Source organism: Nyctibius grandis, chromosome 1 (assembly GCF_013368605.1).
Source record: "Nyctibius grandis isolate bNycGra1 chromosome 1, bNycGra1.pri, whole genome shotgun sequence".
In the NCBI taxonomy this organism is placed as follows: Eukaryota; Metazoa; Chordata; class Aves; order Nyctibiiformes; family Nyctibiidae; genus Nyctibius; species Nyctibius grandis.
Window position 1 is genome coordinate 37,631,966 of NC_090658.1, and position 288,358 is coordinate 37,920,323.

At 39.0% G+C, this 288,358-nt stretch overlaps 2 protein-coding genes across 3 annotated transcripts; both read right to left on the reverse strand.

The window, feature by feature from the left end:
* Nucleotides 1-7,069: 7,069 nt before the first annotated feature.
* On the reverse strand, nucleotides 7,070-35,410 carry FEZ2 (fasciculation and elongation protein zeta 2). Of its 2 annotated transcripts, XM_068399627.1 has the most exons (9): nucleotides 35,133-35,410; nucleotides 33,361-33,469; nucleotides 30,086-30,202; nucleotides 28,573-28,717; nucleotides 24,854-25,122; nucleotides 21,971-22,051; nucleotides 17,087-17,162; nucleotides 14,825-14,890; nucleotides 7,070-8,186 (listed from the first exon to the last, which is right to left on the reverse strand). In XM_068399627.1, the coding sequence occupies exons 1-9, from the start codon at nucleotides 35,363-35,365 to the stop codon at nucleotides 8,170-8,172; spliced, it is 1,113 nt and encodes a 370-aa protein (XP_068255728.1). In that variant the 5' UTR covers nucleotides 35,366-35,410; the 3' UTR covers nucleotides 7,070-8,169. The 2 variants fall into 2 exon arrangements, with proteins under 2 accessions (XP_068255728.1, XP_068255735.1); XM_068399634.1 differs by lacking the exon at nucleotides 21,971-22,051.
* A 1,843-nt stretch (nucleotides 35,411-37,253) lies between these two features.
* Nucleotides 37,254-239,992, reverse strand: CRIM1 (cysteine rich transmembrane BMP regulator 1). Its single transcript, XM_068404398.1, has 17 exons — nucleotides 239,247-239,992; nucleotides 225,434-225,607; nucleotides 147,892-148,134; nucleotides 138,714-138,834; nucleotides 122,625-122,746; nucleotides 109,947-110,129; nucleotides 103,531-103,728; nucleotides 81,217-81,345; nucleotides 67,351-67,507; nucleotides 59,318-59,439; nucleotides 55,156-55,365; nucleotides 51,262-51,477; nucleotides 49,356-49,577; nucleotides 44,630-44,824; nucleotides 43,540-43,662; nucleotides 42,350-42,537; nucleotides 37,254-40,166 (listed from the first exon to the last, which is right to left on the reverse strand). Exons 1-17 carry the CDS (start codon nucleotides 239,596-239,598, stop codon nucleotides 39,990-39,992), a joined length of 3,132 nt encoding a protein of 1,043 aa, XP_068260499.1. The 5' UTR covers nucleotides 239,599-239,992; the 3' UTR covers nucleotides 37,254-39,989.
* Between the last annotated feature and the right edge of the window lie 48,366 nt (nucleotides 239,993-288,358).

A 288,358-nucleotide genomic window follows, 5' to 3' on the forward strand; every position in this document is an offset into this window, starting at 1 on the left:
TAAGAAGGGGCTCATGTCCCCCTTTTAAACGGAGAGGTATTGCAGTATTCAGCAGTCTAACTCCAGAAAGGATGCTAACCCTAACCCAGCTCTAACACTAACCACATCAGACTGCCAGTTCCAGAATGCACACAAGGATCCCCCTGTTTCTGATGGTAACTCCACTGGTGTCCTCAACTGCAAAAGCTATCAGATGGCTCGAATAATGTGAGCCCTCTGCTAAGACTGCATCCCAACACGATGCAATAGCACTGTTCCTAACGACTGAATCTAAAGGCCGGGGGGGGCAGTGGAAGGGAATATAAGTAAGATCAGTGGATGACCCATTGGTTTACTTTCTGGGAATCTATTTCTCACATCTTGTCCCTCAATTTCAGTCTTTTGGGGGAGAAATACACTTTCTCTAACATGGCTGTAAGACGCAGGCACCTGTGAACACATGCAGACTGACAGCAACCTGCTTTTTAACTCCCGATGAGCCGGAGACTCCAGAGACAGACAAACTGAAGGCTTAAGAGAATCCTAGACTGAACAAACTTGAACCCCCTGAAAGAGTACAGTGATCACACAATCCTGGAGAAGCTACAGTTTGTAGAAAACATCAGAACATGTTGAGGTGTGGCATTTAAATCTCACCCTTGGCCAAGACTAAACATGATGTGGGACTGAGACACCAAACCTGACTGGAACAGAGAGAAATAGAGTCTCCAAGATGCCTGAGACTCTGCAGGCCCTGACAGACACAGCCACAACTGAGACTCAGATTTCTAGAACTATTCTTGTTAGAGAGCCAAAGACTTCACAGGGACTGAAAACTAGCTAGTATCCTGTGCAAGGCTGCTGCGTCCTACAGCAGCCTGTGCTGAGTCCTTGGAACAGGCCCTGGGACAGAGTTGACCCCGGCAGACTTTGCACCTAGTCACCCACAGTATCCTCTAGCAAGAGGACCAGTCCTGCCTTTTAGTGCCAGTGTGTGAATGCTCCAATTTCAAAGAGTGAGGGAAGAGCCTTTTCCACCCTGGCAGATACCAGGTTCTGTGGGGGTCCAACTCTAATTCACAGCAGAGTAAATATCACCTACCTCCCTGCTAACTTCACCTATGCTGCCCAAGACCTCAGCAGAACAAGCATTCAGCCAGATTGTTAAACCTAAAGGACAGGTCATCACCAGGAAGGCTGATACAATGTGCATCATCTCTGAACTGTGAAGTCTGTGCAAAGATGATGAGAAGCCATTACAGATCACAGCAGGACTGTGCACAGATGCACATGCAGCCCAGCTTTGTTTTCCCCTTAGCACATGATGACAGAGCAGGCAGGAAAAACGCGGAGTCCCTCTGTACCCAGCTAACTGAGAACTAGACCTGTAACAACCTTCACAAACCAACTTACACCAACACGACAAAATGGGAGTTTCAGTCTCGCAGTCACACTCTCTCTTACTCTCAGAGTCATGCATTGACAACCTCCTCCTTCACCCAGACCTGCTCCTTTCTCAGCAGTCCTTTCCCTTCTTCTGGGCTCAGTACTCAATAGCTTTGCAACACCAGACTGTGTTTCTGCCCATCAGCCTCACACCCAGTGTGTCAGCGGCTGCTCTGGCGCAGCAGTGCTTCTCTATGCCAGCAGCCCACCACAGCCAGCCAGCCCTGCAGCTCGGTTGCCCTCAGTGTTGTCATCACCCCCAAACACGACTATGCTCAGTCTCTGAGATGATGCTTTACTTACTCAGACACGATTTCCCCAACACCCAGCTCCCATTAATTTCCCCTCTTCAAAGATATGAGTCTTAACTGCTTATGTTTCATGGGGTAAAAGGGAGAAGGTGCTTACCAGCTGGTAACACAAAGTGAAATAGCCACAGGCTGGGAAAGAGGGAAAAAAAACCCCACTGGTGTGGGGGGAGGAGTGGCCCATCATGTTCCTCTTACTGAGGCAGGGAGCAAGGGTTTACCACAGAGAGAGCCTCAGGCATACAGGCAGGAGCAGGCATGGGAGGTAGCACACACAAGGGAAGGGGCAGGAAGGGCCACATGGAAAGGAAGACGGGCAGAGGCAGGGCAAGTTGGCCACTGTGGGACTCAGCCCTGCCCAGGAAACAGGCTGGTGAAAGGTACAGGCCAGAAGGAAGCAACAAAGACCTTCCAGTTGGTCCTGCTTCACCTCCTGAGTCAGTTAAGTTACTGCTATCAGTAATACTGAGTGTATCTGGTCTTACCTTCTGAGGTTCATCCATCCACAGCTGATCTCCACCTGCTCCTGAGCTCTTCCATAGTGGCAAACCACACAGCTGTCTCCTGACCTTCCGACACCTTGGGATCTCTAGACTCTGCCATTGCTTTCAGCTGTGAGAAGGCAACTGTTTCTCTGTTCCAGGGAATAAAGTTTCTGCAAGAGAATGCTAAAGGTATGGCCTGCGTGGTATATTCTCACCTCATGATCCTGGTACTACTGTAATGCTGAAACATGCTTGTGAATTGTTTAGGGATAATACTAATGGAAAGCCCATTGAAATCCCTTCTGTATTCTTCAAACACTTGTTTATTTAAATACGCTTTTCAAAACTCTGAGCTTTTCTTTGAAAAAAAATCTAGCTACACAGGTAAACTTTATTCTGGGAGCCATTTGTAAGAGTGCAGAATTGTCTGTAGGCAGCCAACAGAGCTGTTGACCAACACTTCAAAAGAAAATGTCACTATCAGTTTATGTTGAAGGGTACATGACAAAGAATGATCATTGAGTTTGCTAACCCAAACATGCATTATTAGATACAGGGCTCTTAAAATTACCCTGGAGACTATAGGATTTTACTCAATTTTCACCCCAAATTTCAACATTTACTGTTCTAAGCCAGCAAAGTCATACTACAACTTCTTAAGTCAGACCAGAGCAGTACAAAAATTTATGAGGCACTGCAAAAACAATGTCTACAGAAACAGGAAAAAATGCATCCCTGTCCATCCTTCATGGCTGAAACGCCCTATAGAAATCTTAAGGATGTCAAGGGCCCTGTCCTACTGAAGGTGTCACCACTGCAGTGGTTCTGCAAGACCCTCCTTCAGTACCAAGTGCTTATGCAGCACAGCTTGCTCTCATGCTGTTTGGTGTTACAGGCTACTGCAGTGCCATGTTGTGCTTCAACGTCCAGAATGTTCACAGGGGAATCGCCCACTGCACCAAATCCACAGTGAAGCCTTTTAACGATCTTGGATATGCATTTAGAGGAAGCAATTGTTCAATTTAGGAAAAGCTCAGTGGTTCTGGGGACAATGAGGTTCAGATTCAGGCTGATATGACTGTTCCTCCATGCATCGATGACAGATCCATGTTACAAGGAATCAGCTCTACTCAACTATTTTCACCCTACTGCTAGCAGACAAACATCAGCTTATTCTGGAACTGAAAGTGACAGAGGCTCTGCATTTGTCTTTTTCAAATTTATCTCAAAGACAATTTATATCCCTCAGATTAGAAAGAGGTCAATACAGGTAATACCGTGAGATGTTTTTTTCATGATGAAATAGCTGTAAGGTGTTTTGAAGGGACTTCCATGCTGTTTAGAAATCTTTCAACACCAGATTCCAAAACCTGCAGATAAGCAGCATGAACTATATGGAGCTGACTTTGCATGATCAGTTTTCCTGTGAAAGCAATACAAGCAGAAGAGCAATTCCTGGGAGTAGTCAATGATTTGTCTATAGATAAAAATGAACCGACATTTTAACAGCAACGCTGCCATTCCACTCGAAAGAATTCCCATATGCCAGCCTGCTTGAGCTGGGCAATGGAATACTCCTGAAGGCCAAAAACGCAGTCGTGGGAAAATGTGGATTGTTTTCTTGCGTTGGTCAGTTCCCTGAATATCATCAAGCCACAGAACTGTGCAGGATTGCATATCAACAGAACAGATGTAGGATCAGAATTTGCTTTCCATGGTTTTGAAAGAACTGGGACTATTCTCCAAACATTTTCCTGATCAAGAAAATCCAAACACTTTACCTTCATTGTTGAGTTTTTCATCCCATTGTATTTAGCCTAAGTTATAACATGTTGTTTCCAAGAAACAACTAATTGAATTCATAAATTTGCATGCAACGCCACAGAAAATTAAAATTGTTATTTATTACATAAAGTTTAATATAAAACCCAAACACGAAGACCAGCTGGAAAATGAACAACAAAATTATGAGCTCTGTTTAAAGTAACATTCAGTCAAAGGGAGGCTTCTAATCCAACTTTTGCAGATTATAAAGAAAAAAATAAAACACAGGGACAGAATTCAGTAACTAGTTCTCCGCAGTTCATACAGTTTCTTCAACAGTTATTGTTAGGAGTGGCCACTGATCAGCTAATCCAGAGAACCATCGCTGATCAATACATACAAACAAAAAGGCAAGAAATCCTGAGTTAGATCCTAATCAAAAGACCACGAGCAAGCGAACAAGACACTTCATTTCACCAGCAAAGACAAAGCACTTAAAAAAACCTAAAGCATTCCCTTCTAATTCTTCAGTGATAAGAAACTCTATGCAAAGAAGGTATCTAGCACTTCTCAATCAATTAGATGTGCCACATAAAACCCTCCGAGCACCTCACTGCCACTTGCAAAATTGTAGACATCTCAAAAAGAAATTGTATTACCTTAGCATTAGAACAAGTAGATTTCCTGTATGACAGAGAGGTTTTTTTTTAGGCTTAAATAAACACTGCTGTGCCCTCAGGAGAAGCAGAACATTAAATTCACCCCGACATGATTCAGATCCATTTTGTTTTGAGATTTCATTTTTTACTGGATGACAGTTTTTACAGTTTTCTGGAGTGACTTTATATCCAGTGACAACTTGGAGGTTCATGAGAAGTTTTAAAAATCAGGATTGACACTTGAATCAGAAAATAGTTCCAAACCCACACAGATTCTGTTACAATGCAGCCCCATTGCCCAAAAGAAAGACACGCTTTGCAGAAATGATGAGACGAGTCAGTGAGTTCAGGCTTGGGTGCATCGAAGCTGAGAACGCTTCACTAGAAAGTTTTGCTTCTAGGCCCTTCCTGACTGAATTGGGTAGATGTGGTTTTAAGTGGAGCAAGCTGCTGAGCTCCACTGCCCATTGCTGCTGCAGCTGGAGAAGCAGGCTTCCTGGTACACAGGCTCTGCACCAGCTACAACTTCAGGAGTTGAAACCTGTATCTTGGAAATAAGGAGGCAGCTGCTGTAAATGATGCTGTGCAGAGATACACACTTGATTATCAACACTGTTGCCAAGCACACAGAGTGCCATTTCTGGGCTAGCTGCAGTTTCCAAGTGACATGCATGCAGAAAGAATACCGAGGTAATCCAGTCTGGAAGCAACAATAATGTGAACTGCTGCAATAAAACCACACACCAGGCTACAATTACCTGGCACAGTCAACCGCAGATGATCTTTATCACCAGTTACCTACACAGCCAGGAGTGCAGCTCAATCATTATCTTTCACCAGAAGGGAACTGACTTTGTTTTAAGATTCTTCCTTAAACAAAGAAAATATAATTCTAGGACTCTTGACTACCTCTAGCATACTGTCCAGACAGGTCCCTAACTCAAAATTTGACTCTAGCCAGCAAGTGAATAATATCAAAACAAAAATAACTGAAACCCAGAAAAAGGGTTGGATTAAAAAAAAAGAAAAAAACAAAAAAGAAAAAAAAAAAAGGCTATTAAAGCAAGTGATACAAATAACCTAAGTAACTTGAAATTCAATGATTTTAAAGAGACTTTGCTTCCAGGACTCATCATACTAAAAATGGAACCGATTTTGGTAAAAATGTATTGTTCTTGGGTTGCCATTTACAACTATCATGTGCTAAAACTAAAAAGAATAATGAAATCCAGCTCCCTAAAGGAATGCAAGATTCAATAATGCATCTGAAAAAGGACGCGTAATAGAGAATATGAAGTACATAGAACTCAGCAGAAAAGCAGATTTGCATGGTTCTTTTTATTCCTGTGTTGAGAGATCGATTTTTTATGTACATCTATAGGTATATAGATAACATTTGTCACCTTTGGCAGCTGTTGTTTAATGCCAGGATTCTGGCCAAGGTAAACAGGTACTTTTCATAATGAAGTCTTGTTCAGTCTGATGAGGGGCATGATATACCCAAGCAGATGCTTACCTCACTAAAGCTGTTGCTGGTCTTTAGTGTTGGGTTTTCTTTCAAGTTTTACTACTTTTAGTATTTCATGACTAAGTCATCCAAGTTTTGCTGCAACTAACATCATAAACTTTGTCAAAAGTTTGGTATAGTTTTGTTTGGTTTTGTTTTTGTTTTGTGTGTTTTTTTTTTTTTTTTTAATTCTTCCCTTAATTTTCTTCTTTTTTTTGTTTCATCTTGTCACCTCAAGCCTCAAAAGTAGATTGAAACATCTCTGAATACATCTCATTTGGAGACATGGTGTGTTTCACAACATGTACATCCTTTTTAAAAAACTGAAGCAAATCCGGGTCACCATCTTTGCCAATTTCCTGGCATCAATAGTCAAACATTAAGCTTTTCTATAGAAAAAGTATGCCATAATGAGCTCATAACACATCAGCCAGAGAAATAAATGGCAGCTTTCTTGTTACAAAAACAACAAATGAAGTTGAATAAAGTGACAAAAAAAACCCTCCTCACATATGACACACTTATGCAGAGGATCTAGTATTCCTAAGCAGGCTGGCAAGTAACTATTGGTGGTCAAGTCGGGGGAGAGGGAGGAGGAAAGAATTTTAAGCTGAAAACTTTACCGATTGAAAAAGGCACAAAAGATAAAAATATAGAGGCCTTTAGAAAGAGAAAGCATTCTGAGAACTATTTTCAAACTGAATGTGTTTTACTGATGAAATGAGTATTTGGTGATGACGATAAAGTAAGTATTAAAGAAGTAACAAGGTATTCAGGAGCAAATTTCTCCTCAACTAAAAAAAAGATTGAAGACTTCAAATGGAAAAAACTATTTCAAGAAAAGACATGCGTCTCTCTTTACAACCTTATCTTCCAGTGCCTTCACATACACGGTATATAAATCTGGGTGTAGAATCAATAGGAATTCAACTTAGAAAATAGTTCCTTTATTTTTCTTAGTACTGCTTATATTTCAATCTAATCTTTAAGACTGGCAAAATTATTTATGACAAATATTGAATGTTGAGATTATGGGTTATGTTTCTTTTATGGGATTTGTAAAATACATTCTCATCTGTTTGAATGCAGATACATCATCACAGAGGAGACAGTGCATGCAATTTACAAGAGAGATTTGTAGTAAAATTTAGAGATACACAACCACCAGCGTCTCAATATAATACTAACTTGGAACCCAGGTGCAAGATTTTCAAACTGTACATGTATTTTTAAAAAGATATAACCTTTTAAAATGTTTATATATTGAAGCATTTTCATTAAGATCAAACACTTATTAAAAACAGTAAAATTATAGCAGCAATATGGGATAATATCTAAGCCACAGGAACATTAGTAATTCAAATAAATACAAATATGAAATATTACATTACTAGGACATTTGTGTTAGATAACAAGGAGAGCTAAGACACCAATTACTTATGCCAAACCATCAAAGAATCTGGATTTGTTGACTGTATGAACAATACTGTTGTATAGTTCAATCAAAGTTACCGTTTTAAAAGAAGTGTCAAATGCTGACTTCCACCACTCTTCTGGAGTGCTTCCTGGAGAATTCACTTGAATGTTTTAGTCCAAGCCCGACTATGATCCTTTTTGGATCTTTGTATAGGAACTAAGGATGCTTTTAAATATGAATTCCTTAAAACTAGGCTTATTTTATTTACACTATTCAAAGTTTACTTCTCCTTCCAACAACAAAATGTGCAGGAGGATTTACTACGTGGTATACAATGTAAAAATAGAGTTTAAAAAGCCACAACAATGTGAGTAAAACTGTACAATATTTGTTCCCTGCTCCAGTTCATTGCACTATTAAGTTAAAATGGATGAGTTGTCATGCCCAGAAGACTTACTGTAGGATCAGAAAATCCACGCACACACAGAGGAGGTAAATGCATACTGGTTTAGGTATAGTGCCAAATGCAAAAATACTGAGTTATATCCACAGAAAGCTGCTCATCACAGGAAGGAGCATGGTTAATTCTGAAAGGCAGCCCTCTTCATGTAGGACACAGAACTGCAAAAGAACCACAAATACATCTTGATAAACATCAGTGAAGTTAGTCTGTATAAAAATGTACTGTCTACTAAAATACTTAGATGTTGAATTCTACCCTATCAGTAACACAGTAAAAGCTAGAAATCAGTTGAAACTGGCAATTAAGATATCATCCTCTTCTCAAAAGGTAATTAAATGACACAACCCACTATCTTTAACTAATATTACCCAGAAATGAGTTAACTAAAGGTCATGTCTTAAACAGTACTTTTTGAGGTGTTCTATTAGAAAACAGAACATTAAAGAAAAGGTGACGCATGCAGTTGTATTTTAAAAATATGCACTGACAACTTGAGATTCTAACTCTACTTTCTAATTCTGGTGCATGTACTTGAATCACACAGTGGGAAGATAAGACATGTCCTTCACGTGTTTCTCATTCCTGTTTCACATGTAAGACACAAACCTCAGAGCAATCCAGCTTTCAAACCAGTGCTAGCACAACACAAAAGCAAACAAAGAAGTCAGGTGTAACAATTAAACAAAAACTTCAAAGGCAAGAAAATATATGTTCTTGTTATCTGAAATACTTGCATAATTTAAAAATAGAACAGGGCATAAATTCTTCCTTTATTAAAACAAAAAACTGTGGGTTTTTTAAGCCTTTACTAGAAGCTTGAGAGATCAGATATGAAATAGTGAAGCAAGCTGAGAGAGGGAAAATGATTCTGCTTTCACGACTTCTACATTCGGAAAAAAGCCTAAAAGAAAATACTACTAGACATATTTCATGCATTTTACTCAGTAGTCATGTATAGTACATTATTTTTAGCACTGTATTTTTATGTCGCAACTACTGTTTAAGGACAACTGGAAAAGAAGACAAAGCTTAGCAATAAATACATCTTAAAACAGTTTACTGTAAGGATACATCTGATTTCAAAGGCATTTATTTCAGCTATAAATACATACTTATACCATGTTATATATAATAATGATGATTTAAGAATGTCACAATTATTTACACTTATATGTGTTTTCGAGTTAAGGAAAAAAAACAATTAACCTTGCAGGGGTATAGAGAATGATTTCCTCACTTTGTGTATCATACTGGCAGTATGTTATATTCAAAAATTATCCCAGTACATGATGTTTAGTCTTCAAATTTTGTAAAAACTGGAAGTAAAAACTAATAATCTTGAAATAATGTGTCTAGATGTGATACCAGACAACTCATCCCTAATATTTTGATTCTGTGTATATCTACAGGCTAACATTTCATATATCTCATTGATTTGTTCCATAAGTAGCTAAATTAAGGAACATTTGCTTCCAGCAGATTTCCTCGGATATTCCTCCTTACACTTATAACAACAAAACTAGGTAATTCCCCTTCCCACTATGCCTTCCTCAGTTTCTACTTTAAATTTGCTATGAACTCCATCCCAGCAGGTCCTCCCCATATTGTCTGTCCTCATGCCCCTAAACTGATAGGAGCTACTGTAAGTGCATTCACTGGTATATGAATACATAAAAGCTACCTGGCCAACTGAATGTTGGCTTTTAAAAGCCAATAGCCTTTAGTTCAATAAAAACAGTGGTTTCAGTCCTTCTCTTACCTAGATGAAGTTCCCTACAGCATTTGTGAAATGCAGTTATTCCTGCAACCCTTCTTTCTGTCTTGTGGGGTTGAAATTGGCAATTATTATTTGTGAGGCTGAAGAGACAGTCAACATGACTGCACAGAGGCATTTTCTTCAGAAAGGAACCTAAACTTGCGTGCTTCAAGGATTACAGATGCTACTACTTTTTGCATTATTGTATTTGGCAAATAAATCATAATGCAGAGAGTCATTACATTACATATGCAAGAAGAAAGACTGAAAGCCTCTGTAAAAAAAAATAAAATTCAATGGCTATAGTCAATACAAACATGCTTTCATCTAAGGATATGGTACCTATTCTTGCTGCGACACCTAAAAACAATGGAAGTACAAAATATGACAAGAATATCTCCATCTGTGCTCCCTGGTTTACAGCTTAACTTGTGCAAAAGAAACTTCACTGCTTACTTGATTGTGTACGTCTTTCAATGGAAACAAACACAATGTTTTCAAAGCACATTATATTTGTTAAACCATCAAAAAAGATCAGTAGAAAGATAAGCACAAACAGCACAGTGAGCTTACTAAGCTGCCAGCTTCAGTCCAAAATGTGAATTCTAAGATTAAGAATTTCACAGTGTTGGCTTGATATTTCCTTCCCTGTCAGCAAATGCATTCCCACCCTCCTCCAAATCCCAGTTTCTACTTCACAGAATCAAAGAATCGTTTAAGTTGGAAAAGACCCTTAAGATCATTGAGGCCCACCTGACACTGGTGAGTCCGCCACTAAAGCATGTCCCTAAGCATCACATCTATGCATCTTTTAAATACCTCCAGGGATGGTGACTCAATCACTTCCCTGGGCAGCCTGTTCCAGTGCTTGATAATCTTTTTGGTGAAGAAATTTTTCCTAATATCCAATCTAAACCTCCCCTGGTGCAACTTGAGGCCGTTTCCTCTCGTCCTATCACTTGTTACTTGGGAAAAGAGACCGACACTCATCATCCCTAGTGATAAAATATAATAACAATATTAATACATTAAAAATATATTCAGGAAAATGTAAGCACAATTGCAAATGCTTATCAATTTCACATTACCACCTATTTTCATTCTAAATCTACAAAATAGAATATGAATCATATGCTGCTGGGAGAAGAACTACAATATACTTGCAAAGAAAATCACTAAGTCCCTTTCATTATTACTAACTTCAGGATGGGAAAGTTCACTGAGAAGTAAAAGAAACAAAACCCCACAAACAAAAAAAAAATCCCCTTGAAAATAATTTAGGTTGCATCAAGAGTAATACGAAGAGAAGGTAAATTACTGCACTGTCCAAGACTCTGCATGGAATATGTACATAGTCTGGCTGTGGGATACTTACCTCTGAGGAGGTACTCCCTATGGAACAGATCCAGGGGAGAACTATCTGATCATTGGAAAGAGGGACTTAAGCATGAGGACAAAATAATGATATTTTTAACATTCTGGGGGACACAAGGGGGCAGCAGAAATTGGGAAAACGGGACGCTTTAAAGAAGCAAATACCAGAAATAATTTCAAAACTAATAATCCTATTCAGAAATGCACATGGAGTTTTCTTTGTCCCCTAACATGAAATGCACTGAGTTGCATTGGCCTTTTTCACTTCTTTATGATACTGCATTTGCACATCTCATGTTCTGAGGATTTCTACTTCCAGCGTTTCAGAAGCATTAGCTGGTTATGAAAAAAAGTGCAAGAATGATCCACAGTAATACAGAAGGTCAACAGCAGATCTGGTTGAAGAACTCTCCTTCAAGTTCCAGTCCCATGCTCCAGCTCTTGGCTGAACTGCCTTGCCAAAACAAATTTACTCAATCACTGTTAAAAGAAGATATCAAATATTAGACAACACACACAGAGGGGGTCTATGTGTGTCTTCCTACATGATCCAAATTTAGTCTTTCACAAATTTCAGAATTATTTTGGCATTTAGTTCAAGATACTCAACATGGTGACACTTCAACAAAACACCATGAAATTCAGAGAAAATATAAACTTATTTCACTGTCTTTTTGTTTTATCAGAACATCAGTGAATTTGGCAAGATTTCTTGTTACATCAACACTTACTGCTCAATCTTATGCTTCCATTAACCCTTCCAGGTTTATTTTTTTCCTGATATTTTTTTCTTCAGGTCTTGATTCTAAACAATCTAAGTAACTTTTCAACAGTAACCAAAACTATCTGGGCAAGTTTATTACTAATTCTGTGGACAGCCATAACACCCACATAGGACCAGCATGTTTAATTTTCTAAATACTGTAGAATAAAAACACAGAGCTGCTTTAAAAAAAATGTTAAGGACTTATTTGTAAGATTTTTTTTCTTTGCTGTGTAAAATGGAACACAGAGCTAGAAAGAAGGTTTTACCTGTGTTGACAAATGCCACCCTAACCAGATTTCCCATAAAGCTACTATTGTCACATATAAGTTACTGCCTGTTTTTTTTGTTGTAAGATTGAAAAAAAAAAAGATCCTCAAAGGAACAAGAAGTTAATAGATTTTAACAGAACTAAGTATCTTCGGTGACATAATTCACACATTTTGAAATGTCATTTCTTGATTAAAGCTTAATAAAAAGAAATAGAATCCATTCGTGTAAGACAATAGCTGGATCATACAGTAAAAAAAAATGTAAAATGAATACAATCATCACTATACCATACGGATGATTATTACTGGGTCCAGAACTTGTTATCCTCCTGTTTCTTTTGGAAAACAAATTCAAACCCCTAAATTGTCATAATCATTTTCACCTTGTCAAGACATTCTTAATCTTTCCAGTGAAAAGCAGACTCTTTAAAAAGCAGGTCACTCCTTTTATTTTTAAATTCTGGGAGTAGGTTTGAATTTCAGGTACAAAAGCTGAGCTGAAAGTTGCTTCAAGTGATTGTTTAGAATCATCTAATATCCCTTTAACAAGCTTTAAAAATGATTTTTAGACAATAGCAGGTGGCTGGGAGTATTTTGTGCCATGTATGAAGCCTCACTGAGGCTTCAGACCCTAAGTTTTAGTGGCAGAAGAAGAAGAGAAACAGATTACAACTTCAGAAACAATTGGAAGACTTTGCCTCTTCCACGGGATAAATCTACATTACTGTCAGCTGTGCTATAAATATTTAACATAATCTAACCATTGCAATAGGAAGCTTAGTTAAGGCTACATTGAAAGGAAGAGTAAAATTCTGTGCTCACTAACTTGTAAAACTGTTTCCATGTGCAAACAGACCCACAAAAGAGTGAGAAAGACTTAGTTCTGTTTGGTAATGAAATCATGGTAGCAGAGGGGAAATCACCTTTTCCTTTCAGTATGAGTGATGCCAATGAGTGATTACTTCTCATACTCCAACCATTTATGTTTTACAATTTAGAAGACATGTTTGATCCAACACATTTAATGTGAGCACAATGTTTTTGTAATTGCTGCATCTAGTAGAACATCCCTGGTGATTTTAAAGTCAGAAGCACACAGAGGCAGAAGTAGGTGGGAACCTCAGTATCAAGCTTCCTAGATCACCCTGTCATACGTTCAGCTAATCTACTTTTATAAGCATTCTATGCAGAAGATGTCTCCGTTTTGCTAGGCAGTCAGTTTCTTCTCAGTATCCTAGTAATCTGAAAGCTTTTCTGGATAGCTACGTCAAAAAATAAGAGCAGACACTGTAAAGAGCGCTATTCATTCCAATCAGTTTCTACCAGATGTATTATAATGAAAAGCAAACAGCTTTAGTTATTGACAACAGTTCATCCTCTTCAGTCAAAGATTCTGTTTCACAAAACTAAAGTTTAGTGCCATCACCATTAAAAAAAAACTTGATCTTGAGCCTAAATGGCTCTAAGCTCAAGCAAATACATCTGTCTAACAGAAGAAAGATTTTCAGAAAGGGTAAGTAAACAATGGAGCAAACAAAGGAAACAGCTGAAAGGATCTCTGCATTCTTATTGCATGTGGTAGTTCTGCAACTCTACATGAAACTTAGAAATGAGCTTCTTCCAACAGGAAGTCTGTCAGAGCTCCTAGAATACTGCATGGCTCTACTTTCAGATTTTCTAAAGCAACAGCACACTAGATTTCATCCACAACTTTGACCTGAAAGTACTTTCAAATCTCTGCAAGATGAGAGTGATCAGAAGTCTGTGTAAGAAATACAAAAACCTTTAAAAATCGTAGGGAGGGAGATAAGTCAAACAATTTATTTGGAAAAATAGCGAGACTTGGAAAGCATGATACCAAAAGAGAAAAACTTTGCAGCATATGAACATGAAGCAGAACACAATATACATTCGGGTGGCAAATAAAAAGGCATCCACCATCCTGTTGTACATCCATTTGTTCAGATCTTGGGAGTTCCGTGCATATGCTAAACTTTAAATACTAAGGAAGATAGCACCATTTATATGTTAACAACCTGGAAACTACCTGGAACAACTCCTTAAAGCTAAAGCAAGCAGCGATTTTCAATATCTGACATTCTATTAGTATAATCAATGTATAATACTGGAAAAGAAATGATTAGTACATGAACCTTTTAAGTAAAACGTGAAGAAGGCATAATAAGTAAATGTAAAAAAAATATTTTTTACTATTGTTCAGAAGATAACACTTAAAATGAAGCTATAAGCACTTTATCTAGCAAAGCCATTATTACCATAGGTAGTTTAAATTCCAGTTCTGAAAAACCTGTACAATACAAGTTTTTAACTACACCCATTTAACTTTGTAAGACAGACTGCTCTGCTCCTGCAGATGTCCTTCAGCTATTTGAATATATACCACATACTTTGCCATATTATACTATCACAAACAAAACAAACATGTTTTATTTATGAACTCTATGTTCAGAAACCTTGGACAAAATAGAAGAGAATATAAATGTGAGCTGTGTTTGACAGAAGGGCAACAAAACTGATGAATGCTGTAGGACTACTCTTTTCAAACACACCTTGTATGTACATTAAGTTAATTTCGAATAAAAAAAAATCCCTGCTAAGAAACATACTCACCCTTTAAAATATAGTCTGTTAACAAGCTTGGCACTTTCTCACTATCCTCTTTCATGGCATGCAGGACTAAAGTATAAAAAAAAATTCAGATATTTAGTCATAAAGACAACACTCTCAAAAGAAATACCATGAAGCTGTTTCAACTATTTATAGGGATATTACTACCAGATTAGTAAGAAAACTCTGAACTGGAATATGAGAAGATACAATGAGACACATCATATCTCCACCTTTCACTTGTGTAATTCTCACTGAACTCCACAGCAGATGGATGCAAGAGACCCATTTTTTGTGGTTAATTATTACAGTAAAATGTCATCAGTCATAGCAACAAAAAAAGCACCTCTTCCCTATAAAAATTCTCTCCAAAAGAAAGTCACCACATCCAAAAGTAAAATATGCTAACAACTGCTGGAGGGTTGGAAATCTTAGGTAAAAAAGTATGCTCCATTACTTATTTCCTTGATCTTCATCCTGAATCATGGAATGACGACACTTTTGTGGAGAAACACTGCTGTGAATGATCTGGTGAAAATGTGGGTTTTTTTTTTCCCCCCTGAAATGGTGAACATTAGCAACTGTAGCTTAGATAAGTCTTGGATACATGACTGAATTTGGCATTAACTTTGAATAATGCCAAAATGCCATTTTTGTGACTTATAACAAGTCAAAATTGTCCATCCTTGCATATTTCTGAAGAAGGAAAAACATTTGGACTAGCTCAGCTTGACACATGTAAGTTTGTCTGTTACTCCATAAACAAAACCAATGGCAATCCTTTCTGAAGTGCTCTGGACACAACGGAAAGAATCAAAAGTACAGAATTATACTGAATAGCACTATTTCATAAGCTCCAAATTCCTCATATGAGAATGTGAACTCAAAATATAACAAGTGTTTTATTTCAATTTTTATGTTGAAGTAAGACATTAGCAATCCTAACTACTGAATAATACACAGCTTTGAAAGAAAACACAACCAAACAACCCCAAACACCTACTTTACAGTCTGCTTTAACAACAGCAGAGAGAGCGAGCCAGAAATCTGCAACTGAGTCACAGGATCAAGTTCCAACCAGCCCACAGAAGGCAACACTGTTAATACTCTTTAGGCTGCATTTGTACAAGACATTTTGTTAATAAACCATCAAACAACACAAAACGTTTTCCGGAGGCTTTAACCTCTCTCTGTTTAATATTGAATTTTTGAGAATATTTGCAAGTGAAATTTAAATATGGCAAGAGGATAAAATTTCTCTGCAGAAGTAAATATAAAATGAAAAATCCACTTGTCACAGAATAAGTATGAATTACCAGCTAAGGGTGCCTACTGCAGAAAAATAAAGGGAATTTAATTCCTACTTAAACATTTAATTTACTCCAGAATTGGTAAAATAAATATTTTCTCTTTCCAGGAAACAACCAATGAGCCTTTCACCATCCCTCAGCCACCTGTGGGATCACAGACCTGTGCTGCTGGAGACATAGATCTAAAGCCCTGCACTGAGATCTGATCAAATACACTGACGCACTCTACCATCTATTTTTAAACTGTTCCTATAAACCTCAAATGAAGGAGATGCCATTGACTCCCAGAGATGCTCTGCTGTATTTAACCACTTTAATAATTAATTTTTTAAAAATACAACCTTATTTTTAACACAAATTAGAATTAAAAAAACCCCAGGGGACTTAGAACTTACAAATAATTTTGAGGATCTTGCCTAAAAAGATGTGAGGAAAGGGGAATTCGAAGTACTGTCAAAACTCTGGTTTATGCTTCCTAATTTATTAATATTTATTAACAAAAACCCACAAAACAAAACCAGAGAAAAGCAGGCTATTTTAAAGGCAATCAAGTGCAATCATTATACAACTACTCATAAGTGTCCTGACATCCATTCTAAATTTTGAAAGTCATTACAATAACCTCAATAAAGCACTGCAAGTTTAAACAAAGAGGGGTATATCAGGTACTATAAGACAGTATTGCCAAATTCCATGACATGCAGTATTTTCCATAAGGCCCATCTGTTGAAATAATAAGAGAATGTTTCAGAGAACAGCTGGAAAACAAACATAGCCATGAAGGCTCAGAAAACCAGTAAAACCTGGCCAAAACGCATGGTTAAACATCTTGCAACTTTACATACATGCCATACGGTAAAGGGGAAGAGAGAACTGTATGGAATCATTGGTTTTGAGCAACCACAGTTGGAAATACAAAGAGGAAAGGGTCAGTGGGGGAACATCATATGCTTACTTTTAGTTAATGTTTGAAGATCTTCAACAGATGGGGGTCCATTTTTCTTCTCATAAGGAATGACGGTTGTTAAGTACTGTCAAATGAAAAACAGAGTTACTTGATAGTCCTTTCACGCAATTTATGTTGCTCGCATTTTATTTTGCAAAAATCGTTAGCAACTGAAATTGCTAGCCACAAATAAAAGCTTTTCAAAAGATTGTATTTCATCGAGATTAAGATTCTACATTTCCTATCCCAAAGCTTTTATCACAGAAGCCAACTTCTATTTTTTTTTTTCAAATTATGTGACCACTTCAGAAGTCGTGCAGCTAAACACTAGAAATAAAGCGTTTAAAAAACTTGAGCTCTTTACAGTAAAAAAGTTTCTCCTTTAGGTTTCTTCCTCAGAGCCTACGCACACCAATAGTAAACTCTTTCCTCTCCTCTCTCCAGAAGTCAACCAGAAGTCCTTCATGTATTTGAAGTACTTCCTACAATCACACAAAAGCTGGAAGAACAACCCTCCTACCACCTCCCCTCAAACACCACTATAAATGCAGATGAAAAAAGTATAAATATCATGTGTTACCAGTTGCATCCAAAATCAGAAAGTAGTTCTTTCTTTCCAGGAAGTACATTTAAAAAAAAAAAAAAAATCTTTCCAGGTAATATTGATGTTGCCTTCAAATAGTGTGGGAAACTGATAACAGTCAGCTTTTTAAAGGATTCCAGAGCACAACTGATAGGGGCTGTGGGGGTGCCCTAAATAAGGCGTTTGGGTTTGTAGAAGTGTGCTAACAAGTATTTGGGAGGAAAAAAAAAAATATCTTCAAACTCGGCATACGCTGTGTTTGAACAACCTCAAAACAGCCATAGGATTTTCTCAGTGACTGGTTAACTCTTATTAAGAAAGTGAAACTTTCCAAGGATTTTGACAGATCAAAGAGCATTGTCCAGTCCCAGCTCCGAAGGTGATCTACAGTCCACCATACAACGAAAATTAGGCTGCCCTACAGTTAGGTGAAAATGAAAACAGACAACTTTTGCCTACTGATGCTACACTTCCAACTAAAAGGAACAATGTAAGCCTAATTAAACCTAAGAGCCCACCATTTGGATTCTGATTCAAATTCTCAGTTTTAATAGTTGAGTGTGCTAAGAGATTGTTTCAAACCAATTCCACTTTTGTTCTATTTACTCTTTACTGAAATCTTTCATTCTTGTTAGCTTAAAAAAAAAAAAGCAAAAATTTTCTTAAATCTTTCAGGATGCAACCAAGATTTATTTTCAAATTCTTGAAGCAACCTTGTTGCTCTTTTCTTAAACGCATTAAGGCCACATCTTACTTTGCAGCCTATATGAACGCATACCCTTCTTAAAGAGGTCAGCATTTCAGAAGTACTGAAGTCACTGGAATTTTCCCTAATGAAAAAGCTTCCTGAAATCTCCCTCAATTCCATTTTTTAGGATTTAACAGGAACTTTATTCTGGGTTAACAGCTACAAGGCAGTAGGCAAAGCAAACCTCTCTCGCTCATTCAGCTTGAGACAAATGTGGTTCTCCATGTCACAACGAGAAAACACGTTGTATAGAAGGTCTCCTTCTCTCCTAGTAGTAGCACTTCAGCAAGAGTCAAGTGAACTCAAGACTCTGGTGAAGAGGTTCACTTTGCAGAAGGAGATTTAGTGCTGTCAAACGCAGCTATAACTGTTGCCACGTTTAGAGTGGGATCATGCACCTCAGGCCCAACCATATCATCTGCCTGAAAGCCAACCAGACTCAGTTCTGTGTCACTTAAGGGAACCTATTGTACGGGATGTACTGACACCTCACTAAGACCTTGTGCAAACACAGGGCGCTGTTCTCCCTCCCTTTTCCTTCTGCATTTTCTCACATCCACTTAGCACAGCAAAGTATGCAATGCTTCTTAGGCAACAGTCAATTTTCAATTTCTTTTCCAGCAGATATAACCAACAAGTATAATTACAGAAATGTACTCTTACTAAAATTACCGGAATCAATAGCTAGATACAAGGCTGTTAAATCTGCAAATGTCAGAGATGAAAACAGATCTACTAACTCAGAAATCAGATCTCAGGCTGTCATTTCCAGACTTCAGAAAAGGCATTCTACCCTATACCTAGACAATAAATTACTAGGACATGTTTCACTGGACCAAATACCAATATTCCCTGTTTTCTTTCTCCTGTAAACCCCACCTTCCAATTTTCCTTTATAACAACAATAGTTAAAAAAAAATCCTCTCTTAGTTTCCAGAAATCATCTTTTCTCATAAATACTTTGCTGCTGTAACAATAAGTCTCTATAACAGCACTATTAACACTCATTCCCTGAATTGCTGTGTGAAGCATAATGTATTATGAAAAGAAAATGGCTAAAGTGTAGCTTACTGACATGCCCAAGTCTACTGCAACCTCTAAATTTTTGAAACAGATCTGACAATCTGATAAGGAGCAATTACCACTGCAATTTGTAATCACCCATAAAAAGTGTTCAACATGCCTAAAAAGCAAAATGAAGATGACTATTTTGAAATGTCTTCTGGAAATGTAATCACAGAAAGAGCTACCAACATTTCAACAGCTTTTATGCCATTGGTGGTGTTTTTTTCCAACAGCATTATCAGATGGGAACAGGTAGTTTCCAATGGAAGCTTCTCTTTAAACGCTGAAAAAATCCAAGTAATTTTCACTTATGTCTCACACATATAAAAAAGAATTAAATTTTAGAAAGGAAAGCACCTACTGTCAGAGTAATACCACCCAGAAAATAGTAAAGGTGGTAAATACCATTCAAATTAAAGACTGAAAAGAGTACTGAAATAACTGTACAAACTTGTCATAAGCTTTATGCTGTGATTTTAAGCGTATGAACTTCTGCCATCTAAGGTACACAAAAAATTGCCTGTCCTCGCATTTTTTTTGGAGCACAACTCCAGACTGGTAACTAACTCTTCCCTGCTAGCAGAAAACACGTGAATGAGAGTTTATAATGACAATACACCCTGAAGAAACACTTAAATATTCTGAAAGCAGCACTAAGCAACTGAGCATCCGATACTTTTTTCACTTTGCAACTTGCTGCAATAAGAAGATGACAGCAATATTTTAAAAGCAGGGCCAGGGTTTGGTAATGCGACAAAAAACAACCAACCAACTAAAAAGCCCAAAGAACAAACGAATGCTATAGGAAAATGGATTTCCAGGACTAAATCAGAAAAGAACTGGTGTATTTCCTACCTTTCTCTCCTATTTTTCATTTTAAGTTCTTGTTATTTCATGATTGGCTTTAGGATACAGGAAGGGAAAAAAACCCCATAACTCTGCTAATAAGGATATAGTATAAGATAAATCAGGGGCAAAGAATGATCAACATGAAGAATAACATTAGTAAACTAACTCAAAAAACGACTGGAAGAGTTATTCAATCAGTGTTATTGTTAATACATGATTATGCTACTTATGTCTAGAAAGTTAGGAGGCAGTTAAAGAAGAAAAGATGTATTTAAATAGAGACATGCATGTAAAAGAAGTCTTTTGACCAAAAGTAAGAGGGGCTGGCATAGCTAAATATGTACATTTTATGAAAATACATGATATTTAAAACAGTAAAGATACAGGTAAACAGCTGTAATTTATTATTAAATGGTAAAGATAGCAAAGAAAAAAAAAACAGCACAGCTTACCAGTATTGAGATAATGTAGAGTGATAAAAACTCTGTCAGGTAAGCTCTATGCATGTGTTAAAGATCCCCAAAGCTGGGGACAAATAGCTGGATCTATGCGCTCATGAACTCTCACACATATACCTTGCTTGAGAAAGAGGGTAAGTCCATGATTTTTAACCTCCTGATTCAGGAATGACTTGAGAGTTGTTTTACCTCCTGAACTCCTTTGCAGCATACTCTAGTCATCTTCCATCAGCCATGACTTCTAAACCATTGAGGCAATAAACTGCCTGGTAGACTTCTCACCAGGAAAAAAAACCCAACCAAACAAAAACATCTATTGCACTCCTCTAACACAATTGCATAAACTATAACGGGTAGGTATGCATTAAATAATGTGAAATACCAATATTTCGTATTGTGTGCCAAAAGCTTAAACAGCAGCATAAGCCTTAACACTTTACAAAATACAGACTGCATTTAATAAAATACACACTACAGTTCTGAAATAAACAATTGAAATAAAGCATAGGAATCTTGCTACTTAGGTACGTGTAACATCTACAGTGATACCCACTGAAGCTGGGTCTCTGTGCTGTATATTTCAACATTTAAATAGTCAACAGAAAGGCACAAACTTGCCTATGGCTTATGTATTTTATATCAGTAACCTGCATTGCAGACATTGAAAACTGCATGATGTAGCCAAAAGGCAAAAAGACATACGATACAGTCCATGCATTTTCCAGATGCTACTCTGTTTTTAGAGACATCAGCTCTTAACATGTGAAGAAACAAGAAAAAAAAAGCCCTTCTTCTCTTGGAGATATTACCCAAGTCCTTAATGCTGAAGGCTGAAATGTTGTGTCTAACCTGATGCATATTCTTAGACTAGATATTAGATTTTTACAGACACGCAATGTATCTGAAGCATGCATTATGCCAAAACAGACTTTTAGTCTGCAGTAAGAAATAAGCGTTATTATTTCAGTGCATTAGGATACCAAGTGCTGACCGTCTCGGGCTGTTGAGGAGAGAAAGAGACTTCAGGCTGATTGGAGTCCTGAGGCAGGGAAGAGTACAGATTCCAACATTTTTGTCCTATTTTTTTCCTGTCTCAGCATTTGTTTTCAGCTACTGTCAATTTTCAAGATCTCAGATCCTACCGAAACTGCAGACAAAGAATGAGGAAAAGAAAGAAGATAGCCCAGCACCTGTTTCTCTCCACCCGAGTTTCCAAACGTGTGGCGGAAGCCATTCTGTATGACATTTGAGATCCCTTCCATGCTGAAGCGCTAAAAGTAGTGAAAACATAGCAGAAAGAAAAAAAAGGGACAGAGAAAAGTTCAGAAGACTATTAATCAGCATTTACCAAGACTATAAAAGACGAACAACAAAGACAAGCTTAGAGCTTGTATTTCAGCACATTTCTATTTTTTCATTCACCCACTATATCTTTATATGCAAAAAGCAAACCTTATCATGGCAGTTAAGCAGTACATCTACATCAAAATTTAATCAAACAAAACTTTCACACTGCAGACCCAGTAATCGAGACTTGCCTTTTAAGGCTCACTGTTTCATTTTCAAATGTACAAGGCAGTATTTTGGAAAGTTTCATAAACAGTACAATCTCCTTTAAAATTAATGTTTGAGCACTATACTTTTAGAGACACTGTTTATATCAGCTTTTCAGATTTTAAGCACCTACTAGAAATACTGTTCAGAGGTAATCATTTTCAGCTCTACCTCTTTAAAAGATTTTATGCTTTCACGCTTCCTCTTCCACAACTGAAGCAACAATTAGCTAGCAACTGTATTCTCAATTTTTTTTGTAATATGATAAAAGACACACCACTAGTTAATATAGCACCTATATTAATTTCATGCTCCGTTATATGGAATCATGGAATCCAAGTAAAGAAAAATTAATATATAATTCAGCCACAGGTTTTTCCTTGAACTTTGTAACCCTTTTTGCTTGCTGGAGAACACAAATAAAAAAAAAAATCAAAATAATTTTGATGTTTAGCATGAGATACGAAAATCAGCAACTGACAAGAACATAAAAAGAAGGAACTGTCAAGCTGCTGACACAGGACAGTATGACATGCACACCTCAGCACACTTATCTGAATGTATTTATGGGAAAGGGAAATAAAATGTGCTGGAATACTGTATTCATTAACTTTCTAAAGCACAATGAGGTCAGTAAAGAGACACAGATGTTGCCAAAGCCATCTTAACTCTTTTAAGATATCCTACTCAAAGGAACTGCTATCTTCAAGCTCTGACTATTTTTAATTACTCCCCAGTTTGCTCTTGTGAGAGAGGTAAAAGTTTTACAAGTCTAAGAAAGTGATTTACCCAAAGCCTGTATCAAGGACAAAGGACTAAAACCTCTATTTATTAAAATTTAATTATAGTATCTACAGAAGAATTGATTTTTCTTAGAGTATGAACATTTAACCCTACTTCCAAGCTTTGTATTTAAGTGAAACTTCATTATAGTTTTAGTTAATAAAATCACTAATTTATACATTATTTGTTAACAGAAACTCACTCTTCACAAAGTTACTTGAACATACTATCAGTACGCACATTCTCAGCACTTCCTCAAAAAAAGAAAAAGGAAAAAAAAAAAAAAGAGTGTTGAAGGAAGGAAGCTTCTACCTCTTTCTAGAAGGCTCCCAAATCTGTGCTTGGTAATGGTGAAAGCTATTTTCAAAAGAACCACACATACACAGCCTACAGTCTTATTTGGGATCTAGTTTGTTCAATCCCTCTCAGAAAGCCATCTGACAGATCTATATCTTGAAGCAACCAAATATGAAAATGTCTTATATTGAAACCACGTACAGTTATACTTGGAAGCATCATTCAACTCTCTAAACTTGAAATTAACTGAACAGCTTATGAATCACTTGTTTCAAAACCAAATAATTATTTTTCCTTCTAGTTAGAATACCACTTTTTGTTTTTCCATGACTGAGAACCAAAAAGAAGAACATTTGAACTTTTCACTGTGCTCTTACAAAGGAATGACAATTTTGTATTGTTTCCCAGACACATACTTTCTTAGAGTTCCACTAAAACTTAGCTATGTACACAAAAGGTGACTTTTCGTTAGACAGACAAGATCAGAACTCCATTTGGGTTATATCACAGGTATCTTATTCTTGTAAGTTTAGAAATATATTCTGAAGAATTAATGTTTCATTACAAATGTTTATTCCTTATGTTTGAAAAATAAACCCAAAAACCTTCTGATGTCAAACTGAAGCATTCTTTCTGGGACTTAGCCATGATCTACAATACATTAACCACATTTTCCACATCCTATGACAGACATTCAGAAACATTCAGAAATTCTAACACTAATATCCCACTTAAGTAATTTAAAATTACACTAGACAGATGAGAAAGAAAAAAATTGCATTGACAAGATAATAACCTAATTTCTTTCATTCTCTGCCTCCTATTATTCAAACTCTGTTTGAAAGACATTTTGCTTTTTGTTGCTACGTTCTGTAAAGAATAAACCAAATTATCTCCTCCCTGTACACCTGCACTACACTTTGGCCTCACCCCTGTCTTTCGTTGGACGTAGTAACTCTGCCACAGGTTTCAAGAGATCCAAGGTTAAGACTTATTTTTTTCCTACCTAAAAATCAACACGATCAATAAATATCTGTACAACTACACCAACAATACTACTGAAATTCCTGTAAGAGTAACAGTGGTACACACATACTAAAATTCACACAGTGAAACCAAACAGATAAATGAGTTTGCCTCCTAACAACAGAACGCACAGCAGTACATCCAAAGACAGTATTTTCTGCAAGAAAGGTGTGCTGATTCCAGGCTAATTTGCAAACAATAAAAAAAATCTTTTTTGAGTATGAGAAGAGTAAAATGTTATATGATCTTGTGGAAAAAATAATCTCAACAGGAAGTGCCTTGAGCCTTGTCTACGAATGAATGCATGGAAGCAGGTGTACCAGGTATCTTGATATAATCTAGGACTACTACTTCCCATAGGGAAAAAACAAAAAATATTTTGAATCTATAAATAGTCACAAAAATTTTCTTACTGTTCCAGGCATATGACCTCTTTCTTGTTTGCCATTCTGAGGGCTACCATTTTTCAGCTTCTTTTTCTTCTTTGCTGTTTCTTTGTGTTCTCTTTGTTTGTTTTGTACTTCGATGAGGACAGAAATGAAGCTGTTTTTCACTTCCTTCTCAAACTCCAACTCATCTCGTAGAGCCAACTGCTGTACCAGTTCCTCAGAATAATCCTTAATAGCAGTCTCAATTTCTTCTAGCAGTTCATTTAACTCAGCAACAGACAATCTTTTTACTCCTATAAATAGTTCATATAAAAAGCAAACTGTCAAGATTTTAAGCATGAGAACACTTGTAGGAATTATAAGAAAGAAGTACACTGAAATTTTTCAAAACAAAAAAATCGATTCTAAAACCACATAGAACAAAACAATATTCCTAAAGGAATAAATACATCACAGAGGCAACTAGATTAGCAACAAGAAGATTGTTAAACTCTCTCCTTATTTCTGAGAAATCTGAGATAATCTGCAAACATGAAGAGCATGTTGTAGTTAAAGAAGATGAAACAAGCACTAAACTTCTAATACTGACACCTCTGTTAACTATTGCTTTCCATCTACACCCACTGTTCAAAATAAAAGGTCTCCATATTTTCTGACACAATAATCAACACTTTGGTATTTGTGAAATCCTTGGATTTTTCACCTACAGTTATACAGAAATTATACTCTGTGATCAAGGGAATCTTAGGGATATTGCTAAGGTATGTATGCATATTAATAAAAGCTTGCATTAGACTTTTATGATAAGACTTTTAGATGCATTTAGTAGAAAAAACAACAAAATCCTCCAAATTTTCTTTGTCTGGGGATTGTAATCAAAAGCATGGCCTTGTATTGCCTGAAACAAGGACCTAGATCAAAACTAGATGACAGGAAGAATTAATAGTTTTGAGAAAGCATGAGACTGAATTGGTCAGTGCTAAACCAGAAGCCTGTAAAATATCAGTTTGGAAACAAAAACCCTCCAGGTTTGCATTTTAAAGGTACTATTGGGTCATGTGTTATAGACAGTGACATTACGACCACGAAGAATGTTCTGAGGCTTGCTTCGGTTAAAAGCGAGCATGTGCTTTGAGGGCTGCTTTCCACTCCCAGTTAAATCTGACACACCTAGGAAGCTAGTAAGGCCCAACGGCTGGTATGTCAAAGCACATAATTTTCAGGGGCATTTGAGAAATGGATAGTCCTTGTTACTGAAGAGTACAATCTGTTTAAGGACACTGCATAGATATTTGTCATTATTTGGTTACACTGAATTAGTCTAGTAAGTGTTATGTCTAAAAAAACCTCTTATACGGGAAAGTGCCTATGGACAAAGTGTAGAAAAATACAGATAAGGCCACAAACTACAAAAAGCATAGATTTTAGAAGTATCAAAGGTAATAGGTGAAATGTGATTTTCTCTTTAAAATTACAGCAGGGAAAACTGATTGGAGAAAGCTCCTTGTTACTTACTAAAGAAAAAAAACCAGTGAAACCTGTTAAGGCAATTCTCTGGCAAGGAGACAGAGTTTTTCAGAGTAGCTTAGGCCTTAAACTCCGGTAAAACACTGTAACAGTACCACGTGCTTAAGGATCTAAGTTTCAAGGAGTTTGAACCACCCATCACCTATATTGTTGCTTAAACTATTCTAAGTATGCAGCTGCAGATTATGGCCTCTACTTGTAACACAGAGTCTTGGCTGTGTTCACAGTCATTGCACGCACCGCAGCAGTAAGTTTTTGCAAAGTCAGCTCTGGTTGTCAGCAATAGGAAATAGCAACATCAACTCAAACACAAGCAGAGGGAAGAAAGGTAAATTCAGTGACAAGATTATCTGGTGAAACTGGGCATACTCTGCGGTAAAAGTTAGTATAAGTTCCATACGCATTCAGTACAAAGGACAGTCTAAAATAGTGTAGGTTGCACCACTGTGTTGTTTTTGTGAAAGAAGACGAGAGAGAGCACCAGTGAGCCCCAACACTTAAGAACCAGCTTCACAGCCTAAGAAACAATTGTTCCAAAAACATAGGTGCAGATTATCCAACTGCAATCCTAACTTGTTTATGATAGATCAGCTGTTGCAATCAAAGCCTACAAAGGGGCTACACAGGAACTACTCAGCTGATGGAGGTGAGTGAAGACAGAGTAAGTCAAATGCAGAAGACCACTTGGATTAAATCTTAGATATGTAGGCTAAAGGACTCGCCTGTCTAACCAGAGCCATAACTGGTTTTATTTTTGGACTGTCTTAATACATGTCTTTTCCTATCCAAGAAAAAAAGTAAATGCAAGCTTTTATTGCCTGATCTCAATCCTACACATTAACACCTCTGACTTGTCTTATAAAAGCCAGACTAGGCTAGGAAAACCCTGCAACAATTTCAGAGAGATTCAGACTAATTCTGAAGCAGCTTCACACACAAAAAAAAGGTAGCAAGAGCTTTTCATAAAATAGTGACCTGAAAGACAGGAAAGCAGATTCTGAGAAACTGGTGAAGTAAAGTTAAATTATCTGCCAAAGTAATTCAAGGCATCATTTGGTCAAGGCTGACCTTTAAACCATAAAGATGCAACAGGCAAGATGAACTCCTGAAGCAAAGCAAAATAAATATGATATGAAATACCAAGTAAGCTTGATTAGCTCCAAACCTAAGGACGTATGGAACTGTCAGAAAAGCAGCAAGCCCTGCTGAGCAGGATACACTTTGCTTTCATATTCCTGAAATTTATGTGTTGAGACAGCTAAGAGTCCAACCATGAAAATGGAATCTCCTCCATAAATCTGAAGTGTAGCAGAAACTCTAAGTCATGTCACAAAAAGTCAGCCAGTTTTCTGAATGTTCTACAGAATTCATATTGCTGACCCAGACTACAGGAAAGAAAGCACCAAACCTTGTAAGAGGCACTGAAGTAGAAGGATCGTCTAGCAAATATTTTTTGTGTTCCTATCACCTTCTAGAATTGATTTTGAGAAATACGCAGATGAAACAAATTTCCATCATGAAACTGATTAATCACAGGTTTCTTTTACATACAATTCAACCTACTACAATTAAACGTCACATGTAATTTCTCTTTTTCTTTTTTATAGATGATTTCATTTGCGTAGAAGAAGATACAAAGGTTTTTTTGACTTTTAAGATTTTGAAGAGGAATGGAAGGGCAGGAGAGAAAAATATGCCAGATCCTTGTGGGAAAAAAAGGCAACAGTCGCCTTATTTTTGTGTTACTGTGTATCAAGGTATGTTGTAGTGACTGAACCAGTACCAAAGAAACACCATTTTCTTTATTTACTGCATAGCTTTCAAGAGCTTTAGCTAATCTTCTTAAACACAGTGTACTGACTTCAAGGAAGTGTCTCACTTTAAAATACAGAAATTAATAAAGTTTAATAAAAATGATCAGACTTTACCTATGAAGGGACCTCATTCCAGAGAATCAAGCTTCAGCATATTTGCTTTAATTTGAAATTCTATGAAGTTTTATTTTTATTCTAAGTTATGAAAGCTGACAAAGATAAGTCTTCTATTTATGTTCTACATCTAGTTTATTCTTTCAGGGCATTTTGAAAATATTTTTGAATGCATATATTTCATAAGAAGGACTTGCTATAAATCAAACACATGGCAAACTTACCCTTTAAACTATTTTCAGTAAGCATAAGAGCAAGATAGCAAGATACTAAATAAATATCACTTACTCTCTTCATAGCTGTTGTTTGTACTGGATCTCTTGAGTGTCTGAATTTCCTGGGAAAGTATAGAGAGTCGATCTGATTGGGTGGGTGTTTCATCATCTTCTGGATCAGGTGATTCCTGCATCATTTCCTCTATTTCTTCAATCACCTTCAAAAAATGAAAACCCTTATAAAAACCCTCCTGCACAAAGAGAAACAGCCTGCAACTTGAACCAAAGCTGTTAAAAGCTTAAGGTTTTTTTTTTTTTTTTTTTTTACTTTCAGTCAGCGAAGATGCGTCTGGATGAAACAAGTACCAAGACTGGACTGAGGAGAATCAACAAAATCATACTGACATTTCCTCCCCATCCTTGCTCTCTTGAGAACTAGCCTACCTTTTCAAGGTAAATTGATGACCTCATAACAAGCAATGTGTTGAAACTACACAGTTATTTCTACATAAAGGTACACGTGGTTCTGCTTAAGAGGACTGAACTAAAGAGTGAGCACGAATATTATTCCCAAGTATTTGGTTGAAAGAAAACAAAACAACAACAAAAATCAATTACCTTCCAACACCCATTTCACTACACTTCTCTAAGCAAAAAAAAAACCAGCTCTGAAAATCTACTGTGCTTATAAGAAGTTTCACGAACTGATCCATCATAACCTAAAGCTGATTTGCACCCCTGGGTGTAAGATCTGAGCCAGACAGGAAGTAGGAGAACAGAAATCCTGTGCATAAAGACTTTACTCTGCAGTACAGAAATGACCATATTTCAAGAGGCTAAATTATTGACTGAAAAGCTGAATAAATAACACATCAACTTTTGCATGTTTAAAGGCTGTAGACATTGCAGAGATCCACCTCACAGTAAAAAAGAGCTGAGGCAGTTCAAGTAATCCTGTCTCTCGTACTCTTAATAACCATGTTCATCAGAGTTCACAGGTAACCATTTAAACAAGAAAATACATTCTCGCATTTGGTTACTAAAGCAGGATCTTAACGGACAGTCATTAACCCTACTCAGAAGGGCAATTTTCAAGATAACTTAAGTAAATCCATGGATTTGGAACAGAAGCCTTTAGACAGTAAGTGATTTGAAAGCTTAGTAGCTGAACTGTTGAACTGCTCTTACATTAGGCAAAAACTTCAAATAATTCTTCCTAACCACAAAGCCATGTGAAGATACAAATGGCCGTACAGTCATGCTGGAAAACCTCAAACTGTACAGTATCACCAACATTCTGAAAATATTTTTGCTTCTTAACACATAATTTAATTTAGTAGTATTTCTGAATAATTCACAGTAAGGAATGTATAAAGATTTCAAAGACCCTGGACTATCAACCTCACTTGAAGCATTGGAATACTTTTCAAATCTGAATGATGTAGTAGTATCTCACACATTATTACAACCCTAAATAAAGAACTATCAAGAAGCTTAGCTATGGCAAACAGTGAGGAAGAAGAACAAAAAATACAGACTAAAACAAAATACTACACCAACAACACTGTCTTTGCTGAACACTTTACCTGCTCTGCTGTGAAGAGTGGTTCATCATTGATGCAGGAAACAATGATAGAATGCATATCCAACTGTTCTCTCAGCTCTTCGTCATCTGACAGGTCAAGGTTCAAGTTATCATTTACCTAGAAAGCGTGAAAATGTGTATTCATATACATACATACACATTTGTGTGTGTATACATATATAAAATACATGTATACATATTAAAAAAAACAAAAGCGGAACTAATGTTGAATTTTAGGAATGAAACAGATTCCTTGCCCACAATAACGCAATCAATGATTTTTGCTGTCAAATACCTGGAAACTTAAGTACCTTAACAACTGAAATCAAAACTGCAATTGGAGACAGTTAAAATGGCTGTCAGTCTTTAAACTCTTTAAATACCCCCAGTATACAAAGACCATATACACAATGTCATGCAGATACCTGCACGGAAAGCAGTCAGTCCAGTGTAGATATTTAAATCTTAAATGATGATAGACATTTGTCAGTGTGGGGTAAAAACATTGCACAAATCTGTTATTTAACGTGCTTTTATAGTTCTACTTTTTCACATAATAAAAGATATGAAAAAAGTTGTTTTAAAAAACAAAACATGGCTATGACCCCAGATTATTCTAAAAATATATTGTTGAATATCTCGGGGTCTTTTCAAAAACAAACAGAAGTAATGCTGTTCCTCCACATATACTATCAAACTACACTTATCCTTCAAAACCAAAGATGTACATATAGTAAAAGATAAGATTTAAGTCCCCTCATTAATCAGTCAGATGTATTTTACTCAGTGATATATTCTAGTTTATTTACAGAGTTGTTTGCTTTTTCTGCACTTTGTCCGTTACTGGATTCCATCCAAACCAACCTAGAAAAACCTCCAGCCCCCAAAAGCTGCAACCCCCCAACCTTTGACATTTTGAGCTCAATTGCTTTAACTGATCTTTGGACTAATTTACAAGCATTACGACTAGCTGTTTAAAGTCCTTGGTCTCACCATATCAGTTTTCAATTTTTGCTGTAATTCCTCCAATTTTCCTAGCTTCTTCAGAAAACTTAATAGCTTTCAGACTCATTTTGAAGATGTTACTGATATCCCCAGATTATCAGTATAGTCTATAGGGGACAACATACAATTTGTATTTTTCCAGCCATCAGAATGAAGTCAAATGTCCACTTTTTCCAGAATCTGAATTCCAGTGACAGGGCTCCACTAAGAGTATCTTTCATCTACCATACAGATACATCCCAGTTTCGACATTCTTTAACACCTGCAGTCCTCAAATGTTATTCTATGTATATAGGATTATGGCAACTATGGAATAGTAAGCAAGGGTAACAGTTTATCTAGAAGGAGGTCAGCTTCCACTCCTGACATCTCCAGAAACAACATTTTGAGAGACTATCAGAATATATTCTGATAATTTAGGCTAATAAACCACCTAAAACATCTGATGGCAAAAGGATCACGTGGCCTTCTACCCAGCCACACTTCATGCCTGTTTCTGTCCTCACACTCCTACCAGGGAATAACCTGTTTAAAAGTAATCTAACAAAAATATAACAAATAAGCAATTGCGCAATCCTGTTCCTTTTACCCCTGTACAACACTTCCACCCAACTACTTCTGTCACCGTCATAGCTGTGTAAGTGTTCACGGATCTGTGATGTGAAGCAACAAAGATTAGATGAATCAGCCTCATTCACCTCACATTTTTTTCTTACTCAGACAGGAAGAGAAATACTTTAAGCACAAGTCCAACAGCATATTATTAGTATCAAACGCATCAACGAGGCGTTGCTTAGCTGTTATTATTCATTGTAAGAAAGCTAAAAACAAGCTACTTGCTGGTCCATATGATCTGTCACATATCCAGAAATACTGCTGAAACACAGAGAAGAGGCAAAAAGTATGACAAATGTTCCCAAACAGATGGGCTTTACACATCAAAAGGAATGCCAGGTGGAGTGAAAGCTGAAAAAGCTTGAGAGATGTTTAATCCATAAACTGATTTTCCCTCTCCTGGCAGCATATCTAAGATTCTTTCTAATCCAGCAACACCACTTCATACTTTTTATGTAGTTCCTTCATAACTTCCTGCAAAGAATTTTAAAAAACTATATGAAACTTTTTTTTTTTTATATTGTACCTAGTTCCTTATCGAGAAATCCATCAGTCTTCCAGTCCATTTTTCAGTCACACAACAAGGTCACAGCATGGGGGGTTTTAAGTCTTTTTACTTTAAAAGTAAGGATTTAATCACTCTAAAACCACTTAGAAAATCTGAACAAATACTCTAATAACAATTAGAATGAACACATGTCAAATTCCAGGGATAATCATCAGACTGAAATCAAGAAAGTGAGTTCCAAATTGCCATCTTCCCCTGTAGAACCTCAAAGTATCCTCTTCAGCAGAACAACCTTTGTTCCTGTCACAGTAAAAAGTACCTGTGGATTATATAATGGATGGCAGAAGTCAAAGCATTAACCTATTCTCAGGTTACACACAGAGATATTTTTACAACAGAACTGAAATTCACTATGTTTAAAAGATAGGCCACTCGTTTCCTCAGAAGACCTGCGAGATGGGAATTCTTCCTAGCTTTTCTTCCTGAAGCGTTTTAATCCACTTTTAAGAAGATCAAAGGACAACCCTTTCTATAAACCTCTCTGAAGCTCTTCATTCCCTGCTCCCTTCCCAGACAACTATTCTACTTGTCAAATAAGAAAAACAAAACAAAACACACTTTTGCACTTCAGTGTCTTCTGGGTCATCTTTCCTTTAAAAGAAGCCACTTTAGTCTCCACCTGACTGGAGAATGAGATGAACTTAAAAAAAGTCCACACTGGATTTACTAAATCAGAATACTCCTGCCTCTTTTCCTCCCTTACCCAGAATAGCGTTCAACACGAAACAGACAGTAGAAAGATTCTATGTGAAACACTTCCTCAATTTTCAATTTTTTCTGTCATGTTCTGGCTCTAATGAACATCCATTTAAAACTAACCCTGAATTATTCCAACCCAAGGAGATGCAAACATACATCAATGGTTGTTTGATTTTTTCATTTTTAAAAACCTCTCATGTATAATACCAAGCACTAAAAATATTTTAAGCCATTTAATAACAACACTCTTTTATACAAATGCAAATTGTTTTGTTTCCCTGCTGAGTATAAAAGATCATAGAATGATTTGGGCTGGAAGGGACCTTAAAAATCATCTAGTTCCAACCCCCTGCCATCCAAAGAGGGTATTTCTGCTGATCAGAACTTACCCCCTTTTCTGAAAGATTCAGTGTTGGCAAGTGCAAAGCTCTGGTGTGGGAAGATTTCCAGTCAACAGGCATTACGTTACCATAATTATCAGTCAAAGCATTCCAAATCCTGGAGAGAGGAATAAAGGAACAAAAATGCAGCCCTTAAAACAAGCAGCAACTGATCAGCAGTAAACATATTTGTAATTATAATATATTTCTATCAACAGCTATTTTTTCCTCCCTATTCATCTACAAGTTACTGACAATATTTTTATAATGTTTTGAAGCTAAGAGAAAACGTTTTTTGATAAACATAATTTATTTCCCTTTTTAAACCAACAATGTACGCACAGTGGTGAAATAAAACAATGCGATGAAGAGACAGCTCCATTACTAATTATACAACCATACTCAAAATCTTTTTGGGGGGTGGATGAGTCCTTCCTTTAATGAAATTTGAGCTCAGCTATAAATTCCTTTCCTAGTGTTGTTCCTGTCTTCCTTGCCTTTTGCACATTAAAATCAGAAATTAGCAAAGGCTGAGCAGCAAATTCTGAGACAAATATTTTTTTTTCGTTCTTTCCATTTATCACAGAATAATGAACACTCACAAGTTATACTAAAATTCTGCAAGAATTCTGTTTTATTCAGAAGTACTCTTGCTGAGCTCAGCCCACCACTCTTGTCTACAGTTGATCTTAATTAATTGTGTCTACAGTGTCCAGCCTCTCTGGCTGTGCTGGCGGCTTGCATGTGCAGCCCTATTCTGGTATACCAGTTCAGATGTTGAAACAGAGCAGCCCTGCTAGCAGGCTGCTGCCTCAAGTCAGCTAACAAACCCTACCTCTCAGTGCTGCGCTGTGGGTGCGTGTTTGGAGTGGTTGCCTGGCTAGGTTCAGAGGAGGTCAGAGGAACGGCTGAGCCAGACACAGAAGGGCAGGCAGAGCCTCATCACTGCACGTCTCTGATTCATGGTTCTCTGAACTTACCTCACTGTTTACACCATAGATATCTAGCCTTTTGCTAACAGGTTTTGTTTTCCTTCTCTTAGAATAAGACGTACCATTTAGTTACCTCAAAGTAAAATAAAAACTGCAGTATTTTTAATCAAAACAAGCTGACTGAAATTTACTGTAAAATAACAAGTATAAATACTTGTAAAATAATGTTAAATGCAGGAAGGCAGCATAGATCAGAAAGGCTCTATTGCTCAGGGGAAAAAACAATTATCACAGCTGCAACTGAGGTTCTGTTGTACTTTCCGCGTTCATTTCAAACACTGAACCAGCGGGCATGTCCCAAGAAGCCAAACAAACACTACCCTCGGCCACTTTGCCTTTCAGAACAGCTCCGGCGGTGGGAGGCGCTGGGATGCGCACACACACACGCACACGCTTCCCTAGCGCTCAAGGAAATACAACCAAAAGGCTCGATGTCAAACCAGCGCCGGCGCCCCGGCCGCCCCCGCGGAACATCCGCGCCTGCCCCCGGCTCCGGGACCGGCGGCTCCCAGCTACAGTCCCGCGGGTGGGGAAAGGCCTCCGCTCCCGCAGCCCACCCGCCCTGCCGGCACCGAGGGAGAGGGAGGCCCAAGGGCAGCGCTCTCGCAGGGCTGGGCTAGCGGACGGCGGGGCCCGCGTCCCCCCCGTCTCCGCACCCTGCCCCGCACCGCCACCCCGGCTGTCCGCTCAGGCCGGGCCGGGCCGGGCCGGGCCAGGCCTCCTCCTCGGGCGACCCAGCCGCCACCGCCGCTCCCTCCCCCCGCCTCCCCCCCCCGGGCCTGCACTCACTCGTCGTCCTGCAGGGCGCTCTGTTCCGTCAGGGGCCGCAGCGGAACGCGGCTCTCGCCGCCGCCAGCCCGGGCCTGCGGGGGCTCAAAGAAGAGGGACAACTTCGCCCCCAAATCCCCACCGCCCCAGCCGCCTTTGTCGCGGACAGCCTCGGGACCGCTCCCCGCGGAGGGCTGAAAGCCCGAGAAGTCCTGCCAGTCCCCCGGGTCTCGCTGCGAGGCCGCCGCCGCCATAGCTGCCACCGCAGCTGGAGACGCCGGGCTGCGCGCCCCCGCCCGCGGCTCCCGGCGGTGCGCGCTCCCGGCGCCTCCCGCAGCTCGGGGAGGGGGTGGGCAGGGGCGGGGCGTGTGACGGCACGGGGCTGCCCGAGGGCCGCGGAGTCGGGGGCGGTGGGAGCGGCCACGCCCCACGGCAGGCGGCTCTCCCGCGGCAGCGCCCAGGCGAGCTGGCCTGGGCACCCCCCGGCCTCCCTCGGACCGGAGCACGGGGAGGCGGGTGGCGGGCGCGGCGTGGGGCTGTGGCTGAGCGGGAACCGGCGCGGCCCTGGCGCCGCTTGCGGGGCAAGGAGCGAGCAGGGCTCAGCCGTGGCAGGGAGCAGCGCTCCCGGCCGCTCCGCGGGCCGGAGGCAGGTGCTTTAGAGGCAGCGACTAGGGGCAGTTCACCGGGGAGGTGAAAGGGGAAGGAGGACTATTTTTAATAGTTTCATTGGAAGCTGGTCACCTGGGGATGGGTGGCTTTTGGACTATTGTTTTCCCCTCGATTCAGCCACCTAGCCAGTATAAAACTTGTTTTGGAGATACTTGGTTCTTATTAGCACAGTCACTCCCAATGCCTATCCTTCGCTAGCTTTATGTTGTGCCCTTACGTGTGATAACTTACGATGGGCTTTTTTTATCTAGTACTTCGAGCCACTGTAAACTTCTGATATCCCAAAGTACACAGCAGGAATTTTCCTGCTTAACTTCTTGAACTTGTTTGAGCCTGCTTTGAGTTTCTTTTCGTACTTCCTACTTGATGTTTGGAATGAAACACAGTGGAAAATTAATTCCCTGTAAACCATCTGCGTGCCACTGAGGTAATTTAAAGACTTTCATCCTATCCTACTCAGTTACAGCTTTTTCAAGCTGACAAACGCAAGTATACACAGGCATTCCAAATATGATCCTTTTTGACACTGGGACTGGGGCAAAGGAGGCCAGGACTGCTTCGAGTGTTCAAATGTGGATGCGCCATTGTTTAAACATCAGCGCAATGATGTTTTCTGTTCCATTCTGATGAAAAAGACGTCCACAGGCAGAATTTGAAGAAGCTCTTCTAGAAGACATAGTCTTCCACAGCCATAGTCTTGGGAAGGAGCAAAAATGCTGGAACAGGTAACTAGAGAGGGAGAGGAAATTACTGGAAATTCAGCACATACAAATGTAAAGGGATGCAGAAAAATACCGATCTGTCCTAGTCGAAGTCAGTTACACTGATCCAGTGCTGCTTTGAATGCAGAAAGTAAGGGATGCCAAATGAAACCATCAAGGGGTAGGTTCAAAGAAAGAAAAGGAGGCAGTTTTTCACACAGCAAGTAGTTAAGCTGGAAAACTCCTTGCCTCAGGAAGTTACATACCAGAACTTTGCATCAAGTCCATTCATTTACAAAATAACAGAAGAAAACAATATTTAAGCTAATAGGTAAATGAATGATCTGTGGCTCAGGAAGTCCTTGAAGTGCAAATTCTGATTCCAACACACTTTCTATAGGACCTCATCTCACAGCCCCATGTGATTGATTATGGCTTCTCGACAGATATGACAGATGGACTCGATGGCAGGGCAAAGGCCTAACTTTGTATTTGAGAGATTGCTCTTCACTGGATGCTGAAACTATTTGGAATTCCACAAATCCCTCTAATATGAAAATTCTGTAGTGTAAAACCCAGCATGTTCTGTAACTGCAAACTGTTCTTTACCCACAGTATTTTCTGCACTGTTCTGATCTAAGGTCTGCATGACAATAATATGAATTCCTACCCAGGAAAAACAAACTCACCATAATATCAAGATATAAACTAATGTTTCAAGGGCCGATGTATGGAAGTAATAAATATGAACATTTAAGAAAATACGCATCGATAGGTTTAAAATTTTTTATTGTGCTGCCAAGAGCCAAATTACAAGAAACCGCCTTACAGTTAAAAAAGTAAACAAGCAATCTGCTGAACCGCAGTGCACTCCAAGTGCCACATATGCATCTAGTTTTCAGAAAATTATTATCTGCATTTCTCTTACAAGAGCACAACAGGAACCAAAGTAAAAGAGTGTAATGGATACAGCACATAGGATAAATCTTATCTTTAAAATAATAATAAAATAATAATAATAAAAAACATTTTACACCATGTCCTATATCCTGCTAATATTTTCAGAATATGGCCTTGATTGTAAAACAAAAGCAAGCATTTACAATTTCTGGATAAAGACTGCTTACTCTTATGCAACGAATGGATGTTTTGTCTTGACAAAATCTTTGTAGTTACTGGACAGAAACATCTCCATTTCAATATCAGATTGAGTACAAAACACTGGGGAGACTACATCTTTTCTTATTGGTGGTTGGAAACTGAAGTTATATAAGCAGAAAAAATGTTGACCCTTAATGATACACCTATTTTTTTCTTTGATGCAAACAGCTAGAACACCTTTTTGATATTCTAAAACAAAAAAATTGTTAATCTTCAGATTAATAAATTAGGTCATTATAATAATAAATTAGGTATTTTTTTTCAGTTTTAAAGTTCAGCAACCTCTGACCAAGTATTTACAACAATACTTGAGAGTTCCTTTACAAAAAATACATTTTCTTTTCACATTAAGCATACTGGGTATCTGTGTCTCTTATGACAAGCATTTGTAAAAGAAAAAACACAATGCACAAATGGGTAATTAGTATAAAAGTGCCAAGACCTGTTTGGAAAGTTAACATTGTATTATACAGTCAGAGTTATAAATGAGGCAAGCTACAACAAACTTCCAGCTTAATGTGGACAATATTCCAGTAGTTGTTTCAAACAATTGTTTGAAAAAAAAAAAGAAAATAAGAAGAAAGAAAAAAAAAAAAAAGAAAATCCAGGAGCCGTGGTGTTATTCTGTGGAGCTGATTAGTGCTGCATGTATATTGTCATCAGTGTCTCTAGCCAATGCATTCATTAAAAAGCCTTTTTAAGGCTAAGCAGGAAAAGAAAAATAAGAAACACCCTGAAATGTAGCAAGTAGCAAGAGCAACGCTTACTGCTATAATCGTGCACGTACTGTACACACGCAAACACAAGAGTGCACACACACACACGCGCGCACGCACACAAACACTTCCAAATCAAATCAAACTGTAGGTAGAATGAGATGCTCTTTTCTTGTCTTTCCTAAACTCACAAGCGATTAAGCATTGATATGGAATGCCTGTTTATCTGCTTCTGCTCTGGGTAAAATCTCTCTCAGGTAAAAATACATTCAACAAGAAAAAAAATAGGAAAAATATATACTGTATACATAGTGTTTTATATATACAGTATATATATGTATAGTGTATATACACATGCACATATGTATACCTATGTATACCTACATGCATTTGTATATACATATATATACACACAAACATACAAATACTTTTTGTTGTTTTTAGCATAATTATATTTACATAAATATTCCTATAATGCTAAAGTTTAAAGAAGCATGATCTCCTTTTTTTTTCTGAGCTTCAAAAAAGGTGCTTGAGTAATACACAATTAAAATTAAGCAGCTTCCTAGCATGGAAGTAGTTTCTAAATCTGCATACCAGTAAATAAGAATATCAACAGGAAAAAAAACAACCTTAAAACAGTCTCTTTTTTTACTCTCTTGTGAGGAAGAGCTTTGTCCAACAAAAATATTTTTCCTTCTCCTGTATGAACAACCAGAGATTGATACAAAATAACAAAACAAAAACCACAACAGACAAAACAAACAAACAAAAGCCCCTGGAACTGCATGGTGTTCTTGACTTTTCCTTCCTTCCTTCAATACTGCTGTCAAAAGATCCAGTGCTCATATCAGGAATTACTTAGGCCTCAGTCATTTGCTAACTCTGCCGAAGTCTGGCTAATCTAGCCAATCAGCTTTGAAGAAAACAAAAATAAAAACAAAAAGCAGCACAATGTATAATTTTATACATCCTTAATAAACCCACCCTTTATTTTCTGCTATAACCTTTTCCTTGCTATTTCATTAACTACTGCAGCTTCTCATCATATAGAAAAATATTTGCAGCTACACCACATCTGTGATGTGACAAATTCTGTTCTAGGAGTATATTACTGTAGCAACAGCTGGGAAAAAAAAAAATCAGGCCTTTTCATATTTTTTTCACCTGGGGTTAGGCTTCGCTGCAACAGATGCAATTCCAGAGCAACAAGAAAAACCACTACCCTGCTGCTCGGCACTATTCTTTATTCATTTTCTTCTCCAGCCAAGCATGACCAGCTTTTCTTCTCTGAAGCTTCTTTTTACCTCATTGCCTACCCCTAGCCCCTGATTCCCCCTCCCAAAAAACCTCTATAGCTATGTTACAAGCAAATACATCTTAACAAGTTTTAAAACTTTGGTTCTAAGAAAACACTTGGTCAGTTATCTCAAGGAAAAGTGGGAATGCTTTTTCTGGCACATTGCAGGAGTCAGAGCTCATCCCAGTAAGGTCTTAGAGCTGTACATGTAGTCACAAATCCAATACAATCCACTAAGCAAGTGCACAATTCTAGTTTTATTTTAATAGCAGACTTAGTCTCTCTCTCTCTCTCTCTCTCGTTCTTAAATCCTTGGTAAGGGTGCAATTCTTCAAACTGTTTGATAGAAATTATCTGCCTGTAGGTTGTTCTGTTTCTGCATGCTGTAAAATCCACTGTATCTTGAATCTGGGTCTGCAATTCTTAGCATCCTCTGAGAACTGTCCACCTGGACCATGGTACCTTTCTTGCAGTCCACATAGACCAGTTGATTGTTTAGGCAAGAAGGCTGTTAAAACAGAAAGGGAATATTGAATCAGTTAAAAAATCTTTGTATTCCATTCATAATGAAAAAAATTATTATGGTTCAAGTCCATAAGCACAAAACAAAATCAAATCATCAATGAAAGAGTCCGGACTTTTGCTAAACTTGGCAAAGATTTATGCCAGGCACAGTAACAGACTAACACCCTCTTCTGAATCACCACCTTTCATCTTCTGAATGGAGCTCTGGTATTCCCATATCCAGTCTTACTGTCCCCCTCTGTTTGAGAATCCTTCAACTGAAAGATTCTGCAGCTGAGAGGAAGGTGAAACAAATGCTGGGTGCAAACTACCTTAAATGTTTATGGGCTAAGCATGAAGGAGGACAGGCAGTAAGCACACATTGTGGATACATATGAAGTTAGTGACAATACTCATACTATAAGCATGCTACAAATCTTAAAAATTCCAGTTTCCACTGATGTAGCTTCTTTTTCCAAGACTTAAACCAGAAGGACTTTTATTACTAAAAATGTACATTCAGTAACCCTTATGACAAAAAGTTTTTTTTTCCCACATATTTGTTAGAAAACTTTATTACAAAATGTTTTACATTTGGCTCTTCAAAAGCCTGTGGACTGGATGATCAAAGAAGTCCTGAGGTTCACTGATGTTAATGGAATCAGAGCTAAACAGTAGCAGTCCACCTGTAATTTTAAAAATCTTTTCTATAATCTTTATTTTGGTATTGATATGATTTAAGCACAGTTACTGATCTGTTCTTTATTGAATAGCTGGACTATTTTGAACAGAAAGAACATAAGCCAAAACAGGCTTGCCAAAATGTGTTACTAAGAACAATCAGTCATCCAGCAAGGAATAGGAGAAACTAATGAGTGACACCTAGTTGAAGAAACCTTAAAAGAAACCTACATTTATGACAAAGACCCTCACAAGGCATCTGAGTTTCAGCATATCCATGGTCTTGCATTGAATCTCTATGTGGTTTAAAGTGAGCTTTCTTAGCATATGGATGGGTGACACTGAAAAAATGTTTCAGCAATAGAAGTATTTAAGGAAAATGATGTTTCATAAGTAAAAAAATACATAGAATTATTGCTTATAGTTCCACAGTTAGAAAGTTGTGATTTTTCACTTCAACTTCAACCATTTTGTCACATAGCAGGCTTTGTGGGAGTTTAGGAGTGAATACATTAGAGTTAAAAATGAATTTTTAAATGCATTCCTTAAGAAATTGAGAAACTGGTATCGCTTACTTGTCTTGAAAGACTGGAAGTGAAATAATACCAATTCTTCATGCTACCTATTTAATTACTATTGAATTCAACTTTATGCTCTGACTATATTTGTAAACTGTTTGGAAAGGACTTTTTTTAAAAAAAAAAGCTCTGCAGCAGTGACAGAAAGAATACGGACACTTCCTCTTTAAAGTTACTGTATTACTCTTCTAGGTGGAACTGAAGAAAAGATGCACTCAAATTGTGTTCCAAGTATGGATGAAGTCTGTTTGATTAGAACTAGGAAATATAAGTGGGGTAAATTGGGGAACTAATATAAATGGCATTTGGATATGGAGTAAGGGCTTAGTCTGCCGATGGAACTGTTACTCAAAACGAAAAAATACTTTTTTCACTGTTCATTTCCAAGCTTCCTGCTTCTTCCTTTTTTTGGTAGTCTCAGAATACTTAATAGGTAGATATTTCCTGAGATCTGTCTTAAAATGTTAATCCCAGAACCATATGATGCTGTTATTAGAAAATGTGATAAACACTACAAGTACATACAGTACCTGATGTTGGACAATACTTTTAAAAGTGGATGAAAGTTAAGAAAGCAAAAAATATTCTCTTACGAGTTTTGACTGCCAGTGAGAAAATTGCGTGTATTTACCTACACAAATACAGAGTTGGGTATTTTTCATTATTTCTTTTTCTGAGCTTGATTTCTATCTAGTGACAAATCATTACTATATGGAGCAGGAAATGTTTTTGTCTGATAGCGAAAAACAACATTTAGGAGACTAAATAAATACCACCAGACTGACTGGTATAAAATGGTTTAAGACATGAGGAGAAAATAATTTAAGAGAGCTCAGATAATGTGAACTCAATTGCATCCTACACAATATTCTAGTTAATCTTGTTTTCCAAAAAAGTGAAAGCCTGTAAACAGACATCAACACGGCACCTTTGTGGGAGCTTTGTAGCAGGACACTGGAATCCACTGCTTTTTCTGATTGACAAGCAGAAGGACGATGATCAGTAACAGCGCTATCGTGATTGGAATTGTCACCAAGGCAACAGAGCTAACCGACGCATCTTCACTTGGGTGTGGTCCACCGCCACTTCTGTACTCTCCCTGGAGATGATTCATGTCTGCAAGGCAAATGTGAGCATTTGTTAGTAATTATAAATGGGCCTTGACCATGAAGAAAAATATAAAAGTCCCAGTCGCAGATCTTGTCACTCACATGAATTTGAACTTTCTCTCCTGAAATGTCACCTTATTTATATAAATTAGAACAACTGAAAGCTAGTACCTTGTACAGTGACTATATTAGCTGGGAAAAGGCCATCAAAAAGAGAGTAAATAGGATGAAATCTATAGCACAATAACAGCAAGTCTGACAATAACCTCTCAGCTCAGTTGCGTTCACATTATCTGATCACAACCAAATTCCCACTTGTGAAAAAATCAGCCTGCGTTTCTATGCTGAGGAACACCTGGAGCTCTTAGGATGAAAGTTCTTTTTTATATTTTTTTAAAAAAAATGGAAATACAATTATGAAGTGTTTGGTCTCTCATTTGTTGAGAACGTATTACAATACTTGCACCATTCAGCCTGTGAAAACAGACTGCTGGCAGTCTACTAGACTGTAGCAAGGTTTGCATGTAATTGCAAAGAATGATAATTTTCAATGACATATACAACATTCCCACAGAGTTTGCAGTGTGTCTTTATAATCCCTAGCCAAGATAGTTGCAAGCCAGCTACTAATGCCTGTGAGAAATGAGAATGTTGTAATTATAAAAGTGCAAGCTTACAATTTTGTAAAGCAGTTACATTTCATTTATCCTTTCTTCTAGTCACCAAACAATGGTATGCTATGAGATCATCCTTGAATTTAAAAAAAATATATACAAGTTTAGGTAGTCCTACTATTTGAAAAGGTTAACAAAGACTCTGTATAATTTAACAGACTGACTCATCTTTACTCAAAGCAAAATGCATGCAAGATTTCTGCACTGAAGAATATTCTCAGATAACGACCTTTTCAAAGCATTATATGGATCCTATCTGAATAGAACAAGTAGATGCATTAAAACATGGGGAATAAACACAGCCCTAAGTTAGCCCAGTTTATATCAGATCTTACTTCTGTGAATGTGGACGATGTCATTTTCACTCGGTGTTGGCCAGTTTGGTACTTCTAGTTCAACATCTCCTCGATGATTTGTCTTCTCAATGGGGATGTTAGTAGGCTCAGGTACATACATCTCTGTGAAACAGACAAATGTGTTTCACAAATTACAGGCTGCTTAACTTCCCAGTGCTGCTCTTAATTCAGAGCACTTGGCCACCTGCAGTGCTCTGTCCTATGAATCCTTTCATTTGTTTTAAGAATTTTCACCATTACTAGTCTGGGATTTTGTCTTAAAACCTGCTTCATACTGTATATGAGATACATGCCTGTTGCCATTATCATTATCCTAATGTGAATGTCTTCTGCACATATTTGCTTTTGAAAATACCATTTCAGAATACACGCTTTACTACAGCCTTGCTCCTTTGTGACACGAAACAACAAAAACGCCAAGGGAAGACTGTCTTCCCAGCTGATATGTAAACTGTCACTGCTGGTTTCTTTGCCTTCTTTTTTTTTGTAACCCTCAAAGTAGGGGAATTGCAAGTGGGGGTACTGCTGAATCTCCCCAGTTGTCCTGTCGGAAGTAGTTACCAGCTGCCTAAGATGAGCAAACTCCTGCAGAAGTATGTCAGGACTAGCATTAAAAGCCAGTTGCAATTCTTATGTCCCTTCTGTCCATAGCTAAGAAAATTTCATATTACTTTAAAGCCAAGTGAAAACAATAAATACAGCAATGTAATATTTGAAAAGTAATGAAGAGACTCTGAAAAGACAGACATATTAATCACTGACAGAATCTGCAGAGAGGTAAGAATATTAATTTTCCTACTTTACTAATGTATTTCCATAACCTTGTGAAAGGACAGAGCAGGGGCAAGGAACTAATCTTTGAGTTCACAGTTCTCAGAATAAGTAAAATCCAAACTACATATTTGCATTATATGCCTGTTAAGAATACTAATTTTCCTGCAGTTTAAACATCTGTTGTCTTCCTGATACTGTTCAAACACGAACTGACGTCTAAAAACCAATTAAAAAACCTTATTATCAGTGCTGGAAAACCAGCATTACAATAATCTGTGTTGTCTCATCAGATTACCTGGACACATGGGACAGCAGCTTCCTTCCACGTTGATGGGTTCAGCACAAGGGAGGGGTGGGCAGCTGACAGTGGAGCACAGAGTCTGACCCTGCAGGCAGTAGCAGTGTGTGCAGCTGTCAATGTCCCAGCGCTCCTCATCCGCGTATGTTTTTCCATTGAAGTGGCAGACCACTTTCTTTGGAACTGTGTCCTCTGTTGAAGGAAAACAGAGTGGTGTGATCACGCGGTAATGACCAATTACACACAAATCTGATTTCTTCCCCAAACACAAAAGTGAAACAATAGCTACAAAGAAATCCCAGCTGTAATTAAACAACCCTCTCCACATCTTCTGGAAAAGCTTTGCTAAAAAGAAATGTCACTGCTGCTTCTTTATGAAGTACATAATCAGCGTGGGCTGCTTTTCCTCATTTTCCTCATGCAAGAGGCTAGAGGATGGATGACTGGGATATGAAATGATATCAAGTGCTGTGAAAATCAAGAAAAATTGATTTTTTCATGTTTGACTGTTTGAGACTCCCAACTCCTCCTCCTTCTCTTCCTCTCTTAGTAAAGCCTATTTAACTAAGAAAAAAACCAGACTACCTACATTTCTAATTATCAAAGTTCAAGAAAGATGAGCTCAGTCTGGAACACTTAAAGAAAAGATCAGGTAGGATGCCGAGGCGGATGAAGCAACTCCCAGGCGACATAACTAGAAGTGCTTAGACTATTATAAAAAAAAGATTCAAAGGGGATCTGATCATTCTCTGTAACTGCATCAATGCAAAACCCCAGAAAAAGGGCAACAGCAAAACTCAGTACATTTTTTCATGGTTAGTATTCTATAAATTGGAAATTGGTGTGATCTTAACCCTCAGAAAAAGGTTCCAGAACACCTCTCCCAAAGATTTTGAGAGCTGTAAAACTAACAACTTTTCAGATAGATTTTGACACAGTATGTAATAGGGACCTGGACTTGATGAAGCAAGTAATGTCTTGGGAAAACACTTAGAAGCAGCATTACACTTTCTGCCTAACCATTCAATACACCATTTTTTTAATGCTGCATCCTATGCAAGCCTTTTAGGTGGTCTGCAGTGTACCTTCTATTTCACTGAGAAGACAGTCATGAATTGCTTAGCCTAGGATGTTTTTTTTCTGATATAGCACTTTATAATCAAAATAAAACTATACAGCAGAACCTCCAAAAGACAAGCAGCACCACATTTTCATCTTAGCTTCTCGCTACCTTTTTTTCTTAGAGGCAGAAATTATTATAATGAAACCTACTGATGGCATGAATTTGCAATTAAGCATATGCATGAAATAACAGAATGAAATCGCAGAGTAACTTCTTAAGCTGTCAGAGAAATACTGGTTTAACAGTCACACAGATTACTTATGTAAATATGTCAGAATTACCTCCCAAATATAAATAAAAAGCCATATTAAATAATTTGGCCATCAGTACAGCTTTTAATTAGTGACAACATAATAGACTGACTTCATCCAGAATAACAAGGTTAGCAGTCAGCAGACCAGCGCAACAGATCTGGACAGAGTAAATTCAAATGCAAAAGGAGACCGGCAAGAAGTACTATCGTGAAAATACAAATGGAATTATCTGAAAAGCGCAAATGTTCCAGAGGGCCTTGTTATGGGTATCCCATGGCTTCCATGGCTGTAAGTATGGGTCCCAACCTCTCCAAGTAGAAGATTCTGGAAGTGAATATGGGGTGGACAAGGGAAACGAAGAGTGGGAGGAAAAGGTGGGTGCAAGCTGCAAAAAGTACGTTAGGTTCTTCCATAGATGACTTGCATGTTGGCATATAGAGCCAGTGGAGCCCTGTGTTGGTCAGAAAGTACATGTGGCTGGGGAGAGGGTGAGGCACGCAGCTGAGCAGTCCTCTACTGCTCATTACCTATGCAGACCTAAAGCTGAGCACTCCGTGGGCAGTCAGGGCTGATTTGCTCCCAATGTGCTACCTTGCCCCACTCAGGACAGCTCCTTCAACTCAGCAGCTGGTTTGGCTAGAAAAGTCCTTTAATTTGCTCAGGCTTTTGCAAGTTTGTGAAGAACACATCACAATTTAATACAGTAAATGTTTTTTAGAAGAATAAACAAGGGTAAACCCACAATAGCAGTGCTGAACCTTTGCACCTTGAGAGGAAAATTTTAAGTCCTAAGAAAGTATTATCCTGTGTGTGTTTCCCATTTTGGTGTCCATGGTGCAAGTATAAGCACAAGATAAAGCTCACAAACACCAACAAGTGCTCAAGGACAGTGGAACAAGAGAGACTTGCAGTAAGGAACCCATGTACAAAAATGCAGTTCAGAATACCACGTCTAGCTCTACCCGTCTTCTCTCAAATGTCCTCTTCTGCACCAGGGAATCAACCTCATCTGGTAAACAAACAGTTGTTGCTCTGTTTTCCATAGAAGACTAATCTTGTCTCTAATCAAATAGATACCCCTTTATCCTCTCTAGAGTAGAAAGTTATCTTTCCAAATTAATCTTTCTTTGCATGAGAAAGAAGAATGTTGAACACAGAGGATGAATTTGAGGATTTGGACAAACTACAGAGCATCCAAGGCCTGTAAAATTCTGAATTTGAATCTATACTAACTTGTTCTGCATTAACCAGATCTGGATCCAGAAAGAAAGAGAATAAAATGCGGTGCTAAAACCCTGCATAATTTTTGAAATTTCAATAAATGAAGGAGAGCTGTTTCCACAGAGTTTGCCTACTAAATATTTTATCAACTATTATATGAAAATAGTAAGGAAGAATCTGTAGAAAGATGTGCTTCACAGTTCTCAAGAAGTGAAGAGTAAAACAGTAAAAACCAGGAGGACAAAAATGAAGTGCATGACTTTACTCCTCCTACAGGCAAGAGTATATAGTTCATAGAAACCATTAAAAAAGTAAATTTCCATGAATTTCAGTTATTTAGACCACAAAACATACTGACAACATAGTACAGCTTAGATTAATAAAATGTATTATCATTGAAAGTCTTCATATCTGAGCACTAATTAAAATCTGGCTTCTGTATTTCATATTGCTGAGCAGTTGCTACTAAAAAAAACCATTAAGTTTTCACAGCTCACACATTTAAGTATTTGCAATATTGTGCAACTATATGGGATTCAAAGTAAATTAATAAAAGCCATACCTACGTGTTGTGTGCATATATTTGCAAACCTGACATGCAAGGTGTAGGCACAAAGTTCTAGAGGCTTTATTTTTATAGTTCATGGCACTAGTCCCTGGGGTGCATCCTTTCCTCGACCTAAAGAGTTCTCCAGTACAGTACTAAGGCTTGTGTTCTGACTCTACTGGTTTGATTGCCACACTGCGTACACTCTTATTTTTTTAACATTAAAATGTATTCTGGATTAAAATAATCTTTATGTTTGCAAGGTCAGTCACTGGAAGAAATGCCTGCAGAAAAACAGTTGCCAAAGAAATGCTAAATCCTCCCCATTTGGTATGCAAACCATGATGCCATGATGAGAAAGAAGAAAGAAGGTAACATAGTCCTTTCCTCTCAAAATGTCCTCATCAGGAATCTAAGTAGAATTCCAAAGGCAACTGAAATTTTGATTACTTTCTAACTTTTCCAGGCATTTCTTTGATGGAATTCCTTGCATATTCTATAAAACTGTATCACCTATTATTAAAGTTATTTTACCTGCAACGAATTAAAGATTTCAAGAGCTATATCAATGGTACATATCTGAAGGGACTTCACAAACTTTCTGACATCTTTCTGATGAAGAACTGTATTGTTTATAGATGGGCAAATTGATTCACATGTTCAATTAATGATACTTAAAGCCTGTCCATTTTATTATATTCCTTTTTAGTGAATTCTTTGCTACTGTATCTTCCCCTACTACTTTTGGAAATGAAGTTTATAGTAAGCTCTGAATGCTACAAATGCTTAATTTCACTAAATGCATTATACACTTCTTCTCTATCAGCAGCTTCTATTCTACAGCCTTTGTACTTACTGCAAACTCACAAAAAAAGGTCATCCGTAAATAAATACTTCTATTCAAAATACAATGAAAAAGTGATCAGTAATCTCAAATTCTGCAACTTTAAAAACGCCTAGCAATTTTCACAATCTACAGCATCCACCATTTACTTCAACTCCAAATTCAAACCAGTGCATGGCCCTTAATTATTTATGCATTTTTTGTATTTAAATTTTTTTTCCCTATTTTTTTCTCAAATATATTATTTTGCCTCTTCTGTAACTATCTTTAATGAACTTCTTGGGTTTATCCTGTATTTTCATTTAGATGACTTATTAACACTTCTCTACTCTGTGAAATTTCATAATGCTTCAGCTTATCTTCCACAGTCGTAATTAATATTTTCCTCATATAATCACATAAATCTTGATATAACATATATGGTACCTGGCAGATCTTCTTTTAAATAAAACAATTTTTGTGTAATGTTTTCATCTAGTATATTACCATGTTTTCAGGAGGATGTCCTCTCACGTTTGTGGGCAAATTACATTTATATCCTTGTGCATTTCTACCTAAAAACCACAAATCATGATCCTTAAAAGCTCCCTATGCAGATTTCACTCTCCAGTTCAACTGAAGGCACAGACTGCATCTCCCCAAAACAGGGAAGACATATTTCAATTTGGAAATAAAACTTTTTTCTTATTCCCAAGAAGGGAACAGCAAGTTATCAACTATTTTTATTTGCTCACCAATACAGTAAGGACAACATTGTCCCTTTCTCAAAACAGGTCTCTCACAGGATACTGGTGGGCAAGACTCAGAGTAGCATTTAATCACACCATCCATGCAAACGCAGCTAGTGCAGACATTGGGTTTCCAGGACTCAGCTGTCAGAAAAATATCTCCTTCATCGTTTTTGCAATAACTGGGCATGCTCTCATTGCTTGATGAAGAGGGCTGAAGAGGCTCATCTGTAAATATAAACAGATTAAGTTATTTAACTTACAGCAGCTAACTTCTCTCATATTTCCTCAACAGAACAGAATTGTAACACATTGGCTCACTACTTCAGAAGAAATAGAAGGACAGAGACTTATACCTGTTCAGTCCTTACATGTGATGATGATCTCATGACGTACTCTAGAATAAAGTTTATATAGACCTTTGTTGAGTTTACAAAAAAAAAAATACAAAAAAAGAGAAAAAGAGACAGCAAAGTGAAAAACAATCAGAAGGACCCCCTCAGAAAGCCACTCAATGCTCTGAACTGAAGGCCATATAGGAATTCACCTTAAATTAGAGAGATTAAATTTTACATCTAGAACTTGAATCCCAGCTTTTGCCATGTCAGTTCAAATCCTTGAAAGATGCAAAGTGAAAAGCTATTATGCTGCTGTCACCTTTGCTAGTGGACTTATATGAGCTAATTATAAGCTGTTGAGAAACAAATGGAACTTGATCAGGCTTCAGCTTTATGCCAATGGGTCTGCTTTAATTCTCATGCCCGCACACAGGGGAGACATATTTCTGCAATGGAGCTGTATCTTAACAGACATTATGGATCAAGAAATATGACTGTATGGGCAGAGAACATATAAGAAAAGGAGAAGGAAAAAAAAGATTCATAAGGAGTCTCAGATCAAGTTCTCAATCTGTGTAAGTTATGAGACTAAGCTCCTTGTACAGCCAGTGAGGAAAGATCAGTTTCTCCAAAAAGTATTTTAAAGTTAAGCAAAATGAATGTTCACTGTTATTAATAGTAAGAAAAATGGAAGTCAGGAGAACTGGCTAACTTTTTCACTGAAAATATTTTGTCAGAAAAAAACCCACCCAAAAAACCCAGCAAACACCCTGTAGAAGAAATGGGAAACTTAACTTTTTTTTTTTCCCTAAAGTAAAATTTTCAGATTTTGTTCTTAATAAAGACAAATATTTTCTCAGTGAGTTAACATACAATTCATAGGTTTGGAATAAATTTCCACTGCAATAAACTCCCCCATTTGCTATGTAAGATAGCAATTCACATTCATTTATAATTGCATCTCTTTCCTCAGGGTAAAGCAAATCCTGTTACCTTCTTGACACTGTGAGGCAGTCTAGAAGGAATGCGGCACACCTGCTGGGCCGTAATGCTTTGATATTACTCAGTTGCCTTCAAGTCACTCTCAAATCATACCAGGTGAAGGTAAAAGCAAACAGAAGTATTTCTGAGACCAAATCCCAAATAGGCAAGATAGTAATAAAAAGGTTCACAGAAACCAAGGCATGTAGAAAGGAAAAGAAACAAGCCTTTATCTGCCTAGCACTCTGACTACTTTCAAAGTTTCTCTAATCCTGCATGTTTCCATAAACAAGCCAGTGCATATTTCATAAACCTTCCAACTAAGGATTCTGGTTCTCATGCAACCCTTACATTATTAGATTGCCTTCAAAGATGATGTTCAAACTTGAGGGCCTCAACTCCCCTTACGTATGTCTCTTGCACACAGTCAAGTTTTGCAGTTGAAATAGAGGACTGCAGGCTCTCACTCCAAACTGCTAAAGAACAAAGGCACCACAACAACCAACTGTGCACATACTGAAACATTCAATATTCACATCATACATTCTCAGATCAAGAAAAGACTCTGATGAAAGCTCGTTGTCAATATATACCTGGGCACTGTGGACAGCAGGAGTCCTGTGTGCGGGTGGGGTTTTGACAAAGAAGCGGTGGACAGACTTCAGTCTCACACAGGACACGACCACTGTGGCACGTACATTGTGTGCAAGAATCAATATTCCATGTCTCTCCTTCTACAAAGTATTCCCCGCCAGGAGCATGACAGATCGATGGACTGGTAAGCTCTGGCTTCTGCACAATTATTTCATCTGGGAAAAACAGAATTGGAAAACACGCAAAATCAACTGTGACTCTAATGATTAACAAATGCACCCATGATTAATAATTTGTTATTATTGAAAATACTTGGAATAACAAAACCAGCTATAAATATATTCTTAATGAAGCTCTTTTGACTTTACGTCATCTGCATCTCATGGAAAATGGGAAAAATATAAACAGCTCCTGTAGTCATTTAGACAGGCCAAGGCTCACGAAGTGCATGTGCTTCTCTCCACATTTGTAGCATCGCTGTACTTGTCTGGAGAATGGCGTTTGTGCCCTTTGCTCTATGACACTGCCATACAGAAGACACACCACTTAATTATTTGTTTTAATTTCTGAAGAATTATCAGTAGAACTCAAGGAACCTGACTCTGGCCAGTCTTACTTTATTCACAAAATACTTGCACATTTCTTCTTCCAGTGAATTATTTTATCTTTCACTGATTCGCTTATGCTATGCTCTTCCTATTGCTTACATTTATGAACCACATACGTGATTCAGTAGCATTTACCTGAAGTGAGATAGCTGGTCTGCTGCCTTGTCACGGTTTGTTTTTTATTTCAGCTGGAACGATATATTACATTTTATGCAATGGCATCCTAACTCACCATGGCAAACGCAATACTAATTATTTTCTGGAAATTTTCTGAGTCATCTCCTTAGTTCTCTGCAAAGTCACAAGCCTGTTTTACTACAGGTCATATACTGTTCATAATCAGAAAAGCATAACCAGATAGTACTGCTGTACATATGGTATTGCTCACTGCTCCCTTAGCAGCACCGATATTGATGTATCATTGCAACTGAATTGCTACAAAAGTACAACTACTATATGTATGAATGTTGTAGCAGTCAAGATATATCTTGCTCTGTTGAAAACTAACTAAAAATGGAATTGAACATAACCACTCTTTTTTCAGTCTGAAAAATGACAGAGCTCTGAGAGCTGCCACTTCCTTGTTGATAAGTTAACAGTGCAATTCAAAACTCAGTACATCAGGATTACTAATTATTTCAATATCCTTACGCCAGATACATGCGAGTGACGTGCTCTCACAGTCTCACAATTCCAAACTGCATTCCTATCTACTGAAAGCCGTGATAGTTATTTAACATCATCAGTGGGGAATCAATACATTGCAATATAAAATCAGAAGTACATTTCTAACAAATATAAAACCTCAGTGGAGGAAACAAAACCACACTAGGACTAATTTGGCCATAGTAACTCATACACTTACATATGCAATCACTTTAAAAAAATGCTGTGTCTGCTCTAGCATTGTAAGAGTTTACACCAAGTATGACTTTGCTAACACAGAAGCTAGGTGACTAGTACCTTGAAAGCAGGAAAGATGTCAGACAGAGAAACCTACACAGACACTGGATCTCAAAGGAACGGACACTACTGGGTAAGCAACAGCTCTTCTGTACAAGAGACCAACATTGCTGGTGCTCAGAATCAAACACTGATCTCATCCACAAGAAATGTATGGTGTGAGAAGATAGGTACTGCTAATCTCATACTGACCTTTCTTCCACGAACAGAACATTAGGCTTATGAATGGATTTACCCAAACTCATTCTCTGTATGCAAAGTAACTAGCCACTAGTGCCGCTGAAAGACCAAAATTAACAATACTCTTACTGAATCCTCTGAGGTGTTCTTATGTGTTAGGTAAATCAATATGCACAAATATGCTGATAGAGTGAAATCAGGAATGAGTCTTGGGCACCTAACAACAGAATTGTTGGAACTGGAACAACCATCCGACATGTTAAATTTTGGATCTTGATTGTTTACCTAATGCAAGACTGACATGCTAATCTGTCCCCATCCATATGAAGTATACCATCCCCTACAATAATACACAAATCATTATGAAAAGGTGAGTGACTACTGCAGGTACTCCAACAGTTCTGTGCAGCCCTGAATTCCAGCTAGTGTGACTGGAAAATAACATCCCTGTCCAGTGACATGACTTTAGGAATACGATATTCTGTATTAACTATTTGCTGTTTGGCTGCTCCTCCTGGAACAACATTCACAACTGAATCTTTTTGTTGTTGTTGTTTTCTTATTTTTTTTTTCCCCACACTGAGGTTTCATAGGGGAGAGAACTGTACTATTTAAGACAGACTGTGGATGTGTGTGTGCCTGGGGAGCTGGAGGAAAGAATGACAATACCTGATGGAATGCATATGGACCGACACTGAATACTGCTGTGGCAAAAAAATGTACTCCAAGCTGATAAAACACTAAGGTTCCCTTTAAAAATCTTACGATTTCTAAATTCCTCATCACACTAGCCAGATGCTTGATAATGGAAGAGAAGGAAGCAAGGGAAGGATGGTTCCCCTAGTATGCATAACTGGTGTGAGTATCCTCCTTAGTGTTTCCATCTTAGCTAAAAATTTTGTTAATGGTTGTCATTACTAAGATGCTAAGCACTAAGAGCTTGGCCTCCGTAACCACTGCTAAATTACCTAGTATTGAAAATAGCTCTGGCTCCGTGAAAGCCAGTGCCAAAAGCAACACCACGGCTGGCCATGAAACCACAGGAACCACAGTGCCCAGTCTTGATACTAAGGGGAGGAGAGTGGTGCAGACTGAGAAAGGCTGAAAGGGAGACAGACCTTTTTGAGTCTCACATCTTTTTGGGGACTACTGTTTTTCCAGTTACCACAAGGTGTGAACTGGACTAGAGATTACCATTTGTCTAAGCAATCTAAAGAGATTGGTTATCTTAGGTTCTAGGAAGGATACACTCTTCTCTGTCACTTTCAGAAAGAGGATCGGGCTGCTTATTTTGCCCCTAGGATTTCCTGTTCTTTACAAAGAATTTGAAGCAGTTCATAATTGCTTATCTTACCGTTTTGCTATTTATAGTAGTGTCATGAGCCTCATTGTTCCTACTTGGAACATGACTTCCAATAAAGTCATAGACAATATCACTGTATTACAAATTAATCTGTTTAGCACATAAAGTATTGTAGGAATAATTCTGAAAACAGAGGGCATTAATCTTGTACTCTACCCACACTCTAACATCTTTCATAGACGTTTCTCATATTAACGCTTATTATTAAAATTGTATTGGAATGCAACATTAATTGTTCTCAGCCTTCCAACTGAAAGCATGAAAATAATCTTCTGCTGCTGGTGGCACAGGAGCCTTCCCTCAGAACACAGAATCATAATGTTCAGTTACTTAAGACATCTGTTTAAATGTGTACTCCTTTGATGGGTTGTGAAACATAGATCAGGAGATGAATTTTAATAAAACTCCATTTCAAATTAAAAAAGGAAATGTAATGGCTTATTATAATATTTGCTATTATAGGTAACAAAATTGTATATAAGTATGAATTTGCTATTATAGCTAATATAGACTAGAACCTTTTTCTAGCTTAAAGATTTCAATGCGTCAAAGATTAACATGTTAGGAACCACAACAGGCGTATGCTTTAGATATTTAAGTTCCCATTTTTCACATCTGAGATCTTAATGAAAGCCACTCATCATATTATATTTGGGCATAGAAACCTTCATATATACCTATTACCAAATGATGCATGAGATTACTCTCATGTATTAGGAAACAGAACACATGTGACATGAAACCACGGATTACAAAGCATATAGAAGAAAGCACATTACCTGGACATGATGGGCAACACTGCCCTGGATGTATGGTGGGGTTGCCACAATTAGGAACGGGGCAGGTGATCAAGGCGCACATTTCCCGTGCATTGTGACAGTAACATTCCCTGCAGCCATCGTGCCAGCTCTCCTCATTCTCATGTCGGCGCCCATCCATTGACAGGCAAGAGCCTGTTTTAACAGGAGGCATAAGAGAAGCAGTTGCCTCTGCACAAAATCAAAGGAAAATGAAGTGTCCTGATAAGCATGTGTTGCTTAGGAAAAAAGCACAACAACTTCATGCCTGGATTGCATTTATTTTTAAAGCACGTATAAGACCAAGTGAATAATAACTGTATCTTTTACACTTAGAAATAAAGTAACAACACATACGAAACAATTAAAAGGTATACTGAAGGGGATGGTAGGATGTAGTAGAATGTATTTCCCTGGAAAATATCACTTCTTTCTGTTGCACCTATACCGTTTTTAATAATATAGAAATGCAATACTGGCTAAATAATAAAAGAAAAAAGAGAAATGCAATGAAGGGAAATAGCAGAAAGCACGAAGCATACTTAGAATGAAATATTTAAATATTACAGAGTATTAGATTTTCTATAATGTGAGTATCTGATAGCAGGTAGACTATAAAAGCATTTACAAGAGCTAAGGATGGTCTTGTATCACGAATGACAAAATAACAATCAAGTTCTACCAGGGTCATCCTAGATACTGGAAATATTTCATAAAACACCTAGGATAAATTATTTGTTTACATTACTATAATAAATGAGATGTTTGGAAGACAACTGCTCTGACAATTTTATTCCTCATTCCTAGCTTTTACTGAGATGAGAATGCAGTAGCTTGGACTGCTGCATTACTTGCACTCAGACAGAATATGGAAGCAGTTGGTCTAGAGAGGATAAAGTCTCATTTGTATCTTAAGGGCTATTTCGGTGCTGCAGGATTCAGCCTCAATATATTCTTTGTTAATCAGCAGAGTGAATTTAGAGCCCAACACTCCCTCACCCACATCATAATGATGATAAAGGATTGAGGATCAGTTTGTCAGTGAACTGACTTGTTCTCAGTGGTACGTCAACCATGTTCTGCTGACACAGATATATAAGGTTTGTATTAAGTTGCTTATTTCACTTTCTGTTTAAAGAAGGATGCAGTATGAAAAGTAGTAATCTTTATATGTAATTTTAGTAAGGGGTTTTTTTTTACTAACATGTAGGTCAGCGCTTCTTCAGCTGTGGCAGATCTATCAAAGGTGGTCTAAGAACCACAAGCAGATGGTACAAAGCTAGTTTGATGCATGTTATCAGAATAAGAACCCAATACATAGAAATTACATTAGTATACCATTTTGTGAATTAAAAGGAAGAGCCATGGCATAAGGATAAAATATTTCTTAAAACAGACTTCATCCTATTGCATGAACAGAAATACTATGAAAAAAATTTACATTCAGTTATTATACTTTTATACTTTAGTATCAGATTATATATTAATTCCTATTTGAATTAATATCACTGGAATACTGTCCTACATTAAAATGATTATTGACACACGAAAATCTTAGATGGTAATACTCCTCCCCTTCCTTTATACATAAAGTATCTGATGTAATCAAACTTTTTTTCCTGAAATGTTCTGAAGTATACTCCAAAATTTGGAGATATAGGCAACTATTCAAAATTAACTTCACAAACTGAGATTGTTTTCACTTTTCAGTTTTTAATTAAAATTAGTACAAAAGATAATACTTAAGGAAGAAGCCAAATGCCCAAATACAAAATGGGAATAACTGAATAACTAGAGGTATGGTTGAAACAATCTGGGATTACAGTAGCTCAGAAGTAAAAACGTGTCAGTAATGTGATACCACTACAGAGAAGGCAAGTTCAATCTCAGATACAAGTACAGGAGCACTGTAAATTTAAAGCAGTACTACTATCTCTACTAGTTAGCAGTAGCAAAAACTTCAGAAGTACAATATCCAGGTTTTGAACTGTGATAAGAGACCAAAATAACTGGATTTATTTGACTTAGGAAAAAAAACCCCAAAAATGTTTAGGGGGCTCCAGTTGCAACCTCTTAAATATTGCAAGAATTCTAAAGGGAATGGTGCTTAGCTGTTCCATATGTCTGCTGAGCTTAGGACAAGAAGTAACTGGTTCCATTTGTAGAAAGGGAGATAGAAATATTAGAAAATTTATTTTAATATGTCACATATTTGCAACCACAGGAAAACATTATTTAAGAGAGGTTTGTTGTTTTTTTTTCTTTTTAGAGTGGAGATTCTTAATAAATTAAATCTTAGATAAACATCTGTCAAGGATTATCCAGATACACTCTATTTTATGCGAGGGCAAAGAAATGGACTCTCAGTTTTCCAGAGGACTACTCCAGCCCTGTACTCCTATGGTTCCACTTCTATTAATCCTAGCATAAGCTGTTTCTGCCAGAAGCAATTTAGAAAGTAGAGCTAATTCACAGGCAGGGGATTTACCCATCCCTTCCTCTTACTTATGGATTTTGGGTCAAAATTTGAATAAGGACTCACAGCTCCGCCAAAACATACTGGTGATTGCTCTAATTATTCTTGGACAAGTTGCTAATGATGTGATGTTGGAGTGATACACTCATGGCTTGGTATCTTTATTATCATGATGACAATAAATGCTACTTAGAAAGGGATCAAGTTATTTTCACTAAATATTTGTGCATGTTTTAAAATCTATCCTTGTTAAGGAAAGCACTTAAAAGTGTGCATACACATAATTAGTAACTGAAGAGTTGCATCTCTTTATAGTCTGGCATGCAGTTATGGCACACCTAAGAGAACACCTTGTGTATATTTCATCACAACAATCAGGAAAAGTGTGTTGATTGTGAACATGGAGACAAATGACAAGATAAGTGATGAGAATTGTCTCGATGGGACTACATTCAGCAGTTACCCTTTCTTACTTAATTTTTAAAATTTGCATTTCTAGTAAAAGTAATACATTGCAGCTTATGTCAGTGAAATATCTCTCTACTCCTCACATCTGCAAGGAACATTTATAACATTTCAATTTTTTTTTGCTAGAAGTCTTGAGGGTTTGTTATAATTGTCTGCAGTGTATGATGTCATGTGGAGAAAATGTAATGTTGGATCCTTCTTATTTATATGATTGCAGGTTTGCCTTCAACTACAGGACAGTGACTTCAGGATCTCCTACATGTTCTTCCAGTCCCATAGCTTGTCTTATTATATTTTACCATTTTTTAAAATGCAAAAGAAATAGCTGCTAAAAAAGTTAATAACGGAGTCATTAGACAAAGCAATGGGAAAATAGTCAAACTTACTTGCCTACAGCTAGAAATCAAAACACATAAGTAAGAATCGAAGAAAATAACCATGAAAGAGCAGTTAGGATCAGAGACAGCCTGAGCACAAATGAAAAGTTATTAATTGCAACACATAGAGATGAGCAATGAAGGAAGTCTGATACCCAGGACTAATACAAAACACAAACTGAAAGTATCTTAAAGAAGAGATGTTAAAAGCAGCACAAAACTAAAGCAGACAACTAAAGAACATCTTATCTCAATCTCCACCTTGAACTTGGTGGTTATAGGTTTGAGATGTGGCACATGTGAAATCTTTAGCTTAAGAATACCCAGTCCTTTCTCCTGGGTAAGCGTGCTCACTACTCATTGTTCCTTGAGACCGTCTGAAAAATGTCCAAGGAACACCAAGTAGGTGGTGTACAGGGCATCTACCAAATCCAAAACTTGAATTTGTAAAGAAAAGATGATGGTGAAGAAGCTAAGATGAACACTGCTACTGAAAAAAAAAACCCCTCAACTAGCTTATTTCTAGTAGTCACTTACTAAGAGCCTGATCTTATTTTTATTCATGATAATGAACTGACTTTTGTGACTTTGTAATGGGAGATGAAAGTGGAGCTGAGGCTTTTTGTTGAAGCCAAGATGAACACTGATAATAACAAACACCTGCAAAAAATACACTCCTTTGAGCAAAGTTGAACTGACTCCCCCACCAGTGACCATATTTCAGTTCTTACGTATTCTGTGAAGTATTCCTTTTCTTTTGCTCTAGCTTCCAACTGCTTTGAAAACAAGTTGTAATTAGAGGTGGTAATGCACTCGCACCTACCTCTGCACTTGCAGATAACACAGCCGTGACTGTTCTGCTGGAAGCCCATCGGACAGATTTTACCACAAGGCAGGTCTGGGCATTTCTTACATCGACAGATTTCACAGCCATGCTTGTTCTTCCTAGATGACCAAAATAATTTGTAAAAGGTCAGCAGGTCACTTTAAATGTCTACATGATATGATCCTTAAAACAAAAGCATCCTCTAAAGAAGCGACTGATCAAATAAAGAAAATTATCGTTAACTGTCACTCTTAGGTTCAGTGGGTCTATTGAGTGTACAGGTCTCCACCTCTGGCATGTGGTCCCTCCACGTGAGTGGCAAAATCCCTACATTTGGTACTTTCAAGCCATAGCAGATAATATAGACCTATGTGCTTGTCACTACTATTGATGATCGATTTTTTTTTCAAGTGAAAAAGTAGAAAGAATAACTTCTAAACAGTGAAGAAGTTGGAGGGGTAGGTAGGGATCTGTTATCATTACTACGTTTTTATAACACACATTACTGTTAACTTTTTTCCTCCAATAACTGGTAAAGTACAGTAGATTTCCTCTCTTGCATATTAAAACTACAGAGAGATTTCTGAAAACATTAAATAAGCAGACACAAAGCTTACTTGAAAACTAGCAAGTGGAATGCTAGTAACCCATATAAAAAGAGTAGCAGACACACAGTAACATATTTTGAAACAGAGAAAACCAGAGGACTTTTCAGCAGAGTACAGAGACTCAAGAACACAAATGCTTCCAAAGCTTCAGGTGAAGCTAGGCAGGAGTCTAGAGCACCACCCGTCATCAACTCTTCACAGCACATAGAGATGCTGCTTCTGAGAATCCTATACTGAATATTTGCTTTTTTTCAGGAAGACAGATAATACCATTCAAACTTTACTTTATACACAAGTGTACTATTTACGTTCATATACAGATAATTTTCTGTGCCTTCCCAAGATACAGGGAGGAAAAAAAAAGTTGTAATGAAGAAGTTCAAGACAAAGAGGGAAAAGAAACAATAAATGATTCTCATGAGTCTGCTGATAAACATATTGCTCTCACGAGGTAACTCACTAAAACTGGGGAAAACTGGAGTAACTGACAGATCCCTCATTGAATACTACACCATTAAATGCACTCAGTTCCCCCCAAATCAAAGATGAGACATGGGAAGTTAAAGAAGAACATCTAGAGGGATAGAGAAGAAATAAATTATGTAAATCTTTAGAAAGCCTGACTCCAAGGTCTAGAAAACTTTATTTAATTTTTAGTTAAAAGGCTAGGAAAACAAATCGTCACACAGTAGGATGGAGAATGGTAGGAGAGAAGTCCTCCTATCCATCTATTTTTTCCTCCTTAATCTCTGTAACCACAGCCCTTCTAATATCAAAAGAAATGTTTCTTTCCATTAATGTGAAGTGCTTTCAAACAGTGAACTCTATTGAGCAGGTTTTTTCTTTCAGACAATTGTGAAAAGGTTTTGGTTTCTTTAAAGATGCACAAACTCAGATTTTCCAATTACTAACCTTTGACAGTCTTAAAAAAACCCCCACAAACCCACAAACATGATGATTACTCCTTAACTTTTCACACTCTAATATACTTTTCTTTTAATACTTGCTTCTTTAGTCTCCCACCTGTGACCAAAGTTCTACATTAAAATAGATTTGTCTTCCATTACATCCTGTGCTTTTCATGGTCATAACAGGCTTGGAAGTCACATAAGACTTGCTATTTTAGGAAAGAAATTGACATGGTAGCAGTAAAGAACCGAACAAATGTACTATGCAACTGCAAATCTCAATAATTTTAGCACCAAAGTAAGACCTGAAGTGAAATGATCTTAAAGTAGTTCTTACCACAATTTTAGCCCTTTATACTATAAATTGTTACATACATAGTTATCTTTAAATGTTATTCATTTCATTCAGTGCAATTATTTGTATATTTTGTAGAGACAGTGACAAGATTAGGGTACTCATTTCCAGTGTTTGTGTTTTTTTTTTTTTTAAATGACAATCGCCTTAAGACTTATTAAACACTTACCATCTAAAAGTACCATTCAAGCATTGCACATAATTAAATTACATTCTACATTTAAAAAACAGAATTTAAATTGAACATTATTTTCCAATTAGCTTAGAAAAGTTTAAAATTCAGTTTTTTCCAGGTGTACAAAAATACAAGGGAAAGATCATCCCAAAGACAGGGCTCCTGAAACACTAGCATCATCTTGAAATCAACTTGGTTTTAAAACATCTTACCTTATGCCCAGCTACCATATTATGCCCATTAATATTTGCTGTCATTTCTAAAATGCTCTTGCTACATAGTTCACATAGATTTTCTACTAAAACTGTTTTATGCACACTTTAGTTAAAACAAAAAAAGGAAGGAGAAAGAGAAGAATGTGTTTCAGCTTTTGTAAGTACTGAAAACATGCAGAAATCTGTAATTTTCCTCTGTAGGTCAATATACTAAATGAGTCATACATACAGGCTAAAAATTACTACTCTTTACAAGCAGTGTAATTCTGTGAGAGGCTGAACATTATCTTTTTAATAATGCTTTCTATTTGAAGACGAGCCATGTAGTTCAGTGCTAGCCCATGCAGCAGTCCTGACCTGTGTGATGTTTTCACTGACCTCCCACAACTCCTCCGAATGGGATACGGTACGATGGGGCAGACAGCATGCCTTGGACTGGGGAGTGCCTGGGCAAGTCATTAAATGGTCCAGATCCAATACCCTCTGAGTCAATGTCTGATCAAGGTATCATTTTATCATGTCTAGGACTTCAAATGAACAGTCGCAAATTGCAAGATTCAATATTTACGCTTTTTAACTAACCTGTTTACCATTTTTCTTCCTATTCACTAAATTCCAGATACTTTCAATTTCTGAAGATCTAAAGATCTGAGTTTCCCTTTTGAAGCGTATTACTCAGTAATTTTAATCTTCCTCAGGTGTACAAAGTAAGCCTAGTAAATCTAGGAAATAAATCCTGTCTTATTATTATCTTCTTCAACATCATAAACCTTACTATTTTTCTAAATTTTTCCTATTCTTATGTGACAGTATCACACAATTTCTTAGACACTGTCTGCTTCCTCCAGGAGTTTAGAAAATCACTGTGATTTGTGCCTGAAATTTGTAACTTTTAACAGATTATCCTTGACACATGATCGACACTGAAAGATACCTGCACCTTAGGTCTAAGCATGTCTATGTTTAAAATGCTCTTGCAGCTCATGGACAATATTCATAGGCCTTTTCCTATCCTCAGAAACAGAGACATCAGTTCTTCCCATCCTTCTCAGAAACCAAGACATCAGTTCTTCATTACAGGAAAGCATTCCAGAAAAATGAATGACTTGATTGACTTCTTTATATAAAGCTAAGTCCATCTATCTTTTTTATCTTCAGTTCTCTCTGATTTTTATTCAGAAGACTGGAGCTTTTCTGGGCAGACAGAGAGCACTAATGCAAGCTTCAGGTACGTCCACATTGAAGATGACAGCACGGACACCTTTAGATTTCCTCACAAAATCAGCTAGATTACTATTAATATACACCACAAATTTATTAACAATAAAGACCTTAAGTTCTTATGCACAGGTATCAGCAGGGACCACACAAACTAAGGGACTCTGTAGGTCAAGAGGATTGCTCTCACAGAAAATCAGTTTATTAAGGTGCAAAGTATATTAGACTCCATTCTTGGGTTCTTATCTTTCTCATTTTTAGAGATTTCTCCTTTAAGGCTTTTCAAAATAATGCAGGCACATCTCAGCTGAAGTGCAACAAGAGAAGGCCAATAGAATTATTTCAGATTTTTTTTTGTTGATGTTTGAAAAGGTGTTCTTGATGATTTATACTGGTGTGTCAGAGTATAACCCTTAACATTACAGGTCAAATTCACTGCCATCTGAGGGTCATCTTCCAATTACGTATAAGGATCTTCCTGATCTTTGTTTAAAACTTTCTTTAGAAAAACAGTGAAGTCACAGTTCGTGAGACAGATCATGAAAGTCAGACCTCTCAAACCAAGTAACAAGTTCCTGAATTAATAAAAGTTCATTAATTCATTAATTAATTCAGTTCACATGGAACAGCCAACTTCACTGCAAAACTAACAATAGTAAAAAGTAGCATAGAAGACAACGGTAAAGAGAAAACTTTGCTTAAGAAAAGAAAGTAAAAATCAGAAGTTGCAGAGTAAAAACATATGTAAGCAGAAGTAAGGGGCGCATCTTTACTGAAAGCTAAGGAAGAGAACAGGACCAAAGAAAATACTATTCTTTTTCACAGTTATATATGTTCTGGTCACTAATGAGGTAGACTTAAATCAAGAACATTACTGCCAGTCACACACACTGGGGCTACAGGCCCAGGATTGGAAATTTACTGTCTTAACTTATCTTAAAAGAATATTTGCTTTTTCCTGAAGATTCAGAATTTTGAAACTAAAAAAATATTCAGTTCACCACAGGTTATTAAGGTTTCTACTGTGTTCCATTTAAAGTTGTAAAAATACTGTCTGCTTTCCTCTAAACAAAAATTACAGTTTAATATAACCAAACCAGGCAAACCTGCTCATTATGTGAAAGAGAGTATTTCTTCCTAAATCCATGTTCTTGGGAAAGGTATTGTACAATAAACTAAAAGAATGTAACAGTAAACTTAACACATTAACACAAACAAAACACCTTAATAGTAAATGACTTTGATAAGTACAGTTCAGAACAATCCTTAGCAGCAGAAAAGCATTTTTAACACTTCAGTGTGGCATCTACTTTGCAACTGCCAGTGAAGAAAATCAGTAGTAGTAAACTGAAAGAAACCAAAAGGAGAAACAAACTTGACTGCTATAGATACCGCAGAGAAGTCAAAGAATAGAGTTAACTGGAATGGAAATACAGACCTAGATCTTGGTTCATGAATATATGCAAGCTATTTCTGTATAAGTCCAAAAGGGCAATGGTAAAAGACATTAAATAGACCTTATTTAATGGTTTTCTCATATTATAACTTTTGAATTATAACTTTAAAGCAATTGGCCTTAAAAATAATAATTTATTTATGCACTTGTAATATTAAAATTAAAAAAATATTTTCCTGTCCCAAGCTGAATGATATTCAATCACACTGAGTAAACAGTAAAAAGTTTTGTAGTTCATACCAACTGTTTCTGCTGTTATGCAAACAAACGCATGCACACACTCCTTGAGCATATGGATGAAAAAAGTCTTCTCAGATACTGTCCTGATAGCTTTAAGTTACTGACCCTGCTACAGACAATAAATTAAGAGCTACAATATGGAAAAAGTAAAAACCCCAAGATCTAACAGCCTTAGCGTGCCCTCTAAATACCGCATTCGATTTATCCTCTGAGTTTATAAACCAATTTGAAAAAATAACCAGTAACTGCATATTGTTAATGGAAATTAGTTTTTAAAACACAAATATAAAACAGAAATAAAAAGAAATGTTCAGATATACAGTCTGGAGACTGCTGAACCCACATCCTGTATTTGGTACTGCAGATACTTATGTATTGTGAACAAAAACGATGGCTTCCATCTTTGCTGCAAATAGCAATGAAATATATTCTCATGGCCATTATCCTGAATTTTTCTCTCTTCTGTGCCAAAGTGCAAAATCAAATTTAAGGTAGCGCAAATGATTTCAGGGCCCCTTGAGAAAAGGTTACACTATATGAGGACTATATGGCAATTTCCAGTAAATGCCTGAATACAGTTGCAGGTTGTATCCCTTTATTGCTGTTGTCTCATCCCAGCCACCCTTCCTGCTGATTCCATCGTGGAGTTCTCACAGTTTCAGACACCCCAACACCATTTGCCTCTTTGGGTCCTAGCTTTAAGAGACTTTATCTTGGATTTTGTGCCTGCTCAATGGCATGGCTCAATCTTCACTCTCTCTGGATGCTTTCTAAACAGTTCTGCATGCTTTGTACTTGTTCTAATTCACTTCACTCCTTTGATCCTTAATGTAAGCAGCTTTACGCTATCTAAAAAACTGAGACATCTAACCAGTCATTGTTTCTGCTCAATCTTTCATGTTTCTTTTGTTCTGCTACCTATCTTCAGCCATCTTTGCCTCTGAAGCCACTGGGCAAAAGTTCTGGCGACGACAAAACTGACATCCCTTTTCTGTAACTTTCCTCCTGCTCTACCTTCTCTCACTTGCAAAACTGAAAATAACTCTCAGCCACTCTTTAAGTCAACATGCCTGAAGATAATTTTATTAACCTTTTAATTTAAAATTCTTACTTTTCCTCTCTCATCAACTAAACTGAGTTTTGGGGACAGAAGTGAAGTTTGATTTAATCTTTGTTGTCTTTCCCTCATTTTGTCCTATTTCAATCCTACGACCCACATGAGTGCTGTTTCCTGCAAAAACTTCTATTATTTAACCAGAGGCAAGCCTAATTCTGTACCTCAAGTAATAGATACAGGACTATAACCAGTGGTATTACTTTAATTTGTTTTGCTGGACTGCTATTATGTAGGTATTTTCAAATTACACTAGGCTGCCTCAAGGACACAAGTCAAGCATCCTTTCTAATGCAGAAAAAAAAGTGACTCAATGCTTTCAAGGCAAACATATTCTTCAAATGTTCTTTTTGTTTGTTTGTTTTTGTGGCTGCATATTGCGGCATATTTGTGCCATTACTGTTCTGTGGGATATAAGTCTGCTTTTTGTTTGATGTAACACCATCTCTGGTTTAGCACCATGCACGATGCAAGAGCTGTATGGGCAGAGGGAGGTCAACCAGCACATTCACTTAAGTTGAACACCACTCTGTGGCTAAGAATAGCATGAAGATTAAGGAAGGTGTAAGGCTGGTATTCTCCCTTTTTTTTTTTTCTTTGGTAGCACAACTGGAGAGACAATATAAACTGCTCACTGGCACCATCTATGAGCAAGACTGATTAAATCTGTGAGAATGTCACTGTGTTACAGCTTGGTTTCTATTATTCTAGAATCTCTAGTACCTCTCTGGTCATTCAGGTTCTACCATATTTTGATTCGTCCAAACTTTATTAAAACTGCGTACTAAGAGGAGGACACACTACACTATAGATTACTATTATAAAAACATGCAGCATTTATAAAAAAGTGTCAAACAGAACTCTGAAATGAACCAACAATTAAAGGCGTATTAGTATCAAACACTAAGAGTTGCAACATTAGTAAACTTCATTACAAATCCTAAGAAAACAAATTACATATGAACATTATCTGAAGATCAGCTGTCATGAGGTAGAAATTAAACTTATGGAAAGCAGGCATTAACATGGAATGGACCCATCAAAAATAAAAGGTACGGTTAAAATATATATAGAAGCCACCAGACTGATTACTAAGAAATTTCTATGTGACAGAAGATGGGCCCAGCTTTTGTCACCTGTTCCACAAATGAATAAATACCGCAAATATTTGCTTTTATGGAGAAAGAACTCCAGAAACAATACCGATTTTGAACACATTTCAAAAATTTAAATTCCAAAAACTTAAATAAGAGATCATACTGTTCTTCACAAATTCTGTAAATTAACTATCAGAAATGTCTCACTAAAACTAGTGTGCTGTCATAGCAACATTAAAAAACCCCTTGAAATATTAGAAAATCATTTGAATAAAATAAATGGGCTATAAAATGAAAGGGTATCACAGCGGAACATGCAAACAGAATTTCAAAGAGCTACATGCAAGAGACGTTACTTGTAAGTAGCTTTTTCATCTTGTTCATCAAATATTCTTCAAAAAAATTGAAGCACTGCTTTGCTTTTATAATCTGCTGCTGTTTTTTCAGTTGCTGTTTCTTAATCTGTGGATCAAAATCCATTTTGAAGGCTACTTTAATCTCACATCAAGTAACGACATTTCTATTTTTCTACATTTTCCCCTGCTTTGACGCAAAGTAAACACAAGTACATATGTCTGGAATTCATGTATTTGCAATATGTACAGGGATTGTATTAAATATGCTTTCAGAATGAGAATACGTACAAGTATCCAAAGGGACAGTACTTGTCACATACAATGGGTTTGCACTTCTTAGGCCGCGGTCGGCACTGACAGATCTCACAGTTGTGGACGTCAGTCTGGAAGCCGAAGGAGCAGTCCAAGGAGCAGCCTGAAATGAGGCCGGTGCACAGCTCCTCCCCTGCGAAGGACACAGGCAGGTTATCACAACGTGAAAACTATTTATACCAGACAAACTCATCTCTAGCAGACTAAATCTTCTGTTTCCTTTGAGCAGACTAAATCTTCTGTTTCCTTTGACTTTGTAACTTTCAAAATACTGGTAAGCCTTACCTTCAGACTGTCCTAATTTTAAAATATTCAACAGAATTCTCCAGTAATGACCAAAACTGTATGAGCAGACACTACAGGACGTCTTCAGTTCCAGTCAAGAACTTGGGGATTACTACCTGATTTTAGTAGGGACCAGTAGTCCCCCCCGATTGGGGACTACTAACATGATTTTATGAATAGATGCACAGCCAAAGGAGTCCAACATCCATGACTCTGTTGGCCTTTAATAAAACATTTAAAATAACATATATTTTCAACACATTACATGGGTTTAATAGGTTTCTGTTCAATTTAGAGCATTTTTATTTCTCCTCTACTTATTTTAAATAGAACTGAAAGGCTGAGATATATTAACAACTTTCATTCTTTATGCTGTTTGCTGTCAACTTCAGTCTCCTTCTCTGGAGACATTCAAAACCCGCCTGGACGCGTTCCTGTGTGATATGGTCTAGGCAATCCTGCTCCGGCAGGGGGATTGGACTAGATGATCTTTCGAGGTCCCTTCCAATCCCTAACATTCTGTGATTCTGTGATTCTGTGAACTGTTTGGTGATTAAGACCTGCTTTTAAAAAATGTAACTGTAATACCCTAAGATGTGATCGAAGCTTAGAGATGCTAGACTAAAAGATGAGTCTCTTGAAGTCCACTACCATGTTTTAGCAGCCTCTTGTGGTGCAAGGGAAATGCTGGATTGCTGGCATCTCAGTTTCTCCAGTACAGAGATAAATAATGGTCATTACATTCACTTTCATTGGAATTTACTGTTTTGAGAATGATCAGTTTTTCTTTTTGTTCTTCTTTAAAGAAGTGCCAGAAAGGCCACTCTTAACATACTCTGGGATACAAAGTTCATTTATTGGATGCAGAGATGAGAGGAAACAGAAAATTATGATTTTTGTTACACTAGGTATGCAAAACACGGAATAATGACCATTATTACAATAGCCAAAGTGATATCAAAATAGAAAAAGAGGGACATGTAATTGAGATTCTTCAACAGAAGAATATGACAGGTGATATCCAAATGGCCGACTTTCAGAGTGATATTTAAAGGATGGCTGATCTCCAGCTGAAACATTCACACCACTGCAAAGTGCTGGTTATACAGAGGAGAGCTGAAGAGTGCTCTTCCAGATGTGCTCCTCACTTGAGCTCCAAAGATCACTTTCCTTTAGGGGTATCATTCAGGGACAGGGTTTTTCCAAAGACGAGATCAGCACATTGACTTATTCTGTTCCTTACACTACTTCCGTGGGTCTGAAATTTAAAGATAAACTTCATGTCTCTAACACGGTAATATACTGAAGGCAGACCACAGAAGGAATCTTTGCTTTACTTAAATGCTTTCTCTTCTGTTTTTGTAATGTTGCATTTAAGACTGCAAAATATAGACTTAACGATGTGGCTAAGCTAAGTGCTTCCTTATCTATTCTACCAGATTTAATGCTCACTTGGCAAAGAAGGCATGTTTCTCAGTACCTCAGAGTGAGACTGAAGCCTCAGAGAAAACTGTCAAATTCACTGCCTACTTCTGTGGTAAGATTTGGGCTTACAAGTGCAACGCAACATAAGAGCCTTATTATCCCAAAGAACAGTTCTCAGTCTAAGCAGGATGAAGATCATCAGGTTCATGACTCCCACCTCTCCACTTTTATGCAAAATTTGGTGCCTGAAGCAAAAAAGTGTGCAAGTTTTTTTGTCATTCAGATACAGAAAAAGAAATGCCAGATCCTTTCACAACCTCTAGAGGTTGTCTTTGTCACCAGAGTACCAATGCCACAAGATTTAAGCATTTACCTTCAGTCAGATCTAACCTTCGCACAGGAATGGTAACCTCTCAGGTTCTTGTTTTACTTAAGAGAGAAACACATATACAAAGATCTTCACAAAGTCTTAGAAGTTTTTGAAGGATAGAGTTCAGGCTGATCTATCAAGAATACTAGATCTTTTCAATACATAGCCACTAATGCTGATTTAAAAACATAATGCAGGGAAACTCTGATACTCTTATCTGGTAAAGTGCAAAGTACGTGTGACACAAAGAAAAAGGCTTTCCTTGAAGCAAGTTAAAATAATGTCTTTAATTTATGAGCCTTTACACTACGATGTTTGTACACAATTACCCCTGACAGCATATAGTGATAATAAAATTACCTAAACTTTTCATTATGCATGACTTTATAAGTTAGTCATAATTTTTAAAGTTAGACTTGAACTTTATAAAGAACGTATGCAAAAGTACACCTACACTAGAATATCTACAAAAAGAATTAAGTTCAGTTATGACCTTTGATAAGATGTAAGTTATGACATCTCCTGCAGATGCTCAGAACTGATCAGTGAATAATCCTGGAATTGCACAGGTTGGATTGATCAGAACCATTCATTTTCTGAAGCATACTTTGCCACAAAGATGAAGTGTTTAGGTGGCTGTCCATAAACATCAGGCTTGTGGAAGACAGGTCAGGGAACAAGAAGGTACAAATGCAAAGGCACAGGAGAAATGAACAGGCATCTTAAAAAAGTGAAAGGAAGAGCTGGAAATAAAAATAAAAAAAAATCTAAAAAAACAGAAACAACAATATTTTTTTTTAGTTGGCATATTTCTCTGTCTTATTTGTCTCCAGATTACATGTTAAGGAGAGCTATCAAAGTGCAACACCCAGGTTTGAGTATGAAGTTACAGAAGATGGCAAAATAATGATTCCTCAGAATCCCACAGCCAAATATGTTTTTGCTTTCAGTCTCCTCTTCTGTTTTGGTTATTAAACTGCTTTTCAGAGATGAAAAACAAGTTTGTTATGTGTAAAGTTAATATACTTTACTAAAAATGTCAAGGTGTCTCAGACAGTGCTAGGAAGACAGTATCTCATCCCAAGTAGTTTATGATGTTACATATACTTAAAACTCAAATAGTCAGCTGACATACTAACCAGAAGATGCAGTGTCAAGGCAATATTTCCTTGCTTAATCCTTTAGGAGTAAATTACCCTTAAAAGAATTTTCACTTTGTAAGTGGTGAAGAAAGAAAAGCTCTTCAGAGGCTTGGGATGGATGACTGACTAACCACCACTGCCTCTCAGGAACGCACACTGAAGAGCATAAAAAATATCATCAAAATTCTGACTATGTCAAACATACAAGGAAAGTTTGCTGAAGTCAATACAGACCACTGTTCACATCTGAACTTACTAGTGTGATGTCAATGATATACGAGGAAATCAGAATAACCTCCACAGATGTCTGCTGACAGTCTTTCTAATAAGATGCTAAAAATGATGCCTTCTGAGAAGATGGTTGTTACTAAAATTAATACATTATCATACTTAAATTTCTGATACTATGACATTACAAGCTGTGGATATAGATTTTAAATAGTTTTCAAAAAAATTCTCTATGAAGAAATTTAGTGTAATGAAAATCAGGAAGTGAATTCTGGTCTGCTCTCTGACTTCACATATAACCATCTAAATTTCTCCTACTGAAACATTATTAAAAACATGACAATTACAGGCAGTCTCAAACGGAAGTACCATCTGGTACACATACACAGTTACCGTTTATGTCTGCTGCACAGACCTGTTGAAAACCCCAGTCTGGCATTGTAAACTGGGTATTTTTTCAGAAAACGGAGTGAACCATCAATTTTACAAAGCAGAGTGTAGCTCTCAGAGAAAGAAAGAAAAAAAAAGAGAAGAAGATCGCAAGTCTGAAGATTGAAATGTGAATCAAATTCAGTATATGCAATTGTCATCCTGACAATAATTCTATAGCCTTAGCTATAGCTTTAAATTCATCACTAACAAAATAATCACAAGTTCATTATGAAAGGATAAGTAAAAACAGATTTTCTGCTAAGGTTTTGCGTTTCAAGTAACAAATACTAAAGAATAAAGAGAACTAGTTCATGAAAGTCAACTGCAGTGAACGGAGGAAATTTATTATGGCTAAATGTGAGGAGGTTACTTGTTCGGGGGCTTTTTCCACATCGGCTTAGATAAATTTCATCAGGAACCTGAATCCCAAATCATGGAACGTATTTGCAGAGAAGAGATCCAGCCCTAACTGGGCTAATAACTGCTTCACAAGTGTATCAGGGGTAATCAGACAGTCCGAAAGGAAAGGATAGGAAACATTTTAAAGGCTAATGAGGAAGGAAAACTACCTTTCAGAGTTAGAGAGAACTGCATCACGCACCTGCACGTCACTGAACCTCGAAGAGAATGGGATCAAGCTTCTGATCACATAGTATACGCTGCCTTTATTTCTCTGACTGATTAGTTATAATGACATCATCTAGGGAACTAAACTAATGGTTCGATAGGAGGTAGAAGACTAACAGAAACAAAATGGTGAATAGGAAACCAGTTAAAGGGAAGACATCTCTTGTGCTGCTTAGGGAAATATCTGGCTGAAGAGTAGAGTTCTTCTATGTGAGTAATAGAAATATGTTCATTAGTTTTTGTTATGAAACATGAAATGTCAACGAGGTTACGTCAATACAGAAAACAGTCCTTCTACACAAGGTAAGAGGAGGGCTTAGGGGGACCAAATAATAATGGTGGGGTGAAATGTAATACTGAAAATGTACAAGGTTGTGCCGCTCATAGGGAATAAACAAGAATTTGCGCTACAAGCTGAGAGTTCAGGCGCAGGATATTGGTTGATCTCAGAATGATACTGATGTGACAGGACTTTAGAGAAAGATGAATGTGTTCCTGAATGTCTCAGGATAATGTAACTGTATTTTTAACACAAATACTTAGCTTTTTAATGTGAGGACAGACATTAACTGCAACACCACGTAAAATTCTGGAAGAATTTCAACTGAATTAAGTACAGCAGAAGGCTAGGACAATAATCACAGAGAGGTCATCTGTCCTCAACCAACAACATTATTAAAATAGCCTCCTGCTAGGAGTGAATGCTCATTTGAGGACAAACACGCACCAAATACTTCTAGCAGTGAATCCAGCCCACGCAACAAGACCATGCAGTTTTCTTTTCCATGTGCAACCATGACTGCAAAAGCAGCACCAAATTGTTACCAACAGGTCTATGTTTCTAGTCACAGCCTTCATTAGACCTCAGTATACTGGCAAAAGCTATTGCTTATAGACTTCAACCCCTCTAAACACTGTAGTTCTAGCAAATACTTCGTTCTGCAGTTTGCAACAATTTAACACATTATATGCTGACTTGGATATAGGAATTTCAAATTACTGGATTCATTTGGATCAATCGAATAAGATGCTGTTGGAAAAAAAACAAGTACAAAGGGAAAGAACAGATGAAGATGAATTGGTCTTCCAAAAAACAGTTTTGAATTATTAACGAACAAATATTAGCACCAAGGTTTTTAAAGCCCGGTCACCATTGCCCATAAACTCCTTTTAAATATAGTGGTTTCTTTCTCCACCTTTCTTCACTCACTCACAGTTTCATATGCATAGACTATAATAAAACAAATATTAGAGTTTCAGAAGAGCATGATACTGTTTAAGGGGAATCTGTTTGGGATATGGGGGATGGGACAACGCACTCTGAAAGTCTTGTCTTAAGAACAGATGATTACCAAGATACAGTGAGGCTCTACACAGCACACTGCACACAAACTATGTGGTGTTTTAAAACTCTTTTCCACTAAGTATCTTATCCTCAACACTAACATCAATTCTTGTTTTAAAAGGTTGTTGATCGCTGTAAGACTGAGTCACCGGCTGCTAAAGGAAAGAAAGATACGTACAAAAATCAGCACGTAAGAGCAGTTGATATACTGACGTGACCTACTGTAGTCCAGGGCCCACCCTGCAAACAGCAACAAAATTCTGTCCCAGGACATGCAATGTCAGCAATCTTTGCATTTGTGAGGATTCACTCAGCAGTCAGATATTTCAGATGCAATGCAATCTCTCCTTCTCAGGTATGGTATCTCAGAGGCAACATATCTCAAAAGGAATCCACAATTCTTTGGCCTAATTCAAACCATCGGATGCATGATTTATTCCTGATTTCAGAGTGCTCACATCCCCCACTCTTGCATGAACCTATGACTATAGGAGTGTTATAAAATATTGCTCAAAAATCAAACTGAAAGTAAACAAAATTCTATTCCATGAATTGCATGTTTAGGACTAAAAAGGTCTTCTGTTTGAACTTCTAATAGCTTGACCTGTAATTCAGCTAACTCTTATTTAAAAAAAGACTTCGAATTTCCTTCTTCTAGCATATATATGGCATATAAAATACTCTAGGCTCTTAAACTGGGATATTTTTTTTCTCCGATTTATTATTTTACATATGGACACATTGGTAAGTGTACTGTAGAGACTGAAAGTCATCTTAGTCTAAAAGCTTTTGAAAATGCATTAGCCTGTTGAAATACTTTTAGTTTTCAATCCTCTTCACAGATAAAAAATAACTGCCAGAGAATATTAATAGATACTTGACAAGAATTATGTCAGTATTTCAACTTGGCTTAGACTAGCGTCCATTTTTTGAAAATTTGTAGCGTGGCTACACAAAGCTAGCTACATACCTTCACCATCATTATTTTCTTGATGCTGAGGCTAGACCATATCAGGAGAACTGTTTCACAGTACCTTTATAATTAAGCACTCCTCAGCCGTCCTCTCGATGTGGATTGCTACTGCTGGTTAATCTTCAGGGGTGGGGATCTGGGGAGGCAAATTTATGAAGGAGAAAACTAGGTTACTTATCAGTAACTGGAATTCTCTGAATATATTGCCTCCACAGATCCACACTAACCCTCCCTCCTTTCGTTAGAATTAACTTACTATTCACAATAACTGGATAAAAATGAAGGGACTGGGCATGGTGATGCTAGAAAAACCTGTTTATAAAAATAAGCTCATAAGTCCGTTGAGGCAAATTACCCACTTGGATACTTGTTCTAAACAACTCCAGGATTCACATACAGGAGATGACTTCATGAAAATGGATTTGTAGCAGTGATATCTCAAAGGTGGAATTACTGGAAAATGATCAAGCTTCCACAAACATTCTAGCAGCACATTGGTTTTTTTTTTTTTTCCACAAGTCAAGTCAAGTGAAGTTCTTATGTGCTTCTACTGCATTAGATATATTGTAAGCATTACTAAAACCAATACATTGTTGCAATCTTCAGAGATCCCCGCCAAAGACTTTTATTCTAGTGAGAAGGCAAATAATATTTATTTGGCATGAGTAGTTCATCATAATTCCAACCTCTTCAGGGAGCACTTCCACTATCTTCCATGTGTGTACTTAGAGTTAATATTTCTATTCTACTTAGAATATGTACTTTTTTCTGACCTAAGCCTTACATTTTTAAGAAGCATGCTTCAACTCCAATTTTCCATGGCTGTACTTCACTAACTGAGGTTTAATATATAATAGCTCTTCCCTTTCACATCACTGCAGAAGGATAATAAGATACCCTTTTTTTCTGCCAGGTCTACAAAAATTATTCAAAAATCCAAGATGTGCTCTCCTTGTGCTAGGGAGACTACCTGGACTGCTTTGGTTTTCTACTTTTTTTTTCCATGGAATTTGTTGCTAAAAGATTCGAATTTTGGCTAGGAAGAGTGAAAGGTTAGGAAAACCCATCCCAAACTCTTAACTACTGAATTATTACCTCACAGAAAAGAGGAGTTGCGATGTATTCTTCCATTGTAGTCCTTCCAAAGTTTTTCTTAGGTTTTTTCCCATCATCACTCCATACACTTTTTCAGATCCTTAACTGCTGCCATTTATAGACAGCCTGTAGATGACCCTACCTAACTTTTCTCAAACCTTCCAATCCTGCCTTTGAATGTCTACACAACTAAACCAAGTCCCACACTGCCAAACCCAAATTCCACATCAGAATTCCACTCCACTTCATCAGTTATGAAGGGAGATGGTGTGACTCGCCAGAATACTGAAGTCCATGTTGCAGATGTCTGCTAGTACAGAGTGAGTGATAGTACCTCTTTTTTAAGTCCATGGTAGAATACATTTTCTTCTCATTTAAGGAAAAGGTGTAAAACACTCTTCCAAAAACATGTCTGTATCTGTGTAGAATGTGTTTAGGGGAAAGGGGTGGTTTTATGTCTAGAGAACTGTACAAACACATAATATACGAAGATTTCTAATTTTTGAACAGTGATTCATGGTTTGCTTTAGCAGACAAAAGAGATGACATGAAGTGGATGATGATGAACTATGAAGTGCAGAGAAAACGACTTGTCTCAGCCTTCTACAATTGTGTCTCTCCATAAGCAGTCTGGAGTTAATGAAATTGCATGACAGTTGCATCTTGTAACTGCAAAGATAAGCCGCCTAAATGAAGCAAACAATTTTTAAAATTGACAGCAATGCTCTAATTTTATTCAGTTTTTGTAAGATTTGAAAGGTTAAAAAATACTAAAGTCATACATGCTCGCAGTTATACCCTGAACAGTACTTCACATTCAATTCATTTGGGGCAAAATACTATAGTCTAAGTTGCAGGAGAGATTTTAAAGACTTTTTCTTTTTCATGAATATAATACAGGGAATAGACAAGGCCAGACAAAATACTGGCCCTCACTGAAGAATGATTTAGTGTCCAGCAGCAACTATCAGATTTTAAATTCTATGTGACTGCCATTCAACAGGGCATTATTCTATGTGCCTGTTAGTCTTTTTTGAAGCAACGGGAGTCCTGCCTCACAAATAGCCGATGACTGGTCTTGTTTCATTCCCCTAATGTACTCCTCCTCCTAAAGACTTTAATCCACTCCAGCTCTCCCTATGAAATCAAAGGCCTAGACACTCCAAACACAATAGCAATTGCAGCACCCTGCAAGTCATAAGTTTTTGCTTATTTACTTTTTTCTATTGTTTCTTGTTTTTGTATCATCTTATGCCATCTTACTTTTTTTTTTCCCTTTGGTAATGCATGTAAGTTTTTCCTACTGTTTTAGTTTTATTCTTGGTATTTTGCAGCGGTTCTTCCTATATCCTGGATTATACTTTTTTCCTTTTATTCTCATGTAGTGCTGCTTTGGCTTTTATATGCTCCCGGTCGGTTAATTCTTTCTCCATCATTTGTGGTTCCATCTCTACTCACTGGAACTTCCCCCCCATATCTATCTGTGCTCACTCTTTGATCAGGTAATTTTTTTCTCCCTTCTCTTGCAACTGTGGTCTGCCTCTGCTTTTTTTTTTTTTAATTTTATTTTACTTTACAGCATGTATGTTTTCACTGCATGTTGTTACAGCATGTTTTTTTGTTCACTGCAAAAACAGGAAGAAGGATGAAGGACAAAGTAAACTACTTGTATTAAAATCGGTTTCTAGAAATGTTACAATTTGCTTCTTTCTTCCTTCTCGTTCTGTAGTTGCCTTAAGTCGAGCTGGATAAACTTGAAACTAAATTACAATAAAGCACCGAATGAGTTACATGATATCGTACTTAGATAATAATTTCAAATAAACCTGTCCCACTGATGGCTCGCTACAGGAATGTAAGTGAGGTAATAATGAGGAACAATTTACAGCTTTACTCTATGTTCTTCCACTTTGTCATTTTGCTTTTATTTTGGCTGAAATACATCGAAGTATAACGAATTTTCAGCAGAGATACCTAAAGAGAAATTAGCAAAAAAAGAAACTTCATTGGAAAGAGATTAGTAGTATTCTGATATGCTGACCTCGAATGGTAATGGGGGGCACGTGGGCCTCCTTTAGTCAGGCACTTTAAATTTGATTCAGTTGAGCAGCTTAGACCAGCAAGAAACAAGCGGGTGCAGTATAAAGATAGTGATGTTCCCAGGAGACCACAAAAGTCTACATGAGCTAAAGAGAATACACATTCTCACGTTCTTAGAAAGTGAAGATGCAACTAAACTGGTTTGAACATGACAGTATGTAGGATCTCAAAATGCAGAGAACTAGCGCAGTAGGTTTTCAGCATATTTGACCTAAAACATTGTTCTTCTCAGTGCTCACAGACTCATTTATCCAGAGCCTTACAAGCGAGAGACATTACTTGAAAGAACAATTCTATTTCTGTCATTTTGACTGATAACCATCAAGTGATGAAGACTTCCAAGCTGTTATTTTTCTTCACTTCTTTAGAAAATAAAGGTTTCCCCTCTCTGAATGACTGAGGAGATTTTTAAGCAATCTACAATTCAAGTTATTTAACTGAAAAAGAGATGACAGACAAATGATACTATTAAGTTTGCTCCAGACAGTTTGCTACTGCAAAATGAAAATAATTTCAAGCAAATCTGGCAAGAGAAAAATTCCCTTGAATAGGTTCTTAAGCACTATTTAATCAGAAACACTCCAAGCAAGAACAGAGACTTCCTGGGATGTGGTATGTGTACACATGCAATCTGGTAATCTAGGACAAAAGAAATGATCCTTTGAAGTGATGGGTCTCCTGTGCACCAAACTGGAGGGAAGGACTGCGTGCGCAGGCATATATGATGAAATTTTTCGAGTACGTCCATCTTCTTGTTTGTGTCAAACTCCCCAATGAATTTAACAACAATAAAAATAAAGAAGGAAAATCAAATTACAATGTTAAAAGCAGAACTTAACATTTCTAATTTTGTTCTTAGGAAGAACTAAGTAAGGCATGTATGTGACAGCTTGGATGCAATCTATGGAAAGTTGCCCTTGCCACAAATACAACTTGTAATCGAAGGTATTATTTCTGTATTACCATAATGACATTATTGCTTTCAATGTATTTAACTTGTTATAAAGATGCCCCTGTCCTTTACCTTATGGAAATAAAAAATGCATGTTTCCCCAGAAAAAAAAAGATAAAAAAGGCAGGACAACCCTCTTCTTGCTCCTTAAGCACAAACACCAAATCCAATCCTATAACTCTTTAGTTTGTACCAATCAAGAGTTTTATTTTGACCATTTCTACTGGGGACCCCATAATAGTAATATTGGTTTAGAAAGTGGCTGAGAACGGGCGGACTGAAATCAGAAGAAGAGGAATAGAGTAATACTTTAGTTGTGCAAGCCTCGGGGGCTACAAGGAAGCTGCAGAACTACAATAAAATTACAAAGAGAGTTTAAACGCACTCCTAGGTGGGGCTGGCAGCCAGAGTGATGCATCCTGCAGCTAAGACTAGTACTCCACTGGTGTCGTTTGTGGGGCAATTCCAAATATCAACCTTACGTTGCTTTATATTTCATCTATAAACATCTAATTCTTAAGGAAACACAGATCGAAAATACATTTTTGCTTCTTCATTGATACACATGGAGCTCTCACAAGGCACAATGAAAAAAAAAAAAAAGGAATTGCTAAATATTCAGGAGCAGGCTGTCCCGGTGTGTAGGAAGACAAGCTGTCGGGCAAAAGACCGGCCTGGTTAAACAGGGAACTTAGGCTAGAACTTAAGGAAAAAAAGAGAGCCTATTTGCTCTGGAAGAAGGGTTAGGTAACTTGGGAGGTCTATAGGGATGTTATCAGGTCGTGTAGGGAGAAGATTAGAAGGGCCAAAGCTCAATTAGAGCTTGATTTGGCTGCTACAGTCAAAGATAAGAAAAAAAGTTTCTACAAATACATCAACAGCAAAAGGAGGGTCAAGGAAAGCCTCTACCACTTGCTGAATGAGAGGGTGGTGTAATGTCAGGGGATGAGGAAAAGGCAGAGGTGCTCAATGCCTTCTTTGCCTCGGTCTTTAATGTCAAGACCGGTTGTCCTCAGGAGACTCAGCCCCCAGAGCCTGAAGTTAGGGACAGGGGGCTGTGTGAACCCCCTGTAATCCAGGAGGAGATGGTTAGTGACCTGCTGTGCCAGTTGGACACCCACAAGGCTATGGGCCCAGATAGGATTCACCCCAGAGTAATGAAGGAACTGGCAAATGAACTTGCCAAACCACTCTCGATTATCTACCAGCAGTCCTGGTTATAACTGGAGAAGTTCCAGCTGACTGGAAATTAGCAAATGTAACGCCCATCTACAAGAAGGGTCGGAAGGATGATCCAGGGAACTATAGGCCTGTCAGCCTGATCTCGGTGCCAGGCAAGGTGATGGAACAGATCATCCTGAGTGCCATTACACGGCACATGCAGGACAATCGGGGCATCGGGGCCAGCCAACATGGATTCATGAAAGGCAGGTCCTGCTTGACCACCCTGATCTCCTTCTATGACCAAGTGACGCGCTTAGTAGATGAGGGCAGGGCTGTGGATGTAGTCTATCTAGACTTCAGTAAGGCATTCGACACTGTCTCCCACAGCATCCTCCTAGACAAAGTGGCTGCCCGGGGCTTGGATGGGTGGACTCTTCGATGGGTTAAAACTGGCTGGATGGCCGAGCCCAGAGAGTGGTGCTGAATGGGGCAAAGTCCAAGTGGCGGCTGGTCACTAGCGGTGTTCCCCAGGGCTCAGTTCTGGGGCTGGTGCTGTCCAATATCTTTATAGATGATCTAGACGTAGGGATTGAGTGCACCCTCAGCAAATTTGCAGATGACACCAAGCTGGGTGGGAATGTCGATCTGCTGGAGCGAGTCCAGAGAAAGGTGACCAATCTGGTGAAGGGTCTGGAGGGTATGACCTATGAGGAACGGCTGAGGGAGCTGGGGTTGTTTAGCCTGGAGAAGAGGAGGCTCAGAGGTGACCTTATTGCAGTCTACAACTACCTGAAGGGAGGTTGTAGCTGAGTGGGAGTCGGCCTCTTCTCCCAGGCAACTAGCGATAGGACAAGAGGACATAGCCTCAAGCTTTGCCAGGGGAGGTTCAGGTTGGACATTAGGAAGAATTTCTTCTCAGAAAGGGTCATTAGACATTGGAACAGGCTGCCCAGGGAGGTGGTGGAGTCACCATCTCTGGATGTGTTTAAGAAAAGACTGGACATGGCACTCAGTGCCATGGTCTAGTTGACATGGTGGTGCCAGGGCAATGGTTGGACTTGATGATCCCAGAGGTCTCTTCCAACCTGATTGATACTGTGATTCTGTGACTTTCCTTGGGGAAGAAATAGATGTTAAAGCCTGCATAAATCCTAACTAAAGTATTATATATATAAAATATAAATATAAGAATATGCCATAGAAATAAATTTATATATGGATATGTTTGTATATATACAAACAGCCCCCAGGCATATAATTTTCAAATGTTTATCCTCAAAAACTAAGTTCTGAGAAAAAAAAGCTAAGTTGAAAATAGGCTGTTTAGCAATAGGAGTTTTTGAACTGCACAAACCCAGTTGCTCTTAAATTCTTTACATACACAGAGGAAAGGGAAATGTGGAACTCCGATCAGACTTCTCAAGGTCTGAATGAATATTAAGTCCCAAATTAGTAACTTTTCTACCTAGCTTTTAATTTTTATGTGAAGTCAGACATTTTATGTTTTCCTCCAAACACATTTTAAGCAAGCGAACAAGCAATGTCAAAAATCAGGAACCTATCCTTTAAAGATGAACACCTATAAAGCACATGCATACTAACACAACATATAACCAACATTATGAATGGAAAAAATAGCATACTAGCATTTTCACATACTGCTTGACATAAAAGGTAGAAGCCACTGTATTTTTGCATACTCACTAGTTTTGCACTGACAAGTGCGGCAACCATTTTGGTCCAGTTTGAAGCTATAGGTACAGTCTTTTTCGGTCAAAGTGCAGTTCACTAAAATCTGACAGGTGGGTGGACCTATTGTGATGTATGTTGGTTCTGAAGGTAAGAAAAAAATAAAACAAATACATTTGAGATTACTGAGTATTTTAATTAAGTTGACAAAAAGGCATACACAATGTACAGTGAAGAGAATAACTTTTAATTAATTTTGCTTCTGATTAATGAATCTTCTTGGTACTTCTGAAACAATTCAAGAAACATTTTGTTTTGACATGATGTACACTCATCGCAAACAGTAAAACGCTGCATAAAATTTTTGAAATATTGAAACAGGAAAAAAATACTGCATTTTTTTGTTCACTATGAATCAGCTTTCCTGCACATGCAGTTTAAAACTGAATGTAAAATACTTCTTTTGCCCACTTTTCTCCAAAAGTATTTCATCAAACTTCGTGCAGATTTTTTTACTTTAGAAACTGAACAGAGCTTTCTCCAAAGCTCAGGTGATTGATACTACCAAGCTGCAAATCAAAGCATGTGACTCAGTAGATCAAATCTTCCTCTGTGTGAATAAGATCACTTGTACTGAAATTTAAAGCAGAAGAGACTCTGAATACCAAAAGGGAATCTAAGATACACTGCATGTGAGAGATCTCTGGAAACCATTTAACATGTCTATTCATTGAAAACATCACTTCTTACAGTACACTTTGCAGTACCAGATTATGCTTTCGAAGTTGAGGATATTATTGCCAATTTTTAGGTATATATAAACAGTATAACACTTACTTTTGGGCACCATTTAAATACTTTGGAGTATGAAATTTGTTTTAATACATATGGCAGCCAGAAATATTAATATGTTTTAGTATACAAAGTTGTTAGAATAAAATAATATCCAGAGACTTATGAAAATAGCAAGGAACCTCAACAATACCATCATAAAACAGGCTACAGAAGGAATGAAAGACCTATCTTTTCCTGAATGACTTTTTGCTGTGAGACTAATTTAGTCTATCTTGTGTTCTTCATAGAACTCAAGCACTTAAGAATCATCAGGGCAATAAACCATAATATGTTTTATACAGTATGCATATTTTCATGGACTGGAGGTGGCCACATCTTGCCATCTCTCATCCTCAAACCAAATACAATGAAAGGCAGATTTTGCCATCCTTACTTAAAGGCAGCTAGTCTTTACCTTCAGACTGAGGGTAAAATACTACTCAGTGTTGATTAAGTTGTTAGAAGCATTCACTGTTAACGAAAACAAAAATTTCTGCGCCTACTGGCTCCATGTCCACCAGGCAGCTTTTGCACCCATGCCTTCCAGTGAAGTGAAAATTATCCTATTATGAGAATGAGCTTTTCTGCTTTCATTGTCTTTCACAATTTTCAGCTTTCATAGCTTCTGCCCAGCCCTACTCTTCCCTTCACAACAGTTTATAAAGTGGATGAACATTGTTAATCCTTTTCAAATTAGGTCAGCTAAGGACAGAGTTTGGAGGGAAAAACTGCACGAAAGACATAATGGTGAAGTTAGACAACTTCAAGCTTATCTCAGAGGCCATAGTTCAGATTCCTCATTTTGCTGAAAGTTTCAAAGTAACATTCAAATTCTACTGCTTGTGTAATTTTTGTAGGAAAAACAGCTATACGCTTTATACGTGTATAAAACACCACCAACAGCTTTGTTCAAAGACAAGCTGCATATTTGTATAAAGGCATCCATGGTCTCTGCAGACCCCTCAGATCTCTTCTAATTTAAATTAAAACTTTTCCAGATAGTTTTCTAAGAATTTAATACAGATTACTAGGTTGGACGTCAAATAAGAGATTTTATAAATTTCTGTGAATTCTTCATTTCACAGCTCTGAGTTCGCACGTGAGTAACCATAATGAAGAATGTGTTTTAGAATCCATGGATTCCCAAACTAGACTTCTTTTAATCTCAGTGAACTGTTCATATTTATTTTCAAGTTCATTCAGTAAACTGACTAAATCATATTCATGTCTAATATTTAACATTTGCAACTTCCACAAACCATTAGTTTGGAAATCAAGAACATATTGATATATACTAACAATATGATATATACCAGAAACTCTATTAATCTCATCTGTTTAGGACTCAGAGTATATAAACTAGTTTTGCAGACAAATTCATTTTTAGCATCTGGTGCCTATCCTGAAAACCTCTTTTCCTACCTCACTCCATTCTCTAAGCAAAATACCCAAAACATGCAAAAGACCAGAATACAAGAGTTACCCTGAAGCTACATTCAGGTTACAGGTCAGGCAGCCCAAACCCTACACTTCAAATGATGAAAGTCACAGTAATGTTTATACTTACTGGTAGTTAAAACCACTATAAATCATATGAATCACTAATGCTACCCAAAGCAAAGTTCATGGACAGTAACACAAGCCAGAGAATGAAGGATACTGTAGCTTTACCATCTGACTGCAGAACCGTTAGGTGAAATATGTAGTTAAAAAAACCACAAAAACTCACTGAAAGCTGAGATGCAGGTTAGCATTCATTGATCCACTTGGGTGTAAACTAAACCTAGAGAGAAACGCAGTTGTGTTTCACCCCCCATCACTGAAGTTCACCCCTCAAGATATTTCTCTTTTATAGCAGGTATAATTTAATATCTAGAAAAAAAACAGCAGATGTTTGTTACATATTTTTTGTGGTGACTTTTCAAACCTATACTTCTGTGTTTTGATGCTCTTGTGTCTTGGACATGTTGACACAACAATTTTTTGCCCCCTTGATACACCCAGTAGAGTGGTATTTTTCACAAGGGACAAAATTAAATTGCCGTTATATTGATTTGAAAGGTTTTTGTTAGTCCTCTGTTCATTGTGTTTTACTATTCTGTTACCTCCCACTTTTGTGTCTGCTTTCAGTATCCTCAGTGTTTCCAGACAAGCTTACAAATCTGTTTTTTCTCCCTCCTGTCCTAAAGGTAAGCCCTGAGATACAGTAATTTTATATGCATGCCTGCTTCTCAATGAGCTGCAAGTAGAGGACAAAAGAAATTATTTAATTCCCTACCCCCACATGTGCAAAAATGCAGCCAGGAAAAAAAAAAAAACCTCAGTCCTTTTCACTTCACTAGACAAGACTCAACAAATAAAGCCAGCTCTGCTCTGCCAGGCTTCTGGCTATTTGAATAGGCAAGCAGTAGCTAAGCTTGAAAAAGCATGTACCACCACATGATCTGAGCTGGGCTTTCACTGCTGCTCTTGGTAGAAACGGCAGAAGAAAGATCCAGTGCACAAATGCACAGACAATGGGTGGGAAAAATGGGTGCTGTTGCTGTCTGTGTGCTTTACCAACAATAAAACTGTACCATAGAAAGAGACAAAAAAAAAAAAAAAAAAAAAAGAGGACTGAAGAGAGTCTGGATGAAAACAATGGAATTTTTTAATAGAGCACAGATTTTGCTGATGTCAAGTGTTTAAAAGCTTAAATACAGATTTCTACTAGAACATCTTGCTTCCATATACTCTCACTGAGCCTGATACTTTCTATGCTGAATTTTAGTGCAGAGGATTATTAATTTGCCTGCTGTGAGGCTGATAAAAATTTTTGAATTAATTTTTTACACTGCCATTTACTTAAAACCAACTTCACAAATTTTGAAATCCACATTAGATATTTCAGCCACTGGTGGTCTGTCAGTCTGACTGGTCCACTGAAAAATACTACGGTATGTGACCAAAACCCTGCATCTTGTTCATCCCAGCTTGATATCAAACTGTGCATTTATGGGGAAAGAAGGGAAGATGGTGACATCCAAGTAATGCCTGGAGCTGGCTTTGACCTTATAGACCCTGCATTAGCCCTACCAACACAAAAACTGGATGTATGTCACAAAAAAGAGAAGTTGTCAAGGTGGAATAAGACCATATTTTCACTGGTATTTTTCTACCCAGAATACTTTTGTAATATGAACAAAACCAATCCCCAGGCCCCTCTTTTCTGCTATTTTCTTATTTTTGAGACCCCCCACTTCTCCTGTGAGTGATGTGACACAGCTTGTATTGCAAAGAGCATACATTTTGTTCCGGTAAAAAAGTGAAATACTATATACAGATATATACACACGCAAGAACACAGGATAGTCAATCTGGTCTAGTACTGTGCCTCAGATACAGATCTTCTTGTGCTTGGATGAGTATTGAGGTCTTAAGATAATGCTCAGCTGAAGTATTCAGAAATGGAGAGAAACTGATGCATCTATGTTTCAGTGAGACCAGGCAAAAAAAGAGTTTCTTAGGATTAGAATTTTATTATACACAGAGTTTGATCAATTAAAGTTATCAAAAAGAAGAGAAAGAAAACTAAAATTCTAAAACAATAAATTGATGGCTGAAGCCCTGGAAAACAAAACAAATCAAAACAAACAAAAAAACTCAGAGATAATTTATTGCAATCTTGTTGACTTGTTTATCTGAATGTTAAAAATGAATTGTTCACTGAAGATTTCATTTTTCCTTCTAACTTTGGAGACTTCATTTACATAATTCTTTAGTTAATTTTAAAGAGAACTAAAAAAAAACAAACTCCCTAAGGCTGGTACCAGAATGAAAAAGGATACTCATCTCCTTATCGTACTCTTAGTTGTTCAAAATCTGAACTCTGGCCACTGAATTCGTATCAGAAGACAAACATGGATTCCACTTAACTGCACTCCTGCAAAGCCGCATTATGAGATTATGAGAGCACCAAGCATCCAGTTTTGGTTTGTGTGAAGGACAGGAGGGACCTGTACTAGCAGGAGCAGAGCCTGCAGGTGCAGGGAAGTGATGCTCCCATTTGCGAGCCCACAGCTGGGGTAGTGTCCAGCTTTGGGCTCCTCAGTAGAAGAGACACACTGACGTACCTGAGTGAGTACAGCACAGGGCCACCAAGCTGGTCAGGGGCTGGAACAGGTGGCATATGAGGAGAGGCTGAGAGACCAGGGCTTGTTCACACTGGAGATGGAGGGTGAGGGGAGCATCCTACTGCTGTCTACCACTACCTAACAGGAGGGTACAAAGGCAACAAGGCCTGGCTCATCTTGGAGGTGCTCCAGGTTAGGATGAGAGGCAATGAACACAAGCGTGAACATCGGAAATTACAACTTGATAAAAGTTGTTTTGTTCTTTCTTTTAAACCACATGGGTGGTCAAACTATGACAAAGTCCTAGAGAAGCTGTGGGATGTCCACCCTTCAAAATACTCAAAACTTAATTGGGACAAGGACCTGAGATCCTGCTGTCACTGGACCTGCTTTGAGCAGGATGTAGGACTAGAAAATCTCTGGAGGTCCTTTTCAACTTGCATGACTCCATGAGTTTCACTTTCACACAAACTCAGGACATTTCCAGTGAAAGCAGCAATATCCTTGATGGATCCTAATCAGGGAACTGAAATCCAAAGAGAAACATTTCAATTTCTGATGATTTCTGTATGCTTTTGACAAGTACTGATTACCTTCCTTCTGCAATAAAAGTAAGTTTGCCTAATACCATCTGTCTGAAATCTACTTAATGACTTAAAGAATAGCTTTTTATTCAAGCAGCAAAATTTCTTCCAGGCAGTTATCATAGTAATTCTCTCTGAAGCGTTATTTAGTGATAGCCACAACCACCTTTAATCAGTCTCACTTTTGTCCTCCTTTAAGTTATACATTACCCATGCTTCACCTCTTGGAAAGGTATTTTTATTATTACTATTATGTGAAAAACACTTAAAACAAGCTCTTTGCTTTGTTTCATTTGGAATGCAATATTTTAACTCAAAACAGGTTTTATTTCACGCTTTCAGTAATACCATGTGAGGGAAATACCTCCTCCAGGCTTTTACAAAATTGGTGCTAAGTAGGAAAGTAACTATTGCATTGGAAGTTTTTTCTTCTGCACATTGTTAAGTTGTTAAATATAACATTGTTAAACACAAATGAATTTAGAAGTAAATAGGAAACTTCTATTGCTGCTTCTAATTGACTGTTAGAGATCTGGACCATCATGTACCTTAATCCAAAAGTACTAAAAAATAAGGGGACAAGTATTTTACACTACTCAATCATTCCAGTTTTTAATTCCACTTGTAAATGTTTCCCTGTCAATACAGAAGGGAAAAAAAGCTACCCCTATTACAATAAAATGACTGTATTTTTCCTTGCCATAAAAGTATCACAGAATCACAGAATGTTAGGGATTGGAAGGGACCTCGAAAGATCATCTAGTCCAATCCCCCTGCCGGGGCAGGATTACCTAGACCATATCACACAGGAACGCGTCTAGGCGGGTTTTGAATGTCTCCAGAGAAGGAGACTCCACAACCTCTCTGGGCAGCCTGTTCCAGTGTTCGGTCACCCTCACCGTAAAGAAGTTTTTCCTCAAATTTAAGTGGAACCTCCTCTGTTCCAGCTTGCACCCATTGCCCCTTGTCCTGTCAAGGGATGTCACTGAGAAGAGCCTGGCTCCATCCTCTTGACACTTGCCCTTTACATATTTGTAAACATTAATGAGGTCACCCCTCAGTCTCCTCTTCTCCAAGCTAAAGAGACCCAGCTCCCTCAGCCTCTCCTCATAAGGGAGATGTTCCACTCCCTTAATCATCTTCGTGGCTCTGCGCTGGACTCTCTCTAGCAGTTCCCTGTCCTTCTTGAACTGAGGGGCCCAGAACTGGACACAATACTCCAGATGCGGCCTCACCAGGGCAGAATAGAGGGGGAGGAGAACCCCTCTCGACCTGCTGACCACACCCCTTCTAATACACCCCAGGATGCCATTGGCCTTCTTGGCCACAAGGGCACACTGCTGGCTCATGGTCATCCTGTTGTCCACTAGGACCCCCAGGTCCCTTTCCCCTACGCTGGTCTCCAACAGCTCTGCCCCCCAACTGTACTGTACATGGGGTTGTTCTTGCCCAGATGCAGGACTCTAACACTTGCCCTTGTTATATTTCATTAAATTTCTCCCCGCCCAACTCTCCAGCCTGTCCAGGTCTCTCTGAATGGCTGCGCAGCCTTCCGGCACATCAGCCACTCCTCCCACTTTTGTGTCATCAGCGAACTTGCTGACAGCGCACTCTAATCCCTCATCCAAGTCATTAATGAATATGTTGAATAGAACTGGTCCCAGAACTGAGTGCCCCTAATGATCCCCTTATCCATGATGTGCCTAGAGACAGCACCAAGAACAAGTTGTTCCATCACCTTTCCGGGGATGGAGGTGAGGCTGACCGGTCTATAGTTACCCGGGTCCTCCTTCTTGCCCTTTTTGAAGACTGGAGTGACATTCGCTTTCCTCCAGTCCTCAGGCACCTCTCCCGTTGCCCACGACTTAGCAAAGATGATGGAGAGTGGCCTAGCAATGACTTCCGCCAGCTCCCTCAGCACCCGCGGGTGCATCCCATCAGGGCCCATGGATTTATGGACGTCCAGATTGCTTAATTGGTCCCTGACCCAGCCCTCATCAACCAAGACAGATTCCTCCTCTATCCTGACTTCTTCTGAGGCCTCAGGGGTCCGGGGCTCCTCAGGACAGCCTCCAACAGTATAGACAGAGGCAAAGAAGGCATTCAGTAACTCCGCCTTCTTTTTATCCTCTGTCTTCTCCAGGACCCCCACCTCATTCATCAGTGGGCCTACAATTGCCTCTAGTGTTGGCTTTACCTGCAATGTATTTGAAGAAGCCCTTTCTGTTGTCCTTGACCTCTCTTGCAAGGTTTAATTCCAAGGAGGCCTAGCTTTCCTAGTTGCCTCCCTACATCCTCTGACAACAGACTTCTATTCCTCCCAAGTGGCCAGCCCCTCCTTCCACGATCTGTACACTCTCTTCTTCCACTTGAGTATGCCCAGCAGTTCCCTGTTCAACCATGCAGGTCTCCTGGTACCCTTCCTTGACTTCCTACCTGTTGGGATGCTCTGATCTTGAGCTCGGAAGAAGCAGTCCTTGAATGCTAACCAACTATCTTGGGCCCCCTTACCTTCTAGTACCCTGTCCCATGGGATTTCCCCTAGCAATTGCTTGAAAAGGCCAAAGTTGGCCCTCCCGAAGTTCAGGGTTGTGATTCTGCTAGCTATTCTGTTCCTGCTACATGAGATCCTGAACTCTACCATCTCATGGTCACTACAACCAAGGCTGCCCTCAACCTTCACCTCTTCAACCAGACCCTCCTTGTTAGTGAGGATCAGATCCAGCAGCGCTCCTCTCCTAGTTGGCTCATCCACCATTTGCATCAGAAAGTTATCATCAATGCACTGGAGGAACCTCCTGGACTGAGGATGGCTGGCTGAGTAGGCCTCCCAGCAAATATCAGGGTAGTTGAAATCCCCCACAACAACCAGGCCCTGTAATTGCGAGACTGCTCTCAGCTGCCTGTAGAAGGCCTCATCACCCTCCTCATCCTGATCCGGTGGCCTGTAATAGACACCCACAACAGTATCACCCCTGCCAGCCTGCCCCTTAATTCGCACCCACAAACTCTCAACTCGCTCCTGATCCGCCTCTGGACAGAACTCAATACATTCTAGCTGCTCACTCACATAAAGAGCAACTCCACCACCTCTCCTTAGCGGCCTGTCTTTCCTGAACAGGACATAGCCATCCATGACCACATTCCAGTCATGCGAGGCGTCCCACCAAGTCTCTGTAATTGCCACTAGATCATAGCCCCCTATACTAAGTATGGCAAAAGCATGCATCTAACACCTGGGTTCAGTTACTTTGATTCAAGCACAACGGTCACTCCAACTAAGCAGGCACAGGAGGTCTGACTTCTCCTCTTCATCATCTTCATTGGTGCTCCCAGTGCAGCTCTACTCAGTATTACTCTACATGCATATGCCTGAAAGCCAGCGAGTCTTACCAATGTTTGGTGTAAAGTGTCCCAAACATATCACAATAATATTTGCAAATGCCATAATAACAAACTATAACAGTGTGGGTTTACAGCAGTCCATGTATATACATTCAACAAAATCAGGCGAACACGTGACATTTTGGACCCCAAAGCTGCATTTTATGTATGTATGTAAGTTTTTCTTGCCTTGTTGGATTTTTATATAGGAATTTATCTGTATTCATATAAAACCAGCATTTCTAGCCAACTTCACACTAACGAAGAGGTTTCAATTGGCACCATACAAACACATTTCTTCATCAAAACTGTAAAATTGTAAGCTCTGTAGATATATCACTATATAGAGGTTGAAAATTTTCTTTTGAGATACTTCTTTGAATACCCAAACCACCATGGATTTCATCAATTCCATTGTAAGACTGCAAACTACTGCATATCTATCTTTTACATGGAATTTAAGAGCAGATGGCCTTAAAAATTCATTGCCTAGAGAAAAATTTTTACATTAATAGACATTAAAAAAATATGTCCCTGGAACCCAACAAAATAGTATTTGTATTTTATTTGTATTTATTCAGTATTTGTATATTGACTATTACTGGTATACTTAAAAACTTTCAGATGTTTGTTTTCATAGTTACTGTGTAACACAAAGACAGTAATCAAGATGTTTTGAGGAATTATTTGGAGAATATTGCTCATGCAACTAGAAGATGAAGTTGCCAGTGATTTCTTCCCATGTATAAGAAAAACATTGGGGAAAAAAAAATTGCAAAAAGCATGAAAAAAAGCATTTGTGCTTTTGAAAGGCTAAATTACAATCAATATAATTTCAACAAGTTCATACCAACAGTAACACGTGAACTTTTCAAACACACCAAACTAACTGTGATGCAGTACCATGAAACCACCAGGCTTAAAAAAACCCCCTAAATTTAAATGTGAAGACTATGTAGTCACAACTGTAGAATGAGAAGTGGGACTGTATGCTTCACTGCTCAGTGCTACAACTCCCCAACCTCCTCTGTCATATTCCCATCTTGTTAATGTGAACCAGCCTATACTTTAACTAAAGACGGCCAGATAAAATAGATCAATTCCTTGTGCATATTATTAAAAAGGCTGGAACATGGAAACACATTTTCAGTGTAGAGCACAGGGAAGCTTTATTTCCACCTGTGAGCACCACCATGTATGTTCCACCCCCTGGGACTAGCAGTATTGATAACAAGAACAAAAACCCTTTTCAGAATATAAATGGAAAAATAAATTAATTCCATAAATAATTCTGCCTACTGATATTTTCAGTACTTTTAACAATAATTAACTGTGTAGGTTGATTGGGTTTTTGTTTGTTTGCTTTGATTGGGTTTTGTTTTGTTTTGTTTGTTTGGTTGGTTTTTGTTGTTTTTTTTTTTTTTCCTTAAGGAGGGACAACCATAGGAAACTTTGGAAAAAGATCTTATTGCACTCAGCCACCAATTCAAAAAATAACTCTCTGAAGTGTACACATCTAATTTACAATGATTTTTAACCCCAGACAGAACAACTCATAAAATAGCAGCGCATTTAGATTCTGCAGTGCTTGGTCTTGGGATATTTGGAGAAAGTGTTAGCCGTGTACAAAGAATAAGCTCAACAGGATAGAATTCTAGAAAGCCCAACATCTCATCAGGAGCATGAAATGAAAACCTCTTCTGGGTGAGGAAGGAAAAACGAGTCAAAATCATGTTCTACACGTGGAGAAAGACCTCCAACATCAATAATAAAGAACATGCCTGTGTTTGGGGAAAGTGAAATAGCTCCCTCTTCTGTAGTATTTTATAACACAAACTACCTCTAAAAGGATTAAGATGTTTTGACCCTACAAAATCAGCACCAACTGACCTAAAGAAATATAGCATCAGCACTTTTAAGCATTTATTATAAAAAAATTAAGAAAAAAAGAAGTGAACAGTAGTCTAACTTTTTACCTAACGCTTGACGTGATAACTGGCTAAAAACAGGACCTGAAGGGTGTGCTGCTCGACAGCCTTTCATTCGAGCCTGCATACTTGTTTGAATTTTGTCTGCTGTCCAAAAAAGTTAACTGCAGCCTACTAAGCAGCAGCATGTGTGTTTACTTAAGCTTCCTGTAAAAACATTCATATCATTCCAAGAGTGACTAAATGTTTTCCATCCTCATAGTTTGCATTCCAGCCTTCCCTGCCCCTCCAGTTCATTACATGAAAAGTATCAGTTCTGAGTCCTGGGCAAGAGAATTTTCTTCCCGGGTTTGAAATACCTAATGCCTTGCAGGAATTTTTTTCCCAGCGTTTAGCTATCTGTGTTAACTACTAGAGTACAACAATTCTGCATCACGTAACATTTATAAACTGTATGCAAGGACTTAATATGAGATAATTTTCTAATGTCTGGGGGATTGGACTAGATGATCTTTTGAGGTTCCTTCCAATCCCGAACATTCTGTGATTCTGTCACAAATAACTCTGAAAATATGTTCACTAATGCTTCCAAACACATACTTCAGTTTGGCAGACTTATTTCAAATTTTATTCATACTGTCAACCTGGAACTACTTAGATATCTGTTTTTCTTCGAAAGTAACTATTATAATCCAAGATTATTTTTATTGTTCCAAACTGAAGAAGCCTCCTGTGAACCAAAGCTGCACGGTGGGGTTTTCTTTTTTGCAGTGATGCAATCAAAATAATCACAAACTTTCCATTCCCAAGATGTGAAGTTAAAAGCTTTTGTCTGTCATAATCAATTCTTTCAGTTTTCAGTTTAATAGGCATGTATACCCTTTGAACATATTTCAATGTTTTTTGACAATTTTAGGTGGAGTGACACTAAGAAGTAACCACCTTTATTACAGCAGAATCAATTAAGACTGCCTATCAAGAAACGTCCAAACTAGTAAGGCCATTCAGTTACTGTGACTAGCTGAAGATACAAACATACTAAATGAGTGTGCATCTGGGGCAAATCTATGAATGCTGTAGGCACTGAAAAGAATTATGAGGTTCTTCATAAGGGAGACATCCTTAGCTGCACTGATATACATTCATTAGGAATCTTTGGTTATTTATCCTTTCAGCAGTCTTCCACTGAACTTAACGATGAATCACTAAAAACTAGGAAAAGGTTATTTTATACTAGTATAGTTTTCCTGACTTTCTTAAACTCAGAGAGACTTTCTTTGGCAGTAGGTTTCATTATACCCTGGATTGTGTGGTTCAGCAGCCTCAGCTGCCTTGTCTAAAACCACTGTACTAAATAATGATCTGGCAAACGTAAGCCCAATTCTCGACAGCACGGCGTTTGCATCCCTTAATTGACTTTGATGAAAAGGCTGGTTGAGAACTGCAGTGCTGCTGCCGAGCAATAACTTATACTCACGCTCTAAGGAGATCTCTGGGCCCAACCCTGTGCTGGTGAAGACTCGCTCACTACCTACTGACTTCATCCTGAATGAATCATGTTTCTTTCACTGGACTCTGCTGCCTGTTTTTTACTTAATGAAGTGTCGGACACGCTAAAGGAACAGAACTGAATTACATCTCAGCTAGAGTTTGGAGCCCCTTTATTGATTAAAATGTTAATTTCTTTTGGTGAAGATAAAGTGTCAGCCATAATGACAGCAAAGTAATGCAGGCCTTATTCATGAAAATCCTGCGAGGGGATTTGTTTAATGCTTAATTTCTCATTCACAGCTTATGCTGGCACCCTGCCACCTGTACCTGAGGGCTCTCACGCAGAAGGACGTACTGCAAGATAACCAATTACTGCGTATCAGCGGACTGGTGTTGCAGCTTTCCCTATGAATAATAGCCTGAGCCTCCACGAGATGCAAGGGAACACAAGTGACCATAGACTTTCCTAAGGGACATTTTTGGCATCAGTGCCAGTGCTGAGCATTTGTATCTATTATCTTGTTAAAAAAAATTTTCGTATTGTCCTATGCAATATTTACCTTGCTGTGAACACAACTATTACTCCAATTTGCAGATGGCTGTCCACAGATGCACAGGGCCTGAGGGAACATGGTTATTTCTATCACTGTAGCTCGGTTGGTGGTTATTGATATGCTATTACACCGTTGATACTAAATAGCTATTTTAAGCTCCCGTATCCACTATTTTTTGGGGGGTAAAATTCATTAAAAATGGAATTGCTACTTAAACCACATCCATTTTATTTAGAATATAAACAATTGTTAGCCCAATGGAGAAGCAAGCAGCTCTGTAAGCAGCAGTACTAACAGCAGCCTGAATGCCAATGGATCTGGTCTCCTTCAACGGGACAGGTACACAGACCAGCTTCCATGAAGAACCTCTGAGACTAAAGAAGTGGGAGTGCACATCAGAATTTTGCAGTCCCATATAGCACTTGAAAATCACTTTCTGCCCTCTACCTAGCTGTCTGTTTTCATTAAATCCATAGAAATGGGCTCTCTTTGAGACTTCCTCATGCTGCAAGAAGCCACTGGCTCTAAAACTGTGAGGAAAGCACAGAGGGACAGTGTGACTACCTAAGCCTTGGCTCTTAATGAAGATAGTTTAGAAAACAAAGGAAGAAAAAACAGACTGAATAGATAATAGATTAAACAAACAAAGGCAAATCCCAAAGGACCAATATCATTACAGCAGCTATAGACGCTATATAGAAGCATCCATCAGAAGCTTAAAACTAATTCTTTGTGTTGGATACACACAACGTGATGAGCCTGCTTTTCCCAGCTCTCACCAGTGAAAGGAGGTGTCTGCCTTGAAAAGCTACAGACTAAAGAGCTTGAGTTTGGGGACAGACTGATGAAGGAAGGTCTTCCCTTCTACACTAGACTGTCTCAATGTTCCCCTGTCTCTAGCCTCATGCGTGACCCTTGCTTTCTGCCTCCCCCCCAGCTCAGACACACTCACCTCAAATTAGCCAACTCCCTGCTCACACTTTGGGCTTTTATCTGCACACTCCTTGCACCAGCACAACCCACAAGCATTGCTCTGTTGGAAAACTGGCAAGAAGTGACAAGGGAGGACATACTGTAACAAGAGGTCTTGCCAAAAGGGCTTTGATGTCTTTCATGTTCACTTAAAAAAACCCAGCAGCTATATATTGGTAAGCCACAGCCATCACTTGCATAAACATTAAAAACTACACATGAATTACTATTACTGCTTTTAGTTATGTGTGCAATTTCCTGAGCGAATCTCCTTTCACTGAGACTGAAAATACAAACTGCAATGCCCTGAATGCATCAAAAATACAATCTTAGTCACAACAGGCCACAAGAGGAGTTCTGTTTTCCTCAACAACTTTCTGCTTTCCTCTAAAACACATCTTCTCTCTTGCAATTCAATTCCTTTCTTTCTTGTCCTATCTTTTTCTTTGCAATAACCTTTTAGGCACTTGAAGACTGGTATCTTCTAATTCCAACTTCACTACTATCTGTTTAAGTTAAACCCATCCAATTTCTTCAGTCTATCTTCCTACAACATGTTTTGCAAAGCTTGGACTGTGCTCATTGCTCTCCTGACTCTTTCCAGCCTGCCTGCATCTCTTTCAGAGGAACAATGTCCACAAAAGGACCAAGGGCCTACTATATCAGCTAGGGACATGCCCAACCATAGCAAAGAGAGCAAAAAGGGTTACTTCAAGTCTTGCAAACCATACTGTTGCTCACAATTTCAGCGTGGTGCTTGCCTTCTCAAGGCTCTGTTAATCCACGTTCTACTTTTTCTTTCCCTTTAATCACCAGACTTCTCCTGGAGAACTGCTATTTCTGGTTCAGGACTCCTTAAGAACCTCCTCCAAGTGCAGCACATTGTATTTTCTCTAGTGAATTTGGTCAACATTTTTCTGCCAACTCTCTGCTTAAAACAAGCACACAATTTCATACCCTGCTCTCCAAGATGCTGTCTGCCCTTTTTAGCTTTGTTGTCCGTAGATGAAATAAATTTAGCTTCTATCTGAGCTAGTGAAAACATCAGACCTGGACCCAACACAGATACCAGTAGACACCAACTACAATGCAACTCAAGAAAGGCTGCCCACAGATTTGAAGACTAAACCCTTATACAAACCCATTGTACCGGAGTGCTACACCCATACATACCCCTGTCCTCCATACACCTACCCCATGTTCCTGCCTCTTCCTCCCCGCCAATCTCTCCTGGGAGCTCCAGTGTAAGGCATCTCGTGCACCTCACTCACCCTCCCCCTTCCACCAGCAGCATTGGTAGATACGATTGAAATGTGGAAGGGTGAGGGACCTGAATAGTTACGTTCTTATCCGTTACGTTCTTATCCAAGTCCAGCAGACAAGCATTCAGAAAATTATACATTTCAGACCAATTTGGCTGTCCAATCAACACTGGAACATGCATCCTGTGGGCTACACACACACATACAGGATATATACTATGGATAAGCATACAGCAACATTAAAAAGGGTTTACTGTGGAAAACTGATACAAATCAGTTCTGTATGGTAATATTACATATCACAGTTGCTACTCCATGATCTCTAATTTAGAAAGCTGTTAACAGCTACTTCTGTGTATCTTCAGTCTCTACAATCACTGCACTCTGGTTTTCTCACTGCTGTAGTAAGAACACCAGGATTTTCTTCATGGGGAGTGGGAATGTTCTCTTCAGTCTGAATTTACTGTGTTCATAGGTTGAATACATTTGTGTGCTGACATACCATGCTGGTACTTTAAGAACCTGCGTTCACAGAATTTCTACTACATTATATTTGATTCTCTGACTGCAGAATTTTTTGACAATGTAATCCAAGAACAATTTTATCCTTATGTAGCTGCAGGAATGTAAACTTATCTATGGGAACAGATATCTCTTTTCATTGAAACTGATTATAAACCAGCCAGGAAATAACTGAATTGGCAGAATTGTAGGTGCAGCAGCATTTAGATTGAAGACAGAGCAGGGAAAGTCAGAAGTGACTGATACTAATAACCATTTACTCTGGATGAGCCGCAGCCAAGCCAGATCCCACAGGCAGCTTTGATTATAATTTGTCCATCAGTCTCATGTTTCACTAGCCACTCTATTCAACACGCAAAATAAATGATAGAAACATCTTTGACTAAATATTTTGTTTCACATACTAAAGAGCTAATATCCGACATATTTAAAGTAAGTTCACAGAACTGAAGCTGGCCACTGGCAAGCTGGATCTTTTTTTACATGTAAACATAAGTCTGATGAGAAATAAATGCATACTTAAGAAATAGTGATAAGCATATAAAGTCTCTGGCTTATTATGCTTGATCTGATGCCTATTTTAAAATTGAAATAGGGGCCTGAATTGGTCCATCAGCAATTAAATTGACAAAAATAATAGAAAGTTTTCAACAGGCAGTCTTCTTCCTGCTTTATAGCTGTAGAATAATTAAGATTCTAAAATAAAAAGAATTGTTTCCTACATTCTGCACTAGTCCCAAAAAAAGTGAAGTAGTTAATGCAAAAAGTAAGAGCTATAGCTTAATTAAGAAATGCAACATACCACACATGTAAGAGCAGAAAAGTCAAGTATATTCATGATGAAATTGTATAATACAACTTTGGAATTACTATACACCATCATTTTAAACTAATCTACAAAAAGAACATTATTTTACTATGGTATATTCTCTATGGATTGAACATTTTACAGTGTGAGTTGAGATGTGAGTGAGAACTGGAAGCCATTCAAAAGAAAAGTATAAAATGAGGTACATGTATTCTTACAATCACTAGTAAACTACTATGTCAAAATCACCTGCTAAGTTTACATTAATTTTCCCCATTTATTGAATATATCACTAAGTTACATTGCTTTCTCCCTTGAATCCCTTTCTTGAATAACTTGCACAGTTGAAAATACGATCCTATATAATGTCAGTGATCCCAGAACTTAGCCCACAGTAGATATGGATTTTGGTTTTCTATTCTGAACAGTAGGAAATAAGAGATGCAGAAGGATGGGAAAAAAGGAGAACAGACTGCAGAGCACAGGGCAGTGAGTTTAAGCTATTAGTACGACGTTAGTAACGTTTCAGCTTCTATTCAGTTGACACTTCTGCTCATACGCTGAACTGTGAAATTAAGGTTAAGCTACAGATATGTAGATTTAATGGGGCAGTATGCAAAAAAGCATAATATGGCTGACACTGAAGGTTTTTAATTTTTCTTAAGAAAAACTGTGCCTGGAATATATTTTACTGCTTGTAGATCTTCACTAAACATATTGCACATTTTTTTCATTAGTAACATTAAAATCGAGGGATTGATCTGTCAGCCAACTTCCCAGCCAGGACTTTCTTCTCCCCTGGTCCCACCAACGTGCCGGCCACTGATGATGCAGTGAGCATCGGGAGCAGAACCTTGTCAACAGAAACGACCCTCAGGAAAATGAGTGAGAAGCTGATTAAAAAGGGGAAGGAGCACCAACCCATTCAGCCTACCTGGTTAAGAAAACAGATGTCAGGGGGCTGGATGATAACAGAAACAAAACAGCATTTCAGACAGGACCATGTTGTCATTAAAACTATATAACCAAAATTCAGGGCAGTAAGATGTGCAAAGGAAGCGATGTTTTTAAGGCCTGTCTTCCCACAGCATACTTACTTCCCCAGTTCCGTCCTACTACAAGCAGAAAAACAGAGAACAGAGATCCAAGTAGCCCCTTGCTTAGTGGGTTAGCAAGCAATACCTGTATTGCAAAGAAAGCAGACAGTACTTTTTTCTACCCATGCATCAAACTCCAAGTAGCAACACTATTAATCTCAGATTTAAGTCTCAAGACACATGATGCTATCTGATCTTGGAGGTGGGCCATAAGTCTATGGTTAATGCACAAGTCCCTGCTGCCATCAGCTCAAACATTTACTTCTTTTCAAAAATAATTTAAAAATACACAGTATGCAGACAGCCAACATCTAAGAGATTATTATTTTTCATAATGTTCTGGGATTTTCTTAATGCGAGCTTTCAAAGAAAAATGTTAACAGATTCAGAAAGACACAAAAGTCTCTGTAATTAAACAAATTTCCAATCTGATAATACTTTGATCTCTAATATATGTAAATATTTTTATGCAGGCTGCTGCACACAACGCTTAGCAGCCTTGAGCTTGTTTGATGCCCTAAAACATAACTTCAAGAAGTTTCCTGGTACCCTTGATTCGTTCATTTCTCAGGGATTTTTTTGATTTATTATTATTACAATATCAGTTGTTAAGCCTCAAATGCTGAAGTAATTTCTCATAAAGTCATCTGAAGCTGCTTCTTGCAAACTATACTTTTTATATCTTGGGTTCTGGCATCTGAGCTCACTGCTCAGTTTTAACAGTCCAGATTTTTGATCCTTGAAATATTCCCAAATCTAAATTCCTGAAATTAAATAACTTGGCATTACAGAGTAAAATCATCTGTTTTGTTTGGTTTTGTTTGCTGTGGGGGAGGGAAGGGAAGAAAGAAGATAGGATTCAAGTGTGTCTTCAGGTATCCTCTGACCACTGGTACCTAAGTATGCTCAAATCCCCTCCTAGCATGAACTAAAACTACTTCCACTAATTGTTGGCTCCATCATTTGTGTAATTTCATTTGTTTGTCTTGTTTGCCAAGATAGCACATACTGCCAAGTAAATAATCAAAGAAATACCAAGTCAAACGTGATGCTTTTACACTTAAAATTTAGGAAGTCGCTCAAAATACCATTCAGTATTACTCTCCTCCAGGTGATACACTCAAAACCAGATGACTACAATTAAGTGTGCATCATACAACACCTAACATGACAAAAAAAAATATCAAGTCAGATAATTTTCTGAGAAAATTTAAGTCTGTTGTCAGAGGATGTAGGGAGGCAACTAGGAAAGCTAAGGCCTCCTTGGAATTAAACCTTGCAAGAGAGGTCAAGGACAACAGAAAGGGCTTCTTCAAATACATTGCAGGTAAAGCCAACACTAGAGGCAATGTAGGCCCACTGATGAATGAGGTGGGGGTCCTGGAGAAGACAGAGGATAAAAAGAAGGCGGAGTTACTGAATGCCTTCTTTGCCTCTGTCTATACTGTTGGAGGCTGTCCTGAGGAGCCCCGGACCCCTGAGGCCTCAGAAGAAGTCAGGATAGAGGAGGAATCTGTCTTGGTTGATGAGGGCTGGGTCAGGGACCAATTAAGCAATCTGGACGTCCATAAATCCATGGGCCCTGATGGGATGCACCCGCGGGTGCTGAGGGAGCTGGCGGAAGTCATTGCTAGGCCACTCTCCATCATCTTTGCTAAGTCGTGGGCAACGGGAGAGGTGCCTGAGGACTGGAGGAAAGCGAATGTCACTCCAGTCTTCAAAAAGGGCAAGAAGGAGGACCCGGGTAACTATAGACCGGTCAGCCTCACCTCCATCCCCGGAAAGGTGATGGAACAACTTGTTCTTGGTGCTGTCTCTAGGCACATCATGGATAAGGGGATCATTAGGGGCACTCAGCATGGCTTCACCAAGGGGAAGTCATGCTCAACCAACTTGACAGCCTTTTATGAGGACGTAACCCGGTGGATAGATGATGGTAAAGCTGTGGATGTGGTCTATCTCGATTTCAGTAAAGCGTTTGACACGGTCTCCCACAGCATCCTCGCAGCTAAACTGAGGAAGTGTGGTCTGGATGATCGGGTAGTGAGGTGGATTGTGAACTGGCTGAAGGAAAGAAGCCAGAGAGTGGTGGTTAATGGGACTGAGTCCAGTTGGAGGCCTGTGTCTAGCGGAGTCCCTCAAGGGTCGGTACTGGGACCAGTACTAGTCAATATATTCATTAATGACTTGGATGAGGGAATAGAGTGCACTGTCAGCAAGTTCGCTGATGACACAAAACTGTGAGGAGTGGCTGAGATGCCGGAAGGCTGCGCAGCCATTCAGAGAGACCTGGACAGGCTGGAGAATTGGGCGGGGAGAAATTTAATGAAATATAACAAGGGCAAGTGTAGAGTCCTGCATCTGGGCAAGAACAACCCCATGTACCAGTACAAGTTGGGGGCAGACCTGTTGGAGAGCAGCGTAGGGGAAAGGGACCTGGGGGTCCTAGTGGACAGCAGGATGACCATGAGCCAGCAGTGTGCCCTTGTGGCCAAGAAGACCAATGGCATCCTGGGGTGTATTAGAAGGGGTGTGGTCAGCAGGTCGAGAGAGGTTCTCCTCCCCCTCTACTCTGCCCTGGTGAGGCCGCATCTGGAGTATTGTGTCCAGTTCTGGGCCCCTCAGTTCAAGAAGGACAGGGAACTGCTAGAGAGAGTCCAGCGCAGAGCCACGAGGATGATTAAGGGAGTGGAACATGTCCCTTATGAGGAGAGGCTGAGGGAGCTGGGTCTCTTTAGCTTAGAGAAGAGGAGACTGAGGGGTGACCTCATTAATGTTTATAAATATGTAAAGGGCAAGTGTCAAGAGGATGGAGCCAGGCTCTTCTCAGTGACATCCCTTGACAGGACAAGGGGCAATGGGTGCAAGCTGGAACACAGGAGGTTCCACATAAATATGAGAAAAAACTTCTTTACGGTGAGGGTGACCGAACACTGGAACAGGCTGCCCAGAGAGGTTGTGGAGTCTCCTTCTCTGGAGACATTCAAAACCCGCCTGGACGCGTTCCTGTGTGATATGGTCTAGGCAATCCTGCTCCGGCAGGGGGATTGGACTAGATGATCTTTCGAGGTCCCTTCCAATCCCTAACATTCTGTGATTCTGTGAAAATATAATTAAGATGACACAAGAATCTCATTTAAATATTGATTCCATTGTGCTGTTGTGTCAGTTTTGATCTATGTGACATAATTCGTATCATAGTATAATTTAACTCCCCCCACCCCAACAACAACAGAACAACTTTTATGGACTTAAGGTGTTGCTAGATACTTCTACTTCTAAGAGTAAAAATATGTTATAGCACAGAATTACCTAACCTAGTACGGATGAGCTAACTTGTGTCTTGAAAGCACTGTAGAGGCATTAGTGTGATACATTAATGAAGCACTAGCTTGGCTACGTTGCAACCTTTAGTAATGAACTATGGAAGCCTACGCTCTAACCCCGTGTTTGCTTCCCACGGTTTATCAGAATTATCTCAGTTGGATATAGATTATTTCTCATCCATTTTCTCCAATTTGGCACAGGAAAACAGAGACATTTGTCTACCCTTCTCTCATTGGAGGAAAAAACCCCCTCAACATATTGAAAATACTTCCATCAACCTCCCTCTCTCTGTACTACCTTCCCAGGCTTGCTCACATACATGCTAAATAATGAGGGGTGACAGCTCTGTGATATCCATCACGAGGGGATGACTGGGGTTTAAAAGCAGTTAACCTGCTTCCTCATCGTAAAATTAATTCAGTGCAAGTAGCAACTCTCTACAATTCACCGGCAGCTTTTACACATTATCAGACACCTTCTTCATATCTTGTGATGTGAATTTTGGAATGAAAGAGCACCTGTAAGAAATCTTTATCCTCCTCAGATTTATCCTAAAAAGTAAGTATCGCAGTGAACTTGGATGGATACTGCAACCCAAGGAGGCCCCCAAGACACACGCAGTTACACAAAATTCATTTAGTTCTATCAGAGATGGAACAGGAAAAACCTAAGTGGGCAGCGCACTGAGCACCCGCAAGTGTTCGCACACTGTGAAGACGGCTCTGAAGACAGATCTAGATTAACCATTTCCAAATTTAGCAATTTGGTGTTTTTCATGATGAACAACTACTCCATAAAAAGCAACTCTGAATGTACATACATATACACAATTTTAAATTTTTATTTTTAATGTCTCAGTTTGCAAATCTTCACATTTCCGTTGCCGGGCTGGGCAAGCATTTACTGTAGAGTTACGTTAAAAACTATACAAGATACCTGTATTCCTGTAAGGTAATGAAAACTGCATTTTAAACTCCAAAAATTAATCTGTCTCCCAGATAATATCATCCTTTGTAAGTTTCACTACAATAATTATGTCCAATATCAAACAATATTGTGCAAAGAGATTTTTAGTTGTAACTAGATTACACCCATGAATAAGAAACCAGGAATAATACAATTATCAGTAATACCAGCCGATGAACATTTGGATGTTCTAACTTCTCCCATATTTATTAATAAGCTTTTAGCAAAACTAAGAGTAAAACTAGTGAACAATACTGATCTGAAGTGATCGCTTACTATACTCTTTTGGGCCAAAAGATTATCGGACATTGCCACATACAGGTATATTTAAACCATGCTTATTTTTTCCACACTCACTAGTTTATTCAGTCACAGGCAATGCTGTACCAGCTACTTCAATCCTCCAAAATTTTAAAGTAAACCAGGAATTACCAGGTAAGCAGCAGCCATGACAGATCAAAGCCTAACAGAGGACATATCAATCTTACCTTCACACACCGGGCAGCACTCCCCGGGGACTTTAACAGGATTTAGACAGCTCTGCCCGCAGGCTGTTGCAACACAGTGTGGATCTCCATTGATGCATTGGCAGAAAGTACAGTCGTCTTCTCGCCAGCGGTCTCCGTGAGCTTGGATCTGACCATTGGCATAGCAGCCAGCAGGGTTGTTTACTGGATAAACTGGGTCTGAAATGAGAGGAATTGCAAGACAAAAAGAAGTTTTATCTTCCCTTTTACACCTGAACTTTATGTATAAATAACTGCAATACCATGATTTTTCATTACCTAGAAAGGGTTCAGTGCAGCCACTATCAAATATTGAAAGAACTACACTGTGGTATAGAGTGATAAAATAAAATAGGTAACAACTTAGATATTTCAATATTGAAATTTACTGTCAAAAAAGTTAAGTCATCTTATACTGAACATTCACAAATACAGTGTTATATTTTTCAACTATTTCAACTCAAGTTTTGTATGTAACAATTACGAGGCTTAATTTTTGATTTTCTGATTTTGTTCTTCAAAACATAATGGAGCTTAGATCTATTGAGCCATTTTTTGTACCAATTCAACAAATTCTGAGGGAAACAAAACATCTCAATGAACCATTGGAATGACTCGCATCAGGTTGCACCACTCTTTTATAGCACGAGCAAGGATGAGACATCTGGCACATTTCCTGCTGGAACAAGGAGACTGCCTTAAGCTACATCTTGTCACCGTTTTTGAGATATACTAGTTTTCCTGAAGATATCTGGCTCTGTTTTCAATTTTGTTTCAGTTGGAGCTTTTTCCTCTTAAAAGCCACAAGATCCACTTAGCTGCTAGCAATCAAATTTAGACTTGGGTATTTAAATAATAGAGTTTTGGGGGACATACTTGATGTAAGATTTCTCCTCAAGTTTCATGCAAATAAATAATGCAACTCTCTATATGCTACTACATGACTTGAAATAAAAGCAGCTTTTACTCTTCAGAAATAACATGTTTTACTCTTGTGGTGAATAAAAAGATAACTGTTAAACTCAAAAATTCAGTATCTGAGAATGTACAGTAATTAGGTCAAGTTTTCAAAGCAAGTAATAATACAAATTACATATTACAGAAAATTCAATATATTAAAATCAATAATTACAACTAAAAGCATTGTTTTTAGCAGACATCAAATAAGCACAAGTCATTTACACAGAATCACAGAATCACAGAATGTTAGGAATTGGAAGGGACCTCGAAAGATCATCTAGTCCAATCCCCCTGCCGGGGCAGGATTACCTAGACCATATCACACAGGAACGCGTCCAGGCGGGTTTTGAATGTCTCCAGAGAAGGAGACTCCACAACCTCTCTGGGCAGCCTGTTCCAGTGTTCGGTCACCCTCACCGTAAAGAAGTTTTTCCTCATATTTAAGTGGAACCTCCTGTGTTCCAGCTTGCACCCATTGCCCCTTTTCCTGTCAGTGGATGTCACTGAGAAGAGCCTGGCTCCATCCTCTTGACACTTGCCCTTTACATATTTATAAACATTAATGAGGTCACCCCTCAGTCTCCTCTTCTCTAAGCTAAAGAGACCCAGCTCCCTCAGCCTCTCCTCATAAGGGACATGTTCCACTCCCTTAATCATCTTCGTGGCTCTGCGCTGGACTCTCTCTAGCAGTTCCCTGTCCTTCTTGAACTGAGGGGCCCAGAACTGAACACAATACTCCAGATGCGGCCTCACCAGGGCAGAGTAGAGGGGGAGGAGAACCTCTCTCGACCTGCTGACCACACCCCTTCTAATACACCCCAGGATGCCATTGGTCTTCTTGGCCACAAGGGCACACTGCTGGCTCATGGTCATCCTGCTGTCCACTAGGACCCCCAGGTCCCTTTCCCCTACGCTGCTCTCCAACAGGTCTGCCCCCAATTTGTACTGGTACATGGGGTTGTTCTTGCCCAGATGCAGGACTCTACACTTGCCCTTGTTATATTTCATTAAATTTCTCCCCGCCCAACTCTCCAGCCTGTCCAGGTCTCTCTGAATGGCTGCGCAGCCTTCCGGCACATCAGCCACTCCTCCCACTTTTGTGTCATCAGCGAACTTGCTGACAGCGCACTCTAATCCCTCATCCAAGTCATTAATGAATATATTGAATAGAACTGGTCCCAGAACTGACCCTTGCGAGATTCCACTAGACACAGACCTCCAACTGGACTCTGTCCCACTGACCACTACTCTCTGGCTTCTTTCCTTCAGCCAGTTCACAGTCCACCTCACTACCCGATCATCCAGACCACACTTCCTCAGTTTAGCTGCGAGGATGCTGTGGGAGACCGTGTCAAACGCTTTACTGAAATCGAGATAGACCACATCCACAGCTTTACCATCATCTATCCACCGGGTAACATCCTCATAAAAGGCTATCAAGTTGGTTGAGCAAGACTTCCCGTTGGTGAAGCCATGCTGAGTGCCCCTAATGATCCCCCTATCCTTGATGTGTCTAGAGACAGCACCAAGGACAAGTTGCTCCATCACCTTTCCGGGGATGGAGGTGAGGCTGACCGGTCTATAGTTACCCGGGTCCTCCTTCCTGCCCTTTTTGAAGACTGGAGTGACATTCGCTTTCCTCCAGTCCTCAGGCACCTCTCCCGTTGCCCACGACTTAGCAAAGATGATGGAGAGTGGCCTAGCAATGACTTCCGCCAGCTCCCTCAGCACCCGCGGGTGCATCCCATCAGGGCCCATGGATTTATGGACGTCCAGATTGCTTAATTGGTCCCTGACCCAGCCCTCATCAACCAAGACAGATTCCTCCTCTATCCTGACTTCTTCTGAGGCCTCAGGGGTCCGGGGCTCCTCAGGACAGCCTCCAACAGTATAGACAGAGGCAAAGAAGGCATTCAGTAACTCCGCCTTCTTTTTATCCTCTGTCTTCTCCAGGACCCCCACCTCATTCATCAGTGGGCCTACATTGCCTCTAGTGTTGGCTTTACCTGCAATGTATTTGAAGAAGCCCTTTCTGTTGTCCTTGACCTCTCTTGCAAGGTTTAATTCCAAGGAGGCCTTAGCTTTCCTAGTTGCCTCCCTACATCCTCTGACAACAGACTTCTATTCCTCCCAAGTGGCCAGCCCCTCCTTCCATGATCTGTACACTCTCTTCTTCCACTTGAGTTTGCCCAGCAGTTCCCTGTTTAACCATGCAGGTCTCCTGGTACCCTTCCTCGACTTCCTACCTACTGGGATGCTCTGATCTTGAGCTCGGAAGAAGCAGTCCTTGAATGCTAACCAACTATCTTGGGCCCCCTTACCTTCTAGTACCCTGTCCCATGGGACTCATAAGTCGATTTTCAAAAAGCATGAAGTTTGATGGACTTGGGAGAAAAGAGATGTCCTACCTAAAGGAAAAAAGAGGACTGAATGCAGCTTGAATATTCCTCTGAAGTTTCGCCACTCCGTTTGGAAGGAAGGTAATGCATTTTAAGTGTACACAAAATCAGGAGCAGTGCTAATAGCTGTTGCCTTATTATAAGCCATTGTATCGCTTTATGACAGTATCAAACTCTGAACATTTGGAGTGAAACTGCACACAACTTCTACCTCTACCTGGCATTCACTCCCATCCTGAATTTTAGCGATATTACCAATTTTAGCAAAATAGGTTAAGCTAATATAAAAGACAGGCATTTGGGAAAATAAGACATTTAAAAATTAAAATGTTTCCTAATCTCTTCGAACCTTTTATGTTTTAGGATTACTTTGCATCTGTAATTAACTATTCTGACCTAGTTAAAAAATCAAATCATACACATACAAATGAAGTGAGTTTTATCATTCAACTCATGTATGGGATTCTGATTGACACAGGAATACAGAGAAAGCACAGAAAAGCCATGTAAGACTTGTGTTATTTGCAATAGTCTTTTATGCGAGTCAAAGCACAAAGTTCCTGGTACCCTTAAAAGGTCAGTAGTGGTTAAAGCTACAAATTGAGCCCAGCAAATGACATTTCCTGATGCTGAGGTATCCTACAGGACTTTGAGAAAGAATTCTTCCCAGAGCGAAGGCAAGAAGGGCTTGTGCCTGTACTACACAATGAAGATCAAATTTACCATTTGACATTTTAAAATTGCTGCAGAAAAGAAGAAAGCATTGTATTTATTTATATTTCTATCAAGAAAACATTAGTAGGAAACTATTAATCACCTTGAAATAATCAGAAAGACAGCAGGTAGAAAAAAAAGCCACTTCTTCACCAACTAGAAAAGCAAGAATGGGTGGGCTGTTAAGTACGCATTCTGCCCATTTAAGAGACTTACCTTGTCAATTTAGGTGTCACTTAACATAACTTGAGTTATTAGGAAAGGCATCAGAGCGTTCTTTTTTCTTTTTAGGTATTTAAAGGAATCAGGAAAAATTTATTGTCTTAAAAAGAAATTTCCATTGCAGGCCTAATACACACCAACTCATCAAACACAAAATGGAATGTTAACAGATTTTCTTGATAGTCTGATTCAAAGTTGCAAAAAAGGAAAAAACAACTTTTTAAGACTGTATGATGATATGGCAGAAAAATTTATTTGTAAATCATAAGACAGCTGAATATTTAAATCACCAAAGAGGATGAAGGACATATCTAAAACTGTAAGTCCCATGTGGAAAATCAGCACCCACATCCGAGTATGAGCGAGCTGATATAGAGAGCCCAGATATAGCAGATATATAGATACATTGTTTATGCATCTATATATATAGTCATAAAGATTTCATAACGCCAAATCTCAGAATATTCACATATGTGAAAAGCGGTAATTATAGGAAAAACCAACAGATTTCACATATTCCATAAAGTCAGCAGCGCATACAGCAATTTCTTCAGTAGTGGATCTGCACTTACTCAGAAAGGGTTTCACCACATCAGACATGCCTTCTCTAAACTTTTTCAATCTGTCATTAAATGACAGCAGAGCACTGAATCTTTTTTCCCCCCACAGCCTGAAGGCTTTTAAAAGCATAGGCACAACTGCACTAGGAAAGACCAAAAAGTCTAGCATCCTGCCTCCAACTATAGTCAATAATGAATGCCTAGAGCAGATCTTAAACACAAGGCAAACATGGACTGGTATCTCTTTAGAATACTTAAGCCTACGGCACTTGTATTTTAGCTCCTCTACATGCAAACACCATGTATCAACCTATCTGATATGAACTGATACACTAAAATATATAAAAAAATATTCTTTAAGGAATGACTTCTTATTTCCTACTTTACCACCCTGATATTTCATTATCCAGATTTTGTTTTTTTAAATCTCTGAAGAAGCTTTCAATAGTTTGTAACAAAACAAGCCACCAAAACAGTATCTTTCGCTAGATTCTGTGCTGACTGAGAAGGTCCAGCTCTTACCACTGCCTCTTTTAGACTCATTTTTATGAGGTTCTTTACTTTCATAATTCTCTATTTGGAATTAAGCACAACTATAATGGATCTTTTGGCTTATTTGCTCCTCCAAGGAACTACAGGTATACTGATACTAAGCATGCTGCAAAGTGTTTGAAAGTGACATTAATAATTAGATTCCTCTCCTCTTAGGCGGAGATTTGAGATTCCCAGCTTATTTTGCTTATTGAGAAGTCATTCCTAAACTCACATATAAACACAGGGACCGGGAGTATTTCAGAGGCCTCTTGTCTATGTCATGGCCATAACCTGACCCCCACTGGGGCAAGACCCAAGTGTAGAGCACCAGCCCCATCTCCCTCCCTGGAATCCTGGTTGTTTTCTGGCAGAAGATGTGTCTGATATTTTCTAGTGTAAGCAAGAGGGTCAACAAGAAATTCCCCACAGAACCCTTTTTAGGAGGACTGCAGGCCTAACAAGCAGAGGAGAAGGCTGTCAACAGGGCAAAGGAGGAAGAGTAAAACATTGAAGTCAGATTACTGCCCCATTTCTTTGCTATAATTGCAGAGGAGAGGTGGATGCATTGCTCGAGCTAAACAGAACAAGACTGGAAGAAGTAGGCTGCAAGGCAATGGAAGTGTGTCTTAAGGCCACCGCTGCTGCTTTGGAGGAGCCTGACTAAATACTGTGCAGAAATTAAGAACAGTTTCTTATGTCCTTTCAGAAGAAGGCCCCGCAAAAAGTACTGCATACTTGACCATGTCTAAGGAAGTTCTGACGCAGAAGGGAAAGGAAACCCAAAACAGCTCTATATAAAAAGGGCAGAATGTCGACATCAGAGAAGCACTGCAAAACCCAAGAGAGCATAGGCTGACACAGCAAAAATGTAGAAATAAACTGAATTCCGGAGGAATCTGCAAACTTTAGAAGAACAAAATAAAGCACTTCCTTGCTCATTTGCATTGAAAAAACAAATTTAAAAAAGCAGTGAAATTACTAAGCAAACAGAATTAAAAAGATACCGTACCTTCACACACTGGGCAACACTCTCCTTCTGGCACGTAGTACCTGTCGCAGTGTAGCTCACCACACTGGGCAGAGAAACAAATAGAGACTCCACCTTGGCATCGACAAAAACGACAAGCATCCATTCGAAACATGTCTCCGTCATAATATTCCATGCTGTTAAATATGCAAGTTGGCTTCACTTCTGAAAGAACAACAACAACAAAAAAAAGAATAATGTATCTTACAGATATTGATAAACAGCAAACAGTTAAACTCATGTTGCTACTGACAAAACCAGATATAAAAGAGACAGCTGATTTTTCTTTCATTTTTAAACTCAAATACATTTTGAGAACATGGTATATTTTAGCCTGTTTCAACAATTGAAGAAAATAAAATGCTATTCAAAATTATTTTCAGTGCAATTATTTACAATTAAAAGTCTCCATTTTAAAAATTAAAATACTGAAGGAAGTTTAAGGTTGGTATTTCTTCATAGGTGTTAAATATTTCTCATTCTGGATGAGCCAGAAGCTATTTCAAACTTCAGCACATGAAGCAATAGATTTTTCTGTTTTAAAAGGCAGTTTCTGATGTTTCTTAAGTGTAATCTTCCTATCTGCAGGACTCGGTACACAGGCAGATAAATTGCACTAAAGCTGTCCATAGGGATATGTTTCAAAAAAATCCAACAAACGTATTTCATGAGTGCATGATCTGTTATGCAGAACTGAATACCTCTCAGTTCAAGCAACCTGGAGCTGTACTAGCCAGCTCACATCTATACTCCCCACAGAAAATAACCTCAATTATAATAAATATTTATGTGATCCCTTTAGTGTTTCAAAAACACAAGACTATTTCTTGTGTGCCTCCATCTACAGCAGAGCCCTAACATATAATTAAATTCAAACTTTGTGGGAAACGAAAAGCCTCTGAAAATTCTTAAGTATTTTGGAAAGGACACTGCTGGTTTACTTTGTTAACACTAAAGAAAAAGAAAAGAAAAAAAAAGATGCTAACTGAAACAATGAAACAGTTTGCAGATTTAACCACCTTTATTATTATTATTATTATTTAATACTAAAGAAGTTTGCTTTCAGATTATGAAGCAGATCCACACATCACGAATACATCATAAGGTCTCCTTAGGGCTTCTGACCTTGCAGTTTCTCCACATATACGAACTTTCCTCCACCTCCATGACCTATTGCCAGTGGAGAGTATTCTGTTCAGGCAGCCTAACTGCCACACACACAACACTGTGCAGCTCCACAGCCCAGGGCTGAATCATTGTGACTCAAGACACTGTAGAAGAAATACTCCAAATTTATGTGCAACTATAATACACCACATTAGTCATTAGGAAATCATTACTTCACAGTTTCATCATTACATTACTCAATGACTTAAGCCTCCTCCCTCTTCCCCACTTCAAAATAAACTTTTTGGCTTTCTACAACACTGGCCCAAGACACCTGAAAACAGCTATCTGAAATAAAACAGTATCTAGTAAACAGATGTATTTTTTCAGAAGCTACAAATCTAGCAGTCTCAAAAGCCAAAGGTTTTGTAAACAGAAAGCTATTTATTTCAGCAACAAAGTCAAAATTAAAAACATTACCAAACTGTAGATAAAACCATCAAATTTCATTACATCTGAACTAAACACAGCAATGAAAAGAAAGGACAATTGCTGATCTCTGTAGAGCACATGGAAAAGACTATTTACTTACATATGTAACACCTAGCCACAAAGGGCTGAAAACTGTGACCACTTTGTGCTCAGGTGATTTCTCTTTTTTGGTTAGTGCTCAGTCTCAGGTGGGAGATGAAAAATATTTAAATGAAAATTCAGGATTTGCAGGTTCCTCTCCACCCAACCCAAGCCTCTTACTTTTGGGGGCTAAGAACTCTTCATCTGAGTTACTCTTGACAATGATACAGGTTTTCTTTAAAACTCTAAAGCATTTCAGGGACTTCAGTATTTCTTTACACGTACTCTTATATTGAGCTCCAGCCTCAAGTCATTTAATATGACTGTAAAGCATTAGAGTTGAAACTTGGAAGTACCCTGAGCAATGTTTGATTTTTATATGCCTGTTCTGTCTTCAAGGCATAATGTAGAAAGCAGCATTAAAAAAAAAAAAAAAAAAAGAGTAAGAAGAGGAAATACCACTGTGTCCAGGAAAACAGCTATGACCTCATTAGAAAGCAATTCACATAAACAAACACTTGAGAAATATTTCAAGTTTATGCAGCTCTAGCTGTTAGTCTAAAAATCTTCTCAAAAAGGGAAAAAGTGCCAATACAACTCAAAAGGCCTTTAATCCATTTACTTCTGTCTTTACTGTTTTGATTGAAGCTTTCTGGATTTTTACTGATTTCCATCCACCCCGTGCCTCAACAGATGATTTGAATTCCTGCCTAGTTAGAAGTAGAAACAACATCTTCCATGAATTATCATTCATTTTTAAAATATTCAAACAAGACCAAGGAAATAACTGTAAATCCTGAAAGGAAACAGTATGTTTTATTCCTACAATGAAGACCACCATAGAAGTTCACTATATGTGTATTTTTTACCATCCAGATTTACAGTAGCGTATACATTCATACTAAGCTATTGACCTAAGCCTATACAGCCAGCTATGAGACAAGGATTACTAAACGAAGAACTCTAACTTTAGATACTCATAAAGTGGAAGTCTAATGGAAGAGTGAGCACCATGCCATGGAATTGTAATGATGCATTTCTTCCACCATGATATGCTGGAAGATTCTCTCTTATTTTATTGCCTTACTGATCTACGTATGGCAGCCACGAAGGATGAAAGAACATCAAGCTAACAGTAAATAAACTCATCTTTTCCTAAAGGCCAGTAACCATGAATTCATTATTCTGTCAAAAAAGAGAATACTACAGTAGAATTCTTCAAGTACCAAAGTTTCGCTGTGTGACAAAGTAATTTAAATTGACTGAACTTCATAGCACAAAGCACTTAAATATATCTGAAACCCCAAATCCCTTTTATGATGCAGATTACCACCACGAAACAGTGGGCATGAGACAGACACCCAGGCCGTGGACTCGTGACCATGAATTCAGTGTCTGCCAGCTATCAGATAACCCAGTAATACAAGACTGATCCAGGCCAAGCACAGACGTACAACTGCCCATCTGCTAAAGGAGCCAGGACAGAATGGGCGGTACCCAGAACAACACAGAGTTTATACTGGCTGTGGAAGGACAAGTGGTACCACCTCTCTGCTCTTGTATAAAGTTAAGCATGACTAAGAGAGTGGACTTGATCTGGCATTAAAGTTCCTGCCACAGAGTTAAATGAGAAACAGTTCTGGCACAAATTTAGCTCTACAGATCTCACAGCCACAGCCTTTTTATTCTGGGAGCAAGAGCCCTAAAAGCCAGTGTTGCAGCGAACCACACAGCCTCGCACTACAGAGACACAAACCGTGCTTATTTCTCAAGACCTTTACCTCCCATCTGAACTGCAAACAGACACAATCTGTGGCATGAAATCAGCCTTCTAAGGTATTTCATGTTATACTCTTAAATCTAATTAAATACAGTTCTATTGGCTGAACTAGGCCAAAATAAAACTTCTGTTACTGAGATTTCTGTACTTTCCCAATACTGGTGTTTTTCTTCGATTAGAGTCACGGAACAGCTCAGAAATGCGTGCAAGCTTGGCAATCCATCCCTTGCGAGGCAGCAATTCTGCACACGGTTATGTCGAGCACATGAGATGCTTCAGGCATCAGCTGTCTGTAGGCAAGTTTGGGCATTTTCTTTTGTACTATCAGAAATTCCAGCCCTCCCAAAGCGGATACGAGATTCAAAACAATTTTCTCTTGTTTAAAAGATTAAAAGGTTTGTGATTCCAGCACTTCAGATGTTCCTTCAGTGTACAGAAGGATTTGTACCAGACTCTTGGAAGGAACTGGGGCAAGTGCTGTGAACTTTCGATTAAATGAAAGGGAAGGAAACTGATAAAACTTGAATCCTGTGTCCACATAAACAAAATACAGAAAAGCTTTCTGTTTTTCAAAAGCTGCACTGATAGAGAGTTTTAAAAAAAAAAGAGACGGATATGTTTCACTGGAATTAGCCCTTAACAATGTTAAAGGACAACACACCGTGCTTTTGTTTCCTTGCAAATATACAAAAACAAGGTAGGTTGGAAAAAAAAATATCTGGGTTCTTGCTCTTCAGGTTGTACTGCTTAGTGCAGTGTATTCTCTATTAACACAATTGCACAACCATTCTGAAAGTCCTTTGGTCCTGCATCTTCTAAAAAGATCACCCAAAAGCCGAGAAATCACAATTAAAACAAACCTGTAACTATTATTTGTAAATAAATGTAATTATTTATGCATGCATTTGTACAATTATTTATACAGACTTGTACAGCTTTAAGGAAAGAAACATTATTTTGTGGCACCTGCAGTCTGTAAGATACTCAGGACACTGATGAAAATAAAATTTAGCAATTTACCTTTAAAGCAAAATGGAAATAATCAGATATTTATAATCAAGTTTCTAGCAGAGAAAGTCCATATCATCACATTAGAAACCACTTTTATATCCATTTACCACAACCTATATACAGTGCCAACTTTCAACAATAGTCTTAAAATTTTCAGTCCACCTCAGCAGCAGATCCCAATCCAGTAACCTTTAGGCAGCTTCACAAGTCAGCTCTTGCGGAGGTTGATATACATGTCTTTTTTTTTTTGTTTTTGTTTTTTTTTTGTTTGTTTTTTTTTTTTGTGTGTTTTTTTTTTTTTTTAAAAAAGTTGACAAGGCTGCAAGGTGTTCCCCATAGAGACAGAAGATTTACTGCAAGTCACCGTATTGGGTGGAGGTTGCATCACAGAAAAGAGCAGGAAAAGATCCCCCAACAGAATGAGCTCTATCCAATACATCCCCAGCTTAATCTTTTCTTTAAAACCACCTACAATGGAGAAACTGCAACCTGCCTACTAAACAATTCCACAGTTTAACTACTGTAGCTAAGCTCAAATTGCAGCAAGAGTAATTCAGGATAGACAGAAACTGCAACCAAACAGAAAGGAAATTTCCCAAGTTTCATTACTTTGCCCATCTTTAAGGTGTATGTCCTACTGTTTTTACCTTCCTCCAGTGTGCAAATTTGTTGCTAAGAGGACTCATCCTGGGTGTCCCTGACTCCATTCTCTCTTACAGGTAAAGTGCACACCTTTCTTTCAACTTTTATTTTTCTTCATCAGGTTGTGCTTTTCAGTATTGGATTGTTTCTGTGGCTTTCCTCTACGCTATCCTCCTTTTGTCTGTACCTTCTTCTGGAAATTAAGCAGAGCTACTTTTTAATATCCTGTATTAGGTTACAGCCCTACCACAGAAAACCACCAGGACAGTCAAAGGAGGAGCTGGGGCCACCGCAGCCGTGGTTGTGCTCTAAAACCCCCAAACAGTGACAGATTTTCTTGATAAAATTGCCAAGCAATTCTTGGAAGCAAGCCATGTTCTTCATAACAGGAATGCATTTAAATCCCAGCGATCTCTGTCAGTCTATCACAGGAGAAAATACATGTTGCGATCAGTTTATCCCTAGGCATGTTACCAGGACACAGGCATCTGAAACAATCTCAGCACCACTAAAAGGTACTAGCATAGCCCATCTTTCATTGCCAGTACATCTGTGATGACCCTCCAGTGCAGGAAAGTAAAAAATTACAGGAAAAAAGGATCCCCAAACCTGTAACACAAGGCTGTGGTTTGGCATTATAACACGTCTAACCATTTCTTCCATTCTTTGAGAAAAATATTTAATTCTAACCTTGTCCAAGTTTAAGCATCTAGAAATATTCGAGAGTCAGAACATTACTGAAGACATTAGCTTACCAAGAAAATTCACTTTGGCAAAAAATATTACTACTTCATCAAAGAAGTATTTACTTTTTTTTTTTAAACGTTTAAAGCCATACAGAACTGCACCGTCTGGCATCTAATACGCTCCGTACATGACATACCATCAGTTCCACAGAATCTACCTAGCATCTTGTTTTTCATTAACTGATATGAATGAAGTGAGCATAATCCAGGTTCAGAGGATCTAAAACATCTGACTTGGTTTGGCAGGCTGACCTGCTTTTTCACTATAACTAGACCACATCCTCACACTGCTGTAGCTGGTGATTAGCCATGATTTTCAAATACTGTTCAAATGTTCTGACTGAAGAAATTTCTCTGCTCTTGGAAAGACTCTGTTACCTTGGTGAAATTCTTATTTCTTAAGAGAAAACGGAAAATAAGTTTCATGAAAGTGCAATGTAAGTTCTGTCACGACTAGTGCAATAAATAGTGGGATCCCTGTAACTCAACTGGTGTCTGTGAGGTGTTTCACTTGGACTCCACTCATCCTTCTTTAGTGAACATCTTCCTTTCTGACCTCATATTTCTGTCAAATCCCTTCAGTACTCATTGGTGCTCCCTTTAGAAACAGGTGATTTCCATTTCCCTTTAGAAATAATGGAATCATCTTTATCCTTTTCCACACTACGAGCTTAATAATGGAATAGCAATTGCTGTGACACGTAAGTGCATCAACAAGAAGTGTGATTAAAGGGGGATTTTAATCTCTCCTCCAATGCAGTACTACTATATAGAGATGCAAGTGTGAAGATAGCCAGGAGGCAGAGAAATGGGTCATTTATATCAGTGGTATCTTCTCAAATGAGGAAAAAAATTACAGAAGCCATTATAAAACACAGGTTACATGTCATGTAAATGAGCTTGATGATTTAGGCAATAACTTCTGTAGCACCACGTGATCAACAGTACAGCCTGAAACGGCAGTATGGGAAGGGTCACAGTCTCAAGTCCCAGGGGAAGTTGTCATCCTTTCTTCCCCGTATCAATACCTGTTGTTTTCAGGCATGCATCAGGTAGTCCCATTCTCCACAGACACAGCAAGGAAAGTCCACACTTCACCTCCAGGGGAAAGGGATGTGAAGTAGGGCTCCAGGGCCACTCCTGGTGAGGCTGGACTCACAAGTCACAGCTCATACATGGCCATGGCAGAAAGCAGCCTGGTGCCCTCGACTTTAGACCAGATGGATGCATAAACAAGGACCACTCTCACACATGTCATCTACCATCTTTCATAAAGCAATCAGAGACCCTTTTAAAGTAGCGGTTGTATTCAAGTAAACTTCCTGAGAAGTGGAAGCCCTGACTGACAGAGGGAAGCAGCTGCAGGATGCTTGGTAATTGCTCTCTTAAATTCCTAAGGCACGGCTCGCAGTCAGTATGTGCTTTAGCTCAGTGTACATTCAAGAGACCCATCAATACCTAATTAGAGAAGAGGCAAGTCTGGATACTCTCTTGTTTCCAAACACTTTCACTCTTGCTGCATGTGCAGCTTTCAGTCTCTTTAGATTCACTTGATGATGCTTGTAATTTAATGCTGAATCATTTTTTTTCCCTTACAAGCTCTCCCATGAGAAAAGGCAGCACACTAGGATAAGTAGACAAAAACCCTAGTGAGTAATATATTTTGGGTGGATTGATAGAAACCTTGAACTAATTTCTGTAAAATGCAGGATTTTGGGAAGGACTGCATGTTGGGAATCTCTTGCTCAATTTTCCCCAAATTTATATCATATACTACCTAGTGTTCTCTAGAAGGAAAGCAGTTTTCAGATAAGTGCAAGCAGGGAAACTTCATGACAACTGGAATAATTTACCTTTAAACAAAGCAATATACACTCACTTTCACTGAAACATACCCTCTGTTACAATGCACTGCAACCACACAACAGGCAAAACCTCATTTTCAGTTTCATATCTTAAGATGAAATTATTCGCTATAGATTTCCCATGTTTCCTTATTTTCTCAGCATCTATCTCACACTCAGGAATGAGCACATTTGACTATGGATTTAGCTCTTCCCTGAAAACTTCACTACTGAACTCCACTATACTAATCTCTGATTCCCACATGCAACAAGCAGTGATGTATATAGCTATAGCAGCTACACCTGTAGTTATATTGTTTTATGGCAGCCAGAGATTTAAATTTAGCAATTCACTCTTCAGTCTCCTTCAGGCTAAAATTCTGTTATATGCATGACCTGGGGCTTGCCGTGAGGGTCATCAAGACAGTAAGATTAGGAGAAACAGCCAGCCAGTCGTCTTCTAAATCATGACAGAGGAACTCCATTGTGCCAACAGGGAACTTTAGCTTGATTGCTGCCACCACTTAAACAATACAGAATGACTTTATTTACAAACCTGTTTTCCTTCAAAATGAAGGAACCAATACATGCCTTAAAATTGACTTTTTAAATTGACAGACCTTTGGGACAAGAACCACATTCTAATGACAGTAATACCTGTGCATTAATTGCAATGATAAATTCTTTTAACGACAGCAGTGTTTTATAAAGCACAAATTCATGTCTCCAGTTAGTATAACAGTTTTACATAAAATACTCCCATCTCTGCATATATTCATGATGATTAAAACATCACACAGAACTATTAGGAGCATCAGCTCTCTGTAATACACTTTTTTCTTGTCACCAATGAGAAAGTTGTTCTCTGCACTTTCTAAAGAATACTTTAGAAAATCCTGTATAAAAAAAAAATCCAAAAAGAAGCTCAACCTATACAAAGATTGAACAGCCACAGACAGCAGGTACTTAACAACAAGCTCCAATTAAATCAAAATATCAAGACCATTTCCAATCAGAAATAAACATTACAGAATCACAGAATCAACCAGGTTGGAAGAGACCTCAGGGATCATCAAGTCCAACCGTTGCCCTGACACCACCCTGTCAACTAGACCATGGCACTAAGTGCCATGTCCAGTCTTTTCTTAAACACATCCAGAAATTATTTTGGTGATAAATAATGTCCATATAATTATATAACAAAATATGAGAAGCAGCAGATTACACATCATAGGAAGCATAAGGACACATCCGATATAAATCTGAAGCATGAAATTGATTAGTGTATTGACTTACTGCTGTATTTATAATCAAACAGGAACAACAACTCCATGATCTGCAAAGAGTAATTACTGTAGACCTTTCTGTCACTGCAGTATAATATGCTTTTCTAAGACAGACGAACTAAAACCTAGTTTGACACAGTGTGTACTGGTAACAAAGACAACCACACAATCTACAGATACATCATGAAGCTTCTAAATCAGTTTTATATTAAATTCAGGAAAAATGTTTGTGAAAGAATGACTTATCTGTCCCAAAAATGCTGACAAACAACAAAGAGAACATACTGCAAAGTCTCTACGTGACACGTGCTGCCCTTATTCATTAACTACCCCTTCAACATTGGCCAATCTTGTTCTGCAACAAGAGCAGGCCTCTTTCCTCCACAGTAAAGGCAGCCTCCCCATATTCCCTCTGAACATGCAACTCTGCATCTATCACATTAGCACATACCTGCAATAAATATTGCAGAAGGTTGGCCTACTTTAACACCCTGTACATTGTTAGGGTTACCTAAATACACAATTTAGTTACCCCACATTACACAAACCAGTTTTTTTTGCAGTCTACATACCTTAAAATAAACGCATCCATTACGAATAAGTGTAACTCAGATGATCAGTATTATTCCTGACTGCTCTCCCCGCCCCGCAATAGAATTATTTAATTCTAACATTAAATAGATGTTATAGCAGCAGGAAAGTGATACTAACATGACCATGCACATGTCCTTTTTATTCCACCCTCTTGCCTGTTTTCAGAGGTTTTCAAACACAGAAGTAAGTAATGTAACTCATTGGTAACACTGATTACACAACTTCTCCACTTGCCATCTTATAAACCCATTAGCTTGCATTTGATTAAAACACACTCTTTAAAAAGGCATCTATCCTAATTGGAAAAGATGAAGATAAGGAATTCAGCATCTTCCTGGCAGTTTGTGCCAAGAGCTAACCACCCTCACTGCTGAGAACAGCATGTCCTAGATCTTACAGATTTGACTCTTGTTACTTTGATGGCAATTGTTTTTAATGAAGTGAAGAAATTGATCTAAGCCTATCACTGTAAGATATTTTCTCCATCTGTCACTGATATCTACTATATCTCTTCTGCACTTGTTAGTATTTCAAGACCCTTTTTTAAAAACCAAAACTGGATATTATATTCAACTATCAGTCTCATGACCAACAACTCCTCTTCATTTTAAAACGACAGAAGTAATGGTAGAGATTTTTTCCGTGTCTATACACACACACACACACATATATTTACCAGTTTGTCATTGCACTGAACATTTATCTAGTAAGTTCTTGTCTCAATTAGTTTTCTAAGGATTTAGAGGTTTTAGAGGTGTGGCTTACAATATTTCTCCCTGCTATAAGAACCACCTACCCATCCCAAAATGCACTTGAAAAAACCCTAATTATAAAGCAATGCAGATCAAGTTCTATGACTATTCTGTCCTCTTTACTAATGATCTGCCACACAATCCAAATGTCACATACAGAACTCCTCATGAGTAGCTTCATGGTTACTCCCAGCTTGTGATAAAAATATTTATCATCTTCAGGCTTATAGCTTTTTTCCTCTTTCCAAAATAAAGCATCAGTAATAATTATTAATAATAAATTAATAATTGTTTCTCACTTCTAAATATACTTAAGGCACTTCCAAGTCACATCATACAGCAATATTTTTTAAAATCTGATTGTAGCATTAAGTAGAACGAAGACAAATGTCCTCTTTAAAAAAAACACAAGCATTTAACTTTTCTGACCAGGTTTCTCAGACTGATTTTTTTTTTTGAAAGAGGAACTTATTAAAAAAAAAATAATGTTCATACTGGCCTGTAATATTTTAATACTGATGTTTTAAGGACATGAACAAGACAAAAGATTATCTTTTCCTACAAACCTTCATTTTCCTCCAATCTGTCCTTTCTGCTTTGCCCTGTGGCATCAACTTCCCTTCAAAAACTCCTATTTTTTTATTCCAATTTACTCTGTCTTCACAGGCTACTACAGTGAAGATTAGGAATGGGAAAGCCTGAGGGGCAAGAAGAAATCCTGACCCAGAAGCAGGTTGAACCTTTGGAGGGAGCTACAGGGAGCTATAAGGCAATGACGCACAGGGCAATAGTGCTAAGACAGTCCAAATTCACTGTTAAAAAACGAAAAATGAATATAACTCCTCCTTGGAAAGAGGATATGAAAATGACTAAGGACAAAAAAAAAAGTGGGCAATTTAAAAAGCTCCATCTAACATCTGATATGATATATACTGCAACAATTTTGACAGCAGTACCCACAAATAACTTGCGGACTGAAGAGAAACAGGAATGTTAGCAAGGTGGTTTGTACGTTTGAGACTGTTTCACACCAGCAAAGACATCGTATCAGAAACTGTCTTTGCATTTCTTGCTCAAAGTACTTAAGTAAATCCTGAATCAAACATTGCATTGAAGTGTGCCACACAGTTAAATCAAATTCAGAAATGATACTTTAACAGAATCACACAAATATGAAACAAAGGAAGATGAATATTACTTTAGTATAACGGGCAGTATATAAATAAAAACTAGGTAAGTTGCATTTAATTCTACAGTGTCTACAATCTTTCTACAATCTTATTCCAAATAGTGCAAGAATCTGCAAGCTAAAGAAACTGTGATTCTTCCTGATGCAAATTCTTTTATTCATATGAAAAAAGTTATTTTTTATATATAACCTCCCATTATATGTGCTAAGTATTATTTTTTGAATCAGCATTTGAGTATTTAAAATATTGCTACGTGTAAATGTCACAAACATTCTCCTGGGGCAATGTCTCTCTATGTATCTTTATGTGCATATGCAACGAAGAATGTAAAATAAAAGCTGTTTCAAACACATGATACATGCGCCACTAAACAAGATTAAATATTGCTGAATAAATATTAATTAATAAATAGTGCACCAATGTATAACTTCTTATGCTCAGAAATTATCTGAGCATGCAACCCTTCAAGAATATTTTTTCCCCTTCTATCTACCAATAGTCAAATACCTAAGTCTCTTCCCAACTCACCGTATCTAGCATATATGCAGTTCTATATATATAGCATAGAGCAGTCCTGAGATATAGTCACTTGCATATCAAATTTAAGGTTTTTAAACATTTTCTAAACATTTACATCAGGAAGCAAAGAATGCAAATCAGTCTATTCTTACACTGACTTACAATTTCCAAGGGTTGTACATTTGTGTTAAAAATTACTTTGCAAATGTTTCTTAAAGCAAACCCCATAGTCTAAACAGCATGCTTTTGTTTACAGTACTGCAACAAGCAGTTGCAGGGCCTAGCAAAAGTTCCACTTCTAAAAGGACTCTACTGTTTGCTACTGGCAAAGTAGTACCCGAAAAACATGAAGCGAGGGAGTCTTGCTAAAACTGTAATTCCCTGGATCACAGCGAAAAGTGCTTTAGAAATTAAATAAACATGACAACTTACAAACGACACATTTTCCCTCTGAAGTATCTTCAGTAGAACTTCCAGTTCCCTCTTACTGAATGAACCTCAAGAAAACAATTTCTCTTAGATCTTGACAACATGGTAAAAATAACCAAATGCCCAGCATCTCCCACAAACAGATAAAATCCTCCTCTCTCCAGGTGCAAGAGAAAGCTTCACATACCATTGACACATTCAAAGACATCACAGCACTTGCCAGGTGTTCCATCTCCACGCGAGACTATCTGGGGAACGGAGCCTGCCTCGCACATGGGGAAACCACATAAACCAGAGAGACACTCGCATCTGAAACCAAAGAACAGTAAGGAAAACCCCATAAATAAATGAAGCCATGTATAAGGGGAAAGAATAAGCAAGAGGAAGACTGAAAGCTGGAGCACACATTCCAGTATTAGCATATTCATATCTTAGAATCATCTTTTATTAACCCAACAACCAAGACAGATTATCAGACCGAAGTTGGGTTTTTTTGACCACTCAAACTCTGTTTGCTGGTCAAGCAAACAAAAAGGTGGTACTGTGCAACATCAACATTCCTCTAGTGCTGCATGTAAAAACATAGAAAACTGTAGCTCCAGATTATTTGAAAATAATTGTATTCTCCAAACTTACAAAATTAGGCTTCTCCTCCAGTTCTCTCTGAAAAATCAAAACTGGTGAAACACTAACAGCAGTAACTGCACCCATTCATCAGAAGAGTGTTCTCTCATTAGGAACCCATATTATACCCAGTTTTATATACAGAATAATGCAAAGAGAAAGGAAGACCATGAAGAACCATTAAATCTAAGCCAAATGAAAATAACTGCCAGGTTCTCTTTTGTTTTTTGACGGTGCTGTCCTCAGTTTGTGGAGGGGCTACCAACTACCTAAGATGCCAAATAGTGCAGGAGGCTAGGTATATTAAATATATTAAATGTGGTTCGGTTTAGAGATTGGATCATTCCAAAAAGAATGTTTTCTCCATATAAGTAGTATTTACTTGCTTATTTAAGAAAACAGCCTAAAGAACTGGAAGACATAACAAGTAGATAAACAATAATCAGGTTTGTTTCCAGATTCTTTGCTTTATGATTAACATAACAGTTTAAAAATCAAACACTTAATACTTTTGATAAGTTTACATTTATTGGCGTTCTTGCCCCGAACAATGGGCACATTATAGGGATAAGCAGCAATCATTCAATAAAATGCAAGACAAAGTGAACAAAGAGGAATATGCAAATGTCATAGCTGAGAAACTTCATGGAATAGCACTTAAATTTTTCAATTGCAAATCACAATTTTTTTTTGTAAAAAAACTTGTAGATTAATTTAGCATACTACAAATACACATGAATTTCAAAAGGAAAAAAAAAGAACTCAGCAGAAGATCCTGTAACTGTGAGTTAAAGAAATGAAATTAAGAACTCTTCCTGTTAACGACTAGTTCAAATATTTTAAGTATTGCAAGACGACCCCCACATTAAACCCCCCATTAATAAGAAGCATCATCGGCACTTAATGCATTTGCTTATTCTTTATGCTTAAGAAGCAATAACTTTGGTCCTCCTCTACCATGCATGTCTCCTTAATTGCCCAACAGCCATTTCATCTCAGACCAGACTTCAATGAATGAGGAAGAGCCATCTCTCAACAGGCAGGGTTTTAATATATCTCTACCTTTAACCTCATCAGTGTTAGATAACATTGTTATGTTCTCCACTGCAAAGTATTACTCAAGAGGAAATTTGCTAGAAGAAATACAAGTAAAGTCAAGGAATCTCACAGAACCTTTATTACACTATCTGAAAAGGATTATTAAAATATGGCATCACAGGAGTGTGTTACTATAAAGGGATAAGTCCTTGAAAAACAGCATTATTATATCACATTTCACAAATAACATTAAGTATGTCAAGATAAAGTGAAGCAATTTAACTCTATGTGCACATATATACTACAGGATAGTAACAGTTTTCAAACAGGCATTTCAAGGACTTTTTATAATACTGTCTTACCATAACAGTAAAAGTTAATGAACGAAACTAACAAAAAAGTAACAGTACAGAAATCAAAGCGTTACTTATCATGCCTTTGCTTTTGACATTTTCTTCTCAACTTATTTGTACATAAAAAAAAGGGGAATCTACTTATTCTCGTTACTGTATGCCCTTTACCTTCAGAGACATAGAAGGAAAAGAAGCATTATGGCTTCTACTACATGGGATCAAAAAATCCAAAGGATTTGTGACAGCAGCTTCCCTTTAAGATGACTCTGTCAGTAATCTTACAGAATTTTGTACTAATATGTCATCTTTTCCTGCCCCCCAAAAAAGAAGATACTTGGGGGGAGGGGGTAGAGAGGGATGGAGAAAAAAGATTACCTTTAGCAATCAGCAAAAAAGAACAATTAGCACTGTCAGGTTCAAGGAATTTGTACCTTAACCCATGTAGCAGACATTGCTTTGGAAAACGCTCTTCCCTTGTGAGAAGATCAAAACACAGAAATAAGCACCTACGCATTACTAAGAAAGAAAAAATCTTTTAAAACATATATAACAAAAAAAAGTACAGACACAATCTGAAAGCGGTATTAAGATAAAAAAGACTAGATTTCACTTCAGCCACCCTATATTCAACATCCAGATAACCTCTGGGAAAACAGGTAGATCAAAAACTTCCTCAAAAGTCATGTCTTTCCCAGAGAAAATGGCACACATGATGGAAATACAGTTGTGGACCTTGATTTATCAAGTCTCATGAGCTGAAATTACCACTCAGTTTTATTGCCTTCACAATAAGCTTTGTCAGACATGCCTGTATCTTCTCTATTCTTTGCCTCACATTCATTATCATTGATTATTTGAATTGCAGGAGAATATTAAATGACTAGATTAATAACTTGTACTTTTCCCCTCTCATTTTCTTCCCAGTCAACTGCTTTAAAAAAAAAAACAAAAAAAAAGACAAAATCAAACAACAAAAAATATGAATCACCAGATTAAATAACTTAAGATAGGACAACCTTCCAGAAGAAGGGCTGAAAAAGATGTTTAAAAGACTGGTGGGAGCCAATGTTCCTTCCTGCAGAAAATACTCCCTTCTATTCTGAGTAATACTCATTCACAGTGTAAGCAAACAAAACTCCACACTCCAAAATTCTATAAATTGACTTCCCATTTAGTTAAAAAAATGATCCATGCATAGGAGAATGTCAAAGTAGCAAATGGTCTCAGATGGACTTTGAAATATTCTGCATTCTTTTCAGCCAGCTCTGCTAGGAAAACCTTTGACCATCGTCCAGGCTATTAGCATAGAAAACATTGTTTTGGAGACAGAAGTCTTTCAGGAAGAAACAAGGAATTCTGGTAGCTGAGCATGGCCATCGCACTGCAAAAACAACAACATCTGGAAATTCCGAGCAAGTGATCCCATTCTCAATAAGAGAGCAAAATGAGCTTTACAGTACTAGATTTTTCTGAAGTGCCTTTTGGAGCAGAGGGACAGACAGAAGAGAAGTTGTAGTAGAGCTCTGTGCTCTATCACAGGCAGCTATTCACCTGCAGGGTGTATCTTAGCCTTGGTACTGAGCATTAGGTTTGAAGAAGTTTAGCAGGCCAGATTGTGATAAGCCTGTTGATAGCAGCCATGGTCCTTCTCAAGGTAATTTCTAAAACATTCAGCAGTTCAGACTGCTGATCAGTAAGGCACAATGTTGCTTCTGAACTGCTCCCTCTATAACCACATCCTCCCTATGTTGAGGGCCCCAGAGCTGGATGCAGTACTCCAGGTGAGGGTCTTACAAGAGCAGAGTAGAGAGGGAGAATCACCTCCCTCAACCTGCTGGCCATGCTTCTTTCAATGCAGCCCAGGATATGGTTGGCCTTTCGGGCTGCAAGCGCATATTGCTGTCTCATGTTGAGCTTCTCGTCAACCATAACCCCCAAGTCCTTCTCCTCAGGGCTGCTCTCAATTCATTCTCCACCCAGCCTGTATTTGTGCTTGGGATTGCCCTGACCCATGTGCGGGACCTTGCAGTTGGCCTTGTTGAACTTCATGTGGTTCTCACAGACCCACTTCTCGAGCCTGTCAAGGTCCCTCTGGATGGCATCCCTTCCCCCTCCAGTGTGTCAATCACACCACACAGCTTGGTGTCATCAGCAAACTTGCTGAGGGCGCACTCAATCCCACTGTCCATGTCACCAACAAAGATGTTAAATAGTGCTGGTCCCAATACTGACCCCTGAGGAACGCCACTCATCACTGGTGTCCACTTGGACACTGAGACATTGACCGTAACCCTTTGAGTGCGACCATCCAGACAATTCCTTATCCACCGAGTGGTCCATCCATCAAGCCCATGACTCCCCAATTTTGAGACAAGGATGTCGTGCGGGATAGTGTCAAATGCTTTGCACAAGTCCAGGTAGATGACAACAGTCACTCTTCCATTATCCACCAGTGTTGTAACCCCATCGCAGAAGGCCACCAAATTTGTCAGGCACGATTTGCCATTAGTGAAGCCATGTTGGCTGTCCTTTTAACAAGGAAGAATAGTCCTGTAAGGGAGTATGATGTCCCCTAACATATGTATGGGCCCAGAAAGAATAAAAGAATCAACAGTCATGCAATAGACTTCATGGAGTGCAGCCTGAAAAGGTGGTGGGATGACCTGGAAGGAACCAAGATTCCCAAGTAAGAAGTCAGCTGTACTGAAATTTTAAAAATACAGAATCAACCTGACTGGTAAAAGGAATTGTCTCCAGTTCTTCAGGTTAAAAAAGACAAGAAGGTAATAACAACAATAAACCTAGAAATTTCAACAACTGAGCAAGGGAAACTTCAGTATATAAAGAACTAGAAACAAGATAATGTCCATTAACCAATGCTTTACAGATTGAGGAAGGTAACTGCATCAGTAATATAAATGGCCTGATTTTTAATTTCAGTTTTTAAGTTCTTCAAAACAGAAGTCATTTCATTACTTGTTTCTTTTATGTTTGAGGGGGTTTTGTTTGTATTTTTGTTTTTGTTTTGTTTTTTTTCTTTTATATAATCTTTTTCCTTTTCATCATCAGAAGTGCGAAAAGGAAGAAAAAAATCAAACTGAATACTTGTAAATGACAATTTTTATTTAAAATCTAATTATCTTGGTTCATTTACTTCTGTTATTAAACAAATGAAAAGAGAGAAGGGCTTGCTTAGCCTCAGAAAAGCTGTTTTGATGGTAGGATCAAAAGAGTTTGCCAGGCACAAGGCATAATGGCTATGAAAATAAGAACAGGCACCCTGGAAAAAAGATTTAATACCAGTGTATGGGAAAGTTGGGGTGGGGGGTGTGTTGAGGAGAGGGATATTTGAGGATCAAAACAAAATTGTCTGGAGCACTGAGACTAGAGAAAAGCATTCCTGAAACATACATCAAATTCCTGTGGAGATTTTATCACGGTCCTTCTTTTTTTTCCTTGCAGAAATCTAATACAATTTACATTAACATTATTAGCACTTATGTTACCTAAATGTAGTAAATTACCACAGGTCCATTAATAATATGAACACTTAAGGATACTGTAAAATAACGAATTTTGAGAAGAGAACTCCCATTATCAAAGCTTGGTTAAGTAGTGGCAAGGAAAGAGATTAAAATGCAAGACCCTCCCTATCATCAAGCATAGGGTATAAGAGACGACGATACAGCAAAATGAAATATTAACATAGCAATCTCATGAAATCAGCGAAAGATTATGTCCATGTTACTTACACTTGAAGCCATGACGTGAGTTAAGTAGGCAAGATTATGAGTTTCAAATTGGTCAAGCCACAGCTTAACGAACCAAACAAATGCTAGTCTTAGAAAAAATAAAATCCAGCGCTACACAGAAAGTGACACTGCAGGCAAAGACAAAGCCATTTGGACACCTCCATCCAAGAAGCTCAGCTAGAATTTTCCTAAATCTTCAGACATACAGACTGGCGAGTTTTCGCCCACAAGTTCAGGATCACTGTTTTATACATTTTGCATTTCCAGTTTTAAAAATATGATTAAGCAAGTCATTAATGAAAATATTCTTTTCCTGGAAAGCTTTTAGTATTTTATTTTGGAGATCAATAATAAACCTGTAGAAAGAGATGGCAGAATAACTGTGGAAGCTGCATGTAACACTCATTATCGGACCATTTCCAAATGCTCAAAAGTTTTGCACTGCTTCTATATGAACTAAGTGACTCACATGGAAGTTCTTCCTATTCTAATTCGCCAGAGGGTTTCTTATTGAGAAATCAAAGCTAGTGTGCTGCCAAGTAAGAATTCCTTTCTAAAATTCTTGATATTTTTACAAAGAGATACCCAACATAATACTGCATTTTTCCATGAGTATAACGATCTTTACGCACAGGGGACATTTAAACATTACAAAAGGCAACTATCTAGCTTTTAATTAAAGATACTGTGAAAGGGAATGTTTTCTGTGCATCTTTTGCATATTATTAGCACTAGGAAATAGCAAACAGATGCTAAGCAAGGAAAAAAAGTTGTAAAATCAGCATTCACATCAAGTAGGTTATCATCTTTTCAAGGCTTATTAGAATCCAAAGACTTGATTTCACCCTTTGACTAATGTTAAATCAACTGGTCTGTTTCCCAGAAGGATGAGATGAGAAAAGAGGACAGCCACAAAAGTGTCATACCATGGAACCAGTAGGCATACAACCACTGGCCAAGTGCCAGGGACTTCTCCAGTGCACTGATTTTTTTCAAGTACACTGATACATGTATAAACCCTTTTGAATTCATCAGTATACGAAATAAAACACAATATAAACCAGTCCAACCCTGCATTTTTCTCATATTTTGCCGTACCAGCTTACGTTTTTCTCTGTTGAAGTTCTCTTCATTTTTTTACCACTACGTACCTCAGCTACTCTTTCCTTAGGTTTATCAGCCTCGCCCTTCATAATATAACAAACATTTCAAAACCAAAGATATTAGCTGAGATGTTATTCAAATGTTAGTTATCTGGTATTATAAGAATCTATTTATTTTCTTATTTCACTACTTTTTGATAAGGAATCATAAATATCTGATCCTCTTACAAACAAAACCACAATTCCTAAGGACTTCAGGTCAAAAATAACTTACAGATAATAGTTTTAAGTAATTAACTAACTTCAGTATTCCTGTAACTCCAAACTTTCTTACTCCCTCAAACTAAGCCATCAGGGACTCAACATAAGCAAACCAACAAAACCCCAAAAACAAGAAAAAGCAAAACACCCCACCAACCTGCCCAAAACACATAATTTTTTTAATTTATCTGATTGTTTAATCTGATATCCACTCTTTCTTCTTTGAAAGAAAAAAAAACTCAGTAATTATTCCATGTTTAGCTTTTCCATGCCATTTCTGGTCTTAAAACACCTTTCTCATACCCCTGAAGGCAATTCTGTACAAGTTTAGGAAGGATAAATTGACTACGACTCTGTTTGAGAAGTGTTCCATGCTGTTTTCAAATGAGAGAGCCCAGAAAGCAAACTGTCCAAAAGGTGCAAATATGACCTTCCTAAAAATGTGGCAAACCATTAGACGATCATTTAGCTTCTGAATTTATTCCATTATGGACTAAATTTAAAAATGAGGCCAGAAGATTGCTCCAGAATCCCAGTGTTTCTGAAACCAAACAACTCTATTCAATTAATGAGAACTTTTCCATTTAGTGGGAACCATGTGTTCAAGAACTGTAATCCTTTTCTAGAAACAAGATTCTTGAAATTCCACCAATGACTTTCAAGGGACAGTAGTGAGAAACTACTTATTATTTTAAAATGGTCCACAACCTTCAGTTCCACTTTCTAAATATTAAATAATTTAAGAAAGAAAAAGGGGAGCAGAGATTTGTGGCTGCTGAAGTCCAACACATTTCCTGTCATTTTCTAGAGGAAACACAACTTCATACTCTTTTGATATAACCTCAGTAATGTTGATATTATTATCTGCTCCGAGTACTGTTGGAAACAGCTGGGAAGTTCTCATGTTTACTTCCCTTCTAAAATGCAAACATGCAAGGGATAATTCTATTGTTTTATCATGTATATGGGTCTCCCTAGCCATCTGTACAGTTGTGAGTTTGAAGACAACTGTCAAAGACATTATTGATCTCTGTGATACAAACAGAAATTTGCCTGTTCACATCAGAAATCAAACTAAACCACCTGTTCAATTTCCAAACACTTTGTAGCCGATTAAGTAGAAGAAATGTAACAAAATAGAGTGGGAAGTCTTGGCGGGTAGGAGGGAGAGCAATATTCAGTGCAATCAAGGTATACACTAATTCTTAGACTGACAAGTGAAAACAAAAATTTGCAATAGAAAGTTATGTCTACCAGCTTATTATAAATTGAAAGAGTTCAAACACCAGCTTGCTTGTCAGGAATGCAAACAAAACCAAGTTCTATAGACACTACAATCTCATTCCACTTCCAACCATAAAACACCATCTAAAAGTAGATTTAATTAAGAGTTATTTTAATTTATCTGGGTTAAAATTTCTTTTGAAGTTTAACAATGAAGGAGTAAATATACCATTAACACAGCACACGGTCAGATTAAAGTACTACACATACTTTTCCATAAAAACTCATACATAAAAAAGGAAGTTGCTTGCGTAACTATGATCAGTACTTCCTCCTCCCCATACAAATACTGGGGTTTTGTTGTTTATGGGAAATGTGCTCCTTCCTTTAGGTAGCATTGTCTTGAAAGGTTTTGCAATTCAGTACTTCCTAGGAGTTGGTGGAAGAGCATGGATGTGTGTTTTTAAGTCGTACAACAGAGGTACAAAAACCTGATCTTACAGAAGATGCAAGCAGGGACCCCTGCATTTACAATGTCTTACAGCTTCTTCTGCAGAAGATTCATATGCTATTTCTACTGAAAACATTCTCACGTTTCCTCTCTTTGGCAGAGGTCTCTGACACTCAGAAGTCAGCCATCAGGCTCCAGAAATGTCTTGTGTTTCAAGAGCTTCTGTTCAAGTTTTATTGAGATGGCTTTTTAAAAAAATAATAAAATACTTCTCATCTTTTTCTCATTTGCGGACTTCAGGAAAATATGGTTGCTTGCCAAAACAACCCACATTGTGAGGCTGGACGCCAAGGCAGCAATAACTATCACCACATTGAGAACATCGAGGAATTGCTGAGGCAGCTCTAGTAATGGAGGAAGAAGGGGAATGCCTGAACTTTCAATTCAGCAAAACATCTCCTAGAAAACCAACATGGAGAAGATGGGACACGGAGCGTGGGTCACCTATAAACGTCACACATGTGCCCTTTTATCCTTGCTCTTTGTGGATACTCAGTACAGTGCAGTCTGTAAACAGGACTGAATACCACTTTCTCACTTAGCAGACCTGAATGAAGAAAACTGGTTTTCCTGGGGAAAATATTTGCCGTTTCCTAATTTTTGAGGATTTCTCTTCAAAGACTAAAATACATGAAAATGCCTAAGCACCTATTTCCAGATATTGTGAAACTTCACAATACTGCATTGTTCTATTTAGCCTTTTCATCAACTGTTAAAACAAACCAAACCCTATTGCAAGCCTGAGCTTAACGTGCAAGGGGTTCAACTGCCATCAATGCAGAGCTTTCCTTCGATACAAAACCTGCCTCTTCAGTAAGGAACAGAGTCTCCAATTCAATACCAAGTGTTACACTATGGTACTGGATGGTCAGATGTACTTGAGAGGCAAAGTAGTCTGCTAAAGTACAGGAGGAACAACTTGAGAAAGTTGGCCATGACAGCTAGAAACCAGAGTTTCGAAGACACTGATGAAAGAACTGAAGGCATAGAAAAGCTTCTGCAGAACCCTTAATGTGCTTTTGTTAGACCTTTGGTCCACCTACCCAGGTTACTCAGAAGTCAAGCCCTGAATAGAAATCTCAGGAAGATACAGGTGCTTGGATTTGTATTTGGTCTTACCAGTTCCAGCTGAACTTTCCTTTAACAAAAACTGGGATCCACAACCACTTTCTCTTGGATACTATTTCTTGAGGATGAGGTGGGTGGAGGAGAAGGATCTAAAATTCTAGAACAAATACAAGGGAGACCTCTGTATCAGCAAAAGTTGCTTAAGAGAGGTGATTGGTATGGGGGAAAAGAGAAGAAGTTATACCTCCTGAAAAATCATGACTGCCCTCTAAAGAAGGTTGGCAAAAACAAAGTGGTGAATCCTGTACTGAACACCCAATGTATCATAAAATTAAGGTCTTCCAAAGACATGAAGACCTAAGAAAAGAATCTAAACAAACATGCAAGAATCATGGGATATTTTGATAAGGAACAACACAGAAAAATTCTGGCCCAGAGAAGCAGCTAAGAATGAACAGAAAGGGTGTACTCTACCCCTCCTATTGAGTGGGACAGATGCAAAGGTAATCAGGGACTCGGAGGCCACCTCTACAGATGCTATCGGAAGAAAAACATCCAGCTAGCTGTGTGTGGGTACTCTCAAATACAATGCAAATATAAATTGGTAATAGCTTGAAAGACAACTTAGAACTATAGACTTGACAGTCACGATTCTGATTTAGTGAACATACTCCTGGATGCTTCTCTCATCTCAGAAGGATATTATTATATCCTATATTATCAGAAATATATTCAAGTTGGCATGTGCACACTGCAAGAGTTCACCTCATGAGGTAAAGAACCACAATGCTGACTCATCAGGAGTGATTCACTCGCAAAATCTGAGGGAGGAGAGGTGTGGAAAATGTTCTGGTTACATTTCCGTTTTGTAAAAGTGAACCCTGTGAAACAATATTAATTAAAGAGCTCTACCATTTTTGTTAAAGCTGGAATCCAATACAAGGAAAAGGATTGGTGACTACAGAAGACAGAAACTGAAAAAGGTGCTCTGACGGTCAGATTTTTAAGGCAAGCTTAGTATCTTCGAAAGACAAAATCAAGCTTTAGAAAACTGCCTCTGTCAAAGCAACATCAGTTGCTTTTAGCTATAATTGCATCCTTTAACCCTTCTCCATTCAATCCTCTGTCAGTTTTCCCACTATTTTTCTCAGAACTGATGTCAAGATAATCAGGCTTTAATTACTTACTTTTTCTTCTTTTTAATACTGGCACAGTACTAGTATCTTTCTGGTTCTCTATAATTTTTTTGGTTTATCTGGTTTTGTTAAAACACTGACCAAGAACAGCTGAAAAAAAAAAAAAATCTCCATGATAACAGAGCACTGAATGAATCTTGAAGTTACCAGATTTGTAACAGGCAACAGCAGGGAGAGTAGAAACTAGAGCAAGGTTAAAGACTATACTTGGATTACATGAAGGGAAAAGAGCACAGAAGCAGGGGAATACAACTAAATTTACAAATTATGCTAATGAAGAGCTCAGCCAGAAAGAAAAAAAATAACCCAGAAATATTTGGTGCAAAGCTATCCAAACATGCCCGTTACTCCTTTGTATATAATCCTATGAAAAATGTACAAAACCATGTGAGCAATAAAGATCTAAGCCAACACTAATCACTGAAATCAGTTCCTGTTGTCACAGTCCATTCTTCATCGATAAAAAATGAAACAGATTTTGATAAAGATTTTTGTACTTATAAATTCTCAAATGGATTTGAAAATGTGAAGAAAATTCATTCGCAACAGAAAAAATGGATAAATTAGAATATAATGGATTCTCTACACTTCGTATTGATCACCCCTTCATTTAACTTTGTAACAGAAGATGACAAACTTACATTAACAAAACTGTGATAACATGTTCTCTGTAAGAGCTCCAATACATTTTCATTCAATAAGCTTCTTGGATAAGAGAGCATCTTTACCAAGACCAGAGACAGACATATCATTTAGTTTTCCTAACATGATAGCTGGAAATTTAAGGTCAGTGTTTCATGACAGCCTGATGAAAGCTAAAGCAACCAGTATTTTAACATTAATGCCAAATCAGCAGGCTCTTCTGCTTGCAGTACTGCATTAGAAATCAGTGTGAAACTAAATGTAAACTCTGAATGCAAGTACAAGAACTTATGGTATCAGATGATTGTTTACTATTCCCACTTTTCCCCTGGCATTGCTAGAGGAGTTTTCAATACTATGAATAGGCATTCAAGAGCTCACTCATAAAACAAATGCCAATTTAACACCAGATTTAAGGACCTCTGTTTTCCTAGCATATTACACACAAGAAATGAGCCAAGAACAAGATGTGGGACAGAAGTCAGTCCGCTCCTGCTGTATGTCAAGGTGTCAGCTACTTGTTAACTGAGTCAGTGACATGCCATCCATCCTTAACTGTCATACTCTCCTTGACTGCTCTCTGGTTCTGATGGTATTAAGCCTTTATTTTAGTGGCAGTAAATGAAGCAAATAATCCTAATTTCTTGAAAAAGTCCATAATCTTAAAAAAAAAGTTTCATGAACTTTAAAGACTATAGCCTTATGAAACACTATCTCTTTGCTTTTAATAAATTATTCTCAAATGTACATTAAAACATACAGTGCCACTTCTTTTGAACTTAATTCTAATGATTGAAAAGAGATATGATATGGATTTAGGTGATGCTAAACTGAATGACAGTCAATGCAATGCGAATATTTTATCATGAGTTTAGTAAGAAATTCCAGAATTGAGGAAAAACAATCCTTTTTCCCCACTGTAGAGTCATTCATCTATAAATCTGCACTTTATTTGACCTTTTCTATAGTTTTGAAATGCAAGTCTCATGTGGGACAGAGACCCTGGCTTCAAATATAAAGCTCCAATGTTTCCTCAAATCTGAGGAAACATTGAATCTGAATTCAAATGGTTTGACTTTCATGTTCCAAGTAACTGAACCTAGTTTCCCCTTCTGCTCTCTCTTTTCATACAGATGCTTCTCTTCCCTCTAAACTTCACTTAATCTTTCTTTTCTGAATATCCCCATGCCTGTGTTCCTTTATTGCTCCCTTCAAGTACCATCTTTACCTATAGCACATGAATGATGCCTATGGCATGTACTGTCTTCCTTAAGAAGCACACCAGTATATTAAAATCTAAATAATTAAATACATTTCCAACACACACACACACACACGTAAAGCATCTATACGATTTTACTGCTGTCACATTCAGCTCTTCTTTTATTCTCACCTACTCTATTAAAAAGTGCATTATTGCTTTGGCTGAATTAAGGCAATCCAAAAATCCAGCAACCTACATAATAACTATATACAGCAACATAGACTAAGCAACAAAATTAAAAATTAATGGAGGAGTATAAGACACCTGTAATTGTTTAAGTTATTTAAGTTAATTGTTTAATTGTTAAAAGAGTGCCCAGGTGGCCAAGAAGGCCAATGGCATCCTGGCCTCTATTAGGAATAGTGTAGCCAGCCAGTCTAGGGAAGTGATCGTCCCTCTGTACTCAGCACTGGTGAGGCCACACCTTGAATACTGTGTCCAGTTCTGGGCCCCTCACTTCAAGAAAGATGTTGAGGTGTTGGAGCGAGTCCAGAGGAGGGCGACCAAGCTGGTGAAGGGTCTGGAGGGTCTGACCTACGAGGACCGGCTGAGGGAGCTGGGGTTGTTTAGCCTGGAGAAGAGGAGGCTCAGAGGTGACCTTATTGCAGTCCACAACTACCTGAAGGAAGGTTGTAGTGGAGTGGGAGTCGGCCTCTTCTCCCAGGCAACTAGCGATAGGACAAGAGGACATAGCCTCAGGCTTCGCCAGGGGAGGTTCAGGTTGGACATTAGGAAGAATTTCTTCTCAGAAAGGGTCATTAGACATTGCAACGGGCTGCCCAGGGAGGTGGTGGAGTCACCATCTCTGGATGTGTTTAAGAAAAGACTGGACGTGGCACTTAGTGCCATGGTCTATTTGACATGGTGTTGTCAGGGCAATGGTTGGACTCGATGATCCCAGAGGATTGGTTCCTGATTGATTCTGTGTGTGATTCTGTGTGTTTCAACCTGCCTGCAGACTCAGACTAGGCTATGCTGATTATGTTTTGTTTTGCAGCTTTACACATCAAGAAGGACAGAGACACTAACACAAAAAACCCCCCGATCCAACCATAAGACTCCAGGAGCTAAGAACTCATCTACACCAGCTCTGATCCCTTGTCAAACTCTAATCCCAGTAATGCACAGCAATATGATTTCCGAGAGGTTTCAGTGCAATTCACAATTATCTAATAATTCACATACTCTTAAGTCTGCTTGTAGAATTGGGGTCTTTGTGTGCAGGAGATGGGAATACTGGTTTTGTCACTTAAATACCGTGCACATGTACAAGGGCGCTTCAGACCTCACTTACAGTTGACACACAGCAAATCAGCTGCTTATATTCTTAAACATTATCAAAGAAAGAAAAAAATTCTTTCAAGGACAAATTTGCTCTAGGTGTTTTATTTAAGATCAATACCCATGTGTGTGCTAGAAATAGAAAATATTTTCAACTGGTCATTTTTCTGAAGTAAATGAAGTTTTATCTTCTTGGTACTCTACGTTCCCTGATAGAAGGAACACTGAAGTTATCATCCACAAAGAATAAAGTGGATATTTTTCATTCCCTCCACTCAAGCAACAGAAAAATCAAATCACAACTTATATTAGACTGCAGAAAAACAGAAGACAATTTTACTTGTGGGAAACAAATAATTTGGCCTATATATCACTTTTTAATCCAGCAAGTTGAAACAAATTTGGAAGTAAAAATCTACCCTTAATCTAAATTTTCTATTGTGTCAAGTTTTCTGAGTGTTAATCTAAACTAGAAATCTATGAAATTTTAATCCAAGATTGCTTCTTTGACTTTATAATCTATCTTTCTGAATAGAGTCTTTAGTAGCCTTTTATTCTTGTCTTGAACATGCTAAGCTGTACTGGCAGCAATGCCAGTACAATGACTAGTTAAAATCTACAGCCTCCTATGCAATCCCAACTAGCCAAGTCAGCTCTCTACTAATATGAAATTATTCTAATTCCTAGGCAGGTTAATGACAATATGTTAAAGAAAGAAGAGAGGATACTGAGAATCCATACCATGTTCTGGTCCAAAATCCAGAAAACAAACAAAAAAAAAGAAAACAACAACTTTGAATGAAAGCACATTTCTAGCATTCACTGAATAGGTATAATAAGTATTTTTTAACTAGCAGACTACTAAGTGTATTGTACAATTACGAATAAAATTTGTCAAGTGTAAAAATATATTTTCAAATTTTAATAGACAGGATTACTGCACTATATGATGTTGTTCACATCTCTTTTCCTGCCTTAATTTTTTTTTAAATAGATGTATTTTTAACTCTCTGTGCAATAAGAGACCCTCATATTTCACAGGAACAACAGTTTCAAAGAAGTCACCATGTTAAATGTGTACCCAAAGGGTACCCCACAGGGAAGATCCCTAATTCATTACACAACCTTTGCCATTTTCTACCCTCTTTGCAAGTTTATCTATCCTTTATAATCTCACAAGTGGTTGAGAATATGGCAATATTGTATGGTGCGAAGACCTTCATACCAAATAAAAAACTAGTTACATCTACAATAAATACTTACTTTTTTGTGTAAAGTATTTTCATTGATGGTACTTTTTGCTCGAATTCATATTTATTGGTCATGTTGCTTAATCAGGCTTTGGGAAGTCTGTTGTAAAAATGGAAGCTAAAACAGTGGTGCAGAATTTTGGAACAAAAACAACTCCAAATTGTCTTATTTTTCTGAATTGTAATAAATTATACCTACTTGAACAACAACAGGAGTAAAATAAAGAGCAAGTACTTGAAATTTCTGTTTCCCTACAGTTCCAGATAGCCACTGCTCTTTCAGCTTCTTACAGTGGTCTTTCACATACAAAAAGTACCTTTTTTTTTTTCCTTTAACTAGGCAAGATTTTCTCTGGCATGTCTTCTGCCACCTCCATCATTTAATTCCTTACCACTGAAGACCTTCAAAAGTTTCTCAGAAGAATTTACTTTTGTAAAATTAATTGAATACCTTGAAAAATCTATCTAGAGGCACAAACCCCTCAAATAATTTCAGCAAAAGTCAGCTTCATGCATTTGCCCTGAGAATTTTTTTCTGCTTCATAAAAATAGATTTTGTATTTCTATCAGCCTGATATACCTTTAACCTACTTCATGTATCTTTTATTCCATATTAGCATTTATTGCCACAGAAGTATGATTATCCTGTATTCATAGTACTTGAATTGTAGAGAACAAGTTAAAAACATGCAGCTATCAAGACACCAACCTTGTGGGCAGGGTACAGCAGCCATCAGCCGTCAGCCTGACCTGGGTTTCATAGCTATCCAGTGGGCAAACAACTTGTTGAACAGGAGGACATTCGACTGTGCTGCAATCCACACTGAACACTATGGAGGAAGGGGAGAAGAAAATTCCTTTTACCCATGCTTTAGAAGCTTTTTGCAAATTACTTCATCATAAGCAACCAGCCTTTTAACTTAAGTCAGAAAAATTATCATCTAATGAATGCATGCCAGGTAGGTAACATTACAAAAAGACTTCCATTCTCTTTAAGATTCACGTTTTAATATTACTGACTCAGGAAGCAACTGAACTAATATTAGTTAATTAAAAATTTATAAAAGTTAGACAGGCAACCTTCAACAATCATTACACCTGTGAAGAATATTAGTTACTAGAAACATACTAGGTTACTGAGAATGTATTTTCCTCACAGCTTTTAAAATAGTAAACAATTCATTGTTTAATTTTCTTCCTGATTAAAGTCTGTTTAAAGAGTAAAATACTTGTATTATAGGAAATAAAAAAAAAATATTAAAGATACACTATGGATTTATGCCCTCACATGTAAACTACATTTTTAAGGATTATTCCATTAGGCTGTATTTAGGTATTTATATATGGCAAAAATGAAATGCAAATTACCAGATCTATCTGCATTAATAAGATTAAGCATTCCGCATAACTAGTAAGACTGACAGACACTTCCAGAAAGCAAAAACTGCTTAGAAATGCAAAAAAAAAAAAAATCAGGCTGAATATACATGTAATCCTATGAGTCATACTCAGGAAAGGTGAAACACATCTTTATCTTATTTGGTCCTAAATCTCCCATGTTAACAAACAATACCAGCTCAGGCATTATCTATTTGCTATCTCTTATCATAATTATAATAAGGAAGTACAGACTAAAACATGGTTCCCTCTTTAAAGAAAAAAGCTACCTGCTGACTGAGTAGGCAGGAAGAACTGAATGTTATCAGACTGAAAATTATACAGTACAATATCCCTGATTACTGATTAAACTTCACTTCAGTATTGACACTATTACAACCGCTTACTGCAATGCTAAAGCACCTTGGCAATGCTACACCACACTTCTTGCAAGAGCTGATACCTTTCGAAGTCCCATTTTCTGTCTTCTAGTCCTACATCTTTCAGGCTTAATTCTCAGAAGTACACAATAATAATTCAATGGATCATAATGAAACATCAGTCTTAGAATTACGTCTACTTAGCATATCTCATTACACATTTAAATGAAAGCACAAGTTCAATGAAAACAGTTTGCAGCGCATTAAGGTTAGGACCACCAGGTTTGTCCTCAAGACCATTAACTTTCAAAGTATATGAGTATGTGAGTATCCTCTGTATAAACGATATTCAGAATCTGCCTTTTTCAGTTATTTGGGAAATGAAGCCACCTGTTAAATCAGAGTAACCTGACAATTTCAAGTTCTCACCAAGAAATGCACAAATTTAATTAAAGTCCATTTTGTGGAGCAATGCAGAAAGTTACTAAATTTAAATGGAAAGATTCCAGTTACTAATCTCAACAATGACAATTACCAAATTACCTTTTATGTCTCTTCATAAACACACAAAGATACCTATTTGCCTTTAAGACAGAAATACTTCATTTTGTATTATTTCATGTTAAAAAGCCCTAGAGTTTTATGTTCCATTTTATCAACAAATAACACATTTGAAACAGCTCTTCTGTAAGAAATACACATCTAGTTCCTCCATTATCACAACAGGCATTGAGAATAATGATATGGTAAACAAAGGGTATGTAGTGAGCTTATCCATCACCCACAGAATTTTATAATCCACACTCATACCTCACCTCAGCCTTGTCTCCAAACTGGGAAATCTTTATTATTACATTATTAGATTGATTATAGAACAGCTGAGGTTGGACAGGGACCTCTGGAGGTCATTTTGTCCAACCCCCTTCCCAAGCCAGGCCGCATAGATCTGGTTGCCCAGGACCGTGCTAGATAGTTCTTGAGTATCTCCAAGGATGAAGACTCCACCACTTCTCTGGGAAACCCATGCCACTGCTTGGTCACCCTCATGGTGAAAAACTGTTTCCTGATGTTCAGAGGGAGCCTCTATTGTTTCAGTTTGTGCCCATTGCCTCTGGTCCTGCCATTATGCACCACTGAAAAGAGCCCAGCTCCACCTTTACATCCTCCCTTCAGGTATTTATATGCATTGATGAGATCCCCCTGAACCTTCTCTCCTCCAGGCTGAACAGTCCCAGATCTCTCAGCCTTTCCTCATAGGAGAGAGATGAAGAGAGATAAGAGTTAAAAGATATTTGAATGAGGAAAAAAAAAAAAGTTCCTACTTTTTTTCAGATTTAAATAGGTTTCTCAAACTGGAAAAAGTACTGAGCCAACCTTTCAGATCAGCTGAAAATACTAAAGGTTACAGAACAGTCTATAATTGGATTCTTCATTACTTAAAAAGACGTCCTCCAGACTACCTGTACTACCATCCTAAAAAATAAGACTGCAAACATTTGTCACTGAAATATTAGTTTTGTTTTCACATCTTACTTTGATTCCAATAATTACAAAATGTACTTTTCATGAGTAGGTTTATAATAAAATATATAACAGCTTATAATCAGCTAAAAAAATAAAAATCCTGTCTAAAGAAAATAATTTTTGTCTATCCTAGAAACTTTAGGCTTTAAATATATAGTTCGACAAACATATATTTTCAAGAACTCATAAACATGTTGCAATTTCCTATTGGTGAAGACACACCCGATCAACCTTTGCTTACATGTCTTCAGGAACTTTCTCATGCACTGAATTTGTATACGGTAGCATCTGAGAGTTACTGATCTTTCTACCAGAATGTAGCAGAAACCCTACCATGGTTGCAGACCCTAACATAGCTGCAGCAATGTGCAACCTCCTTTGTATACTACAAAAACGAAGGTCTCTGATCATGAAACTTTTAATACCTAGGTGAGAATAACTTTGTAGTAGAATACGTTAACACAAGTACATTAAGTTTCACCTTTATGAATTATGCTGGCTTTTCAAAGAACAGAATGTACAGTTCAGGGGCATGATCTAAATAGCTACCTATGCATCTAAAGGTCCAGGACCAAGGCAGTATTTGCATCTCTGATGCAACACAGTGGCTCAGCACAGGAAAGACTTCATATTTTTCCAGAAGTCACAGCTTTCTGAGGGTCCAGTACAAGGGTACACAGTCTGCTTCTACAGCAGCTAAGAAGCATCACGTAACACCCTTTGCTTTCAGTTCAGATGCATTTCAACTGGTCTCTCATGAGTAACGCAATGCAACATGACTACATGTGATAATGGTAGTTACACTTTCTGCTCTGGCAGAAGGAGAAAGAATTCATGGAAGTATCTCTCCATGACAATGCATCATCCTTTTTACATTTCTTCACACTTCAGAATGTATTAAATACAACCAGAACAAATAGCATTCCCGGACTTTCAATGCAGTTTTACCACTGTCTGAATCACTTCCTTAACTTCCCTATCACAGGTATTTCCCAACATGGACCCCTGCATTTGCTGAATTTTTTTTTCCTCTCCCTCACAATCATTGTCAACTTATAAGCTATTTCGCCAATCCATTAGAAATTTATCTGTAATTCTTTCCCACTCATATTCTCCAGTCCTTTTTCAATCTCAGCTCTTAAGTCCTCTCAACATCAGCTTCTAACAAACAAAGCATCCAATAGAACAACACATGTACTATTTCTGTAAGCAACACAGAATAAAAAAAAATTATAATTCTATTTCTATCAACTATGTATAAAAACTTGATTTTACTGACCCTTGTCCTTAACACAATGCTCTAAAAATTCCAGGTCTGATTTTCAATGCTGAAGCCGTACCAGGGTGGAGCACAAGCTACTTCCCTGTGCATCATTACACACTACCTACTGAATTTTGCTGCTAATCTCAGACATTCCATCAAGCCCCGACTGCACAAAATTCCCCAAAGAAATAAGCCAAACAGTAACATTCTCTTTACAATTGTGTTTAAACCATGATTTGGTACCAGAAAAACACCTCCATGTCAGTAAGAGTAGCTTTCAGGCCATGCAGGGATGCTGGAGAAGGCGAGTGAATGAAATCTCTGCCAGAAAGACTACTAGGAGAATGACAGACCAGTAGCCTTTTCAACAGAGGTTCTCCCTAGCATGACAGACGTTTCCCAATGCTTTTCCAAGGATGTCAGAAACTAAGAGATGACACTTCCCACCTCACCATATACAAAGTTGTCAATAAATGTACAACAAGCATCTGTTGGATAACTCTCAAAGTAAACTATTTACCTTTCTTTGTTCAAAAGTGGCAGCTAAAGTTCCTATCATAACTTCAGCAAAATACCTTTTAGATTAGATTTTAACTCCATCTTTAAATAAACAAACATGATTTTAAAAACATCATTGCTTATACTGTTTTAGCTTCTTAGCAAAAGAGGCACATATACTCCCACAAATCTTGTTTCAGGTTATTTTTATTTTTACTGTTAACACATTATGCAGCTCCATTTGAGACCATTCATTCAAACTATCATTAAGAAAAAAACTTTATTTTTGAGAATACTTTTTAAGAACTGTAACACCCAGCTTAAAATTAAATTCAGTGCTCATTCAGTAAATTCACTGCTCATGAATGGCCGGTTATACACAGCTCATACGAACAAAGCAGGTTGCTTATGGCACCAGACCGCTGTTATCTCACCTCTGAGCTTAGTAACTGCAGCAAAACAAAAGGGACATGACATAGTTGTTCTCAGTAGGTACCACAACTGTGATGAGATGCTTGGTGAAGCAACGGGTAAGAACATTTAAGACAAATTAATCTGGATGTTAATAGACAGGTATGACTAAGCTACTAAGTTTCCTCACTGTTCATTTTGACTGAATGCCAATGCCTTTAATCATTGTATTCATAAAGTAAGACAGGCAGAAGAGGAAGTGGATCTCAAAATGTAAGATTTTATTTTTATTCTAGCATCTAGTGTAAAGGAATAACTTCCTATTTTCCTTTCAGTTACTCAGTTGCCAGCCACAGTATTTGAACATACACAGTTCTCAGCAGAAGGCTCCAAACTCAAATGCCACTATAAACTGGAGAACAGTGACATCTTATTTAAGGAACAGAAATAAACACAATTTATGCTTTAATTGCACAAACACTTTATATTGGCATAAGGCAGCACTGCTATCATAGGAAACAGTCCTCCCTGGTTCTGGCAATTTGTTTCCACCAGCAAGCCCTTGCTGGTACAAAACCCCTAGGGAGGCTGGTTAAGCAGACACAGAGGTGCAGGAAGAGCACTCTCGTAGCAGCGCTCACAGAACTGAAGTTTTTAGGTCTGTGGCAAAGTACTGAAAACAGTTTTCTGTGTTTGACATGCAAACGCCATAGACATCCTGACACTGTTCAGTAAAACTAGCGACATCAGCCCCATAAGAAACTCAATATGAACAGTTATCTACCAGGCCTTATACTGTCCCTATTCACATTTTTTTCCAGCAACATGGCATTAAAAACAGAAGAAGCATGAAACAGAGCCTTGCTAGTTCAGTTCCTCTCCAACTCTTCCTTCCTACAATTCTTCAGGATACCAAGTCAAACTCTGAAGACACAAGATTTATTACCAGACTTACCATGGGCTGAATAAATATTCCTGCCATGTAAGGAGCATTATCTGACTTCACTTTATGATGACTATTCCAGCAAATCCACATAGATAATTCACATAGTGTTCATACATAAAACCAGTTATATGCTACTACTTATACAGTAGTAACATGTATATATACATAGAGAATAAATGGCATAAAACAGTGCAGGAGAGGCAGGATGGACTAGATTACCTCCAGAGTCATCTAGTCTTCCAACCTGAATTATTCTGTAATTCTATAAGCCTATGAACATATAATCCTAGTAAAACAAGATATTCCATTGCCTGTTCTTAAACAAAGAAATTTATTTAAAGCCACAGACAGTGGTGTACATCACGGAACAGTTTAGATGGAAAAAGCCAGCAAGGTTCATGCTGACTTACAAATTTAAAAATAAAATCCCTGAACTTTCTATAAGAAAGGAAACATTAAAAAAAAATTATTTGTTTAATCTACATTTTTCTTCACATATTGTCACGGTTTAAAGCTGGGCCAGCTATTAAACCTGTGGCAGATGCTCTCTGTTATCCCCCCCCCTCCCCGCAAAGGGAAAGGGAAAGAGAAAAGGGAGAGAGACTTCCGGGTTGTAAAGTTAAACCAGTTTTAATAAACTATAATAATGAAAAAGAGTATAAAAATAATAATAGAAATAATAAAATATATACAAATATATACAAATATATATACAAAACCAAGATCGAGCTCCCCTGAAGTCAGCCACGTCACCACTGGCACTGCAGGGCAGGCTCCGGGAAGGCCCAGGCTGGGCCCAGCGACGGTCGAGAGCTGGATTCAGGGATGCACGGATCAGGATTGGGGGCAGCAGGAAAATGGACAGAGTCCTCTTCGGACACCGGCCATAGCAGAAAGAGAGCGAGACCCTCGTGATCCCCCCACTTTATACCGAGAATGACGTGTATGGGATGGAATACCTTCGTTGGTCAATTTTGGGTCACCTGCCCTGTCCGCTCCTCCCTGCAGGTATGACCCCCCTTTGGCTCTTCACTCGTAAGCAGTGAGGAATTTAGCAGTGACCTTGGTTTCTCTAAGACTAAGTACAGCAAGAGCCTTTCTGCATAACATCCCTACCGGTGCCTCAGCGATAACTACAAGCTTCGAGCGTTATCAGTCCTGGAAGCAGACACTGTCTGCAAAACACGCAGTTAGTTTCAGAAAGTGAGGTTACTTAGAAGAGACTTAGCTGAAAGTAAAAATCACTGAAAGGAAAATTGGCCTGGTTTAGGCCAAACCAGGACACATATCAAGTACAAATTATGTTGTTTACGCAAGCACAGTTCACACTCTTTGAAAACAAGGTTCCTCTGAAAATTGAAGAAAGTTCAGATTTGCAAAGATTTGCCATTAAAAAAAAAAGCCTTCTGTGATAAGTAATTTGTAGTCTACTAAAATTTGTCAACATTCACCTGCTCCTTTCCCTGTCTTCCAGTCTTGTGCTGGCTTGTTTTCCCTTTGAGATCTTCCCACTATGTCAAACAGCAAATGAAAGAAACATCTAGACCAAAGTTATAAAAGTCAACTTGGGCAGCCCCTGAAGTCTGACTTGACAAAAATCAGCCTATGTAGTGACTAATAATTCCATATTAACAGCACTCCTTTTCTTTCCCCTAAAGCCAAGGCACTGCAACAAGTAGGGGTCCCATTTACTCTGTAGTCTGTAGTTTAGCCGTTACATCTTTCATCACCTATCACTGCAGGGATGCACAAGAGTATCCACCTACACTCCTGAGCCTATTAGCCACTGCCTAAGAAACACACCATCATCTCCCAAGGTAGGAGAGAACTCTCTGCTTTCCCTTAGCCTCTCAATTTCTAACCCCCATTGCAAAGCCCTATACTTCCCTTAAATTCCATTAGTCTCCTTCCCCAATCTATTCAAAGCCTCTGCTCTTCTACCCTCTTAACATGCATCTTCATTCTTCCATTCCCATATACCTTCACCTCTTAACTCCCTACAACAAAAAATACAAACTACTTCAGAAAACAATATACACACAGTTACATAAATCCACTGATGCAATAATCACATATTCAATTTGAAGATTCTGTAATACTAACAAGATGAAAACAACCTTCAAGAAGTAACCTACAAACTAACCTATGATTGAGTTATTCTCAAACTACAAGATGGGAATGCAAATAACAGTTGGGACGACATGATCAGAGCTAACATTTATTTTAAGAAATAAAGAAATAATCCAAAGTCAGCAAGATAGAATTCAGTAAAGGCACACTTGAAGTACATATAGGAAGAATTAAAATGTACAAATATAGTGGTTCAGTAGCAGTCATGCTACAGAAAGATCTTGGAATCACAGCTTTTCACAAACTAAATGTAACTCTTGCAAAAGAGTCAGATCTTATTTAGAATTTTGCATGAAAGACAAAGTATTCTACAGTATTCAGTGCTGATGAAGACTCACCCAAGATAATAGTCTGCTTTTGGACACCAGATTTTAAAGACGTGGATAAACTCAAGAAAACTTATAGAGGGGCAACATAACAAGGAAGGAGTCCAAGGAAACTATGTCATAAGAAATTACAGCTAATTCTAGATGAAAGATGACTAAGGTTGACAAAATGTTCCAGAGCAAAAATAATTATAAAGACTTGTTCACCAGCTGCTCAGGATAGTGAATGAGCAAGTTTGCTTAAGGCAGATTTGGATTGGATATTAGGAAAAACAAAAAGAAGCACTAGAAGATACAAAGACTGTACATTCTTCTGTAGAGGATTCAAGAAAATGTTAAACAAGCACAGGAAAGACACAGCTTAACTATATTCAAACCTGTTTGCATATAAGCTTTTGGATTATACAATTTCATATGCCTACTTTCATTCCTCTATTTTTATTATTCATCTTTACCAAAGCCTGGATTAAAAAGAAGAGTGAATTACATCTTCCACTTCACCGAGAATAATAAATCACAAGAAAGGGTGATTTGTGTTCTCATTAAGTGGGAAATGGGTAAATACTGAAAATGTAAAGTCTGCCACTGTGCTCCTCCATAATCCTTTTGCTCTCCAGTTTTTAAGGGTCATCACTTCGTAATCCAGAGAAATCTTAAAACAGAAACCTTAATTCCCTGTCCATGCACAATATATTCCTACTATGAAAAACCTTCATATAATCTAATCAGTATATAAAGTATGTCACTTTCACTAGTAGCATCCGCAGAAATGCAATGTTCTTACCAGGCTACTTTACCCTTGTCGGTCAGTTTAAATTAATGTCTGAAGAAAATAAGAAAGTAAAATTTATCATAATATTTCTTTTTTTTTAATGGGTATTGCCCACATATAATCATTTTAATTTTGAAGAAGAATCAGAAAAATTTAGAGGCTGTATAAGCTTTATTAGACTAAATTATATAGGTTATTGTGCTTGTCAGACAGTTGAAAAAAATTGATAAATAAAAAAAAAAATCATGTCCACTTTTACCTGGTTTACATTCATAGAGATCACAGCATTCCCCTGGCTTTCCTGATGCCTTAGAAACCAATATATTCAAATAGCCAGGTTGGCAAACCTTCCTCAAGCAGCCTGCAGGATTACAGACACAACGGCTTGGGAGTGGACAGCATTCACCGGGAGGAGCATAGCCTTCAATCAAGATGGAATCTTCTGGACAGCGAGGAGAAAACTGGACTTCACAGCGGGCCTTGGAGCAATCAGGTTTCTCTTCTGAAAGGGAGAGAAAAATCAGCATGCCATCAATGCCAATAAAACACCATACCGAAGCTGTAAAGATGAGCTCAGATAAAGCTCCCCTTCTTCTCCCTCCCTGCAAAACAATAAAAAGGAAACTGCTGCTGTTGAACTGATTAGCAAAAATTATGGCATATGCTTTACAAAAATCTTGGTATTTGCAAGATGCCAGGTCCATTACGAGATAGATATTTTACAAAAATTCTGATTTGTGCAACATGCATGACTGCTGAACCCCCACAGCCTCAAAAAACACCTGTGAAGCTACACATTTGGCCATGACATTAAGAAACAACTTGTTACATCAGGTGCAGCCCCGATGTTCATACCTACACCTTCAGTTTACTAAGACCTTCCATTAAGAGCAACTGATTTTAATTGATTATTAAACTAGAATGACCTGAACTGAGATTTCACATATGCAAAAAGCCTGTTAAAAGTTCAACAGCTAACATATTTGGAGAATTCATATATTAGCAGAAGAGGATTTTTCCTGTACACACCCACAACGCTCACAGTAAAAGCGGTGTTCCTATGTACTTCAGTGGCTTGAACAGTAAAACAGAGGAGGCTTGACTAGCACTGGCTAAAGGCACTAGAGGTTTGAGGCACTGGCTGCAGGCACATAGCAACAAGAAAAGGAATATTGAGGAGCAAGGTCAACAAGTTGGTGGGAACAGTGACAAGCTGGACAAACACTGAGATAAGACAAAGAGAGAACAGAAGAAGGTTTTTGAACAACTACATAACACTATTCCAAAACTTGGAAAAGTAGTCAAGTATTCCCCATTCTCAAAAAAACTAATCTTAATTCTGGCAAAAATGTTGTGTCATGCCCTCCAATGACTAAGCCACACCGGGAAAAATCAAACCACTCCCATGACTGATTTACTCTGTAATGCAAACAGTGAGAAACTTGCTCATATGCAAGAGGGTCTCACTTTGCTCAACATACCTGAGCACTGTTAAAAAAACAAGTGGATTCAAGACACTCAGAAGAGCAGTATCTTTAGGTCAACAGGACATGGTGATGTAAGTGTTTGAAGGCAACGCAGGGAGCCTTCTCAGGCCTGACCAGAAAAAACCCCACAACAACAGAAAATCAAGACCTGAATTTATAAACTGTTTGTACTACTCCTTGCTTATTTGCAAGTTTGTAAACTAGATAGTTCTACTACAAATGTCACTATTACCCCTACAAAATTACTTTGCTTGTTGTCATTAGTTAGTTGCAGAATAGTAGAAACAAATAAAAACAACACTAACTTTATTAATCTGATGTTTAAGCTACAGCCATTTTAAAAATTAATCTCTAGTTATAATTTTAATGATTGAATATGACGTATCAAATACGAGTATCTCTGATAAAAAGTCAAGAATATCTTCCCCAAGATTTTAGTAACTCACTGGTTTTGGAATTACTAAAGTTACTGGATATTGTGTTTGGGTTTTTTAAACTAAAAGCAACACAGCAAATGTGTAATTTTGCTTCCAAACACACACTGAATGTCAGAAAGAGCATTTTTTTTTTTCCGAAGGATCATTTTTACACTTAATTTTAGTATATTCTTTGGAATTCTAGGTCACATTGAAGAATTAAAGCACTATTGCTTGTCTACATGGTTGATTTGCTAGCTGTGCTTTAGTTTCATTTAAACTTAGAGGGATATAATGCCTAGACATATAAGTGCTTAGAAAAATATTAATCTAGGTCTTGGCATTAGTAATTGCAAAAGGAAATCCTGAATATAAACATTTGCCTCAATTTTAGTTGGCAAATATAGCAAAACAGAATCAAAAATAATTACACATATTTCCTTCATGTACAAGTACTTAGCTTTTCTTACAAGCAAGAGAGATTACTAACTTAAATGGGATACTAGATAGTGTCATAACTCTTTTCTTACAGTTAAAAACCCCACTATTTCCATCTACCTTTAAAATAGCCTTGGCTAGATATGTACTTTGCCTAGAATTTTAAACAACATTTGTAAAACAAATTATTTTTAAACCTACCCTTATGTTTAGGTTCTTATCTGCTTTATTAAACACATCATTCAGACTGAACTTTACTTGTTACAGAGGTTCACTGCAGAAAGTTGTATAAATAATAAATAACATATTAGTTTCAGTATTTTTTTGGTATTCTTTAGTTTATGGCTATAATACAAGGCTCAACATTTTAGCTTTTAAAAATCTTTTCATTTTCCCCTGCATGTTGTTCAATCGTGCATAGCGACATGATAGAACAGTAGTGCAGTAGCAGCCCTTGAAGTTCCTACTCATGACAGATCCTTAAACTCACACTATTCATTGATTGATCTGCGCTAGCATTATATATCCAGTGATTTTCTGATTTCCATGACTAACAGATAATCCCATCCTCATGCACTCTCTCTGGTGAAAAGACTTCGTATTATACATATTTTAAAAAGTTTACCTACTATTTTTACTTGACTGCATTTACATACATACATATATCTATATCGAGATAAGTGTGTCCTTAAGGACTCTTTGTATTTGAACAATTTAAACCAACTTTCAGAAATGCAACGTTTGTCAGAAATGCATGTCAAACTGTTGGGATTCAGACTATTTAGGACTCTAGATGTATTTATTTTGAAGACCAATGCAAAGCCTACTGTTGGGAGTTGGTAAGATCACCTAGCAAAAACACGAAGAAAACAAGGATATGTCACTATCAGCATGTAAGAAGCATCACAAGCAGTTGAAGAGCGAAAGAAACTTTAAAGAGAACTGTGACAAGTATTTTTGTACAAAATGTTCACTCAGTGTTTCATAGTTATTATCTTTGATAGTCTTTTCCAGATTAGAGTATTTTGCTCAATGTAGTTAACTGTAACAGAATACAATAGGGCTCTACTATTAAATAAGATTGGCACTTCAGAGGAAATGGTTTAACACAACCACCCACAATCATGCAAAGACATGTTTGTGTTTTAATACCAGGTTACATAACACCCAGCAGATATTTAGAAAACAAACTTAAGTTTTTCTTTTTAATCCAGTGTCACTATTATTTTTGTATTTCATAGCCCTGAAAAATAAACAAACAAAACCCTCTCCCTACTACTACCTGTGTAAATATTGTGCTTTCAAATTATAATCTCAAACTACGTACATGTTAAAACATTCCTTTCCCAGTATACAAATGCAACTGAACAACAGGAAAGTCAAATATATTAAACCAAGCTGGATCAGTGAACAGACAATTGTCCTTCAGCTTCCCTAACTCCAGCCCACAGCAGAGTCAAGGGAAAGTAAAGAAGCTTTCTGCAGACTATCTAAATCAAGAATGTATAGTTTTCCTTTTGTGGAAAGGAACAAGTGGCTGAGACAATATGTTATTGACAATATTTCAAGTGTTTTATTGCAGAGTCCCTGCTTCATACTTCTGACAATAATCTTTATCTAAAACATGAAAATGCAGCAGCTCCCAATGTAGCATTACTACATTTTAGTTAAAACTTTAATCAGCTTGCACCACACTAGCCTGTGTCCTGAGCCCAGCACTCACTACAATGTAAGAATGTGGGAGTTCTGTTCTACTGCAGTTCAGCAACAGCTGATGAGGGCTCCTCTTTTTGACACCAAGCCTGAGTAAAAGACATCACTTTCAAGCAATTGTTAAGAAAAGTTTCAAGGTTCTTCTTGTTATCTCAGCAAATGGCAAGCATACCCATCTTCTCTATTTGCAGGGATAAAGGTTTGTATATGAGACATATTTCTACAATTCACTGTACTAAACTTGTTTACCGTTTCATTACTTGATCGAAGAAGGCATCAAAATTGAATTTGTTCTCAAAATAAATTACAAACATCAATACAGCCATAAATGTCCCTGCTTTAGCAGGATTCTTGATTTAATTCCATTACATACAGCTATTTAAGATTTCATCAAACAAGAAGAATCATTTAGTAGCTCTTTTTTTCTTTATTAACCAACACTTCCAGCCCTTACAAAAGGAATACATAAGAAAACATGTCAGAGCAGAGAAAAAAAAAAGACAGAAAGGTAGAATAACAACAAGCTGCATTCCACTGAAAACAACTGCGAAATCACTCACCAGTGACAATTTTTGCCACTTTACCCCTTTTATACACCAAACGGGGGACTATTTCAAAGCAGCTTCACAACAGACCAAGGTAGATTCATCACAATAACCTATCGCTTCTCTGTCAAATACACACATACACTGTAGAAGCACCGACCTGTCTCCCAGATGTTGTTTTAAGCTACTGTCTACTACACAAATCAGGATCTTCCTAAGCAGCGCCTTCAAAGTCAAACAAGGTATCAGGACTTAAACTCCATTTTATTATCTTAATTACAATAATAAATAGAATATAAACAATTACTATGTGTGCCTAGAAACAGGAAATTACATTTTTCAAAGCAGTGTATCAAACCTAAAAAATTAGATTTTCGAGGAAAAGGAGAACTCTGTACGTGACTTAGCTATGAAATACATTAGCACAGCAAATATATAAGATATCTATTCCTGAATAAAGCACCTTAACACACAGATTGCATGGCAAGAAGGTAACACATGTGTCACATTCTCCTAATCCATAATGTAGATTCCCTAACTCTATGCAGAAAGACAGTAAAACTATTTGTTAAAGCAGATATCTGGTTTTGTAATTAAGAACATGTACTCAGGACACTTATCACACTAATTAAAATATATTTCTATAAAACATTGTTCTACCTCTACCCCTGAAGCAGTTGATAGGTCTCATTTAATAAGTTGACTGTTTTAGCATGGCAAGAAATTGCTTGCACAACTCACCAATTAATTTAATGAAGTGAGAGCTGTATACACTTCTGCTGTTTGATTTTCACAGAATCAGACAGTTAATGGAAAAAGCGTATACAACTTAATCACACTTCAGTTTCTCCTTTAAAAAAGAAAAAGAACCATTAGTAGAACAATTACTTGTCAAGGATGCATCCATCAAACTTCTCATAAACTAAGGCTGAACAGATAACCTACAACCCACTAAGAAAAACTTAGCTGGCTGCAAACGTTGCCTTTATGTTCAAAAAAAGCAGCATTACAAATGACTACACAATGAAAAGAAACTATGAGTTGGTTTGCTGATGAGGTTTCTCTGTGGGACACATTCTCTTTATAGCCTTTCAACCACCACTGAAGCTGGAAGTGTTCTGGTTTTTCCGACACCTCACCAGCTTGAGCCAACAAAGAATCTCTACAGAGATAAAGGAAGAGTCTGGATCAATCAAACTTTTACAAATGATCTACTCTGAGTCAGTCAGTCTTCTCAAGAAATTCAGAAGTGTACCTGAAAAGATAACATTTTTAATAAATTGAACACAATCCAAACAGGAAAACTGACATTTTGATGAATTCAAAATAATACTCCTATCCTTGGAAACAAACTTTCTATCTACTCTAAAACACAGCCTTACAGACCATTTAATATAAAATCATTCAGTTTACCAGTGACAGTGCTATTTCTCGATATAAATTACTACAGCTATGAGATTTGCACAGATTTGCATTTCAGGACAAACTTTACTTTCTGTAGGTCTGAAGGTTCAGGCTTACTCGCTGTTACTTTGCAATTAGCCTGCAAAAAGAGCCTGCCGTTACTAAGCTCATGACAGAGGACATCGTACAATTACCAAGAATAACTGAACCACCTAAGTTACAATGTGTAAATAAACAATAATAACTAAGTTATAATGTGCTGTGTGTTTAAATATTAAAACAGGGATGACTCATTCAAAAAGTCATGGATGTCTCAAAAACGTTTCTCATTTTTGTCTCGGAAGCACACAGGAAAGTTGTAGCATCTCAGAAGTCAAGGCATAATAACATTCAAACTGACCTTTCCCTGCAACCACAGTATATTTTTTATAAAGTGCATGAGGGGGAGGAGAGCAATCTTCAAAGGACAGAATAAAAACAAGAAATCAAGATGTGGATTTGGTGGTTTTTCTTTGCCATTAATATTAGAAAGAGTCTGTCATAAGGCAACAGCTGTAAAGCCAGAACTTTCACAAAGTTTCTCCATATCAAAAGCTACTATGTATTTTTAAAATCATGTTTCCCATGACCTTATGAAGTTATTATGGGGAAGTAGAGGTATAATGGCAAGGTACTAAAGTCTTCATGTTACAATCAATACTTTCTCTGAGGAAGTTACCTTCCTCAGAGAAAGTACTGGTGGTAAGGTATTGGTAATACATTGGTAAAGAAGTTAGTTACCTTCCTGAAAGATTTATAAACTCATAAACCTCAAACGGGCCACTAGTTAGAGGTGTTTTTATTAAGACGGTAACTGGCTATAGGAAGTCTAGATCTCAGGGGTTTTTTTTTTGTTTGTTTTCTTAAAATAAAGCAGTTATAACAAAACCCAACCAAACATATACACAGCCCCCTATCTTGGTCGGTACCAAAGTAGTATGGAAATAAAAGTGGTTCCTGAGGAAGAATTAAAAACTTTGTTTTCACCTCTGTATCAAATTCTTTTCCTTCATTATGTTTGCATGCTCTGCTTTGACACGCAGAGAAAGTATACGCCAAGTTTAGTTAATGAGAAAAGCAGAACAGTTAAAGCACTGGTTAGCACAGAGAAAGGATCTTAAGGTATAACCTAGTGTGGGAGAAATGGAGAAGAAAAGCCACAACGGGGGTGGGAAGGTGTTCTCCTCATTCTTCAGATGAAACAAACAGATCCATGCTTTTCTGGAAACCTTTTCAGGGAGGGATTTTTATCATTTTGTCAAAACTGTACGTGACAAGAGATGCCTTTACTCAGTCACCATAGAAACGAGGATAGAATGTTTTCATGCAAGGAGAAGCTGAAGAGAACTATCAGAGACTCGGGTCCGAATGCTTCTGCTGAGATACTTAAAACTGTTCTGCAGCTGCTCCTTTAAAAACAAGTTTTTAATACGTACACGTATGGATATACATATACACAGAGAGAACAAAATGTTATTTTTTCTGTTACATCCCTCAGAAGAATATAGAATAAGAAGCATTTTGAAATAGCTAGCTTCGTATTTCATTTTTCAGAGCAGTTCAAAATAGAATATGGTTCATAAAGATTAACATTTTGTATGACTAAGCAAAGTGCTGCACTAAGGTCAGCATACATGCTTTGAAGACACGTGTTGTTCAGCTTTGCATTTCTGTTTCATTGTAAACTGGTTTTGTGAAATCTAGGCTAAAATACAGCCACTTTCACTGTACAATCTTACAGCTGTCACTGAAACACATCCCAAACAATAGGCATACTGTACTGTTATACAGTGGCAGGAAGGAAATATTAAAAGGATTAGGGATAAACAAGAAAAATGATTACCTAGCTGAAGCAGTCAGACAGACAGGGATCGATATCGGAATGCAAAATACCCAAAAGGATTTTCAAGAATCAAAAGGACAGTTATAGTAGATTAAAAAATGAGATTACCTTACAGACACAATATGCACAGTACTGTATACGGATGAACTGCTACAAATAAAAAAAGGAACTACGGCCTGACCTTTTACCTAAAACTGAACTTTATTTAAAATCCATCCTGTTTTTTTAAATGACTTTTGCTTCACTTTCTAGCATTCTGACACTCTGAATTTTACATGCTACACAGTGAAGCAATCTATCTCATCCATATTATAGCCTAATCTTCTGTAATATATAGCAGTAACAGCCTGCAACTAACCTGGCTTAAAAGAGTCACAAACAAAAAGACAGTCATAGACACAAGGTTTACTAAATATGCACTTGTCGATATACATCTTCGCAGCATGGTATTCACTAGGGATTTGCCAAAGATTTTTAATTTCAAGGACCAAATAACCAGGAACAAGGGTTATGCCACTCAAGACAGCTAGAGACAAGAAAGATAATAATCCCATTTGGATAGCAAAACTGATATCCACTTCCTGAACTTTCTTCTTCTCCTGTACTGAAAATATTAAAGACAGGTGGTAATTCAAAACCAAACACACACCAGAATTGCAATCAAGCCTTAAACAAAGCCGCTGTCTACCAAAGGTAGGGTTTTAACAGAATCAGTGAGGATTTATCAGATGTCAGACACCCTGCCTCTAAATGCAAATGCAAGTTCTATGAAATCAGCGCTGTTTGTGGCAGCAGTTGCATTTGGGTTCAGCCCTCCCAGGACAAAGCATTTTTCTGTTAGGCTTTAGAAATGGTCCTGTCTAGAAAACTCAAAGGCAGTTTTCCTTTTCCTCCTTTTAATTTAAAACCTGCTTTCAACAGATATGAATTAACATTTTTTAATATAAATTAACAGCTTGATACCAACAAGTTAATCCGTATCTATAATGGATAACATTGCACGTGCAGTTCAGTCAAAGCTAGAGAAGGACACGAGCCCAGCTCACTGCACAGCGGACAGGGGGAGGTGTGCCATCCCAGGGACAGGATCCATCTCCACTGGTAACTGCACTGCTTTCAACAGCAATAAAGCACCTTTAAACTTCAGTATAGAAAATCCTTCAGAAGTTAGATGGAGAGATGAGCAGTTAGCTTACAGCTGAGTTGCCTCCATTGTTAAAAAAAACCCAATACGTTTTCAGTACAGTCATGACTGGAGTAACATTGTACACTGTGATTTATATACGACTGCCTATTATTCCAGATGAATGATACTACTTCTACTATTGGTCAATCTTTATAACTAAATTTAAAGAATGCCAAAACATTTTGGAAATAAACCAAAAATGAAGATGCTAAATTTGCAAACAGTATAAACTGAATACACTTCAATGACTTACAAAAATGTACACCAGTAGTAAATTTACCTAAAGCAGAGAGTATTCTATAGTGCAATGATATAAGCAGCTGCAAATTGAAGGTAATGCCGAATGTGTACCAAAATGATGATAAAGCACAAATATTTAGAACAATTCTGCTTAATATAGCTTAAGAAAAATATGAGCTAGCTGACACCTGGTGAAATAATCACAAGTATTCACAGAAGGAGAAGAACTGCCACACACACCTTGATATGAAAGGGAGAAAGGGACTTGAAATTGAGCACATAACTTATACCCCACAGAGGACAAACACCTCTGGAGGCAGCTCTGGATGTAAGGAGTACCGAACAATGTGCTATACCACACCATCACACCCAAAGTAGCACTCTCAAATCACTGTTTGCTTCCTAATCAAAGTCTGAAAACATAACAAGGACCCAGAAAACACTTGCATTTGCAATAAATGCAAACAACAATCAAAATAAATACATGATTTTACAAAGAAATGAGAATTCACATACGTAAGAAGTTAGCAACCGAGACAAAACTCAGAATAGCAAGAGCAGCAGTTACTTTTCTTGAGCTAGATTAAGAAAAGCAGCTGAGGTATAAAAACTAACTTAGAAGTGAGAGGTTTGATATCCAAAGGAACACAACTTTTTGTTATTAGTGAAATTGAATCAACTCCTGTCTGCCCTTCACTCTTTTGTTAATAAAGTTAATAAAAATAAATTTATGACATGTGCTTTCTTCAAGTTCTCTGATCTCTGCTAATGTTAAAAAAAAAACAAACCCAAAAAGCCAAACCCACACACAATAAAACGAGGACTTAAATGCCTTAAGATACTTCTGGCAAATAAACTCCATTACGCAAACTAGTTTTCCTAGCTATTAAGTTCAAAGAATCTCTGTATGTTTGTCAGCAGCTTAAACACTTATTTCTTAAATTCTTTCACAAAAACACTCAAAGATGCATAACATCAGAAAAATCAACCCTGTTCAACACTTCATTCTTCTCTTTACTAACCTAAGATACCATAGTTACCAGAAAGTACGAAAAGAGGCACAGTTTCCTCCTTTTAGGCAAACAGAAGCTGACTCCTTCCAATGCTGAAGGCCATTGCCCCAGTGTTTTGAGACATTTTCATTCTCCAGCTGCTATGGTTCATCTCTCTTGACTTCTCTCGGTTGGCTTCTTGCTAAATTCTTCTAAACAGCCTCTCTAAATTAGAATTTTAAATCCATTTATATTACATAAGATTTCCATATTACCAGAGATGTTCCTGAATTCTTACTTTTTTCCTTTGTTTCTTTTTTTTTTTTTTTTTTAACATGAATACTTCTGTTAAATTTGTCTCCCTCTAACGAATTTTGTTACCAACTACTATAACTTGGCCATTCATCAGTTACCAAACCTGCATCAACTTACTGAATAAACTTCGTATGCATTACTTGCAACAGAAAAAGAGCTCTAGCTATAACAAGAAATATAACAGCAAAGCAAAAGAGGCCATTATAATTTTGGGCGAAATCTATTCTGACACAGTGAATTCTTATGTAAAAATTCTTGGTGCCTTGCAATGAAGAGATTCTACAATATATTTACTGTATTTCCAATTACAAGAAAAATTGTCAACACGGAAGAATTTACTGAACAGCTCAGTCCTCCTGAAAAAGTAGATATGAGTTTCTAATACATTTATTTTCGAACAGAAATGACACGTAACAAAACTCTAGTTAAGAGCATTTCACTGAATACAGAGATGGTGGATATTCCACATAAAACATTATCTTTTCTCCAAAGACAAAGTCTTCTAATAAACTGACACATCTGACACTTAAGAAGACCAAATGAGCAGCATATCGGAAGACTCAGTTGTAAAAGAAGCTCAAGTACTCTGGTTCTGGCAATTTCTCATATTCCATGTAAAAATATGGAATATTTGAAATATTCTAATTCTTTACTGTGAGGTAGTGAGACACTGGAACAGGTTGCCCAGAGAAGCTGTGGATGCCCCTTCCCTGGCAGTGTTTAAGGACAGGTTGGATGGGGCTTTGAGCAACCCAGTGTAGAGGAAGGTGTCCCTGCCTGTGGCAGGGAGTTGGAACTAGATGATCTTTAAGGTCCCTTCCAACCCAAACCGTTCTATGATTCTATGATATAGGCTTTGTTGAATCCAAATAACATGCACACTAGGAAAAATAAAATTAAATAAAGCACTTACAACAGGTTTTGCAAGCAGGAACTTGGAATTTAACAATATTAATTGTGCGATGTTTAAGTGCCAGCTTGGATGGGTTTCTGTTTTTTCGTAACTATCTATCACACAAATGCAAAAAAAAATGCTGGGAAAAACAACATCAAAAGACAAAAAGAAGCATATGTATTTTTAATTTTAGTCTAAGATCTAAGCAGTTTAAGCTTGAGAAGACAGCTGTCCAACTGTTTGCACAAAAGTTTTTGAGAACTGATTAGAAAAATTAACTGACAACTGGAAACTTGAGAATCATCTTACTCTTCCTGTTTCTGAACTACAGCGGTATCCAAACCAGAAATACCTGCCCATTTAGTGTGGGGGGGAAATCAATAGTAGCTTAAGTCACATGCACACACATATTCATAACCAGCCCTCAAACAGACTGAAGACCACAAGGAACCACAGTATGGGAAGGGCAAACAAGTTGCTCCATTCTGCAATACTGCCTTACAAAACCCAATGTAACAAAACATTACTTTTTACCACAAACTGAGAAGCATGCAGTAATCCACAGTCTTTATTCCTCACATAGTCACTAAACAGGTACCTGCACGTGGCTATTCAGGTACATACATAAAATACTCAAAATACGTGATATCAATTAAACACAGCTTCACGTCCACCATACATTAAATGCTACTAGATTTCACCACCCTGTTGCAGCATCCCTTATTCTACCTCAAAACAGCAACATCCCACAGAGGGAATTAAATGTCAAAACTACAAAAAAAAACCAGAAAGTCAGAGCTTACACAGCACTGAGCTTCTGTTAGCACTAGTACAAGGATTTTGCTGACTCCAGTAGTCGTTAAACTTGGACGCCTCTATTTTAAGCTGGATGAATGCCAACACCTTTTATTATGAACAAAAGACAGCGAGTCTGAAAAGAGACCAACAATCCTTTGCCAAATATATAAAAATAATCTCTCAATTTCAGAACATTGTTGGCTGCAACGTTCTTTAATTAGCTTCAGTTTCTGATCTCATTTGAAGCATACAGTTGAGTATTAACTAGCTAGAAAGCTCTTTTCCAAGAGCAGCTTAAAGGGGAATGGTCTAGATGACTGCAAGTATGCTAATCAGTTTTTCCAAGTGTATTTTTTGGATTTTATTTTTTTTTTTTTTAGCAGAACTATCAAACTAGAGGAGTATTACAAATTACCCTGGCTCAGAGATTTATTTTGATTCTTTACCCTGTGCTTTTCTTATTCTTTCTTCTTCATTGTCCTTTCCTCTTAAGTAATCCACTTATTGTTTGTGCCTTCTTTAAAGCAAACCCCAAAACTATCTCCTTCACATCTTTTATAACCTCGTCTTTCTTACTGTACATCTCCATTAGTACAATATCCAGCAACATACTTGTTTGTGTAACAATTTACCTTAATACAAAATATTATTTTCTCTTAAGCACCAAAGCAAAGCGTATTGTGGCATTTTGCATACCAACTTCCATGATTCAACTAGAAAAAAAAAAAAACTAAGAAATTCAGCTGCAGGAGTATTTAATTAGCATAAGTTCTTAGGGCAGTTTGACTAAGCCTTGAATGTAGAATCAACTTACGAGCACTAAACCACAGGTTACTTACCTTTGTGGAACATTATGCATACTGACAGAAGTTACTGCCAGGAAACTGCAGGTATCGTTGCACTTTATAAGTGAAGTGAAGTAAATTAGTATTAGTTCTAGCAAGATTTCCATGATGGCACTCCTTGCATACGTTTTAGATCAAACTCTGTACAGGGCATTTTTAGATCAAACTCTGTACAGGGCATGGCTCAGGAATCTGACACAATCAACGCACATTAATCCTACATATAAGTTCGCAGCAAACGTTATTTTACAGAGTATAAGGTTCAGGGACATGGCATACCAGTTTATTAATAAACCAGTCAAGTACGTGAGAGGGCACCTAATCCACAAAAGTGATGTTAGCATCTCTAAAACAGGGGAGAGCCACCAATGATGTACCTAAGGAAGACAAGAGGCACAGTTTTAAACAATAACCACCCAGCACCCCGAGAAAGGGACTGGTTCTGTATGCTCTCATGTTACAACGAGAGTGATAAACACACTCTAGGAAGCAACACAAGCAGGAAGACCAGAATTTTAATTGATAGCTGTTGTGAACAAAATTATTCTCCCACTTGAACCAGACTAATGAAAAATGGGAAGAAAAAAATAATATTTGAGGTTACTAGCAAATACTAGGAAATTATATCTCAGAAGATGCAATGATCCTACAACCAAGACACTGCACTGATCATATAAACTCACACAATACATTTCAGAAATCCAAAGGTTGAGAACCTATTCCTTCGTACAGGCCAAGCTGAGAACTGCTAAAGCCTAAGCAATGCTAACAAGGAAAGCCTGCTGACATCCAACAAGGTAACAGAAGAAAGCAAAAGCTACCAAATAGCTTCACCAAATACCACAGATGCTGATGCTTATGCCTCCCAGAGTGATGCTACTTTAAACAAGACTATTTTCATTGGGTTTCCCCATTTGGCTGGAAAGAGCCAATCTAGTATTGCTACATGATGAGGTATCTCATGTGTCACTTAAGATACCCCATGGTACACCTCAGTAAACAGCAGTCCTCACAGTCTTTCTACTACACCAGCAGCAACATACGGAAATGAGAAAGAAGGAAAAATGTTTCTCTATACTCAAAACCAGATCTTTAGTTGAAGCAGTTGTAGGTGTTAATTGTTAATGAAGGCAGTATTAATGAGGTGAGTTTTAAGGAACACTTTTCCTTAGCATAACTCAAAATACATGTATTTTTTTAAAAGACTAAGTTGCATAACATACCACCTAGTATTACTGCTGACAAATAATTCTCCTCTAATCTTTCTTCAATCTATGCAATGACCGCACTTTCTCAACACAGAAGAAATACTTGTTTTCATGGAAATCTGGATCAAGACTTAACAAATCTTTGTTAAAAGATTTATCAGAAATCTCTGCAATACAAGCATGCAGGAAAGACAAGATTAAGTAATACTGATATGTCAATAATGGTAAAATAGAATGCAAATATGTCAACTCTGTCACCTTTGTAGCATGCTTTCAGAATCTCATCAACATAAAAAAAGAAAGAATAATTGAAATACAACAGAAAAAAGCTAGAAAATTCACTGTACATTTCTTAGCACACGCATACCCTCCCCATGCACTGTGTCCCATTAATGTCTTATGTGAATGCTTAAAAGGATGCAAAACTAGTACATTTAATAAGTCTTTCACATACTTAACTTGCAGTACTGATGTTAACCTTATGCTTAACCCACCTAATTTCATGTGAAGCAGGTCATCTTTAACATGCTGACCTTCTCCCACGTCACGTAATTTTCTGGAATCATGTTGTAGATTTCAAGATATTTTAAAATAGCATTTAAGCACCAACTATTTCAGAAAAAAAGTAAAAAATAAAAACTAAACTGAATCAATGTCACATTCTAGCCACAATTTCTATTATGCTGCAAAACAAGCAAAACTTAAATCACACATAAAAATGGACAGTAGGACAAGCTTAAATAACCTGTAAATGCACAGTTTAAGAAATACGGAAACATTCTCTTTGGAAATAAGTTATTTATCTAGCAAGATTTAAGAACAAATCTTCACTTAGCATAAATTGCCTTAGACACTTGACTTTGTAATCAAGGACTTCAAAGTACTTGTGTGAATTTGTACTGTCTCATGTCCTGTACATTACAATGTAGTAACCAAGAGTACTGACTAAAAAAAAAAAAACCAAAACAAAACACCCCAAAAACCCAAACAAAAAAAAACCCAAACAAATTAAAAAACCATCAGGAGAAGAAAAAGCAAACAAAAACATACCAAAAGAACAGAGAGGCTGATATAACTAAGCAGCCAAACCAAGAGACACCCAATAGATAAAAAGGATGCTCCAAGAGACAGAAAATTCAGAAGACCCAAGACAAAATTTTAGCACCACATTCAACTGGATTGAGTTTCTATTCCTAGCTTCAGTAATTCAGACAAGCTATTTTGCTCCTGTTTCAATTCCCAATCTACCACTCATTTTATAAACACAGTTGCTTCACAAGTGCAGGGGAACTTGTTTGCATGTGGTATCATGCTTTGTACAACACATGATCCTTTTTTCAGTCAAGATCCATAGGTGCTACCAAAAAAAGAAAATCAATTAAAACCAAACAGTTGTTCAAGGCCACAATAGCATGTATCACGTATACTGCCTTGCATATGCTGCTTTGTGAATACAGCACCGAAACGCTCCTCCCCTGCAAAATAGGAATATTCTTGCCCTTTGCAGTGATTGTCCAGCTATTTTTGGGGGGGTCCAGCAACGTTTAGAACAGGTCCTGTAGAACAAACCCCAGCAGGTAATAAGCAGTCCACAACTGCTCTCAAGAATGATAAGTGTTGCTAAGTAAAATTTCTGGCCACTTTCCCAAGGCAAGTCATTTCACAACTCCCAAGGTAAGTCTTGAATCCCTCCATCACTTTTGGTGAGGATCTATCCTTTCCAAGTCTGCCAGCTGCAGAGTAATTGCAGTCCAAAGGGACATCTTGAGATCACCTTGTCCCATCCCCTACTCAGAGCAGGGCTGATGCTGGGTCAGCTGCTCAGGTCCAGGAAAGTTTGGATGACCCTCAGGATGATGATTTCACCCCCTCTCTGGGAAGCCTGTCCCTCCGTTTGACCACCCTCACAAAGCACCTCCCAGCATCTAACTGGAGTATTCCTTGTTGCAGCTGTCTGATGCTCCTCATCCTTCCACTGTGCACCACCGAGAAGCACCTAGCTCTACCTTCTCTGTAACCAAGTATATTGCTGTCTTCACCTGCCTCAAAGTCCCTTCTGCTGCTTCCTTTTCTTAAGACTGAACAAAACCTCTTCTCCCTGTAGATTGTCTTCCCCAGCCTCCTACTCAAACATCCTTCTTGCATTAGGGATCCCCAAACTGGGCACACTACTCCAGATGAGGTTTCACGAGCACTGAAGAGAAGGTATGGATGTCTCCCATCCTGGCTCTGCTGGCTGCGCTCCTGTCAGTACAACCTGGCATGCAGTTGGCTTTCTTCACTGCGAGGGCACACTGCTGACTCACGTTCAACTGGCTGCACTGTCAGTCTTGGTCAGGGTAAGTCATTACTCCTGCCTGCAACAGGTAAGCTTTTTCCCTGCTACTGTTTTCATGAGGGTAGAAATTTCTACGATCGGTAACATATTGCTCCCAGTGTGACCTTTTCTTTATTAGTACAACAGCTTAAGGTAGGTTCTGCATCCCATCATCGGCTTCTGCAGTCCAGCAAGCCAAACAAACTCTAAGAACTTTAACTATTTTCTTTTGGACCTAGATGTTTATGACTGACAGATGTGATAAGGGAAGTTCAGAGATATATTTTTTTTTATCTTGTGTTCAGTTTTTATCCTCCCTCCATCTCAGTTACGTCTCCTGAAGCTGTTCAAATGTTCAGCAGCAGCACAGGCTTATGCACTGCAAAAAAAAAACCCCAACATTTTGTCCTCAAATTACTACTGCAGTAGGGAATTTATGTCCTCCTCATCTCTTAAATCGTGGCCTGAATTCAACTTTGCCTGTAGCAGACAAATTCTGAATAAACAAGAGGAAATTTTCAGAGTACTACACTTTGTTTACTGCTTTATTCATAGAGAACTATTTATTATTTTTGTTAGGACCTTGTCAGCTTGTTTGGGCTATGAAGGAAACAATCCTGCCTCACATTTTGTCATCCTTCTTCACCGTTTTGGTACACAATATGATCTCCACACAGTCAGATCAGATGCCCTGTTCTGCTCTTGATCTAAATATTAACACTGAACTTAGCTTAATTTGTTATCTAAGAGAGAGCTATATGGACACTAATGTGCAAATAAGCTTCCTTCGAGTTAAGATATGTTCTTCAGTAATTTACTGACTTGATTTAATACAAGGTGATAGTGCCAGAAGCATTAGGATGAGTTATGACAACCTTCCCTCTCATCTCAACATTTCTATTCCTAGTACTTGAGCATGGTTGGAAGGGGGTGTGCTGGGCGAGTCTCTGTATTGAATAACAACTGAGGAGAAACAAAAGTACTCTTCCCTCCAACTAACTCCAAGATAAATTTGTCCCAAAATATTTAATATAACCTTAAGTTATCCTGGAAGCTCATCTGCTTCCAAGCAAAAAACCCAAGACCTAAGAGTCTGGCATAATCTAAGAGCTACCACCTCCTCCACCTTCACTCAGTCAGTGCAGCCCCTCTTCAGATGCACGTTCTTGTCCAGACAAGTCTGAAAAGACTACATCGTTGTTTAGACAGGTCAAGTAGAAAGCATGTCCCAACATACCGAAGTTCAATACAGCAGGTTACATTCTTCCATCTAAACACACCCACCTGTACTAACGACAACAGTTCAGCTATCATAAACTTTTGATTACATTGAGTGACAGGTTTACCACTCATGTTGTGTGGAGACGTATCAGATCAAAATGAACACAAAGAATAACTAAACAGATATGTATTATTTATACCTACATTTGTTTAATTACATACGTGACTGGCTTACAGTAACTTTTTCTTTTCCTGTAAGAACTCAATATAAGTGAGCAAGACAGCCAACAAGAAATGATTTTTACTTCTACTACAAAGTGCTTGCCTTGAAAAAAAGACTTGGTTGCAATGAACACTGAAATAAAACAAACACACTTGTGTTCATGCCCATGGCCAAAGCTCTGTGTTTGCCCTGTAACACCAGGCATACCAATTCTCCAATAGTGGATGCTGTTGATAATTATAAAACATAGCAGCATATGACAATCTGAAAATAAAGGCAACAAAAGTTGCACGGTAGCCAATGGTACGTGGGCAACGTTTGTTATGCTAACATGGCTCAAATGCTACAGTTACATCACTTCTGTGCCTCAAAAACACTATCATGTTACAGTTAAATAAAAATAATGATCTATTTTGCAAGTGGTTCAAAAAAGAAAATTATTTTGGTAAATCTGTAATATATCAAATTTGTTTCTTTTAGAGATTTCAAGTATTGTTTTTCTTTATTTATATAACACACAGTAATACATTACTAAATTCTTTAATATAACTGGTATATTAATATATATACATATATATATTAAATTTAGATCTGCATACTGAGCAAGACCAAATGTGTAATGCATCACACTTTCCCCCTGAAGAAAAAGAACACTGGAACCTCTTATCCTCCCTTTCAAAATTAGAATTACTTGCAATATTTTCCAAACAGAAAAGAAATACTGCTTGGACTTTAAAAGAAAATTTACTCAGGACATATTGACAGGACACTAGAATCTCATATATTAAAAATAAACACTTTACATGTTAAGCAATACCTGAACATCATCTTACAGCATATATCTGTGTGGAGTCGAGAGATTTCAACTGTAGCAGGCTTGCTGCACTCACAACTTTAAAGTGATTCAATTTCATGAGCAGTAGTATCAAACAAAAGCATTTTTGTAATACTTTACATTCCAGAGCAAGAAGTCACAGAATCACAGAATCAACCAGGTTGGAAGAGACCTCAGGGATCATCTAGTCCAACCGTTGCCCTGACACCACCCTGTCAACTAGATCACGGCACTAAGTGCCATGTCCAGTCTTTTCTTAAACACATCCAGAGATGGTAACTCCACCACCTCCCAAGTCAAAGTGAAATATAGAAGCAAAATGTCAAACCTAACATGAATGCAGTGAAGTCTTAAAATAAGCAAGCAAACTCTTAAAGCACGTATAGAGAAAGCAATGCAAAAAGCCAGTGGCAGATCTTGAAAGCATGTAGAGTCTAGGTTACTACTTCACCTTAACTTGAAATGTTCAGCAGGCAATCAGCCAGACTTCTCAGGACTTCATTTTGATGAACCTTCATAAATGAACTGGAGTTATGTCACAGTTTAACCCCAGTAGGCAGTTGCAGTACCACACAGTGGCTCACTCACTGCCTGCCCCACAGTGGGACGGGGGAGAGAGCCGGAAGGGTAAGAGTCATGGGCTGAGATAAAGAGACAGTTTAATAAGGCAAAAAGGAGAAGGAGAAAAAGAAAAAGAAAACTCCCTAAAGAAAAACAAACCCAAGAAAAACAAGTGATGCAAAAAAACCCCCTATTGCTCACTACCAGACGACCTATCAATCCCCAGCCAGTCCTGGAGCAACAGCAGAGCTGGCAAACCTTCCCCTGGCCGTTTTTGTGCCTGAGCATGATGTCAGTTGGTACGGGGTATCCCTTTGGACAGCTGGGGTCAGCTGTCCCAGCTATGTCCCCTCCCAACTCCTCGTGCACTATCAGACAACTCACTGGCAGGGCAGCATGAGAAACAGAAAAAGCCTTGACTCAGTGTAAACACTGTTCAGCAATTACTAAAATCAGTACGTTATCAACATGGCTTTCACTGCAAATCCAAAACATAGCACCATACAAGCTACTATGGAGAAAATTAACCATCCCATCCAAACCCAGCACAACTAATATCAGAACTCTGCTTGCAAGATTGTATTCTGCTGAATGTATACATGGGGAACAGCTTTACCCACCCTGAAGTACACATTTTTAACAGATTAAGCCTCTCCGACTATTAAGAGACATTCAAAGAGGATTAGAATTTAGTTAAATACAGTGTTTTCCTATTAGAGGAATGTTTTCCCTAATGTTCTCAGACCAACTCTATCCACATTGCAATCTGGACATCAGCTTATGCATTTCCAAGCCCCACTACTGTTGCCTAGTAAATAATTAAATGCAGAAACATTTTACCCCATGACAGAAGTAGGAAGGCCTTTAAAAACATATATGTATACAAATATATATATCTGGATCCCTCCAAATGTAACTTTACTTGTACCCCATGTAATCCAAAGATTCTTGAGATGACATTTCTTTTACAAAGCTGCATTTATTTTTAGAATAGAATATAAATTCACATCATTTGGAATTGTTCATCAATAGGAAGGATATTTATTAGATTCACCACAGAGTTACAATGTTTTTAAGTAATTTTTAACAATAATACCTTGCAAGATAGAGCAAGTTACGAATTTCTATCTGGACCAACATTACAGCAAGTCAAGATCCAACTTACTTGGTATTTGTTAACAAATACACAAAATTTGTCAACTGTTCCAAGCTTGGATTGCAGAGGTGGAAGGTGCAAAGAGCCAGACCTTCATGGATCTCCTTCTCCCCACCTTCTCTTCAACCATCAGTCCCTTAACACCCCTCCATCTGCTCCAGTTCTTCCTTTCTGAATTCCTGCTACCCACTTCCTTAATCTCCAGTCACCTCACATTTAACATTCCTAGTCTTCTCCCTTTTTCATACTCTTCCTTCCCCTTCTTTGGATCCCATCCCTATGCCATTCATTCCTTCCACACACTGTCCTAGTGTGAGTGGAGCAGTAAAAGCACAAAAGTCTGTCCTTGCTTTCAATCCTTATACCTGACAACAACGCAGAGCTACAACACTGCATGATGTCCTCCTTAGCCTTCTCATGTCCAAAGCACACTGAATCCTCAGAGAACTAAAACACGAGTTTTTTTCTTAAATCTCTACTGAAAGTTTGCAAACTTTTTTTTGCAATGGTTTATATATCCTGGCCAACTACAAGCAATGTCTCTTTTGATAGATAACGTCGTATCAAAAACAAAAGGGATAGAGGATAAGGAAAGAGTATAAAAAATATAGATCCCCTACCACTTATCTCCAAGTACAAAAATCATCAACGTCACAGTTAAATCTGATGCACAGCATGCTTGTGGCAGAGTTTTTCTGTGAAAACACTGCAGGAAGTTTTTTTATCATGAACATTACAACGTAATTAATAAAAAACCTCAAAGATAACAAAACCTATACTGATTATTTGCTTTGGGATTGCACTTTGTTGTTCTCACTTTGGTTTTAAATCATCCAGAAGCAGAGGTAGCAAAGAGCACTTCAAGTTCCATGTTTAAAGTTCTGCGAAAAGCTATGCCGCTAAAGACAAAAACCTTCGAATTGCTAAATCATCTCAACGCTAGTCATAACTCGCTCCCTACTTGCCCATCTCACACATGAAACACCACCAAGAATGCAAGAGAAGAGCACAGCAACCACCATGGCAGTTTAAGCAGCCTTTGTGCATAGTATGCTACACGACAAAGAGAAAGAAATGTAAAGTAGAAATGCACACACCTAGTTAGCCCTCTTCAGATCATTTTTAAGTTACTCATTTGCCTACATTTAAAGGTATACATGCAGAAGCACAAATTCTAGAACTCATTGTTACTTTTAAAACATACTTGAAACGCACAATCAAAAACCAGAAAGACAGCCAGAACCCGGTAATTGTCTAAATAACTTTCAGAGACAGCAACATAACTGAGAGGGCTAGTAATACCAAATTTGCACCTGAAACATGACATAAAACAGTGTCCTGACCTAGTCACTAACATAAAGAGAACTAAATACCCAGTGTACTTGCAGATTTGTTCCACACATATGGCTGTACCAAAAAAAGCAAGTGCAGCAGTGATTTAACGGCCTAATCCACCAAAATTTAAGCAACTCTAAACCCTATCCCACAGATCCAGCATCCACAACATGCCAGGACTTTCTAACGATAAAAGACCATTTCCTTTTTTCCTTCGGAATCCACAGTCAGCACACACTCATCACCTTAAGTGTGGAAGAAACTCAGGTTCAAATCCTCTTTTGGCATATGGGAATCAAACCCCATCTTTTTAAGAGTGTAATCATCACAGAATTTCACAGGAATATAATTTTTCTAGTTGAGGCCACTTCATTAGGCATTAAAAATGAAATACTGTCTTTCCCTCTGCATTATGTTTTGCTCTGGGATAAGAAGCTTCAATTCATTGTAAACCCAACCCTTCTTCAATTAATTTTATATGATTTTATACATAGTAAAACAGCTTCAACCACAGACAGTGACAGAAGCCACTTTCCACAAATCTATTGTAGTTTAATGTAAGAACCGGGAAAGAAATAAGACTGGCCAACTCCAGTTCCTATAAATATTCTTTTGGAGCCAAGCACGGGTGCTTTAGAAATTGAGAAACCGATGCTGCCAACAACTGAACATTGAAAGTAACACACTTAAATATATAGATGAAGAAAGAGAAGGCTTTAGCCTTGACAAAGCATTAGAAAAAATAGTTTAATATATCTGAAATGCTTTGCTTTAAGGGGTACAGCTGAAATAGTAAAAGCTAGCAGATCTATTCTCAGTGAAAACAGCAAGGAAAGTGTCATTGCAACTATTAATTACTAAATCAAAGACATTCCGATTATGAATACTAAGAGCAGAAGAATACAACAGGGAGTGTGTGATGCAGGATGAAATTATTTCCCATGCAACTTTTGGGGGAAGCAGCAAGGTTTTGGGCATGCATTTTTGGCTTCTAAGCTTCACACTCAGCTTAAAAAGAAAACAAACAAACAAAACCCCATTCATTTTTGAGGTGAAGACAGATTTCTCACCTCTACCCAACAATATGGGGAAAGATAGGTAGAAAAGATTATAAAGTAGAAGAGCATGCCGTTAATAGGTTAAACTCCATTTTAAGTAACAAATACAAGAACGGCAAGTCTAAACTTTGCCATTTGAAAGTGTGACTAATTAAAAGGAAATATTTTGTTGCATCATCAAAACATCAGAAAAATAAGAGCAAAAGTCAACTCAGGTTTTGTACAACGAAATTTTCACAGAACAGCACAAAAGGCAAGAGCTGGAATCCTGATAAACTCTTTATTGACAGGAACAAAGTCACAACTATCATAAACAAAACTAAGGTGGTAGACTACTGTACCTGAGTTATTCCACCAATAGTGGAGCACACACTGTGCTCTTAAGAAAATGTAAAAGCAAGTGAATTGTAAGGAATTTACCTCTCAAACATCACAAGCTAGCCCACAGTGACTGTATGATAGAAAAGTACATACAGGCAGTCATGCCCTAACAAATGATATACTGTAAATTTACACTCCCAGCTTGCACCAAACTCTAAGACAAAAATTGTGTCCTTTGCTGTCTGCTGTAAATTTTTTCTTAATTTTAAGTTTTGTAGTTTCCTGTTAATGATTCCAGTCCAAACCTGTCAGAGCTGAATATACATCACTGCTGACTCAAGAAAATATGTAGCAAGAAGAAAACAAATAGGGAGGCAGTTCCAGTAAATATGAGAAGCTTAGAAGTACAACAAGGTGGGCTTTCAACATAACTGCGTCAGGTTTCAAGAAAACAAATTTGTAGTACTGAAAAAGAAAGAGACTACTTGAAGACTAAATGCATCCTCCCTTTTAAAATATGGGTTAGCTACTGCACCAGGCACGATATAACTGAAGCAACCACACATGCTTATGAATGCAGGAGGAAACTGCATAATCCAGTGAAGTACAAAGCACAGCAACTTCTTTGAAAAAATAAAAATAAAATAGACAAGAATGATGGTGTAAGAAGAGTCTGGCCAAGTGTCAGACGATAAAAACTTTGTTTTTATTAGAGAAGAAAAGGGTATGGAGATACCTTCTAGAACACTAAACAAGAAAAGAGCAGAATGACTACATGGACCCCAAATAATTGGCAGCTATTTCTAGCTCTGCTGTTTCCAGTAACAGAGGCTGCAAACATCATTTAGATATAGTCCAGCTAGAGTTCATATATATATATATATATATATATATATATATATATGAACAACCGAATTAGCATACTTGAACTTAGTTTCCAAGCTCACACCAGAAGTTACCATCTTAGTATCAAATTAAATTTAAATTTTCAGAATAAGAATTTGAAACAACGTAGTCTCCCCCCGCCCCCAGAATAGCAAATCAAAATAGTGTGGCAAGAAAAAAAAAGTATTTAAAAGCTTATTCAGATTAAATGTGATTTTTTTTTTAAATTGTACTTCAGATTTTCATTTTGCCCAAAAATTATTTTCCTTGTGCTGAAAAGTTAATTTACTGTTCAACTTTTTCCCATTTTCTCATTAATTATAAAACCCAAAGCTTTAAAATTATGTAATATTCACATGTATAGCCAGTAACACCTCTTCACAATTAAAAAGTAAAGGAAAATATATGTAGGAACGTACATGCTCATAATAACAGTCACCCAGAAAAATACTTCACTAATCAGAGCTGCAAACAAATATTAATATATACCAACAATGCATAATACCCTCCTCTACATTTCAAAGTGGGGAGAAAGTAAAGAAATTATTAAATCTTATTTGGATACAAGAGTTAATGAATAAAACTGTCAAGCTGTTTATACAAACATAAGGTTTAGACAATTAGAAATGTCTATACTCTATAACTTAAGTGTATTTAGTCCTGGATATGTAGTCCCTTCACAGTCACTATATAGCAGCTTCGTTATCCGTAAAGAAGTCTGCCTTAATATTACTCTACAAAAAGAAAGTTAAATATTATTGATTAAAGGAAAAAAAGTAATTGCTGTATTACTATTTTAAGACTGTTAGATAAAATTTGGGGGAAGAAAAAAAAAATCTCTCTTCCATTATCCTCAGTGCATTTTTTTCTCATCAAAAAGCGTACCATTTTGCTCCATATATCTCTGACCATGCTGAACTATGCATAACATTTGAGGCGATACACAGTTATTCTTTGAAACAATACAGAATCAACGAACTACTTAATTGCTTTCTTTAAGAATTCAAATGGTAGGAGGAAGATTTCCACACAAATAAATTAAAAGCCCAAAACAATAAACTATATTGCTTATCCTAAAAGAACCCCCTCTCTTCCCCATTCAAACACACACACAAATCCCATATTCTACATCAGTAGCCTCTTATGTCACTTAAATCCACATTATAAAAATCCAGTGCTTTCAGGAAGTGGCTGATACATCAGAGTTATGAACCAGTGCTATATCATATGGTGAAATTTTAGTCAGATAGGTCTATATGTAGAGTTTAGTTCAGAGAGAGAGATATTAAAAAAAACAAACAAATAAAAAAAACAGAAAAAAAAAACAAACCAAGCCCACAACATTATTTCATCCTGGAAAACTAGCTCACTGAAATGATCACTGAATTTGCTACAATATTATTCGTACATCTGCTACTACTCATAAGAGTTATAAAATGTGTTGGTGGATTTTTGTCCTGTTTACTATTGTTAACTATAATTCAGATGCATAATGTGTTACTGGAAACAAGCACTGGAAAAGAAAGACCTAGCAGGTTCATACCTTCAGAAAAACCATTCTACTGTTACTCTGAAATACCTATTCCTAGAGTATTCAAATCTCTTTAATCATGTTCTAAGTGTCTGCATCACCACAAATGTGGATGAGAAAGAAACACATATCCAGATCAATCTGAAAAGCTCTACTCCGTTGAAGAGGTGTTTGCTATTGCATCGTGTCTAAAGAGGTAGTGAAGAATGCCACCCTCGGGTAAAATCTCTCAGGAGGCATCACTGAAGCAAGCTACAAGTAAATGAACACAAAATACTCATTTTGTCTGAAGACAGACAAGTTACTCAGAGATACAACAAATCTGGGAAGAGTTAGTTACGTTTGATAAATCATGAGGAACAGCACGACCACAAAACATGTCAAAGACTAAGAATGATCCAGATCTTCAACCAGGCAATGTTGCATAGCAAGGATCGTTTGCATTCACCACAAGCATTCCCCCTGCGAACTGAGCTTGATCTCCTCACAGGACCAACAGCATCACAGAAGCCACATTAAGAAATAAAAGATGCAGCCAAAAAGCCTTTTCTTTTTTCAGAAGGTGGCTACATTTGCAGAGTCAACCATGATAATGAGGAAAAAGAGCCAATGTGTTGACCAACTTGCCACAGAGTGTGGTGTTGAGGAATGTGCTGGAAGCAGTCAACCAAGAATGCAGCAAAATGAAACTGAAAGTGCATCGAGGCCAACTTGACCCTCGGAGCAACCTTCAGCTTCTTTTAGCACACCTGCTCCAAGCATATGCTTTCTCCATTAAATGTGATCACCGGGACAAAACAAGCGACGAACACCTCCACTTTGTCCATAAAAGCACATATAGGAGAAAAATTATCCAAATCAAGTTCTGCTGTGATTTTTTTTATTATGATATTGTTATAAAATAAACAGAGCTTACTAGAATATCAAACAGTCCAGGACGGTGTTTTACTGAGCAATTGAAGAGACTGATACAACTCCACCTGAAGGTAGGATCAACCACAAAACAAGCTCCTGTGCTACCAACAAAATTTACCACCAGACATTCAAAAAACCTAGTTTGGGAGAATTTTAAAGGAATGGAGGAAGTGATGAAGTTGAGAAGGAATATCAGACTATGTAAATGGCTTTTATTCTCTGGCGCAGTAAACAGCAAAATCATCCCTGAATGCCAGGCAAGGTAAACAGAAGAGAATTAACGCCCCAGTAGGGATGCCGGCCTGAAAGCAGTGAAGGAGCCAGACCACCGGCAGGCAGACAGCACAGTGGCACCAGGTGCAGCTGAGGGAAACCTGGCAGGGCTGCACGCTCGCTTACATCCCGAAACAATCCCAAGCTGGACCCGGTCAGCATCCTGGTCCCTCACTGGTGTCTCAGCAAGCCAAAGCAGTTTGGGCTACCTGCCCACTACCCATTTCCCTGCAACAGAAGTGGCTCCTGTCACTCACCGAGGAGTCGAGCGCTGCAGATAACCGCAGGCACTACACCTACTCATTTCTCTATCTGATCATACTTCTCACAGCAGGCTTGATAACACCTGCAAAGGTAATTTTCATACCCTTATCAGTCTTCAGTCTAATAGTGAAAAACATTTTCAAGATATATTTGCAATGAACATGTAATCTGTAGCTTCATACTGCAAAGATCTTTCCACAGAGAGTGAAGGGACATAACTGTGCAATGAAATTCCAAAAATCTTCACATCAGACACTCAATGCCAAGAGGATTCCTTTCATGGACACCAAATACCTATACTGACTATGTGGACGTGGTATTTGTGCATTGACCATGTCCTTACAAGAGAGAAGAGCATTTTTTGCCCCCTCATATCTTATGTCTATCTAAAATAGAATTCAGTTACCCAGAATCAGTAGTAACATGTACCTGAGTACCAGGGATTTCTTTTACGAATTCAGTGGATATCATGCAGGTATTAATAAGGTCGCCAATAAAATGAACTTAGATACTACATCTAAATTCTGTCTACTTCCAGCTTGTGTCTATTGTTGGCAAATTAATGGATGTTTCTGCCTCAGTAACAGATCAAGTACACAGAGAGGTACGAGTTGTATATCCATATCAACCAAAAGACTGATGAAAAGGATGGATAACATTTAGTTTCTTACTTGTATTAAGAGACTATTTTGATCAAATGACAGATAAAAAAACAGGCATCAAAATGTAAAAATATTATCAGTCACCACTTAGAATATACCACCACCACCACTCATTGTTTCATTCATACAATAGTGCTACTGCTCTCTGCAGAAATTATTAGAAAAACAAGACACAAGCATCTCCAAATAGTATCTGTTATGATTTACCACCCTAGATGGTATCAGTAACATATTTTTTAACCTACTGTATATTCTAACATATTAATACAATGACAGCAATACATTAGTAAATACTGGATGGGACAACAGTCCAAACAGTACATGTTAAATGCTGTTCTTTTTCTGGAAGGATTTTTCATATCAAAATTAAGTACAGAGCAAAAGCAAAGTGTAACAAGAAGTAATGTAAAGTCAAGGTCAAGACAGAGCTAGAGATGAAGAAACGTCAGCCATAAAAACCCTCAAGAAATTGAGGACAAAATTTCTTCAAAGTTTTCATATCAATTACAGCTTGAAATAAGAAAAGCTCCAAATTAACATGAATAAAGTTAATCTTTTTTTTGTAAACAACGCATTTGTATTTAATCTGAATTTAACATAACACTACTTACATTGTCCTGAGAAAGGATTCACTAAGCCTACTTTAACTCACCACAGCCTTGTATATAACATGGAATTTCATCAAACAGTACTCAAATCAAATACTGAGTACTCAAAAAATTGAGTACTATTCAATTAAGCAAAAGAACAGAGATTCTAATAAATAAACTACTCTTAAAAATACAGAAATAATCTTTGTATAAAGTAAAAGGAAATACTTATAACTTATGCAGAAACCCACAAAGCCGCCTCCGTCTCAAAGTACATTTACTTCAGAAGTCTCCTTTTGTTCTACTTTGCTTGCTCACACACATTTGTGGACATGCGGTGCTGTATTTTAAATAATGGTGAAAGATGCTAAGGAATGGCAATGGTCCTTTTACCACCACCTTCTTCAGACTCTCATTTAGGCATCTTTGCAGTCTCCACAAATTACCAGCGAGTGCTGGTCCACAAACTCAAGAACCTACTTACTAAAGGCTTTAACGGATTATTGTTGCTAAATCTTGAATATATGAACCTCTCAGATGATCGTGTAGTACTAACAGCTACTATATAGCTTTTGAACTGTAGTGGTTCATTTTAAAGACAGCACTACGTAAATCCTAAATGGAGCTACTAGCTAACCAAGTAACAGTGTGAAGGTGACTTTCAATCCCACAATTTTAGGAAAGAGAAAACTTGTTTATTTGAAAAAGCTTGTCTAACTTGTTGATTGAAGCACCACTTCCAACCAACAAGAAAAGCTCCATGATCAATGACTAAGTACTGTGTTGAACTCCTTCAGACAAAAGGTAAGAAACTGGTCTTAAAAAAGGGGTAGAACTAAATAGATTGTTTTCAATCTATGATTTTCTTTTAGCTAACCACAACCAAAAACATACAGGTTACAGGAGCCCTATAATGTGCTGTAAAAGATCTTAAAAAAAAAAAAAAAAAGAAAAAAGCTATGAGGTTTTGTTTGTTCTTCCCTATCCCATTCTTAAGTAGCAGTCCTGTACCTCCTCACCAATTTCTACTAACAAAGCAGGACCTCATCAGAGCCAGACTGACTAAGAGGAAGAAACAGCAAGTGCAAGAATACATTCAAGCCACAATCTGTAACACTTACTGGTCTTTTAGCTTTGTGACTAAGATTACTGATGGAAGGAAGGAACCACAGAGAGTGAGAGGCACATGGGAACAGAAGCTTCTTTCTCAGTGCAAGGAGAAGAAAGCAGCTAACATATTAACCAGGAACTGCAGAAAGGCACAGTCTGATAAACCATGTAACTGAGAGGCTAGTAAGGGTTTTTCTCCAGATGAAAACGTGTCAAAAGACCTCTACCACGCCTGTAATCTGAAGGGAAATGCAAACGCTGCATGTCATATAGTTAAAGGTTGAGAGGAATTCATGTGCTGCCTCGGAAGAACAGAAGAACAGGTAGGAGGAGAGGCACTACTGTCCAGGCCTCCCTCCCAATGGCCTCTACTCACCCGCAGAATGGCTGAGGCTGCTCCTCCCACGAGGAGACCATCTGGGGCATCAGCAGCAGTGGGAGAAGTCCCACTGTGTAACCAGGAAAGTGGGGAGACCACCTACAAACAAAATGGAACAAAAAGTAAAATTAAATTTAAGGAAGCTGAGATAGGCCAAGATCACTGGATCCTAAATTCTAAGAAAATATGTTTGAAACTTTAAAGGAAATCAAATTATATATCTCAAGCTTATAAACTGTTGTCTATTGTGTTTTTAATAAAATGGAAGATTTTATCCCAAAGAAATTCCTGGAAACATTCCAACTATAAACAGCTATATGAGGAATTCAGTTTAAGTATGAACCATTCACATGAAAAACAGACATAAATTAACTAGAAGAAACTATGAGAAAGCTGCATCCAATAAATTAAACCAGTATTTTATGAACTAACATTTCCACACCCATGTCAATCTACAGCAAACCAATGATGTCTCTGTAATTACTTAATGCCTTCTAGGACAAAACCCAAAATAAAACCACACATGCTACATCTGAAAAAAAGCCTGGACTTGTGGGGAAGGCAAGTGACATTGTTTATACAAATATTTTCCCCCACAATTTCCAAAATCCTACTATGCCAGAAGAAAATAATAGAGGGTTACACTGCATCACAAAATAACATCCATTATGACATAGTATCACAATCTGGGCCTTGAGATCTATCAACACAAAGACAGACACATGAAATTACCAGTCTAAGCTCTATGACAAGGAATGTAGGAGTTTGTTTATACCATTTGCAATTTTTTGTGTTTAAACCAAAACAACTAATCTTTTTTTTTTGTCTGCGCTACAGTATAAACCTTCAATAGATCTATTGCCAACAACTACTGTTAATTAAACAAGTATACAAAGCGAATATTTTCTTCCATGTAAAAGACAGTGGGATAGCAACATCTTAATTAAATTCTAAATTCTGTATTGAAAAATATTAGATAAAAACATCTTAATCACCTTTGACAATCAATCTCACCCTAAATGTTTAAAATAATTAATCCTGTTGAAGCCAGATGAGTTATTTGTTTAAAGGCTACAGTCATAAAACCAATCAGGTCTCTTATTTATAGAGCTATTTAGAATTAACACAAAGGCATTTTTTACATGAATAGTTTCCCCCAATTTCAGAATCCCTAGAATGCAAATTCAGTTATGAAACCAGTTAATCTTTTAAATTACTTAATTATCTCTCAGATCCAACAAACAAGCAATTGTAAAATATGCAAGAAATAGGCAGAATGAAGGCATTTGTAACTGTACAACTTCTAATCTACTCCAGAAGAAAAACTGCCCTTTGGAAGTGGCAGCCACCTCTGTAAGGCAGGAGTCCCAGTACGCCTGCAAGCAGTCGGGCTGCTCTAGTTGGAGTGTTTCTCAAGTGCCTGGGTATACTCTATTTGAAATTTGCATATATTTTCATCAGAAAAGGTGAACATGAAACAGACTGTCAACAGCAAGAAGCATCTTGGATTCAGATTTGATTTCAAAAGGCTCATTTCAACCTTTCTGGTGCAGAAGGTCCATCTGTTTCTCCTATCTTGAATCAGACTGAGTAATTTTTACTTTATATATAAAAATACATATTCCTTGTGAACAAAAATTAGGTCTTTTTCTTCACTGAAATTTATCAGGTTTACTTTGATTTAGCACTGACCTCTGTTCAGATACATTTTTCTCTCCATTTACTTGATTTTGCTAATTTGTTCTCATTTTGTCTACTCAGTGCATCAGTCCCTTCTTATCTGGAGAGGTTTACCCCATTTATCACTGTTCCCAATGTTACATGTATCTGCTGTATATTCTCAAGAGACCAATGCAGTACTCTACACACTTGCATATTACAGAATCCCAACCTTTTCTTCAGGCCTGGATAGTCCACAAAAGTTGGTTTCTTTTGCAAGTGGGAACAGTTCATTTTTTTGGAAGTCATCTATGTCAAGATAATTGCAACCAAAAGATTTTTTTTTTTAAAGCAGCATTGGCCTATTCCATTCCTAAGAAAAAGTCTTAAAATAACATATTGATACTGTTTGCCACCCAGTCACTAGTTCTGCAAGCCCATTCAACATACTGCGCTTCAATTCCTGATTTCAAGCACATTTCAGATACATGTGTCTGTGGTTTTCCTTGAAATCCAGCCACAGGTATAATGGATATTTCCCAAAGTTTTAAAACAAAAAGTACACTGTGTTGCGAGACTATATAGAGGAAAAAAAAACCCCAACAGCCTCAAAACAACAAAATAAGATAGCATTGAAAGTCTCTGGTTTGGTCGCAATTTCTCGTGATGAAGTGTAATTAACACTATCTACCATTTCCCTTTGAAATCATATTTTGGTTACTTCTGTGTAGCAAACCAAGCCCTTAAACCTGGGATTCACAGAATCACACAATCAGCTAGGTTGGAAGAGACCTCAGGGATCATCAAATCCAACCTTTGTCCTGATACCACTGTGTCAACTAGACCATGGCACTAAGTGCCATGTCCAGTCTTTTCTTAAACACATCCAGGGATGGTGACTCCACCACCTCCCCGTGTAGCCCATTCCAATGCCTAATAACCCTTTCTGTGAAGAAATTCTTCCTAATGTCTAACCTGAATCTCCCCTGGCACAGCTTGAGGCTATGTCCTCTAGTCTTGTTGCTAGTTGCCTAGGAAAAGAGGCTGACTCCCACCTCACTACAACCTCCCTTCAGGTAGTTGTATATAGCAATAAGGTCTCCCCTCAGCCTCCTTTTCTCCAGGCTAAACAATCCCAGTTCCCTCAGCCGCTCCTCGCAGGACATACCCTCTAGACCCTTCACCAGCTTTGTTGCCCTTCTCTGGACTTGCTCCAGCACCTCCATGTCTTTCTTGAAGTGAGGGGCCCAGAACTGGACACAGTACTCAAGGTGTGGCCTCACCAGTGCCACACTATTTCTGATACAAGCCAGGATGCTGTTGGCCTAATTAGCCACCTGGGCACATGCTGGCTCATGTTCAGCTGACTGTCCACCAATACCCCCAGGTCCTTTTCCACCAGGCTGCTTTCCAACCACTCTTCCCCCAGCCTGTAGCGCTGTACGTGGCTGATATGGCCAAAGTGTAGGACCTGGCACTTGGCGTTATTGAACTTCATACCATTGGTCTCGTCCCATCTATCTAAACCTGTCCAGTTCCTTCTGCAGAGCCTTCCTACCCTCACGCAGATCAACACTCCCACACAACTTAGTGTCGTCCACAAATTTACCCTCATCCAGATCATCAGTAAAGATATTAAACAGGACTGGGCCCAGTACTGAGCTCTGGGGGACACCACTGGTGACTGGACGCCAACTGGAAGCGGTGCCGTTCAGCACCACTCTCTGGGCCTGGCCATCCAGCCAGTTCTTAACCCAGCAAAGAGTGCACCTGTCCAAGCCGTGGGCTGCCAGCTTATCCAGGAGGATGCCATGGGAGACAGTATCAAAGGCTTTGCTGAAGTCCTTTGATACTGTCTCCAGTATCAAAGGATACACAGCCTTTCCCTCATCCACTAGGCGGGTCACCTGGTCATAAAAAGAGATCAGGTTGGTCAGGCAGGACCTGCCTTTCCTAAACCCATGCTGACTGGGCCTGATCCCCTGGTTGTCCTCTATGCGCTGTGTAATCACACTCAAGATGATCTGTTCCATGACCTTGCCAGGCACCGAGGCGAGGCTAACAGGCCTGTAATTCCCAGGATCCTCCTTTCAGCCCTTCTTGCAGATGGGCATTACACTGGCCAGCCGCCAGTCATCTGAGACTTCCCCAGTTAGCCAGGACTGCTGATAAATGATGGAGAGCAGCTTAGCAAGCCTTCCGCCAGCTCCCTCAGTACCCTTGGGTGGATACCGTCCAGTTCCATAGACTTGTGAGCATCCAAGTGGCACAGCAAGTCGCTAACTACTTACTCTTGAATTATAGGGGGTCTGTTCTGTTCCCCATCCCTGTCTACTGTCTCAGGGGGGCAGTTGCCCTGAGGATAACCGTTCTTACTGTGAAAGACTGAGGCAAAGAAGGTATTAAGCACCTCAGCCTTTTCCTCATCCCTGGTCACAATGTTCCCTCCCACATCCAATAAGGAATGGAGATATTCCTTTGATCTCCTTTTGTTTTTTATGTATTTATAAAAACACTTTTTAGTATCTTTTACTGACGTGGCCAGATTGAGTTCTAGTTGATCTTTTGCCTTTCTAGTTTTCTTTCTACACGACCTAATGACATCCTTGTACTCTTTCCAAGTTGCCTGCCCCTTTTTCCAAAGGTCATAAACCTTCTTTTTTTCCCCCCTAAGTTCCTGCAAAAGCTCCTTGTTCAACCAGGCTGGACTTCTTCCCCCACAGCTCATCTTTTGGCTCATGGGGATGGCCTGTTCCTGCGCCTTTAAGATTTCTTTCTGAAAGTACGTCCAGCTTTCCTGGACCCCTCTATTATTTTGTAGTCGCTGTACCTGAGAGGCCTCCAACCACCACATCTCCCACCAGACCTTCTCTGTTTGTAAACAGCAGGTCTAGTGGGGCACCTCCCCTGGTGGGCTCACTAACCAGTTGTGTTAGGAAGTTATCTTCCACACACTCCAAGAACCTCCTAGACTGCCCCCTTTGCACTGAGTTGAGTTTCCAGCAGGTATCTAGCAAATTCAAGTCTCCTACTAAAACAAGGGCTAGCGATGGTGAAACATCAGCCAGCTGCTTGTAGAATAGTTCATCTGCCTCTTCATCGTGGTTGGGTGGCCTATAACAGACTCCCACCAGGATACCTGCCTTGATGGCCTTTCCCCTGATTCCTACCCACAGGCACTCAACCTTATTGTCACTGTCCTTAAGCTCTATACAGTCAAAACACTCCCTAATGTACAGAGCTACCCCACCGCCTCTCTTTCCTCTCCTATCCCTTCTGAAAAGCTTGTAGCCATCCATTGCAGCACTCCAGTCACGCGAGTCATCCCACCACGTTTCCGTGATGGTGACTACATCATATCTTTCCTGCTGCACAATGACCTCCAGCTCCTCCTGTTTGTTACTCATGCTGCGTGCGTTGGTGTAGATGTACGTCAGCTGGGCTACTGGTTTCTCCCCCAACTCTGGCATTCCACCCCTAGGCTCGTTTCCAGCAAGCCAGGTTTTATCCCCCTCCCTCTTCAAGTCTAGTTTAAAGGCCTCTCAATCAGCCCTGCCAACTTACAAGCTAGAATCCTTTTGCCCCTATCCTTTGTATTTCATCCCCAGACTTTACTATCAAGGAGAAAACCCATCACATTTCATCAATGTCAACTTGGATTTCTTCAAGGAAATTAGAGAACAGAAGCAATACTGGCCTTTCTTGTCAGGGCTGAAAACAAGCTGATCTTTTTTTATTCTACTTTCCCAATCTTAAGTAATCTGCTAGCACCTCTACCCAAGTTCATTTAAACTTGTTGCCAATTCCGGTCAAATAAGTACAGAGTTTGAAATACATAAAAAACCTCCTAAAAGGTAAGCAGGAATAAAGTCAGTATGTGATTATTGCCATTAACTAGCTACCTGACAGACAGAAAAGTAGAAAAGGTGGGGGGTTGTTGTTGTTTGTTTGTGGTTGGTTTTTATTTAGCTCTTAGGTTTTTTGTTTGGTTGGTTTTTGTTTGGTTTTGTGTTTTGTTTTTGTTTTTCTTTTAATTTTGGGGTTTTTTTTGTTTGTTTTTTTTTGTTGTTTTGTTGTTGTTGGTTTTTTGGGGTTTTTTTGGTTTTTTTTTAGTTCAATACTGTTTTGCCTTTTATAAGTAGTTGGCAGACAATCATATGTTTAGCTGTTAACTGTATACTTTGCATCCTCCTTTGCCTACCGAAGGTGCCATGAAAGATGCAGAGTCAGGAAAAGATAAAATAAGACACAAGCTTGTGCAACAATGACCAGGAGCTAGAAAGGAGACTCCCAAAATTGTACCACCTAGATGCATTCAACTTGAGGTATCCAGCTGAAGTATCTAAACTATGAGCCCAGTTTTTCCCCATGATGATAAAATGCTACTGACAGGCCTGGATATAAGCAAAAGCAATTCAGACCTTTGGTGGCCTGGATCATCCTCCCCAGCTTCCCTTCCCATTAGCTGCAATGCAACAAATCCATACTTTTGACACGTTTAAAAAAAAAAAAAAAAAGGGTAGACTGTATAAGAATTACACTAATAATAAACTAATCTAATCCAAATAGCCCAGTAAAGTCTTCAACACTTTCAAAGAAGTAGGGTAGCAGTACCAGTGTATTTTACAATGTATAGTAGTACTCTGTTATAGTATAAAATGGGAAGTTAAAATATTGTTCCACATTTGAGAAAAATGAGGAGGGCAAATACAGTACTGACAACAAACACATGGGAAAATAGATTACGATGCAAGGACAAGATCAACTAGATGATCTTTAAGGTCCCTTTCAACCCAACCCATCCTATGATTCTATGACAAAATACTCTAGAAAGGAGAAGTTTAACCTGTTGCTCATTTTTTTAATATCGTGAGTAATTTTTATACTAAAGCTATTGTTTATATGCATATAACCCTGCCAAGACAGAGTTATGCTGCAGTGCTGCTAAACACTGTGCAAAAGCTTTGCTATGAAAAAGACTGTTTTAAGTAGGCTAGAAGTAGGGAGAAGATATAGAGTCATAATTATATTTTTGTTTACGAACTTTGTTAGCACCATAATTTGTACAGAAGAGTACGGGAGAAGGTAAAAGCTGCAGTGTAGAAGATACATTGGTGGAGGGGTTGGGAGAGGTTAACCTGACCAGACAGTGGGAAAGGGGGGCGAGAAGAGCTGGAGCCCTTCAACCAGCAGCAGGAAGAAACTCTCCATACTGGAAGCACTCAGCATTAATTGTCAGATGGTTTAAACAGCTCCTACTGCTGTTCGAAGGGACAGCTTTAAGCTCTTTATGGCACTTCTACAAAGCTGCTTTTTGAAGACTCTCAGGGACAGAAGCTCAAGTGCCCTCATTAACTCAAGCAGCAGCTTTGTCAGTCTCCAAATATTGTGACACGGAGAAGTGGCAGATGATTACTTATCCATATGCTTTAAAGTTACAGTGAACAGCACATGAAAAAAGTGAGCACAACTTGATTTGCACACCTTCCTCAGTGAGGAATTAGGGAGGACAGTTAGGAAACATCTTGCACATTAAAACATTATTTTTGTCTGCTGAAGATCTCCTGTTAGAGCAAGCTCATGTGACATGAAAAGCATTTTTGAAGATAGAAATACTGTACTTTTGCAAGATCTCCTTAGCTTTAAATTAGCTCCATGAATTAAATGATTAAGCACTTCATGGGGCAATGGACATCAGTCCAAAAAGCTTTACAGTATCTTTTATCTTTTTGAATTTAAAGCAGCTATCACCATATTAACAGAAAGTTAAGGTGTAGTCTACCGTGCAAGTCAGGATTTTCACACTGTCAAAATGCTAAACTCTCCAGTACTTTCAGTGAACCAGAAAAACACCAAAAAATTGCTCAGGAAAAGTAGGACATCGATGGAAAGCACTGGGGAGAGGGGTACAAAACCCCAAAAGCAGAACACAACAACAACAAAAAAAGGGCTTTTTACCCTTACTCCATATTTATTTGCAGCATAATTACTTGGGAACATTAATTTTGGATGCCAACATTTGTTGGGACTTTTTCCTCCCCAACAATGTAAATACATGCAAAGAAAGTTTTCATCTGTATTTTCAAACATTCTGTTTTAAAGACTGAATTTCCTCAGACAACACTTCATGGTTACTTCTACAGTTCTGAAACAAGCCAAGAATGTCTCAACTGGACTTTGAAATTAAAACCTGGCCAGTATAAAGGGAGAGTATATGCTAATGAACGTTGTATATGAGGTGAGACACACTATCAAGAGCTTTGAAATTAAAACCTGACCAGTATGAAGGGAGAGTATATGCTAATGAACGTTGTATATGAGGTGAGACACGCTATCAAGAGCCACTTTCTTCCAAACTAGAATGGTAATAGTATGAAAATCAAGCCACACTCTAAGGATTAGTAATTATACCTTCCTCCTCGAAGGTTTGAGGGCAGAAGATTGCAATAACCTTTCAAAACAACCTTTCAAAAATATATGAAAGTTATTTTGGAAAATTGACATTTTCCTGCAATACTGTGGTATTGTAACACTGCTATTAAAGCTATTATTTAATGCAGAATGTATCATTAGTATTTTTACATAACAGTGTCATCAAATTGCAAGTGTTCTGAGATGGGAGCATACCAAGAAAACAGAAGATGAAATTCAAACATTTCATTCATGTTTATCACAATTTCTGAATTGGATGGTATTTCTATTAGTCTACAATTCTTTAAAAGAAGCAAAACCCTTGAGGTTTTATTTTAAAAGTAATACTGACAGCAATGATTAGTCTTTATGTTCAAAGGAGAGAACAGCATGATCCAGGCAGTGCCTTCCTATCTTATGTGGCATCATGAGCACACCCTGGAAAATTTCCTCTGCAGTAAACACTGCATCTTTTTCAGTCAAGCAATAGATATTACACTTCCTCTTCCTCAAAGACCTATGCAGAAGTTCACAGTTGTGGAAGAGGTCATCAAAACCCTTGCAAGCAGGTTTTTTTTTGGGTTTGTTTTGTTTTTTTTTTTTGTGGTTTTTTTTTTTTTAAGAAAGAAAATTCATTTTTTCTTCCATAAAACAAAGTCAACAGTTTTGTGTTTAAGGCAGGGGTGTGCACTGCTAAAATATTACCATGCAAGAACCAAACGAGTTTTGTTTGTAGCACACAACTTGCTTACAGATGTTGACAAGTGGTACTATGCTGTTTAAATCAGGAGACAGAAATACACAAGCTCCCATTTCAAATCTTAACAATTCAAACCTTAGAGTTTTACTTAAGTATTCCATACGTACCATAAAAATATCTTTGAATTAGGTGAAAAACTTCAAATAAAAAAAAAATCATACTACAAACTGTGACACAGTTAAGTACTATTCTAAAAGGCCCATTTATGATTTTATTTTTTTAAAAAAAAAAACTTTTTATAAAATTGCACTGTCCTAGTTCACAGAATCACAGAGTGGTTGAGACACGACAGGGCATCTGGAAGTCATCTGGCACAACCTCCCTGCTCAAGAAAGGCCACCCTAAGCAGGTTGCCCAGGACCACGTCCAGACAGCTTTCGAGTATGTCTAAGGATGGAGAATCCACCACCTCTTTGGGCAACCTGTGCTTGCTCTCAGTCACCCTCACAGTGAAAGAGTGTTTCCTGATGTTCAGACAGAACCTCCTGTGTGCTCAATGCTTCTTGTCCTGTCACTGGGCACCACTGAAAAGAGCCTCGCTCCATCTTCTTTACATCCTTCCTTCAGGTATTTATATGCATTGATGAGATCCTCCCTGAGCCTTCTCTTCTCCAGGCTGAAGAGTCCCAGCTCTCTCAGCCTTTCCTCAAAGGAGAGATGCTCCAGTTTTTAAACATCTTTGTGCCCTTCATTGGACTCTCTCTGGTATGTTCATGTCCCTCTGGTACTGGGGAGCCCAGACCTGGACACAGCACTCCAGGTACGGCCTCATCAGTGCTGAGTAACGGAGACAGATCACCTCCCTCCACCTGCTGGCAACACTCCTCCTAATGCAGCCCAGGATACCATCAGCTGCCTTTGCCACAAGGTCATATTGATGACACATGGTCAACTTGGTGTCCACCAGGATAGCCAGAGCCTTTTCTGCCAAGCTGCTTTCCAGCTGCCCCCCAGCATACACTGGTGCAGGTAGTTTTTCCTTCTCAAATGCAGGACTTGGCACTCCTCCTTATCGAACTTCATGAGGTTTGTGCCAGCCCATTTCTCCAGCCTGTTGATGTCCTTCTGGATGGCAGCATGATCCTCTGGTGTATCAGCCGCTGCACCCAGTTCTGTATCATCAGCAAATTTGCTGAGAGTACACTCTGCCCCATCGTCCAGATCATTAAGGAAGATGTTGAACAGGACTGGGCCAAATATTAACCCCTGGGGTACACCACCAGTTACTGGCCTCCAGCTAGGCTTTGCACCGCTGATCACCGCCCTCTGGACCTGGCCATTGAGCCAGTTTTCACCTCACTGTCTGCTCATCCAGGCCATACTTCATCAGTTTCTCTGTGATGATCTCATTGGAGGCAGTGCCAAAAGCCTGACTGAAGTAAAGGTAGACAGTTGCCCACTGCTCTCCCCTCATCTACCAAGCCAGTCATTTCATTGTGGAAGGCTATCAAGTTGGTCAAGCATGGCTTCCCTGTGATGAACCCATGCTGACTAGCCCAGATGACTTTCTTGTCTTTCCTAATGTAGCCCATGTACATTAGTCCCTCACTTTACACTCCATTCAAATAAACTTTATAATATTTCATACATATGGTTCCCTGAACTATTTTAATACCAAGAGGAAAAATCAGTATTATATTAACTGACCTGTGTAATACACACACACACACACAAGAAAATCATAGCAGCTATTATCTCCAATTAAGCTCAAGAATCTTTTTAGAAAGATATACAGATCTTGACTTTGAAACTGCAAGTGGTAGAAAATCTACAGTTTAACCAGCCTTAATATTAATGAGATCTTTTTCTAAGCTTTAGCCTGCAGGTTCTAGATCTGTTACACTTTCATCTTCCAAATTCACGTGTCCACCCTATTTAAAGGGATCTTTTCTCCTGTTACAGAACTGTAAGAAAAATAATCAGTAAGACTTCTCTTTATACACCAAACACACTGAAGTTGCCTTACAAGGTAGAATGAACTTTTCCTGTTATAAAAAAAAACATTCCAAGCACAATTAGAAATCTTTTCCTAAGAAAACAAGCTATTTATCATTGGTAAGGTTCTTGAACTGACTCACAAAAAAATAATGGGAGCGCTCTGAAATAGTATCATTTGATCTTAATTTCCCTGAAATGTATTCACAGTACTGGAGAGAGCTATGCATATAGAGCAAATCAAACAAAAAGAAAAGTACACCAAGCAGAGTGCACATCTAACAACCACCTTAGCCAAGGTTTAGTTACAGTGCCCTGAAAAAGCAACCTATGCTTTAGACTGACCTGTATTTGCTCACTGCTTACTAACCACGTGACGAATATTCAAGTAGTATAACTATTATCCAGATATGTTAATCCTGTCCCACTGTAACTACAATCTAAAGAAAAATCTAAGAGAAAGTAATGATGACAGTTGAACAGCAAGGTTGAAGGAAAAATGGACTCCCAAAATGAAGTGTGGCTGCCACCCTCAGATTACTAGACTGTCCCACAGTGTCATTATCCCTAGACCCTTACTAAGCTCCTGCTAAAATACCAGATACAAATCTTGACAATAATACATTTCCAATGCTAGCCTCCACATTAGACAACTTTTCACTGATTCTTTGTAGTCACATATTTGTTGGTATCCATCACTTACTTTCTGTGTAAGTTGTACAGAAAAATATTTGGTTTGAATTTGTATAACCCCGTAATGCAACTAGAGCCACTCAGCCAGGCATACATTATGGTAATGTAATTAACGCCCCCCCCCCCCCCCCCCCCCCCGCAAAAAAAAACCCAACCCAACACCAAAAAAAACAGTCTGTCTATATTACTAGCCACATTAATCAATCTGTTTAACTGCTACAGTTGATTACTATAACACACAACAAAGAATAAATATCCATTTTGAATACATACTGCAGATAAAACAAAGTGAAAGAACTATTCATGAGCATATGACCGCAGTACAAGATTATGTTGATTACAAAACTGTTACCTTCTGAAATTCAAGATTCCTGTCTAGTCGTTATGAGCTAAATTTCAATAAAAATGAAGCTGTCAACCCAAACCAGCCAGGACGTACGCTTTTTGGTACAGTATGATAGATGGGAGGGCGAGAGACCAGAATGGCTGACTATGCCCAAGTGAAAGAGAATAGAAGTCCTCAGCGCAGGAGAGAGTGGTTGGGGACGGTCATCGCATGTTTAACAGCCACAGGGAAAATTCAAGCTTTGGCTGAATATGGTGATTCCTTGTGAAAGCAAAATTTCCTACAGAAAGACAACGTTTGGACTGGGCTATTATTACAAAGCCTTGAAGGAAAATCACAATGCAAAAAGATGTGTTTTATTTTAATTACTCGATTTTTAGACTTATGTCATTGCTTTGGCTTTACTAGTTTTCCCACCCTGCGTTAGCTTTGCCTCTCTCTCACCTCTGGAACTGTACCAGCACTGGGAACAGCAGCTGGTGATGATCTCAAGTCAGACTTCCTATGGTTCACCACAAAGCAACTACCCTGTGGTGAACCGTAAACTGGAGTGCTGTGGGGCTACCACAGCAATCCAAGGCAGACCGCCTGTCGCTGGGGAGTTCTCCTGCCAGTTTCCCATACAGACACATCAGTGAGAAAGCAGAGACAACACACCACGGATTAACCTGTCAAGTGCTTATTAAGAGAGCTACGCTCTTTCAGTATCCAAGTCAGGTATTTCAGAGTGTGCACAGGTATCCCCACAGCAGTGCACTGAACTCAGGGGCACGCTTTTAGCACTCTGTGTTGACTATGTTATTCTTCGGTTAGGTAAACACTAAGTACAGTGGAATAGCCACAAGGAAGGCTGCCTGTTTACTTTGTTCAGCCTGTTTCAGTTGAGACTTTATGAAAGAAGGGAAAAGTGCCCCTTGCCCTGGAGGTAGCTAACCACACCCAGCCAGGGGGAACTGCAGCAGTCCTGGGAAGAGGCAGCAGGCAGGGACACAGCAAGCCAGGATCCCAATGCATAGGAGACCCCTGAGAAAGCAGAGAACAGGTGAACAGACAAGCCACAGATGCCAGAAAGACAACAGGATCTTCCTAGGGTCTAGGCAGGAATTTGGAAAGGTTTGCTGTAACTCAGGAAGCCTGTGAAAACTGCCTGGTTGGAAAGCAAAACTCTGCAAAGACAGAATAGATAGTTTTGATTTTAAACCATTAATCTTAACATTTCACCAAGCAGATCCGAGTTCCTGTGTTATTAGTATTATACTCTTACATAACCTATTTTTAAAGGGAAAACAGGTATTTTGTGAGACTCACTGTAAGCATGGGGCAGGACAGTTCTACTTCAAGGCATCCAAACCAGACATCACAAGTAGTACAAAAAGGATCTTTGCTTCTCTTTATAAAACATTAAAATTATTCTGAGGACAGATTTTGATGTTATATACATGCAATTCTTTACCCAGCACACTTGCTTCTATTATGTATTCTGAAAACAAGTAGCCTGAATGCCCATTTTCATCTTAGAGTAAGGTCTGAATTTCAATTTAAAGTTTCATTTGGAAAAAATAAGAAAGAGTGCTATGGTTTGAGGTGTGTACTGCATTTGGGTGTTTTCACTGGTTATTGCATATGGATCATCTTGCTATTAATCTTTTCAATTAAGTTGCTCTGGCTAAAAATATATTTGTCATTTTAAACTGGAGGCCAGATTGGATGATAACTTCCAGCTTAAACTACAAGAATTTGGTGTTTGAAAATTCTGTAACCCAAAAGTATGCTGAATTCTACAAACTAAAATTACTTACAAGATCAGGAATAACTAATGAGCCTATTGGAACTACTACTCCAAATGTAAGAACTTTCAGAATTCCCTTATAAACACTGTAATCCCCTTATTTTAGAAAAACACCCAGGAAACAGATGCCCATTATTTCATTAATTTCTACTATTTCAGATTCAAACCTGTTCTAGGTAGTACTATGCTCTCCACATTTGTACTGTAGCACAAGGTAAAAGCTGACATCATCAGCAACTTAATGGGAGAATCCTTCAAATTAGTCCTAAGCGTTTTCTCCACTGTTTCTTGGCTTGTCTTCCCAACAACATTCCTCTTTACTGCTGAAAATATTTTTCCTTTCATTCCTGAATATTCTTCTAAAAAATTAATAAACTAAAAATTGGAATATGATTTTAAAATGATGAAATATCAGTTGAACTCTCAAGAGCTCCTGTTAAGAAACCACAGCAGTAGGAATTTGTAATTAATGAACACAGTTGAATGAAAAACTAAATTTTAACGACACAGTAAAAATAAAGTGCCAAATTTCCTTGAATGATGCAGTTCCCAGGATGTTCTTTCACTTTAAGTCACTGCTAGATCTGACTATGTTACAGTTTGAGTCAGAAAGTTTTAAGAGGCATAAGCTCTTCATTTTCATCCTAAAAGTATGACTGATACCTACATTTAAACATGCCTGTTTTAAAAACAAGAAATAGAAGGAGTTCTGAAATTGCAGAAATCTGCATATGCTCCTCCATGCACAGAAATCACTACAAGAGAGACTGAGTATAAAAAGTAGGAGATAAATGAAGTTTCAACAATTACGAGTTACCAGACCCAAAATTTCTATTTATGAAATCTCAATACTGATAGACGCAAGGTATATATATTTGAAGTAGGAAAAACTAGTGAAGGAAAGTAGATGAGAAACATGATGATTCTCTGCAGAGCTTCAGGGAAGGTCTCTTATTCCTGCTCCAGTATGCAATGGCTATTTAAACAGATCAAACGTCTTAATTACAGTATGTCCTTGCAGCTGTATCCCACCAGACTTTCAATCGTTATATTGATCATTAAAAGATCAGGTTTTGTTTGGTTTTTTTTTTTTTCTAGTAATTATTTCAAATTTCTTCGTCTCTTTTGCCTCCCTCTAAAATATAAACAGTATGGACAGAAAATTTCAGTGAAAAGCTTGTTACGTATTTCTAGTTTCTCTGGATATATATAATATACTTCTTGCACAGTTATTCAATTCATAAGCATGTGGAAGCTTTAATACATATACTGTTTATTACCACTTCCAGAACATTGACTGCCAATGCAAAAACCTATTCTACCAACATGTTGCAGTACCCTACTATACAGGTACTCTTCCATTCAATATTCTAGCATTTACTATTGCCCTTCATTATACTTACGCTGCTTTCCAATACGTGTGAGTATTTCAGCTTCGGGTGCATCTGAAATGCTGCTTTACTACATTAACACTTGCTTAAAGCAGACTTATTAATTCCTCTATATTCCTCAAGAACAAAGTGAATCATTGACAACATTATGAAAACACGAAGACTAGAGAAAACTCCATCTTCTTGCCACTCATTCTTTCCTATCTTGCTTAATATTATACAATTCATGAACCACCTGTACAACTCCCATCGCCTACTTTATACAGTATGTGTGAAAAATGTGACATCGTTGTAGTAAGTTATAGCCGACAAAAACAACGAGAAGACTACAGATCACCAAGTCAATGCAAAAATCAAAGGGCAGCATAGCTACAAAGCACAAAATCCTTAAGTGTACGCACAAGGTGGAAAATCTCCATGAGAGACGCCTCACAAAGATGTTTCTGATCAGGCCCTTCTGCTGAGGAACCGACTGTGGGAAAAGCTGCTCTGCCCTGCAACGGTTACTGGTCACAGACCCAGGCGCAAGGTCACTCTCTTGCTTGCTTTCATTGTATACAGCACATGTTCTGTACAAAATATTAAAACTTTCTGAATGTTTGAATTTACTAGAAAAGCATGAAAAGAGACTTAAAATTATAGACAATTATTGTAATTTTCCTTTGTAGGTTTCTACAACTGTACTGGAATAAAACTGATTTCTTCTCAGTGAAAAAAAAAAAAATGATCCAAATTAGGACTGCTATTAGCAAGTAACCCCCAAATTGTCATAATCTGGATTTTTTTTTTTTTTACAAAAAAAATTTATCAAATGCTAATTTTCTAAGACTTTTGTCTGTACTTCAACCACGACTATTTTTTTCCATACAACTTCATCAAGGAAGCGAATGTGTCACATTATGTATCACATAACATATATTATTGGGATCAAGGACAGACAACAACGATACCTCTCATTGAATTTTTAGAGCTGATTTTTGGAAAAGCCTCTTTCCTGCTTCTTGTGTACCTGAAAGATAATTAACACTACTGCTGCACACGGTTTCTTAAAATTTCTTGCCCTTTTAAAAAGGGTCAAGCTTTTCTTAGTTTGCAGTTATATTCAGTATACAATGACCCAAATCTGTGAACAGCTAAAATAAACCCAACTTTTCCCAGACAATTCCTGAATGAGGAATTCCTGACTGCGTGCAAATTCAAAATAAAGTGTAAGTGGAATTGGGCTACTCAGGAGAAATACAGAGACACAGCTCATACACAGGGAGAAAATGAAGAAAGCCAAAGTTGGGCTGGATTTGAAACTGGCAGTGGGGGTAAAAGCCACAAGGACTTCTGCAGGGCATGTTGGCAGCAAAAAGAAGATTAAGGAAATCAAGGGCAGCTGCCCAACAGATGGAGGACCTAGCAATACAAACATAGGGGGAAGGCTGATTCACTCTATGCCTCCTTTGCCTCAGTCCTTCCTGATAAGATCTACTGTCAGCCCTCTTGGATCTGCCACAGCGCATTGAGGATGAAGGGCTATCTCAGGGTTGAGAAAGATGGAGACAGCTAAAAGCAAACTGGAGATACAGAATTACTCAGTCCACAAGAAGAATACTGAGAAAGTCATTGCGGAAGCCACTTCTAGGTACATGAAGTAAGTGACTGGGAACAGCCACCATTGATTGAATTACACCTAATCACTCCCTACAACGAAATGACTGGTTTGGTGGATGAGGGAGAGCAGGGGAGAGCAGTGGATGTCGTTTACCTTGACTTTAACAAGGCTTTCAACATGGGTCCCCCATAACATCTTTGTAACCAAAGAAGAGAGAAACGGACTGGACAGGCAGACCACAAGGTGACTGAATAATCTGCTAGACTACCAGGCTTGAAGTACAGTGGTCACAGATCTGATGTCCAGCGGGTGACCCATTACCAGCAGTGCTCCTCAGGCACCTTTACAGTGACTGATACAGTTTAGCATCTTCCTGAAGCTGGATGATGGGACAGAACACACTTTCAGCAAGTTTGCAGATGACACCAAATTAGGAGGGATGGCTGATAAATGGGAGGTCATTCCAAGTGATTCTTATGGGCTGAAGAAAGAGGCTGACATGTTCAGTGAACACAAAAGCACTGCTGCTGGGATGAAGTAACCCCACGCAGCAGCACATGCTGGGGCTAGCTGGTCAGAAAGCAGCTTTGCACAAGACAACCTGGGGGCCATGTTGGACAACAGCTTGCACGTGAGTCAGCAGCGTGGCCTTATGGCAACACCAGCTACCAGACACCAGGCTGCATGAGTAAGAGTTTACCCACCAGGTTGAAAATTATTATTTCAACCTGTGACTTGGGATACTGCACTGGGCATACAGTACAAGGTACCCATGCATTGCAGCAAGTCCTAAAGCTCTGAAGCACACAATGTCTAGGGAGAAGCAAACAGAAATGATATCATTCAGCCTCGAGGAGGAGGCTGAAGCAGATCTAACTGCTGACTTCAGCAGTTAGACATGCAGCTACAAAGGTGGCAGCACCCAACTCTTCCGAAAGGTGCCCCAGCAGGAGGGCGAACGCAGCGGGGTCACAAACCACAGCAAGGGATGTTCCAGTTAGACAGAAGGAAAACATTCTTCATAGTAAGGGTGGTCAAACACCAGATCCGGCTCCCTGGAAAGCAGCCTGCAACCATTACACTTGAAAATGTATTACTTCAGTTACTTTTACTTACTTTCTAACTCTAAACAATCCTCTTCGTTAGGTGCCAGATTTCTCTTGAACAAATGTTCTTTCAGCACAATGTACTAGTCACAGTGGGCGTTTCTGGTTTCTTATGAAGCTGGCTGCATGCTTTATTACAGAAAATTTCAGGTTTGTTTTCTTTTTAATTCACACTGCAGTACTACTTCTCATTGCTTATCACTCACCAACTGTTTTATAGTGCCTTTTCTGAAAATCTGTTCTTCTTTGATTCCATAAGTTTTTCTTAATTGACCAGTTGTCTTGTTCTTCCTCACTTTAAGTATAATACACATTTGAAACAGTTTCTGGTGTTGAACTATTTTTTTCTCTTTAACGTCCATGCATAATTTATAACAAGCACCATTAGCTGTAATCACCTAAAAGCTATCAATTATTATTCAGATGGCTGTATTTTTCCCTGTGCACCCAATGGAGTATCGGTAACTATGGTACTCCCACATCACATCATACACTATTTCATAGTTAATGTCTTTTGATCGTCTCCATATGGGACATTTCACACATAAGTTATTAATCATATCCATATAGTTCCTTTGAGAAGGAAAATCAGCTGTTGCCAGAGTGATGAAATACAGCTTTTCTGAAACAAGTGGGAACAAGTGGAATGGAGAAAAGCTGTACAGAAACCTGCAAGAATATTACCACTACAATTTTCTGAACAACTCAGACAGGGGTAGGAAGAGGGAAGAAAAGTGATTAAGCAGATTTTTGGTGTTTTCTAAGAAGGGTAAAAAAAAAAAAAAAAAAAAGAGGATCTGTCTCTGCCTTGCATTCATTGTGTGTTTCTTCTTCCAGCTGACTATCACGCCCTTTGCTCCCTATTAGCACCCATGCCATCTTACCACTTCTAACTAGACGTATCAAAGCAGAAAGCAATGCCGTTTCTAGCTGGAACTACTGCTGGACATCCTTCCAGTAGTATTAGTGCAAGACATGAACTGTTTGTGAAAGGGACACCGTGTAACTTGCAAACTAAGGGCTAAGGGCATATATGCCAGCCTTTAGCACACCTTTTATTTGACACGTATAGTTAAAGTGTTTCTCCTTCCAGGCATCTGGAAGCGTACACAAGTTAAACACTTATGACTTTTAATAGCTCCAAGATGATCCCAATAGTTTCTCAGCACTAATTTACTATTTTCTTTCCTGTAACCTCACTAAAATGGAACTGTCCACTAAAGTCAACTGCAGGATAACTCCATTTCTCTGTAGAGTCCAGCAAGCCTGGCCCTTTTGCCTCACCTGCCTCTGTTACTAGAGATACTAAAATACATGAGCACCCTCTAACCTTTATCAAGCTCCACAGAGATACATAGTGTTTTTCAGACAAAGAAACTGAAGGAGAAAGAATATTTGTTTTTCAAAGGGCCCAGAAGGAAGCTTGCCACACTTAGAAAACTTGATATTCTGGCTTTCTGTGTTTGCTGAGCTACCAGACTATACTCCAAATATCCAGAGCTGAAGTTAAAGTTTTAAGACATTAATATGGTTTCAGGGCATTAAGGGTGGAAATCTATGACAACACAACAATGTTGCCAAAACTAACTCTAGCTTGCAAAAGCTGATGACAATAAAAACAATGGAAGTATTAAATTATGAATCATCAACTGTTTTTTTTTAATTTTAAGTAAAACACTATGAAGGCAATGCTACCATGTGATTGAAGGTCAAGCAAAAGTTTGACATTTGCAAAGATTATAAGATCAGTTTATATTCATGCATATAAAAAAACTCCATTAACAAGCAAGTATCTCTTATCCTTCAGTGTTTCAGATTCTTGTTAAAGTACTGTTGAAAGATGCAAGGGACAACGATTTTATTTTGTAACAGACCTTTCTTCTATCCTGTAGAAAGGAACCATTTATCCTTGCATACCCCAGTTCCTAAGGTAAATGCATGTGATAATGCATTTGTAATCCATCTGTACCCCTGCTTTGTTCACAGCGTCTTTTTTTTATTATCATGTAAATTTCAGCAAATAATGTGAAAAATTACCTCCCTAAGCAAATTTCTTTTTTAGCGTAGACTACCTTACTAACTCTGTTCAAGGCTTTCTGGAGGCTTCCATTCTGGTTACACAAATTTATCCCAACTCATTGCTTGCTCAGAAGGATGCCAAACACCATTTGATGAATGAGCATTCCACAACCTGCTTTTGTGACTACACTTGTAAAACTATTGCAAAGTTCACTTGTAAAACACAGTAACTTTCACAGGTTACTGTGACCAGATTTTTTCTATGTACTGTCATTACCTTCTAATACCTTATGAAAGTTGTTAGGGAGCCAGGGGCAATCTCAGTGTAGAAACACAGCCAGTACGATTCCTGAAGCCTTTCCAGTAATTTTTAGTGCTGGCTCTAGCACAATAACCAGTCACGTACTTTCCATTCAAAATTAACACTGAAGAGCTGTAATGTTGATGCTATATATAAAACTAAACGTTTTCATCACACAGCATCCAGACATCACCTGTTCTTCAAGGCTATACAAAGGGCAACAGATACTGAATTTCAGTGGCACCACTCATTTTTCTCATGTACAGATGGACAAGATAGGTAGCTGCCACTATGTTCCACTTCTCTTCCTTTGGCTATAAACAAATGTGCTATGTGCTCAATTGATACCAATATGCAAACACCAACATCTCATTCTTCCTCAAGCCTATCATACCATCACCCAGAAATCTTAAAGATTTTAAGAGAGTATTGGAATGAAACACATCATCCCAAACACGTATCAGAGGCAATTAAATTAATGAACATATGTTTGCCTGCAACACTGAAATGCTACACAGTGAAGCAGCAGACATAACTGTGAAATGTCTTTATTCCTTTCACAGGGGAACCACGCTCTTCCACCTGATTTTGTCAGATAATTTCTGCTTAACACACTTCCTAACATTGTATTTGAGTACTTTTCATCCAGAAACACGGTGGAGATTGAAAGTCCCACTGCTCTGAAGCCTCTCAGATTCAGAGTGCCCTTCGCACCCCCGTTACTTGGAACAACTATTCTTAGCTACTCTGTCCCCCCTCAGAGTTTAAGATGTGCCCTTAACTAATATAGTAAGTTTCCTGGGAAGCCTCAGGAAGAGACACATTTTCCTCTAGAATCAGTTGTTTTTCCAGAACAATCACCATCCACCATTGAGGATTTTTATGGGAGGGTAGGAAGTGTTACTTACCAATAGTCCTGTTTATTGCAGTCTTCCTCTTCCTCCAGCCTAAACAGTCCTTACACTAAGCGTTACAGCTCCCACCTACCAGGAAGCAAAAGAATTGTCAATGAAGGTCATTAGGGAAGTACCAGTATTTGCACTTCCATCTCAGTTACATTTCCATAGCATGGAGACCTAAACTGCATGTGACAATCTAGAAAAACTTCATCAGCAGACTATAACAAAGAAGAAATAAAAGGAAAGTAGTTGCTTGAGGCATTAGGAGGCTGGAGAGAAGCGATGGCTTATGGATGATTTCTCTCTTTCTCCCCTGCCACACATTTCTTAAATAGGAGCCTCTGCTAAAGAAATCAGAAAGAAAAGAAAGGCTGTTACAAACAGTTACCAGAGGCCAAATGCATGCTCAAGGTATGCATCCAAATCTGTGCAGTCTAAATACTAGGAGAACAGCTGACACTTAATGGGGTGTACAAGTTACACAGGAATAGGACTTTGTTGCTATTACAGACACGTACTGTTTCTGCTACGATAAGATGATGTGCTGCTCGGCCAAAAACCTTCAACTACCTGCAGTAATTAGCTATATTGGCTACTGACCATTGAATACAACAGGTATGAAAGGACTTACGTTTCTCTATTAATGCAAATTCCAGAGGAAAGTCTGTATAGAGGATCCGATGCATATAATCCATCTTAAACTATTCTGCCTATACCTGTGTATCAGTAAATTATTCAGTTGCATTATATGCATATAATTCTTTTTAAAAGGTTGTGGACAAGCATACTCACCTATTTCTTTTGTTGGAATTTATGAAAGTTTCTGCTAAACAAATCTAATCTTTGTACAGAGGGGAAAATTACCTATTCTCAGAAGTCTCTGAAGAGGAGGAATGTAAAATGTACTGACTAGCACAAAACAGTGTTTTTAGGAACTGTGTGAACTGATGTAAGACAATTTACCTGTCTAAAATGAGGACACTTGACAAAGTTGTCATAAGATTTCATGCCTTTAACATGCTTATTCCAAGTACTAGAACTGCATTATCAAAAAAATGTGTTTTTATTTTGAGGTAAAAGTGACAGGCTTCTCAGCTACTGAACTTATAGGTATTATCACATTTGAAACTCATGATCTCTGTGGAATTCAAAGGTATAAAAAGCTTAGCTACAGACAAGAGGTTGATGTGATCATACATAAGGTGATGAGAGAAAACAAGAATGAGATCATCTTTCTATTTGAGGCTCACCTTTGCCTGGTGCTAACTATAAGAAAGTTTATCTATATAAAGTTTTTGAAATGGCCTCTTTTAGAAGCTGAGAATTGAAAATAACCCACTGATCTCACAAATGATACGAAGTTTTCAAGGACAGTCACATGTTACTGTAATTTACAGAAACAACTCTATAAAGCCAGAAAGCTCAAAAAAATTAGCTTTTTCTATTTTAGCTCTGTATAGCATGTTACATGTAGTTGTAAGCAACCAGCAACTACAGCTATTTAATAAAGAGGGGTGAAATAAGAAACATTAGTAAATGAGAAAAATTGTCACTAGTTGACAAAATAAATCAAACCACAGAAATCATCCTGTGTGCCAAATAAAGAAACCAGAGATAAAGACGGCATGTCAGTGAAGTGATATCTCTGTGAATTATTAGCTTGAAACACCCAGTGAGCTCATTACACTTAAGGTGAGCATGGCCCAGACAACACCCCACTAAGGTGAGAATTTTGAAGGAATGGAGTCTCTTCTTTACAGATTGCCAAGGACTATTCCTGGAGGGTGTTCTCACAGAGGTAACTCAAAATGTTACAATTTAATTTCTCTGCAAAAAAAAAAAATAGAGTTAGATGTCTGCATTTGGGCATCTGTGTTTTTTCAGACAGTGCTTAAAAAACCCTAAAATGCTGGTAACACAGTTACCAACAAAATACAAGCAGAAAAAAAAATATCACGGCAAAGGAACATTAGAAAGTAAATTACATGGAGAAGCAAACAAGCATTTAGCCTGTGTAAGACCAGAATGAAAACCAGAAGCAGCACTCATTCTTCCTGCCATTCAAAAACACCCAACACCCTTAAGGAAACAGAGAACCTTTGCACGTGGAATTAGCCAGGACAACTGCACAGGACTTGAAGGTTCCCAGTTTGAAGCCAAAAGTTGAATACTACCAAAACTTCAAAGTTGAATAAAACATTTCTCATTAAGCACGAAGCCCAGCAGCTTAAAAAAAATGCCCCCAGGGCACTAAAGATTTTAACCTGCACTATGTTTTCACAAAAATCTTGACCCACTAGGTACTATATGAGAATCACGGGAAAAGCGCACAAAAAAACCTTCAGGCAAATACCTAACCAATGCTTTTAAAAGTTGCTTTAAATGCTACTCCATTCTCTCCCCTCCCCAGACAATATACAATTATTTATCAATAAGTGAATGAGCATTTCTTCACACAGATGTGTTGACCCAGGAAAACAAGCTCCGAAGTGGGAAATACTGCAGTTCTTCACCCTGACAGACTGCACCTTGCCACTACTCAGCATCTATCTTATCGCACGCTCTCTGAACACATTTGTAAACCATCAGGCTGCCAAAAGCCCTTCAACAGGTATTTAACACTACAATGACTTTCCATGATGGCGATATCACTTACTTCTGTTAGATGTCATGTTTCTGTCAAAATCAAAAGAAAAGAGAGCCCTTAAATTCCCAATCCACGGGTAACCTTTCTGCCTCAAAGAATCGATACTCTTCACATCGCTCAGTCCTATCTTCTGCACTTTCCCCGTCACTGATTCATCTCATCATCCAGAAAGACAATTTTCCTTAATAAGAGTGACACTTTTCTCTTCCTTTCACAGTGACAGGCATTCTTCTCAACTGTTCCTGAGCAGCACAAGCATCTTGCAGCCTTCTCATGACTGTCTTATTCTTACCTAGTACAACAACTACAGAGTTAGGATTTTTCTTAGTGACTGCCTTCTTCACCTTCTCCCTTTTCCTCTTCTCAAAGCTATACATAACTTACACATCTTTTCTCAGTTATCCTCTTCAGTCATATTATTAACATCTCTTCTGTTAGTTCCATTCCTAGACCTTTCTGTGTACCACACCAGCTGCCATCACACCTCAGCCTTTCCTCTTAGATTCTGACCCAGGCCTTAAGCTGTCAACTTTGTAATCTATTTAGTTTCTCTCTTCTGTTTTCATATCTAAAAAATCCAATTCTTGGTCATTCCACTGCCTGTTTCTTTCTCTAATCAAAGTTCCCACTAACTGGCATCACTGCATTTCTTACTTGCCCATTTCAGTTTTCAGCCCCTTTGCACCATGTTAACAAAAGCATATACACACATTGACACTTATCTAGTATCACTCTAGATTTTGAAGGAAGGCATTTCTGCACAGACATTTTCAGGCAGAAGCAGTGCATGAAAGTGAACTTTTGTGAAGGAGCATTTGCCTTTCACTATTCAAATGCAAGTTCTTAAGTTTTCTGTTCTTTGAATTTCACTTTCTCATAGCTACATTCTGGTTTAAAATTAACTTGGAAGTGAAGGATGCCCCTTAACCTCCCAAATACTACCAATGAGACAGCATCTCATTTACTTCAGTCCTTACTGCAGTTAACACAGGTTTCCATCCAAGTTTAATAAAAAAAAAAATTGTCTGAGAAAGCCTGTTTTCTTCTCAAGGATCACTATAACTACATCAGCACCTATAACATGGAGGAGTTTTTTTATCAGGAATGATAACACCAGAAAAACCTGAACTGAGTAAAATGCTACTGAAGATATTCAATAGCTCTGCAACAGACGGAACAGCTAATATTTCAGAAAGCATTTTTGCTTTTGTTAATGCAAGCAAAGTCTGTAAGACAAGCAAGCAGTGATTTGCTTAGTGACTCAAGGCATCAAGAATTGTTTGAAAATGCTGAAAGGAAATAATGATTCCAGCCTCTACTGACAGAAAGCTCACTACATGCAGCTTTCCAAAAAAAAAGAAAAAGGAAAAAAAACTAAAGATCACAAAAGTTCCACATCACACTGGGATACAATCATTAGGGGCCTACGCAAAACTTCCACAAACTTTTCAGTCAATGAAATGAACATCTAACACCTGAAGCTACTCAGAATTAAGCATCTGAAGATGTTTGGAATCAACAGAATTAATTAATGAAAGTGTATTAGGATCTTCAGGGCAGGGAGGGGTGGGGGGGATGAATTCAGAGGCAAACAAAATCCAAAGCATTTGAAAATGCCTGTGTAAATTTTTCTAGGAAATTACCACACGGACAAGTTCTCTAAAAGAAGTTTCAAAAATCGATTTTATTATTGAAAGGGCTCTCATGGTCTTAGGAAAAGAGAAGAAAAAAATATTTTTTAATTTAGAGCAACAGTATTAGTTATTGCAGTACTGTATAGAACAAACGTAACAGAGTAGAAACCAAAGATGGGTAATACTGGTCAAATTTTAAATTTTCAATACTTCCAGTGAGACCAAGGACACAAATATGCTATCTAAACCATATTAATATTACCTTGTCTTCACAAGTTAGCATCTATCAGCTAAGCTGTGACAAGAAATGACAGGGTGCTTACTCTGTCCCAAATGCAAATTCCAACTAAACTTATGAATTTTAATTTGCATTTGCAGTAAGCTAAGCATGTGGACAAGAGCAGTTACAATTTATTCAGCTGACAGCCACCCAGATACTATCAGATCCCATAGCCCCCCATCTTAGAAAGACAAAATAAATCTGATTACAGAGAATTCAAAATGGTTTGAGTGTAACAAACACTCAACATTGTTAGCAAATAATCAAGATTCAAGTGCATATCTAAGACACTTTCATACACACTCCCATGAATACTTCATAAAACAATTCCCTCCTCCACTAGAAAAGCTATGCTTTAAGATCATATGTGGATAAGTAGAGCTGCTGATGAGAAATATTCTTACTGTGAAAGGAACAGAAGAATATGCTGTAAAGAAGAAAGGCAGCAGCCCAAGGAAAGTAATTTCTTGGATTATCTGAAAGAAATGGACAATTGTAGATCCAAGACAAGAGAAGGGAAGAATTAAAGACAGGATGATTAACTTAGCACCAATCAACTTAAAAAGCAAACACACATTTTCATCTAGACACTGTAGTCCTATTACAGGACTGCTAAAATTAAAAGATCATAGACAATTTTTTTTTTTTCAGTTCATTTAGTACACTTACCAGCATTTGCTGTATAGAGAGTTTCATTGATGGGTCAGTTGTACTTCCTCTCTAAAGTGCTTTGAGGGGAGCTCAAGTGCATCCTCTTCCTCAATCTTTGAAGTGTTTACCTGTACCACCAGCTTTGAAAGTAAAAGGCAACAGGCAGGCAATGCAGAGACAGGAATGAGGCCAAGTACAATACTATATTACTCCAAAAATATTTTAGTGTTTCTCTTTAACTCTTACAGGGACACAAAGTCCTTTTTTTTTTTTTTTAACTCAGTCTTTAGATACTGTTTAAAAGATACTATTTAAAATTGACATTCTGCAATTAAGTCAGCAATACATCAGTTGGCAAGAATACAAGAACAGATAATCTGAAATCAGATACATTACATACACATATACATAAAACAAAAAGGATTCTTAATGAATAAAATTATTGGTGCTATAACAAAAAGCAATTGGAAAACTTCCAATATTAAATAAAACAAAATCACTATTGGATACTAAGAACTAATGGGAGCACATTATAATAGGAATGTTGATGAGTGTGGAATTATGAAAAATAATTAATTATATCTGTATAAACACATCAGAGTAAAAAGAATTCAAACAGTGGTGGAAATACTACAGGTGAAAAGCCTAAGACTGGCAAAGATTTATCCACAACGCAGGGGAAAAAAAAAAAAGGAAGTATTTAATGGACAAAAAATTATTCAACATTCACACCAAATATTTTATATTCCAGAAGTGACTAGAAAAGATAACGCTACTCTGCAGTCTGTCATAATTATTAATAAAGTTATTTCCAAAACCCAAAAAATAAATCTGCAGGATGAAACGTTTCACACAAGAATTAAAAAGAACGGGCAAGGAGCTGTTTTTGACAACTTCTGTTTATTTTACTCATCTTCAAGTTAAAAGGACAAGTGTGCTGCAAAAGCATGAGAATGAGGTTGCTTCGGAGCTGACGACTGCAACTAAGGAAATTTCCACCATACTTAAAGGTTAGGAAGCTCTCCGAGCACTTGTTTTTCATAGTACATATTATAGGTCTGCTGACCTAGCAAAAGTAACCTGCTTCTTATGTAACCCAAAACTTAAAAAAAAGGAAAACTGACTTTTTTTAAAAAAAATTAAATCTAACTGGCAGACAGGCTGCACAATACTAGAAGATCTAAATATGACTATACAAGAGCAAGATACTGGGAATTAATTCACTTTAGTCTCCATCTCTTCTCTAGAAGGATGAGATGGAAAGAAAATGCAGTGGTTGTTGCTTCTACCTTCTCCAACTCTTGATTTTTTGGGGGCCTTGGGGTTTTTTGTTTGTTGTTGTTTTTTTTCTTGACCATGGAAGTGTAGAAACAGAAGTATTATAAACTGGTAAAACTTATCCTGTACTTCCACATGCAATTAGTAAGGAGCAATTTTGGCATAATATTGAAGTGGAAACATTTCATAGTTTCTGGGGAAATACAGCACAGAATAAAGCAGATGTCTTGACTAGAGGGGAAAGGATTTCATTATGGAGAACTTCTCCCTAAAATAACCCTAGAGATGAATTAAGTGAAATGTAAGAATATAAAGCTCCCTCTAGTAGCTCAGAAAAGTCACCACAAATATCAGTATGTAAAAGAAAGTGAGTACAGGCAGAAAACTGTAAGAGATAAAACGATCAAGGAAACTAAAGGAGATTCATAGTATCCATCATGTTTGTTGACTAACCAAGAGGAAGTTTCCAAACCAAGCTACTAACAATATAACATGGATTATAATAATCTCGTATTTGCTACAACAGAAGCTTGAGAAGTGAAAACTACAGTGCACCAATACAAAAATTTGCACTGAACACTTGTTCATGATTCAGCACCTGTTTTCCAGGCAAAAAGGCTGGAAATACAGCAAGACAAAAATTCAGTATCTTCTGCGGAAAAGTTTCAACCCTGTGTGCATCAGAAACCCAACATCTCTCTTTGCTATGAAAGTCTAGAAAGTGAGTCAGGGACAGTTTTCAACACTTATCGCTCTTCCCCAATTCTTAAGTTCTTGATCCATCATTATTTTCTTAATGCTCTTCCCTGTTTTTAACTGTTATTCCCTGTTTTACAGATTAAGAATTGCAAAGTGAGATGCAACTGAATTCCTGTGCAGCCAGGACCTGTGGTGGGAGCAGGTGAGCAAGCTGACTCATACAGCGGTCATCTTTGCTTCCACTCCTACACAAGGTTCACTGCAGAACAATAAGAACTATAAATATCTAGATATCTCCTCAAACCGCAGACAGTGGAAGCCTCAATCATTTCATTTTTTTTTGGATGTCAAGAACCACAGTCCGTTTATGAACTTTTTAACAATGGAGAGAAAACTGTATGACGTGATTGTAAAAGAGACACTTCACATTTTCAGAGATACAACATCTGTACATTTAGCATTCCTTTTGCTAAGTCTTATTGGGGCAGGGAAGGCAACAACGACTTACTATGCTTGAAATAAAATAACGTTACCATCACCCTCAGGGAAGTAGGTCAACGCCTTCATGCGCAAAATCAAAGACTCTAAACTTTTTGAAAGCACAGTTCTTGCTTGATTCATTTGTTCTTGCACAATTCTTCGTATCAGCTGCAGCTCCGCTACCGAGGAGCAGCTATAGGCCTGTCCCCCTCGGAAGAGAGGAATGGCTGCCAGCAGTTTCTGCAAATGCTCGCACTCAGTAACTGCAGGCTGTTTTTTTCATCTCCCACCCTGGCCAAAGTGAGCAAAGCAGGGCTCCAGGAGGAAGAGCCACAGTACTGCTCTTGAATATTCTGCGATCCCCTTGGATCCAGCAAAACTTTGCGAGTCTTGAAAAGCCACGCTGAGAAACACTTCTCTGCAAGAGTTATGATCACAACATGATCACTTGGCATGTGCAGCATTAGCGATGGACCTTTAATGGAAAGTGGACTTCAGATAGCCTTCTTGGGAAGGAAACTCATTCATAAAGGTCTAAATACACAGCACAAACTCTCATAGTTACTTCCTCAAAAACTAACTGAAAGTGATGCTGGGTTTGTTTTTTATTCCAAAGAAAATTCCCTTTTAAGGGACTTACCTTCTCCAGTGCCAACGAATCCACAGGCTCAAGACTGATGGAAGACAGGGACTGCAGAGCTGATAGACTTAATCCACCTGCTAAAAAGGATCATGCTGGAGCTGGTAAGAACCACTGGCTGCACAGTCCAAATCTAGTTTACTTAACCCACTGTGAAGTCCCCACAAAACTTTACTGTCTAGCTTCTTGGCCAGGCAGACTCATAGAAGAAATCCGAAACCAACAGCCAAGGGTGACACCAGTCCTTAAGGGGCCACAAGACTCACAAGACCAATGTATTGCTCCCCAGAAGCACCCTCGCAAGTAAACAGAAAAAGAATATCCCACATCAAGCTATACTGCAGAATTAAAACGTACGTCCCAGTCAGCAATTACATTTACTGTGAACTGGAAAAAGAACTGCAAGGTCAAAATTAAACTTCATACAGAAGCTGGCAGGAAACTCATTTGAACTCTTTTCTCCCCAGGCTGACAGGACCACAGGCACAATCTGGACATACAAACCAGCACTATCAGTCTTCTCTGTCTCACGTTTCAGAACAACTAAAGGATCATCACCATTTCAGGAATTCAGAAACACCCTTTCTAAATAAAGCCCACTGCACTCAGTACAACCCTGTAGGTCAGGACAAACCAGTGTTTTAAAGCCAAGTCCTTCTTCAAGCAAGTGTGTCTCCCAGTCTCATTGGCAGACATCATACAGTGTTTCACACTCTCCAAAACAAGGCCTAATGCAACCCAAGGCTAATAGTACAAGACAATTTCCTTCACTGTGGATTTCCAGCTCGTCTTCCTAAACAGAAAAAAAACCATCAGGACCCCATACAAGACCTCTGCCACAAAGGAGACCTTCTCTTCTACGTTAGTCATCCTCTCATCCACAGGACAGAAATACACCTTTATCTCTAATACTGATTCTCTGAACGCATACTACACAGTTATCTTTTGACTTGTACTCAGGGTATTACCAATAAAATAGTATTTTCAGTGTCTCCACATGCCCAATTTTTTTTTTCCCCCCCAATAATCCCCTTCACCAACACTATATGCTTTGGGACTCTGAACTCTTCATCATCTGAGGGCTGGCAAGGCTTGCTAAAGAAGTTATTTTCTCTCTACATCACTGCAATAGCTTAATCAGAAATCATTGTCACTTCAAAACAGTCAACAAAATTGGGATGTTACATCCAGGCATCGCTCTTGCTCACAGTTCATCTGCTTAGTACAAACTTGCTTTCATCACCAGTTTAGTATGCTAGGCTGTGTACTGCCTTAAATGACAGTATTAAGATTCACCAGGCATCACAAAAATCTCGCGTATCAGAGTTCTCAAGTTGCCAAGGTCCAACCACCAGCTATTTTCAACATGGCACAGGGAAGCACAGAGTCCCATTTCTTTCTGAAAGGAAGACTGCTTTCTATGCACAATTTTTAAAGCAGCATCAAGTTCTTTTTTTTTTAAAAAAAAAAAAAAGATTGAACTTTTGCTATTCAGATGGCTATCACCATAGCAACCAACCTCCTCAAACTTTCAAGAAATATCATCTGCAAAATACTGTTACGAGTAGGAAAGTAATAACTTCAGGTGAGGAACTGAAGGCATACTAGAGATAAGTTCAAAAACAAGTCTATATTACACATAAATACCCATAGCTTTTATACCACAAATAAAGCCTGCTGAATGACCTCCGTAGTATTGGTTTGTAGGCAGTCATTATATGGAGTTAGATGACATAAACAGGATACAAGAAAGAAACCATACACATAATTTTGAACACCAAGATGCTCCAGGCATTTCTGTCAGCACAGTGTATTTTAAAAAATATATTTATGTTAAAAACATCTGACTTCTTGGTATTTGGGGGTTTTATTTTAACTTTTCTTCCTATGATAAACAAACCTACAGCCAAAGTAGCACCTTCCTGCAAACTACCCTAATTTTTGGCTGAATTTCTTTCCTTCACAGTACTTCCTTCAACCTTCGCTTATGCATTCCAAAGACTCTTAAGTCAAACACTAATAATTTTAATGGAATGGTCAAGACAAACCAGCTTCAGACACATGTACCAATAAAGAGCTATTCAAGGTTGGCCACACTGCCTGCATTTGACAGCCTAAGATCTCCTCCTTTAAAAAACAAAACAAAACCAAACCAAACCAAAACCAAACCAATGCTGTCCAGACTAGAATGAGAGTTACACCTAGTACCACCCAGAGCAGAAGTTCCCAAACACCCATATCACATCCTCAAAGTGGTACTGCAGAGGTAGATGGTGGCTGCAATAGCACTTGCATTTCCTGATCAGCTGTTCAGAGCAGATCCATGGAGGATGAAGCAAGGAATGAGGCATCCATGAGGTGTGGGCATGCCCAGATCATCAGAAGAGAGGACCGATTTGATGCAGCGGAGCTGGAGAAAAGATAGTTCGGAGTAGGCACAGTAGATGCGTTAGAAAGGTGAAGGAGTAAGAAGGCTGTACACAGCTGACTGTAGCACTGGAAGAAAACCAGAAGAGAGGAGAAACCTTTTGCATAAGAACTTTTATTTGAACTTACTGAGAAATAAGAGATTTGTACAATTCCTCCAAGACACTACATTCAAAAGGTCACTCTCATTCATATGATTATTGCAGAACTGCAAAATAAAGTTATAAACTAACCACCAGGTACTCAACAAACGGAATAAGCTGGCATCCCTTCATATTTCTTCACAGATGAACAGAAGTATCTGTATTAAACTGTGCTGTTGCAGTAGAGCATCAACTGTATATAAAATTCAGAGGAGACATCACATTCTGGTAAGTGATTCTAACCACTTTTGAAAACACTAATCAAGCTGCTTTGAAATCTGACACTTCAGTTTTAATCAGTATTAATATTCCAAACTGAAATATCTAGAAGATGTTCCTAAAATACGGCACCTAAAGAAAGAAACCCATACTGTTGCTTTTAGATTTGTCATTTAGTATTTGTCAGACTCATAACTAGACATACACTCATAGAGGTCTTCATTAGAAGAGATGGTATATTTATGAAGTAGATCACAAGGATGTGGATGTCTTCTGGCTTGGTGCCAGTGTATCCCCAAATGCAAAATGAGGACTGTACTCCAACTATTACAATATGCAAACATGCCATAATAATTGCAGAATTGATTATGTCCCCAGACCCAGAACTTAGACAGCCCTCTGTTAGTAAATACGGACAGGCAATGGCTCTATTCTTGGCCTGTTCTCAGCCACCTCCCTAGCTGCTCTGTAAGTCAAAACAGCAATAAAATGAAGCTAAAATAATCTCCCACATTGAGTGGATGACAACCACATTACAATCTAAGACTAGCACTTAGAAGAGGACCCTCATTAAAGGTAGTCATTAACAGGTATTGCTTCAAGATACATTTGTTTCCAAGTGGTAACTTTATTCAGTATCAAACATCTCACCAACAGAAGTGAGTCACTCCACAGCACTGTAAGCTTCCAACACTCAAAAATCATGCCTTCCACCATAGGTTAAACTCATCTCCATGTCCCTGCCACTGCTGCCAGTCCTTACAATGCATTCCTCTTAAACATCACTTTGTCACCTCCTCATTTCTGATGTATTAGATCAGAACAGAACCAAGAACTAGGGAAAGAAGAGTTATGTGTTGACACCTGCATGCAACTAAATGCAAGCAACTGCTTTGAGTAGCAAGCTTTTCAGAAGGGGTAGAAGTCTGAACAATGAAGGATAGAGTGTTGAAAGCCCTGCACATTTCCCACAACTACCACCAATGTGAGCCCTATTAGGATAGCACCTAAGCATCCTTACTGATGTCTAGTCTCATTACACTATATCTGAAAAGTATTTTCGTATATTCAGATGAAGAATCAAGACACAGAAAAAGACATCCACAGAACAGATGCAGGGGTTCTGCCACCTAGTGGCATCTAGAGCCTCAAATTATCGTTTTTATCATATTATTACTTTTTTTTTTTTTTTTTTAACTGGAAGCATTTGACAGCCCAGAACAGAATAGAGAACAAACAGTTTCACTCACATTGAAATTACCAAGCCTGAATTGCATTCTGTAGCACCCAAGATAATGAGTTTCAATTGAAGCTTTTGTAGTGGTTTTGATACTCATACTCTATTTCTCTTCATCCTTCCTGCAGCTCCTGTAGATTCTCTACTGCCTCGTATTGAAGTTGATGACAATTTGTATAGTCGCTCTCACAGTCAGCTGCCCATTATCAGTACTTGCAGTACTATATCATCTTTGAGGTCCCTATCCATTTGTCATAACTGCTGGAATCTGATAAATCTCAAAAGTAATTGTGGGCAGGAAACCGGGAAAGGCAGAGACTGAGAGGCAAAAGCAGCAGAATGACAAAAGCCTCATCTCACAACATCGTCTGCATTGCAGTTTGTCAATAAAGGATCTTTGTCAGCCCCAACAGCTTAAGGGGTTCCCCTGCCCAGTTCACAGTATGGACCCACATTACATTATGTCAAAGCAACAGGGACAGGAACACAGAGGAGCACAGAGGCAGGGACTCCTTAAGGCAAGCGGCTAGCAGAAACCACCCTTTTTGCCAGGCCATAAACTCAAAAGCCCCCTTTCCCACTTGGGATTCAAAGCCAGAAGCACTTTAATGCCTAAACTAGGTCAGTCTTTGTTTACACAAAACATAAATGAGAAAGGAAGTATCACTCATTCAACTTAGTCAGGATCAGTCCAAACCACCAGAATACAAAGCACAGAGCAGCATACTGCATATCTATTTTATTTTTTTTTTAAGAAAGGAAACCTTATCAAAGGCACATGCAGAGAAAACACCTCACACAGATGCAGCCACGTAACAAACTCTTTTCCATATAAGACAGACACGCTTCCTCCATTGGAGTATTGACAATGTAATTTGAAGTGATCTCACTCTCTTACTAGGCTACACTCTCACAGATGCTTTAGGTTCCAGCCCCCATTTATCAACTTTTGTAACCCTGGTAAGCCATGAGCACTTCTGGGCTACATCTGCTACAGATTCCTTAGTAAATATTTTAGTTTCAGTCAAAAAAACACAAACCTAAACAAACAAAAAGAACCATAAAACCCCCCACAAACCAAAACCAATAAAAAACACAAACCCAAAAAATAAGCAAGATCACAAGCACTATACAGCTGTAAGTCCTATCCTTTTGACATTTTTCCTTTGCCTTCTCAAGTTTTTTCCTCTGGCTCCACAGCAATCCCTGCACTCCTCTGCAAAGTTCCTTAGCTGTAGCCTATGGCGGTTTTCCCCCTTAAGGGGTGGGGAAGAAGGAAAAAAAAAAAAGGAAGATCTGCCATAGGATACCACAGGTGAGCCGATACTGCAGAGCTAGCAACGATTCACAGATCTCTGCTGGACTTTTATGAGAAAAAAAATAAAAAAGGAGAAGGTTTCAGTGAGTTTCATTTCTTGCTCTGCATTTCACTGATTTGCATTTCAGCTGTGTAAGGTATAGATGTAAAACAAGCATGTAAGAACCACCACAGTGATGAAAAGGGGTACACACGTACCTTGATGTGAAACTGTGTTTGATCACACAGTGATGAGTTTTGTGGACTGCAGCTGTAAAGACAGACTAGATTTCAGCTAGAAAGCAAAGCTCACTTTCCTTTGTCAACAAGCTAGTAGCTTTCACAGCAAGAGTCTCTAGGATTCAGAAGGAAAACAGGGATTCTTGGAATAAATGTGTTGGCAAAGCAATACTTCAAAAATGTAGGCCTGTGAGTAAAAGCCAGACAGAGACTGCTTCTGTCTGCAGCCTCCTGAAACGAACGACGGCTCAGCACAGACAGCATTAGGCTTTCTTGCAGTGAGTGTTCATGCTCTAGTACACGTGTAGAAAGCTACTCACATTACTGGAACATCACGGTATCATTCAAAAGAAGTTAGGCATGTGTTATCATGAAGATACATCTTTACCTCAGTTTTCAGGTTTCCTTAATCTCACCTCACTTTAGTACTGAACAGCTCTGTTGAAACTCAGCTGCAACCTAAGGAACTTGCAGAGTACAGTAGTAAACCACAGTCCCTTATATAGGACAAACCTCATAAGGGATTGTTAATTAGAGGTTAACCATAGCCTTCATTTATGCCTCATTTCAATAAATAGCTCTAATGAATAATTCTCAGGCCGAATGGCACAGGAGCCAGTAAGTTGTTTTCAGGAAGTATCAACATGTATCATCCCTTTATGTGATGCTAGCTCCTACAGACCTGGTTCGGGAATCTCAGTAACATGCTAGAGAGTTTAGAAAAAGACTAGGGAAACACACTTTTAAAAGTCTTGATAAGGTTAGAATAACTTTATGCAGTAATAAAAAGTTCTAAAATAGCACACTTCACCTGTTGAGAAGGGCAACAATTTTCTCCTCTCCTCATTTCTACGAATCTCTAGAGCTGTATCTCAGACTCATTCATTAGATGTTTATGCATATCATGTTTTGCAAGAGATCCAGACCTATCAGTGAATCAGTCAGTTCATCTGTTTCTTTATAACGAACAGAGCCCTACTACCCAGGTACAGCCCTTGAGTCAGGATCCAAGTCCCATCCACCCTCGGTTACATGTATGTTTCCCAAAATTCCACTTTCCCAAAGTACTCAATTTCTTGCTTAACACACCTAATGCCACACAAGGACAGCATTAGCAGACTGATCTGTTAAGTATTTTAACTCTCCAACACTAGGGGGAAAAAAAAAAAAAGTATTTCTTTCTCATTTCATCCCCCTCCACAGACACACACTCCACCTTGACCTTGGTTGGCTCACCTGGTGTTTTCAGCTTCTAGGGAAGACAGAATGAGGAGTCCTGCCTTACTCTGCTCTTCTTATTCATGACTTCCGGTGGCTGTTAGCGTCTTGTTCAGGGTCAGATACAGTTCAAGGAGACAGACAGCATTTAGCTCCCAATAGATCTCTAGCTCTAGCAGGTTAAGTTCCAGACTCAAGGTGTTTGTCCTTCTACCCAGCCTGCCTGCTCTGCAGGACATCAAAGCCCCAGCAGAAGGTATCTGGTTATTGCAAGCTGGAAGCTGAAAGCAGTGGCTTGCACACAAAGGGCAGGTAAGGACTGGATGCTTAGAACAGTGTAACAGACTAAAGTATAGGCTCTAATTCACCAGCTGATGTGGCAGTACGAAGTGCAAGACTTTTGAAAAGCAGCAGCACTGAGATTGCTATTTTGCTTTTCTACCCCATGTGATCCATCCAGGTAAGGAATACCCACACTGCCCACAAACTGTAACAGCATAATAATCAGAAAATATTGTTTAACAGATTTATTTTATTTTACATCTTGTTTTCTGTTCATCATTCCAGTATGGTATATCAGTCAAGTTTACTGGACAATTTTTGATGTTTGAAGTGGTTTTCTTCAGAAGCATCCAGATTGGCTATTTAATTTAATAATACAGTATTTTTATTCAAGTTGTAAAATCTTGATACTAATATTCTAACCCAACTTCTGAATATGTACAAGACATTAGGAACTTGTGTTCCAAAGTCTCATAAGGCAATTAATACATATTACAGAAAGATCCAGAGCAGAAAGATGAAACATGTTGCTTTTGGCATTGCTCTGCCCCCTCTTCACGTCTACAAGAAGCCTGCAATGACAACTGAGAAAAAAGATCAGACCTACACATGAAAGTGTGCCAAAGAGCTGGAAGCCCCAGCTCAGATGGCTAGAATGTCAGGCATTTCCTCCGCTGCTGTATGGGACTGCATCTACCAGCCAGAGGTCAAAAGCAGATTTGAGTTTCCAGTTTCATTTTTTTTTGTTTCGTTGGGTTTTTTTTGTGGTTTTTTTTTGTTTTTTTTGTTTTTTTTTTTTTACATACGTTTGTTTTAAATCAAGAGTGTTTTCTTTGCCCTTCTAAAGTTATATGCTAGTGCCAAACATGTTTAACATTTAACATATTACTGTATTCATTTATAGAAGCTGTGATTCTGGCATATGTATCTGACAAGTTATTTAAATTCTAGCACCTTAATTTATGTAGATTGGTTTGTCACTATGACAACAATTTTTACATGTCTTTAGACAACGTTGACCATAGAAAAGTATTATTTATTCTCTTCCCAACTGAAGATAATGGTTAGTGAAAGCTTTACCTCTTCTGGACAGAAATACAGAATTTACATCTTTTAACATAAGTTGACAGAACATACCTGATTCTAGAGGAGCTATTTAATGTACATCACATAACTTCCTTCCTCATTCATCAAGTAACTTTTCTTGGATTTGAACAGCAAGAACTTAAAAAATACTTTGAATACAGAGCACCTGAAGGAATCTAGAACAACAGGGAAGAGAACAGGCACAGGAATTCAGGAGGGGGTAGAGCTATCGCTCGTTGGCACTAAGGCTAAGAATGCCTTTGGTTGGGGTTTTTTTTTTTTTCCTCTGAGAAAGCCATTCAACCTGTAGGTCAGTGCTTCACCTATACAACACTCACTCTCTCCCCAAGTATTTGCACAGAGGAATCCTTTATCGGTAACTAGAAGCACAAACATGCCCAAAATATATTGACAGTGAATAGACAGACGCCCCAGTATTTGGAGAGCAGGCATTTTATTTTTAAGCATCCATAGAGGGCACACACTTACGACTTATGCTCAGGTCCGGCATGTAAAGATACTGGGCAGAGCACCATCTCACTGCAGTGTCACCGGGAAAGATAGAACTGAGTCCTGAAAAGCCTATTTACAACCAAGTAGTTTCCATACCCTTAAATGGATGTTTGGACTTTTGTTTATACTGTGAGCTACACCTCTGCCAACACTCCGGGGTAGGGTGAGAAATTCTTCTCGGAGGTCTTTGTAAGAGGAATTGATAAAAAATTTTATGCAGTGGTCTTTTAGGGGGACAGGAGGATGCAATCAAGAAACACCTGCTCATACTGAACCTAGAAGGGCAGAGTAACAGGCAAACAGGAGTAATAAGCTCAGAACAAAACTTCCTGCCTAGATGGTTAGATGAGGCTGTCAGTGGCAAATTACAGCTAGTTAGACTGAAGAGTCCTGGCTACAGGAAAACCTGAAATGGTTTTGCATACACACACCCCCCACCACCCCTTTCTTAAAAGGGAAGGGCAGATTATGGATTTGTCACATAGCATCAGCCACATCTAATGCTACTAAATTAATAAGGACTGATAACCTGCAGAAAAGAGGTTAGTAATGCAAAGTCCTCTAAAAAAGTGCTAGTGCTCAATGCACAACCCCAAGACAAATCTAGGACAGTATCCTACCTACAACATTATTTTCCAGAGGCTATTACAATTAAATCTTTGATACACTTTCTGCTGAATGTGGAAACAAGCTAGAGACTCTTCTCTTGCAGATCAGCACCACTGCTGAGAGGAATCTTGGGTTGAAGATGTGGTGGGGGGAGTTCAGCTAGACCGTAAGAGTTTGACCAGTAATTTAAAAAGCCTCGCCTGCATTTATCAGCATACAAGAACAGTGTCTAGAAGTTAATGCAGAGAACAAAAAATATTATTACCATGTTTTTTAAAAAATGAAACATTTTGTTTTAAAAACAAACATTTAAAACCAATAATTCTGTTTTTCTTATCACACTAATATCACAATTCTATTGCAATATTAATCCTTTTGCTTTCTTAGCAAGAATTTTGCAATTGCAAATTACTTGATAGGGACATCTTCTACTACAGCATTAATTAGCAAGTGCTTTTGTATATGGGGGGAAGGAAATGTTTCATCTTCTAGTGAATACAGATAAAAACCAGGCTCATAAACATTTTTGGAATGTTTAAGTTGGAAAGCATTGACTGAGTTAGATTCTCGAGCATCTTGAAAAGCTGGAACAGCTATATGAGTATCCTTGCTCTACTTAAAAGCTGCCGGGGCAAACCAAGCTTATTAAGGATCCTATCTGCGGCCTGTTCTGACATAGAACCAGTGGAGGTTTTCCAGAAACACTGCTCTTTCTTTCCTCTTTTCCCTCCTACCTTCCATCCTCTGCAAGGGATTATCCAACTTCAGCAAAGTTTCTCCAAAACCCAACTGGTTCACAGGATCTTGCTTCAGCTCTAGTCTCCATCCATCCTTCCCATCACAGACAAATATTTTGCTGATAATGCTTTATTATATTGCACAGAAAAGTTAGTTTGATGCTGTGGATGCTGTATAGTGTTTGCTCTATTTAGAAAAAAAACAATAAGAATCTTCACAAAATAATTCAAGGCCTAAATTTTGAGACAAAGAGCTAAAATAGTTTGTCACCATGCTATACAACCATTCAGAATTACAAAATGTTGGAGAATTACAACATGTTGGTATATCACTCTTAAAAGAGACAACTGTGAAGTCTACTAGAGGTGATCAAACAAAAAGACAACTTTATTTTCCAGCAAATTGTTCCTCATTATTTATAGAGACATAACTATTGTATTAAAATTGTCATATTGACTAGTATGTCACTGATACCACTATCACTGGATACAATCATCCAACACTCACTTATCTCTGTCAGCATCAATGCTGCATATATCCAAACAAGACTTGCCCTGTCAAAACAAGACCTGTGACCCAGCACACCAAGTGCCACAGGAATATAGCTTCCTGCTAGTATGCAACATTAGCCTAATGTTTACATACCATTCAATTCGAGATCTTTGCTCAGGTCTCTTTTGTCACATGTAGATAACTTTTGATCCTTAAAATCAACACTGCATCCACAAGCGTTCTGCTAAAAGTCACCTGCTCCATTTTCTCTCTCTTCCCCAATTTTAACACAAGTTAAGGTCAACCATTTATTAAAACCTTGCCATTACAGTTAAAGTGGACATACTTCAGTACAGCCTACTTGCCAACCTGCAAAAGAACATCTGGAAGGCACTGAACTTATCAAAAACAAGATCTTACCACCTGTAAGACACCTGTCTTCCTCTTTTCCTTCTCTTATAGAGGCTCCAGGTACAATAGGTTATCTTGTATTCAGTTTCAGATTAATGCAGGTAAGCATTTGAAACAGAAAAATGCAAGAAGAATGCTCCTTTGTCTCTAGGAACAACCACGCTTTGACCATCCACATCTGACTGCTAGCTTGGTAGGATGCATTTGTCACACAGTCCTATCCCAAGGCCGACAGCTAAGGTTACACTTCTGTCCACAGCAATCTCGGAAACTGCAAGTTTGAAGGGAACTGAAGTGTCACAAATTGAAGACCCAGTACCTTCTCCATGAGCACTACATACCCAAGGAATCTGCAAGTAGAAGCAAAGGCAAGGGTGGTGCCTCCACAGCAGCTCCCACGAGCAAGGATAGCACAGAAGGAAAATAAGCTCAGTTACTACACAGTAGAAACACCACACATCTACATAAAACAGAAAGGAAAAAACAGAAGCGTAAAGATACGGTATTAGTTACAATTGTAAGTAATCTCTGTGATGCAAACACTTTGAGGTTTTTTTTTAACCAGCTGCTCAGTTTTGGGTTCTTTGTTCAGTCTTCCCTCCTAACAGTTTCTGCAATGCAGTTTCTCCCCCATTAATACAAACAGCATTATTCATAATCTAATTAAGCCTAAAATTAGGTATCCAGCCACATCTAACCAGAAATATGAAAGTCAGTGTTCCCTTTTGATATCTTTTTGAAACTTCTGCAAGGTTTTCTTACTGTTAGCTTCAAATTTCATGGCACAGATGTTCTCTGTGTGATACCTCATCTTAGAAACAGGCCATGCTAAAAGAGCCAATATATTAGAAAAAGATCATACTTCTTTGATCAGGGAACAGTTCTCTGAGGAGCTAGAGTCAGAGAAGTGACAAGTCCTGCAAATTTAACACCGCCCCGTTACACTGTGAAGGCAACTGCACTGCCAGATGTGCCGCTATCACAAAACCCTCATCAATTAATGAGCGAGTTCTCTTCCCTTTTCGTTTTTGGAAGATTTCTTTGTGTATTCAAGTTTATATCAGTATTCCTAATCTGTACTATTTCCACATCAAATGGTTCTTCCTTCTGTATCTATGCATTCAGAAACAAAGCCCAAAACCTATACTGCTGTTTTCCTCTCTGTTTCATGTGAAATTTTGCCTTCAAATGCATTTACTTGGCTTTCACAAGCATGTTCAAGGGTAAAATCTGGACCTTTGCCACAATCACATTCCTCATTGCAAATACACGCCAACCTTCAAAGTTCAGTTATTTGAGCAAAAACATACGTTAATTGTTACGCGAGAGGAGTGGAACGTGTATCAGATTAAGTACATTCGAAAGTATTTCACTCCCCTCCTTGCCTGGTAATTCAACATAAAGCTGGATTTATTCTGTTCTAGTTTTTCAACATAGCTGCAGCCATTAAGACCACACAAGTGAAGTTTAACACAAAATCAAGACTTAAAAACCACCAAACAAGCATTCAGAATAAAATTACCTTCTCATATTTGTTATTACAGGACTGGTCTAACAGGTATTGCAACATTTGCCAGTATAAAGTTATTCAGTTACATGTAAAAAATAAATGGAATGCAAGGAGTATGTTGCAAAAAGCCAGCTTAATAGATACCAGTGACTTAAAAGGCCTTCTCCTTTCACCTATGAAGGACAGCACTGAATAGCTCAGAAAGGTGCAAGTCAGGTAACCAAGAAGCAATTATCTTAAAATAAGATTTTCAATAACTTCATATCAGCAGCAGGTTTTACATGTAGACAGAGATGCAAGTGAAGGGTGTTCATTTACCTAAAGCAATAATCACATCTTCCATCAAAAAAAAAAAGGTACAAATTTTATCCTTCACATATATTCTGAATAAAGACTGGGCTTAACTTTTACATGAAAAAGCTCACGCTTTTGGTAGAGTATGAAGTGATTAAAAAAGCCAATTGGTTTCTCCCCTTAGAGCTCAAGCGTACACTGAGAGAACTTGAAAGAGAAAAACACACCACCTTTGCTACGGCTGGTGGCATTTATGCTCTCCATAGTACTCGAGAGCACCTTTGTCTGCATGTCACACCAGTACCTGGTATTATCAAAACAAACACTGCTGCCAAATTACTTTGAAGAAGTAGGCTAGTACTGGGAACTTGCTCATCTTTGAAAGGATTTGCAGACTGAAATTTTTAGCAAATCCAGCTGAAGAGATCCCAACCCGAAGCAGAGCCCACCCAGTGAAAGACTGGATGCCTCTGACCCACGACTTCCCCCCACCTCCCAGAGGGAAGAGATAGATGTTCTAGCAGGGAATGTTTTTTAAGGAGCGAGTTATCATTCCAAAGACCTGCCGCTGCCTCTGAAGGGGGAAGGCAGCAAGGCATGCTGCCTTCCCACGGGCAGCTCACGAGAGCACAGATCTGTTCTGATAGAGGAGGAGGAGCAGGCTCAAGAACATCCTTAGGTTCATGTTCTTTAAAGCTCTGCTCGGCTATTTGAGCTGCTGCCAGAGTCCAGAACACAGGGAGAGAAAGAAGGTGGTCCCAGAACAGGAACACAGTCTTTGAAACTACTGAGGCTGGGTCACTTCAGATACCGACTTCCTAGTGACTCTTCATATGTGCTAGGCAAGTTTTTGAGATAATTGGGCTAGCCCTACACAACCAGTTTTCAGTGTTACTACCTACCAATGCCCTACAAATGTATTTTGAAAAAAATTGCTTCCTCTCTCACTTCCCTCACCCCCAATCCTCAGTGTCTCACACAAAGTCTGAAGAACTGACTCTGTCTTGTCTGCAGTTAATTCTTAGCAGATCATGACTATAAGAATGTGTACATGCAGCTTATTAGACTTCTGCCTGTTACTGTGGCTCAGCAGACAGATGGCATCTTGTCGCTTTTCACCCTCTGGTCATATTTTCTGCAGCCCACTCCAGCAGTCCAAGTTCAACCAAGCTGTCATCATTAGCAGTCTCCTGAACAGAAACAAGCTTTCTAAGCTCAAGAACACAGGATTTCCTGAACCATATCAGAGCAGGCACTCATCAAGACAATAACCAAAAGCAAAAGCATTTTAAACAAACAAACAAAACCTACCCCAACACAGGAATCTATTATTATTTAGGTATGAGATAGCTTTTCCAGACAGTTTCTTTCTAGCCCCAAACATGTGCATTTCCTCACAGCAGGATGGTTCATGACCTCTATACAAACCTTCTATATGAAAAGTCACTCATGCTCCATACAGAGAAGCAGGCACTTTAAGCCTGGTAATGGAGCTGGGAGACCTGTAAGGCATAAAAGTGTGCTTTATGCTATACAATACTCTATTCAAGTAAAAAGCTTTTGAATGTTTGCAGTATGTCTATACAAAGATTAGTTAGAAGTTAGCTACCAAGCCTTTCAAATGTATCTAATCCTACTACTTTTCAGGAAAACAGGGGCATGGGGTGGGGACGACAACTGCCTTCAGTACCTGTATTGCTGAGACCCCACATTAGCCTCTCAGTACTTTCTTGCAAATAGACATCAGCACCCCTACAGAAGTTACATACATTCAAGTAGAGATTAAAACAGACACTCCTCATTACTGGCTTCCCCAGTTCAGGGCAGAACAAGACTCTGGCAGACAAAATAAAGAATATGGCTTTCAGGCCCCGTCAGTGACATATAAGCAACGTGATGTTAGAGCCCATGCAGCCTGATTTTGGGAAGGAAGGACAGATAAAGTTGTCTTATTTGCCTCATGTGGCTTGTTTAAGTGAACTGAGGTGCAAATAGTACAAAGTAGGTAAGCAAAGAAAGCAAGAAAAGGAGGCAGGGAAAGGCAAAGGTACAAAGAAATACAAGGAGCCCAGGAAGGCAGGCAGACACGAGAAAATATGGAAAGAAAGATCCTATATGAAGGGAACAAGAAAACTTTGGGTTAGCTGAGTAAGCAAGCTAGAACTGACATCAAGCCCAGAAGGGAAGACCACACATAGCCTGAAAAGCTTAAGTATAAGACAAAGCAGATAAAAAAAGATGACGACTAGAGAGGCATTAAAAGGGAAGGCGTAAGCACAAAAAGCCACAAGAAACCAAAGTACATGCCAAAGGCCCGACCCCTTAGCACATACACATTCATATCTGGAAGTGGGACTTCGTATCTTGGCTCACCGCCTGTTACTTGCCAGGTGGTATTTATGGAACAGATTCCACATCTGCAGGCAAAGGTAGCTTTCAGTGAGCCGTACAGTTTGATAGAGCTGGCAGCTACAGCTAACACTATGCATTAGCACCAGCATCTCCTCTGCGTGGCCCTATGTATACTTAGTATGGTTGGGATGGCCTAACTGCACCCTTCCTTCAAAGATGGAAAGAACAAAAAAAATCCAACAAAACAAAAGAAAAAAAAAAAAGGAGAAAGAGGAAAGAAAAGCCACAGAATCAGAACAAGTCAATCACACTGATCTAACACCACCAGCCTCTGTAACACCCTTGCATCAACTGCTCAGGAAACAGAAAGATGGGTCCTCGGTTAGATGAATTTATGCAGCGCAAGATAACTTGTCATAGCTATGCAACTTGAATGAAATTGCTTGAGACATAATTTCTTTAGATACCATTGTATACCACTAATTTTCTAGTTTCCAATTTGTCAAATATTCTGTAAAGTTATAAATCCATTTCTGCTGCACTTTTAAGAACAGTACTACCAAAAAAATAGAGTTCACTTGACAGGACCTTCCCCCTTTCCCGATTACCTCCGTAATGAGAGGGAAAGCTACCTTACACATTTTCCCCTCAGCAGGACAGGGTTAAGCATCTTCCCTTACCTCTATTGTGTTTTGTAAGTTCATCAACATGTGAATGATACACAAAGTTATAATGAACATCAAAAATCTTGCAGAGTGACACATCACTGAATAACACAAAAGATTCTCAATTGCTTAGTAAGTAGCCTCAAAGTAAAAACACACATGGAAGCAGCTGCTTAGATGGCACTTTTCTTTAAGTTTTCTTCAGAAACTCCGATTATGGTGTATCCATCATTCAGGTGCTCAACTTATGTCTTGTTAATCACATTGTGTATTTAATTATCCATATCAAGTATGGTAAGGAGCGGGAAGTTTGACTACCCTCTCTTGGTCCCACTTCCCATGGCAGCAGATTCTATCAAGATTTATATTACTAGTTTCAAATCTTCCTGATGTTATCTTTAACAGGCAAGCCAGAAGAGTGATGTATACATCAGTACTTTAAATTTCAGGAAAATCTTAGACATATTTAACAGACCTTATGAATCACCCTTTTTTTCACATGACACTACAGTTTAAGACTCAGCTTGCCTTGAAGAAACTGAAAGATTTCTCTATTTTAACATGCTCAAAGAACCCTCTGGTTTGCACACTACCTAAGCTGTGTTTCAGGTGGACTTTCCGAATGGCTTGATTAGACTTTTAGACTATAAACTTTGATAGCCTGCAATACTCAAACAGCAAATACAGGCTCAGACACACCAAAGTGGCTATCCCACTCTACATAAGAGACTTGGCTTGCTTACCAAACAGGGATGTGGCAAGCGCCAGGGGAAAAATGTTATTCTTCTTTTCCATTAGCTTAGGCACAGGATGAAGCACACATTTTAATTATCAAAACAAGAAGTAATGCATTTAAAGAAACAACTGCCATAAGCAGTTAGCATTCAATTCCCAATCCTAGTTAGGGAAAGAGGGAATAAGCATTTACAGTGCTAAACACAGTAGGCAGATTTGACCAACTACAGCTGTCAAATGCAGACAAATCAAAGTTATGCTATGACTTCTGCCCTTCTATTAGGAAATACAGATGGATTTAACTTCAAACATTCCTCAGTGGTAGGGTTTGACAGTCTGAGGATGCAAATGCAAATTCACATTCTTATGACTAAAAGCTGAACTGTTAAAGCACTCAAGTTATAACTACCAGATTTCTGGTATGTAAGGGTACTGTTGTTGTTTCATCACTTGCATCAACTACTCTTCTTATCTGTGAAGGACTAAAAATCAACAGGTCCTGAACTCTTCTACTGGTGCCCTATAGTCTGAGGCTTTGGAAGAACACCCTCCCCCCCCCAAAAAAAAACCCAAATAAATCCAAGAAAACAAATAAACAAAAAAGAAAATTACACCTCTGAAAAATAACTGCACCATCGCTGTCATACCAGACAGTTTGCACGTAGAATATTATTACCTCATGGCTAAGCTTAAAATGCTGTTCTTTTTAAAATGGGAATTTAGCCGAAACTAGAGGTTGCTGAAGGCAAGCTACTCAAAGAATCAACCTGCTTTAGCTATGCCATTCCACAAACTAAGTCCATTTCTTCTGACTCTGCAAAAAACAAAGGCATCTACAGCAGATTTTCTTAGCAAGCAAAACACATTATGAATTGTCATGCCAACAGAAGTCTTGCTGAACTACTAGACTTAGTCACACATTCACAAGTGAAAAAGAAAAAAAAAGAAGTAGTGAGTAAGGTTACTGAAGAACCCATACATGCTACTGCCCACTACTACAGCAACAAAAGGCTAAGGGTTGTGCCTCTCCTCTTCCTAGAACTAAAAAAAAAAAAACCACACAAAGAACTTGTACGCCTTTAGCGAACAACATCACGACCGACGATAATGAACATGTTTCCGCCAGCTACATTTTTCTCACAAGATCTCCTTGTTTAAAGTCTGTAGCTCAAAAACAATTTTCTTATCACAAAAGGAATACGACAGATGACGTCAGATCACACTTCCTTAACTCAAAGACAGCAACTTTAAATATGGCTAGTAGCCTTATAAATACATTTACTTTTGCAAAATGACTTTATAAACATTGGTTTCAAGCAGACTAATTAAGCAGGTTCACACCACTAATCAACTTTTGCATGTTCCTGGACACTTTGGAAAATGAATAGTAATTACAGCATCACAGAAAGGGCCCAAGATCAAACCTTCAATAGCTGTTCTAAACAGTCCTAGAAATAAACCGTGGGCATTTCATTCCAAACGGATACATTTGAGCCAACTCATTTCCAGTTCAGCCATAAGCAACAAGAAAACCCAAACAAAAAAATCCCATCACATATTTGTGCAGAAGCATAAACATATGAGGTCTAATGCAAGTCTAATCAAAGGAACACGGAAACTGAAAAATATGAGCATTGAAGTAATGTTACATTATGTAAACCTAAAGAAAACAGCAATTCATGCATTCATGTAAGAAAACATACAAGTATAATCAAAAACTACTCTTTTTTCTGTACCTTTGCTATTAAAATCCACTGTGTTTATTCATCGTTCAGTCACATCAAGGTATGTAGAGAGTTTTTCACACTGCTTTACAGCTAAAGATAGACCAAGGTAGCTACCACAAACTATAAACAGAATGGTTTTAAAGTCTGCAAACATCATAACACACAAAGCACAAAGTATTAGTTTCTTCCATTCTTAAATCTGGAAGGCCAAGTTTACTGAAATCCTTTAAATCTTCCTTTAAAACATACAACTGTCTTCTGAAAAGTACAAGACCACAGGTATCTGAAACTACCCAAGTCATCCTGAAACAGATTACACTAGACCCTAGCTTTTCATCAAATGCACAGAAAAATTACTAACTCTGAATTACTGAAGACAAGTGCTTACCTTCAATCCTTTTTAAGGCCGATAGGCAAGTATCCCGGCTTGGAAATTCAAATGGGTTATTACAGGTCCGAATGGTGTCACATTCACATTTCCCGTTGATTATGTTACAACCTGTTATAAGGTTTTCATTGCACGGTTCAAATCCAAGAAGCTGATCATCATCCCAGTTTTCATCTAAAATAAACAAACAAACTCGCTCACTATTGGATTTTGGCTGCAATATATAAATTCAGCTGCTTTGGAGTTGGGTGCAATTTACTTCAAGTTCAACATAGTGCTAAACAGAAGATAACAGATTAAAAAAATGGATTAATCTAAACTGTGGATTTGACAAATACCATGTTTTGCAGCTGTTCTATTACCCATTTTGCTACAGCTACTGGCATTGTTTACTTTCCATCTGTGGGAAAAACTGATGTCTTGGGGAAATGCATAGCTGTACTACAAATGAGTGCTATTCTAACTGAAATAACTTTCACAGATACTTGAAGTTATATTTATCATGGAAGTGAGAATGTTGGACAGAGTCTGCAGCTGTTATAAAAGTCAAAATTGAGTCAGAAAGAGAGCATTTTTAAACCCGATTAAAAATACATCACATAGAATTCACTCCACAGAGATAACTTTTTATTACAGAAATACCGCAAGATGCCAGGCCTTTGATTCTGTAATATGACCAAAAGTGAGTTTTCCAGCACTCCTAGACTACCATCCATACTCTAGGAGAACTGCTCAAGCACATCATGCTCCTTGCTGTCAAGGGGCAGGGAGGATAGCTGGGCCGGAACGAGTCCCTCTGCTCAAATAATTCTGCTCCTTTTGAATCAGTCCCATCAGATGTGTGTAACTCATATTACCACTGTACAACTCCTCATTTTCCTTTTAGAAGGAGGTTACATGCAACGAGATTTTTTTTTCTCCAGGAAGCGATAAATCCAGTTGATCCAGAGTTCTACCAAGATTACCAGTCCTACAAAATCTCAGCTTCCTTAGGTCAAGTGCACATACACCAACATCCCACCAACTCAGAAGTTTAAGCAATATACGCGCTTTTTATGCAAGACTGAATAAACTAGGCATTAGGTATTCTTCACTATAAAGCACCAGATCATTTTCCAACCTTCTCTGTCCACCAAAACAAGTACTATGCAATAGTCACACAGACAGTCCATTGACTTCTAGTACTGACAAAAGGAACAAATGCCTATTTCCAATCTTTACATCCTTATACTTCACAGCAGCTTTCACATCGTGCCTTCTAGTAGTTCACCCCAATTTTATATGCTATCAACAAGCAAGTTTCCAATACAGATCCTGCCAAGAAAAGCTTCAGAAAAAGTGAACACAACTTCCAGCTATGAAGGGTGGGTTTTGCTGTTGTTGCCGGGGTTATGTCCTCCAGTATGGGAGGCTGCAGCCAAATACGAACTCTTTGTCATTCAGTAGTCTGACACGCAACAAAAATTAAGAACTGACAGTAAATAACGGTATACACACACACACACATACTGAGGTTGACATTTAAGTACTGTCCACTCACAGAAACATGGAAAATATCTGCTAACCTGCAGTTTTTCCTGTTTTGAGGAAAAAACAACCAACACCTGGAAAGAGCTGTTTACCAGTTAAGGACTGTATATGATCTACAGCAAGTGCCACAGCAGATTCTCACAGGTATACTTCTCCCTGTTCAACCACCAGCTCGCTTTCCATTGTAAGCTGGCAAAGTACCCTGTTGACAAAAAGCACTGAATAAACAACTAAGTCAATTCTAGATGTGAAGAAGGGAACCTCTATGGGAACCTCACGGCTCTTCTACTTCATAAAAATAGCAAAGGAAGAGTAGCCATTAACCCAGGAAGTAATTTGGTTTTTTGTTTTTTGTTTTTGTTTGTTTTGTTGTTTTTTGTTTTTTGTTTTTTTAGTTAAAGTTAACCTATCATCCCATACAGCAACTGCTGTAAGAGTCAAAGGAAGTGCAGAAGTTCCTGAAGAGAAACTATTAAAAATCTTTCAAGAGAAGATGCTGCTTCAGTAATGCTTGGAACACTTTCATTGTAAGGAGGCCACGCATGCAGTGGGAGGAAAAACAAAAAAAGTCATGAGAATTTGGAGAACAATAATACATCCTGTTTTTGAGAATCCAGAGTACAGCGTGGACAATTTGTATTTTACAAACCACAGCAGCAATCCATGTAATGACAAGGACAAAAGGGGCTATAGCTGTGCTCCAGGATTCAGTGTGTCAAATTCTGTAACCACAGGGACCACTGCTTCATCCAGATCAGTCTGTTCAATGATCTTAAGAAAATGAGTTTGACTTGCTCCTTGTTTCTGACACGTAGGCTCTCCTCCCTTACCACAGTGTACAGGCCAGGAGCTTCACCTGCCCCGCTGGCCATGGGGCCCGTGCAGCAGCACACCCTAGCCCTGGCTCCTGGGGCTGCTCTGCCCGCCAGTGCCCCGAGACCAGTGCAGTTGGGGCACACAGACAGCAATGACAGCACACTCTGGCTTTTCCAGCACACCAGTTCAGAGCATTTGTGAGGTTTTGACCTGTGGTATTTCAGCACTAAATCTCTGCACGGCTGATGGACAGATCAGCAAAATCCCTGTTACCCCATCAGGTGGGACCCACCTGGCATGAAAAGAAGAGCTATCCCTTACTCATGGCACAATGCCTCGATGCAGATGCACCACACACTGTGGCACTACTCACGATATTCTCTGACTTCCAGAACAGATTAGTGCTTGATATCCCACCTGCCACCTCTCACGGCTTTTCAGATGGGAGCAGCAGAGGAGGTGCACAGGAAGCACGTGGCCCAACACCAGGCACACCTAAAGCCTTCAGTGCCACAGCCCTCAAAAGTTAGCTCAGCAGGCATTAAGACGACAGAAGAGAAGAGAAATCCCTCAGGAATACTTGCAGTCTATACATCTAACATGCTGAATCTTGAAACAAGGTATCTTTCATTACTGTCAGCAAATACAACAGTCACATTCAGACAGGAAGAATGCAAATCCAGTTCTAGCCTTGACATCTTTTACCAGACTGTTTTTCACACAATTTTATTTCAAAACAAGATTTCCATCAATAAAGGAGCAAACATGTAATAAGAAAAGAGCTTATTTTAGTTAGTAAATCAATGCAAAGTCTAGAGTGATCTTGCATGCAGACTTAAGGCTCCTTTTCCTAGTTGATTTTGTTTTTTTTATGAACAAAAGTTAAAGGTCCTGTTAAATGAATACTTGTTTACCATTTAGGGTAAATCCTCAGAAGTCACATCAGTATAGGCAGAACAAAATTCCTTGGAATGAAAGGTACAACCACATGAAAGCAATCACATGAGCTAAAGGGATGAATCCCGTGTCTCACTTCGATTCAAAGCTTTAGTTACTTGATGGAAAGGCATCTAGTGCTCTGCTTGATGCAGGTAAATGGTGGTTCAGTACAGCATGCTTGTTCCTTTAGAGGTCAGCAATATTTCAACTGATAATGGAAATGTCTTGAACAAAGTCTAGGCTCTGTGAAGCATATAACCCAGCCTCCATTGCTCCCAAAATCATCAGGTCCTGCAGGCTATTCCAAAAAACAAACTTTCACACGCCAGTGATTTGAAGACCTGGGACAGTTCATGAGCAATTCCAGACTGTAGCACAAACATTTTCCTGCATGCTCCATTTGACCTCCTCTATGGCTTCCTTTTCAGGAGAGTGCTCTTTCATGCGTACCTCTCAGAAATCCTGATGATACAAAGGAAGAAACTGAGATATAATAATTTGTAAATGCTTTACTTCTCCGCAAGCAGGGTTGACAAAACCCAAATGTATGAATCTAAGAGCCTCTCAAACTTTAGTATGCACATCCTATCCACTAGCTGACTTCTAGGACACTTAAAAATACAAAAATCAAGTAGGTGTTTAACATTAAGTTTTTAGAAGCAATCCAGTTGAAGAGCAGCCCAAGCAAACTGCTGGTTTTCATGCAAACTGATCTTAGTTTCGCTGTGATTTCCACTATCTCATTGTGCTGGCGTGATCAGGCAGGGGCAAAAATGGGAAGGGTCACTCTTTTTAGCAGCCCTGAGTTGGCAGTGGACCGTTGTTATGTAGCCACTCAACTACCTTTTGCACACATGCCTAGAAGCAGTTCAAACACCCCCAGCAGGCTGACAACTATAGCATGAAAGTCACTTTCAAATTATTTCTATCTGCCTGCAGTTCCACACTCTTTCCAACTCATTCAGGCAAGTTCCCTTTTCAGCCAATAAAGTAGTTCTGCATTTACTCAGATCAAAGTTAAGTCTTGGGCATAATACTTTAACTCTTCTAAGTGTGCTTTCATACCATAAGGAAGCCATGGGAGGGGAGGCATCATGTTAATTCCAAACTTTTTTCATTTTCTTCCATCATTCATACAATCACTTGCTTTCTGCAAAGCAAATGTTTCAGCTTGCTAACAATTCCAGTGCTGCTCTGGGCTGCTGAATTCCAAAGTCCTGTCATAGCATGCATCTAAAGTAGGGAAGAGGATTAAGGCATTAACAAGTTGAACAAGAGGTCCTTAAACAACAGGTCCAGTCTGGGAAATAGCCTGAGAAATGTGTCTCTGGTAAGCGGCATTCCATCACTACTTCTGTGCTAAATCCCACATACCAGCACTCACAACCTAGCACCACAGCACGGTGCAAGGTGTGATGCTCACAACTGAAGCAGGTAGGTCTTCTTCACCCGAAGAGCTGTTTGTGTTTCCAGAAAAGCATGCAACTATGAGAAACTAACTTGGAGTCTTATTTTTAGAGTACGCAGTAGCTCACTATAGTTGCACTTATTGTTCTCTTATGCAAAGGATCATCTCAAAACATGTGTGAGTTATAAGTACAAGGAAAGACCTTTTCAGAGACTCCTTCTCCATTGCTCAAATTTTTGCTTTCCCTTCTTTCAATTTCTCAATTCCTTCTGCCCACCACAGAATCTGCTCTTTCGTACCCCAACTCTTCTCTTCCTTTCTGGACATTTAATGAGTATCAGCTATTTTTTGGAAAAACCATATACTATTCTCCTTCACTGTTTATAAGATAATGCATCACCTCAAATCAGCAAGCAACACACTGGAATGGTCACTACAGTATCACTGTTGAATATTAATATACAAGAATTGCACCCACAATAATCTGAACTTACAGTTCAGGGGTGAGGGGTAAACATAAGTGAATTGAGTGAACTCCCATAATTTACATTTAACTGCAGCATGTTACACAGCTATTTCTGCCTTTTTAAAGTGTGACAGACAGGTTCTCAGGATGTTGAAAGAGCTAAGAGACCATCAAACACATTACTGATCTGAAAGTGAAACAGTTGAAGTCACATCCTACAGACTGTCGCATCCTTTTAAATCCTGCATTTGAAGGAGGAGAGAGAACAGGTTTCACAGTGACATAGAAATGATCCTTACTGAGAGTGGTACTGCCCTCTGGGAAGGGGGGGAATCTTTCACGAGCTTCTCCAGCAAGCCAGACCCAAGGTCTGAGCCCCTCCACTTCAGCACACTGGTACACGCAACAGCATTTTCAGATCAGTGGTATTCATTAAGATGGTATGTGACTCCGAAAGGATTCTACAGACTTTCTAAAATAAAAAAAGGAAATACTTCTTGCCAGTAGGCTTTGGCTTCTCTTTGAACAGGAAAAAAGAACGATGGAAAGGAAATTCATGTTTTGGAGGAGCTGAACAATAGAAATGACTAATCACCACTAAAGAATGCTTGAAACCCAGCCCCAGACCTTGAAAAGCAGTAGAAGGGAAGGCTAGCCTTGAAGTGAGTTTGAGCTCATGTACTGGCTGCAATCCTCTCCCCTCTTGCAACTTATTCCTTCAGTGAAGTCATAAATAGGGGACGAGAGCCGGCAGAAACTTTTATGGTAAGACACACAGCCGACAGGTTTACGATAAAGCAGTTTTTCCACCTTTTGGAAGGGTCCACTTTCCAATATCAAATATTCATGTGGAATGCACGTCAGTACAAAAGGGCTTTGCCTCCTGATAAAATTTCTAGTCAAAGCTAGAATGCTAAACAGTATCATAACATTTAGATACCTCAGGAACACCATACATGTGAGGCTTGTCTCAAATTTGACTGCCTGCTTTACCTTATTCGAACTAGAGCGTGTATCTCAGGTGATCAAATCCCCAATACAGCAAGAAAAATTTTCACTGCAGCAGCTCTGCGTGTGTCTCAATGCAGTTATTCCATACTAAGGAATGCAGAAAGTATTTAAACAAACCAGCTTTCCACTCAATTATCAGAAACTCCACAGAAGTCGTGAGGAAAGCAAGGAGATAAATGGAAGTGTTAAGTGAAGCATGTGATGTGGACAACTATTCCAAGTTTTAAGTTTTTCCTCACCCACACTGTCTGCAATATTTCAGTTCTCCAGGCACTCCCCTCTTCTTTTTTGTGAGTGTTTTTTTCGGTTTTTGTTTTGTTTGGCTTTTGTTTGTTTTTAAGACTTTCACTATTAGGGTTCCCCCCAACAAGACCGAATGGTATTTCCAATAGCCTTCTGCCCCAAAGATGGTCTGAAATGATAAATAATTAGTTTTGGAAGTCTGACCCCTACACATTTAAGCACCTGAAAAAAGACTTGCAAATAAGTTATTTTAATCTTATGATCAGAACCACTTCTTGTTTGTAAATAGTTGACTAAAAATATTACACAGTGTCCCAGGGTTTAATTGGCCAGACACAGCCTCTGCCAGTACTCCCCTGATTAGAATGAGCATGGACAGCAGCATTACAGCTGTCCTAGCAGATTCTTCCTCTAGCTCTAGAAAACTCTTTAAAAAAATTAATTGCTAAAGCCTCAGGAAAAGGTCAAATCTTCATACCCATTTTTCCAAAGGAGGCTAAAATTCCAATTTTTTTTCCCCTCCAAGTTGCACCCTGCACCCACACACTGAAGAAGCCTACACATAACGCAGCACACATCAGCTTCACTGAAAACAAGTAGCTGGCTGGCAGCTTGCTGAAGCTGCTCAGCAGAAGCAAAGCTGACAGGAGTAGGAAAAGTTTTGCCCAAGACAAACTCTGCAACAGGGCTATGAATAAAGCAACCTTCTATCAACAGAAAAACTTGATATCCTAAACCTTTTGCCACTTCCCCCCCCACCCCTAAGTCATTGACGCAGCATCACTGAACACCAGAATTACAGGATGTTTCAGAGGAATTACACCCAATTTCTTAGTCACAGACGACCACAGGAAAAACTCTACATACTCTGGATTTAGAATTAGCATCAAGTCTTTTTTTCTTTTTCTAAAGCCTAATTTGGAGACAGACATCAACCTGAGTCTTTCTATTATCAAGGCAGCACATTTTATGTTAGCACGTGCAATACCTTATCAGTACAACCCCAGCTTCTTATCAACAGCCCACCAGTGAGGGGAAGAAACACCCTCACATGCATACACCTCTAGCCTTTCTGAAAACCTCCTGAACAGAGCACAACACAGGCTGTAGTAAAACCCTCAAGATTAATTTCTTTCAAGGATAAGAGATCCAACAGAATGGACTCTCTCAGATTCAGAAACCTTACACTTGCCAGATTTTTCACTAATTAAAAAACCAAAACACCTGAAGCCTATCAGTATCAAGGTAGATGGCTATATAAGGCTTAAAGTTTTAGAAATGAGTAAGAACATGGGCATATGCCTGCGAGCCAGCGCTTTTCCTCCTGTCCACAACCTTATGCTCTCCTGCTTGTTTTCTTATTGAGAGACTTGCACACTCACAACTCACATACCCAGTGAAAGCTGCTAGGGACTGAATATTGCCTCTGGTAAAGGTGTGAACTGCTTCCATTCATTTCAATACATTACTAAGGGCTTACTTCCTCCAAACATGGCCAGACTAGTCTGTTTGGACTAGAACTCCCTCAGGGACCATCTTTTAATCTGTATGTTTATGGGGAATTTAATCTAGATAGCCTTTATACAAAGTTATCTTCCCATCTTAGTTTATATTGGTAAATTTCTCCATATGCATAAGCTTTCTGTGTCAGTATCAGTCATTTTCCAAATTGTATGCATACATACCAAAAGGCAGAGTACATAATATTGTCAGATTACATAACTGGTGTCACCTGAAGTCTCAGGCAAAACCCTGAATTCACCATTTCCAAGTTTACGTTCCCTGTGGATTAAATGCATTCTCAAACGAAAGCAGTTTACAAGTCACAAGAGATGTTTAACAGGTCACTCCTACAAAGTATTTAATCCATTAAAACAGAGAAACATTTGGTCCCGTCTGCAAGATGCTATGAACTTTACTCATTGAGATGAAGAATCCTTGAGGTGGGTGCAAAGAAAAGGAAGAGACGAGGAAGGCATTTTTCAACCATATTAATGGTTAATTATTGCATAATATCAGTCAAATGACATTTTGCTCCCCTACACACTATGCAAAAAGTCAAATTAGGCAAGTATTCTTGAATCAGCTAGAGGGTACTTAAAGCAGCAAACATGCCTAGGGGTGCAGAAATTACTGACAACTTTGAAGGTAGTTTAAAAAAAAAAAAATCTTTATAAGCAGCACGATTTTTGGGGAACCCGACAAAATAACCATTTTCTACAGGGAAAAATTCACATCAGCAGAGGATGCTTGACATATAGTCATGTGAGATTGTTTAAAAGAAATAAAAATAAGTAAAAGAGTATTCCTCTTAACACAGGTTAAGAAATTTAGTTGTTCAGCCTATCCATGGTGGGATTGCTAGTTTTAAACCAATTGTGCTGATTCACAACAGCAAAAATCTACAAATTCCTGCATCAATATCCCTCCTCATATCTGCTGAACTTTTCCATTTCATTTTTGTTGAAATATCGGAACCAAGAGATTTCTAAAGTCGAAACATGATGCTCAGAAACAGAGGAAACCATTTCCAAGTCAAATAAGCACCTGATCTAATTCAAATTCCATGCCACACTCAAAGTTACATGTTCTTACTGATGCTGAGATTTTGGCATTGACACAAATCAGAGTAGAAACAGCTTACAAGTTATCCAGCCTGTGCATAAGAAGTCAACGTGTGCCTAGTGTTTTCTAGTGGGTGGGGGAAGAGGACTGTTAAATAGGGTCAAGACTAAGCATATCAGAAGCCGAACATTTACCATCAAAGAATTAATCTTCATTCCAGTTTCACAAGTTCAGTAATTTGTGAGATAATTTTTTTTTTTGACACTATGAATAATTTTTCAATTTTTTTCCCCGACAGTCTGGATTGTTGACAGCCTTTGAACCAAGTATCTTGACTGTCTTCATGCCAACAGTCATTTGGTGCACCACTTAGTACTGATTAAGTCCCCAACTAGATCATCAGTCCTAACACTTGATGTTAGTGGAGGAAGTTCTCTATACACATGCAGACATCAGAACTATTTGGACATTTCCCAAGCCATTCACTACATAACATAGTAAGAAAAAACAAACAAACAAACAAAAAGTTAAGAAAACTGGGCAATGCTGTTCCAGTCAAACAGATGTAAACAACCACGTTACCCACACGCAACTTCTAAATCACTTGAACTTCAGTCTTGTACTCAAAGCAAAATACTACCTGATCTTTACAGGTCTGGACTGCATCACAGGGAAGAAGCCATGCATGTTGCATAGAACTCTGTCTGGAGACAGAGCATCGTGTTCTGATCTTTGGGTCCATTGACCCATTAGACACAGAGCACAGGACCAAAAACAACTGAAAACAAGGTTCTCCCAAGGGTACTAGCTACAGAAGTTACAAGTAGCAGCACTACCAGTGTTAAAAATACCAGCAAGTCTGTAAGCAAGTTGCTCTTACTTCAGAAAAGACCTCCATTAGCATATGTGTAAACCGATGCCTGGAAGAAAAAAAAAAAAAAAAAAAAAAAGCTTAGCTCTCCTCCTCCCAATTTTGAAAAAAAAGCTAAGTTTTCAAAATTTCGTTTCTTCTCATCAGCTCTGGTTTCACTGCGCTTTGGTTACACACAATGTACTGTGCCCTCACCTATCATAATCTATTACATGCTTCTACGGGAGGACAGCAAGTTCACAGTAGGCTCGAAGGGGGGTGTGTGGGTGTGTGTGTGAACACCCAAGCTCTCCCCGCTTGTCCCAACAAGGAGTCAGATGACAGTAATGCTCCAAGCTCCCAAAAAGCTGCAGTTCAGTAGAAGAGACTATGACTAGCCACAGTAGGGTAAGTCTCTACCATTGTCCTACAGGATTAACCCAGATACTTACTGACACTCGCCTAAAATCCACTACAGCAAATTTCTCCTGGTTCCAAGGGAACCCCGGTTCAGAAGCTACACGCCAGGCAAACAAGCCTCAAGTATTGCAGGCAAGCCTTAAATTAGCTACAGTAGGCAAAAAGAATACAGCAATAACTGTATGCCCCCCCAAAAAAAACAAATCCCAACAAAAGCAAAACAAAAACCCAAAACAAAGTACTATACTTTATTGGTAAGATACCAGAGCAGAAATACCTTCTTTCAATGGCTACCTAGAGGCTAACTCACATGGTAAGTATATTCGTAAAGGAACCTAAGGACACAGCAAAACTAGCAGTTTCGTTAACTTTGTATTTCAAGTATATACCACAAAAACATGTTATGTTTCTGTTACACAGTTAAAAATAGTATCAGCTCATTTTCAGCATCTCACATGCCTCTGTTATGCCCTAGAAGAGTTCAGCAATGCAATCAAGGCCTCTTCACCTAAAAGCATCAGAAACTGGGGAAGTGTTGAAACAGAGGCAAGAAAAGAGTCATCACAAGAAATGCCTTCACAGAGTAACAGAACTTTTTTGGCAGAGTTTCTCCAAGGCTTTCCAATTCCCCATAAGGCAGGAGCCCTGCCCCCAGCTGGACTGCTGCAGAAGCCAAGGCTAACGTAAGGTGTTCCTGGAGAACTCCAGCCTAACTAGGGGCTGGCTCTAGGTCTACCTTCAAAGGCAGCGAGCAAGTGCAGTCCCTGCTCTGAGCTCAAAATTTCTGAATGTTACAAGTGTTTGGAAGGGGCTCTAGGCTCTTGACACCTCATTGAGCCAATCCAGCAGCATCCCTGTAAAGCCAGAGAGGCCGGAGGTGTTTAAAGTGTCTCAAGATTGCTCCTCAGGAAAAGTACCCACCCGTGCCATGGGAAGCTGACCTCAGAATTGTTCTTTACCAAGAATACAACTGCATTCAGGAAGGGCATTTACATACTTCAGGATAATGCCACAAATTGAGCCTTCGAACTGCACAAATATGTGAATAGTTAAGATGGTGAGATGAACGAGGACTTCCTTCAGGTTTTTGAAGGATGAAGAGAAGAACCTACAATCAGCAACAGATTTCATTAATAAACACTGGTTTAACAAAGACTACTCCATTCCTAGTTTCAGAAAGGAAGGCTACCAGTGACAGAGACAGAGACTTCTCCATCAGGTGTTACAGAGCTCACTTACACCAAGTGCATTAAATAGTAAGTTAACAGGCAAGTATTTTTACCTGCTGCAATTCCAGCTCAAAGTTTTCTGTAGCCTAGTATGTGTTGATAATGTGAAATAAGACACTGCTGAAGCCTCAAAAATTATAAAAAAAATATCCTTATATCTGTAGCCAGTAGGGGTCATTTCAGTGTAAAAAACTGCAGGGAAAGAAAAGGCTACAGACAGGACGAAGAGCAAGAACATCAATTTCTATTCACACAGTTCAGTAAGTCACTTCCATTTCCTCCTCCCTGAACTGGGGTAGGAAAGGGTTTGCACTCCCGGAAGACAGTAGTAGCCTTTATTCCGTAAATGGATAAAGGTATGGGTTAGTACTACTCACACATCAGGCATCACCAGTCTAGCCTGTCACACTTGCGCCTGTAAACTGTGCAACTGTTTAGGTCACAGCAATCAAAAAAATAGAGCTAATCAACCTCATTTTAGTGATCAGAGGTAGTACGTGAAGTCCCCTTTCCTCCTTGCTGCCACCCCTCGTGCACAACACATACCATGAAGAACAATACATTACTTCTGTCGCTTAGAATGAGGCAGCTGCCTGACAATTCAGTAATAGGTATTCCAGGACTCTTCATTAGCCTGACAGTTCAGCTCAGTTGCTTTTCATTTACGAGCATGAAAATTAAACAGATAACTTATCTCCCTGACTATTCCTATAGGGACAGCTGGAACTAGTTCCTAACCACAACACTAATTGAAATGCAATCTTGCCAACAAATGCTTCATACTATTTTCAACAGTAGATGGGACGTGTTACGAGTTGAACTACAGCAACGTACAGATTGCATCACTTCAAAGGAATGAAATACTCCTAAACTGCCAGAGACACCCGTACTGCGATACAGTAAGGGAGCTGGAACATTAAGGCATTTAATGACTGCAGGCTTTTAGTTCCTTTAACCGGGGCGAGGGCTGTTTAAGCCAAGCTTTTACTTGAAAACATGCAAAAAGAGAAACTCATTCAAAACCAGGTAAGTTTTTGAAGTTTTTGAAAGGTACGGGTACCTTTTCCCTCTTTGCTTGTACTTTTCTATTTAAGAAAACTTTTCCAATACATATCAAAAATAATAATGAGACTACAGCAATGTACACATTCAGCAACATGGTAGCAACCAAGGTCTTCAAATAATTTAGGGCCATTTTTAATTGTTTAACAACAGAGCTTTTAATCCTGGAGATGGTCCTACCCAAGCATCGGTTACAGTACAAGCAGAACACACTGCCCTGCTCTGCTGTGGTTTGCAATTTATTTGTGAGGGAGGCAAACAGAGTTTTAAACTAATAATGAGCAGTGGGACAAAGGTCAGCTGCCCACTAAAAATGACTGGTTTTAGCTCCCTCAAAACAGTGCATCATTTTAAATGCAAGTTTTTTGGACAGATGCTGCCTCACCAGCTCTCTGGACTTTCTGCTGCCCTCTACCCGCCGAGGGGAGCCCACCTCCCGCTCCTCTTCCAGAATTGTCGAAGCTCCCGCTCCGAGTCTCACATACATTTTATACATATCCCAAACCACTGGTTATTTGTAATCTCTTTACAACGCCATGTTTTCCCTCAGCTTGGGGGAAAAGAGAGCTGGATGGACAAGACAAAAAGAGACTAAAAATTTGCCTTCGGCCTTTTGTTAAACTATATATGTAAAAAACTAAGTCAGAGGAACTCTGACAGATATAAAATTTGAAGGCGGGGGTGAACTCCTCTTGCATTTCATAGCGATTCATCACCTCACAAGCAGCCGTCAGGAAGCAGAAGTGACTCTGAAAGGAGTTCTGCCGTGGGGATTTCTCCTTCCCCCTTGATGCTTCAGCAGGGAAGAAGACATCCCTTATCATCATATACCAAGCAGGACAGGCAGGGAGACATTAAGTGACAGGAACAGGAAGGAAAACTTTACAACAGATGATCAGCCTTTGTGTTTCCTTACAGAGGAGGGAATCCAGAACGGGCATCATGTGTGCATGACCGACCTCCACCGATTTCCATCTGCCAAACCCTCTTCACCGAGGAATTTTAGTTGGGCATCGGTCGTCAACATAAGCTATTGGGAAACCAGGGAAGCGCTAAGGAAATTGAGAGCGCCTGGAAGTTTAGGCTAAGAAAATTAAAGGTAAAAATTTTAATAGGGAAGGGTTAAGGAGGAAAGCTTAAAAGAGAAGGCTCGTTGATGGGACAGTGGGACGGCTGGGAGGTAAGGAGTGCGGCACCGGCCTCCTTCCCTCCCCGCCGCCCATGGGGTACCCGCACCTCGGGGGATAGATGCACGATGTCCCGCCGCCTCTTACCTTCACAGACGCCCACTTCGTACTCGGTAATCGAGTCTCCGTTGAGTGGAGGTCGGATGACACAGCGCAACCCCCGGTCGCAAGCTCCGTGCAGCCCGTAGACTCCTCCGCAGCTCTCGTTACGTTGCCGAGCGCACATGAAACAGCAACCGCAGATCCCCAGCACGATGCTACCGGGGCAACTCTTGGGTTCTTCGCATTTAGATTCGTCGCAGGGTAAGCAGACGAGAGCCCGCGTCCCCGATTCGCCCAGCAGCAGGGCCAGCAGGAACAGCCACCCCGCCGCCGCCAGGTGCCAGCCGCCGTCTCCGCCCGGGCGTCTCCTCCCCGCCGAGACCGCTGCCAGGTACATCCCGGCCGCCGCAGCCCGGCCTGGGCCGGGGGGAGCCTCTCGGAAGCCCCCTCGCCGGGCGGCGGACCCAAACGTGCCGCGGCTCCTTCCCGCCGCCCCCGCCTCCGGCCCCCCGAGGAAAGTTTCCTCTCGCGGCGGCCGCTTCAGCCAAACTTCTCCTCCGGGTGGCGGCGGCAGCGGCTCCGCCCGCTGCCCCCTTCGGGAAGCGGCGTCCGCCAGTCCGTTCGTCCCTCGCCCGACGGCTCCCGGTCCCGCAGCACCGTCCACGCCGGCGACGCAGCTGCGAGCGAACCCCCGGGCGAGGCGGCGACTGGCTCGGCTCGGCTCGGCTCGGCTCCGCTCCGCTCCGCTCGCTGCTCGACTCTCGACTCCCAACTCACCTCCTGCCTGCGACTCGCCCCGCTCCGAGTGCGCTCTCTGCCCTTCCTCCATTGGGCAGTGATCACCTTCACCCCGCCCCGGCTGCCTGCTCACGCTTTCTCATTGGATGCCGCCCAGGCTGGCCCCGCCCGCTCCTCCTCCTGCCCCTCCTCCTCACCCCCCCCTCCTCTCAGCCCCAGATCCTGGGGCTGGGGAGAGACGCAGCGGAGGCGAGGAGCAGCCTGGGCCCCACGGCGGCCGCCGCCGACTCCCCCCGCCCTTTCCCTCCCCCGCCCGGGGCTCCCAGCGCGGAGCGGAGGGAGGCGGTGGCGCCAGACCACGGGGCCGGGCCGGCAGCGGCCCGGGGGACACCTCTGCCTGCGGGGGACACCGGGGATGGGGAGGGAGAGGGCCCCGCAAAGGGCGCAACCGCAACAGGGCGACGGCGGGGGGAATCGCGAAAGGGGCCTCGCGTCCCCGGCGGCGAGAGCCGCCTCCTCTTCCTCCGCCGGCCCCCCTGAGAGGCGCGGGCGGCCGGGCCGGGGAGCGTCTCAGCGCCCTCTCAGCCCCTGCGCCGCGGAGGTGGGGAGACGCCCCCGCCTGGGCCGTCCCCGCAGCCGGGCCCCGATCCCGACCAGGTGCCCCGCGGGTGCGGAGCCGTGACTGACCCGCTCCGCGGTGGCGGGAGGGGGCTGCGCTGCCGCCCCTAACGGCGGCCGCCCCGCTCTCACGGCGGCGGAGCGCTGTCCCGGCCGGCCCCTCCGCCCGCTCGTAAACAACCGGAGGTGCCGCGGCTCGCCCGCGGACTTCGGCACCCAAACCGCCCCCGGCCCGGCTAGGGGTCTTCGCTGGCCCGGGGACAAGAGGCGCCCGCGGCTGCCGACCGGTCTCCCTGCCCAGCGGCTGCCGTCGCTGCCGGGAGCCGGCCGGCGTGCCCCGGCAGCGGCGCGGGGCGGGCAGCTGCGGCCCGGCCGGCGCTCGGTGCGCTGGGTAGCGCGGGCGGAGCGCGGCCAGGAGCCGCGACACGGGGAAAGCGGCGGCCGCGGCGGGAGGTGCGGTTGCGGCGGCGCTGCCGCTCTGGGCCCGGCGGCGGGGGCCGGAGGCAGGCGCTGCCCGGCGGCGCCCCCGGAGGGCCGGCAGGCGGCAGCGCCCGGCGCCCCGCTCGCTGCAGCGGAGCGCGGCTGGAGGGAGCTGCCCGCCCCGCGCCGGGACGAAGGCGCGACCGGAGAGAAAACAAAACGAACGATGATGCCGAAAGGCAAACCGCTGGCTTGTCTCCGCTCGGTAACCGCAGGCGGCAGCGGCCGGGCGGGAAGGACCACAGGGAAATGGGCCGTGGTTGCCTTCACAACGGCAGCACCTTGGTATAACCGAGGAGCGGGATCCGCTGCTGCCATGTTACACCCTGGCCGGGGTGCGAAGGCAGCTCTGGGAGCAACACATTCCGCTGTCAGAAATGCCCGAAGCTGTGGCAATGGAGAGAATGAAGGCATTCGCTGGGCAGGTGGGCTTGTGTCAGCTGTGTGGTGCTGAGCCTGGAAAGTCTTGGGTTGCACGTACCGGTGCCAGCGATGTGGGAAATTTTAGGAGAGAGGTTCTGGAAACTTAATATGGGTTATTACGGAGGGTGCCAAGGTATGGCTTCTACAGTTTCTTCCGTCCCACACGCTCATCCGCTTTAGCAGAAAGAACCAGTTCTTGTGTCAGCAGAGGAGCTGCTATGTAAGGGCAAAACTCCCCATTGGCAAGGCAAAGGACAAGTTGCTACCAGTAACAGAAGAAACTATAGTGTAAAGCTTTGTCAGCAATAGTGTACCTTTTTGGTGCGTTTTAAAAAGCACTGTAATGCACTGTCGTGCACTCCAGCCTAAATGACGGCTGATAGCAAAGGTTCCCAGTTACTAGCAGAGGCCCATTACTAATGGAAACAGTACAGCCGTGTAACATGGTGCTGAAAAATAAAGTATTTCCATATTTGACTAAAAGAAAGGATTTCTCATATTTGTCTATTATTAAAAATAGTGATGTTTTTATCATATCAGAATAGCTGACTATATTCTGATCCATTCAGAACTTAAAGTAAATTGTAGAAGATTATTTTTCAAGAGCTACAAATGTTTTTCATTAGCCCCAATAGTTTGCAAGGCACTGGTCTGTTTTTCAGCAAAACGTTGTTATTGGGATAAAACGCTACCAATACAGCATGCATTACATGGATTAGGGCCATTCAGCTGACATGTCTCAACAACACATGGACAATGAGGAAGCAGCCCATCCACTGGGCATCAGTATTTGAACTGATACTGTGCTACCTTTTTGAATAGATTTGGAAAGTAAATGACAAGCTGATCTCATTAAAGGCACTGTGTTTTGCTGTAAACAAACCCAATGCATACATTTGAGAACAACCAAAACCATTTCATGTTCTTGTAAGTCAGGAAAGCACCCTGAAGGTCATCCTAGACAAGCGCTCAAGCTCTTAATGTTAGGGCAAATGAATGATACTCCCAGGTGTAGCAACACACCGAGCAAGAAATTTTGTACTGTTTCCTCAAAAATGCAGGTTCTTCCCTCAGCCTGAGCCCTCTTGTGTCAGTTTGCCGAAGCACCTGCAGGGGTCAGAGTATTTTTGAGTCACCAAAAGTTTCCACCAAAAAGCCCACCGTGATTTGGATGACAGCAGTTTGTAAAAACATGCTGTTTCCTACCAACTGGAAACACTGCCTTTTGGTCGTGTCCTTTACTGATGAGGTGCATGAAGGGGTTTTACCTTCTATGTCTAGCGCCGCTCAGATTGCTTTTCGAATGAGGCATACAGTTCCTGCGGCTGTATTTTTAAAACACTGTTCACAAACCTGAACTTGTGCAGAGAGGAATCACAAAAGCGATTTCAGTGCTAGAGAGGATGCTGCACAATACAATACATGATCAGAGACTTGAATTCAATAAGCTTAGTTTATCAAAGGATGAAAAGTGAGCTGATTACAGTGTATTAATCCCTTCATGTGGAAGAATGAACTGGTCTATGAAAAATATGTAGGTATTTTTCCAGGACTTGTGAACATAGCCAGCATGGAAATCCCAGACATGTTGGATTGCATGCACAGGCGGTTCAATATTTCCCAGACATGCCAGACCTACCAGTCATGTACTGTACTGATGTGCAGTATACTCAATGCACAAAGAATTCATTGGACCTACTGTGCCTGTTTGCCTGTGTGGGAACGAACAAAGAAGCGCTAGAAGCAGTACAAAAACAGATGAAGAGGAAAGCTATGGACAGCTTAGATAAGAATGTTGTAGGGCCCTGAGAAAAAGAGAGCAAACTTTTGAGCTGACTGCCAAATGAGAGAGGCTTCAGTTGTGAACAGGATTAGTGCACTGATTCATAGACTGTTTACCCAGTGATAGCTGCATGTAAGCGAGAAAAGTATGAAAATATTTGTAGAACAAGGACCAAAATTTAGGGTTCCTTTCTCCTTATGCCTTGCCCTTTAGGTACAAGACACAAACTGCTTGTGCCTGTGCTTTCCCTTTTCTGGCCCCAGGAATCTAAATACTTCATTGCACAGTGGCACAAATTCAACAGGAAAGGTAGAGATTGCTCCTGCCCCAGACCTGAGAAGAGTACATAGGGACAATGAGGTACTCCTTGGAAATCAGCAAATCTGGTATCTGACGACTTTACAGGGAAAGTGAATATCCCTGCTTTCCCCAGCAAGAAGCAGTGAAGGATCCTTACAAGGAAATTCACTTACCCCTGCTTCTTGCTGCCTCTTGATTTATTAAGGGGTCTACTGATCCAAATAGCTTAGGAGTAAGTAGATTCAGCTACTGAAGTGAAATCCAGCTCTTAATTTCCCCTAGAAACAGGTTAGTAAATACTGCTAAATACAACTGTGGGAGTAAGAAAAGCATTCTGATAAACAGGCTGTAGCAGCTGAAATTTCCTGGGCTTGTTTTCCTGTAATGTTAGTCTTGTATCGAAGCCACATCTAGGCTGGATGAAGTTGCAGCAGTAATAAGAGTGGAGCTGTATAGCTTTTTTCATCATTATGTAATGTAGAGCTTTTGCAAAACCACACAGTGCTATGAGAAAACTACTACCCCCTTCACTAATTCCTCAGTCCTCTACTCACTCCCCTTCCTAATGGTAAATCTCCCTGTGTGAAAAATAGGTGTTCAGCATCAATCTTCTGATAAGTCTGATAATCACAATAGTGACAACTGAAATACAGATTTAGTTTTATGACATAGGTGAAGATAACATACTGCCAAAAATAAAAACATCTATCTCCCAACACACTAAGTAAAATATCAAAATGTCTTCATTTCTATTCAAAAGATTGTTCCTACTGTGCTGACATATACTGGTAACTCCTTATGTATCTCCGAATTTGGGGAACATTGGTGATCTTAATACCAAAGTTGTAATTTTTTTCTACAGAAATGTTTTGTTTCTTTTCTGTGCCTCGTTGTGTCTTTGTTGCACATTAAATTCCTTTTTTATTCTTTAGACTGTTAAGATCATTTGTGTCTCCTTTGTAGCAGTCTCTTGACATAAACTCTTTCGTAAACAGCTTATACACATGAGCAATCTCTACTCCCAGAAAAAAAGGATCAAGATGAAACCTGACACTAATACAAGCAGTGCTGAATCAGTCTAAAACATATGAGAATAATTTATCTCTTCTTCACAGAGATATCATGGACTTACTACATTAGTAGCTGCAAGGTGTTTCAAAACCCTTAAATGGAAAACGGTGGGAAATTGGGAAAGTGAGTATGAGAATTCATTTTAATAGAAACAATCTTTTTAAGAATTGTTTTGAACCAGTTCATAATAAATAAATATCCCATCAGGTAGTCTCTGTTGTTTTTTTCAGCCCTATAAGCCTTTCCTCTCAGTTGAATCCCTAGCTTGGGACAGCTCACTAGTTCAAAATTTAAGTCTGGAATAACTGCAGGCAGAACTGTTTGTAGCTTTTTCCTAATACATCTTTCATTGCTCATATGGAACATAAACGTAAAAGGATCTGCTTTTTTAATGGCCTCAGAGCAACTGCATAAGCAATTTTAAAATACAATTGCATGACTAATTTACTTGTGCATGCTTTTTCACAAATTTCGAAACTATAAATTAATAAAAAATATAAATAAATAAGCTATAAATGAATAGGACTGGCACTTCACAGGTGCAGTTCTTGACATTGCGCTTGAATCACTGAAATCGTGCAGTCAATCTAAGGATTTTTTCAGATATGAACATTTTATAATATATATCTTAAAAATTGCAAGGTTAAAGAACTAGGGAGTCAATATCTATTTAAGGCTATCTAACAGGAGCATATCAGGAGAAATAACTGCTATATCTAGAAATGCAATTTTGTATTTAAATTGGTCACACTCAAGGTCACGTTGGTTTTAGCTTCTTTAGCACAAAGAAAAGATTTTTAACAATAAGCACAGTTAGCAAGGAAAGACAATTTGCTGTCAGTTTACAAAAGAAACGTATGAGTCTTTTAAACTGGTATGTCATTCTAGGGATTATATACATTCTTATTACAGAAAATCTGGCCACCAGAAAAGTAGATGGATTAGATCAGCATCTACAATCCTTTTCATAGTGCTGCATACTGATAAGATTTTAAATGTTAAAATATAAAACTGAAAATACTGTGTTTATTTCACTGCAATCTGCTGTGTATCAATAACTGCAGTATAAAATAGATTAAATCAGATAGGATGAGAGAGACGCTGGATGTGATCTAAAATTTGTCATAGCTAATTCCCTAGCTTAGTGTGTCCAAGAGAAGTTCATAGAGTTCTAGGCAAGGCATTTCCTATTCTGAACATGGTTTTGAACTCTGGAAGGAAAAGCATGAGAGGCTGAAGGTGGTGCGTAAAGACTAAACTGGTGGGCAGCTGATTACCAAGGTAAATCAGGCCCTCGCTGTAATACCTTTATTTCAGTTCAAATTCATCAAAACTTGTCTGAGCTTCAAACTCTTCGAATCTTCAAATAACTGATTCAAATAGGGGCAAAATGACTTGTCCTCTGGTTTGCAGATCAATCAAATGCTAAAAGGAAAGTTGTCTAGTTATGAGTGAATGGCAATCTTATTCAGAGACCACAGAAAAAAGTTTTTTTAATAACAACATTAATGACAATGAAGATCTCACATTTCTCTTTTTCTAGGAGGATTATAACTATAAAACATCTCCAAAATATATCTTCTGTGTTAGAGAAATTTCAGTTCATCTGGTACATTCATATGTGTGGGCCTAGTCAGCTCTTGATTATCAAGAGTAACCCAAAAAGGAGAAAAAAAAAAAAGTGCCCCAACCCTACCCGCAAACCCACAGGCAGTACAAGATGAATGCAAGGTGGTCATGGGATCACGCAATGAGAATGCAATGGGGAAGAGAGTAGGCTGGCGGTAGCAGTGATAATCTTTTTCTCTCGCTGGTTACAGTGAGAGAAAAAGATTAGTATAAATCAGCATTCATATCAATTGTTTGGTCTGTGGTAGTTTTTATAACATTTTAGGGCAAAAGAAACAGATTACTATATTTTTTCAAGGGTATCTAGGCCTCACTTATTCATTGTTGTCTTTTTTTTCCTGTTAATATTTTATTATTCGTGTTGTGATATTAGTTGGCCTCCCTGCAGCGGGTGGGGACCCTGGCGGGTGTGAGGTACGCTGGTGTGGCCGTGTCCTGCAAACACAACTCCTCTGCTCACAGATGTGAGCTGGCTCATGCCGGGCCTCTCAGGTGTCTCTGGTCTTGCCACACGGTTAATCCGTAACCCAGACAAGCCATCAGCAGTTGATTGAGAGGCAACTGTAGCTGATCCTTCTTTACGGCAAGGGGGCTATATAAACCCCTCTGAGTTTCCTGACTATGTTTTCTGTAACTTTTTCAGGCAGCGTTGTGTATTGTGGCTGTATTCTGACTGCTGGAACTCACAGATGACAGGGGTTATTAAGACAATCTCAACCTGGCCCTTCACTTATTTAGCAAATTAAAACTATTTTTGATGTCTTTATTAAAGCTAGATAGAAGCTTTCATTCCAGGAAATCACAGCATATTTCTAGTGGTTTTTTTCTAGCTCTTTCTAGATTTTAATGCTGATAAATATAACTGGCCATAGAAGCTGCCTATCCCTGCTGACTTTCTTCCATTCATGTCTATAATCACCTTCTCGATTTCTGCAGATGATGATGTGGGTTAGCAAAAATGTTTAGGACAAAGTCAAAGGCTGTTCTGATTACTATGACTTCACGTATGCCGAATTAAGAAGTTTGCCTTCTGATATCTACCAAGTATGTTCAGGAAGTCAGATTTTGCTGTTCATCCATCCATCCTAGGAAGCTAACGTTGCTTATGAGAGTAAAGGAGAGACATTTTCCCAAAGTAAACCAGTATTTCTATAAATTGTTTGAGCTGCTTTCTTTCTCTTGATGGATAGTAAATAGCCAGTCTGTTCAGCTTTTTAACAGCTTGGTGAGAACTATGCACAGCTTGGATACCATTTGCAAAGTCCATATGTCTAAAGTTATTGTGGTGTGGTTACAGTGAGAGAAAAAGATTAGTATAAATCAGCATTCATGTCAATTGTTTCGTCTGTGTTTGTTTTTATAACACTTTAGGGCAAAAAAACAGATGACTTTTTTCAAGGGTATCTAGACCTTACTTATTCATTGTTGTTTTTTTTCTGTTAATATTTTCTTATTCATGTTGTGATATTAGTTGGCCTACCATGGCTGATTTCAGTATATTAGCAATAACTATATGTTAACCTCTGTTTTTTTTTTTCTTTACATAATTAGGAATACGGTGACTCGTCTTGTAAATTGCTAAGAAGACTGAGAGACTTCAAGTCTGGATTTTGTTGTAGGCTTCAACGAACATTAATGCACTCAGCCTAGATCAGAAGACACTCAACATCATGCAAGATCATATACCTTTTCTTTCAGTCTGCAGGAAGATGGTATGTTCAGTAGATTTCCTGGTCCAGCTTGGCTGAAAGAAGCAGATGGATATTGTGGTATACCCAGTGTTTTGAACAGCATTTATCTTTTCAAGTGTGAACTTGGAATTTCAAGCTTAGAGACTCAGGTGCAGGTTAAGGAAACAAGCAGGAAGGTAAGACGGCTTGCTTATAACAAGGGCAGCGATACAGTTAGGAAGAGGACACGGCATCGCCTGCTTCTTAAAACATTTCTGCCTCACAAAGTTAACATGTCACATAAAGTCGGGAAAATGCTGGTGATAGGAAACAAGCCCTGAACAGCAGAGAAGCCCCAGCAATAAGACGGGAAGGAGGATGGTTTGATTAGTATGGACTGGTAGAGACAACGTGAACAGGAAAGTTTTCTCAAGCCAGGAGAAAGATGGGATGGATGCAATTACGGGGAAGGGCATCCTGCCATTGGTAGGAACTTGCAAGGTAACACCAGTTTCCTAGACCTTTCAAGTTCTATCACTTCCTAACAATAAAACATTAAAACACAAGACATCATCGGTATTATTCTCCCAGTCCTTCCCTCTTAATATACAAGGGATTAATGTCAACAGCCTACTATGTCATCCCCTTTAAAGCAGAAGGGTTCTCCTCTCATGAAATTTTCAGGTTATCATTGCTTTTGAGCTGAAGCAGATCCCCCATTCTAGGAAATCCCTCATTTATGGTATTATGTTATAGCAGAAATTCCTCTCTCCTCTCTTAGCTAGTTAGTCTAGCCCTCACAGCTGATTACAGCCTTTTATAACCTGCCCTCAGGTTAACTAGGCTCTAGACTGAGTAGGTAGATTTTAGCATGCTTTAACTCATGATAGTGAGGTTACTTATCAAAGAGACTTTCTAAGGTTTAATATAATTAATGTGTTCTCTTGAGTGTTTGACTCACATATTTTTGCCTTGTTGCATTTTCGTTATTAAAAAATCTTTTTTTTTTTCCTTCAGAAAAGAAGATAGAGACTTTAGGTGACAAATTTGCAAAAGAGGTTAATCAACTCTCACAAGCCAATCTTTGAATTCTACCAGAAACACTGCTACAGGGCTCCTATTATTTTATGGCAGTGAAGCTGTTAAGAGTTTTCTTACTTAGTAATAAGGAGAAAGATTTGCTGTTACTTTTTGTCTGCTTAACTCTTCACAGCAATGCAGACTAGCAGTAAAAACTTATTTTTTACTGGCCAGTCAATCTGGTTCTACAGGCGATTTTTCATTACTAGACTTGCAAACAGCAAGCAGATCACACCCGTGACTATTATACAGGACATATACAGCCTTTTCACACTGTCTCAGCTACAGTCCATCATGGGAAAGTGTGGCACTGTCACCATCATGACTTGAGTTTTAGAAATGTTTTTCTCAGCCTTCAGCTGGATCTCTTGGTCAGATTGAGACTAGAGTGCTGTTCCAGTCCTGTTGTCATCCTACTCCTTGTAGTATGTTTTAGGAGGATAAAACCACTGATACTGTCTCAAGAACATGAGCAGGTGAGCAGGAGGAGGAGAACAGTTTACAGTTCCCCTGACATACTTGAAAGAGACTCAGAACAACTGACAGCAGGATGTAACCAAAGTCCAGGTCCTTCCTACACCTTCTGAATCAGTTTTTATATCCAGCATCAAGCAAGGACAAAAGCACCTTGGGTCACACTCCTTTCTTTGGTCATCCAGTATAGGCTTCAGCAGATCAAGCCCCCAGTGCATTCCTTTATTAATAACATTTCCCTATCTATCTCTCAACTTACAGATTTTTTTTTGTTTTTATTTCATACAAAAAAGTGTGTTCTTTGATTCAGCTTAGAAGTGATGCAGTTGGAATCAAATGTTTTATAGAGAACCTTTCAGAATTAATACAAACAAAAGATACAAATGCACTCTTCTTAATTCTCAAAGTTCTGTAGATATTCACTCTCAATATAACAATTTGGAAGCACAATTAAACTTTAAAAACATAAAAAAGATAAAGTATTTTAATTCTTTAGCTGGAGCTTAAACAATTACAATTATGCAGTATGCAGTATTTCAAGTCCACCTCATTATTTGTGTTACAAATTTTTCCATAATATCTTTTATCAATGTCCTGGTTTGGCCTAAACCAGGCCGATTTTCCTTTCAGTGATTTTTACTTTCAGCTAAGTCTCCTCTAAGTAACTGCACTTTCTGAAACTAACTGCATGTTTTTGGCAGACAGGTCTGGCTTGGCTCCGAAGGCAGTGGGGTATCTCAATTGATTATTTCTATTATTGTTATTATACTCTTTTTCATTATTATAGTTTATAAACTGTTTTAACTTTCCAAACCCCGAAGTCCTCTCTCCCTTTTCCCTTTCCCTTTCCCTCTGGGGGGGAGGGGGGGGGGATAACAGAGAGCATCTGCCGCAGGTTTAATAGCCGGCCCAGCTTTAAACCGTGACAATCTTTTACATTTGTTGTAAGAAAGGAAGGTCTTCATAGCCCCTTCACGAAAGCTACAGTTAAAATTGTATTTACTCACAGTTGAGGTTGAGCCAGGAAGCACCTCATCCAGAAAATTTAAAGAAATAAAAATAAGAAATTAAGAGGAAAAAGACTTACGCATTCCTTTCTACCCTCATACTATCTACAGTGCTATGAAAAATGGACTGTAGTACTTCATGAGCTTGTATTTCCATTCACTACAGAGACCAAAAGGGAACATAAACCCCAACTTTAAGTTTTCACTGTGATTTATGAAACTCTGATAATGGTCTGGTATGGTATCAACTGATCAACTCATCTGCCTTCCATAAATTTGCAAAGACATTTCCCTTAGTTCTGCTGAGGTTTTCTGTTTTAGTTGAAGTTGTTACAGCTGCTATTTTGGCCAGTGTCCTCCAGAGCTGAAAGTCTGAATCTGTATAACTTCTGCTGAAGTGCCTAGCCTCTTTCGACCAGGCTGCCACAAACTCCAGGACGTGGATGGGATGAATGCAGTGGTAGATGCATACACAGAGTGTTCAATGGGAAAGGAAAATGAGTGACTAAATAAATGAAAAGGTTTATCTGGTGGCTCTTACCATGTTTGATGCTGATGGGTGATCACCCTTGGCTGATGGGCAACGGCTTTAAAGTATGTTCTTACAGTGTAGATTTATGCAATCATTACAAAATCTGCAGTGTGTTTAGACTCTTGTCTTTCAGGTATTAATTTTGAATGCCCTCCCCCCATGTGACAGAGATGGTTGGGGTGCTATCTTGCTCTTTGTAGAGGAGTTATCGTAAAACTCTTTGATTTGATAGAAAATTCCCCGGTGAGTTATACATCTACTTAATAGTTATCATTAGCAAATGTATCAATAGACCTTTCCTAACTCCATATAAATGGCAGGAGATAGCATTTAGTAGCTCTTCTGTATTGGAGATTTTGGCTTTGTCATAAAAGTGAATGAGGTATATGTGGGAATTTTAGATAACAGCTAGAAGTAGTGAAAGCTGGTGTTTTTGCTTTTAGTGTAGAAAATAATCTCTCTGAGTTTCTAGGGTATTAGGAAAGTCTTTTTTGTTGCTTTGTGTTTCTTTGTATTAATGGAAAAGCCAGGGCAGATTTGTCATTGATATCTCTAGATTCGAAGGGGGATGGGGTAGTAGCTGGGCTTGCACCGCTGGGGCAATGCTCTAGTGCTGAGGTAGACCAGGAGGCCTCCCATCCCCCTGGGGTGAAATCGGTGTGCTCAGCTCGCTCCCTGAAATGCCTGTACACCAATGCGCGCAGCATGGGGAATAAACAGGAGGAGTTAGAAATCCGTGTTCGGTTGGGGGGCTGTGATTTAGTGGCAATTACAGAGACTTGGTGGGACGCCTCGCATGACTGGAATGTGGTCATGGATGGCTATGTCTTGTTCAGGAAAGACAGGCCACTAAGGAGAGGTGGTGGAGTTGCTCTTTATGTGAGTGAGCAGCTAGAATGTATTGAGTTCTGTCCGGGGGCGGATCAGGAGCGAGTTGAGAGTTTGTGGGTGCGAATTAAGGGGCAGGCTGGCAGGGGTGATACTGTTGTGGGTGTCTATTACAGGCCACCGGATCAGGATGAGGAGGGTGATGAGGCCTTCTACAGGCAGCTGAGAGCAGTCTCGCAATTACAGGGCCTGGTTGTCGTGGGGGATTTCAACTACCCTGATATTTGCTGGGAGGCCTACTCAGCCAGCCATCCTCAGTCCAGGAGGTTCCTCCAGTGCATTGATGATAACTTTCTGATGCAAATGGTGGATGAGCCAACTAGGAGAGGAGCACTGCTGGATCTGATCCTCACTAACAAGGAGGGTCTGGTTGAAGAGGTGAAGGTTGAGGGCAGCCTTGGTTGTAGTGACCATGAGATGGTAGAGTTCAGGATCTCATGTGGCAGGACCAGAATAGCTAGCAGAATCACAACCCTGGACTTCAGGAGGGCCAACTTTTGCCTTTTCAAGCAATTGCTAGGGGAAATCCCATGGGACAGGGTACTAGAAGGTAAGGGGGCCCAAGATACTTGGTTAGCATTCAAGGACTGCTTCTTCCGAGCTCAAGATCAGAGCATCCCAACAGGTAGGAAGTCAAGGAAGGGCACCAGGAGACCTGCATGGTTAAACAGGGAACTGCTGGGCAAACTCAAGTGGAAGAAGAGGGTGTACAGATCATGGAAGGAGGGGCTGGCCACTTGGGAGGAATATAAGTCTGTTGTCAGAGGATGTAGGGAGGCAACTAGGAAAGCTAAGGCCTCCTTGGAATTAAACCTTGCAAGAGAGGTCAAGGAGAACAGAAAGGGCTTCTTCAAATACATGCAGGTAAAGCCAACACTAGAGGCAATGTAGGCCCACTGATGAATGAGGTGGGGGGCCCTGGAGACAGAGGATAAAAAGAAGGCGGAGTTACTGAATGCCTTCTTTGCCTCTGTCTATACTGTTGGAGGCTGTCCTGAGGAGCCCCGGACCCCTGAGGCCCCAGAAGAAGTCAGGATAGAGGAGGAGTCTGTCTTGGTAGATGAGGGCTGGGTCAGGGACCAATTAAGCAATCTGGACGTCTATAAATCCATGGGCCCTGATGGGATGCACCCGCGGGTGCTGAGGGAGCTGGCGGAAGTCATTGCTAGGCCACTCTCCATCATCTTTGCTAAGTCGTGGGCAACGGGAGAGGTGCCTGAGGACTGGAGGAAAGTGAATGTCACTCCAGTCTTCAAAAAGGGCAAGAAGGAGGACCCGCGTAATTATAGACCGGTCAGCCTCACCTCCATCCCCAGAAAGGTGATGGAACAACTTGTCCTTGGTGCTATCTCTAGACACATCAAGGATAGGGGGATCATTAGGGGCACTCAGCATGGCTTCACCAACGGGAAGTCATGCTTAACCAACTTGATAGCCTTTTATGAGGACGTAACCCGGTGGATAGATGATGGTAAAGCTGTGGATGTGGTCTATCTCCATTTCAGTAAAGCATTTGACACGGTCTCCCACAGCATCCTCGCAGCTAAACTGAGGAAGTGTGGTCTGGATGATCGGGTAGTGAGGTGGATTCTGAACTGGCTGAAGGAAAGAAGCCAGAGAGTGGTGGTCAATGGGACAGAGTCCAGTTGGAGGTCTGTGTCTAGCGGAGTCCCTCAAGGGTCGGTACTGGGACCAGCACTATTCAATATATTCATTAATGACTTGGATGAGGGAATAGAGTGCACTGTCAGCAAGTTCTCTGATGACACAAAACTCGGAGGAGTGGCTGACACACTGGAAGGCTGCGCAGCCATTCAGAGGGACCTAGACAGGCTGGAGAATTGGGCGGGGAGAAATTTAATGAAATATAACAAGGGCAAGTGTAGAGTCCTGCATCTGGGCAAGAACAACCCCATGTACCAGTACAAGTGGGGGCAGAGCTGTTGGAGAGCAGCGTAGGGGAAAGGGACCTGGGGGTCCTAGTGGACAGCAGGATGACCATGAGCCAGCAGTGTGCCCTTGTGGCCAAGAAGGCCAACAGCATCCTGGGGTGTATTAGAAGGGGTGTGGTCAGCAGGTCGAGAGAGGTTCTCCTCCCCCTCTACTCTGCCCTGGTGAGGCCGCATCTGGAGTATTGTGTTCAGTTCTGGGCCCCTCAGTTCAAGAAGGACAGGGAACTGCTAGAGAGAGTCCAGCGCAGAGCCACGAAGATGATTAAGGGAGTGGAACATCTCCCTTATGAGGAGAGGCTGAGGGAGCTGGGTCTCTTTAGCTTGGAGAAGAGGAGACTGAGGGGTGACCTCATTAATGTTTACAAATATGTAAATGGGCAAGTGTCATGAGGATGGAGCCAGGCTCTCTCAGTGACATCCCTTTGACAGGACAAGGGGCAATGGGTGCAAGCTGGAACACAGGAGGTTCCACTTAAATATGAGGAAAAACTTCTTTACGGTGAGGGTGACCGAACCACTGGAACAGGCTGCCAGAGAGGTTGTGGAGTCTCCTTCTCTGGAGACATTCAAAACCCGCCTGGACGCGTTCCTGTGTGATATGGTCTAGGCAATCCTGCTCCGGCAGGGGGATTGGACTAGATGATCTTTCGAGGTCCCTTCCAATCCCTAACATTCTGTGATTCTGTGATTCTGTGATCTCTGGGTTCAGTCTGGCTGAGTAGAGAAACATACAGCAAAGAGAAAATGTGTTGGTGCAGAAGGGTACTCAAAGTAATTTAGATTTTGTTTTTTCCTTTTACAAATAGGCAAAGTGAAAACTATCAAAAGGAATACTCCTTGGACATTATTATTCTCTCCTGTATCAATTAATTTTTCCAGGTCACCATGAATAATTCAAATAGACATCTGAGTTTATGTTCCATGCTTTGTGTTTTTGCTATTTAAATGTAATTTTAATAAGTCAGATTTAAAGCTTAAGAGTGACAAAAAGAGTATTGGTTTAATTATGGCTGTCTGATGAACATAATTTTAATAGAAAAATCTGCATTTGGCTTGCTCCTAAAACCCACTGAAGCTAACTTTTCATTACAAGAATTTTATGCACATAGCTAGAGGACTGAACACCTACTGAAACTGGTAGAAATGCTCTAATTAACTTCATCAAGTTCTAGCTAATAATTACTTATGTGAAATACCTGTATCTTTAATCAACTATGATTCTCATTTTCCTCCTTCTTATGAACTTTGACGTAATAAACTTGGCTTTTTGTAGCCACGAAGCAATGTGCAAGGCTGTACTGCTTACTTTCATTCTAAATCTAACTGGTCTCAGAATTTTTGTGCATATATATTAATAATGTAGCTGGACTGTAACCATGACAATACTGATAGCATATGTAGAATAAATAGGACACAAGGCTGCTTACCCAGGAAGAGTCAACATTTAGAATACTATCAGGATATTTGCAATTCTCAGATGTGAACTAGGCATTAGTTATTAATAATGTTTCTTATATTAAAAGCTATTAGAGGTTATTTTTTTTATTTGTTCTTTTCTTGTTACACATTTGTCTATCATTAGTCTCATCCATTTAATGGTCATGACATGTATAACAGGTTAAACCTGATAGTGGTCCTTTAAATTATATTCCTTTAAATGCCAAAGTGTGTCTCTTGATTTAAACCTTCTGCTGAGGAGAATATTCATTGGGGAATTGTGTTGACTTGATCTCAGATTCTTCTTAGGCGTTGTATTTAAGCCCACTCAGAGGAGTCAGGGCTGATTTTTCACTTCCTGGGACCTCACTGCAAAAGCAACTTCATATCTGATATGGAAATATTTGATTAAATTGCAACTATATTATCTGAAATTGTTGTTTGGAGTTCAAATCAGAGCAATCAGGTGCCCTGTCTTTTGCAAAACTTCCCATTCATTCCAAAATACTATTTTATTTGTCCCTGTTTTCTGAACCACTTTCCTCTCCTGTGTTTTATACTTCAGAGCTTTCACTCATTTCAGTCAATACAAAGGTGCAACAGGGCTATAAAATGTGCTTTGTTGACAATGTGGGGACAGTGCAGATGACTGCCGTCACTTGTTGTGGCATGTACTTCAGATGAGTCACGTGAGAGCTCAAGTTCTGCCATGCGCTGGCAATTTCTGTCAGGTGGGACAGATTATTGATGACCTTTACTGCTGGGTAAAACCTAAAGGAAATCAGAAACTGTTGCTAAAATATTGGGTGAAGCAGGGCAGAGAAAGGGTTCTTTGGTAGTTCTAGAACTCCATTTAGATGTACTTTTCTGCTTCTTTCAGAGTTACACTGTGTACAGAACACTTCTCTTTATTGCTATTGTTAGAACAACAACAAAATCACCAATATCTTTAAAAATCACATTGGAGTGGCCAATGTCAATGTTAGTCAAACCACTGTTTCTAAATCTATGGGTATTTGCAGGTATTCCATCAGCATATATAAAGTTCAAAACTATACTGTTAAAATATCCCAAATATCAAAGACTGAAAACTCAGCGAATACAAATAAAAATAATCTTGACCCAAAATAAGAAAAAGGAGGTGGTTTCTATGGGCCACTAACAAATGGTGAACTTCAAAAATGGCTATTTTCTGTCACAATTGCAGGTCAGTTTTAACTCTGTGGTGCTTTAAAAACAATCAGAGCCCAGTGCTGTAGAGGAAGGAGTGGTGGCGGGGAAGAGGAGGGCTGGTCGTGGTTGCATCGTATGGGCAAGATGTGACAGGGGAGTTGGTACCTGGTGATTTTGTACTGTTTGGGTAGTATAGCTACCTTCACTGTTCAAGGTACCACTGGTCCCTAGTCTCATCTGCTCCAGGTACTGGGACCTTTTTGGGGAAAACACCTACCAATCAGTCTTTAATTAGCTGGAACTTCCCCTGTGGACTAAGAGAACGCCTTACTAAATACAGACAAAACCTTTCTAAGACCCAGAGAAGTATGCTGTCCTAAAGCAATGGAAACTTGGGCGTTTATGGAGAGCTATCTGTAAACTGCCTTTGCAGTCCTAAGACACTTCTCACCTGCGGGAATATTCTCCCTGCAGCCTCCTCACCCTTCTTTAGCATCCTGACTTGAATTGCGCTCTCCTTTTTTTCTTTTCTTTTTTCTTTTTTCCCTGAATGTGGACTGTTATGAAGAGGTTTGTGATAGGCAAGTTTAAAAGCACACAATTTCTACAGGTTTCATAGAGTTGTAGCTATCTCTGTTCACACAGTCCTATGAACTTGAAACTGAATTTATATTGAACCTGGGGAAAAAAAAACCCTGCAAAGTATTTCTGTATGAGATCACTCCTTGCTTGAGTTAACTCTGCTATGCTGAATGTAAGTTCCCCCAAAGATTTGGGGAATTATTTGAAGAACTATCTTTGTGTGCTTCACACAAAGCTACGACTGTCCCAGGCGCTGTAACTAACAGCCACGGGATAAATTCTGTAGGGCAGCAGAATTCCTCCTACACCTTTGTATCTTTGAAATTAATTTCCTTTTCAATTTTGACAGACCACAAGTTTTATTAGCCTCAGAAGGCAATGAAAAAAGCATTTATTTAAGTCAAATTTTTTGATGCTGCACTTTCCATCCGGAGATGGAAACGTAGCACAGACTCTAAATGCAGTCTTTGCAAAGTACAAGCATTTTACTGTGCTTTCATAAAAAAAGTGTAACCTTAGTAGAGAAATGGAGGTAATAGACTAAGGGAGTAATAGTAAAGGAAGAAAGTACACTAGCTCAGAACAGAAACTGAAGATGCAGTCTAGTATACAGCATCCTCTGTCACCAAATGCATAACACATAAAGATGGAGAATGAATGCTGCCAGTTGGTGGAAGTGGTAGTTAATAGACTAAATCTTCTTTTTACATGAATTTACCTGTATCACATCAGTGAACAACAGCATTTTCTGTCTGTGAAAAATAGACATTTTATGACATGCTTTAAAAATTACTATTAATTAAAAGAATTCGTTCAAATACTGCTTTTTGCATGAAGCACATTGTGTATTAGATAATATGGTTAAATTAGCCAGATTCTTGGAAATAAAAGCATATGTGCTCAACAGATGCCATTTTTAGTTTAAGTCTCCTCATTTTATACAATAGCGAATGGCAGCAAATGCAACAACAACACTCTTCTAAGATACGGGAGGTATGGCAGCAATGATAATATTGTGCCTCAGTGACCGTTCACCTACATCAGCAAACGTCAGCTGGAAATCTAAAGAACAGAACAATTTTCATACTCCCAGAAACGCAGATGAGAAAGCTGAACATCTTTACATCTACCCAAATGTGCACTACATGATCATGCGGATTCTTGACAAGTCAACCAACTGTTATGAAATTCGGTCGGGAAACAGAAAATGAATTATTCAACACAATCTGAAAGAGTTTTTCTTTGAAGGGTGACACTCATTTCTGCTGCATTACACCAAGAACTTTGCTGGGGGGGGCAAGGACTCTGAGGAGGTTTTGTGGGGGGGGGGGTGGTTTATTTTTTGTGTTTTTTTTTTTTTTCTTCATCTGTCAAACCATTTACACAGACAATTAGGCTATTTGAATATTTTTATTTCTTGTTACCAAGATTAAAATCCAGAAAATTGAATGGAACCCAATTCCTCCAAACCTTATTTTTGATCCTCCAAAGCTGAAATGTCTTGGTAGCATTTAGTTGTTAGTTTGACATTTCTAAAGCATTTCAGTTTTCAGGTGCACACTGATAAAAGTCAGGGAGATGGAGAATTAGATTCCTAGTGGTATTACTGATAGGGCTTCTCCTCATATCAGACAGCCCAGGAAGGGGGGAAATGGTAATGAGATCCTTTGTCTGAGAGGACCTGAACCTGTATTATCCTCCTTCCTGAGCAGTGCTTCCATAGTGCGGCGTAGATGACTGAGCAGATCCTCAATGTCTTCAGATGGAGACGCTCCACTTCTTAATATTAGAGCAGAATGTTTGAGCCCAGATGTTTGGTGCCTTTGCCAGCCACCAAGCATTATATTTTCTCAATATCTCTCTTTTTCTAGATAGGCCACTCACAGTGAACAGTATCAATTAAAGACATTGAGAAAGCCCCATTCATAGCGTAATAGGGAACAGTGAGAGGACAGTGCAACTCCTCAGTAACACCAGTTCAAAACTTCTCAAGAAGCTGGAGCATGGCATGCATCTCCCATTTCTCATCTGGATGGTCTAACTGCAGAGCCTAGCCCTTCTTTTCTTTGACTTTTATGTCACATACACAAACACTGATATGTTGAAAGAATTCATTTAGTATATATGTCCATTATTACTTTTTGGTATTTTAAAAGCATTTCTGCTAAAATGAATTGGCAAATGCAAACCAAACTGGTGAACAGTTTCCATATGTTTTTGGTTACATCCTCCCAAAGTGTTATTAAGGAGTAATGTCAGTTCCTTTGCACCAAAGCCACTACAGGAAGTCTAAATACACTCTGAATGATAGTAAACAAGACTTCTTAACAAAATATATGAGAAAGGCAGGAATATAAGCAAGAATCTACAAGCAATAAACAGTACTGCATTCCTACTGTCCAGGTAAAGTCTCTTTCACTACTGTACTTACGGGTATCATTGCAACCCAGAATAAATAAGGAATTCATAATGCTCCATTTCTATTCCTCCCTTCCTCCGAAAATGATAATTTTTATAATCTTTCTTGATAAATAGCTTGCAGATGAATCTGTTGCAGGTTACTCTCAGACATGGTTAACTAATTTAATGCAGTCTGATTTCTTGCTGTTTTGGTAATAGATCTGATCCAGTTTCTCTACTGTCTTCTCTTGTGGCACGTCAGGTCTCCTCTACAGCAGTCTTCTCTTTTTCTGTCACATTTTGGATAATCCGAACTGTAAGGCAACTAAGCACCCAGTGGCATGTTGTCCTGTTTAGTTCTTTGCAGGGCATGGTGATCTCCTTATAGAAACAACTTTTGTCAAAGTTACTGCCAGATCAGAAAAGTAAAATAAAGCTCTGCTTACAAATATTTTAAATTAAACACTACTGCCATAACTTTTCAAACTCCCCCACTCTGAGGTCTTTTCCTCCCAATGAATTTGGTTTCAAGCAAAATTAGCAATCATCAGTTGTGTTTCTCTTAGAGTATATATCTCAAATACCTGCATTTTAAGCAAAATACCTCACTTTCAGTTTTTTTGGATATCATTTTATACATGCCATTCAGCAAGCTAAGCTTGTCTGGGTAATGTGGAAAAAAAATTAAAATCAGGTTTCATTTTATTTCAAGAAATAAATGGAAGTAGCAATATGTTTTCCTTCCTTCCTCCAAACATGGTTACTACAGTAATCTAGAGCAGTGTATGGAAAGCATTTTAATGTTTAATTTTAAGGGTAATTAAGTTAAATACTATGTGTTGTGAACCTGGAAGTACTTCAAAGACATACTTTACTGGAGAAATCATCATCCAAAAATACTTTATACAACCAGTTGCCCTATATAAGAGAAAAACAGGTAAGAAAAAAGCAGTCAATCTACTACTTTTAGTACAATGTGTGTCAAAAAGGAAATATATTATCCAGTGTCAGTAAGTGCCTGACAGTTTACACACCTTTGGTTTATAATTTAAGTTTATGAAGAAAAAAATCTGTTAGGGAATATTAGTACTAATTTATAATCAACTGAACTGGAACAGACTAAATGTTCTTTTAAAATCAGCAATAGCATCTCTACATTTTAGAAACAAAAGATCTCTTATCAATGATCCATCTTTGCATAAGAAACAGAATTGCAACTGTCTGTTGTGGTTTGCTTTTATACTGTAGAGTCACTGTTCCATTGACAATATACCTTGCTCTTCCTCCCATTTAAGTTAACACCAGAATTCATATCATCATCAATGGAAATAGATTTGGATCTTAGGATTTCTGTCTTCTGAGAATTCACAGACTGTACTTGTATCACAGGTAAGTGAATCATAAATTTATTCAATGAGGGATTGAAAAAAGTACACTAGCAGAGCAATGATATCTAAAAATTTCCAAAGTGCCCTGGCTCATTAAGGCACTTAAGTTCTGTGCTCAGAAGTCATAATCCTAGTGAAGAACCTACATTCTGTGTGACTTGAACAAGACACAGTTTAGATTTTCAAATGTATATAGGTGATTAACATCCTTTGAGTAAAATCCTATAAGCTTGTATTAATTTGAAATCAGGATCTAGTCGTCTTAGTCAGGCTCTATCAATCAGGGCTTACTTGTGTGCTACCAGGTACCCACAATTACCCAGTTCAGGGGACTTCATAGGGCATGCTGTGGTCTGGTCTATAAGAGTGTTTTCTTTTCATGGAGGCAAGAAGAGCAGGAATACGGGAGAGGAGGGCTAATTTACACACTTGCTCTGCTATTCATTCAGGGTCCAGTCAGGGCACAGTCCTGGACTGGAAACTGTTCCTGTAACTATAGCTTATATTTAAACTTCTTTCTTTTTTCCTTTTAGAAAGTATTTGGTGAGCACACATACATACTGATACAATTATCAGCAGCTTAATATACATATATATTAATAATTTAAGCGGCTCAAACACTTTCCAGTTAGCAAAAAAACATAACCCCAAGACAAATTCTACAGATGGAAACAGTGTTTCCTTTTCAGGAACTTTCGTCTTATTTTGGATGCTCTTTCATAGGACTGAGGATTTGCCATCAAGAGAGGCAAAACCAGAAACCTAGACCTACCAGCAGAAGTTCTTACCTGACATTAGCTTTGCCCTGAGCACATTCAAACTATATACATTTCAATGACCTTACGAATTTTGCTTCTGGGGCAGTAGCAACTAGAGAGGGAGAATTGATAGTACAGTTCTTTGGGAGATGAGGGTCCAAAATGCAATCTGAAGACACAGAAGTTTTATGTGTGATTGCTCCTAGACTCTGATGAATCCTGTGAGAGCCCCTTGGACTGAGCCCGCTGCTTGTTCTTTGGGAACACAACCCCTCTTTTCTCCCTACAAGAACAATACAGCGAGAACTCTGCTAGGAGCTTGCCATGGAAATTCCATTTCCCTGTGCAGGATTTTCCTGTACAGGACTAATCTGGACAGGTAATGGCTTCTTAGCTGAGTTTTAACATAGGTTCAAAAGCATGTGAATGCTCTCGTGGGTGGAATAGCAGGCTACTGGAGGATATGAAATATTTCCTCAATGGAGGCATTTATCAAAGCCTCTGTAGGACTTCCATGAATCCATGAAAGCCAAGTCTTCTGAAAATTTTCATGCTAATTTTTATAGGTGTTTTAAAAAAGGAGTCATGGAATTCCATACCTCATATACATTAATTTTCCACCCAGCAGAATAACTTTGGCCATCTTGTACTTCAGTGAAAACCACCTCTGTAAGCAGAGTGTGACTGAACAAGAACTAGCATAATGGAAAGTTTCATTTCCAAAATATAATAAAGTCCCAGGAGTAGTGAAGGAAGTGAACATTACTTGCACTTATGGTACACTCATTTATACTTTTATGAATATGAATTTATGTTTTCCTTTTATGCTGCTGTTTGTATAAATGAAATGTACCACGGCATTTAAAACTGGATTAAAATGTTTCTTTTGTTTCTGCTTTTGAGTCTTACAGGATAAATTATGTTTTAATGTTGCTATTGTAAATGTTTATGATGGATAATACTATGCATGGGCCTAGTCCAACTCCCACTTAACTGGGTGGAAAGATTCCTTTGATGTTGATGGGAGCTGAATCAGGCGATCGATATGTCTGTTTATATACATTAGTGTAAAAAAGTGCTAATGCTCTATAAATTAGCAAAGATATTATTACCATCTGGATTTCCAGTGTAAATCTATTACCTAAAACAAGTAATTCCATTAGCAGTGGATTAATGAAGCCTAATTTTCTATGATTTGTACCTGAGGGTGAATTTCCATACGCCTAGCCATGATTGCACTCACATTGCTGCCTTTCCTGCCAGGAGAGCAATGTCTGCGTCCCTCTCGCTTCCCTGGCTGCTTCTTTTCACAAGATTTGTAAAAAATGAATACAGATGAGTCTTTTAGCTCTCTGTTGAATTTGGATAAAAGTAGCCAACAGGTTTACTAGGGGCTGGCAGATAGGTGACAAAAGCTTACAAATGTTGTAGTTGCAAGACACATTCCTGGGGAAACTGGACTAATAGTAAAGGAATGCACACACTGGACTTTGTATCACCAGGCGTGAATAATATGCTCAAGGAACAGTTAATAAGAAACCACAAATGTAGATTTAAAAGGAGTAAGAAGTAATCTGAGTTTTAATAAGCAACACAGAAAGCTCGGTCATCCCCATAAGCACAGCTAGGCCTCACATAACCTCATGACTTCCCAGGGGAGGCATCTTGTTCCAGTGAGACCCCAATGCCTCCTGGAGCTCCCCAGCATACAGGCGGTATTTGAAATATTTATGGTATTGCTACATGCCTTTGAGAGCAGGTGACTCCCCCAAGAATTAAGACTTGCTTTGTAAGCCAGAGCAGAAAGGGAACAGACCTTGGCTTGGTTCTTCCCTCTGCACTTTGGTAAGCAAAACAGAGAATGATCTTATTTCATTCCTGGGGAATGCACTCCTAAAAACAAGGGATAAGTCCTTAAATGAGTCACAGGAGGGACAGAAAGAATTCACAGTGTCAGACCTTGTGTTCTTTTTTCATTCTTCTTCATTCTTTCCATCCTCCAAGTCTGCATTTCAAAAAGATTGTTGCAGAAGTAACAGTGAGTATACTGGGTCAAACTGCCCATTGGAATTGACTTTGCTTCAGTTGCCCTGGGAGGAATTTGATCCTTACAGTTTTTTAAATGAATTGCATTAATAATTAATAATTGAGAACAGATTATAACATTTTATAAATGTAAAAGCCTTAATTCCTACATATTTCCCCATTATGGAACAGAGTAAATAATATTGAAATTGATGTATTTTAGGTAGAATCAGTACTAGCATTCAGAGTTAACATTACAATTGCCTACAGCTTTGACAATGATAACAATCTGAAATGAAAATTTCTACATTTATCCTCTGTTCCAAGCAGATTTTATATTTTAACTTACCTAAATTCAAAAGAAAAATAATGAATGAAAGGTAAAGAAGTATCTGTGCAAATGTTCAGTCATCTTCTCTTCTCAAAAATCAATGTTTTGTAAAGCTCTACCATCTCCATCAAGATTATTTTGAAAGATGGATAGAACAGTCCTGAAATAAGACAGATGAACGTACTGATCTGAGGAACATCCAGGCAGAACCGGACTAATTGTAAACCTTTAAGATCATAATTTATATATCCTCAGTAGAGTTTGTTGAAGGCTTACTGATAAAAGTCTCAAAACTTCTCATTTGTACTTTTTGACTAAGGTCTTCAAGTGATTGACATTAATTTTGTGCACATGACATCATGTAACCTTTGTTTGGCTAATTTGTGTGCCTAAGTTACACCATATTCCCTTCCGCCATTTAGGGTTTGAGATAGATGGTAGATAAAGCAAAAGAGCCAGAAAGAAAGAAATGTTCTCTTTGACTCTTCTTTACCAAAGCAAGACCTGCAAAAGCTTCACTTTGCCAGGAGTAAAGCTGTTCTAGTGCATATGTTCAAGTAGGTCAAATCAAAGTTATTTTCATCATGACATTTTATCATTTTGCTACTTTAGTATCCTTTTAAGACCATTTTTATTTGAAATCAAGTGTACCTGATTGCTTTACAATCTACTACTTCAGCTAACAGAACATGGTTTACCTGTGACTAATACATTATTTGATAAATTAATTATTGTTCTCTAAAGGATGTTAGAGCTCATGATGCTCTTGGGAAAAAACTTTCTGTATCCTGTTGGCTGCTCAAGAAGATAATTTTTCAAACTCTGTCAGCATTTTTCTTGCAAATCTTTTGCTGGACATAAAATGCAACATGTAGAATATTATATGCTGAATACGGTCGTTTATTTTTCATCTAGTAGTGTAGCATCTTACAAAACTGCTGTCATATTTTTGTGACTGTGTATCCATCCTGCTGCAAACTTCCTCTCAAATTATTTTGTTGTGTGTCGTTTCCACAAGATGAATGTCTAAACAGTTTGAAATCAATACTGCATGGTCTGTGATGTAGGTGGTATCCAAAAATCTCTTCCAAATTTAGCTATATGCTTTGTAGCACCTGTTTCACAAGTTCTTAGCACCTGCTCTCCTTATGGGAGTATTAACATTTACTTCAGTACGAATAACATCCGGTCCTGTACTTATTGATAGACCCACACAACATCAACAACTATACTACCAGAAGAAACAAACAGTATGTACTTCCTTTGTCAGAATAGATGAGCAGGACATAGTGGCCCACCGATCATTCTTGTCTTAATGCTGTGGCTATTTCTAATAGACTTAAGGGTCTACTACACTGGGTAAAGTGAGGAGAATGCAAAACTTATACTTCCCTCTGTGTTTCTGGTAAAAACAACAAGAGACAGAGAAAGGGTTTGCAGAGTATGGCTTTCATAGATGCATTATGCAATCCTCACCCATTTTTTTTGCACCACAGCATGCAGCTGACTTGGGAAAAGGCAAGGGATGGCCAGTGAATTTGTACACAGTCTACCTCTGCCACTGTGGAGGCCTCTGCAGCTCTGGCCTGCATTGTGGAGTGCTTCATTTGCTATTGCTTGGTCAGGCTGTGAAAGATCTATTGTTAGCCACTGACAGCATACTGAGTTGCAGCATTTGACGCTTAGCAATTAACCGTGTTAATGGAGAATTACAACACTTATCAGGGCACAGGCCTGCACACATGAATATTTGTGCTCAGCTATTGTGACCACTTATGTGATCATAAGAGTTTTTGTGGAAATTATCAGTTGGATGTCTATCATCATCTGCATATGAAATGCTCACAATGCAGTGGCAGCTACACATTAAGCCTTCTGAGTTTTTATTACAGTATTTCACAATAAATGTATAGTATGTCGCTAGGCAAGCCCTGATTTATGAGATGTTTGAGGTTTCAGTTTGGAGATTCTTTTAGCTTATCAGAGCAGAATATAATTTTTTAGCATATATGAGAAACAGGGAAATTTAAGCTTTGCTGGTACCTATTTCCAGTGTAGGGCGACCAAGCTGGTGAAGGGTCTGGAGGGTATGACCTATGAGGAACAGCTGAGGGAGCTGGGGTTGTTTAGCCTGGAGAAGAGGAGGCTCAGAGGTGACCTTATTGCAGTCCACAACTACCTGAAGGGAGGTTGTAGAGGAGTGGGAGTCGGCCTCTTCTCCCAGGCAACTAGCTATAGGACAAGAGGACATAGCCTCAAGCTTTGCCAGGGGAGGTTCAGGTTGGACATTAGGAAGAATTTCTTCTCAGAAAGGGTCATTAGACATTGGAACGGGCTGCCCAGGGAGGTGGTGGAGTCACCATCTCTGGATGTGTTTAAGAAAAGACTGGACAGGGCACTTAGTGCCATGGTCTAGTTGACATGGTGGTGCCAGGGCAATGGTTGGACTCAATGATCCCAGAGATCTCTTCCAACCTGATTGATTCTGTGATTCTGTGATTCTATTGGATCATCGTTGAACAGACTGTCAGTCGTTGCTATTTAAAAGCAGAACTGCTCTAACAATTACCAGTGATCCTGCAATTGTTCCTGCAAATGTAGCATTTTTATTAAACATTTTAAAACACTTTACAAAAGAGGTCAGAATAATATCTTGATTAATCAAGGAACTGAGGAAGAGCAATAAACCGAGGAAGAGAAAAAAAGAAATTATTTTCTCAGTGTTACCAGGTAGGTAACATGGGTAGTAGTACGTGCTCCCACTGTGGGGCAAGAAGGGACAAAGAAGAGGCAGGTACCTGTGTTGCTCTTGCTTTACAGCCCAGTGAAATGTTAAAAGTTGAACAATATGACCTTAACCTATGGAGGAAAGAATCAGCACGTGCACTAACTCTTTCTCCCCCTCCCATCTCATGTTAAAAACCTGGAAAAAGTGCTCTGTAATTGCATTTTAAAGGCATATTCTAGTCCTTAGCATGTGGTCTGAATTGGAAATACTTTGCTGAAGCTAATATTATCTTCTCAGGTAAAGTTAGTTTACTTTTTTTTTTTTCTTTTGCATCTTAAAAAAAACCCCAAATTCTTAATGTTGAATGTACAACCATTACTTACTGTTAAAATTCCTGTATGCTTGAACTGATAGTAATTTTTTTCCACTATTATGAATCTTAATTTGGCACAAATTAACTGTATTCAGTATATCCTAATTTGTTCTAGGTTCTCATTGACTTAGCAGTTGAACTTTAGCTCTGATTCAGAAGAAAATGAGGAGTGCAAAGGCAACCGTTTTCAAGTCTAAGCTAGATAGAAGTTTTATCAGAGTAAGAAATTCAGGATTTGACTCTCAGGGTAGATTTTATTTTCAAAGCAGATTCCCAGAAGCCACACAGAAAAAGGAAACAAAGCTAAAATTGGGACAAGGTCAACTGGATATAGAAATTACTGTAACAAACCTCAAACAGTTCTGTTATTTTTGTTTCAACTAAAGTTCACAGAATTTTTATTAAGAATCTAACCTAGATATTTATACAGGAATCAGAAAGAACAACTTTTTAATGACTGCCCAGCAGGAAGGTTATATTCATAACTGGTGTTAACTTCATACTTGATGCTGACAGATACTATTATTGATTTAAATATTCAAAGACTGAGAAGTCTCCCTCTGCCAAGGGTATAAAACATTAGAAAATAAGAGACTTGGAGAAAACTTTTGAGCTTATTTTGTAATTATTTATGGCTTGGAAATATATATATATTATATACACATACAAACACAGAGAAACATGTATTTTATCAGAATAAGGTACAATTCCATTGTAAGGGCTTTACAAGCAATGTGAATAGGAGAAGGATCAGGCCTTATTTAAACATGATAAAAATGCAGACAGTGCATATTTTCCAAGCAGAAATGCATGATTTCAAATCAGTCAATAGAGCTAGTTAATCCCAATTAAAAAGGAAGACACCCTTTCCACTTTAGACTCTCCTCTTTTAAAGCCATTGTATCATAGATGGAGCAAATAATTGCATACCCATGGTTTCCTCATGTGGGAATTCACTCCACCCTGCAAAAACTACTCAGAAACATTAGGTATCAGATAACTTAAGTCACAAAGGTACTCAACTTAGAATTCCCCTGTTGCTAAGAACAGAAATTACTGTTAGAGGTTTCTCTGAGAAGGTGTCTGCAAATCAGAATTCATTTTCTGTCCAGTCTAAAATAGCATAAATTTATTTGTTCTCCTTCAAGGCATGTTACTTTAATATGAGAAACACTGAGGAGCCTGAGTTGTTCTTTGTTCAGGAATTTTAGATCTGGGAAGATTTAATTTAGATCCTTTCTAGATTTTGCTGCTGATGTGAATATATAAAGAATATTCTGTCATTCTGACTTTCAATTTTGCAATGATTTTATAGTCTATTTTTCATTGGTGCGACATGCAGATGTTATTCTCTTTTATATGCATTTAAATAAATATTAAGCAAATATATAAAATACATAAACAAGATATTGGGAAGATAGGTATACTCTGTATGCTTGTATTGAAGGCTACTGTCCATTCTTCTGAAAGATGACACTTGAGAATTCATGTGACATGGAAAATACAGAGGTTTTAAATAGTGATACAGCTAAAATGCAAAACTCAGCCAAGGGCAGCAATATCCCTTCCAAACTGCTTTTAATAGTCGCAAACTGCCAAATCCTTTAACAACAGAATGAAGTCTAACTGACAGCTGAAGAAAAGTTGCACCTGATATTTAGAGATAAACATGTATCATTTTCAGTGTCATAAAAAGGTAGGCTAGATCTAACCTTCAGCTGGGATTCAGAATGTCATGGTACAAAGGGAAATAATGTTTCTTTTCATTCTATCTTGGTCATTATCATGCTGGCTAAGCCAGCAGCTGACTCTATGTCTTAAATATGAGAGCAAAACCACAATTTAATAGCATCCTAATTGCAAAAATGTCACAATAGTCTTCATACTTTGTGAATAGTCCTAACGACCCTGAAGAGAGGAGCCACATATAGAGCGTCTCAGTGAGACTACTCTTAAAATCATGAATCTGGTAAATTTGTTAACAAATTATGGTCCTTATTCTACAATTAGTGAAAGCTCTTGATGCTCATTGCTTAAAATCCCAGTCATGCGCAAAGGTGGGGAAGAAGAGATGGGTTATTTCTTTCATTTTACAAAGGGTAAACTTAGGTGCAGGAAGATGGAGAGTCCTGGCCAAGGCTGGGCAGGGAACCCTCAGCCAAGCCCTGAACTCTTAAGTTCCATCTGAGTACTTCAACCTCACAGCTCTGATTTTAGTTTCACTGAAAAAGCTGTTTAATTACTAATTCGATGTAATGACAGCTAAATGAAGGATAATCTTCAGGTAATTTGAGAAGAGAGGATTTTTCTGCTGTCCACCTTAAAAGAGCATGGGTAAATTAAACAATTAGAACTGGTTACAAAGGTAAGCTAAAAGCTAAACATAATAAGACACTGTTTTCAGCATTTCAAAAGAACTAAATACAACACATCAGCAGCTTCAAAATCCTTTTGAACAAGTGCACTCAGAAACAACTAACTAGCAAACAAAGCTATTATGAAGATGACAGTGTGGTCAGTGAACTTTTGGCATTTCAACTCTATAAAATGTGGGCCTCTAGAAATATTCCTCACATTTGAGTAAGTAGAAAAGAGGCAAATTTAGCAACAGATGCTGTGGACGGGGTATGATGATTTGTTGCTTTTTACAAGGTTTGATAGACCAGAATCTCTTTAAAAAGAGAAGTATATTCCTTATGTATTGTTGGAAGGATTTGATTTTCCTTAAATTTTAAAGGATCAAGAATAATAAAGTGATCAGAATCTCAGAGACCAATGAGATAATTTTATCACATTACATTATATTTAGGTGAACTTCTGTTCTTTTCAAACAATACAGAAACTGCTTAAACAGCATCCCATATCATGGGATAGCTATTCTATATCCTATCATATACCAGAATTTCTAGCTAATTTAGCTGATTCTATTGGATAGATAGATTATCCTAGTCTAATAATGTGGGTCAAGTATTACATGAAAATGAATGTCCTTTGAAAATGAAGTCTTGTTTTTAGTTACTGATTTCATGTAACAGTGCACAAGGTTTATAGGAGGAAAACTACTTCAATCTCAGTAATAGCAAAAGTTATAAGAAATAGGTAGGTAATCATGTCTCTGGGGAATGTCAGAGCAGAATCAGCATAGTTTCAGCAAACATACTGTTGGGCTGTTTCCTTTCTCATATCTTTCAGAAGGGCTATTTTATACCTTCAATAGGAAATCTTCACAGTCAATGTAGGTTTATAAAAATGCTGGATGAGATAGTCAATTATTAAAAAGGATAAGGCATCAAGGTGGATTGTTTCTTCTGATATGAAAAAAATTGCTGTGCCCACAAAGTCTATTGTAAATTGCACTAATGAAGTCAATTTTCTAGGTTTTGATCAGGAAAGTGATTAAGCACATGCTTAAATTTAACTTTCCTAAAGAGGAGGCCTTTAAGGATTAATATGGGCCTCTGGAGATGGGATACAGGATATTCTGAAGGATGCTAGGCTCCCAAATAAAACAGGGCGGAAGCTATGAACTCATCTCTCAACAGTTGCCGGAACCACTTAAAGAGTCACAACAGCAAAGGCAAAGCAAGAGCTGCAGCTATGGCTGGTTTCAGCTCGTGACAAGTACAATCTTGATATTTTGGTTTTGCTCTTTAATAGTTCTGAATCCGCACAGAATTCAGAACAGTGTTGGTTGTACTATCTGAATATATTCATAGTTTTAATAAATATTGATGTAAGTTTGAATTGTTTCAGCACTTCTATTTTATTGTATCTTTATAGTTGCATACTCTAGAGTTACATACTCTATTAATTTGATTTCTGAACATCTTTTTTTAGGTATTGCATAGATTCCAAAAATAGGGAAGATATTGTATACACTTGTATCATTAGAACAGATCTGTTCAGCATGTTGTTTCATTAAGAATGGATCTGTCACGCAATTTTCAGGGCAATTACTGCAATAGAAGCCCCCGTTGACTTTTCTCAAGTTTTTTTTCCCACTCGATTTCCTACTTCTAAACCTAGGTAGCCTTTGTTATGATGTCATGGTTCTCATGAAACCTTCATAGGGTTAAGACATGTTACTATGAAATATAAAAAAATACGATTATAAAGTATGACATGCTGGTACAAAATGCAACCTATGGGCAACATAGGTTGCAATCTGAAGTATGGGCAACATACTTCAGATCCCAATAGTTAAAAATAGAAATGTAGCAGTAAATGAGGGGAAAAAGAGGAGGAAAAGGAATTAAGATTAGAGAGGAAATCAAAGCTGATAAAATAGGTTTAAAAGGACAATGCTTTTCCTCGCTGGTATCTATGGATCTAACCTAAAATAAGCTCAGCAATCACTTTGCCAGAGATAAACATTTAATTCACAATGACAAATGTAACTATTTTTTTTGCTTGAGATTTGTCTGCAACAGATAACAGTGCCCTCCCCAAATTATCCACAATGGGAATGTATTCAATGCATTTTTAAATTCACTTATGGATCACAAATAATTCGCACAAGTATCATTATTAGTTATTTAAACGATGAGCTAGTTGAGTAAGCATGATAAATTACACATTATTCCTGTTACCCGATTGGATGAGCATGCAAACATTTTTAATAAAATAATGAATGGTCTAAAAATTATACTTTCTATGAGCTCAAGCCCGCAGTTTTTAAATTCAGCAAACCTAAATATCAGTAAATTTCAATTGTGAAATATTCACAGAAAATACGTGCTGGGGCTTTTTTCCTTTCTTTTTTTTAAAAAAAATGTGTGACAGAATATTTATAGAGTTTTTGCAACAATATCCTGCCAAGCTTTCAGTTGCTACATAACGTATCTTTTTGCATGATCACTGTATTAGGCACAAGCTCAAAGTCATTTACTGGGAAAAACAATGATGAAACCAAAAAGGAAAACAGAACACACAGAAGATATGAACAACTTGATGGATTTTGTGTGATACTTTGAAAAAAACAAAAAGCAAACTAAATTGTTCAGATCGATACTATATTTTGCTAAATCTGGAAATAAATTAAGGATAGAGAAAGTCAGCAAAAGCAAGAAGTTGCTACAGCCTTTGAATCACCAGAAATCCAAACTATGTAATTAATGTAAAATATGTATGCATTTCTGTGGAATGTAAGGACTGAAATGAATGTAAAATGTGGAAGAAAATCTGTGGCAAAGGTTCTTTTTTTTCCCATGAAAAATTGTAATTTATGGAAGAGTTTATTTTTGTCATTGCTCTTTTATATAGAAAAATAGTTTTCCTCTACTGTAAAACTGTTGAAGAGTGGAGAGAAATACACAAAGCCTAGGAGACCTAGAGATACCTCCTAAGCATCATTCAGAGCACCTAATTTGACATCAGCTTTCACTCTCTAATACTGCTGTTTCATGACTGGCTTAAGTTGATCTAACGCTGCTGCCTTGGAAAGGAGCAGTTCTGCCTTCCCCCTCTCCATCCCATCCAGAACTGCTCATTCCTGCCCTCTCCCTTGCATGAGCTATAGTGACTTGCGCAGTCATGGGGAGATCAGGTCAATCCACTGATGTTGCTTAAAGCTTTTAATGTCTTTCCAGGGTTAACTCTAAATTGATTTATCTTGGTAACAGATAAGAAGTAGCAGAAATGTGGTGAAAGCTGGACCATGCATCTCAGCATCAGGCTGGTTTTAGATCAGCTTAAACTCATCATGAAACTGAACTCCAACAAGATGCCTAAAAAAGATGATATGAATAGACAACCTTTGGCTTCCTCACTTTAATAAAAAATGCTGATAATATGAAATTTCTCAGCCAACTCTGACTTGGGTTTTTATTAACTTTTCTTGCCTAATTGTGTTTAATGTCAAGGAATATATAGAATTTTTTGAATTGTAGTTGCTGCTACATCTGTGGGACATAAGTTGCAGAGTCATATTCACCTCTTACTTCCTCTGCTATAGTCCCTGTTTTCAATCACTCATTTTACCATGGTGTTGCACTTTATATCATTGGTGGATATTGCTGTCAAGACTTATCTTGATGTATATTTTTTCCTATTTATATCAGAAATCATAATTCAACACTTAAAAGAAAAAGAGATTCCACTTATCATGCTCCAACAAAACCTCTTAAAACCTCCTCATATTCAGGCTCAGACATAATTCTCCATCCTTACCCAAAATGTTTTTTCTAGACAACAAGCAACATCATTTTCTTCAACGTCACACAGATCTGTGATATCACTCAGGCATCTCTGGAGCTGCGCAGTAGTGCTGTGCTCAAATCCTGCAAATTTTTGCATTATAGTGTCTCTATAATGTGGCATTTCTTTCTGCCTTGTGAGATACCTGTCACATCTCAAAACCAGTTCTTTTTTTCCCCTCCAAGCTTGACAAAAGGTATACGATTCATTCAAAATTCTACTGTGAAGACTGGTTTCCCCATTCTTGTCTTTGGCAGACTTATCCCCTCCCATGCATTAACATATGGGCTCCCTGTTCTTCAGCCCCTACAGTGCAGTGTCCTGCTCTTCCCACTCCAACTTCCTCCCCACATTGTTTCTCCCACTCATCTCTTCAGATTAGGTTTAAGATCTTGCCTCCGTTTCCTGTCACGTTAAGATGATAGCATCTATCATCTGCCCATTAACACTTTGGAATACACCTTTTTGAGTCTGCTTCTTTCACAGCATTAGGTTTGGGAGGTCTTCCCTGTGAACCTACGCAGTTACTGTGTCATCTGCCTGCAAACGCTTCCTTAAAATTCTCCTGTGTGAAATTTCCTGCAAATCCCTCTAGAGCAGGTAGACTCTCTCAACTGCTGTCAGTCCATCATATTGATCAAACCAGCTTTACTGTTTCTTGATACTTCCCTGTTTCTAACCCCTGTATTACAAGGGACTTGCTGTGTGTACCTTTAAATTTAAAGGCTTTGAGGAATCAAAATGGATGTGGGAACCCAGAAAGAGCTCCCACGGAAGGAGGCGATGGTGCAGGTTGCAGGCTGCAGGGAATGCTACAGCGTCTCTGTGGTGTCAGGGGGCTGTGTGCGCTGTGAGCAAGTAGATGATCTGCTCGGCCAAGCGGCACAGCTGCAAAGCCAGGTTGAAAGGCTTCAAGCCGAAGCAGAAAGGCTTAGGAGCATTCGGGAGGCTGAAATGGAGATAGACTGGGGGAGCCAGGCTCTGCCTTCCCTGCAACAAAAATGGGAGCACCTGCCGGAGAGCTCCCAGGATCGAGGGACCCCTGTACTCTGCCCTTCTCAGGTGGAAAACAATAACCTAGAGGAGAGGAGCGAGTGGAGGCAAGTCTATGGCCATGGCAAAAGGCGAGTGCCCTCCTTGCCTACCTTGCCTCCACAGGTGCCTCTGAGCAATAGATATGAAGCCCTAGTGGAATACAGCCGGTCCAATGGGGATGTGGTGGAGAGGCAACCTATATCAGAGGTCCCACCACAGTCAGAAAAACCTGACAAGCGTATAGCTACCTCCTCCACAAGGAAGAAGAGAAGAGTTTTAGTGGTTGGAGACTCCTTCCTAAAGGGATCTGAGGGCCCAATATGCAGAGTTGACCCCCATCACAGGGAGGTCTGCAGCCTGCCTGGAGCCCGAATCAGGGATATCACCAGGCAACTCCCCAACCTGGTGAAGGCCACAGACTACTACCCCCTGCTGATCTTCCAGACAGGTGGGGAAGAAGCTGCATCCCGTAGTCTGAGGGGGATGAAGAAAGACTACAAGGCCCTAGGACGGTTGGTGAAAGAGTCTGGGGCACAAGTTGTTTTCTCCTCCCTCCTTTCATTTTCAGGTGATGACGTGGGATGGAATAGTAGGATTCTCTCTATTAATGCCTGGCTACGAGACTGGTGCTACAGGCAGGGCTTTGGGTTCTTTGATAATGGCTGGTTTTATAAGACACCAGGCGTGACGGTAATACATGGGAAAGGTTTATGTCGTAGGGGCAAAAGGGTTCTGGGACAGGAATAAGCAGGGCTCATTCGGAGAGCTTTAAACTAGATTCGAAGGGGGATGGGGTAGTAGCTGGGCTTGCACCACTGGGGCAACGCTCTAGTGCTGAGGTAGACCAGGAGGCCTCCCATCGCCCTGGGGTGAAATCGGTGTGCTCAGCTCGCTCCCTGAAATGCCTGTACACCAATGCGCGCAGCATGGGGAATAAACAGGAGGAGTTAGAAATCCGTGTTCGGTTGGGGGGCTATGATCTAGTGGCAATTACAGAGACTTGGTGGGACGCCTCGCATGACTGGAATGTGGTCATGGATGGCTATGTCTTGTTCAGGAAAGACAGGCCACTAAGGAGAGGTGGTGGAGTTGCTCTTTATGTGAGTGAGCAGCTAGAATGTATTGAGTTCTGTCCGGGGGCGGATCAGGAGCGAGTTGAGAGTTTGTGGGTGCGAATTAAGGGGCAGGCTGGCAGGGGTGATACTGTTGTGGGTGTCTATTACAGGCCACCGGATCAGGATGAGGAGGGTGATGAGGCCTTCTACAGGCAGCTGAGAGCAGTCTCGCAATTACAGGGCCTGGTTGTCGTGGGGGATTTCAACTACCCTGATATTTGCTGGGAGGCCTACTCAGCCAGCCATCCTCAGTCCAGGAGGTTCCTCCAGTGCGTTGATGATAACTTTCTGATGCAAATGGTGGATGATCCAACTAGGAGAGGAGCACTACTGGATCTTATCCTCACTAACAAGGAGGGTCTGGTTGAAGAGGTGAAGGTTGAGGGCAGCCTTGGTTGTAGTGACCATGAGATGGTAGAGTTCAGGATCTCATGTGGCAGGAACAGAATAGCTAGCAGAATTGCAACCCTGGACTTCAGGAGGGCCAACTTTTGCCTTTTCAAGCAATTGCTAGGGGAAATCCCATGGGACAGGGTACTAGAAGGTAAGGGGGCCCAAGATAGTTGGTTAGCATTCAAGGACTGCTTCTTCCGAGCTCAAGATCAGAGCATCCCAACAAGGAGGAAGTCAAGGAAGGGTACCAGGAGACCTGCATGGTTAAACAGGGAACTGCTGGGCAAACTCAAGTGGAAGAAGAGGGTGTACAGATCATGGAAGGAGGGGCTGGCCACTTGGGAGGAATATAAGTCTGTTGTCAGAGGATGTAGGGAGGCAACTAGGAAAGCTAAGGCCTCCTTGGAATTAAACCTTGCAAGAGAGGTCAAGGACAACAGAAAGGGCTTCTTCAAATACATTGCAGGTAAAGCCAACACTAGAGGCAATGTAGGCCCACTGATGAATGAGGTGGGGGCCCTGGAGACAGAGGATAAAAAGAAGGCGGAGTTACTGAATGCCTTCTTTGCCTCTGTCTATACTGTTGGAGGCTGTCCTGAGGAGCCCAGGACCCCTGAGGCCTCAGAAGAAGTCAGGATAGAGGAGGAATCTGTCTTGGTAAATGAGGGCTGGGTCAGGGACCAATTAAGCAACCTGGACGTCCATAAATCCATGGGCCCTGATGGGATGCACCCGCGGGTGCTGAGGGAGCTGGCGGAAGTCATGGCTAGGCCACTCTCCATCATCTTTGCTAAGTCGTGGGCAATGGGAGAGGTGCCTGAGGACTGGAGGAAAGCGAATGTCACTCCAGTCTTCAAAAAGGGCAAGAAGGAGGACCCGCGTAACTATAGACCGGTCAGCCTCACCTCCATCCCCAGAAAGGTGATGGAACAACTTGTCCTTGGTGCTATCTCTAGACACATCAAGGATAGGGGGATCATTAGGGGCACTCAGCATGGCTTCACCAACGGGAAGTCATGCTTAACCAACTTGATAGCCTTTTATGAGGATGTAACCCGGTGGATAGATGATGGTAAAGCTGTGGATGTGGTCTATCTCGATTTCAGTAAAGCGTTTGACACGGTCTCCCACAGCATCCTCGCAGCTAAACTGAGGAAGTGTGGTCTGGATGATCGGGTAGTGAGGTGGATTGTGAGCTGGCTGAAGGAAAGAAGCCAGAGAGTGGTGGTCAATGGGACAGAGTCCAGTTGGAGGTCTGTGTCTAGCGGAGTCCCTCAAGGGTCGGTACTGGGACCAGTACTAGTCAATATATTCATTAATGATTTGGATGAGGGATTAGAGTGTGCTGTCAGCAAGTTCACTGATGACACAAAACTGGGAGGAGTGGCTGATACACCGGAAGGCTGCGCAGCCATTCAGAGAGACCTGGACAGGCTGGAGAGTTGGGCGGGGAGAAATTTAATGAAATATAACAAGGGCAAGTGTAGAGTCCTGCATCTGGGCAAGAATAACCCCATGTACCAGTACAAGTTGGGGGCAGAGCTGTTGGAGAGCAGCGTAGGGGAAAGGGACCTGGGGGTCCTAGTGGACAGCAGGATGACCATGAGCCAGCAGTGTGCCCTTGTGGCCAAGAAGGCCAACAGCATCCTGGGGTGTATTAGAAGGGGTGTGGTCAGCAGGTCGAGAGAGGTTCTCCTCCCCCTCTACTCTGCCCTGGTGAGGCCGCATCTGGAGTATTGTGTTCAGTTCTGGGCCCCTCAGTTCAAGAAGGACAGGGAACTGCTAGAGAGAGTCCAGCGCAGAGCCACGAAGATGATTAAGGGAGTGGAACATCTCCCTTATGAGGAGAGGCTGAGGGAGCTGGGTCTCTTTAGCTTGGAGAAGAGGAGACTGAGGGGTGACCTCATTAATGTTTATAAATATGTAAAGGGCAAGTGTCATGAGGATGGAGCCAGGCTCTTCTCAGTGACATCCCTTGACAGGACAAGGGGCAATGGGTGCAAGCTGGAACACAGGAGGTTCCACTTAAATATGAGGAAAAACTTCTTTACAGTGAGGGTGACCGAACACTGGAACAGGCTGCCCAGAGAGGTTGTGGAGTCTCCTTCTCTGGAGACATTCAAAACCCGCCTGGACGCATTCCTGTGTGATATGGTCTAGGCAATCCTGCTCCGGCAGGGGGATTGGACTAGATGATCTTTCGAGGTCCCTTCCAATCCCTAACATTCTGTCATTCTGTGATTCTGTGATTCTGTAATCGGCTATTTTTTTTTCCTTTTCTTTTTTTACTTGGTACAGTACTAGCCTGTGTCAGAGTTTGTGGGTGCTCTGGTAAGAGGAATAAATTATGATAATTGAACAATCATTAGTAAATTAAGAGTAGAAAAAGTAATATACCATAACCAAACTTAAATTCTTTTATTATTGCTTTAGTATTAAATTTGGTACCAGACAAATATTAGTACTTTTTCAAATTAAAAATCTCTTTATGTATTTAAAAATCTCTGTAGCCTTTTAATAAAAACATTACAACAATAGTAAAATGTTGATAGAGGTTCTGTACTTGAATGTTGTGACCAATGGAGAATGCACTTTGGGATACAAGTCACTGGATGGCACATGAAGAGAAGATGTTTTCTTCCACTTCTCTTGGTACAGCCCTTAGTCACAGAAAATGGCCATGAATGGCTATGGAAGTTGCTGCTGGTATTATTAGGGTAGGAATTCTAATATCGTTTTAGATTTATACAAAGGAAAGATCGAGTTATCTAATTATCTAAGAGCAAAAATATAATTAATTGCAAATTTTAAGTGGATGTATGAAGAGAGAGGAAACACCTTTTCTAGACTGGATTAATTTTTCCTTACTACACCCCACCCTGGACATGTTCTTTAAGTTGTGTAACCCTCTGTGTGTGTACATGCATTAGGCTGATTCTACATGTAGCAGACACCTTGCTCAACCACCGCTTTCTAGGAGAAGCTAGGCACAGAAGCAGCAGTCTAACATGATGCTCCTTCATCTGTGATGCCATCAGAAAGAGATGCTGCATGACCTCAATATTTTGTTAAAGTCTTGCCCCCATGAATAGAATAAACTATGAAATAATTTGTGTTTATCCTTCTGCAGATCTTCTGCTTCCCCAGTTCAGGTGAGAAATAGAATCATAGAATCACAGAGTCATAGAATTGTTTTGTTTGGAAAGGACCTTTAAGATCATCGAGTCCACCCATTACCCTAGCACTGCCAAGCCCAGCACTAAACCATGTCCCTAAGCACCACATCTACAAGTCTTTTAAATATGGTGACTCCACCACTTCCCTGGGCAGCCTGTTCCACTGCTTCACAACCATTTCGGTGAAGAATTTTTTCCTAATATCCAATCTAAACCTCTCCTGGTGTAACTTGAGTCCATTTCCTCTTGTCCTATCACTTGTAACTTTGGAGAAGAGATCAACACCCACCTTGCTACAACCTCCTTTCAGAGAAAGCAAAAATGAGGACTGAAGAAGATGCAGACATCCCATATCTTCATTAACCTGAGTTTAGCAGATCAAAAAGATGCTGAGTCTAGAGCAGATGAGATGGATCCATTACCACATGTATATTATTCATAGGGTTAGACCTGATTATGCCTTCTGGTGTCAAAATGTAGTAAACTACAAAGGCGGCCTTCATTCAGGGTGATCTGCCTTTTTAAGGGCCTTCTGTTTTTCAGTGTCCTCTCAGATGCTGGGGAAGAGACATACCGCTTCAGGGGACCTGCTCAGAACTCCCTCAGGGCTTCAGGCCCTTCATGCTGGGCAAGCCAGGCATGGCCTATGACACAGAGCTTGGTGATGAAGCAGTCAATGCTTATGACTTTATGTATTGAAGGGAAGCATGGAGGAATGATTTAACAGATGTATTTGTGCCTGCAGAAACTTATGGGCTTGTTGATAATCTGTGCCAGGACTTTTGAGCTGCTGGCTAATATCCTTGCCAAAAGTCATGGAGCTCAGATTTACACAGAGTATATTTGTCATTAGGGTTGGTATTCATCAAATGTAACCTCGGTATCTTGTATTACTAAATGTCTTGGTGCGAGTTGTTTTAATTTTTTCCAGAGATAACCCTGGAATTATCTTTAAAGCACTCAACATTCAACCCCCCCTCTCCTGTTTTGCCTTTGCTCAACTCCCAGCTCTCTGTGCTGAGTGTGGTTGGTGACCTTTCTAAAGAAAGGCACCATCACTAAATTTTCCTCACTGGCGGCATCCATACTGTTGTGGTTTGGAGGTAATGGATTTTTTTACCATCTAAAATACCACAAAAGTTTTGTCTTTGTAGAAGATCTCACGCTGCTATAACGTGATGCCTGCAACTTAAGGGGGTGGCCTCTAAGAAAGAGCCTCTGGCATATGGGTTGTATGCATTAGGGTCTGTAAAGGAGAGAGATACCACTTGCAAAGATTTACTGTGTGCCAGGACTGTGTGCCAGATGGGAAAAGCCATATGAGCTGTGGAGTCCTTAGAGACTTTTTTTTTTAGTTTGTTTTTGTTTATCATAGAGAATACACTTCTGGGTTCATAAAGTTTCAGCATGTTCTGCCTGCTGCGTCATGGAGAAAAATATTAACTCTATCCTGAATCCATGCCACCAGGAGTTATAAAAATAGTGTTTAAAAAAGGAGGTAGGCAGGCCATTTCCTGGGACAGAAAAAATAGTTGTTTTAAAATACATTCTGGCTATTTTGATGCTAAAATGAATAGGTTGTTATTGCTGTTATTCTCTGAAATGATTTATTCAGAAGATAAAGAAGATCTTTTGAAACAAGTATATTTAAACACTCTGCTTATCCTGCTCGCCTGGAAATGCAATATTGTTCTTGCTATAAAGAATTACTCACATTTGGGTTTGAGCATATGTTCAAATAGCGTCACAGAGGGGCTTCCCCTGTCACAAAGACAAATAATTGGTATAATTTAGAAAGCTGTTGTGATTTGAGGTCACAGGCCAGGCAAGCCAATGTAATTCATGGGACACGCTGGACTAGCAAGAGTTCTAAGTACACCCCACATGGGAGTAAGGCACGCTGCATATGGTCTGTAGGAGGGTGATAAACCCACAACTTTTAGTACGATAGATCTACTGCAATAAAAAGGACACACCATCAAGTTATTTAACTGGAGTGTTCATCTCCTTTGACACCTGCCAACTGCTATGCTTGTGAAAATTCATCTAAACCCACTATTTCTGCATAGGAAAGAAGAGACAGGATGCACAGGAGTCCTGTGGAGACACAAGACTGCAGGGACCCTGAAGGCAGCGAGGCCTACGAGGCTCCAGCCCTGCCTCAGACAGCTGGCAGGCCCCGGGCAGGATTAGTCAGTTTGCACATCGCTTCCATCCCCTGCAAAATCGGAGCTCGTCCTCCCCCGCCGCGGTTCCGGCGGGGTTTCGGCCGCCACAGCCCAGGTCTCGCCGGCGGCCGGTGTCAGTCAGGAGGCGGCGGCTCCGCCTCGGGGCGCCGCCAGGTGGCGCCCGCTCCGCCGGCCAACGGCCACCACCAAAGGCGGGGGCACGCGGCGCCCGGGGCCGCGGGCGGTGTCGCGTCGGGCGGTGTCGCCGCGGCAGCTGCCCGGGCTGTGCGGGGCGGGGCGGGCGCCGCCATGTTTTCCTGTTTATTGTACCTCAAATAGCTGACCTTGGGAGAGTCGCGGCCCCGCTTTGAGCAGCGGCTCTCGCCGCCCGCCGCGGTGTTATCAGCGGTTTGTTTTGCCGGATTGGGAGGCTGAGCGCCGCGGGCCGAGGCCTCTGCCAAGTTCAGGAGTTTTTCCACCAGCTACGCTGGTTTTATTTCTAGTCTCTTTTTGTAGCAAAGTCTCTTGACACATGGGGTAGGCCCCAGGCTTTAAAATTTATAGCCTCGGGTCTGTTAGGGAGCGCAGTGCTGCAAAAGTGATCAGAGATGTCTTCTAACTACACCCAGAATGCCATAAATTTATATGAAAATGAAGTAATCTTAGATTCAGCATGAATATCTGTATTAAAATCCCCGCTTTATGCCTTGAATCCGACTGAGTCACTTCAGCTCAGACACATGCCATTGACATACAGGCTATGGACGCAATCCAGGAAAACAAGTTATTTTGAGACTGGTAAAGGGCATCTCAAGTTTGTGTTGCTTACTGGTAAAATTATTCATTTTTATTGAAACCTACAATTCCTGGCTGAACCACGCTGTGATAAATAGGGGTAAAATGTGACTTGCTCAAGTATTAATAGTAAGCTGCACGCAGCTTTGTGTGAGCGAGAGATCAGTGCTGCTTGTGGAGGCGTCCCAGTCTAATCCCTGCCGTAGACAAAATTGACAGCACAGCTACATAGCATACATGGCAGATGAACTGCATGAATGCTTTATATTTATATTAGTAAATTCAAAGTGTAAATTGGTGGTGGGAATTCTGTTGTAGGCAAGGCTGAAGTTTAGGGTGCTATTGGCTCTAAGTAGCTGAAACTCAGCAGAAGTCTTTCCTTTACCCTTTTACTTCTAAAACCTGGGAAATGAACTAACTTCCAGTTTACTTGCTTTTTAAAAAAACCTAACGCTATGTGTTATCTGCCAATGAAAATACTCTGCTTTACTCTTAGTGTTGTTTAATCTCAATCCTTGAAGGTGTTCTGGGCACAGCCTACAACAAAGCTGGATACACTGCCAGTGATGCAAACAGTTCACCAAAGCACCCAAGAGCTAAACCCCTGTGAATGGCACCAGAAAGAACCAGACCTTGTGCCAGTTTTGCTTCCTGTTTCCTGATACATCTTCGTTTTCTCTCCCTTTAAGTCCACTGCAAAACATGGAAGCTTTTAGTCACTCTTTCAGCCACTTCAGTAGTTTTATTTTTTTTTTGCTAATCTAGCTAACACAGTCTTTGTTTTTAGGCACCTGGACCTAAGACAGTTCAATGGACACAGGTGTTTATGCTCAGAATGCAGTGACTACCCTCATTTTGCTTCTTGGAGAAATAATTGTCTCACCTCTTAGTTATTTGGCACGAGTTTGCTAACTTAAATGTGCCATTTTACATGCTTCAGTGATATTTTTTTTCCTTTTTCTGTTCCTTTTCTCTGAAAACAAAGATTTTATCAGCCAAAACCAACTATTCCACAAATAGTAACTGCTGTGGGAAGCACCTAGGCGACACTAATTGCCTAGTCAGACACTACCTAAGGAAGTGCCTCAGAGCTCTGAAATCACTACATGGAAGAGGAGCTCCTCACCTGCCTGTTACAGTTAATCTGCATTCATCTTGAAATTAAAAGGTAAGTTTAAAATTAATTGAGAGGCTGTAAACTGTTCTTGGCAGTGCTGGAAAAGAAGAGTGATACTGACAAAATAAAAGTGCTAAAGTTAACAAGAAAGATACAGAGCAAAAGCTCTGTAGAGGGGCAGTGCCAGATTTGTGGGGACAGGAGAAATCACTAGCCGTGTTGCATAAAACTTATTTCAGGATCTCCTGAAATCAATGTAAAGATTTGTACAAATGTGGTAGGGTTTGGTTAAGAATCGGCAAATACAGGATCTTATCAGAAAACAAAATTCAGAGTTGTACTTCAAGAAGAAATTAAGTAAATGGGGAAAAAACTATCCTGGCTTAATAGTGTATTTTGAAATGCAAAGAGAAGGTATGCCCAAAGAAGTCAGCGATAGTAGTTCAAAAATTTACTTTCAAACAACAAAAATCACACAGACCAAAGTATAAAGTGTCGAGAAGCTCCCAGTCGGACCCAAACTTGCAGCTGCTGATCTAAAGCATTAAGCCAATTTTTGATATAGCTCTGCAAGGCGGTTTGTATGTGGGACAGGCGTATATGTGAATGATTCATCACACAGAAGCCCTTTACAAATGAGCAAGCAGATGCATCCTATATTTCCAGAAGGGAACAGATCCATAAACAGAGAACCAAAGCAATTTTATAGAGAACAACTCTTACCAAACAAATCAGGTTGTGCTTTTTTTTGGTAGGAAAGACTTTGGAGATGTTTTTCAGAAGTTTGTGCAGCTGATAGTTTAGTTGGCTAGAAGGAGGTTTTGGCTTTCAGTGTAAGGTAAATATTTTCAAGGATCAAAGAGGTGGGAGACTGGGGTGGTTAAGAGGTAAGTACTCAGCTCTGAGTGGGCTGTTATCCAAACAGGTATTGTGTCTACCACACAACTAGTACCCCACCAGTGAATGAAAATATATATGGACTTATGTTTTGGGTAAGATCAATAAAACACATCCAGAAACCATATCTTCGAAGTTCTTGGTTTTATGGTCTGTTTTCTCCTCTAGACTTCAAGAGGTGTTGTGTTTGCCACACCTTTCTCTGCTGACAGAAATGCTTTGAGCTTCATTTGGAGGGATTCAGGGTAACCACAAGCTAGAGGTTAAAAAATTCTCTGTTCATGCGGGGTTGAGCCCTCCGTCTGAGCGTTCTCCTTAACCTAGCTACTGCACCTGGAGATCTGTCTTAAAAGCAGGTAGAAGGCTCTATCAGACAGTGTTTTAGTTGTCTTCTGTTTTGAGAAGAGGATTTTTGGATCTAGCCACAAACATGCGTAAAACACAGACAGCTCTCAAGCAACAACCAAGAGCAAGGGCCTAAGCGTGAATGCAGCTCCCAAGGCGAGGGGTGGAGGCTCCCACGGAGGCCTGTCACAGCTCCTTCCCAGCAGTCTGACCTAGAGTGGCACCGCTGCACCATGTTGTTGCTGGCCTTGAGTATAAGCAGCCAAGCCCCAGAAATGGGGCAGGGAAGAGGTTACAGAACTCCTGAGTGCATTCAGGGCCCTGACAGACTTCAGCCATCATCTGTCTTTCCTGAACATGAGAAGCAAAATAACTGCACTGAGATATTTACACTGTTCCTTGGTGTTTTCTTTATACACAGCAAAGGGGAGGAGATGTAAGTTGTCACTGGCACAGAAGAGGAAGAAAACATGACACTCTTGTTATGCCTGCAAAGGCCTCACAGGGCCTTCAGCCTGAAATCTGACAATTCAGTGAAAATCAGGTGGCAAGGACCACTTCAGCTTCCTGCCTGAACCAAATACTTCCTCTAGCTCCCCATGCTTTTCATCCTCACTTTCTTGGGTCCTTGAGAGTTCCTAGTTCTTTTGCCTGTCCTTGTGGCAGCCGCCTTCTCTCCATCAACAGTTTGCATTTGTCAGCCTCCTGTGCAAATGTCCCTAAGCTTTGTTCTGTTCTGCTCTGTGTTTATGGAGAGCCTCCCTTGAAATGATTTGGAGAGCCGCTCATGCAGTCCTCCTTCAGATCTTCTGCCCTAAGATTCCTCCTGAGGAAGGTGCGTTTAGAAAATCAGCCAATTACAGTAATGATGGTTAACCTGAGGGGCAGGTAGGAAGAGGTTTTTTTTTTTTTAGGTATTGTAATATTTCAATGTTAATTATGTATTAACATGTATTTCTAAAATGGTTTAAGTTCCCTTTTTTTCACCAATCCCTTACTCCATTTCTTAATTTGTATTAGTAGTTTAGGTACAATCTCCATTTGATTTGGTCTTAAAAATGTTTTCGTTCACTAAATAAAAGAGGTGATTAAGAACATCGTAATTATGACTCCAATTCAGAAGAGCAAACAAATTAAGTACGTCCTAAAGAGCTTTGCTGAACTGGAACCAAAATTGCTAATGCTACTTGAGTATAAGTTTAGCTTGTCTGATTTTGTTACCTTTTTCTTAATTGCAAAAGGTGGTTTCTTTCTCTGCCAGGGATTTGAGCAATAAGAGTATTTGACTCATCAGATTAGGCTATGGGACAGTCTTTTAGCACTTTAATGGAAATTTTATTTATTTGTTTGCCTTAATTTAAGCACATCACTGATTTGTCGTGAGCAAGAAAAAACGTCTAGTCCGCTGACAAAGATGACAATATTTAGTAGGTTCTACCCAATGTTGACACGCCCGTTGAATACGCTTCTATGGTTTAAGAACCTGCCAGCAGCCTGGTATTTCTTTAACTAGTTACGCCAAAGGACTTATGTCCAGAACTGGAACAGTTCAAATACTCTTAAATCATGGCAGAGAAGGCACTGAAAGAGTGTCATGGGTTGGTGTGCAGAATTACTTTGAATAAGTAGGATTTTGTAAGAGTAGCCTCAGAAAATATGCTCCTTCCTGAAAATGCAGTTTGTGACTTTAATAATTGCTCTGGGTGGTAAAGTGGCAGAAAATGAATGGGACTCGAATCCTTGATGTCGTCACAGAAGACATACTGAAGACAGAGATTACATCTGGATTTTGGAGAGATGATTAATCAATCATATAGTTAGCTATAGCTGGTGCTTATCCCAGGTGTTCAAAGCAGCACATAGCTTTGTCGACTGGCCAGAATATCAAAAGCTCATGGAGTTTATTGGTTGTTTCTGGATTATCTGAAGAAATTGTTTGATAACAGTCCACAATTGTTTTGAAACAATTTCAGATACATTCACTAAAGCATGTTAGATCTGCTGCTTATCTCCCAGGATCAAATGGATAAACGAGGCTTTTGTACATATATTTGAAAAGGCACTGGAGGAAATGAAATAGAACTTTATTGGCAAATACAAACTCTATATCAGAGTCCACCATCCCGGTAACTTTCACTGAAGTCTTTCTGAACTTTATTATAGATATGATTTATTTTGCACAGGAACTGGATGAACACAGTAGAGGAAATAGAATCTATAATATATGCCTTCCAGACATTCTGTATCCATCAGTAGTATGTGCATAAAATTACAAGGGATGAAACAGTTAGGATAAAGGCGTTGTCAAGAAGGTATATTACTGGGAACATGGCATAGCTGCTTTTGGAAAAAGGGATGTAATGAAGAAATATATTGACCAGCTGTTACCAGACAAAAATGTTTAGGAAGAGAAAAGTGTCCTGAAATTAAAGCTGATGGCCATGCAGTTACTGGGAAGGAAAATGATTATGCTTTTTATTGGCCTGAAGGGGATGTAAATGAAAATATTACAGTAGAATGTGAATCTTTTCATACAGGTGAAGAGCTGAGAATGAACAAATGGCAATTCCCCTCCTAACAAGGTACCTTCAACCACAGGGCAAATAAAGAATAAAACTTATGCATAGACATGTAGTGGGAACCATGTTAGGCATACGTGACGTGGTTCTCTTATTCATGAATCCGTTAACAATGAACAGTGATTAATAAATATATATATTATATATGAATGTGTATATAAAACCAACTCCTGATTTATGAAGACTTTTAGATATGTGCTTAAATAAAGCATGTATTTAAGTGCCACTGAAGTTAGACCTGTGCTTGAATCCTTTCTTGATCTGGGACCTTAGGCAGTTACTTTCCTTTTCTGGGCATCTTGACATTTCTTGAAACTGGCTTTCTGTAAAGGCAGCTCTCATTTTGCAACACAGAGTCAAGATGATATGTTGCAGAAAAGTATTTTCTCATGAATACTTTGTTATTGTTCCTGTTTTCTTTCATCTAAAATAAAAATAACTCATGCTGAAAATGCAGTCTGTGTATACTGGCAATTAAAAACAAATCAGGAAATCACTCTGCTATATTAAATCACACATGCCTAGTTATGATTTGACATGCTGAGGAATGAAACCAAATTCCACCCTCCCGTGGTATTTTGTGACAGTGATAGCAATGATTTTTTTTTTTTAAAGCCTGATTGGAATATGTATTTAATGCCTTTAGTGCTTCAGCATTTCTTTTTCCCTGTAAAGGACTAATTTAGCTGAAGTATCAAACAAACACTGCTTTTGTAAACACTGGGCTTCTCATTCAGAATAACTTTTATTCCATGCTTATATGATTAATGTATGCATCCAAAGATTCCTATGGAGAGTGAAATTACTGGGTTGCCTACCAGTAAATATATGTGGTTCCTGTTTAAAACGATGTTCTAGGTAACTTAAAATGAGAAATCTTGGAGAGCAGCCAGGTTTGCTTTTTCAAATGAAAGCAAGGTGTCTTGCAATTGGCTATGCTTCTGTAAAAAGGCAGCAAGAGGAGACATCAAAAATAGAGAGGAAGCAAGAGAGAGAAAGAGTATGTGGTGACCTAACACAGCACAATAAGTGCAAGTTCTGCCTTTGTTTTCACTGAAGCAACGCTACTAAAGTCACTACTGCTGGAATTAAGCCATGATTTTTCAAGATATTCAATAAACAAAAATTATTCATGTCACAGTACCTCAAAGTGGGGAAATGCCCAAAAGATGCTGACACGGGCCCAGGGCTCCCAGCCAAGCTTCTCGGTTATTCGCATCAAAACAAGTTAATTCACTTGTTTTTTACAGATCTGTTTCAACTGCTGTTTCTCTCTCTAAGCAGTGAGAGAGTATACTGAGTTTATGTAAAATATTTTCTATGAATAAGCTCAGAGTCATGAGGCTGTGATCCAAAGAACCATTATACATGTAGGCAGTTGGTGAAGTCTGTTATGGAGAATTAATATTGAAAAGGATGATGATTATTATTAATACTAACCTCTGAGGGAGTATTGAAGCAGGCCTAAATGTAGATAACAAATTCATATGACTGCAATACAA

Bases quoted from the DNA above. Each gene is read 5' to 3' on its own strand.
- CRIM1 (XM_068404398.1), bottom strand. From the start codon at position 239,598: ATGTACCTGGCAGCGGTCTCGGCGGGGAGGAGACGCCCGGGCGGAGAC. The intron at 67,508-81,216 runs GTGAGTATGCAA...TGTCCTTCGCAG, and splicing joins CACTTGTCAGTGCAAAACTA to GGGAGGAGCTGTGCACCGGC. The intron at 59,440-67,350 runs GTACGTATTCTC...TTGGTCATCTAG, and splicing joins TACTGTCCCTTTGGATACTT to GAAGAACAAGCATGGCTGTG.
- FEZ2 (XM_068399627.1), bottom strand. From the start codon at position 35,365: ATGGCGGCGGCGGCCTCGCAGCGAGACCCGGGGGACTGGCAGGACTTC. The intron at 30,203-33,360 runs GTAAGTTCTGAT...CACGCTTTCTAG, and splicing joins TGAATCTTTCAGAAAAGGGG to GTAAATGATAACTTGAACCT. The intron at 22,052-24,853 runs GTAAGAAAATTT...CACTACTTTTAG, and splicing joins GAGGTCATATGCCTGGAACA to CGCTTCAGCATGGAAGGGAT.